This window comes from Rhinatrema bivittatum, chromosome 8 (assembly GCF_901001135.1).
Source record: "Rhinatrema bivittatum chromosome 8, aRhiBiv1.1, whole genome shotgun sequence".
Lineage (NCBI taxonomy): Eukaryota > Metazoa > Chordata > Amphibia > Gymnophiona > Rhinatrematidae > Rhinatrema > Rhinatrema bivittatum.
In genome coordinates, this window is record NC_042622.1 from 262,285,148 (window position 1) to 262,551,052 (window position 265,905).

General features: G+C 47.5%; 3 protein-coding genes across 3 annotated transcripts; 2 read left to right on the forward strand and 1 right to left on the reverse strand.

Moving 5' to 3' along the window:
- Positions 1-16,521: 16,521 nt before the first annotated feature.
- Positions 16,522-33,274, reverse strand: TRMT112 (tRNA methyltransferase subunit 11-2). Its single transcript, XM_029614801.1, has 4 exons — positions 33,033-33,274; positions 30,136-30,237; positions 23,493-23,585; positions 16,522-18,878 (listed from the first exon to the last, which is right to left on the reverse strand). Exons 1-4 carry the CDS (start codon positions 33,105-33,107, stop codon positions 18,777-18,779), a joined length of 372 nt encoding a protein of 123 aa, XP_029470661.1. The 5' UTR covers positions 33,108-33,274; the 3' UTR covers positions 16,522-18,776.
- A 32-nt stretch (positions 33,275-33,306) lies between these two features.
- Positions 33,307-54,384, forward strand: PRDX5 (peroxiredoxin 5). The gene is made up of 6 exons (XM_029614800.1): positions 33,307-33,560; positions 35,980-36,114; positions 36,428-36,559; positions 37,558-37,596; positions 53,002-53,066; positions 53,623-54,384. The coding sequence occupies exons 1-6, from the start codon at positions 33,447-33,449 to the stop codon at positions 53,726-53,728; spliced, it is 591 nt and encodes a 196-aa protein (XP_029470660.1). The 5' UTR covers positions 33,307-33,446; the 3' UTR covers positions 53,729-54,384.
- Positions 54,385-63,639: 9,255 nt separating this feature from the next.
- Positions 63,640-232,409, forward strand: CCDC88B (coiled-coil domain containing 88B). The gene is made up of 28 exons (XM_029614802.1): positions 63,640-64,117; positions 76,888-77,030; positions 77,732-77,840; positions 78,270-78,339; positions 95,789-95,847; positions 97,147-97,230; positions 97,645-97,785; positions 98,662-98,828; positions 98,970-99,051; positions 116,435-116,593; positions 133,216-133,362; positions 133,493-133,631; positions 134,487-134,683; positions 142,011-142,148; positions 142,354-143,394; positions 144,254-144,381; positions 144,485-144,626; positions 144,836-145,042; positions 158,466-158,627; positions 176,574-176,851; positions 199,030-199,173; positions 207,970-208,156; positions 208,249-208,394; positions 208,714-208,809; positions 211,982-212,160; positions 219,857-220,174; positions 220,469-220,531; positions 232,040-232,409. The coding sequence occupies exons 1-28, from the start codon at positions 64,058-64,060 to the stop codon at positions 232,090-232,092; spliced, it is 4,839 nt and encodes a 1,612-aa protein (XP_029470662.1). The 5' UTR covers positions 63,640-64,057; the 3' UTR covers positions 232,093-232,409.
- Positions 232,410-265,905: the final 33,496 nt, after the last annotated feature.

Here is a 265,905-nt window from a genome sequence, read left to right on the forward strand (position 1 = left end):
TAGGCTTTACTGTCTGTGCTTAGCTGAGGGCTGTTCTCATGTTATGCTATAAGGGGGGGTGGGCATTTAATCTGCCCAGGGTGGGCCAGGTGCGGAGGTTGAGCTTAATATTTTTTTTTATGAGAAATGCTTGGCCCTAGGCTTCCATGCAGCCAAACCAAGACCTTCCCACAGTCCTCTCTGGGAAAGAACATAAGAAAATGCCATACTGGGTCAGACCAAGGGTCCATCAAGCCCAGCATCCTGTTTCCAACAGAGGCCAATCCAGGCCACAAAAACCTGGCAAGTACCCAAAAACTATGTCTATCCCATGTTACTGTTGCTAGTAATAGCAGTGGCTATTCCCTAAGTAAATTTGATTAATGGACTTCTCCTCCAAGAACTTATCCAATCCTTTTTTAAACCCAGCTACACTAACTGCACTAACCACATCCTCTGGCAACAAATTCCAGAGTTTAATTGTGCTTTGAGTGAAAAAGAACTTTCTCCGATTAGTTTTAAATGTGCCCCATGCTAACTTCATGCAGTGCCCCCTAGTCCTAGTGAGAGGTCTAGAACGGGTAGATGCGAACCGGTTATTTACTCTATTATCTGAAAGAGTAAATAACCGGTTCGCATCTACCCGTTCTAGACCTCTCATGATTTTAGAACGGGTAGAGGCTCACATCCTACAGGTTGAGGGGTGATGAAGAAGCCATGGCACTAGTGGAAAGGGCCCCCCCCAGTCTTAACTCCTAGCTGCCATGTGCACAGCTGTTGGCTAGGATGACTTAAGACGCCCCTTTTTGAAAAAGATGGTAGCAGTGTGACTGGGACTGGCTTCTGCAGGGGGAGGCCTAGGCAGGCAAAGCATTGTGGGTCTCGGTGGCGCAGAAAAGAGTGAGGCAAACGCCTGTCCCTGCCTCCTGCGGAAGAAATCAAGACAGGCGAGAGGAACAACAGATCCTCTGAGCCTATGGCCACTGCATTTTTATCCTTTTTCGTGGAACCGAAGGGTTGGTCCTGCCACCTCCCCCCCATCTTCTTGTAATCCTAACTCTCCTTTTAAAGCTGTTCTTGCGTTTTCTTTAATGAGAGATTATGGACAATGCAATCAGAATCGTCCAGCGAGGCTATGAGCTGCTTTCATGATCCGCTTGCTCCTGGCAAATTTAAAAAGGGGTGGGAGAAGAGGCAATTTCAGATTGTGGAGTGGTAACAGATTAAAGGACAGGAAAATAGAAAGTAGGAGGAAATGGGTCAGTTTTGCCACTGGAAAGAAGGAAAAATAAATAGAAATAGTGCCAGAGAGCTCTGGACTGGGCCCACTGTTCTAATGTAGTCATTACTGATCTTCAAAACCGAGCAATGCGTGCGGCAATCACAGTTGCAGAAAAAAAGCACAAAATCAGGCAAGAAGGCTAAAAACAAGCTGATTCTGGGGGAATTTCAGGACTTTGCTAGACAGGGGGGCCCTGGGCAGTTGAAATTTATCATGGACAAATGCACATAAGGAACAGTAATCCCAACTGGAGGTATATAAGGGGCTCCACGTTGAGCGTCACCACTCAGGAAAAGGACCTGGGCATCAGCTTGAATGGTTCGTTGAAATCCTCAGCTCAGTGTGTGGCAGCAGCGATCAAAAAGGCTAATCAAAGGTTCAGAATGATTTTGAAAGGAATAGTCTGTTCTGGTTTGTGTTTTGTTTTTTTTTTAGCATGGTGCCTTTGACTGGCTGGTGTGAGCACACCTTGAGTACTGGGTGCAGTTCTGGTTGCTTCGTCTTAAGAGATAGTAGAATTAAAAAAAAAAAAAGAACAAAAAGTGATAAAGGGGATGGCATAGCTTCCCTCTGCGGAAAGGCTTTTAACAGGTTAGGGTGCTTCAGCTTGAAGAACAGATGAATGCAGCAGTGTGAAAAATCTTCAGAGGGATGATAGTCTGGTGTAGCAAACGGAGGAGGCAGGTGCCACCTTATAGACTTAACTTATAGAATTAACTGAAGCATGAGCTGTCAAGGCCGGCGTCTACTTCAGCAGATGCATGCGTGAAACAAGCTCCTAGAAAAAGGTTGAGTCTTTCAAATAATAACACGAACAGGGAGAGTGGCCCATGAAACTAACCCCTAGCAGATTTAAACCAAATTTAAGGACTTTTTTTTCAGTCACTGCACCATTAAGCTAAAGCATTTCATGCTGCAGGATATAATTAAGGTTCTTGGTGTAACTAGGTTTAAAAGAAAAAGAAAAAAAAAAAAAGACTTCCACCCCATGATCTCTTACATCTGGTCCTGCATGCTGCTGCCAACTACAGCTGAGGCAGCAGCTCCTCCGTTTATCAAAGAGCAGCAGCTCCATGCAGCAGTCATTTATGACATCTGGAAACTTTACCTCCCCAGCATGCACACACTTGATACTGGGGTAATTAATCTCCCATTATTGTGTTCGAAGTTTTTTTTTTTAAAGCTCCTCCAGTTCCTGTTAGCATGTTTCACCCTCTTAATCAGGTATCTGGTAGCACTCTCACAACTCTTCCCCATCACACACACAATTTCTATCCATAGTGCTTCCAGGGTATGGTTTCCAGCAGAAACTTTATTCTATTAGACCGGCATACTTAACGTGTTATGCCACCCCACTATCCATTCACTCTGCCTGCCATTTTGATACCGGTGCAGTCTGATTTGGGTCTCCTTTTGGCACCAGCTCAGAGATGCCTGTATCTTTCGTTTAGTGCCATACCCTAACTCTCCCATCTTATCTTAGACCTCTTCTCTTTGCATATAGATACTTGTATTCTTTTTGCATAGTAACATAGTATTAACGGTAGAAAAAGACCAAATGGTCCATCGAGTCTGCTCAGCAAGCTTTCTAGGGTAGTAACTGCGGCACCGTACAGGTTACTCCCATGTTTAAAGGTAGTAACTGCCACGCTAAGCCTTATGTATTAACAAAGTAACATTTTTACTGGGTGAGGAGCCTTCTTGAAAATCCAGACAATGCTGTTTTCCTAGCATGTAGCCAGATGGACTCAAGACCAATGGGTTATGTGTTCCCCTGCTAGCATCTGGAGACAGAGTCAGGTTTCAAAGCTGACGTCACCCTAGCTATACCCCTGCAGTGACCTCAGCCATTCAGCATCTCTCAGTCCCCTAGCAGATGTAGATTGTGCCTTCCCTATCGGGAACTCGGTACTCTTTAGAAGAGGAAATGTTACCTTTTAATTGGAGAAAGATTGAGTCCCGCTCTCCTGCGGTGATAGCTAAAGGTCCCTCCCCCAGTTGAGAATTCCTGAGGTGATTTCCGAGATCCCTCAGAGGTGTGCCTTGGTCCGGTAGCCTGCTCCCGGCGTGGACTTTGCTGCTGAAAGGCAGTGGATGCAGGAAACCGACCGTGGCGGCGATGGCCTAATCACTCTTCCCCCAGCAGCCAGAGACCGTCTCTGTACTCAGCCGGTAAGCGCTGAGCCCAGGTAAGTAAATGAGAACTCCTCTGATTCAGAGATGTGGAAGGGCTCAGGTAAGTCTTTCTTCAGATCTCTTGCTCTGTGCACCGTACCGACGACGTTCCCGATGCCATTGAGGCAAAGGAAGGGGTTTCCGAGCGGGTACACCGGCCCACTGATGGGCTAGGCCCCGCTTCAGGCTCGGTGAGGCACTTGAGGCAGGTTGCGGCAGCGCCATCTTGTGTACAGTTTTGTGTGGCGCCATTTTCCCTGATAGACCGTCGGTACGTGTGGTGTGGGCTTTCCCTACTGTGCGCATAGGTACACACTCACCTGTGTGCATAACTGTGCACATACCTACGCGTATAAGTACACACATCCATTCGCACCCAACTGAACGAATACTTGTGCGCATCAGGGCGGATTTGTGCATTCTCGAGTTCAAGCACTAGCTGGCTGAACACAAGCCGCACAGAACTATGGCTCGGGCAGCAAAGAAGCACAAGCAACCCTCGTTGTGCTGCCTGCCATATTAGGGCTGCATAGTCTGACCTTGCATCCTTCCTGTGTCAGCACTGTGAGGAGGTCGAGGGAGGGCTGGACTCTCAGAATTTCTCCAAGCCCAGCCCCTCCCAGTTGGAGGACTGGTCAGCCATGACCTGATCTGGTAGTACGCTGGATTTGAACAATCCCGGGACTGCGTCGTCCTTGGGAGAGAGAGCAGTTGAGCAGCGCCTACCTCTGTTCCTCCTGGCCTGGGCATAGACCCGGCAACCTTTTTCTTGGGTGGAATTCTTTCAGGGCCTTCAAGCCTTTGTTCAGGCGCAGTCAGCTGCTGCCCCTGCCCGGACTGAGCACTAGCTGGGAAGGCCTCGTCCTCCAAGCCCTATTAGCAGGCCTCGGGACATGCCTCACCTCACCAAGGTTATCCCTGACAGGGACCCAGACACCATGGACAACAAAGGGGATGCAGATTCATTGTAGGATGAAGAAATCCCTCCAGGCTTGGAACCATACTGGACCATTTCCACAGAGATGAATTGCTGGCCCTAGTTTCCCTAACCCTGGAGACTCTGGGAGTTCCAGGCACCGACCCTATGTCTGAGCCAAAGCAGAACATAAGAACTTGCCATGCTGGGACAGACCAAGGGTCCATCAAGCCCATCATCCCGTTTCCAACAGAGGCCAAAACCAGGCCACAAGAACCTGGCAATTACCCAAACACTAAGAAGATCCCATGCTACTGATGCAATTAATAGCAGTGGCTATTCCCTAAGTAAACTTGATTAATAGCCGTTAATGGACTTCTCCTCCAAGAACGTATCCAAACCTTTTTTGAAACCAGCTACACTAACTGCACTAACCACATCCTCTGGCATCATCCTTAGATCTCACTGGTTCATCCCTTCAAGTGATGTTGGGTAGCTAAATCTTATAAATGAGTAATCGATTTGGTTTTGCCTTTTCTAAGTCTCTGCATAACACTAAACCATGACAAAAGAAGATGTCCAAACAACCTATTTAAAAAGCCCATCCACACTAACAGCTTAGTTGTACAACTCCTGCCACTCCTTCTGTGTTTATCCCATGCTTTCCTGAATTCAGATATTGTCCTTGTCTCCACCATCCTGGTGTCTCCTAGGAAAGCCTCTTGCTGTTTCCCAATGCTGGAAGCCATCCAGGAGTTAAATTGACCTGGAATGGGAGCCGGAAGCCAGCTTTAAAGGAAGCAGGGCATTGGAGGCCCTGTATCCTCTGGACCCAGAGGCCAAAGAATGCCTGTGTTTCCCAAAAGTGAACGCCCTGGTCTGCACTGTTTCAAAGCGAACAACTATCCCAGTAGAGGGAAGACAAGCTTTGAAGGATGTGGATGGAGTCCATCCTTAAGTAAGCCTTTGACGAGCAGCAATGTCGTTGCAGATCGCTTTCCGTTGTGCCCTAGTGGCTCGCTAGTGTCTGATTCTCGAGAGAACCAATGTGGCCCACCGCAGCATTCCTAGCGCATGCAAGCTCTGACCCAGTGCATATCTCTGCCAGAAGGGTAGCTTCAGTGGTGGCGGCCAGAAAGCAACTATGGGTGCGAAATTGGTCAGCGGATGTGACTTCTAAGGCAAACCGCACAAAGATGCCCTTTAAGGGATCCCTACTGTTCGGCAGCGAATTGGTAAAGTTGGCCAGTAAATGGGGTGAATTTCCAGTGCCGTGGCTACCAGAAGATAAGAAAAAGAAGTTGCAGCGCCTCTTGCCTATGAGGGGTTGGACCAGAGGCTCCCACTATTTTCGGCCCTATAGAAACTTGCCATTTCAAACATCTCAACCTTCGGGAAGGTCTCAGTTATGTCGGAGCTGTCAACCAAAACGAGGAACTGTTTCGGGCTCAGGTTCAACCCGAACTCCCCAATGAGGTTTGGCCGACCTATCAATGGGATGAAGAGATAGAAGAGGGATAGTCAGACCATATCAGTTGCGGGTCGAGATCATGTCTGGCAATGGCTACTGGACATCATACGATAAGGATATGCTCTGGAAATTCCTCAGGACATGTTCATGATGTCTCCTTGCCACTCACAGGACCAGAAACTGGCAGTGGAATCCTCGTTGATAAGGCTCTTAAGTTTGAGGGCTACAAGTCCGGTACGTACAGCTCAGGAAAACATGGGGCGATATTCCATCTATTTTATCTTGCCCAAGAAGGATGGTTCCTTTCGCCCCATTATGGACCTCAAGAGCGTCAGTCGTCATCTGTGGATTATTCACTTCCGCAAGAAAACTCTTGCCTCAGTTATGGCCGTACAACCTGGACCTCTCAGAAGCCTACCTTCATATTTCAATCTGCCAGGACCACCAGCGTTTCCTACACGTTGTGGTACTAGGGCCATCATTACCAGTTCTGGGCGTTGCCCTTCGGCCTGGCAACCGCCCCTAGAACATTCTCCAATTTTATGGTGGTGGTGACCGTGGCTCTGAGAAAAGAAGGGATCTTGCTGCACCCTTACCTAAACCACTGGCTTATTTGGGCAAAGTCGTTGGAAGAGAACCTCCAGGTGACCAGCAGGGTCACAGCGCCTGCTTCAGGAAATTACCTGGGTTGTGAACATGGACAAGAGCAGCCTCAAGCCCTCCCAGTCCTTAGAGTACCTGGGAGTCTGGTTCAACACTAAGCAGGACAGAGTCTTTCTCCCCCCCTCCCTCGTGGATAAGGAAGCTGATGGGCCAAGTGCGCCGATTGACGAACACAATGCGGTTCAGGGTTCTTGGCCTGATGGCGTCAACCCTAGACGCAGTGCCATGCATGAGGGCACCTATGCAGCCACTCAAACGCTCCCTGCTGACACGTTGGAAACCCACTGTTGCAAGACTACTCGATTCGCCTCCACCTACGGATGGAAGTATGTTCTCGGCTCCACTGGTGGCTACAGAAGGTTCACCTAAGCAAGGGTGTAAGCCTATTTCCACTGAATGGGCTAGTCCTCACGAAGGATGCGAGCCTCTGAGGCGGAGGGGGGAGCTCACTGTCAGGAATTGACAACCATGGGGCAATGGACCATAAGCCACCTGGAAGCCTGAGCTGTCAGATTAGCGTGCTTCCAATTCAGCCACAGAGTTCAGGCGGTCCACATGCTGTTGGACAACGCAACAGCAGTAGCCTACATCAACCGCCAGGGAGGACCCAAAAGCCACCAAGTGTTTCTGGAAATAGACCCCCCTTATGGAATGGCCAGAGTTAAATCTACAAGGGATCTCTGCCTCCCACATCACAGGAAAAGACAATGTCAGAGTAGACTTTCTCAGTAGGAAGAGTCTGGAGCCAGGAGAATGGGTGTTGTCAACCAGAGCCTTCTACCTCCTGCTAGATCCCTGGGGCTGCCTATTGATCGACCTACTGGCCACATTCCACAACGCGAAAGTTCTCCAATTCTTCAGTCGCAGAAGAGATCAGCACTCTCAAAGAAGTGAGGCCCTGGCCCAGACCTGGCCAGAGGAGGACTTACTGTGTGCCTTCCCTCCATGGCCTCTGCTGGGGAGGATTCGACTTTCTGGTGAGCCCCGGATTAGCCCAGAGACCCGTGATATACAGACATGGGGAGGCTTCTGGTGAAGAACCCCCTATACCTCCCTCTGCACAGGGACCTTCTCCAACAAGGTCAGATCCTTCACGAGGACCCAATTCTGTTTTGTCTTATGGTCTGACCCTTGCGAGGGCTCACCTGACGAAGCGTTGATATTCAGTGGCAGTAATTGCCACCTTGCTCCGCGCGCAGAAGTTTGATATTCTTGGCATATTTACGGATCTGGAGAATATTTGAGGCCTGGTGTGAGGAATGTGGGGCTCACTACTCACTCAATCCCCATAACTCAGATCCCCATGACTCAGGAATTCTTACAGGATAGCCTGAGCAAAGGACTGTCCCTCAACTCCATGAAGGTTCAGGTGGCAGCTCTCTCCTGTTTGAGGCGAGGTGAATGGAGCCCTCCTGTCAACACATCCGGCTTGGCCCATTTCCTAAAAGGAGTTAAACACTTCTGACCACCCTTAAAGTGGCTGGTCCCCCTATGGAGCCTCAGTCTTGTATTGGACTTCTTAGCAGGGCCTTCCTTTTGGCCACGGTTCGCTCTGTCTGTCTTTTAATGCTAAGATCATAACGCCTGGTGGCGTTATGCTCGGCTCGTCGCATCTCTGAACTATAGGCGCTATCGTGGCGGGAGCCATTCCTCCGGTTGATTCCAGCAACGATGCGCTTCGGACTGTCCCCTCCTTCTTGCCAAAGGTAGTTCGGAGTTTCACCTGAACCAGTCCATTTCTTTACTGTCCATAGATAGACGCAAAGACTCTGAAGACTACCACCTCCTGGCAGTACAGAACTGGCGCACAAGATGGATCGCTTGTTTATTCTTCACAGTAGAAGAAAACAAGGCGAAGCAGGTTCGCGAGCTACCATAGCTCACTGGATCAAGGAAGTGATCTCGGGAGCTTATATAGAGGCAGGGAAGCCTTTAGCCCTTCAGGTTAAAGCTTATTTCATTAGGGCCCAGGCAGTATCCTAGGAGGAAGATAAGCTACTGTCTTCCGTCAACATCTGCCAAGCAGCGACGTGGTCTTCCTTGCACACCTTCTCCAGGTTCTATCACCTGGACATCTAAGCCAGAGAAGATGCAGCCTTTGCGAGGGTGGTGCTAACCAGGCCACAGGAAGTCTGCCTCCCCCTTTAGGGAGTAGCTTTTGTACATCTCATTAGTCCTGGGTCCCTCTGGCTCCATGCTAGGAAATAGAGAAATTACTTACCTGATGATTTCGTTTTCCTTAGCACAGACAGATGGACCCAGCATGCCGCCCATGGCTGCCTATGATCAGTGCCAAGGAATTGTACATGAATCTTGATCCCAAAGAGGTTATGGGTACACCATCACCCGATCCCTAGATCTGGGCATCTGTAATATCGCTGGGATTCAGTGCTTATGTTTCAGTACAATTACAAGTACCAGTTCTAATCAAGTTCTTGCCCAAGTTATTAAATTGTATTCGTTTTTCAATAGTATGTCCACAATGACTTTTGAATAGATTTCTTAATGGCTGAGGTCACCGCAGGGGTATATCTAGGGTGATGTTAGCTTTGAAATCTGACTCAGTCTCCATCTGTTAACAGGGGAGCACATAACCCATTGATCCTGAGTCCTTCTGTCTTTACTAAAGAAAATGAAATTATCAGGCAAGTAATTTCTTCATTGATGTGCTTTGCTTTTGAACTTGGCCATAGAAGCAGTCCTTTTCTTTTGAAGATGCCTTCCTCTGAACCATATATTCCTGAGCAACTTAACTTTCCCCCAGCATCTAGTTTATAGACTGCTCTTTCTCCTTTTTAGTTGTTAGTGCTGTCTGGTTCCATTTTGGGTAAGGGAGATCTCATCTTGTCAGAATAGGCTCCTGCTTCCTCCACCATTGCCACAGGGATCGGTGTTGGGACCGGTTCTGTCCAACATCTTCGTGAGCAACATTGCGGAAGGGATAGAAGGTAAAGTGTGTCTATTTGCAGATGATACTAAGATCTGCAACAATGTGGACACGCTGGAAGGAGTATAGAGACTGAGATGGGATTTAAAGAAGCTGGAAGAGTGGTTGAAGATATGACAGCTGCGATTCCATGCCAAGAAATGCAGTCATGCATCTGGGTGTGGTAAGCCGAAAGAACTATATAGGTTTGGGAGGGAAGGGCTGATGTGCACGGAGCAGGAGACCGACCTTGGGCTGATAGTATCTAACGACCTGAAGTCGACAAAGCATTGTGACAAGGCGATAGCCAAAGTCAGAAGAATGCTGGGCTGCATAGAGAGAAATATCTAGTAAGAAAAGGGAAGTGTTAATCCCCTTGTACAGGTCCTTCGTGAGGCCTCACGGGGTGTACTGTGTTCGGTGCTAGAGACTGTATCTCAAAGGAGACAGAGACAGGATGGAGGCGGTCCAGAGAAAGGCAACCAAAATGGTGGGTGGTCTCTATCAAATGACTTATGAGGAGAGGTTGAAGAACCTGAATATGTATAGCCGAGAGGAGGAGGAACAGGGGTGATACAATACAGACCTTCAGGGACTTGAAAGGTTTTAATGATCCATGGGAGTCATCAAACCTTTTCCATTGGAAACAATTTAGTAGAACTAGGGGTCACGATTTGAAACTCCAGGGAGGAAGACTTATAACCAATGTCAGGAAATATTTCTTCAAGGAGAGTGTGGTGGATGCCTGGAATGCCCGTCCGGAGGAAGTGGTGAAGACCAAAACTGTGAAGGATTTCAAAGGGGCATGGGATAAACACTAAGGGGTAGATTTTAAAAGGTTGCGTGCGCGCACATGTACACCCAATTTTATAACTTGCTGCTGACCTCGCCCCAGGATTTACGTGTGTCCCAGGGCTTTATGCGCGCCACTGGACCTTTTGAAAATAGGCCCGACTCATGTAACCTTTTGAAAATCCGGCCCTAAGGCTAGAGGTTGGGAATAAATTAAAAAGCTTAAGCAGAGCGGCAGTTACTACCCTTAAGAGAAACATGGGGTAAGCTGCATGGAGCAGCAGTTACTACATTGGAAAGCTTGCTGGGCAGACTAGATGGACCATTTTGGTCTTTTTCTGCCGTCATTACTATGTTTCATCCTACCTCGAACTTTAAATTTGGCCTCTAGAAAGGGCTTTTGCCCCTTTCTATGTAATTGGTACTTTCATGTATCCCATCAGGCTCTTACCCAATCCTTTCTAAAATGCTATCGTGGTGTCTCATGAGATCTACTACTTTCAGCCAGGCAAGTTACCAAGGATGCTTTCTGGATGGCACCCACTTAGCTTTCTAAATTCCTAACAATCAAATCCCCAATAACTGCAGTCCTGTGGCTACCTTTCTAGGCACCAGCTGGAACTGTATCTTTGCTACAAAAGAATTATATCTCCTTTTTGGAGACATTGCTCTTTCAAAGCAGCATAGGGGTTACCACAGTACAGATGATGTCTCTCTAGTAGAACTCTCTATATATATATATCTCTCTGCCTTAACAACTCCAGGTCTGCCAATCTACTTCTCCAAGAGCCAAGAAATCCTTGCACCCATTACACACATACAACTTGTCCTCAAAAGGCAGATGACCTTACATGTGAAACTTAGTGCACAAGACTAGATGGCCCCCATCCTGCACTATGGTCTGCATTTTTTAAAGTTATTAAAGAGGTGGGAAATAGGAAAATTGGTTCTTAAGTGCTACTTTTCATTTCTGTAGTACCACAGATCACTCTAGACAAGTGGCTTTTGCATCCCTAGCAGCAGCTGGAGGCAGAGAACTAAAATCGTTTCAGGCACTGCTACTTAAACCAGAGTGGCACCTGCAATCCCTCACTTTTGATCTGTACCCAAGCCATGTAGAGTCAACCATAATCTCAAATAAGAATCCTCGCTCCTAGGGTGAACATATAAAGATAGGTTGGAGGCCCCTGAACTGGAGCCCTCACATCAAAGGCTACACAGAACCCAACTAGCTACAGCTCTAATTTCTGCTGCAAAAAGACCTAAACATAATAATACAGTCTTTTGGAATCAAGTGGATGGGTCTCTGAGCTGATCTGTGGTACTACAGGAATGAAAATTAGCAGGCAAGAACCAGTTTTCCTTTCCTGTTCATACCCCAGATCAGTCCAGACAAGTGGGATGTACCCAAGCTCCCCTATATGGGGTGGGATCCCGAAAAACCCGCTCTCAGAACACACCAAATGTAGCCGCCTCTGGTACTCATATATCCAGATGCTAATGCTTGGGGAAAGTGTGTAACGATGACCAAGTGGCCGTTCTACAACTCTCCTACGGCAACACCAATTGACACTCTGCCCACTTGCGCTCTAACTGAATGTGCTGGCAACCCCCTCTGGCTAGATCGACCTTTACAGACAGAGGCCGAAAAAAATAGTCTTAACCAATGAGCAATAGTTGCTTTAGAAGCCTTGGTACCCTTTGTGCCACCAAACAAGACAAAAAGATAATCCAACTGCCAAAAGGCATTTGTAACCGTGGATGAACAGAGTCCGCCACACGTGCAGACAGTGAAGCTCCTTCGGCAACTGTCCTTCCCTCACCAAACGCAGGAAGTTCTACCATCTGGTTAAGATGGAAAGACAAACAACCTTTGGTAGGAATGAGGACACAGTCCCAATCCCAATGGAAGAGAAGTGCTCTCAAGAGCGGCCACATGAGCAAAAGCCCAAAGAACCAAATCCAGAGTGGAAGCCATAGACCCCAGAACCTGAAGATAATCCCCTGCCCATGCACAACAGTCTGGTCATTTGAGACTGCAACTTCAGAATCCTCCCTGCGGTAATAAAAACCTTGTCCAACCGGGTTTCGAATATCATCCCCAAATACTCCAAAGACTGACTTGGAACGACATGACTCTTTGCCAAGTTCATAATCTAGCCCAAAGAATGTAACACCTCCAGAACCCTCTGGACCGATTGGCCACTTCCACCTTTGCCTGAATAAGCCAGTCATCCAGATAAGGGTGAACCAGAACACATTCCTTTCATAATACGGCAGCTACCACTACCATAACCTTTGTGAAGATTCGTGGAGCTGTTGCCAGTCCAAAAGGGAGGGTCCGAAACTGAAAATGCTGACCTAGCACTAAGAATCGAAGAAACCTTTAACGTTCTGTATAGATAGGACTCTAGATTTAACAAAGAGGCCAGAAATTCTCTGATGCACAGATGCTATCACCATCTGCAATGTTTCCATATTAAAATGTGGAATCCACAATGCCATATTGACATTCTGCAGGTCTAGAAAGGCCGAACCGTTCCTTTTTTCTTGGGAACAACGAAGTAAATTGAATAACTTCCCTTGACCTTGCTCTGCTATTGGTACCAGCACAATTGATCCTAATCTATATAGCCAAAGCAGAGTCTGTTGAACCGCTTCTCACCTGCCTGGGGACAAACAGTGAGACTCCGTGAAGGCTTCCTTGACAGAGTGAGAAAATTCTAAAGCGCAGCTGTCTCTTATTACTTCCAGAACAACTAGTCCAGGGTAATCTTGGTCCATTCTCCATAAAATTGAGTCAGCTGTCCTCCGACCGACTCTTCGAGAGAATGGACCAGCCTGGCTTCATTGTGATGTCTCACCTCCTGTAGACACCTGACCAGCTCCATCTCTGGCCAATCTTTGGGACCCTCAAAAGGATTGCTGCCTCCCAGAACCTACTTTTTGCAAGGAAGAACTACCTTTGTTGAGACGAAAACGCCTCACATCTCAACCACGAACAAGGTGAAAAAGAATTCCTACTGCTCTTCTTATCCTCAGGCAGTCTATTTCCTTTCGACTTTCCCAACTGCTTCAGATCCTCACCAAAAACCAGTTTCCCTTTAAAAGGAAGACTACAGAATTGAGACTTGGACTGCATATTCGCCCACCAGCTGCATAACCACAGAAGGCGCCGAGCTGATACCGTAGATACCATAAGTCATGGCCGAGGTCCTTATCAAGTTATATAAGGCGTCTGACACCCATGCAATCCCAGCTTCTAAGTGGGCTGCCATTTAAGAATCCTCAGCACTCCCCACTCTTTCCTGCGTCTTCTGCGCCCATCTTAAACAGGCCCTCTACATCGGGCTATCACAGATAGCCGCAGGCAGGCTTAAGGCCAAAATCTCAAACACCCTTTTCAGTTGGATTTCCAGCTTTCAATCCTGGACATCCTTAAGCACAACTGAGCCCATGACTAGGATGGTGGTTTTCTTGGTGACTGCCGACAGTGAGACATCTACCTTGGGCAACATCAGCAGCTATAAGATATCCTTGGTTAAGGGGTTTAATCTTGCCACCTTTAGCCCCACTTCTGGAGTATTCCACTCTCGGTCTACCAATTTCTTAACTTTTTTAGGTAAAAGGAATGCCGTAGGAAGACCGTCCAGAACCTTATCCGAATCCTCGTGAAACACCTTCACTCCCAGCTTCTTCAGGACATGAGGATTAAAGCAGCTTCAACTCTTCTGTATGCAAAAGATGGACCAGCTGCAGGTCATCCCTCTCCGCAGCAGGGATCTTCTCAGACAAATCTCCCGATTTCTCCCCGGCTCATGGTCAGTCGACTCATCCACCTGGTTAGTAACAGGCTCTGGGTCTGCCAGATCCTCGGGCGGAGAATCCAGCCGTTTATCTGAATTATGTGATTCCAATTGCCCCATCCAGGAGACTGAGCCCCAATCAGCAAAGGGTCCAAATGCCCGCCTGGGCACCTTTTTGCTTTCTTAGGATTGGGCTGCCCTCCATGGTGCAGAGGCAGTTTACGCCCGCTACACTTTTGGGCTAAAAAGGCTTTGTGCATAAGTAAAAAACTCAGTGATGAATTTCTCTCCTGCACTGTCCTGAACCTCAGGCAACTTCAGAGCCTTCTCCCCCTGCTCTTCGGTCCTGGCCTGCATCGCTGGAGACAGAGGGGGAGAGAAGTCCTGGGTCTCTTGAATAAGCCCCTGCATCGTGCTCTGCACTGCCTTCCTAATCCTAGCTGCACAATCTCCTCCAGAGACATTTCTTACAGGCCCCTGAGCTCGGGTAGCTCTCCTGGCCACAGGCTGCCCCCAAGGGTCCCTCCCCCCCCCCCCCAACAAGCTGGGAATGAGCGCTGCGGCAGGCCCTGCAGATTTTCACATGCTCAGACGGCGCCATTATAAGGGGGAGGGGGGAGTCACGTGGCGCGGTCTGCCTCCTGCTGTGGCAAACTCCAAAGCGCGGCAGGTAGAGTTCTCACAGGAAACCTCACCAATATGCACCCCCGCACAGTAAAGCTTCGTTCCCCGGCACAGCAGCCTGCTTCTCTAAACCCGGCCACGTCCCCAATCAAACACACTTGCTCCCCCCCCTTTTTTTTTTTAAAAGCAGACAACCCAACCAACAAGAAAATGAAAATACATCCCTGTTGGAGGCTGAAGAGTGGGTCCTCGCTGAAGGAGCATTCAGAGAGAGGAGGGAGCCAGGACCCCTGGCTTTCCTAACCCTGGATGATGAGAGCCAAAACAGGACACGCATCACCAACCTGAGGGATGGCCCCCGAAGGAACCTAGCACCTGAGGCAGCTTTTCTATTCTTCTCACCTACTCTCATTTTTTTTTTTAACTAGACATGCAGGTTTGCACCTTTACCACCTGCTGGAGACAGCGAAATACTGAGGGATTGCAAGTGGCACTCTCTGTTAAGTAGCCGTGCCTACAAAGTTTTTTAGTTCTCTGCCTCCATCTGCTGGTAGGGATGCAAAACCCACTAGTCTGGGCTGATCTGGTGTATGAACAGGAAATTTAAACTAGTTTAACTACCTTAAAATGCGTGGGCTTGAGATGGTAGGCTAGGAATTTATGAAGAGATTGGATACTAGCAAATAGCCTTAAGGCTCCCCATGAATTGCCTCCTCACCGTAGCAGCTCAGCCAGCAAAAGACTCTCCATTTCTTGTGCACGAACCAATTAAGAGACCAGTCTGGACACTGTTTCTAGATGTGCATTTCAGAATAAAAAGCTGCAGGTGATGCGTATAAATGCAATAGGAACAGGGATATAAGCAGTGGCTGCTGCAAGCTGTCCAATACTCTACCCATGGGAGGAGACCCTGCATTTCGAGGAGTTCCTGGTTCCTTCTCCAGCAGCGGGACAGCAGGTGCTGCACCGCTAATCATGCTAGAGGCTGTTTTTATGTACAAATGTTTAAAATGGGCCTTATTTTGCTATGTTTTGTTGGGGTAGGACAGCCATTTGCTGTGTGTGTGTGTGTGTGTGGGGAGGGCAAGTGATGGTATTTGACATTTTCAACTGGGGTAGCTCACGTCTATTATTAGTGGGGGATTCTTTCAAGCAATAAAACCTGGAGGCTGGGTGTGCAGTGGGAGGAAAGTTTCTCAACAGCAACTGTAGATGTAGCGGGAGGGCTTCACTATGAGACCTGCGAGCTCACCCTAGGTAAAGAGGCTGTAGGGTAGTGTATTGGGCTGTCTGCTCCCATGTTCATCTGGTGCTATGTGATATCTTCAGTCAGCCCCTCCTCTGAGATTTGTTTGCATGAAACTATCATGCTGACATCGGAGGGAAAGAGGCTACCAACTCCATGGCTTGTGAAGGACTTACCTTTCCTTTGCTGTGGAGCATGTGACTTTTAGACCTCAGGTCCTATTTCACCCCTCCTTCCAGCTCTGCACTACCTCTTAACAAGAAACCTCCTTGGGTCTGACATTAAATGCTGCCTTTTCCTACCGCAGGATGACAAGGAATGGGGTGAGGGGGTTTTTAACATTTTATCCAGGATTTCTGTAGCTACAGCGTCCAAACATGTGCGGGTGGCTCATCAGAGCCGAAGCAACGTGGAGCCACCAGGCACGGGCCTACTAGAATTTTGGCACCAGAGGCGAGAAAAACATGAAATGGTTAAGCCTTCAGCTATCGACCCTTTCCCAAAACATTTGGCAAAGCAGGCATAATGAGAGGTGGGCTCTGAAAGGTGCACCCAATTAAGCTGAGGAGCCTTTAGCCTGCCTGCTTATTGTGTGCCCCACAACTGCCCACTACGTACAAAGCAATAACTTACCACAGGCATTTTCCAAACCAAAAGATTTATTTTCCTTTTTGTTTTTCCACTATAAAAATAAGAGCTTATGGAACAGGTCCTATTTTTCCCCCCAAAACAGATTAAAACAAAAATATTAATCGAGCATGTCGGGCAGCAGATGACAGCACCCGGTGACACTCCCCCCCCCCCCCCCCCCAAGCTACTTGCTGTGGGAAGGATGCCTGAATATTTTAATGTTCATTTGTGGCAAAACATCCTTTATTTTGATTTCCAAATTTCTGTAGAACATTCCCCACAAAAACTCCCCCCCCCCCCCATTTTCTAGTAAACTTTATAACTGATTAAAAAACAACAGAAGAGTTTTGTATTAATGTATCTATGTGTAAATATAATATATATTGTGTATATGTAAAATATATATATATAAATATATACATACACACACATATACATACACCCATAAAAATTAAAGTGGATGGAAATTTATACAGGCTTGCCTATTCTTTTGCTGTGGCTGCTCTTTATTCTAGGATATCAGCTCCAGCTGGAGTTGTTTTGCACACATGACAGGAAGGAACCTCGCTTGGAAGCCAAACTTACTGCTAATTCTTTTTTTTAAATACTTGCATTGTACCAGAGAGAGCCTGCCGGAGCTCATATGGTATAATATTGTCCAGGCAACTCAGGACGATGCACTTGAAGCTCTTTGTAATCGAGTCAGTGGTGCCCAATACTATTTCCGTATCTTTCTGCCATATTTTCTTGGTCTCGTGTGCACGTTATCCTGGTTGGTTTGTCTTCTCATATCAGAGACAAGAAGACGGGGGGGGGGGGGGGTGTGGAGGGAAGCCTACCATCTCTGAGGCCGATGCACTATCGTGCTCTTAGGCTAGCGCACAGCTTCACCTGAGAGCGGATGCATGCCCTGGACACGCTAGGCTAACACCCGATGCAAAAAAGGGAGATTAGCACATCCAAAACGTGCGTCCGAACTTGTACCTAGCTAATAGTGCTCATCACGTGTAAGCGGCGTGGAGGTGAGGCTATAAGCTATTACTTCCAATGCAAAAATGTCCACACGGCAAATTTAACATCGGCACCGGAGCTGGCATTAAGTCTTGCTGCGCATCAAAGGCTCACTAAAAAAAAAACAAGAAAAAAATCCTGCTTGCTGTGGTTCCTCCTACTTTTAGTATTGTCTCCGTACTAAGTAGAAGGAGCCACAGAAAGCAGCAACATGGGAAAAAAAAAAAGTCGTGACAATAACCTGCTTAGGAAAACGGACACTCAATTCATCAGCGTCCGTTTCCCTAACCCTTGGCTGCGTGGTCAGGGAAAGCAGGTACTTGTAAATTAAGCGTTCGTTTTCCTAACCTGTGGCTCCCGGGCGTCCGATGCCAGGGACGCACCATTGATCCCTAGCGTGGCACCTCAGTACCATACTGCATCAGGCCTGTTAAGATTGGCACCCAGGTTGGACGCGTGTTTTTACGCTGGGCTTACTGCATCAGCCCCTTTATCTGTTATTTTTTTTAATTGTGTATGCTTCATGTGATCCGCAGTGAACATTACGGATATTCCAGAATATAAGATTTAATAAATAAAAATCTATCCCCAAACAGTAAAGGATGTACATCTTATAGCAAGGGTGGCCAATTCCGGTCCAAGAGCTATACACTGAATATTTATGAGATAGATTTGCATACAATGGAGGAAGGGCATATCCTGAAAAGCTGGCCCGTTTGTGGTGCTCAAGGACTGGACTGGAGGTGACCACCCCTGTCTTATAGCATAAGACAGCACAGCTAAACAGTAACTGCTCCTTAAGAGAGGCAATTATTTTATTTGCTTAAATGTGTTAATGACACGGCATGCCGGAGCGACAGATCTTTGAAAGAAGTGCGTTACTGTTGCTGGGGAGCGGGAAGAGGAAGTGTTAACACTAGTACCCTATGTAAATGGATTGCTCAGATTCCATCTAGCTTCTGAATGTGCTATAAAGCACTTTGAGGGCTGCTCGCCAATAAGATTACAGGAGTAACCAGACACTGCAAAGACTCCTGGTACAGGAAGCTCTTCCCACGGCAAGTAGCTTTGGGGGTTAGACTATAAAATTAAGCACGGGCTAACATAAAACGGTAAGGCAAGGTGCCTGTTTTCAAGATGGGCCCGAGAGGAGCACCACAGCATGGACACAGCCAAACACAAAAACACACACACACACACAATCTGGACGCTCTGTCACTTTGCTGAAGCAGGGCCCCCCGGCCTGCCTGCTCCCTTACGTCTCCTCCTCACTCAGCAGCATGTTGGGGATCCCTCGGCTGATCGGGAATTCTCTGCCAGACTCTGGGCACTTCAAGGCCCCCTCAATCACCTCCACCTGCAGTAGGAGAGAGAGGTAAGAAAAGTATAACGCATGAGGAGGCCGTTTGCACTGTGTGCTGGCAAACCTATGGAAACATACACAGCCGAGGGCCAGAATTATGGCTGGTTTATCGTCTTCTGCCCACAGTGGACAACTGGGAAAATATCTACCAGCTAACAGGTCCCAGCGGTGGCTAAAAGAGCTGCTTTCACTCTTCCGAGGGCTTCTTCATGTTTAGAATGCATAAATATTCCCAGTTAGCAGTGGGGTGTGATCAGGGCCTTCAAGGGATTCAGTGAATCCCAAACCCTTACTGATTTTCTTTATTTCATTTCTTTTTCTTTGTGGGGGTTTTTTTTTTTCTTTAAGTCGGGCAGGGGTAAAACCAAACCCCTGCTCAAGCCGATGCTGCATTCAACAGCCACTTCCTTACTCTCATACGTGACTCCTGCTGCTGGCTACAAGTGAAAGTTATCTCCTGCTGCCCATGGGGCTGATCTCGCAGCTTATCGCGAGATCGGCTCCACAGCAACAGGAGTGCACGTTGCATCAACGCAACTGCTATTCTCCATGCCACAAAAAACCTGTGATCTGGCAGGCTGCCGCTGTAGAGCCCATCCTGTGGAGAGATGAAGAAGACAGGAGACCCCGCTACCCAGCGGCTACCAGCAGAGCCCATGCTGTTGGCAGCTGAAGACAAATCCAGGCAGGACACTACAGGGGGTTGAATAATAGGACCTGCGACCCGTAGCATGGCGAAGAGAGGGGGGAGGCCCTGAACCTGTGCGAGTATGTGTGTGTGTGCGGCAGAGCGTGCCACTGAACGTGAGAGCGTGCCAGTGCTAGTGTGAGCGCGCCAGTGCTAGTGTGCGCGTGCCACTGAACGTGAGAGAGTGCCAATGCTAGTGTGAGCGCCACTGAACGTGAGAGCGTGCCAGTGCTCGTGTGAGCGCGCCAGTGCTAGTGTGCGCGTGCCACTGAACGTGAGAGAGTGCCAGTGCTAGTGTGCGCGCGCAAAGAAGCACTGAACGTGAGAGAGTGCCAGTGCTAGTGTGCACACAGGAGAGCCAGTGCCAGAGACTGTGCGTGTAGAGAGAGCCACTGAATGTGAGTGACAGTATCTGTGTATGTATGTAGAGAGCCACTGAATGTGTGTGCATGCGCACAGAGAGTTACTGAATGTGAGAGTACCTGAGTATGTGTGTGAATTAGAGAGACCGCTAAAAGAGTGCCTGTGCTTGTGTGTGTGCGTAGAGAGCCATTGTGTGCATGCTCACAGAGAGCCATTGAATGTGAGTGCCTGTGCTTTTTTTTTTTTTTTTTTTAATTTGGATTTATATTCCTCTTTTCGCACTTTTTTCAGCGCTTCAAAATGGATTACATTCAGGTACTATAGGTATTTCCCTATCCCCAGAGGGCTTACAATCTAAGTTTGTACCTGAGGCAATGGAGGGTAAAGGCACAAGGAGCGACATCAGGACTCGAACCCTGGTCTCCTGGCTTGTAGTCCACTGCTCTAACCACTAGGCTACTCCTCACTTGTATATGTATATGCACACAGAGAGCCACTGTGTGAGTGTGTGTGTAGACATCCACTGAATATGAGAGCTTGCCTGTGTGCGGGTTTGTGTATGTGCGTGCGGAGAAAGCCACTAAATGTGAGGAAGAAAGAACCACTGAGTGCGAGAGAGTTCCTTTTCTGTGCGAGAGTGTGCCTATGTTTGTAAAATCCAGTGTGTAAAAGTACCATTTTGTGTGAGTCTGTGTGTGAGAGAGACAGACACTGAATGTGTGACAAAGTGTGTGTGTGTGCGCGCTGAGAGCCACTCAATGAGAGGATTTGTGTGTGTGTGAAGGAGAGAGAGACATCAACTGTGCCTAAGTATGTTTGTGTCTGTCTGACGAGAGCCACTGAATTGTAAGACAGTATCTGAGTATGTGTGTATGTGCGTGTGAGGGAGAGAGAACCACAGAGTGCGAGAGAGTGCCTGGAAGGGGGGGGGGGGGGGGGAGGGGATGAGAGAACCATTGAGTATGAGTACCTGGGTGGGTGTGTGGGAAGGAGAGAGAGCCAGAGTGTGTTTAGGTGTGTGAGGGCGAGAGAGCCACTAAGTGTGAGAGAATGCCTGTGTGCATAAGAGCCAGAGTGTGAATGTCTGTGTGTGTTTGAGGTAGAGAGATCCACTAAGTATGAGACTGTCTGTGTGTGTGCATATAAGAAGGGGAGAGAGCCACTGAGTGTGAGAGACAGACAGCCTTTGAGTGTGAGAGTGTCTGTGTGAGGGGGAAGAGAGTGCCTTTATGTGTAAAGAAGAGCGAGCTACTGAGTATGTGTGTGTGAATTAACAGGGGGTGGATGAAGGAGAGAAAGAGGATAAAATCTGTACATTCTTCCCCTTCCCCCAACTAATACAGGACAATTTCAGGTGACTGAAAGGCAAAGGTTCCCGGGTATGGAGAGCAGAGGATTTTTTTTTATCCCTATTAGTTTTAATTGTTGGGTGTTATTTGACATGTCTGCTGTTTTCAACATTGGACCCCATTGTCTCAAGACTACGCGATTTGCCTCCACCTACCGATGGAAGTATGTTCTCGACTCCACATAGCGGGAAAAGAAAACGTCACATCAGATTTTCTCAGCAGGGAGAGTCTGGATACAGGAGAATGGGCGATGTTGGTCAAGACCTTTCAGCTTCTGGTAGATCGCTGGGGTCTCCCGTCCATGGACCTGCTGGCTGCATCTCACAATGCAAAAAAGTCTCCCGATTCTTCAGTCGCAGAAAAGATCAGTGTTCCCAAGGGATCGATGCCCTTGTTCAGACCTGGCCAGCGAAAGACTTACTGTACGTCTTCCCTACATGGCCTCTGCTGGGCAAAGTCATTTGCAACATTGAGCACCACAGGGGGATTAGTCCAGGCGCCCGTGATATGCAGACACGCGGAGGCTTTTGGTGGAGACCCCCCCCTATGCTTCCCGCCGCACAGGGACCTGCTCCAACAAGGTCCAATCCTTCACGAGGACCCAACTCGATTTGGTCTTACGGGGTCTGGCCCTTAAGAGGGCTCGCCTAAGGAAGCAAGGTATTCGGCGGCAGTAATTTCCACCTTGCTCCGCGTGCAGAAGTCAGACGTCCTTCGCGTACGTGCGGACCTGGAGAATATTTGAGGCCTGGTGCACGGAACGCGGAGTGGCCCCCTCGGATGACTAAAATCCCTAGGATTTTGGAATTCTTACAAAGACGGCCTGAATAAAGGGTTGTCCCTTAACTCCTTGAAGGTCCAAGGTAGCGGCTCTCTCCTGTTTCAAAGGCGAGGTGAAGGAAGCCCGACTGTCGGCGCATCCGGACTTGGCCCGTTTCCTAAAAGGGGTTAAACATCTTTGACCACCCTTGCGGCAGCCGGTTCCCCTGTGGAATCTTAATCAAGTATTGTATTTTTAGCAGGGCCCTCCTTTTGGCCTCTGCACAGTCTATGCCTGCGCCTGTTAATGCTGAAGACTGTGTTTTCGGTGGAGATATGCTCGGCTCGCTGCATCTCGTAACTACAGGCATTGTCGTGTTGGGAACCATTGCTCCAGATGACTCCAGGAGTGTTACAGCTTCGCACCGCTCCTTCCTTCTTGCCCAAGGTAGTCTCTGAGTTTCACTTGAATCAATCCATTTCCTTACTGTCCCTAAATAAACACAAGGACACGGAAGACCACCGCCTCCTCCGCCATTTGAACGTCGGTAGGCTTTTAGTGTGGTATTGTTTATTCTTCACGGTGGAAGGAAACAAGGCGAAGCAGCTTATTGAGCTACCATAGCTCGCTGGATAAAGGTGGTGACAATGGGAGCTTATGTTGAGGCAGGGAAGCCATTACCCTTTCAGGTTAAAGCTCATTCCGCTAGGGCCCAGGCTGTATCCTGGGCAGAAGCTTAGCTACTGTCTCCTGTCAACATGGTCTTCTTTGCACACCTCCTCCAGGTTCTATCGCCTGGACGTTCGGGCCAGAGAGGATGCAGACTTTGCAAGGGCAGTGCTAACTGGACCACTGGCAGCCTCCCGCCCCATTCGGGAGTAGCTTTTGTAGATCCCATTGGTCCTGAGTTCATCTGGCTACACGCTAGGAAATGGAGAAATCACTTACCTGATAATTTTGTTTTCCTTAGTGTAGACAGATGGATTCAGCATCCCGCCCACGGCTGCCCATGAACAGTGCCAAGGAATCTCCATGAGGTGAAGGGTAAGCAGTCACCCAAGCCCTAGGTCAGGGCATCTATAATCTTGCTGAGATTCAGCGCTTATGTTTGGCTGTAATTAAATTCTAATCAAGTTTTACAATAGTATGTCCACAATGGCTTTTGAAGAAAAAATAGTGGAGGGCTGAGGTGACGTCAGGTTTGAAACCTGACTCAGTCTCCATCTGCTAGCAGGGGAGCACATAACCTATTGGTCCTGAGTCCATCTGTCTACACTAAGGAAAACAAAATTATCAGGAAAGGAAAATTGGTTCTGACCTGCTAATTTTCGTTCCTGTAGTACCTGTACAGAATAAATCCCAGGCTCCCCCCAGCTGAAATCCGTGAAGCACTCTGGAATGCTGCCAAGTTATGAGTGATATCAAGGGAAAGCCATGCACTCCCTTACCTCCAGCATTACGTGATGAACTTTGCGTAGGAAGTCCTCATTGTTCTCATAGTCACCAATCAGCTCTTGGGGGAGATCTGACAAATGTCCCAACTAAAAAGGAAAAGGAGAAGCCGCACGCTCAGCTTATGAAATGTCTCTTATATACTAGGACAGCAACATGTATGCTCTTCTTCTACCTCTAAATCAGGGTGACCATGTGGCACCTGATCACAGGGAGGTGAATCACGGAGAAATTACTAGTTACCTGATAATTTCCTTTGCTCTAAGGAAGGCAGGCCAATCCCCACAAGTGGGTTATACACCTCTATCTGCAGATGGAGATGGAATAAAAGTTGATGTCACGGATACATAGCTCTGCCACATCAGCCCCCAGTACTCTCTGGAAAAGTCAAACTGTGAACAAACTGATTATACCTGAACATGATTATTAACAATCAAGCACTCATGCTTCCAACTCATAGAGCACACCGAGTGTAGATCAAGGAAAGGAAAATTAGTTTCTTACCTGATAATTTTCATTCCTGTAGTACCACGGATCAGTCCAGACTCCTGGGTTTTGTCCCCCCTCCAGACGACGGAGACAGAGAAGTTTTCAAAACAAAACTCTGCCTTTATATAGGAAGGTGCCACCTACAGTCCGGCAGTATTACTCAATGTCAAAGCAGAATGTCTCTCAAAAACCACCGTAACTATGTACAATAGCCCTCCAACAAGAAAATAAATAACTGGCTCACTTAACCCACATAGGAACCGAACCTGTAGAACCACTGTAGGACTGTCAATCAACTTTCAGCAGATCCGAAGCAAATCAATTAATAACTGAGTGGACCTCCCTTACTTCCATGCCTCCAACAGGCAGGACTCTGGACTGATCCGTGGTACTACAGGAACGAAAATTATCAGGTAAGAAACTAATTTTCCTTTCCCTGTACGTACCAGGATCAGTCCAGACTCCTGGGATGTACCAGAGCTTTCTGGGATGGGATCCGGAGAGGCCCGCTCGCAGCACTCCTTCTCCAAATCCTCCTGAACCCAGTGCTTGGTAATCCAGTCTGTAATGCCTCGCGAATGTATGCAAGGATTTCCAAGCAGCCGCCCTACAAATCTTCTGTGGAGATACGTTTTACGTGATTGCAGGAGGGTAGTCACTACGGCGGGAGAATAACCTTTGCGACTTAGTCGTTGCCTTTCAAAAGCCATGTTGCTAGACAGAAGCGATCAACTTCTTCCAAACAAACAGGCCCTTGATGCAGCAGGTCTGGGAGAACTGGAAACAGCAGCAGCCCCGCCACTGTTAGATTGAGAAGGTCCACAAACCATGGATGTCTCAGCCATTCCGGGGCTACTAAGATTACCTCCGCTGGATGGATCTCTATTCGCCTGAGCACTTTGCCGATCAGTGGCCAGGGCGGGAAGACGTACAGAACGTAGGTCGGCCAGGGCATCTACCTCTTCTGCTCCTGTCTCTCTGCGACGACCATAAGAGCGCGGGGCCCTGGCATTCTGAAACGTTGCCATGAGATCCATGCTGGGCCTGCCCCACGCGTCGCATAGGAGTTGAAAGGCTGCGTCCGCCAATTCCCATTCCCTAGGATCTAGACGGTGCTGGCTGAGAAAGTCTGCCTGCACATTGTCCACACCGGCTATGTGAGACGCTGCTATGCTGACTAAACGCAGTTCCGCCCAGCTGATCAAGTGACGAGCTTCCACCGCCACTGGCTGACTCCTGGTTCCTCCTTGGTGATTTATATACGCCACCGTGGTCGCATTGTCTGACAGAATTCTGACCGACCTCCCTTGGAGGAAAGGACGGAAGGCTTGTAACTCTAACCACACCGCTTGTCTTGATCGACCACTGTAATTCGTCGGGAGACCATAATGTCTGTACCGATTTCCCCCAGCATACTGCCCCCCCCAACCGGAGAGGCTGGCATCCATGGTGACTACTGTCCACTCAGGCACTTCCAGGGTGACTCCTCGGGATAAATTGTCTGCCAGCAGCCACCAATCGAGGCTGGACGGGTAGATGTGAATCGGTTATTTACTCTTTCAGATAATAGAAAGACTAGGGGGCTGTTTCCTAGAGGAATTGGAGTGTCTACTGATAGACGAATGAGGTATGCGTACCACGGTTGTCTGGACCGTGCTGAAGCAATTAAGATGAGGTTCGCCCTGTCCCCGATGCATTTCTGCACTGTGTGCGAAATTAGTGGTATTGGAGGATAGACGTAAAGGAGGCCTTGTGACCAGTCCATGAGGAACGCGTCTTGTGCGAGTCTTAGGTGACTAGGATATATGGAGCAGAAAGTCGTCACCTTGCGATTCTGTTTTGTGGCGAATAGGTTGACATGTGGCCAGCCCCAGGTTTGGAAGATCTTTAGTGCTCCTTGTGCTGAAGTTCCCATTCGTGGGGATGGAAGATTCTCCTGAGTTTGTCCATTCCCGGTAGGTATGTTGCCTGAAAGGTAATGGAATTGTTGGCCGCCCATTCCAAGATATACACTGCCTCCTTGCAGAACGTCCTGGAACCAGACCCTCCTTCCTTGTTTATTTAGAACATTGCTACTTGGTTGTCTGTGTGGATCATTACCATTTTCCCTTGTAGCTGTAGTTGGAAAGTTTGAAGAGCATTTCGAATCACTTGTAGTTCCAAAAAATATATTTGTTGTGTACTTTCCCAAGCCGACCAGAGGCCTTGAGTTTGAAGGCGTGTTAGGTGAGCTCCTCATCCCTTCAGTGAGGCATCTGAGGTGAGAAGATGATATGATGAATTGGAGGTCATAGTGGAGCTCCCATGGTGAGGGTTGTGGATTGTAGTCACCAATCCAAATCTGTCTTCATGCTGTTTGTACTGGAAACCGGAGTCGAAAGGTGATCTGAAAATTGTTTCCATTGGGACTTTAAGCCCCACTGAAGACGTCTCATATGAAGTCTGGTGTGGGGAACTACATAGACACCACCATATGCCCCAGAATTGTCAATATCTGACGGGCTGGATTCTTGGTCGAGTGTCTTAGAGTTTGAGCTAGAGTTTCCAGAGCTATAGCCTTGGTTGTGGAAGGAAAGCTTTGTCCTTTAAAGTATCCATAACTGCCCCTATGAACCACAAAACTTCTGTGGGATGCAGATTCAATTTTTCGTAGTCCCAATGAATCCAAACATTGAATGGTTGTAGATTGTTCTGTAGAATGGAGGGGCTGAGTGCGACTAGAAGCCAGTCATCCAGGTAGGGAAAATTTGAATACCCTGGTGACATTAGTGAGCCACCACTACCGCTAGGCATTTTGTGAAAACCCTGGGGGCTGACGACAGGCCAAATGGAAGAACCTTGTATTGGAAATGACAATTCAGTACTTTGAAGCGAAGGTACCTCCATGAGGCTTTGTGCATCGGTATGTGGGAGTACGCGTCTTTTACGTCGATGGAACACATCCAGTCTTTGGGTTGGAGAAAAGGAAGTATGGATTTGAGAGAAGTCATCTTGAATTTCTCTAATACCAGATGCTTGAGTGCTCTGAGATCTAGGATAGGGTGGAACCTTCCTGATTTCTTTGGAATGAGGAAATAAGGGGAATAGAATCCTGTGTTGTTGCAGGAGATTGTTGATCTTGAGAAGTAAATGTGGGGAGTGAACGTTTTGTTCCCGTTTTCCTATTAAATGTGGTGTAACAGGGAGGGTTTTGAAGTTTAACGCGTAACCATTTTCTATGATTTTTAAAACCCAGTTGTCGGTGGAGATGTTGGACCATGCAGACAAGAATTGAGTTAATCTGCCCCCGACAGAGGTAGCGGTGGTATAGGATTTTCTAAAAACTCTGGGAAGACTTAGGCTGTGTCTGTTCCTGAGGCATCCTGGTTTGCCTGGGAATCCTCTGACATTGCAGAGAGGTTCGGGTTTGAGAAGTCTGAGGGCGTGCTGTTGAATAGTATGAAGGCCGAGAAGGCGGATATGGTCTGAAAGGGCGGCGTTGGTGTTGAGGTCTTCTGTACCCGGAATAGTAACCTCGGTAATAACAGAACGGTGTGGGCGTATGAGTGACTGTACCGCTAATTTTTGTTCTTTTAATTGAGCCACTGTATCTTTAAGGTGATCTCCAAACAAATTACCTGGCAAGCACAGAAGATTTGCCAATTTTTCTTGTACATCGTCTTTTATAGCACTGGCTCTAAGCCATGCCATTCTTCTGGCGGCTGTAGTATTTGCTGTAGATTTTGCTGAGGTTTCAAATCCCTCATACACAGTGCGTATTAGGTGCCGCAACCCTTCTTCCATGTGAGGGAATCCATCCATCAGCTGTTGGCCGGCTCCATAACGCGTTGGTGTGTCGAGGTGATATGGCCATGCTTCGAGCCCGGTGATGGACGCACTGGCGCCGGTCGATTCAATTGACTTTTTATACGCGGAACATGCGTTGCCTGCTCCAGGTACCTGCATCTTCGGCACAGTTGACACCAAATGGCTTACCGACGCCGATTGCGGCCGAGTCAACTCCTTCAATGCAAGAGGAAGCCCTAGGGAAGATTTTGCCGATCCCTCAGAGGGGGCATAAGATCCTGCCGCGGCTCTTCTTAATCCTTCGATTTTTGCAGCTCTCTGCCTTTGTGCCGGGGGGGGGGGGGGGGGGGGGGGGCATCCATCCACAGGCATCACAAGTGGCTTGTTCATACTGGGCCCCAGACAAATGTAGCAAATTTCATATCTGTCAGTAACTGACATGATTTTGCCACAGTTACAGAACTTAAAGCCTGGACGAGGCATTTTTTAAGAAACTTTGATGAATTTTAAACAGTAGTAGTTTGTTTATTTATTTTATTTAACATTTTTTATATACCGAGGTTCTGGTAACAATGTTACTAATCACTTCGGTTTACATATAACATTAGGATGACTTAACATATGAGTCTTACGTAGAACAGGAAAATGAACTTGGAGAAAATTGAATTAAATAAGACATTATAAGACAACAAATAAATAACAACAATCTTATAGATAGCCGATTAGAATGAATCAGTCGAGTATCTAGTATTTGAAACTTGACAAGATGGATTTGCTCTTAATTCTAGTATAACATAGGGACTCGAGACCTTCGTTCCGGCAGCCTCGCTTCCTCCCCCCCTCGCAAATACTACTACATAACAACTGTATGGTGATAAACAAAAGGCCGCAGTTTATTGAACCTAACCCGAGCCAACATCTTAACACAAATGCAAATAACATCCCCACCTCCGCCGCATCCCAATCTTCACTTACACTGCGGCCCGGTGGTAAGCTACCATTTTACCCCCCTTTCCCCCTACTTACCCCGCCGCGTCACCAGTGAGGGTAAGCTTGCGGCCTGAGCATCGGCCCCCCCCCCCCCTTGCTCTTTAGGCCTTCCCGTGTAGCGGCCCCAAGCTACACGGGCATTCCCCCCCCCCCCCCCTCCGAACATTCCATTACAATGTCACAATATACAATACAACATATGGCTCGGGTTTCCCGCCGCCACTGCGACATGTAAAACATCACACAAGCAATACACATTGTATCCAAGGGAGGGAGGGCGGGTAGAAAACCCTCTGCTTGCTACGCTGCCTGGGTCTCAACTGACTGGCTCCCTGCGCTTTCCCCCTACTGCCCTACCTATCCACCAATGGCAGCGCAGCATTCGAATTTGCTGCCTCCCATTGGTGTCCTTCTGACTCTACTCCTCCCCCCCCCCCCCCGCTCGCCCCGTCCGATGCTCGCGCCCATGTTATGGGCGGCGACCCCGGACCAGCCCGGATCGCCTCCACTTATTGAATAAAGTGGTATGAAATGAAATTGTCCAGGAGGGAGGGTATTGTGAAGATCAGCTCAGGCGTAGGCTTGAGTGAAAAGCCAAGTTTTAAGTCTTTTTTTGAATGTGATGGGGCATTGTTCAAGCCTAAGATCGGATGGTAGAGAGTTCCAGAGGATAGGACCTGCTGTGGATAGGGCTCTTTTGTTTGACGAAATTTTGAGTGGAGGGGTTTTTAGAGAGCCTTTTTGCGCTGATCTCAATGGACGGGAGGATGAATGTAGCTGGAATGGGATCCTGAGGTCGAGGTGTGTGGCTTTGTACATAGATTTATGGATGGATGAGAGGGTTTTGTAGAGTTAAGCCTAACTACTAAAGGATTTTAACCTTAGAAAAACTGTTTTCCTGAAACTAAATTTTCCTCACAGAAAAAAACGGCTCGAGGAGAACAAGAGCTCTGCGTGCTGACGGGCTCGCGGAAAAAGACGGACTGAGGAGACTCTGCAGAGGGGAGGGGGAGGTGCCAAGCAGGCACACACTGCAGTAAGACTTAGAACTTTACTTTGAGAGCTCCGCCACCTACAGGACGGGAGGACGTCCCAGACAGCATGGCTAATTCAGCCTGCTTATCTACGTGAAAACCCATTTGTGGGGACTGGCCTGCCTGAGTGCAGAGGAATCCAGAATTTTCCAAATACAGTTCCAAAGTGTGTTGATGCACTCTTGGCTTTGGGAGGGCAGCCAGAAATTGCTCTAGCAGCTGCAAGCAACTGTTCCTAGGACAGCCCTAAGCTACTAAAAAAAAAAAAGAGGAATTAGGATAACCCCACCCCAAACCATGGTCCAATCTGACATCTGCCCCTTCCCCATGGCATACTCACACTGTCAGCTGCTTGTACCAGTGCACTCCACTCTAATTTGGGAATCATGCGAGCCACAAAGGCTTGGTTGAAATCTACGCTGTTCACTTTCACTTCATTGGCCTGAGGAAGAGAAGAAGAAGCACGAGTGCTGTCACTAAACTACTCCCCTATGTTTATAGTGTGAGCAAAGAAGGGAGAGGATATGGCGCCATTGTTGTAGCATAGTAACAAGGTTTGGTGAAATTTAAACTTACCTGTTAAATTTCCTTTTGTCTTGCCAGAATAGTCTAGACAAGTGGATTAAGTCCCCTTGCCAACAGATAGAGAGAAAAAAAAGCTCAAAGCTGACTTAATTCCCCCCTATAAAGGTTTGGTGCTGCCTTCAGCTGCTTTTTTTTTTTTTAATTATTATTATATCAACGCTAAGACAATTGTTTTGGTTTCAAAATCACCACCACAACCAAACCCTGATACAGCTAAAAAAAACACCCCTTCACTACATTATTTATTTATTTGTACCTTTTTCTATACCAACGTTCATGACCAATCATATCACATCGGTTTACATCAAACACATGAGAGATACATCGAACAGTGGGGTGAAAACTTGGTCGGTAACAAGGTATTAACAATTTTGCAGTGCCATTTAGAGCATAACAATTAAGAACAAAAACCTAGAGTAACCGGGAAATAGCGAGGCAAGGCTATAAGACAATGTAACTTATAACTTAAGTACCCAGGCTAGTGGGAAAATGAGAGGGGGCAAGAGGAGACCTGGAGTTGAGAAGGGGGAGGGAGGGAATTAACTACATGGTTATTAACCCAGGAATAAAAGGCAAGCTGTATTCAGAATGGGCTACAAAGTATTCACGGTTAGATTTCTGAACCTATCAGACTGAGACCCTTTGATTGCCATTATCTTTTGGAAATTCCTGTACCCTCGTTGAGCAGGGTCACTGGCCATCTTAGACCTGCAAACTCTCAGGCCGATGCAATATAGTGCGCTCAACCTTTTTGCTTTCCACCACTTTTGGCAGGGTGCTGACCTTCCACGGATTGTGGCTCAGCATGTCATCCAGTGCATCTACTTGGCTTGTGAGCAGGCAGGAGCCAGGAGTTAAGAGCACAAGTTCTCCACTGTGAGAAGTCTTTCTGATTGGAAGTGTGTTTAGTTTTGAGTGGATCTGGCATATCTCTCTCTTGAACTTCATCGGGTAGCATCTCTTTGAATTTTGTTGTTGAAGTCAATCTCCTTAGTGCCTTTGGTAATTTTTAAAGGATTCACCCTTTTAAAGGAAAGGGTGTAACTGCGTCCAGTATGCTGCTTTTTTCAAAGGTAGTACTTCACTTTTGTTAGATGATGTACACTGGGACAGGGATGACCTCTTTAAATCCATGTAGATCACCTCTGATATGTCCCTCAGCTCCCTTTTTTTTCCCCCCACAGAAAAACCAGAAACCAGCAGAGGGAGAAAGAGGGCTGATCCCTTGACCAAGTCCAAATCCAGTATAGAACCATAGGAAACCTAGAGCCAGTATGGGTAAGAGGCAGTGCTGCAAGCTTTTTTCTTTTTAGAGAAATTAGCTTAACGACAGTAGCCCTAAGAGCCTGCTCTACCAGGGAAATCAGCCCAAAGACTGCTACCCAAGGAGTCACTGGGGAAATGATGCTTGACCCAACTAAGTCAGTTCCCAAGGGAGAATCAGTCCAACAGCATGTTGTCCGGAGCATCCCCAGGACTTGGCCTATGCTCCACCAGGGACCTGGGCCTAAAGCCTTCCAGAAGCAGCCTACCCTAGCTGCAGCACAAGTCCATATGTCTGCACCATCTGCTAGGGACAGAGAAATACAGAAGAGCTGAAGGCAGCACCAGATCTTTAAAGGGGGAGCAAAGTCAACTTTGAGGTTTTACTTTCCTCTGTTTCCATCTGCTACTGGCAGGGGGATATTACAAGTATGCATGGTATTAGGACTATAACCCCCATTGGGAGTTCTATAATCATTATATAGCCCTGCAAGATAAGATGGTGTGCACTAGCAGCACTATAAAACCCTGCAAGGGAATGGAATATACATAAGAACATGCCATGCTGAATCAGATCGAAGGACAATCCAGCCCAACATCTTGTCTCTGATAGTGGTCAATCTGGGTTATAATTACCCAGCAGCTCCCAAAGAGAAGATCCATTCATTTTTGTTCACTCCCACAGATATGCAGTGGCTTTCCTAAATCTACATGGTTAATAATAGTTTATGGATTTTTCCATCTCTCAGTTTTATAGCCTCATATGGGAGATATTGAGGGTATAAAGCTTTAGCCCCAGACAGGAGAACAGTGTGTTTAATACATTTTTGTATATATCAAAGTAGTTCACATAAAAATTTAAATACAAAAGACATAGATAGGGACATAAGCAAATAACACAAATATCATAAAACAGAAAAATAACAGTACCATCTACAGTAAACACCCTCCCTCCTAATAATCCATCAAAATATAAAACCTGTCTCCCAGCATTCTCAATTTCATATAAAGATTTCAAACCCTACAAAAACAGAGTAAAAGGCATGTCTCAGGAACTTATGACCACAATGATTATTAAAAATTATGTATAATATAAGGGTTATAATCTTACATGGTATGTACATAATAGTGTTATAGCCCCGCAGCGGCAGGGACTATATGATACCCTCATTACAAAGATTCTGCATGAGGGCGAAATGATAATATCAATGTTAACGCCTCGTAGGGAGAAGAGAGACGTGGTGATTTAATATTAGCGCTATAGCCCCGCAAGGAAGTTGGTGGTGGTGGTGGTGAGGGTTTGTTTAATATCACTACTGCCCCAAAGAGGGGAGGAGAGGGCTATGCAGCATCAAACACTAAAACCCCCGTTCCTTACCCCAGTGTTACCTTTATAAGAAGGGGGTAACCCCGCACCACGCCCTTCACATGAGAACTCAACAGGTTGTGCGTTAACAGCTTCATATCGCTCCCGCCGAACAGGCATGAACACACGATCGACCCGATAAGCTCCTCCCTCCGCGGGTTCCTTCCGTTTCCGCTTTCCGAAGCCAAGAGCGAAGCGGCGCTGCTGCTGCTGCAGCAGCAGCACGTGAGGACACCCTGTCCGCACGACCAGCGCGTGCGAGAAGACGTGGCCGGGGGTTCCTCGACGCAGGCGCAGTAACAGAAATCAGAACAGATTACAGCGTGAAGAACACAAAAGGGCAGCTTCCCTGTGCGCAGGCGCAGCGCAGGGAGTTATCTTCCCGTGCGCAAGCGCAGTATAAGAGCCTGGAGAACAAGTTCCAGTGCGCAGGCGTAATGTGGGAGGCGTTTCGCTTGCATAGCGGCGGTGCCACTATTGCTATGGCTACGGCCCTGGGAAGACTCCTGGGGACTGCGCGGCTGTCGGTTAGAGCTATGTCTAAGTTGCAGGTAGGTGGTTTTTTGCCCGCGATCTATTAATTTCGTTATATGAAGGAGCTGTCGATGTAATTATCGTAAAGTGGGCGCCTGTTTTAGGTCCTTGCTTGTTTCCACTGCTCACAATTCCATGCATTCACCGCGGCAAAATCTGGTCTGCTTTTCTCCTTGGATCAACCTTACTCCCCTCCTTCTTCTCCTCCCTGTTTATCCTCATCCTCCTCTCTGAGCATCACACTGTGCCCTCTTGCATAACATTGTAATGTCGGCAGAAAAATACCTGTAGGGGGGGGGGGCGTTTCTGGGTCCTACCCCCCTTCACACTGCTTCCTTTTTCCAGCGATTCCTCCAGTTAGTATGAGACACATCCTGAGCTGAGTAAAATCTTTATTTATTCAGGGACAGCCGTAATGACGCTAATACAGGGACAATAAATCCAGCTCAAGGAGAGAAGGAAAATGTTTGTTTAAACTCTGGAGAAACCTCATACGGTGCCACTAGGGGCTACAAGCTTTTATATATATATATATATATATATATATATATATATATATATATATATATATATATCTCTATTTATTTATTTAGCATTTTGTTTATATACCGAGGTACAGCTGACATAGCCTTCACTCCGGTTTACATTATAACAAACCAGTTACATTTAACATTTATCTAGAACATTTAACATTTATCTAGAAGGCGCTAGGGCTTTTTAATCATTGCTAACCCAGAGTGAATGATTCTTTCTTAGAAGCTATCATGTGCTTAGGTAAAAATCCACTTAGGACGGTAGTAAGTTTTTGTGTTGCCAATCTGTAGTTCACAATCAGGTCGTACCGGGCTTCATGCATAGAATATCTTATGCTGTTCGACTTTGCAAAAACTTACTACCGTCCTAAGTGGATTTTTACCTAAGCCCATGATAGCTTTCCAGGAGAGAAGAACACACATCCTCTGCTGCAAGATGTCTCCTTGACTTGGAGGTGAGCTTAGTTTTGAAGAGATCTGGCATCCCTTCTTGTCAAGTCTTGTAAAATAGCAACTTTTTGGAGTCTTGTTTAAGTCATTCTCCTTGATGCCTTTGGTAATTTTAAAGAAAAGGGTATTTCTCTGCCCAATATGCCCCTTTTTTTGGAGGGCAGTACCTAAACATTAAATAAATCCCATGCGGCTATGGCACAGTGGTCCCTTGTGGTTACTTCCTTGATTAATAAGTTTGACTTCTCCTCCAGGATCTTGTCCAAACCTTTTTTAAACCCAGCTGCACTAACTTCTTTAATCGTATCCTCAATCAATAAATTCCATAGCTTAATTGTGCATTGAGTGAAAAAGAATTTTCTCCAATTTGTTTTGAATGTTACTTACTAACTTGTATTTTTTGGCAAATAGCCGATTGACATTTTCCTGTTCTATTCCACTCAGCCGTCTCTTCTCCAAGCTGAACAGCCCTGCCCTCTGTAAACTTTCCTCATAGGGGAGCCGTTCCATCCCCCTTTATCATTTTTGTTGCCCTTCTTTGTACCTTTTTTCTAATGCAACTATACATCTTTTTTTGAGATGTGGCAAGCAGAACTGCATACAGTACTCCAGATGCATTATGACATTGTTTTATTCTTCATTCCTTTCCTTTCCTAATAATTCCTAACATTCTATTTGGTTTGTTTTTTGTTTTTTTTTTACCACACTGAGGATTTTAAAATATTCTCCACTATAACATCCAGATCCTTTATCTAGGAGGTAACTCCTAATATGAAACCTAACATCGTGCAGCCACAGTGTTGGTTACGTTTCCCCCATCTGCATCATTTTACACTTGTCTACATTAAATTTCATCTGCCATTTGAATGCCCATTCTTCCAGTCTCATAAGGTCCTCCTGCAATTTTTCATAATCCACTTGTGATTTAATAACTTGTCTGCAAATGTGATCACCTCACTCATTGTTCCCCTTTCCAGATCATTTATAAATACATTTGAAAGTACAGATCCCTGAGGAACTCCACTGTTTACCCTTCTCCATTGAGAAAACTGACCATCTAGTTCTGCTGGTTCCTATCTTTTAACCAGTTTGCAGTCCACAATAGAACATTGCCGTGACTTAATTTTCTCAGGAGTCTTTCATGGGAGACTTTGTCAAACACTTTCATATTTAAATTCTCTCAAGCTCAAGGTGCTTCTGCAGTGTCTCAGTAGGAGGCTTGAGGAACACATTTTCCTGACTCCTTTTCCTACCTTTATTTGAATTATTCTGTATGTTAATTTGGCAACACATGTGAAATTGTCATGCCAATAGTTATTTGAAACTGAATCGGTTAACTGCCCCGGGGGACACGATTTATTTTTCTCTTTTTTTTTTTTAATATTACTTCAGTATTTCAGTTTTGTGTTTTGTTTTTTTTTTATTTTTAACCTTTTTCCCCTCATCCCTGTAGGCTGGAGATTCACTCCCTAGAGTGGAAGTTTATGAAGGGAGTCCCAGCTGTAAAGTTAATGTGGCAGATGTGTTCAAGGGCCAGAAGGGAATCCTTTTTGGGGTGCCTGGAGCTTTTACCCCTGGATGCTCAAAGGTAAGAGGTCGAAAAGACAGAACTTTGCCGATGCTGTATAACAACAAGCAAATTTCAGTGGCTTTGCAGATAAGCTTTTGATTTAGGGATTTGTTGTGTGTTATATTGGGTTTTGTTACTTGACTTTTTTCCGAACAGATTTGAGCCTTTTGTATTTATGCTTGCTGGCACATTTGGCAGCAACACTGTCTAGTTTTGGAAGGGGAGAGTAGTACTGATGGCAGCCTATGGGGACACTGCCCTGTATATGCCCGATCTCTTCTGATCTCAGTAGTACTGATCGCGATGGTGGATGTTTGTCCTCTCTCCCCAGACCCATCTGCCAGGCTATGTGGAGAAGGCGGAGGAGCTGAAGGCCAAAGGCGTCGGGGTCATCGCCTGCATCGCTGTCAATGATGTCTTTGTAATGAACGAGTGGGGTAACGCACACGGTGCTGAGGGAAAAGTAAGAGATGGAACTCTGAACACAGGGGACAGGGATGGGCAGAAACCAGGAAATAAGGCCTTAGGGGAAGGGTTGGTTGGAGTTGAAGCATGAGGAAGGGCTAGGGGGAGGGAAGTAGTCCAGGGAGTAGGGTTGTATAGGGTGGGGGAAAAAGGCTGACGGGGAGGGATAAGAGGCAGAGAAGAGCTGTGGTTGGACAGGGCAGGGATTATTATGGAATGAGGAAAGGTGAGAGGATGAACAGAGGCATCTTAAGCCTCTCCGCAAACCTGGTGGGACAGAGGGGAACAGGGAGACTAGAACTGTATTTTCCAGCTTCTTGCTGAACCAGTTACACAAGTACAGGGGGCGGGGATGGGTGTGTGGTAACTAGCGGCATGAGATTATGTAATTGTAAACTGGCAGTGAGTCCATGCCCTTGCAGTGCTCTGTGGGCCCTAATCTCTCATCCTCCAGCTAACAAGAGGATAGGTTTGATTTTTACACAGTAACTTCAATCTAAGTCTTCCAATTCCTGCTCCCACAGATAAAAAAAAAAGCATGCAGTCAGCACTAGGGTGCAAAGGAATGAGCCCTGCATCTCAGCTTTTAAATGGCAGAAGCAATCAGTGAATCTGAAATTAAAGGGGATAAAGCTTTGGACAGTGTCACACATAGGTAGTGATGGGGTTTGGGTCATGTGCATTAAACATTAACTCTGCTGGAGCAGAGCAAGGACACTTCCTGGCAGCACTTAGGTCTTAATGGGAGTGTTTGACGGCTGGAATACCTTTTTTTTTTTTTTTTTTTTATTGGCCTAGCATTAGTCTCAGCAACAAATGATTCTGTTCATCAGGAAGGGACCTTGCGTGTGGCATCAGAAGCTCATGCACTATATAATCTCTTGCACTGCATCTCTGGAGAAACCTGAACTTGTGCTAACACAAGGTGTCAGAGCCAGCAAAATCTCTGGTGCAGCTTTCCGAGATCTCACTGGTTTTTTTTTCTCTTCTTTTCAGGTAAGAATGCTGGCTGATCCCACAGCTGCCTTTGCAGAGGTATGTGTGGTTTTTTTGTTTGTTTTTTTTTTTTACTCCTGCTTCCTCTTGCTTTTCTGGGGGCAGAGTGAGGGGGTGGATGGGCTCTAACGCAGGGGACACCTGTTCAGTTCCGAGCTAGGACTCTGGATATATGGGGTGGGCTCATGCACCAGCTCCATGGCATGGGCTCCAACTTGGGACACATGATACTCTTGGCTGAGACAGGCAGGACTGGAGCCTCAGTTGTGCCTTTGGTGCATGCAGTGAATAACGTGTGTGTTTGTTTTGTTTTTTTTTGTTTGTTTGTTTTTAAATGACTGGTTTTTTTTTATTATGACATCAAAGGAGAGCAGTACAACAAAGTGTACATAAGAACATAAGATTTACCATGCTGGGTCAGGCCAAAGGTCTATCAAGCCCAGTATCCTGTTTCCAACAACCCAAGAAACAATTCTACAGGCCACGCAGATATTACCCTCCTGCATCCCATGCACGACTGGCTAGGGCACCTCAGAGGGGACATGCGCTCCAAACTAGAACATCTAGACCACAGCCAGCTCCACAAGCTGGCCCCACGTCTGGATTTTGACTCTTTCCCCAGAGAGCAGCAGCCGTATTCCAGTGGGGGGCTGTCTGTGCCACTTTGCAACAAATTGGCATCCAATCACCATGGACCAGTGGGTACTGTCCATCGTAACCCATGGTTATCATCTAAATTTTTCAAAAATACCCCTGGACTTCCCACCCAATCCATCCTGGAGTTGGGACGACCACCCAAGAAAACTCAAGTCAGAGCTCTCAACCCTTCTGTCGGTCAGAGCTGTGGAACCGGTTTCACCGAATCAGCAGGGAAAAAAGGGTTCTACTCCAGATATTTCCTTATTCCAAAAAATACCATCAGCCTCTGGGCTATTCTGGACCTCCGTGCCTTGAATCATTTCTTCGCAAGGAACGGTTCAGGATGGTATCCCTGGGCACCATGCTTCCTCTACTTCAACAAGGGGATTGGCTCTGCTCTCTGGACCTTCAAGACCTTAAGCCCATATTGCGATCTCCCCTCCTCATCGCAAATATCAGCGACTTGTGGTGGGCCGCAGTCACTATCAATACATGGTACTACCATTCGGCCTAGCCTCTGCACCTCGAGTCTTTACGAAGTGCCTGGCAGTCGTGACTGCACAGTTACACAGCAGAAGCGAATACGTTTTTCCATACCTGGATGACTGGCTCATAAAAAGCCAGGCTAAACAAGGAGTCCTCGACTCTCTCGGTCTCACCATAAGGCTTCTAAACTCAATTGACACCGTCTCATCTTCTCTCCTTTATAGGAGCAGACCTAGACACGATGCTGTCCAACCTTGCCAGCTTTATCTGCCATCGAAGAAGAGCCTCAGCTGGCCAGCTACTCAGGTTGCTCGGCCACATGGCATCAACAGTCCATGTCACCCCGTATGGCACGCCTTGCCATGAGAGTGACCCAATGGACTCTGAAATCCCAGTGGCGACAAGCTACTCAGCCGCTATCGTCCATGGTACACATAACCAGCCAGCTTCGTCTGTCCCTTGCCTGGTGGACACACAAAGCCAACTTACAAATGGGTCTTCCTTTCCAGCAACCGGCTCCTCAGGTGACCTTAACTACGGACGCATCCAACCTAGGTTGGGGAGCCCACTTCCAAGGCCTTCAAACTCAAGGGACTTGGACAAAAGCCGAAGCGACCCATCAAATCAATGTTCTGGAGCTTCGAGCGATGCGGTACACGCTTTATGCAATGTGGTACCTGAACAAACGGGGGCACGGGCTCTTATCTGCTTTGCCAGGAGGTGGCACAAATTTGGGCCTGGGCCCTGTCATATTCCATTCTTCTGCAAGCCAATTTATCTAGCGGGCACACAGAATGCACTGGCGGAGCGCCTCAGCCGACGTTTCCAGCCCCATGAATGGTCTCTGGATCCCTTGTTTGCGAGCAGAATCTTCCACTGGTGGGGTCATCTGACCATCGACCTCTTTGCGTCCAGTCAGAACCACAAAGTGGAAAGCTTCTGCTCCTTGCACAGGGACCGGCATGCACCAGCCAGGGATGCCTTCGCCCATCCCTGGAACAAGGCCTGCTTTATGCATATCCTCCGTTTCGGCTAATAAGCAAGACTCTTGTGAAGCTACAACAGGACCGGCGCTTAATCATTCTCATAGCCCCGTACTGGCCGCGCCAAATTTGGTTTCCTATACTTCGCGACCTTTCTGTCCAGAACCCCATTTGCCCAACCTCATAACACAGAATCATGGCAAGTTACGCCACCCGAACCTGCAGGCCTTCTCTGACGGCCTGGATATTGAAAGGCTGATACGTCACTTGAAAGGTTGAGTGGTTGTAGTATCTCAGGTCCTAGTAGCTTCACGGAAGCCTTCCACGTGGAAATCCTACCGCTCTAAATGGAAGAGATTTACCTTGTGGTGCACACAAAAGGGCTTGGATCCTTTTTTTCTTGCCCCACATCGAGTCTGTTAGATTATCTCTGGCACCTCTCGGAATCTGGTCTCCAGACGTCATCTATCCGAGTGCACCTTAGTGCCATCTCTTCTTATCGTCAAGGAATAGGGGATGCCTCGAAATTGACTCAGCCCCTGGTGAGTCACTTCATGATGGGCTTAGTATATAGCTTAAGCCTCCTCTACGGTCACCGGTCGTGGCATGGGACCTCAATGTGGTACTAGCATGGCTCATGCACACTCCCTTTGAGCCCTTGCACTCCTGCGAACTCAGATACCTTACATGGAAAGTACTTTACTTTTCCTAGTAACCATCACATCTCTCTGCACTCACCCTAAATTCCTTCCTAAGGTGGTAACTGGTTTCCATTTAAATCAGTCCATAATCTTGCCCACTTTCTTTCCAAGACCTCACGCTCACCCAGGTGAGCGAGCTCTCTCCACACCTTGGACTGTAAGTGTGCTCTTGTGTTTTACTTAGACTGCACTACAGCCCACAGGAAATCCACCCAACTCTTCTTATCTTTTGAGAAGAACAAACTTGGGAATGCGGTGGGCAAGCAAACACTGTCAAACTGGTTGGCAGACTGCATCGCATTCTGTTACCAGCAAGCAGGCCTTCCACTGCAGGGACGCGTGAAGGCACACTCAGTCAGACCCATGGCAACGTCAGTAGCGCACTACCGTTCAGTACCGATTGCGGACATCTGCAGGGCTGCGACATGGAGCTCTCTCCACACCTTCGCAGCTCACTACTGCCTGGACAAGGCTGGGCGACAGGATTCCGTCTTTGGCCAGTCTGTCCTAAGAAATTTGTTCCCAGTATAGGAACCGAACTCGTCCTACCTCAACCCGCTGTGAATTTCAGACTGCCTCTTCCTTGCCAACAGCACCCCAGTTGTTGTGCCTGTTGCACATGTTCGGTGCTGCTTGGCCTCGTACGTATGACTCAGCCTGTAGCTTGCTATTCACCCATACGTGAGGGCTACCATCCTGCTTGTCCTGGGAGAAAGCAGAGTTGTTTACCTGTAACAGGTGATCTCCTAGGACAGCAGGTTGTTAGTCATCATGAAACCCGCCCGCCACCCCGCAGAGTTGGGTTCACTTAAGTTTAATTTTATTTTTCGCTTGTACTTTTGCTACAAACGAGACTGAAGGGGGACCCCTGCTGGCTGCAGGGTTAGTGCCATGCTGGGCATGCCCAGTGTGCCAGTCAAAGTTCTAGAAACTTTGACAAAATGTTCCGTGACAGGGCTCCATCTGATGATGTCACCCATACGTGAGGACTAACATCCTGCTGTCCTGGGAGAACACCTGTTACAGGTAAGCAACTCTGCTTTCTTCCTTGGAAAGTTCGCTCTCAGTTTCAGCTGTTCTGAGCATGCTGAGAGCTTTACCTCTGTGCGGGGTAATTCCCAACATGAATTAGCAGTGAGCTATTCTGCTGGGGTTGAGACTTACAGCCTAGTGCCTTTTTCTTAACCCTGCAGCCCAGAGGTCTGCTTCCTTGTATTCCTTATTCCTTCTGACTTCCAGTTGGAATGTTGCGAGGAGGGGAAGAAAAGCTAAGGCACTCATGGTATCTCTTAATATATATTTGCAGGGAACGATACACCACTTTTTTCCCTGATTTTTTTTTTTTTTGCCAAGTTCTGGTCAGTACTGCCTTTAGCTTTTCATTCTTCACTGGGTTATTCAAAGTGCCTTCCTGCTCACCTGAACTATCCTGTAGACAGGTATGGATAGACCTGCCCTTGACAGACTGCAGTATGGGTGAGCTTGAAGCCTAGCTTTACTCCTTGCTTGGGGGTTTGGGCTAGTGATCCCATTTCAGGGATTGCCTTTCATCCCCCTGAAACTCTTGACACTGCTTGGGTTTTTCTGCCATCGGCTCAGTGTGCTGCGCCAGTCAAAAAAGCAAACAGGATGTTGGGAATTATTAGAAAGGGAATGGAGAATAAAACGGAAAATGTCATAATGCCTCTGTATCGCTCCATGGTGAGACTGCACCTTGAATACTGTGTACAATTCTGGTCGCTGCATCTCAAAAAAGATATAATTGTGATGGAGAAGGTACAGAGAAGGGCAACCAAAATGATAAGGGGAATGGAACAGCTCCCCTATGAGGAAAGACTAAAGAGGTTAGGACTTTTCAGCTTGGAGAAGAGACGGCTGAGGGGGGATATGATAGAGGTGTTTAAAATCATGAGAGGTCTATAACGGGTAGATGTGAATCGGTTATTTACTCTTTCGGATAATAGACTAGGGGGCACTCCATGAAGTTAGCATGGGGCACATATAAAACTAATCTGAGAAAGTTCTTCTTCACTCAACGCACAATTAAGCTCTGGAATTTGTTGCCAGAGGATGTGGTTAGTGCAGTTAGTATAGCTGTGTTTAAAAAAGGATTGGATAAGTTCTTGGAGGAGAAGTCCATTACCTGCTGTTAATTAAGTTGGCTTAGAAAATAGCCACTGCTATTACTAGCAACAGTAGCACGAGATAGACTTAGTTTTTGGGTACTTGCCAGTACTCTTTAGAAGAGGAAATTTTACTTTTAAAAATTTTACCTTTAAATTGGAGAAAGATTAAGCCCCGCACTCTTGCGGTGATACCTGGGTGTGTGCATTTCGGAGCACATAAATACACGCCTACGCTTGCGCACAGCCGGCTTAAAGGCGCTTGTGCGTGAGTGCGTGCATTGGAGCGGATCTGTGCAAGCTCGAATCCAAGCGCTAGCCAGCTGAACACACAAGACAACTATGGCTCTGGCAGCAAAGAAGCACAAGTGACAGTCTTTGTGCTGCCTGCCATATTAGGGCTGCACGGTCTGACCTGGAATCCTTCCTGTGTCAGCACTGTGAGGAAGCTCAAGGAGGGCTGGACCCTCAGACCTTTTCCAAGCCCGGCCCCTCCTCATTGGAGGTCGGGTCAGCACGACCTTATCTGTACTGGCGTCGTTCCCGCTCCCTCGGAGAGTAAGGGGAATTGGGCCTACGAGTGGGTTGAGCAGCCCTCGGTAGGCTAGGCCCCGCGTTAGGCACACGGCATGGTCTGCCTCATCGGCGCCATCTCGCGCGCGTTTCTGTATGTGTCATGTGGCCCCATGTAGAACGCCGGTACACACAGTACATCAGCTATGCGTGTGTCGTCAGCATGTGCTTATGCACACTGTTCTGAGAGCGCGTACGCTCAGCGCGTGGTCGGCTCATTCTTGCATGGACAATTGAAAGCGCTGGGCGCATTTTGTCAGCACTTACCTGCATGCGCGACTCTGAAAAGCACTGTGCGCATTACATTAGTGCGTTCTTAAGCGCTCAATGTCATAAACACATACAGGAAAAGTGGCGTGCACAACCCAAGCGCCCAGGGCCCATCTAGGTGCTCTAAATTTGTGCGCAGGTAATTTTTTTTTTAAGTGCAAGCAGATTGCAGCGCACAACTATCCCGTCCAATAGTGCTAGCAACCAAGAACCCTAAGCACCTTGCTCCTTGTGCTACTTGTCGTACTTCTCAGCCTGACCTAACTTTCAGCCTGTGTCAGCACTATGAGGAAGTCCAAGGAGATTTGGCTTCCTCGGTCTTTGATAAGCCCGGCTCCTCCCATTCTTAGCTGGAAGCAGCCAAGACCGGGCCATCCGTGGGAGAGGGAAATTCAGCGGCACCTACCCCAGTACTCCTGGGCTAGGCTGGGACCCTGCCATCTTCTCTAAGATGGAATGATTATTTTTCAAGCAAATAATACAAAAGGAATCTGCCAATCCAAAATTTGAACAGCTTTCACCAAACCAATATTATTTTTTAGATTTTTTTTTAAATTTTTATATCGTATATGTGTGTTTAAACCGCATCAGCAAACCTGACAACGTGCTTTGTAATAGTCAAAGCCATCCGGTCATTTCAATCATTTGTGGTTAGAAGAATCACAAAAGTGCTTCAATATTTTTGACAAAATGATATTTTTAAACAGTCTGTGCCCGTGAATGAATCTCTTGTAGTTGACTCTACAGCGGCCAGTGTTTCGCAACAACAAGTTGCTTCAACAGGAGTCACTACATAGGGAATGGTAACATTGTGCCCAGATGTGTTGCAACAATGTATGTATGTTATTCTGTAAACAGAAAGCAACGGAGGTATCAAGACATAGTTCCATAAGAGATTGTTGTGGTGTAGCCAACCTCTTCTTCAGGACACCATGTCTCTGAATGTTTCCAACTTCAGGACAGAGACCACATCATTAAGAACATAAGAACTTGCCATGCTGGGTCAGACCAAGGGTCCATCAAGCCCAGCATCCTGTTTCCAACAGAGGCCAAAACCAGGCCACAAGAACCTGGCAATTACCCAAACACTAAGAAGATCCCATGCTATTGATGCAATTAATAGCAGTGGCTATTCCCTAAGTAAACTTGATTATTAGCCATTAATGGACTTCTCATCCAAGAACTTATCCAAACCTTTTTTGAACCCAGCTACACTAACTGCACTAACCACATCCTCTGGCAACAAATTCCAGAGCTTTATTGTGCGTTGAGTGAAAAAGAATTTTCTCCGATTAGTCTTAAATGTGCTACTTGCTAACTTCATGGAATGCCCCCTAGTCCTTCTATTATTCGAAAGTGAAAATAACCTTGTCACATCTATTCGTTCAAGACATCTCATGATCTTAAAGACCTCTATCATATCCCCCCTCAGCCGTCTCTTCTCCAAGCTGAACAGCCCATTCTAGTATGATCACTTAAATAGCCCACTCTTTTGGCGACATGATGACTTCACACAGCATCTGTGCGTCATCAACGTCAAGAAATGAAGAAAAATAAACTACAATTATTATGGAATACTGGTACATAAGGACAGTCATAAAAAGACATTTAAAGTGCAGCATTTAAACCTTCAGGGTGAACTGTACATAAACGATGTATCCAGTCTGTTCGGCCTTTAATAATTGTGCGTTAAAGACACCTCCACGCCAAGCTGTTTGTATCTGTTCAAGTACACAAGCCTTAAGCTCGTCAAAGGTATGAGAACATTCAAGGCAGTGTGTGACCAATGGAGCCGTCACCCAACATGTGGCTATACATGAACGGTGTTCAATGAGCTGGGTTTTGAAAGAGTGTGTTGTTTTTGCCTGCATACCACATATTACAAGGGCATTGAATAATATAGATAACTCTTGTATAGCCAGACTATTGCAAAGCACGTTGTCAGGCTTGCTGATGTGGTTTAAACACACACATACAATATAAAAATTTTAAAAAATCTAGAAAATAATATTGGTTTGGTGAAAGTGGTTCAAATTTTGGATTGTCAGATTCTTTTTGTATTATTTGCATTTGGCTTGCAGGATCGATTTTGGCTCTTTGTTTTGGTTTACATGACTTTTTTCAAGACCATGAAAACCATCTAACAGGTGCAACCTGCTACCTCACTGGCCCCTGCCTGGACGGAACCTCATCCAGTAAAAAAAAAAAAAAAATCCCTCTCCCACTGCTATGGACAGACCTCGTGGTGTGCCTCACCTCACCAAGGGTATCCCTGGCAAGGACCCGGACGACATGGAGGAGTTGCCAGATTCCTTGGTCCAGTCTGATCTCCCTACGGAAAGCCTCTTGTTAATTTCCAGTACTGGGGCTAACAATCTCTCTTCAATCAGTGGTGGGTCGAGGTCACGGCGGACAAATAGGTACTGAGACAATGATCGACAGCTTACCAGGGGAAGGAAACTCTGCTCCAAACGTACTGCCCTGGTTTCCTAGCGATTTATGGACCATTTCGCCTGCTGCCCTGTCCAACGGCCCTGTGCTGCCCTCGATTGGCAAACCGCACCCCAGCCGGAAAGGCTGGCGTCTCATCATGACCAGCCACTGGGGCTCCTCCAGGTCCATCCTGCGCTGCACATGGGCCGGAATCAACTGGATCTGGCAGGTTGCAAGAGCAGCAATCTGATTTGGAACTCTTCCGACTTCGGGTCCCAACAAGAAAGTAACGCCCTCTGCAAGGGTCTCATATGAGCAAAGGCCCAAGGGACTAATTCTAGAGTAGACTCCATAGAACCAAGCACCCGCAAGTAATCCCAAACCCAGGGTAGTGGTAGAGACAACAGCCATCGAATCTGCGCCGTTAACTTGTCAGTTCGCTCCTGCGTGAGAAAGACCTTGCCGACTGATTTGTCGAACCGAGCACCTGGGATGGGACTAATTGGCTCTTGGCAAAATTGATGACCCAGCCAAGGGATTGGAGTCGGGCCACTACTGATTGAACCGCTGCCCTGCAAAGCTCCTCTGACTTTGCACGGATGAGCCAATCGTCCAGATAGGGATGAACCAAAATCCCCTCCTGCCTGAGGGCCGCAGCGACTACCACCATTACTTTGAAGATGCGGGGAGCTGTCGCCAATCCGAATGGGAGTGCCTGAAACCGATAATGCTCGCCCAGAATCATGAACCGGAGAAAACGTCAATACTGTTCGCAGATCCTTATGTGAAGATACGCTTCAGTCAGGTCTAAAGAAGCCAAATATTCACCGGAGTGGATGGCTGCATTGACTGAGCGGAGAGTTTCCATGCGAAAACGGGGTACCCGAAGCGCTTTGTTCGCCCTCTTCAGATCCAAGATCGGGCGGAAGGAGCCTTCCTTCTTGGGAACCACGAAATATATGGAGTATCTGCCGGTCCTGCATTCCTCCAGTGGGACCGGGACAATGGCTCCCAGTGCTTTCGCAATGATAGGGAGGATCAACTTGGTGGGGGTGTGGCACTTTATGTCCGGGATGGTATAGAGTCCAACAGGATAAAGATCATACAAGAGAGTAAATGGTCAGTAGAATCTACATGGGTAGAAATCCCATGTGTGTTGGGTAAGAGTATAGTGATAGGAGTATACTACCATCCACCTGGACAAAATGGTCAGACAGATGATGAAATGCTAAGAGAAATCAGGGAAGCTAACCAATTTGGCAGTGCAATAATAATGGGAGATTTCAATTACCCCAATATTGACTGGGTAAAGTAACATCAGGACTTGCTAGAGACACAAAGTTCCTGGATGTAATAAATGACTGCTTCATGGAGCAATTGGTTCAGGAACCATCAAGAGAGGGAGATATTTTAGATTTAATTCTTAGTGGAATGCAGGATGTGGTGAGAGAGGTAACAGTGGTGGGGCCACTTGGCAACAGTGATCATAACATGATCAAATTTAAACTAATAACTGGAAGGGGGACAAGAAGTAAATCTGCAGCTCTAACACTAAACTTTCAAAAGGGAAACTTTTATAAAATGAGGAAAATAGAAAAAAACTGAAAGGTGCAGCTGCAAAGGTTAAGTGTTCAATAGGCATGGACATTGTTTAAAAATACAATCCTAGAGGCGCAGTCCATATGTATTCCACGCATTAAGAAAGGTGGAAGGAAGGCAAAACTATTACCAGCATGGTTAAAAGGTGAGATAAAAGAGGCTATTTTTGCCAAAAAAAATCCTTCAAAAATTGGAAGAAAGATCCATCTGAAGAAAATAGGATAAAACATAAGCATTGTCAAGTTTAAAACATTGATAAGACAGGCGAAGAGAGAATTTGAAATTAAGTTGGCCATAGAGGCAAAAACTTTCGAGTAATAGAAGGACTAGGAGGCATTCCATGAAGTTAGCAAGTAGCACATTTAAAACTAATCGGAGAAAATTATTTTTCACTCAACGCACAATAAAGCTCTGGAATTTGTTGCCAGAGGATGTGGTTAGTGTAGCTGGGTTCAAAAAAAGGTTTGGATAAGTTCTTGGAGGAGAAGTCCATTAGCTGCTATTAATCAAGTTTACTTAGGGAATAGCCACTGCTATTAATTGCATCAGTAGCATGGGATCTTCTTAGTGTTTGGGTAATTGCCAGGTTCTTATGGCCTGGATTGGCCTCTGTTGGAAACAGGATGCTGGGCTTGATGGACCCTTGGTCTGACCCAGCATGGCAACTTATGTTCTTAACTAAAGTTACTATTGCCTGATGGTTGAAGGAAGCCATAACTTTGACATATATATGTCTTGGGAGCGCAGTACGGGAAGGTTTAAAAGAGCATTGAATTTGATCTCAGGCGGCGTCTTGGGCGGAGAGTTGGTTTGTTTCGCTGCACGAAATTTGCAGAGCAGCTACTTGGAAATCTTTATACACTTTTGCTAAGCATTACCGTTTGGACGTCCGTGCTCCGGATGGCGAATGTTTTGGCAGTAGTGTTCTTCGAGTTGGACTCTCCAAATCTCACCCCATTTAGGACAGCTTGGGTACATTCCAGCGGTCTGGACTGATCCTGGTACGTACAGGGAAAGGAAAATTGGGTTCTTACCTGCTAATTGTCGTTCCTGTAGTACCAAGGATCAGTCCAGACGTCCGCCCATGGAATCTGGAGAGTCCGTTCACTATCGTTTTTTATTCTTCAGAATATTCTCAAGTGGACAGCATTTACGTTGCATATGGAAGTACTCCCTCCATGTAAATAAGTTCCAGAAGTTATGCAGTTTCTTTCATTAGGTGGTTTGATTATAGCCATTGGTTCTTATGTTGAAGTTATGATTTGTTTCATTCTGCTATGATATGAATTTTACTGAAGGATCGCAGGTGGCACACTAGGGTAAGAGGGGGGTACCTTTCAGATTTTTCTCTGACTCCATCTGCTGGAAGGGAGACACAACCCAGCGTTCTGGACTGATCCTTGGTACTACAGGAATGAAAATAAGCAGGTAAGAATCCAGTTTTCCTTTGATCAGGCTCCTTAGTTTGAGGGCTATAACTCTGGTGCCTACGTCCCCAGGAAAATATGGGGTGTTATTTCATCGTACCCAAGAAGGAGGGTTCGTTTCGCCCCATCCTGGACCTCAAGAACATTAATTGTCATCTGCGAACATTCCACTTCCGCTTGGAAACTCTCCGCTCTATCATAATGACCATACAACCGGAAGAGGTCTTAACCTCCCTGAATTTCTTGGAGGCCTACTTTCATATTACTGGCAACCACCCCCTGAACATTCTCCATAGTTATGTTGGCCGTGGCAGCAGCACTGAGGAAAGAAGGGATCCTGGTGTATCCTTACTTAGATGTCTGGTTGATCTGGGTGAAGTCGTTGGAAGAGACTAGTTGACCAGCAAGGTTAGGTCCCTGCTTCAGGAACTTGATTGGGTCATGAACATAGACAAGAGCAGCCTCAAGCCTTCCCAGTCCTTAGAGTACCTGGGAGTCCAGTTTAACACCAAGTAGAACGTCTTCCTCCCTCCCTCAAGGATAAGGAAACTGATATGCCAAGTGAGTCTGACAGACACAATGTGCCCAGGGTGTGGCACTATCTCCAGGTCCTCTGCCTGATTGCATCAACCCTGGAGGTAGTACCGTGGGCTAAGGCACACATGCGGCCACTCCAACGCTCCCTGCTGTCACATTGGAACCCACTGTCTCAAGACTACTCTATTCGCCTCCATCTACTGATGGAAATATGTTCTCTGCTCCAGTGGTGGCTACAGGAAGTACATCTAAGCAAGGGTGTAAGCCTGTCCCCACCAAACTGGCTAGTCCTCACGATGGACGTGAGCCTCCAAGGGTGGGAAGCCCACTGTTAGGCCAAGGAAGAGGCTCGCTGGAACATAAACCACCTGAAAGCCCGATATGTCAGGTTAGCGTGTCTGTATTCAACCACAGGCTCCAGGGATGCGTGAATTCGGACTACATCAACCGTCAGGGAAGAACCAAAAGCCACAAAATGTCTCTGGAGATAGACCCCGTTATGGAATGGGCAGAGTTAAATCTGCAAGGGATCTTGGCCTCCCACATCACGGGAAAAGACAACGTCAGAGCAGACTTTCTCAGCAGGGAGAGTCTGGATCCAGGGAAATGGGCGTTGTCAACCAGAGCTTTCCAGCTCCCATCCATCGACCTACTGACCATATCTCACAATGCGAAGGTCTCCTGATTCATCAGTTGCAGAAGAGATCAGCACTCCCAAGGGATCTATGCCCTTGTCCAGACCTGGCCAGAGAAGAATGTGGTGTACGCCTTCCCTCCGTGGCCCCTGATGGACAAGGTCATTTGCAAGATCGAACGCCACAGAGGATTAGTCCTTCTGGTGACCCTGGATTGGCCCAGACACCCATGGTATGCAAACATGCGGAGGTTTCTGGTGGAGAGCCCCCTATGCACATGGACCTTCTCCAACAAGGTCTGATCCTTCACGAGGACCCAACTCTGTTTTGTCATCCAGTCTGGCCCTTGAGAGGGCGCGCCTGACAAAGCATGGATATTCAGCGGCTGTAATCGCCACCTTGCTCCGTGCGTGGAAGTTCTCGATGTCCCTGGCATATGTGCGGATGTGGAGAATATTTGAGGCCTGGGGCAAGGAACGCGGGGTGCCCCCTCAGATGACCAAGCTCCCCATGATTCTGGAATTTTTACAGGACTGCCTGAACAAAGGACTGTCTCTCAACTCGTTGAAGGTCTAGGTGGCGGCTCTCTCCTATTTCAGAGGCAAGGTGAATGGAGCCCATCTGTTGACACATCTTGACTTGGCCCCTTTCCTAAAAGGAGTTAAACAACTCTGACCACCCTTAAAGTGGCCAGTCCCCCTATGGTACCTCAATTTAGTATTGGACTTCTTATCAGGGCCTTCCTTTTGGCCACTGCATGCTCTGTCTCTATGCCTGTTAACGCTGAAGACTGTATTTTAGGTGTTGATATGCTCGGCTTATCGCTTCTCTGAACTACAGGCACTGCATGTCGGGAGCCATTCCTCCGGTTGACTCCAGGAACATTGCAGCTTAGCACTGTCCCTTCCTTCTTGCTAGAGATAATCTCAGAGTTTCATCTAAACCAGTCCATTTCCTTATCGTCCCTAGACAGGCGTAAGAACTCGAAGACTACTGCCTCCTACGCCACTTAAAAGTCAGTAGGCTGTTAGTACAGTTTCTAGAATGAACATACACAACCAGTGCACAAGACGGACCATTTGTTTGTTGTTCAAGGTGGAAGGAATCAAAGCGAAGTAGCTTCGCTGGATCAAGGAAGTGATCACAGGAGCTTAATTAGAAGTAGGGAAGCCTTTAGCCCTTCAGGTCAAAGCTCATTCCACTAGGGCCCAGGCCGCATCCTGGGCGGAAGCTAAGCTACTGTCTTCCGTTGACATCTGCCGAGCAGCGACGTGGTCTTTCTTGCAAACCTTCTCTAGGTTGTATCGCCTGGACGTCCAAGCCTGAGAAGATGCACCCTTTGCGAGGGCAGTGCTAACCAGATCTCTGGCAGCCTCCCGCTCTGTTCGGGAGTAGCTTTTGTACATCCCATTTGGTCCTGAATCCATCTGGCTACATGCTAGGAAATGGAGAAATGACTTACCTGATAATTTTGTTTTCTTTAGTATAGACAGATGGACTCAGCATCCCGTCCATGGCTGCCCATGAACAGTGCCAAGTAATTACACAATAATCTCAATTCCAAAGAGGTTATGGGTAAGCCATCACCCTATCCCTAGATCTGGGCATCTATAATATTGCTGGGATTCAGCACTTACATTTGGTTGAGTACAGTTATGGTCACCGTTTTTAATCAAATTATTAAATTGTATTCAAGTTTTTCAATAGTATGTCCACAGTGGCTTTTGAAGAGAATAATAAATGGCTGAGGTCACTGCAGGGGTATATCTAGGGTGACGACAGCTTTGAAACCTGATTCTGACTCCATCTGCTAGCAGGGGAGCATAACCCATTGGTCCTGAGTCCATCTGTTTTTTTTCCCAACCATCTTTCTCATAATCTCCCTTTTTGATAGTTAAATTTTATCGCAGTAGATTTCCTTCGTGTCCTCCCTCCAGTTATCAAATCAAATCTGATCATGTTACAATCACTATTATTGTCATAACACCATTACTTCTTGCCCCAAATCATGTGTTCTGTCTACTAAGTATTAGGTCTATAATAGCCCCCCCCCCTTGTCGGTTCTTTATCAGCTGCTCCATGAAGCAGTCTTTATTTCATCAAGAAATTTTACTTCCTTACCAAGTCCTGATGTGACATTTACCCAGTCAATACGGGGATAATTGAAATCACTCATTATTACTTTTGTTGCTGATTTTGTTTAGCTCCCTAATTCTGTTAGCATTTCATTTCTGTCTGTTCATTTTGGCCAGGTGGATAGTAGAGCACGCCCACTATTTTTCCCCTTTTCACATGGAATTTTTTTCCATAAAGATTAAGAACATAAGAAATTGCCATGCTGGGTCAGACCAAGGGTCCATCAAGCCCAGCATCCTGTTTCCAACAGAGGCCAAAACCAGGCCACCAGAATCTGACAATTACCCAAACACTAAGAAGATCCCATGCTAAGTAAAATTGATTAATAGCCATTAATGGACTTCTCCTCCAAGAATTTATCCAAATCTTTTTTGAACCCAGCTACACCAACTGCACTGGCAACAGATTCCAGAGCTTTATTGTGCGTTGAGTGAAAGAATTTTCTCCGATTAGTCTTAAATGTGCTACTTGCTAACTTCATGGAATGCCCCCTAGTCCTTCTATTATTCGAAAGTGTAAATAACCGATTCACATCTACCCGTTCAAGACCTTTCATGATCTTAAAGACCTCTATCATATCCCCCCTCAGCCGTTTCTTCTCCAAGCTGAACAGCCCTAACCTCTTCAGCCTTTCCTCATAGGGGAGCTGTTCCATCCCCTTTATCATTTTTGGTTGCCCTTCTCTGTATCTTCTCCAGCACAATTATATCTATATCCTGTAGAACTCTTATTCTGTTTCACTCTGTCCTCTTCAACATACAGTGCCACCCCTCCACATAGTAGAACAGCATATGTATAAAGTGACTTGTGTCTTCTGATCTCTATCTTCCAGGGTTCTCTGTGGAGTTGCTCTTTGAGTTTTAAAGAGTTTCACTTTTGATGTTATCTCTTTTTTTCCTTAGGTGACTGGATTGCTCCTGGACAGCCCACAGCTGCTGAATCTTTTTGGTACCAAGCGATGTAAAAGGTAAGGAGCTGGCAAATGTGACCATATGAGCGTGGTGAAGCAGGAGTTAGAAAATCTATGTTCGACCAGTAGGCATCTCCTGCAGTTAAGACCTTTCGCCGTGTGTGTTTATGGAATAGATCCTTCTTTTTTCCTAAGTTGGGGAACATTCTCCCATTAATCGTAAGGAAAAGAGAGATTTTTCTTAGATTCCGAAAATTGTTAAATCTTGGTTAATAGGGAAATATGTTTGAAACTGGCTTTAGTTTAATTATTTGAAGGATGCTCTTTGGAAATTTGTCATGTAACTTAAGATTTGTTTGGATATTGTTTATATATGTTGTACATCGCTTAGATTTTTAACAGTTAGGCGATTAATAAATAATTTTTAAGTAAATTCTAGGGAGAATACCTTGGTGGATCTGGTCAAGTTGTCTGGGCCGATGTCTCTGGAGGGACCGAGCCGTCCCTGAGGAAGGGAGGAGATATGCTTGGGTGGGGTTGGAAGAGTACAGGCAAATAAAGTTCTTAAATGTTATCCGATTTTTTTTATTTTTTTTTACCTACTGTGTGACAGATTTGCAATGATCATTGAAAATGGAAAGGTGAAAGCTATCAATGTGGAGGAAGATGGTACGGGCCTGACCTGCAGCCTGGCCAACAACCTCTTATCCCAGCTGTAAAAGGGCAGCAAGATGCCTCTCTCCTCACCAGCAGCAGGAAACCGGCAGGATCCTACGACCCCTCTCCTCTCCGTCCACCCGAGTACATCGTCCCGCACAAATCTAGGCAGCAAGGGCCAGTGCTGTGCATGCACTGCCTCCTGCGCACCAACCCTCACCATGACTCTTCCTCTACACCTGCTACTGCTCCTTGCTAAGGACTCCTACGTTCACCTTTTTTAGATTCAAAAGCAAATCCGTAACCAGAACCCGCCCTGGATCCTGAGATGGAAGCCTGATCAACACATGAGCTGGGGCAACAGAAAGAGAAAGGAACCACCTTTCTGACGAAAGCTAACGTCTGAATGTAATCATGTTAAAGCTTCCCCTCCCCTCTCGCTTCCTGACGCTGTGTAGCTTTTGCTGCTGCTCCTGTACCCCCTCACACCACCCTGTCTGTCTTGCTCTGGGGAGTGCGGTGCTGCTATTCCAGGGTGTCCTGCTGTTGCTTGCTGAACTTCTCTCTGCACCTGACCAATTCTTAGTACGGCTTAGCTGGAGGTGGTAATTTTCGGGACAGTCCGCTGCAGATCTGGCACGTGCACGCTAGCCGCTGTTATAATTAAAGGTCTGCCAGAAGACTTTTGTTCATTGGAAATAAACTAGAATAAATGGCAGTGCAGCGTGGTCTTTTCTTTCTGTGTCATTGTGCCACTGTTGTTCAATTCTCACCTTCAAGTGGTTGTAGTGAGGCAAGCATGCAGTGGTGGGGACATGGTATCCTCTTCAGGAGGATTGGATGGAGGCAGAAGCATTTACACTCAACTGTACCCTTGTACCAGAGCTGAAGGAATCCCTGGGGTTTGGATTACCATTTACCCTGACTGCAGGGGCTCGTGCATCAGAGCTGCTGAAGCCTACAAAACAGCAGGAATCATATTCATTCTGGCTTCAAGCACACAAGGGCGGGGATGAGAATCCATCATGTGCAGAGACTAAAGGCTGTGTCTAGCTCTTTAAGGAAAGCAGATATAGACCATAAGCCTAATATTTATCCTTCCCTATTGTAGTAGTGTAGATTGCTGCCTTTACCTTCACTTAATTGTAAATAAAGTACCCTGTATGCACCCGGATCAGTCCAGACTGCTGGCTTTCTACTCCCTTCCAGTAGATGGAGACAGAGGAAAAAAAAACTTGAAGAGCAGCCCCTCTTAACCTGGTGCACCACCTGCATCTCTTCAGTATTTCTTTGTCTCCAGCAGATGGAGGTGGTGCAAAACCTGTGGTCTTGAACCAATCTCAAGATTAAAAAAAAAAAGAGAGAAGATTAGAAGAAAAAGAAGATCAAGCACAACAATGAAGTGGAATTTCCTCCCAGGGGGTCGGCAGGTTCTGTTGGGACCATCCCCCCTAGTAGCAGGTCTGGTAGAGCAGGGGTTGGATACCCCACAAGGCTCCCCATTCTAGTCAGGCGCCAGGGATGATCATTGGTGGTCCGGTCCCTCCCCCTCCACCAGCCCAGACCCGGAGCAGCCTGTGTGCCAGTAACCTTTTTCCTTTATTATGCTCCGCACTTCAAAAAAAAAAAAAAAAAAGGATAAGAGGCTATATACAGGCTCTGTCACTGTTTGCTATGCGGCAGTGTTCGTTATTTGTGGTCCAAGGCTGTGTGAGCGGCCGCGACCGCCCGTCGGGTCCCCAAAGCCCCTCTTGATTTGTATTCGCAACGGCACCTTCCCCAATCGCTGCCTTCATGCCCATGCGCTCTGTGAGCTGCTCGACTTGTGGGGAGGCCGTGGCACGGGCTACCTAACAAGGGTCTGCGCATTAGTTGCCTCCTCTGAGGGGAAGGATGTTCTGGAACCACGTCTGGGTCAGCAGTGAAAGCCTATGGTGCAGGCGAATGGCCCGCTGAGCTGGAAGCACAGGCCTGCTCGTTCCCACTGAGTGCGGGAACGGTGACCATTTTGAAAAATTTTCTTGGCAGCTCAAGCTGCGGTGGCTGGGGGAGGGGATCTCCCGCCCAATTTATTTCCTGCTCTATCGAGTCCTGAGGGCCCTCAGGACTCACTGCCTGACCTTCCTGATGTCGATCCTGATCCTCTGGCGGGGGTGTGGGAGACCCAGGACTTTGTGCTGTTAATCCAAAAAAAAAAAAAAAGTTTTTTTTTTCTTGTGGGTCACCGCTCGGGCAGGCAGAGGGTTCTCCCAGGAGGGTCCCTCAACGGCTGGAGCTGCTGGGATCTCTCCGGGTCCAAAAGATTCAGAGCCCATCACTGAAGGGAGACTTGAGCCCTACTCGTGGCACCTCGGACCTCTGTGGACATCCTGACCCTCCCTCGCTTCCTCCTCTTTCCAGCCCGGATGAGGAGCCGGGGAAGGCTTCGCTTCTGGAGGGGCACAGCTTGAGAGTTGTTCGCCTGTTTTCAGAAAGAGGAGTTGGACTCTCTCATTCCGCATGTCTTGGCAGAGCTAAGAATTCCGCTTCATCCGGATGTCTCTGCATGGGATTCGGCAAACCCGGTCCTTGCTGGTTTGCGAGGTCCAGCCAAGACTTCCTGTCCCATCATATGGTTCAGCGATTAATGGTCTGGGAGTGAGATATTCTGGAGTTGGACCTGAGAGTGAGCTGGGCTATGGTCAAACTGTATCCTTTGCCTGAGGAGACCGTGGAGTGGTTTTTTTTTTTTGTAAGTTCCAAACATGGGTGCTTCTGTGTCGGCTGTCACAAAAGAACCACTATTCCAGTAACATTTGCAGTAGCTCATAAAGACCTCCAGGGCAAGAAGCTCGAAATACCTCTCAACAGGATATTCAAAGTCTCGGCCCTTGCCATTTGGGCTGCCGGCTGTCGCAGTTTCATGCGTCGTGCAAGCCTATGATGGGTGCAGCAGTTGCTGACTACTGCCTCAGGATTCAGTGCAGGCAGAGCACTTGGAAGCGACGGTTGCATATGGGGTGGATGACTTATGTGGCCTCCTTCGTACCTCCCCCCAGGTTGATGGTCTCCACATTCTTGGCATGGAAGCTCTTATGGTTACGCATCTGGTTGTCTGATTTCTCCTCTAAGGCCCAGCTTAACGCTCTCCCTGTTAAGGGCAAATTCTTTTTTGGTGAGGACTTGGGCAGCGGATTCTCTCTCTGGGCGACTATAAAGCCCATAAGCCCCCGGAGGACGAACCTCAGCCATCTACAGGTTTCTCCTAACCTGCTTTTGTTTTTAGGCCAGAGACACTTCCAACGGAGCAGGGCTCCTGCTCCAGGCCAGTGACAAGCCTCGGGGAGGTTCCAATCCTGGTCTCTCTCCTTTCGCGGCCATAGAGCGACTCAAGAAAGCGTCGACTAGGGGTCTCGGGGGCCCAAGTTCCCCCAATTAGATGCGGCTGGCCCATTCCTCTTTCTGGCTGTCCCGATTTTTGTGAGGAAGGGGCCAAGATATCTTCCGACCAGTGGGTCCTATGCATCATAGAATACGGCTATGAGTTAGAATTTGCTCGACATCTCCAAGACCTGTTTATCATCTCACCATGCGGATCCACTTGGCAAAGACAGATTGTTCGGCAGACCCTCCACAGGCTGCACTATTCCATCTATTTCGTGGTGCCGCAGAAGGAAAGATCTTTCCGCTTGATCCTGGACCTGAAAAAAGGTGAACAAGGCCCTCAAAGTGCTGCACTTTTAGATGGACACCCTACCTTCGATCATTGCGGCGGTCCACAGCGGGAAGTTCTGGGCTTCCCAGAATCTGACAGAAGCTTGTCTACACATCGGTATCCAAGGTTTGGCTTCAGCTCCTCCCTCTTTCACCAGGGTGACGGTGGTGGTGGCCGCAGCTCTTCGGCGGGAGGGAAGACTAGTTCCCCGTACCTGGATGACTGGCTCATTTGAGCAAGGCGAAAGAAGTCTGCGAGCTGGTGGTCAGCAAGGCCTTACACCTTTTGCAGTCCCTCAGATGAGTTGCCCATAAGGCCAAGCATCCTCTCTTCCTTCTCAGGTCTTGGACTTCCTGGGAGCGTGGTTTGACACCCGAGTGAGTAAAGTCTTCCTACAGGAGGAGCTGATTACCATGTTAACGCAACACGATGCAGCTCCTTGGCTCCATAACGTCCACTCTGGAATTGGTTCCATGGGCGCTTGCTCAGGAAAATGTGGGAGGGAGGATTTGGAAGCCAAATTTAGGCTCTTAGGTAGAAAGCTTAAATCCAGAACCTCCAGGGTAGCATTCTCTGAAATGCTCCCTGTTCCACGCGCAGGTCACCAGAGGCAGGCAGAGCTCCGGAGTCTCAATGCGTGGATGAGACGATGGTGCAAGGAAGAGGGATTCAGTTTTGTTAGGAACTGGGGAACCTTTTGGGGAAGGGGGAGTCTCTTCCGAAGGGATGGGCTCCACCTTAACCAGGGTGGAACCAGACTGCTGGCGCTAACCTTTAAAAAGGAGATAGAGCAGCTTTTAAACTAGAACAAAGGGGAAAGCCGACAGTCACTCAGCAGTGCATGGTTCGGAGAGAGGTATCTTCAAAGGATACTAATGATGCATTAGAATTAGGGCATCCCGACAGTGAGGTTCCAATAATTAGAAAAGTAGTCCAAGTGCCTGTAACTAAAAACTCACCTGAGCTAAAAAAATTCTAACTTATCCCTATCAATTAATAAGCAGAATGAAAATACAAACAAAAAACAAACTTTGAAATGTTTGTATGCTAATGTCAGAAGTCTAAGAAGTAAGATGGGAGAATTAGAATGTATAGCAGTGAATGATGACATAGACTTAATTGGCATCTCAGAGACATGGTGGAAGGAGGACAACCAATGGGACAGTGCTATACCGGGCTACAAATTATATCGCAATGACAGAGAGGAGAACCCGGGAGGCGGTGTGGCGCTTTATGTCCGGGATGGCATAGAGTCCAACAGGATAAACATCCTGCACGAGACTATAGTGATAGGAGTATACTACCGTCCACCTGGTCAAGATGGTGAGACTGACAGTGAAATGCTAAGAGAAATTAGGGAAGCTAACCAAATTGGTAGTGCAGTAATAATGGGAGACTTCAATTACCCCAATATTGACTGGGTAAATGTATCATTGGGTCACGCTAGAGAGATAACGTTCCTGGATGGAATAAATGATAGCTTTATGGAGCAATTGGTTCAGGAACAGATGAGAGAGGGAGCAATTTTAGATCTAATTCTCAGTGGAGAATAGGATTTGGTGAGAGAGGTAACGGTGGTGGGGCCGCTTGGCAATAGTGATCATAATATGATCAAATTTGATTTAATGACTGGAAGGGGGACAGTAAGCAAATCCATGGCTCTCGTTCTAAACATTCAAAAGGGAAACTTTGATAAAATGAGAAAAATAGTTAGAAAAAAACTGAAAGGAGCAGCTACAAAAGTAAAAAGTGTGCAAGAGTGTGGTCATTGTTAAAAAAAAAATACCATCCTAGAAGCACAATCCGGATGTATTCCACACATTAAGAAAGGTGGAAAGAAGGCAAAATGATTACCGGCATGGTTAAAAGGGGAGGTGAAAGAAGCTATTTTAGCCAAAAGATCTTCATTCAAAAATTGGAAGAAGGATCCAACAGAAGAAAATAGGATAATGCATAAATGTTGGCAAGTTAAATGTAAGACATTGATAAGAGACTAAGAGAGAATTTGAAAAGAAGTTGGCCGTAGAGGCAAAAACTCACAGTAAAAACTTTTTAAAAAATATAGCCGAAGCAGAAAGCCTGTGAGGGAGTCAGTTGGACCGTTAGATGATCGAGGGGTTAAAGGGGCACTTAGAGAAGATAAGGCCATCGTGGAAAGATTAAATGATTTCTTTTCTTCGGTGTTTACTGAAGAGGATGTTGGGGAGGTACCCATACTGGAGAAGGTTTTCATGGTTAATGATTCAGATGGACTGAATCAAATCACGGTGAACCTAGAAGATGTGGTAGGCCTGATTGACAAACTGAAGAGTAGTAAATCACCTGGACCGGATGGTATACACCCCAGAATTCTGAAGGAACTAAAAAATGAAATTTCAGACCTATTAGTAAAAATTTGTAACCTATCATTAAAATCATCCATTGTACCTGAAGACTGGAGGATAGCAAATGTAACCCCAATATTTAAAAAGGGCTCTAGGGGCGATCCGGGAAACTACAGACCGGTTAGCCTGACTTCGGTGCCAGGAAAAATAGTGGAAAGTGTTCTAAACATCAAAATCACAGAACATATAGAAAGACATGGTTTAATGGAACAAAGTCAGCATGGCTTTACCCAGGGCAAGTCTTGCCTCACAAATCTGCTTCACTTTTTTGAAGGTGTTAATAAACATGTGGATAAAGGTGAACCGGTAGATATAGTATACTTGGATTTTCAGAAGGCGTTTGACAAAGTTCCTCATGAGAGGCTTCTAGGAAAAGTAAAAAGTCATGGGATAGGTGGCGATGTCCTTTCGTGGATTGCAAACTGGCTAAAAGACAGGAAACAGAGAGTAGGCTTAAATGGACAATTTTCTCAGTGGAAGGGAGTGGGCAGTGGAGTGCCTCAGGGATCTGTATTGGGACCCTTACTTTTCAATATATTTATAAATGATCTGGAAAGAAATACGACGAGTGAGATAATCAAATTTGCAGATGATACAAAATTGTTCAGAGTAGTTAAATCACAAGCAGATTGTGATAAATTGCAGGAAGACCTTGTGAGACTGGAAAATTGGGCATCAAAATGGCAGATGAAATTTAATGTGGATAAGTGCAAGGTGATGCATATAGGGAAAAATAACCCATGCTATAGTTACACAATGTTAGGTTCCATATTAGGTGCTACAACCCAAGAAAGAGATCAAGGCATCATAGTGGATAACACATTGAAATTGTCGGTTCAGTGTGCTGCGGCAGTCAAAAAAGCAAAGAGAATGTTGGGAATTATTAGAAAGGGAATGGTGAATAAAACGGAAAATGTCATAATGCCTCTGTATCGCTCCATGGTGAGACCGCACCGTGAACAGTGTGTGCAGTTCTGGTCACTGCATCTCAAAAAAGATATAGTTGCACTGGAGAAAGTGCAAAGGACAACCAAAATGATAAAGGGGATGGAACAGCTCCCCTATGCAGAAAGGCTAAAGAGGTTAGGGCTGTTCAGCCTGGAGAAGAGATGGCTGAGGGGGGATATGATAGAGGTCTACAAACTCCTGAAAGGACTTGAATGGGTAAATGTGAATCTTATTTATTCTTTCAGATAATACAAGGTCTAGGGGGCATGCCATGAAATTAGTAAGTTACACATTTAAAACAAATTAGAGAAAATTCTTTTTCGCTCAAAACAGAAGCTCTGGAATTCATTGCCAGAGTATGTGGTTAAGGAAGTTAATATAGCTGGGTTTAAAAAAGGTTTGGATAAGTTCCTCCAGGAACTTATCCAAGTCCATAAACTGCTATTAATCAACAGGGAATACCTACTGCTTATTGACGGCATTAGTAGCATGGGATCTATTTAATGTTTGGGTACTTGTGAGGTCCTTGTGACTTGGACACTGTTGGAGACAGGATACTGGACTTGATGGGCCCTTGCTCTGACCCAGTATGGCATATCTTAATGCTAGCATGGAATTTAAAGCACAGATCAGCAGGAACTGGAGTCTTACCCATGTGCAGCCTGTGTAATGTTAGACCATCAGTGATTTAAAAAAAAAAAAAAAATGCAAACTCCAGGCACTTAGGAAAGGAAAGATCCAACCAAGCCACCAAGTTCCCCATAATGTTCCCAAGCATTGCAACTTCATCTGCAAGATAAGAATCTTACAGTACCCCACAATGTGCTGTCTGCTGAAAGGGCTGGGAAGTTGGGTGGGGTGCTTGGAAGTGACTAAATAGCATATAGTAGGTTGCTGTAGGAAAGTAAACTCTCTAAGGAAGCTGAGAAAGTTGATGGAAGAGAAGAAACAGTCTTCCTGCCAAGCCCTTTTTCAACTCTTGGGGTGGCTGTTGCTGCTTTCTGTTCTTTAAGAACATAAGAAATTGCCAGGCTGGGTCAGACCAAGGGTCCATCAAGCCCAGCATCCTGTTTCCAACAGAGGCCAATCCAGGCCACAAGAACCTGGCAATTATCCAAACACTAAGAAGATCCCATGCCACTGATGCAATTAATAGCAGTGGCTATTCCCTAAGTAAAATTGATTAATAGCAGTTAATGGACTTCTCCTCCAAGAACTTATCCAGTCCTTTTTTGAACCCAGCTACACTAACTGCACTAACTACATCCGCTGGCAACAAATTCCAGAGCTTTACTGTGCGTTGAGTGAAAGAATTTTCTCCGATTAGTCTTAAATGTGCTACTTGCTAACTTCATGGAATGCCCCCTAGTCCTTCTATTATTCGAACGTGTAGATAACCGATTCACATCTACCCGTTCAAGACCTCTCATGATCTTAAACACCTCTATCATATCCCCCCTCAGCCGTCTCTTCTCCAAGCTGAAAAGTCCTAACCCTCTTCAGTCTTTCCTCATAGGGGAGCTGTTCCATCCCCTTTATCATTTTGGTAGCCCTTCTCTGTACCTTCTCCATCGCAACTATATCTTTTTTGAGATGCGGTGACCAGAATTGTACACAGTATTCAAGGTGCGGTCTCACCATGGAGTGATATAGAGGCATTATGACATTTTCCGTTTTATTCACCATTCCCTTCCTAATAATTCCCAACATTCTGTTTGCTTTTTTGACTGCTGCAGCACACTGTACCGACGATTTCAAAGTATTATCCACTCTGATGCCTAGATCTTTTTCCTGGGTGGTAGCTCCTAATATGGAAGCTAACATTGTGTAACTACAGCAATGGTTATTTTTCCCTATGTACAACACCTTGCACTTGTCCCTGAGATGCTGAAACAGCAACTTTCTAAGAGATTCCCTGCGTGCCCACTAGGTGGCAGTATAACTGTACCTTTCCAAAGTGGACGCTTTGCTGACCCCATAATAGTTTCCTTCAGCTTAAACTGACTTTGCTGTCATTGCCCAAGCTGTATTGCCATCTGCCAGTGGCCTGCCTTCCCTGTGCACCCTCCATCCATCTCCCCCCATACCTGGCTCGAGCTGGCTGACTTTCCTTATGTTGCAGCTCTTTACCTTCCCTCCACATATTTGTCTGCAGGCACCCCACTTTCCCCATTCTCCTCTTTGTTCTTCCTCCCCATTCCCCCAAATACCTCTCTGTAGCCTGGGCTGTGGCAGAGTTCTTGGGTGTGGTAGAAAGCGATGGTTGCAAGTTGGCTGCCTGCCGAAGCCTGCAGTGGGCCCCTTGTCCCCCCACACAGGGCCAGGCCTGGCCGGGGTCGGGGGCCTTTCTTGGTGAAGGGGATGCTGCTGTGAAAAGGGGAAAAAGCACAGCGGAGGAAGGGGGGTGCGAGGACATAATGCAACTATCCCCATACCTCTCACCTTCCCTTGTGTCCTCTCCGAGGTGGCCTTTTCACACTTGTTCGGGCTTTTCTAACTTTCATCGAGTATTGTCTGACAAATTTTCACCAAAACGGTTTAGTTGTTAATTAATATTGTGTTATATTTCCTGAGGCTACCTGGTTGAGCCTGGCTGTGTAGGCCTTGGTTAAACACACCCCCAAAATCAATAAGTATTAAGCATAGCCTGTAGATACCGGAGATGGTGACAGTGGCCAGCTCCTTCAAGCCCACATCTCCAGTGTCCCCCTCGCCTCTCAGGCGCTCTCACGCCGGACTGACTTCCCTGGTGCAGCAGACACAGAATTTAGGCAGTAAAATCTTCTCTGCATGCGGCAGTGTCATATGCTGCGCCGGGGCTGATTTGCAGAACTTGCCTCCCGGTAGCGGAAGAGGAGAGAAGGGTGTAGGTGGAAGGGAGGGGGGGGCAGGAAGGAGAGTTGTTACAGTGGCTCACATCCTCCTCAGGACGGAAAAGGCTCAGTGCATTTTTTTTATTTTTTTTTTTACTGGAGCTGCCGCTGTTCCTCGCTGCTCGCCTCTTGAGATGTGGGCATCCCATGGAGAGATGGCGCAGAGACCCCCTTGTGGGGCCCTGAACGGATTCAGCTGCGTGCTGCTATTGGCTCCTGTGACCTCTCTATCTGGCTAACTCGGGGGGACCTTCACTCTCTGGCCCACTGTTTTTTTTTTTTCTCTCCTGTGAGCCCCTCTCCCTGGCTTGCTGTTTGCTCCTGTGGACCCCCCCTTCCTATCCACACACACTTTCTGACCTACTGTTTGTGACTGAACTCTCCTGCCCCTTCCAGACCTGCTGTTTTGCTCCTGTGAACCTCCCTCCTCTGGCCTGCTTTATGCACCTGTGACCCCTGCACCTGGCCTGCTCTGTTCTCCAGAGAGAGATCATGGACAAGGACTTTGCTGAGATACTGCATCAGTTCATGGGGAGCCCCCTGGTCACTTGGGTGAGGCACAATTCTACTTATTTTAATGTTGGGGGTGTGGGAGCTCTTGTCTGTAACTGCAATTGTGGGCCGGGATTGTAGAGGATAAATAGAGAAAGGGACCCCCCCCCCCTGGTTTCCCGGCATAAACAGGAGAGTCTGGTGGTCTTTAACATTTCCCGATAAGTGGCCCAGGGGATTTGGGACCAGCATGGCTCAGCTACAGTCCTACCCGGGCTCTGCCTCCCCTGGCGTCCCTTCTGCCCGAGTTGTTTGAGGAAGCAGTGAGATGCTAAAGGTCTTAGACTCCTTCCTACTCGTGGAACTCTCTAGGGAGTGTCCCTCCTGCCCCCGAAGGGACTTTCTCAGGGGCTGCAAGGTTTTACTGATGTTCCATCTGGATCATGCACTGACAGCACTTCCAAGGGATGTTTCCCATCTGCTGCTGGCAGTCACAGGACTATGGAAACGTTTCCAGGGCTGGGGGTGGCGGATGAAAATTATTGTGAGAGGGAACACTTCTGCTAGTGAGGGACTGTTATAGGCCTGCATGCACTGGTATCTGATCAATAGTGTGTGTACGCATGCAGGCATGTATATCTGTGTGGACATGGAAACATCTGACAGTATATATTTTGTGTGTGCTCTCATACAGGAATACTCTGAGCACACACAGACTCTGGACTGTGTGCTTCTGACATCCAGAACTGTGTCTTTGTCTATGAAAGTACGTGTTCTGCCCTGTGTTTTTGTTGATTGTAGCACATTGTGATGGCTTTTATTTATTTTTATTAATAGTTGGATATCAAATTTAATAAACCCAAGATTGTGGACATGTTTGTGACTGTAAATATTCTGCAGTGTGTATGTGACTCTTCCCTTCTCCAGGATGGGAATACATTAACAACAGACCACATTCTGATATCACTCATAAGAACATAAGAACATGCCATACTGAGTCAGACCAAGGGTCCATCAAGCCCAGTATCCTATTTCCAACAGAGGAAAGACTAAAGAGGTTAGGACTTTTCAGCTTGAAGAAGAGACGGCTAAGGGGGGATATGATAGAGGTGTTTAAAATCATGAGAGGTCTAGAACGGGTAGATGTGAATCGGTTATTTACTCTTTCGGATAGTAGAAAGACTAGGGGGCACTCCATGAAGTTAGCATGGGGCACATTTAAAACTAATCAGAGAAAGTTCTTTTTTACTCAACGCACAATTAAACTCTGGAATTTGTTGCCAGAGGATGTGGTTAGTGCAGTTAGTGTAGCTGGGTTTAAAAAAGGATTGGATAAGTTCTTGGAGGAGAAGTCCATTACCTGCTATTAATTAAGTTGACTTAGATAATAACCACCGCTATTACTAGCAACGGTAACATGGGATAGACTTAGTGTTTGGGTACTTGCCAGGTTCTTATGGCCTGGATTGGCCACTGTTGGAAACAGGATGCTGGGCTTGATGGACCCTTGGTCTGACCCAGTATGGCATGTTCTTATGTGGCCAATCCAAGTCACAAGTACCTAGCAAGTACCCAAACATTAGATAGATCACAAACTACTATTGCTTATTAATTATCGTCATAGCAGTTTATGGATTTTTCTTCTAGGAACTTATCCAAACCTTTTTTAAACCCAGTTACACTAACTGCTGTAACCACATCCTCTGGCAATGAATTCCAGAGCTTAACTATGCGCTGAGTGAAAAAGAATTTTCTTTGATTTGTTTTAAATGAGCTACTTGCTAACTTCATGGAGTGCCCACTGGTCCTTCTATTATCTGACGGGCCGATACAGTAAAATCACGGGAGAGCAGGCGAGCACCCTCTCTCCTGTGCACGCGATACAGCGCCTCTTTTCGGACAGGAACGGTGGCTGTCAGCGGGTTTGACAGCCGATGCTCAATTTTGCCGGCGTCGGTTCTTGAGCCCCCTGACAGCCACGGGTTCGGAAACCGGACGCCAGCAAAATTGAGTGTCCGGTTTTCAACCCACGAGCCGCGGGCCTATTTCAAAATTATTTTTCTTTTTTTTAACTTTCAGGACCTCCGACTTAATATCGCCATGCTATTAAGTCGGAGGGTGCACAGAACAGCAGTTTTTATTGCTTTTCTGTGCACTTCCCCAGCGCCAGCAGAAATTTAAACGCCTACCTTTGGGTAGGCGCTAATTTCTTAATGCTAAATGTGTGGCTTGGCTGCACATTTTACTTACTGTATCACGCGGGAATACCTAATAGGGCCATCAACATGCATTTGCATGTTGCGGGCGCTATTAGGTTCGAGGGGGGGGGGGTTGGATGCACATTGGCTTGTGAGAGCGTAAATAACTGATTTACATTAACTTGCTCAAGTCCTCTTCATAATTTTGTAGACTTCTGTCATATCCCCCCGTAGTCTCTTTTCCAAACTGAACAGCCCTAACCTCTTTAACCTTTCCTCATAGGGCAGCTGCTCCATGCCCCTTATCATTTTGGTCGTTCTTCTCTGCACTTTCTCCAGTGCAGCTATATCTTTTTTTTTTTTTTGAGATGTGGTGACCAGAACTGCACACAGTACTCAAGATGCATTCTCACCATGGAGCAATACAGAGGCATTATAATATCTTCCGTTTTATTTGCCAATCCTTTCTTAATAATTCCTAACATTCTGTTTGCTTTTTTGACTGCTGCAGCACACTGAGCCGACGATTTCAATTTCCCTGTATGTACCCGGCTCAGTCCAGACTTCCTGGGTTTATTCATCCCTGCCAGCAGATGGAGACAGAGAAAGTAAAACTGACACTGCTTCAAGAACCCTGATGCCACCTGCAGTTCCTCAGTTTTTCTCTGTCTCCAGTAGACGGTGGTTGATGCATAAACCTGCAGTTCTTTTTTTTTTCCTCAGTGTCTTTTCTTTTTTTCTAGTTTTGAGCCTTACGCCCAGGGGTCGGGGTCCTAGAAAGGAATTCCTACCCTGCTTGGTTGAGTTGGACGGGCTGGGGGTTGGTGACCCTTTTGTTCGCCAGGTCCAGGGTACCGTGGGATGTACATCTGACGCTCCAGATCTCTCCCTTCCACGAGGGCACTTAAGTGACTTTTTTTCCTTGGGCTCCTTTTCCTCACTTTCTCTCTCCTTTTTGTAACTTGCTGAATTGAGCTGAACAGCTCTCTTTAGTTTTAGGAGTAGGAACTTTTAGTGACGCGGCTTCTTTAAAAAAAAAAAAAAATGACAGGAACCAAGGGAGATGAAGCACAGCAGTGAGGTTGACTCTCCCCCCTGCCGTGCGGTTGTTTCTCCTCCCGGGATGTTTTATTTTTTTTTCTTTCTGTCAGCGGTTTTTCTTTCCTACACCAATGGTTAGAGGAACATGCTGTGTGTGTGGAGCGGCTCCCGTGTGCTTGAATCGCCGCGCTCTCTGTGCGGCTTGTGTTTTGGGGGGGAGGGGCCCTCAGAATTCTTTCCACCCGCAAAACGGGAAAAAATAGCATCTGAATCGGCTCCTGCTGCAGAGCTCTGCCCGCGTACAGCTCCCTGCTGATTTAACTGAGGGAACAGCGGCCATTTTGGACCTCCCCCCAGTGAACAGGCCTGTGATATCGGGGCCAGATGTGGAAGATCCTCCGGCGCTTTCCCCGGTCCATCCAGATCCTGTTGGGGGACAGGGGGACTCGGAGGGGCCTCTAGGGGCGAGTCCTCCACCCGTAAAGCAGGACACACGCTAGACCTCATCTTCTTAAACTCTCACATATCATACATTAACACCCCAGACTGCACCCCAGTCCCTTGGTCCGACCATTCTCGTATATCAGCTACTCTCACGACTCGAGTAAACCCTATTCAGCCACAACCTCACTTCACCATCCATTTCAGAAGACAATGTACATCTGACATTCTCAGTGAACATCTTTCCAAAGAACTCCCAAATCTAGACATCTCTAACCCCAACTCAGCCCTTCTATCCTGGCGCAATATCACGGAGTCGATAGCCAATAAACTTTGCCCCAGAGAGACGAAAACCATCAATTGGACTCAAAAAAGGAAGCAACCTTGGTACTCACCAGAACTTAAACGGATGAAGCAAGACCTCTGACACAAGGAAGGCACTTGGCGGAAGACCCCCAACACCACAACATTGTCCGATTACAAACGCACCATGCATCTTTATAAGATTTCTCTTCTACAAGCAAAAAAAGACTATTATGCTAGCAGAATCCATGATATTCAGTATGACGCCAGGGCTTTGTTTTCATATGTATCTCAACTCACTACACCCTCTGCCCCTACCATTCCTGACGATCAGGCTCAATCCAAAGCTAACAATCTTGCACTCTTCTTTCAGGATAAAATTGCAAACACCCTAGCACTTCTCCCTACTAACTCAACACCACCAGCTCTAAACTTCACCACCACATGTTCCCCCAGAGCCACCCTAGACTCCTTCGAGCCCACCACCCCACTGGAGATAGAATCAACACTCAAGAAGTTGAAACCATCCAGCCACCCGATGGACCATATCCCAACGAAACTTCTGCTCCTCATCCCAGGCACTATCTCCAGATCACTAGCCGACATCATTAACTGCTCCCTAGCCCAAGGAATATACCCGGATGATCTTAAATCAGCATCTATTAAACCCCTCTTGAAGAAACCCAACCTGGACACAAAAGAGCTCTCCAACTTCCGACCCATATCCAACCTCCCGTTGCTAGCAAAACTCACAGAGAAGGTGGTGAACACACAGTTTTCGGACTTCCTGGAGGAACACAAAATCCTATACCCCTCCCAGTACGGCTTCCATAAGTCATCTAGTACCGAAACCCTCCTCATCTCTCTAATAGACCACATCCTCATGGGCCTAGATAAAGGGATTTCATTCCTGCTTGTCCTCTTAGACATCTCTGTGGCGTTTGACACCGTGAACCATAACATCCTTCTAAATCGTCTTTCAGACATTGGATTATCCGGATACGCCCTCCAATGGTTCAACTCCTTCCTCAATAATAGAAGCTTCAAGATCACAATCAATAATAAAGAATCTCCTAATTTCAAATCCACTTTAGGCGTACCCCAAGGCTCTTCTCTATCCCCTACCCTCTTCAGTATCTACTTACTGCCCCTCTGCCAGCTACTCACAAACCTTAACCTAATTCACTACCTATACGCAGATGACGTTCAGATATTGATCCCTATAAAAGAATCCCTTCCAAAAACGCTCTTCTACTGGGAGGACTGCCTTAAGTCCATCAACCGCCTACTCACCAGCCTTAACTTGGTACTCAATGCAACCAAAACAGAACATAAGAACATAAGAAAATGCCATACTGGGTCAGACCAAGGGTCCATCAAGCCCAGCATCCTGTTTCCAACAGTGGCCAATCCAGGCCATAAGAACCTGGCAAGTACCCAAAAACTAAGTCTATTCCATGTAACCATTGCTAATGGCAGTGGCTATTCTCTAAGTGAACTTAATAGCAGTTAATGGACTTCTCCTCCAAGAACTTATCCAATCCTTTTTTAAACACAGCTATACTAACTGCACAAACCACATTCTCTGGCAACAAATTCCAGAGTTTAATTGTGCGTTGAGTAAAAAAGAACTTTCTCTGATTAGTTTTAAATGTGCCCCATGCTAACTTCATGGAGTGTCCCCTAGTCTTTCTACTATCCGAAAGAGTAGATAACCGATTCACATCTACCCGTTCTAGACCTCTCATGATTTTAAACACCTCTATCATATCCCCCCTCAGTCGTCTCTTCTCCAAGCTGAAAAGTCCTAACCTCTTTATCTCTTTATCCTAACCTCCTTATCTCTCCCGACCACTCAACCAGCCCGGATCAGACTGCGTCAGTCCCTCAGACCACTCAAGTTAGAGATTTAGGAGTCATCCTCGATAACCATTTGAACCTAAAGAAATCAATCAACAATGTTACGAAGGACTGTTTCTACAAGCTTCAAGTTCTGAAAAGACTAAAACCCCTTCTTCATCTTCAGCACTTCAGAACTGTCCTCCAGTCAACACTGTTCTCCAAAACGGACTATTGTACCACTCTCCTCTTAGGACTCCCGATCTCTGCCACCAAACCTCTACAGATGCTCCAGAACTCAGCAGCCAGGATCTTAACCAACACCAACCGGAGAACTCATATCACTCCTATACTTAGAAACCTACACTGGCTACCTATCAAATACAGAATCTTGCACAAAGCACTCACCATAATCCACAAATCCATCCACAACCAACTACCTCTAGACCTTCAGTTCCCATTCAAACTATACACATCTGCAAGACCCATCAGAGAGGCACACAAAGGAACCCTTCAAGTCCCCCCAACTAAATCCACTCGTCTAACCACCAAAGAACGGGCATTCTCCTCAGCGGGCCCCACCATCTGGAACAACCTGCCGACTGATCTAAGACTGGAACCCTGCCTGCTAACCTTCCGAAAAAAACTCAAGGCTTGGCTTTTCCTCCAAGCCTACCCTTAAGTTCTAAGATTTCAACAGCACTCTCGTTCAGTCTCAACCATTCGGCTAAAGTGCCCGGTCCAACCACAGCATAGACATACTTTCTCAGCCTCTAGTTTTTTCTGTCCTTTTATTTCCAGGCTACTCTAGCCCCCAAGTTCTTTCTCCCTGTTATTTGTAACTGCGCCTCGGCCTTCCTGTTATATGGTTATCTTTTTTAGTTAATCCCTAAGTTCCATGTAAACCGGTCTGATATGAAGCTTGTCATGAAGTTCGGTATAGAAAAATGTTAAATAAAATAAATAAATACACATGGAGGCCTTCAGCTGTCACCGCTACTCTACGCCCCTTCTCACCCAAATTTATTTTACTTTAGCACCAGGCCTATTTGGCGCAGCAATGTGTGCGCCAGGTCCCATGGGAAGGTAAGGGCCCTCCCGTCATATGTCCAGTGTTGAGCTCTGGGCCAGTCGCTTTGGGGGCATTGCGTGACCTTTCGGCCCAAGGGTAACTCATGCCACTTGTACCCCTCTGCAGGGGGCTGTTTCAGACCCGGGCGAAGCACTCTCGGGAGGCCAAGCAGCGGATCAAGTGGATATGGATATGGGACCGGGAACTGGTGGGGATTCGGTTTCAGCAGCCGAAGGGGACGACACCAAGATCCTCCGCCTGTTCCACAAGGACGAACTTGCCCCTCTTATTCCCCAAGTTCTAGAGGAACTGGGGCTTCAGCCGTCACTTGAGGACTCTCTCAAAGATAGGCGGATCTGATCCTAGAAGGCACACGGAGTCCCCCTTCAGGTTTTTCGTATCATGCATCCGTACAGAAGATGATGGACCAGGAATGGGGGGCTCTGGATGCCAGGCTGTGAATGGACAGGGCAAAGGCAAAGCTTTATACCCTGCCAGAGCAGTCCTTGGAGCCCTTTGCGCTTCTCAAGGTGGACGTGGCGGTCTCAGCTGTAACGAAAAAGACCATTCTGGTTGCGGGAGCGGCAGCACTGAAAGATGTTCAGGACTGCAAGCTGAAGGTCCATCTCAAACGGATTTTTGAGGTTTCTGCTTTGAGCCTCAGGGTTACCATTTGTTCCAGTTTCGTGCGGAGAGCTTGCTTGCACTGGGTGCAGCGTCTCCTGGAGGGACAACTGTCCGTATGTGTCCAAGGGTCTCCGGTTGAGAGATTGGAAGCTCCTATAGCATATATAGCGGGTGCCTTATATGATTTGGTGTGGACATCTTCCCATATCATGGGGACCGCAGTAGCCGCACGGCATCTTTTGTGGCTTCATAACTCGTTGGCGGACGTTTCATCTAAGTCCCAGCTGGCTTCCCTGCCTTTCAAAGGCCGCTTCTTATTTGGAGAGGAGCTGGAACAACTTGTGAAGCAGTTAGGTTATAGTAAAGTGCATAAATTACCAGAGGACCGTCTGAGAAGCAGGTTCAATTTTCCTTCCTGCGTATGTTTTCGGGACAGTAGGCGGTCTCGTCAATCAAGGGGGGGCTTTAGCATCGCAACAACCCTTTTCGTCTCACGGTCAGGATTGGGGGCAGTCCTTTCACAGAGGATGTCGGCCCGTCAGAGCCCCCAGCAGCAGGGGATCCTTGGGGCCCAAATCTGCACAATTAGGCGAGGCCGGTCCACTCAGTCTTCCTTTTACAGGGGCTCGTTTGACTCGCTTTTACGAGGAGTGGACGAAGATCACCCAGGAACAGTGGGTTCTCAGTGTGATAAGCAACAGTTACGCATTAGAATTTGCTCGTCCCATGCGTGACCTGTTTCTGGTCTCTCCCTGCGACGGGCGGTGGGGGAGACTTTAGACAGGTAGCAGGGCTTGGGGGCCATGGTCCCTGTGCCTCACGATGAAATTCGGACGGGTTGCTATTCCAATTGCTTCGTAGTCCCGAAGAAAGAGGGAACCTTTCGCCCCATTCTAGACTTGAAGAAAGTGAATGCTGCATTGAAGATGCCCTGGTTTCGCATGGAAACCTTGCGATCGGTGATAGCAGCTGTACGTGCTCAGGAGTTCCTGACACCTCTGGACCTGACGGAAGCGTACCTATATATTCCAATTTAGAAAGATCATCGATACCTGAGGTTCATAGTGTTGTAACTGTCGCTGCCCGACGGCTTAACTCCGCCTTCCTTTCTTTTTCTGTGACTCTTCCTACTCCTTGTGGAGTGGACGTCTGGCTGCCGCGGCGTCTGCCTGCCGTCCTCTCCGGCATTCCCAGACCAGTTTGGGCGCTGCCTCCCGCCATGCTCCTCAGATACCTTAGGATGCGCGCGCTTTACAGCCCTCATTCTTATTTCCTCTATGGCATGAACCTCAGGGGTGTCCCCCTGTGATGATGTCATGCTGCCCGGATATTTAAGCCTATCGTTTATTGCTAGCCGTTGAGTTAGCAAGGGATTCCTACAGATGGAATTCGCTCTCTGTACCCAGCTACTCTGCCTTCAACGAGGTACCTGCTACTCGGGGGCCTTTCTGCTTCTTTCAGGTCACTATCAGGAACCGGTACTCGCTCCTCGAGGGCCCATGTTCCCTGACTGGCTGTCTGTGTCCATCTCCTCTTCTACTTGGAAGAATTCGCTACAGACACCATCTGTGAGTACTACTACCATCTACTCCTCAGAGCTGTTTCCCTGGAACCAGGTACTCGCTCCTTGAGGGCCTGCCTCCGTTCCAGCGCCAGTGCCATCTCCTACTTGGAACTGCTGCGTGAGTACTTGCCAACGAGTCTCTGCTCCCAGGGATCTGATACTCACTCCTCGAGGGCCAGCTCTCCCTATCTCGGGGCTTCTCCATACTGGGGACTCTGTGAATGTCTTATTGTACTCATTCTCTCAGTTCTTTTCACTACAGCACTGCTACCGGAGGAACCGCTGTTCCAACACCCTGAGGGATATTAGCCCAGCCGAGCTCCATCTTCTACTCACTACCGCCACCTCTGGTGGCTTCACAAACTGTCTAAATAAAGATATAATCTGTGTTTGTGTGTCCAGAGCTGAGCCTGACCTGTGGCCCCTCACGGGACTTCCCCCTGTGGGCATGGTCAGCTGCCACAGTGTCCAAGGGTCCACCCAAACCCTACAAAACATAACACATGGTCTTAGGGCAACATTTTCAGTTTCAGGTGCTTCCGTTTGATCTGGCCATGGCGCCCCCCCCCCCCCCCTGTACCTTCACCAAAGTCATGGTGGTTGTGGCGTCAACTTTGCGGCGTCAGGGCATCTTGATCCATCCTTATCTCGACAATTGGCTCATCTGGGCCAAGTCAGAGACAGTTTTTCAGACAGTGATTCGGACTTTGCAATCCCTAGGCTGGGTGGTGAATTTAACCAAGAGCCACTCGATCCCGTCCCGGGAACTGGAATATTTAGGGGCACGTTTCGACACGAGTCAGGACAAGGTCTTCCTAACTGAGGAGAGAGTGCGCAAGTTACAAGATCAGATTCGGCGCTTGTCAGGTTGTGGATTCTCAGAGCTTGGGACTTCTTGCAGGTCCTGGGTTCGATGATATTCACCCTGGACCTGATGCCCTGGGCCTTTGCTCATATGTGACCACTTCAGAGAGCTCTTCTGGCACAGTGGAATCCTTTACCAGAGGAATTTCATCAACCTCTATCCCTCACTCCTCAGGCCAGGGACAGTCTGTCTTGGTGGCTTCAGATGCCCAACCTGGGAGTTGCGTTGGAGGTCCCGGATTGGGTCATCCTTACAACCGATGCCAGTCTTTCTGGCTGGGGAGCAGTATGCCAGAGAAAAGTGGCCCAGGGCACCTGGTCTGAGGAAGAAGCTTCTTGGTCTATCAATCGCTTGGAGACCAGAGTGGTACTCTTAAAGTTGCTTGCCTTTCGGCCTTTGGTTTAGGGTTGCTCGGTATGAGTTCTGACGGCCATAGCTTACATCAGTCGGCAGGGCGGCACCAAGAGTTATTCAGTGGCACAGGAGGTGCAAGAGTTAATCCTTTGGGTGGAACCACATCTAGTTTAGATAGCAGCATCTCACATCACAGGGATCAAGAACGTCCAGGCCGATTTTCTCAGTCGCAGTCTTCTCCATCTGGGAGAATGGGAATTGTCGGACATGGTGATGCGGCTGATTTGCGAGAAATGGGGTCCTGCTAATGTTGATCTGATGGTGACCCAGTACAATGCTAAGGCTCCTTGTTTCTTCAGCAGGCAGAGAGATTACGGAGCCGAAAGCGTAGATGCTCTCATGCTGCCCTGGCCTCGGGGAGTCGTCCTATATGTTTTCCCTCCGTGGCTTCTAGCAGGCAAGGTCTTGCGTTGGATAGTGAAGTATCTGGGGTATGTGGTACTGGTGGCCCCAGAGTGGCCTTGCCGTCTGTGGTTCGCAGATCTAGTCATCCTAACGATCGAGGGACCTTTGCAACTCAGTCATCTTCCTCGTCTTCTGCCGCAGGGCCCCATATTTTCCGATCAGGCAGATTGCTTTTGTCTAGTGGCTTGGCTTTTGAGAGGAGACGTTTGAGGTCCAGGGGATACCAAGAGACAGTGATCACAACCCTTCTTCAGGTGAGACGTGTGTGGAAAGTATTTGAATCATGGTGTGTGGCTAGGGGTGTTCAGCCCTTGCATTCTTCATTGTCTCACATTTTGTCCTTTCTTCAGGAAGGTTTAGTCCAGGTCCTCGCATTCAACTCTCTTAGAGTTCAGGTGGCAGCTTTGGCCTGCCTGAGAGGGAAGGTGGATGGATACCAATTGTCTGTTCATCCAGACATGTCCAGATTTACTCAGGGAATCAATAATTTGCATCCTCCCATGTGGAGAGTTTGCCCTCCTTGGAATCTTAATCTCGTACTTCGAGGTTTGTGTGGGGCTCCGTTCGAACCTATCCGCAGAGCGACTCTTAAGGGTTTGACTCTGAAGGTCATTTTCTTGGTTGCCATTTGCTCTGCGAGGAGAATTTCGGAGTTGCAGGCCTTGTCGTGCCGAGATCCATTCCTTCGCATATCTGACACAGGAGTATCTTTGCAGACGGTGCCTTCTTTTCTTCCAAAGGTGGTTTCTACTTTCCATGTCAATCAGACAGTGGAATTGCCAGCCTTTTCAGACTTGGTTGATTCTGAAACTGATGCATGAGATCTTAGCACAGCAACGCCCTACGAATGTCCAGCAGCCTATCTTAAATTCACAAATGATTTTAGAAGGTCTGATCATTTTTTCATCTTGTGGAGTGGTCCAAAGAAGGGTTCTCAGGCCTCGAAAATTACCATTGCAAGTTGGCTTAAGGAGGCTATTGGCTTGGCTTACATCATTAGGTGTAAGCCGGTTCTGGAAGGTTTGAGAGCCCATTCTACTCGGTCTCAAGCAACCTCTTGGGCGAAAGCCCAGTTGGTCTCTCCGCAGGAAATCTGTAGAGTGGCGACTTGGAAGTCGCTACATACCTTTGCTAAGCACTATCGGCTGAATGTGCGGGATACAAAGTCTCGATCTTTTGGCGAGAGTGTCTTGCGAGCGGGACTCTCCAGGTTCCACCCACTTTATTTATTTATTTATTTATTTATTACTTTTATATACCGAAGTTTGTATGTACATCACATCGGTTTACATATAACGGATAGAGAGGAGGAAAAAAAGTGAAGAAATTACATTGAACAAAAATACTGGGTGAACAAAATGGCAAATATGTAAAAGGTTGTAATCAATGAGATTAAAAGGATAGTGGAGGAAGGATAGGCAATGAAGGGAGAGAACAGTAGTAACAAAGTAACTAACATTAGGGAGCTTTGGTACATCCCAGGAGTCTGGACTGATCTGGGTATGTACAGGGAAAGGAAAATTGGTTCTTACTTGCTAATTTCCATTCCTGTAGTACTGTGGATCAGTCCAGAGCCCGCCCATTCTAGAAAGGGGGAGAGTTGTCCACTCAGCTGTGGTATATTTTCAATTGCAGAAGTCATGCCAAGTTTACTTATTTACTGGTTCTTGTTAGATGTTTTTTGGGTTATGTGCACGGTTTATTACATTTAGCTTGGGGACAGTTCAATACTGAGGAACTGCAGGTGGCATCAGAGTACTTGAAGCAGTGTCAGTTTTACTTTCTCTGTCTCCATCTGCTGGCAGGGATGAATTATCCCAGGAGTCTGGGCTGATCCGTGGTACTACAGGAACGGAAATTAGCGGGTAAGAACCAATTTTCCTGTACTATTCACTATGACGCCTCGATCTTTTTCCTGGGTGGTAACTCCTAAGATAGAACCTAACATTCTGTAACTACAGCATGGATTATTTTTCCCCTCTCTCCCTCCATCCATACCTTCTTTTCCTTTCCCTCTCTTTCTCCTCCTCTTCCTTTTTATCCCTTTGCTTTCCCCTCTAGGTGAAGACATTTGAGAGTTTTGTGGAGGGAAGCTGTGACATCACCACTCCATATATGGAAATACATCCTGGGTTGGCAGATACCCAGCAGGGCTTCCTGCGGCTGGTGGACGGAGTCTTTCTGAATGAGGTCATGAGGTTAATGTGAGTTCTGGGCTGGGACACAGCTCTGGAGTGAAAAAGACAGAGAAGGCCAGAGCCTAGTTCTTACATTTTGGTGGGGGTAGGGTGAGAGGCTGCTGCCGCAGTGTGAAGTGGGAAGATAGAAACTTGGGATGGGGGGGGCAGATTCTGGACACAAGATAGGAAACCTTAGCAGGGTAAAAATGATCAAATCTTTATTTAAAATATTTATAACTCGCATATCCACAGCTTATGGCAGCGTACAAATAAAATCTTAAAAACATGTATAGAAAGAATCATATTTTTGTCTGTTCTGTCATACTCTATGGTGTCTAAAGCTCATTAACTTTAGTTAAAAATCTATTCTGATAACTCCCCCAGTCAAAGAAGATCGCTTGCATGTCTATTACACACCTTGCCTGGATTCCTCTTCCCCTTCACGAGCCCAGCACCCCCCCATGCCTTCCCGATTCTCCTTTAATATTCTGGAGCTTTCCATGTAGCAGATTGATGCTGTTGCAGTCATGAGGAGGGCTGGATGCCCACAGTCTGCCCCCATACAGGGTAGAGGGCTGCCACTTCTTTTCTCTGGCCCAGGCTATTAGCAGGGCCCAGGGACCGATTTTTCTTTCTCCCCCACCCTACCCTTCCCCCCCCATCCTGCCTGCGCTATCAGGACTTTTCTTACTTTTCTCTGTTGGGTTCTGTTTTGGTGATGGCAGAGACCCGAACCCAAAGAATCAGCTTCTGTACTACAGTGAACAGAGTGATGATAGCCCAAGGATGCAGAACCTGTCTGTCCTCCGGCAGCACCTTAGGACTTACTATCAGGTAACCCAATAACGGCTCCAAAAGTCTGAAGTGCATCTGCATGTGTGTGTGTGTGTGTGTGTGTGCATAGTCTCCGCTTCCAGATCCCTCTCTGCATGCATGTGAGTGTGCGTTTTGTGGTTGGCGTTCCTGTGAGAGAGGAGATGGGGAAGTGGTCAGAAGCCGCAGCAGCTCTCTAGACCGGCCTATCTGTCAGCACCAGGATTCCTTTTCACGATTTCACCACTTCCCATCCAGGGCTTAAGGGGGGAGGCCCATGGAGGCCCCTCTGCTCAGACTGTGGCAGTGAAGGTGTCCACTCGAGGGATGGGGCGGGGCGAGGAATAGAAGTTCTTTCAGCCTGGGGACTGGACCGTTGCAGTGAGGATACAGTCACCACCCCCCCCCCCTGTGAATTTGCTCTGCCCCCTTGTCTTGTCTCTCTCCCAGGAGAACCTTCAGCAGCTGGTTCTGATGCCATTTCCAGACATTAACCTGCTGGCCCGAGATCCCTTCACAGGTAAGAAATCAGGAGGGCGGGTATGCGGGGAAGGCAGGACAATGTTGGTGTATATGTGAGGCTGCATTTATACAGTATGCTGTAACACTGTTCAGTGTATCATGGGGTGGTGGCAGTGTTAGTGTATATCTGTCTAGAGTATGGACCGGAGTGGAAGGGGCAGTATTTTATTTTTATTTTTTTATAACTTTGAGTCACATGTGATCTTACAGAAAGACCAAGAACCAATACAACCTGTATGCATCACAGACAGAACCGTTACATGATAAGCCAAGGTAGTCACGTATGCTCAACTTAATCTCTTTCAATGTTCACTCCCCCATGCATACCCACAACCGTACCGCCATGCTCCCATCACTCACGCCGTGTTACCACGTTCAACTTGATAGTGAATCCTAGTGTAGACCGACAGTCTTACCTTAGGCCGTAGCTGTCAACCAGATGACTGGAACTGGGTGAAGAATACACAGGTACTCCCAAAACACCGTCCAGAGAAAGACAGCCGGTAATCCCAGAGAAGTTAAATCCAGTCCGGGTCGTGGGGAGGCAGCGAGAGAGGGAAATCCAGAACAGTGCAGAGTCAGCAGGCACAAAAGAACACCAAAACCAACAGGGCACCAGCACAAGCAAGCCTGAGGCCGAGGCAGTGCTGGCTGGGCTCAGGGCGTTAAATCTCAACAGTTCCCGCGCAAACGTGGGGTCCTCTGGGAGGGAGGATGAAGCGGCAAGGTGGATGGAGCCTGAACGCGAGTCACATCGCGTCGTGCCATTGCCGGGAGAGGCCGCCGAGCAGCCCTCTGCCTCGTCGATTCCATAACGGTAACACACCAATGCCCAGAATCAGATGTACGCTTCCGTCCAACTCCATAAACAGTTACAGAGTCAGCCACAGATGATAACTTTTCAATTTTACTGCGGTTTAATTTTTTACCCGTTAGCTTTTCATATGATGTTGCCCTTGCTTGCCAGTTTCGGCTACTTTTCCGTTTGTTTCTGTAGTCCCATCCCCTGTACCTGTTTGATGTAATTTCCACCTTCAATTCCAGTGTAAACCGGTATGATGTAAGTACGAATACCGGTATAAAAAAAGTGTTAAATAAAATAAATAAATAAAATGATGTCTGACGTTTTCCACATTTCATACAGAGCAGTATGTACCATTGATCGTATCCAAGCATTGAACCAAGGAGTATGGCCCCTTTTCCTAGTGTGTAGCCAGATGGACTCGGGACCAATGGGTTATGTGCTCCCCTGCCAGCAGATGGAGACGGAGTCAGATTTCAAAGCTGACGTCACCCTAGCTATACCCTTGCAGTGGCCACAGCCATTCAGTATCTCTCTGTCTCCTAGCAGATGTGGACTTTGTCTCCTTATTGGGAACACAATACTCCTTAGAATAGGAAAATTTACCTCTAAATTAGAGAAATATTGAGCCCTGCCCTCCTGTGATGATACCTAAAGGTCCCTCCCCCAGTTGAGAATTCCTGAGGCGATTTCCGAGATCCTTCAGAGGCGAGCCTTGGTCCGGTAGCCGGTTCCCAGCGTGGACTTTGCTGCTGAAGTAGCGGAAAGGCAGCAGGTGCAGGAAGACGAGCGCCTATGCCCTCTCCCCCTGCAGCCATCTCTGGACTCAGCCAGTAAGCACTGAGCTCAGGTAAGCAAGGAAGAACTCCTCCGATCCAGAGACAAGGAAGGGCTTCGGTAAGTCTTTCCTCTGGTCTCCTTGCTCGGCGAGCCATACCGACGACGTTCCCGATCCCGCCGGAGCAAGGGAAGAGGGTTTTCGAGCGGCCCCCAGATGGGCTAGGCCTTGCTTCAAGTTCAGTGGACACTCCACATGGTAGGCTCCATCTTGCATGCAGTTTTGTGCAGCGCCATCTTCCCCACCATTCGTCTGTATGCGCAGTACAGGCTGGCCCTATTATGCGCTTACTACGCACATAGGTGCGTGCTTAGTGGCCATTGCGTGCTGAGGTACGTGCGTCCCGGGGTACTTAACACGCCTGTGTGCCTGATGCGCCCGGAGATGTATGCCCAGTCCTTTTCGCCTAACACGTCCCCGGAGGTGCGCATACTCCTGCGTGCTCCTGAGTGCATAACTGAGCGCATAACCGAGTGCTCCACAGGTCGCTCAACTGAGTGCATAGCTGAGCATAGGCACCCGTGCACATCCTGACGCCTTACTTACATGGGTCAGGACTGAACTGTGCGCGCTTGACCTCAGGTGCTATCTGACTGAACGCTCAAACGACAGGAACCATGGCTCCGGCAGCTAAGAAGCACAAGCACCACTTACTTTGTGCCGCCTGCCATATTAGGGCCGCACAGCCTGACTTGAATCAGTCCTGTGTTAGCACTGTGAGGAGGCCCAGGTGGGACTGGACTCTCAGAGCTTCTCCAGGTCCAGCCCCTCCCTGTCTGAGGATGGGTTGGCCACGACCTCTGGTAGTGCCCCAGACCTAAGCAATCCTGGGCTTGCGTCATCCCCAGAAGAAGGCAGTTCTGCAATCCCTACCCCAGTTATTCCTGGGCTAGGCATGGACCCGGCGACCTTTTCTTGGCTGGAATTCTTTCAGGTCCTTCAAGCCCCTTCCTGGACAGAGCCCCAGCTGGGAGGACCTTGTCCCCCCCAGCCCTACCAGCATACCTTGGGACATGCCTTGTCTCACCAAGGGCATCCCTGACAAGGATCCAGACACCATGGATGACGATGGGGATGCAGACTCATTAGAGGACGGGGAAATCCCGCCAGGCCTGGGACCCTACTGGACCATGTTAAGGTTCTTCCACAGAGATGAATTGCCGGCCCTAGTCTCCCAGACCCTGAAGACTCTGGGAGTATTCAGGTGGGACTCTATGTCGGAACCGAAAAGGAACCCTATCTTGGTGTCTCTATGAAATCCAGTGCTAGAAGCTGGGAAACAGTAGGAGTGTTTACTAATGAGGATGTTGGGGGGATACCAGTTCCGGAGATGGTTTTCAAGGGTGATGAGTAAGACGAACTGAACAAAATCACTGTGAACCTGGAAGATGTAGTAGGCCAGATTAACAAACTAAAGAGTAGCAAATCACCTGGACCGGATGGTATGTATCCTAGGGTACTGAAGGAACTAAAAAATGAAATTTCTGATCTATTAGTTCAAATTTGTAACCTATCATTAAAATCATCCATTGTACCTGAAGACTAGAGGGTGGCCAATGCTATTTAAAAAGGGCTCCAGGGGAGATCCAGGAAACTAAAGACCAGTGAGCCTGACTTCAGTGCCGGGGAAAAATAGTGGAAACTATTCTAAAGATCAAAATCGTAGAGCATATAGAAAGACATGGTTTAATGGAACAAAGTCAATATGGATTTACCCAAAGGAAGTCTTGCCTAACAATCTGCTTCATTTTTTTGAAGGGGTTAATAAACGTGGATAAAGGTGAACCAGTAGATGTAGTGTATTTGGATTTTCAGAAGGTGTTTGACAAAGTCCCTCATGAGAGGCTTCTATGAAAACTAAAAAGTCATGGGATAGGAGGCGATGTCCTTTCATGGATTACAAACTGGTTAAAAGACAGGAAACAGAGAGTAGGATTAAATGGTCAATTTTCTCAGTGGAAAAGGGTAAACAGTGGAGTGCCTCAGGGATCTGTACTTGGACAGGTGCTTTTCAATCTATTTATAAATGATCTGGAAAGAAATACGACGAGTGAGGCTATCAGATTTGCGGATGATACAAAATTATTCAGAGTAGTTAAATCACAAGCGGATTGTGATACATTACAGAAGGACCTTGCAAGACTGGAAGATTGGGCAACCAAATGGCAGATGAAATTTAATGTGGACAAGTGCAAGGTGTTGTATATAGGGAAAAATAACCCTTGCTGTAGTTACATGATGTTAGGTTCCATATTAGGAGCTTCCACCCAGGAAAACGATCTAGGCATCATAGTGGATAATACTTTAAAATCGTCGGCTCAGTGTGCTGCAGCAGTCAAAGAAGTAAACATAATGTTAGGAATTATTAGGAAGGGAATGGTTAATAAACAGGAAAATGTCATAATACCTCTGTATTGTTCCATGGTGAGACCGCACCTTGAATACTGTGTACAATTTTGGTCGCCGCATCTCAAAAAAGTTGCGATGGAGAAGGTACAGAGAAGGGCAACCAAAATGATAAAGGGGATTGGATTGAACAGCTCCTCTATGAGGAAAGGCTGAAGAGGTTAGGGCTGTTCAGCTTCGAGAAGAGACTGCTGGGGGGGGGGGATATGATAGAGGTCTTTAAGATCATGAGAGATCTTGAACGAGTAGATGTGAATCTGTTATTTACACTTTTGGATAATAGAAGGACTAGGGGGCATTCCATGAAGTTAGCAAGTAGCACATTTAAGACTAATTGGCGAAAATTCTTTTCCACTCAACACACAATTAAGCTCTGGAATTTGTTGCCAGAGGATGTGGCTAGTGCAGTTAGTGTAGCTGGGTTCAAAAAAAGTTTGGATAAGTTTTTGGAGAAGAAGTCCATTAACGGCTATTAATCAAGTTGACTTAGGGAATAGCCACTGCTTTTAATCGCATCGGTAGCATGGGATCTTCTTGGTGTTTGGGTACTTTCCAGGTTCTTGTGGCCTGGTTTGGCCTCTGTTGGAAACAAGATACTGCGCTTGATAGACCCTTGGTCTGACTCAGCATAGCAATTTCTTATGTTCTTATGATTGACCCCTTTAAGGGATCCCTTCTATTCGGAAGCGAGTTGGAAAAGTTTAAGAACATAAGAACATAAGAAAATGCCATACTGGGTCAGACCAAGGGTCCATCAAGCCCAGCATCCTGTTTCCATCAGTGGCCAATCCAGGCCATAAGAATCTGGCAAGTACCCAAAAACTAAGTCTATTCCATGTTACCATTGCTAATGGCAGTGGCTATTCTCTAAGTGAACTTAATAGCAGGTAATGGACTTCTCCTCCAAGAACTTATCCAATCCTTTTTTAAACATAGCTATACTAACTGCACTAACCACATCCTCTGGCAACAAATTCCAGAATTTAATTGTTCGTTGAGTAAAAAAGAACTTTCTCCAATTAGTTTTAAATGTGCCCCATGCTAACTTTATGGAGTGCCCCCAAATCACATCTACCCGTTCTAGACCTCTCATGATTTTAAACATCTCTATCATATCCCCCCTTAGCCATCTCTTCTCCAATCTGAAAAGTCCTAACCTCTTTAGTCTTTCCTCATAGGGGAGCTGTTCCATTCCCCTTATCAGTTTGCCAGTAAGTGGGGAGAATCTCCGGTGCCTCAGTTACCGGAAGATAGGAAGAAGAGGTCACAGGGCCTCTCATCCAGAAAGGGTCGGGCTAGGGGCTCCCAGCGCTTCCAGCCCTACAGAAACCCGCTGTTCCAGACATCTTGATCTTCAAGAAGTTCTCAGCCCTTTCGGAACTGATAATCAAAAAGAGGAAATGGTTCTGGCTCCGGTTCGGCTTGAACTGTACAATGACCTCCTTATGGAATGGGGGGAGCTAAATCTGCAAGGGATTTTGGCCTCCCACATAGCGGGACAAGACAACGTCAGGGTAGACTTTCTCAGCAGGGAGAGTCTGGATCCAGGAGAACGGACGTTGTCAGCCAGAGCTGTCCAGCTCCTAGTAGATCGCTGGTGCCTTCCATCCATTGACCTGTTGGCCACAGCTCACAATACGAAGATCCCCGATTCTTCAGTCACAGAAGAGATCAACACTCCCAAGGAATCAATGTCCTGGTTCAGACCTGAAAAAATCAATATGCCACTGCTGCAGCGATTATATCTATAATCAATAAATCATGAGTTGCTACTCAATCGCTGGAATGATGTGTATTTTGTATTCTTAACTGAGATATTTGAAATAAATTTTAAAGTTAATAAAGGTTTATGTGACACCTACTTTTGTACGATATATGTGTAAATTAATTTATTTGTGTTTGTTTGTTAAAAATATAAAGGAATCGGAGGAAAGTTTCATATAAACTCGTTGGTGTCTCCGCACCACGGTTGTGTGGTGTTATAATCATTAATTGTCCCCCTCCTCCTGTGAAAATATTGTGAAAAGTTTTTTTTGCTGTAATTACTTCACCTATGTAACCTCTTCCGTGTGATGAGCATTAAATTATTTATGTACCATAACGGTGCTTAATGAAAAACTTTAAGCTCACTATTATGAACTATAAACTTTAAGGGAGTAAAGTTCAGACTTCCCTTTGAGATGTTGGTAAATGCTGTCCAGTTTCCGACGAAGGTCCCGACACAGCCGATCCGTGTTTCAGACTGGTTGTCTTTCCTCAGGGATGTAAAACGTTGTAATGCGACCAACTTTTAAGGAATCTGGATGAACTCCATTGGTAAAGTCCTCTGGTGATCTTATGTGGATGACTCTTGACGGAGTTGCTCAGGCTCCGTCACCGGAAGAGTAATTTGTGTGTTGTGCATGACCCTTTTTATATTGCAGCGGAAGAGCAAGATTTAACCAATGACCGTGTGAGAAACTACTGACGTAATACCACCGACCTGATGGAAAACTTGTGTATGGAGCACTTGCTCCATACACAAGAGTCTTGTGTATGGAGCACTTACTCCGTCAAGAGTCATCCACATAAGATCACCAGAGGACTTTACCAATGGAGTTCATCCAGATTCCTTAAAAGTTGGTCGCATTACAACGTTTTACATCCCTGAGGAAAGACAACCAGTCTGAAACACGGATCGGCTGTGTCGGGACCTTCGTCGGAAACTGGACAGCATTTACCAACATCTCAAAGGGAAGTCTGAACTTTACTCCCTTAAAGTTTATAGTTCATAATAGTGAGCTTAAAGTTTTTCATTAAGCACCGTTATGGTACATAAATCATTTAATGCTCATCACACGGAAGAGGTTACATAGGTGAAGTAATTACAGCAAAAAAAACTTTTCACAAAAAATTTTCACAGGAGGAGGGGGACAGTTAATGATTATAACACCACACAACCGTGGTGCGGAGACACCAACGAGTTTTTATGAAACTTTCCTCCGATTCCTTTATATTTTTAACAAACAAACACAAATAAATTAATTTACACATATATCGTACAAAAGTAGGTGTCACATAAACCTTTATTAACTTTAAAATTTATTTCAAATATCTCAGTTAAGAATACAAAATACACATCATTCCAGCGATTGAGTAGCAACTCATGATTTACTGGTTCAGACCTGGCCAGAGGAGGGCCTACTGTACTCCTTCCCTATGTGGCCAATGCTGGGCAAGGTCATCCGCAAGATTGAATGACATAGAGGCCTAGTCCTCCTGGTGGCCCCGGACTGGCCCAGACACCTTTGGTATGCGGACTTACAGAGGCTTCTGGTGCAGAGTCCCCTTGACCTCCTCCAACAAGGTCCTATCCTCCATGAGGACCCGACTCGATTTTGTCTTATGGTCTGGCCCTTGAGAGGGCTCACCTGAAGTAGCGTGGATACTCGGTGGGCGTAATTGCCACCTTGCTCTGCGCGTGAAGTTCTTGATATGCCTGGTTTACATGAGGATTTGGAGAGTTTTTAAGGCCTGGTGCGACGAATGCGGGGTGCCCTCTCAGACAATCAAGATCCCCATGATCCTGGAATTCTTACAGGACGGTGTAAACAAACGGCTGTCCGTCAACTCCTTGAAGCTTCAGATTGCGACTCTTTCCTGTTTCAGAGGTGAGGTGAACGGAGCCCACTTAGCTATGCATACGGACTTGACCTGTTTCCTGAAAGGAGTTAAACACCTCCGACCGCCCTTAAGGTGGTCGGTCCTCCTATGGAACCTCAACCTTGTATTGGACTTCCTGGCAGTGACTTTGTTCTGGCTGCCTCGAGCTCTGTCCCTATGCCTACTAACACCGAAGACCGTATTTTTGGTGGAGATATGCTCTGCTCATCACATCTCTGAACTGCAGGCTCTGTCATGTCGGGAGCCGTTCCTCTGGCTGACTCCAGGAACGTTGCAGCTTCACACCATCCCTTTCTTTTTACCAAAGGTAGTCTCGGAGGTCCACCTGAACTGGTCCATTTCCTTACCATCCCTAGATAGATGCAAGGACTAGGAAGACTATCGCCTCCTACGCCACTTAAACGTCGGCAGGCTGTTGGTACGGTACCTAGAATGTACAGAATGCAAGACAAGACCACCTATTTGTTCTTCATGGCGGAAAGAAACAAGGCAAAGCAGCTTCGCAAGCTACCATAGCCCACTGGATCAAGGGACTGATCACAGGAGCCTATGTAAAGGCAGGGAAACCTCTACCCCTTCAGATGAAAGCTCACTCCACTAGCACCCAGGTGGTATCCTGGGCGGAAGCTAAGCTACTATCTCCTGCTGACATTTTGCCGAGCAGTGACATGGTCTTCCTGGCACACCTTCTCCAGGTTCTACTGCTTGGTCATCTAAGCCCGAGAGGACGCAGCTTTTGCTGGAGCAGTGCTAACTGGACCATGCGCAGCCATCCGCCCTGTCCAGGAGTAGCTTTTGTACATCCCATTGGTCCTGAGTCCATCTGGCTACACGCCAGGAAATGGAGAAATTACTTCCCTGATAATTTCGTTTTCCTTAGTGTAAACAGATGGACTCAGCATTCTGCCCACGGGTACCCACGAATAGTGCCAAGGGAATGCATATGAACCTCGTCCCCAAGGAACTACAGGTAAGCCATCTCCCTGTCCCTGGATCAAGGTTTTCTGTGAATTGGTCAGGATTCAGCGCTTATGTCTGAGTGCGGCTATGGTCTCCAGCCTTCAAGTTTTTAATCAAGTTTTAATCAAATCTTAATCGAGTTTCTCAATGCTTAGTCCACAATAGCTTTTGAAGAGAATAATAAATGGCTGAGGTCACTGCAGGGGTATATCTAGGGTGATGTCAGATTTGAAATCTGACTCCGTCTCCATCTGCTGGCAGGGGAGCACATAACCCATTGGTCCTGAGTTCATCTGTCTACACTATGGAAAACGAAATTATCAGGCAAGTCATTTCTCCTTTCCATGCTAGTAGAGTAACCTTTTTTGCCAACATAACAGATATAAATCAAAAACTCAACCCTCCACTTTGTAGTTTCACTCCATTATTCAAAGGGGCGTTAACTTTCAAGCTGACGTGCATGCGCAATGTGCACGTTTGCCAGCACACGCACATGGACGCGCCGATTTGATAACATGCGCGAGTTTATGCACGCATGTTATAAAATCAGCTACAGGCGTGCACAATTTTATATCGAAGCGTGCGAATCCCGTCTCGAGCACGTAAGGGGGGGGGGGGATTTTAGTAGGTACACACAGTGACACAATAGGCCTATTTCCCAATTCCCTCCCAGTTCGCCCCAGTAAAGGAGTGGATTTCCTAAACCCCTTACCTAACTTGCCTCCCTTTTACCATATTAGCCCTGACCCCTAAAACCCTGCTGACTACCATTTTGTTTTGTTTTTAACTACTTACACTCTGTCCATAGCAGAAGCAAGTTACGCAGTTGTGGGATCCCGGAGCACGCTAGTGCGCATAACTGACTTCATGGGTACAGTCCCATCCCAACCCTTTTTCACCAAGCTTTTTTTATCCATGTACTGCGAGATACACAATATCTTAAAATCCGTGCGGCCCAGTCATGCATGTATTTCCCGGATTTGCTAAACGTAGGGCTTCTAAAATTCACCCTTAAATGTAAATACAGAAGTTTCCCTGTCTAGTTAACATTACAGTCCAAGATTTTTTCAATAGAGCTACACACTTTTTCCCAGAATTCTTTCAACTGGCTACAACCAGGGAACATATGACACAGTGGGCCACTCAATCCCACATTTTAGGCAACTATTAGTGTCCCCGAGTTTCATTTTTGCTTCCCGCATCCTAGTGATATAGCTCTGATGAATCGGTTTAAACTGTATTTCCCTTAAATTTACAGCTCATAGATGTTTATATATTGGTGAGAATGCTTGTGTTGCATCCTCATCCTCCAGTCACATACCAAGATCATTACTCCATTTGGCAACTAGTATAGCCAAGTGCAGCATCGTTATAAATAGGAAAATTGGTTCTTACCTGCTCATTTTCATTCCTGTAGTACCACGGATCAGTTCAGACTCCTGAGTTTTGTATCCCTGCCAGCAGATGGAGACAGAGAAAGTTTTACTGGCACTGCTACATAATCACTTGTGCCACTTGCAGTTCCTCAGTATTGACCTGTACCCAAGCACTAAAAACTCATTTAAAACTTGTAAAAACACTGAATTACCTACCAATAAATCTGAGCTGAGTGGCTGTTGGGCTGGTGGACCCTTGGACCGAGGGGGAGTTGACGCCACCCATGGGGAAGAGCCCCACTAGTCCCCACCGTCAGTAGGCAAGGCTGATGATAATCAAAGACCCTGCTGGAGCTTCACCACTACCAGCCAGTGTTCCCCTCAGGTTAAGCTCTCGGGTGCCAGGGCCAGCTGGACTTACGTGGGGCCTCTGCAAAGATGGAAGTCCAGAAGAGAGGCATGCAGCGTAGCTCGTAGTCTGTATCCAGGTGAGGGTCGTGGCAGATGGCATAGCTCGTGGTCAAGACCGGTGCGAAGTCAAAGCCAAAGATAAGCAGGAGCAACAAAGAGGGAAGGAACTCAGGAACAACACGCAGCTCGCAGGAAGCGAGGAGACCTATTGCCAAGGCATCGGATGAAGGCAGGGACTATCCTTATATAGTCCTTGGAAGATGATGTCATCACTGGGACCCATGGGGCTTTTCCCGTCGTGGGCCCTTTAAATCCAGCATGGAGATGTACATCTAGGGGGTCGGAGGCCAAAGCTAAGCATCAGCATACCAGCCGCAAGAAAACAGGGATGGCATCGACTGGCGGCTTAGAGTTATGTGAAGGATCGTGACAGGGTGGCTTTATGTTGACAGTAGCTCCCTCCTGCTGCCAGGGACCCTGGGACTACTGCTGCCCCAGTGGCGCAGCAAAGGATGAGTGAAGCTGGTCGTGGGGCTCCGCAGCCGGCAAGCATAACAGTGGTTGACTCTCCACCTCCAAACATAGAGCAGGTTCTGGACTGATCCGTGGTACTACAGGAACGAAAATTAGCAGGTAAGAACCAATTTTCCTTTTCCTGTACGTACCCGGATCAGTCCAGAATCCTGGGATGTACCAAAGCTCCTTACTTAGGGTGGGACCTGGAGAGTCCCCGCTCACAAAACACTTTTGCCAAAAGACCGGGACTCGGAAGCCCCCACATCCAAGTGATAGTGCCCTTGCAAAAGTATGCAGCGATTTTCCAAGTCACCGCTCTGCAAACTTCCTGCGGTGAAACCATTTGAGCCTCTATTCACAAGGCCACCTGAGAACACGTAGAATGAGCTCTCGAGCCCTCAGAAACCAGACAAACCTTTCCTGGATCCAATGGCTCCCTTAAGCCACCTTGCAATAGTAGTCTTGGAAGCCTGGGAACCTTTCTTGGAACCACTCCACAAAACACAGAGATGATCTGACCTCCTGAACTCATTTGTCATATTGAGATACCTCAACAAAACTCTGCGGACATCCAACAACTTAAGCTTCCTTGTATGAGGCGTGGAAGAGTCCATCTCCGGAAAAGTCAGAAGTTCCACTGACTGATTCACATGAAATGCCGATACCACCTTCGGCAAGAACGAGGGCACTGTCCGCAAGGACATCTCTGAGTCCGAAATCTGCAGAAACGGATCACGGCAAGACAAAGCCTGCAACTCAGAGATTCTCCTAGCTGAACAAATGGCCACCAGTAAAACGACTATAAGGGTCAAATCTTTAAGTGTCGCTCTCCAAAGAGGTTCAAAGGGTGTCTCACAGAAACCTCTGAGCATGAGATTAAGATTCCAGGATGGACAAATTCTCCTAACCGGCGGACACAAAATCTTGGCTCCCCCCAAAGAAACTGAACTACATCAGGATGAGAGGACAGAGAGCAACCTACTTTACCTCTTAGGCAACCAAGAGCCTAGACCCTCAGAAAGTTGAAAGCCAAACCCTTGCCCAAACCCTCCTGAAGAAAAGTCAAGATCTGAGAGACTGAAGATCGTAATGCTCGCATGCCATTAGTGATACACCAGGAATCAAAAACCTTCCAGACTCTTACATAGGAGAGGGAAGTAGATGGCCGTCTAGCCTTAAAGAGCATAGCAATGACCAGTTCAGGGTACCCCTTACGTTTCACTCGCTGCCTCTGAAAAGCCAAGCTGCTAGACAAAAGTGAACAACCTGTTCTGAAAATATTGGTCCCTGCCGAAGAATACCTGGCAGATGGGCGAGCCGTAATGGACCGTCCCAGCTAAGTTGACCAGATCCACAAACCATGGCTGACGTGGCCACTCTGGGGCTACCAACACCACGTCACCCTGATGTGTCTCTATCCAACACACCACCTTGCCTCCCAGAGGTCAAGGAGGAAACAAGTAAAGCAGAACTTCCCAAGGCCAAGGCAGCACCAGAGCATCGACTCCCTTGGCCCTGTGCTCTCTCCTCCGACTGAAAAACTGAGCCACCTTTTGCATTGAGACGAGTTGCCATCAGATCCACATGGGGACAGCCCCACCTCTTGTGAATGAACTGCTTCGATGACTTATTTATTTATAACTTTTTTTTTATACCGAATGACTTAGACAGCTCCCACTCCCCCGGATCTAATCACCTGCAACTTAGAAAATCCACTTGGACATTTTCTACTCCCGCGAAATGGGATGCTACTATCCGTTCCAGATAACACTCCATCCAGAGAATCAATTCCTGGGCCTCCTGATCCACTGCCTGATTCTTGGTTCCTCCCTGCTGATTGATGTAGGCCACCGTCATTGCGTTGTCTGATAAGACTCTCACCAACTGACCTTTGACTAACGGAAGAAAAGCCTGTAACGCTAAACAGACCGCTCTAGTCTCTAACTGATTGATAAACCAGGAAGCCTCCTTTGTGGACCGGCAGCCTTGAGTGAACCATTGCTGACACACCGCACCCCAACCAGACAGACTGGCATCTGTAGTAAGAATCACCCAGGCCGGGACCTCCAATTTTACACCCCAAGTAAGACTGGAAGTCAGTAGCCACCAAGACAGACTGTCCCTGGCAACACCCTCGAGGGGCAAATGAAGGTGAAACTCCTCTTAAAGCAGGTTCCAACGAGACAACTGAGCCCACTGCAGGGGCCTCATATGAGCGAATGCCCATGGCACCAATTCCAGAGTTGAAGCCATTGAGCCCAGAACCTGCAAATAATCCTAGATGTGGGGCATCGACAACCACAACCGACTAACTTGACACTGCAGCTTCAGAACCCACTCCTCCGAGAAAAACACCTTACCCCCGAGAGTGTCGAACTGGGCTCCTAGATATTCCAGGGACTGTGAGGGAACCAAGTGACTCATTGCCAAGTTTACCACCCAGCTGAGCGACTCAAGAGTGTGGATCACTTTTTTAACCGACTGACGACAAATGTCCTCTAACTTTGCCCTGATAAGCCAGTCATCGAGATAAGAGTGCACCAGAATCCCTTCCTGACACAAAGCCGCTGCTACCACCACCATCACCTTGGTGAACATGCGTGGCACCGTGGCTAACCCGAAGGGAAGAACCTGAAACTGAAAATGCTGACTTAGAAGCATGAGTTGCAGAAACCTCTGATAATTTGGGTGAATGAACATATGCAGATACACCTCCATCAAGTCCAAAAACGCCAGGAATTTGCCCTTGCTGACTGCTGTTATAATCGACCTTGGGGTTTCCATCCGGAAACGTGGCATTTTGAACGCTGCATTTACCCTTTTTAAATCTAGGATCATATGAAAAGTCCCCTCCTTTTTTGGAACCACAAAGTAAATGGAATACCTTCCTGAGCCTCTTTCTTCCATCAATTACCACTCCTAGCTTCCGCAACCAGTCCAGAGTTTCCTGAACCACCAGTTGCTTGTCTATAGGCTGCAAGGGGAAACCAGAAACAAATCCTGGACAGGCCAAGTAAATTCTAATGCATAGCCATCTCTTACTACACTGAGGGCCCACTCCTCGTAAAACCACGCCAAGCAACCTCCTATAAAAGGAACGATGGAGTGGACCGACCTCACCTCATTGGAAAGACCTAGTCCCGGTTGCGCTACCATTACGGTGTCTCGGAAGGGTCTCCAATCTCCCTGAAAGGACCGACCCCAAGACTGACCACGGAGCGAAAATTGCCTCTGCAGACTTGCCACTCCTCTTGCCGGGCGAGACCTTCTAGTATCCTGAAAATGGGAACGAGCCTGAAAAAAATCTCTTGTGCTTGGTTTATCCTCAGGCAGCTTATGTACTTTATTCTTACCTAAACATCAGATCCTCCAGGTCTTCCCCAAACAAGAAGCGACCCTTGAAAGGCAAAGGCCTCAGCTGAGAATTGGATGACACATCCACCAACCAATTACGCAACCATAATAACCTCCAGGTTGACACGACCAACACCATAACCCTAGAGGAGGTCCTCACCAGGTCATACAGAGCATCAGCCACATAAGCCAAGGCTGCTTCTATATTCTCCGCCTTAAACACTTCCTCTCTTGGCTTTGCCTTTACATCCTGAAGGTGCTGCACCCAACGCAGACTTACCCACTACATAAAACTGAAACAAATGGCCGCCCGTAAACTCAAAGCCGACACTTCAAAACTTCTCTTGAGCTGTACCTCCAGCTTCCAATCCTGAACATCCTTCAGCTCCATGGACCCCGCAACCGGAAAGGTTGTCTTCTTGGTAACGACCAAAACCGCTGCATCAACCTTAGGGTCCAACATCTGCTCAGACAAAGGATAAAGCTATGCCATAGCCCTCCTAACCCTTAAACCGGCGTTGGAGTTTCCCACTCTCGATCCACCAGCTTCTTCACAGATTTATAAGGGAGGGTCTTCGCCGGGCCCCGCAGCCCGTCCAAGACCGGATCAGCTCCTTCTAGATCAGAGTCATAAGAACATAAGAACATAAGAAATTGCCATGCTGGGTCAGACCAAGGGTCCATCAAGCCCAGCATCCTGTTTCCAACAGAGGCCAAACCAGGCCACAAGAACCTGGCAATTACCCAAACACCTAGAAGATCCCATGCTACTGATGCAATTAATAGCAGTGACTATTCCCTAAGTAAACTTGATTAATAGCAGTTAATGGACTTCTCTTCCAAGAACTTATCCAAACCTTTTTTGAACCCAGCTACACTAACTGCACTAACCACATCCTCTGGCAACAAATTCCAGAGATTTATTGTGCGTTGAGTGAAAAAGAATTTTCTCCGATTAGTCTTAAATGTGCTACTTGCTAACTTCATGGAATGCCCCCTAGTCCTTCTATTATTCGAAAGTGTAAATAACCGAGTCACATCTACTCGTTCAAGACCTCTCATGATCTTAAAGACCTCTATGATATCCCCCCTCAGCCGTCTCTTCTCCAAGCTGAACAGCCCTAACCTCTTCAGCCTTTCCTCATAGGGGAGCTGTTCCATCCCCTTTATCATTTTGGTTGCCCTTCTCTGTACCTTCTCCATTGCAACTATATCTTTTTTGAGATACGGCGACCAGAATTGTACACAGTATTCAAGGTGTGGTCTCACCATGGAGCGATATAGAGGCATTATGACATTTTCCGTTTTATTAACCTCCGTTTTATTAACCTCCTGTGAACCTTGACCCTGAGCTCCTCCAAAACCTGAGGAATCAATGGCCCAAGCTCCTCCTTATGAAAAAAGGCGGACCACCCTTAGGGTCATCCCCCCTCAGAAACCAGGATTTCCTCCGAATCACCCCCCCCGGAACCGCATCTGGATCAACTGACAGACCGTGCACTGGGGGGCACCTCCAGAATCATCAAAACTATCAGCCAGGACCCCCCCAAGACGGAACCAGACCCAACAAGTGCTGGACCACTGCAGGCTGCTTCGTCCGGGACAAACCACGTTTGGGAAAAAATCGCGACCATTGGAAGGCTGGGCCCGGGCCCCCATACTGGAAGCCACCACCTCCTGCTGAGCCAAATAGGCCTCATGCAGGAGCAACACAAAATCTGAAGAAAAAGGTCTTGATTTGCCAGCCGTGGCCTAAGAAGGACCAGAGATAGACAAAAGAGGATTACCCTCCTCCTCTGCCCCCCTCCTGCTCTTCCCCGGATCCTGAACAGACCAGGAGAGCCTTGGAGGGAAATTCCCCTCCCCTTCCGCTGGTGCAGCCCGAGCCGTGTGAGCTTTCAAAATGGCCGCCATTCCCACGTCAAGAGGAAACGGGTTCTCCAGCTGGCCCGCAGCCTGCGGCGCTGGAGGAACAGGAACGGGTAACATTCTCCTTCTCTTCACGGCCCCTGCCCCTCACTGCTGGTGGAACAAGAAGCACACAACCTGACGCGATTGAGATGCAAGCACGCCGAGCCACATTGAGCAGCAAACTGAGCTGCACACCTTCTGGGAATGACAGCAGCGATCTTACCGAAGCCCCAGATGCTGAAAAACACAGCGTTAAATTCCCCAGCCGCCCAAGTAAAGAGGCAGGAAGTTGGCTAAAGACAAGACTGGCTCTCACTAGCTTTCTGTTTTGTTTTTTTTCCTAAACTTTATTCGGTGGCTGGAAAACAAAGCTGTCCAACAAAAATAAAAAAAAGAGAGCCAAAAATGAAACCAGCTATGCTGAACCAGAAGCTGCCAGAGCATTTTCGTGAAGGGGAGGAATCTGGACCACCAGATTTATACCCCACCGAAGCAAGGATCGAGCGTACCCCCAGCTCATCCACTTCAACCAACAGGAATGGTCCCTCCAGGACCCACCACTCTCTGGGAGGAAGGCTTGTAATCTAGATAAAAATATGTGGTCTTTTGACTGCAGGAGACAGAGAAATACTGAGGAACTGCAGGTGGCACAAGTGATTATGTAGCAGTGCCAGTAAAACTTTCTCTGTCTCCATCTGCTGGCAGGGATGCAAAACCCAGGAGTCTGGAGTGATTTGGGTATGTACAGGGAACTACAGATAGAAGAAACCCATATTGGGGCAGTATTATTGTATATGTAAGGCTATGTCCACAGTATGCTGTGATGCTGTCCCAGGTATGGTGAGGGTGGGGGCAGTGTCAGTGTATATGGGGGACTCTGGTCACAATATGCTGTGACACTGTACAGTGTATGAGAGGAAGGGGCAGGGGCACAAAGTATCGGCGTATATTTAGGGCTGTTGATATGTTAACATGCATAGTGTACATGAAGAAGGGAGGCAATGGCGATGTATTTGTAGGGTTGTGACACTGCAAATGTGAATAAAGTAATGTTCTCATTGTTTTACAATGCACCGTTCCCTCCCCTCCCTTTTGCTATGTAGTTAGGAGGTAACTGGCTTCACACACTCTCTCTTTCTACATCTCTTGTGTAGGAGAGAGTGTGTATCCATGTGTACTGTATCCCCTGTTTTCTCTCCCTCGTCTACAGAGCAAGGAATTGAGGAAATGAGAAGGTTTCTGCTGCTGCTGCTGGGGTGTGCAGTACAAGTAAGTCTGACATCTCCCAAACACATCCTGACTGTACTGTACTGTTATATACTCCCATTCCCCTGTAGGGGACACATCCTGACATGATTGTACCGTGACCTGCTCCGAATCATCTATACAGGGACACACTTTGACACCTCTGCATCCTGACACATCTTTACATGACTGTGAGAACACTCCACTTCAGCTGTACTGATTTTCAAACTATTAAACAATACCTCAGTACACTTGATTTATTTTCTTTTGAGCATATATAATCCAACTTGCATATTAAAAGCTTTCTTGAGGTCTCTTCTTCCCGATAAGCACATTTTGGCAAGACCCTAGACCAGGCATTTTTGGTTGCAGGTCCCATACTATGGAATTCCCTCCCTGAACACCTGTATACTGCATGTAGCTCTGATGTCTTTAAGAAAGGCTTGACAACAGCTTTTCAAGCAGACTTTTGAATGCAGCGATTAAGTGGGCTATAGTCTAATGATCTCAGCTGTGATATTCTCAGAATTTATTTGTCAGAATTGAAGTATGTGGCATCTTGTTTTGATGTCTTTTCACTGTTTACAGTTTTATATTTTTATACCTCAGCTCCCAAGTTCATTTCACCTTGTTTATTGTAACTTTGCTTCTTGTTAAATGGTTTGTTAAAGTTATAACCCCCTTGTTCCTTGTAAACCGATGTGATATGATACGATACTGATCATGAATGTCGGTATAGAAAAGAGTTAAATAAATAAATATTATTGTGCTTTATTTATTTATATATGTTTTTATTGTACCCCACCATGAACACTGGAGTGGCGGAATATAAATAATTTAAAAATATATAAATACTGGAACACACTTCAGTTCTGTTTTAAAATGTCTGTACCCTGACACACTTCATCGTGCTTGTACTCCTTACCTCCTGACAGATCCTGACATACCTGTACCATGATGACATGCCTGTACCCCTACACATCCTGATGCATACAGACTAGAGATGTGAATCGGAACCAGAATCGGTTCGGATTTCAGTTCCGATTCACATCTCTAACACAGACTGACACGTTTCTACCTGACACCTCTCATCTTCCTGGCACACCCTTGACATTCCTGTGCTCCCATGTACTCTTAAGATGCCTTAGAACTCCTCTACTTCAGCATACCTATACCCTGACCCCTTTTCATCTGACATCTCTCTCTCTCTTTTTCCCTGTCTATTCTTTCTCCTTCCCCTCTCTCTGCCATCTCTCCTCGTCCCTCCCCTCTGCCATCTCCCCTCCTCTCTCTCCTTCCTCACGTTCTGCTTCCTCTTTACAGTGTGAGCGGAGGGAGGAACTTATAGACCGTATCCAGGCACTGACCTTCGAGACTCAGGCAGTCATAGCCAGCTGCATCCAGGAGGTAATGTTGCACCTCTGACCGCTCACCTTCCAACTGTGTTCCTGCTGCCAAACTTGCTACACAGGGTCCTCAGCTGATTGGCCCCCAGATTCTATGCGTGGCACCTGATGCCTTCTTGCTAGAAGCTCTTGACATCACGTCTTGCTATGATGTCACCACCAATATCATAGGTGGATCATGGGCCATTTCTTGTGATGTTGTCTCTGACGTTCTCCTCCATCTTATTTCAGCAAATAAGGAAACGCTGGGAACCCTCTACTGCAGCATCAGTTCTTTCGTTCCTCCATTGTGGTACCGGTCTACTCACGAGTGGCATTTATCCCACCATGGCACCAATCTTTTCCTCCCTCCTGTGTGGCGTCTGTTCTCTTTTTTTTCTCCTGATAGGCAAGTTTCCCTTTTACTTTGTTCCAGGTGACCCAGAACCAGAGTAACATTCTGCTTCTGCAGTGGTCGGATTTGGGGGAAATGGAGCGACCGGACCTGGAACTCATTTTCCAGAACATGGTTCATCATTTGAAGCGATTGGTGAAAGAGCAGGAGGAGAGTGCAGAGGTAAGGGGAACAGAGATGGTGAGAGAGAGAAAGAGGGATAAATGTGCACACACACACACAGGTCAGTGCTGTGAGCTCCTGTCTTCCCTCCTGTGATCAATGACAGACGGAGAAGTGTCTCTTACAGCCAGACTGACTAAAGAATTTTTTCCCATTTTATGTCAATGGGAAAATTGTTTAGTATATCTGGCCCTTAATATCTGTTGTCACTTTGACAACAGATATACAAATTGTCATGCAATAAAGTTTCTTGAATCTAAATACACAGAGATCAGTGTTGCAAGCTCCTCACTGCCCTTGTATAGGGGACAGTTGTCAGACTGTCCACATTGGGACCAAGTTTTGTGGGGCTTTGCACTGGTTTTCAAACTGAAAACATGTGCGTATTTTTGCTTTTGGAACTTGTCACGCGTACAGAGTTCTGCAGGCACTTCTTTTCATGAAAGATAACACGATCCTTGTGTGTTATTTTCCTCCCACCACCCTGACCTAACAGGCCCCTGAGGACAACCTCCTGTAACTGTGGCTGGCAGTCCATGGGTTGTGGGGTATTGTGTGTGCTCTTGGGCATGTTGACGGCAGGCAGTTTGTAGACATAGTAATGTAATAATGTGTCTTTGTATGTTGTCCTCCTGATATCTGGCGACATGCACAAACCACTCGTGCCAGTACGGCCCCCGAATCTGAACCTACCAGTGGGGAGGTGATGGGAGAAGACACACAGAGCAGGGCTGCAAACTCCTCTCTCCTCTCCTCTAATACTTAACAGAGGGGGAGAGGTGGCAGTGGTAGGTGACGAGAGGAGGGGCAGACACATGTAAAGAGGTCAGTGCAGTAAAGCCTCCCTGTAATCATGGATCCCTTGTGCTTTTACAGAGAGTGTCAGAGTTGGAAACAGAGCTCTTCTATGCCCAGCAGTTGCCCCCCTCCCTCCTCACCAGCAAGGAGCCCCTCTGTCTGCCTGCAAATTGCGAATCCTGGCAGCACCTCACCGTGCAGCTCGCCGACACCAGAGCCAGACTGCGCCGGACTCGGCAGGAACTGTGAGTCTTAGCTTTTCTCCCCTCGGTGCCAAAGGCATGGCCCTGCCCTGCAGGCGTGATGGCGTATCGCTTTCTGCTGTTTGTGTCATTTGGTCGCCACCTCGGACGGTTGTAATAAAACCTTTCTCTGTTTTGAATTAGGGAAGAGAAAGGGGAGCAGCTCCTGGACTATCAGCAGGAGATCCTGGACTTTGAGGCAGAGTTGAAAAAGCTGCGGCAGGAGGTATCTGTCCTGAGGTCCAGCTCTCTTGCTTCTAATTGCCTAGCTGGCCGCAGCTAATATCTTTCACTGCTGGGCGTTTGGTGCTGGAAGGAAAATTAGAGCCATGCATCCATGGGTCTTGTGCACCTGCCGGGGAGAGGTCTCCCGCTCAGGGGATGAGATCTCATTGGCATCCTGGCGTGGTGACAGGATATTTACAGCAGCAGCTAGTGTCTACACTGCTCAGAATATCAATTGGCCTGTTTCCTAGCTATTTCACATCTTCTCAGGATTATTCCTAGGGCTCCTGTCTTGATTGTCTGAATATATTTGGGATTACACTTGATTTTTTGGAATAATTACTATGACCCAGTACCTGCTGTTTATAAAAAAAAATCTCCTTTTCTAATTTCCCTCGTCAGTTGGCCATGCTGTATTCATGCTTTACATGCATCAGTGTGATGGCTACATGGGACTCTGATGAAGATCTGCTTTGCATTTATCAGTATGACGCTTGCATGGTGCTCTCATGGAGATCCACTCTTCAGTGTCCATGCTGTATTCATGCTTTACATGCATCAGTGTGAGGGCTACATGGGACTCTGATGAAGATCTGCTTTGCATTTATCAGTATGACGCTTGCATGGTGCTCTCATGGAGATCCACTCTTCAGTGTCCATGCTGTATTCATGCTTTACATGCATCAGTGTGATGGCTACATGGGACTCTGATGAAGATCTGCTTTGCATTTATCAGTATGACGCTTGCATGGTGCTCTCATGAAGATCCACTCTTCAGTGTCCATGCTGTATTTGTCCTTTGCATGTATCAGGGTGAAGTTTGCATGGATCTTTGATGAAGATGTCCATGCTTTACATGTAGATGGGTGAGACCACCTTGTAGCTCTGATGAAGATCTGGGGGATAATGTTCAACCACTGGCTGGATTGCAAAGTTATCCGAATAAACATTTCCCCTTACGTACCTGGATCAGTCCAGACCGTGGGTTATGTCCCCAATCCAGCAGATGGAGTCAGCCCAAAACTCTGAGGGGGCGTCACCATAAGTACTACTACCCCCTCTGCGGGAGTTCAGTATCTTCTGACTCCAGCAGATGCGAGTAGGGTACTTGGGTTTCTCCCAACTTGGTCTAGGTTTTTGACTTTTACCTCTGCTTCTTTCCCTTGGGCTTCTGCCTATTTCTTTTGAATCAAGTTTTCTTGTTTAAAAAAAAAAAAAAAAAAAAGTTAATTAAAAGGGTTCAATTTTGGGGAGGCGTGGCTTACCCTTTGTCCTGTGTGTCCTTTCCTTTGCTGTGCTACGGACCAGACGGGGTAAGTGGTAGTGTTGGTATCGTCTTTTGTGTTCTTTTCTTTCAGCTCCCCAAACTGCTCCTGCCTCGCGGATGCTGGTGGTGCCGGCCTCTCCGCGCGGGCTAGCCTGAAAGCGGCCATTTTGCAGCTCCTCGTGGGCTGCTGGTGCAGGCAGGCAGGCTTTTCTCGGCGGGCCGTGCGGCCGGGAGGACCCCCCCCGCGGCACTTGTCTTCTTCTCCGCCGGCGGGCAGTGCAGGCCATCGGGCCCCCCCGCGGCGGCGGCGCGCTTGCTCGCGGGACCCCGAGGCTCGATTTTTTGATTTTTTTTTTTTTACTTTATTTTTCGCGGGTTTTCTCCGCGACACTGATGCCGCGACCGACGCGCTGCGCGGCCTGCGGCGAACCGGGGTCCCGCATCTCCCGGGAGGGCATCTGTGCACGGTGCCTTCCCGGGGGGGAAGGCACCTCACAGCCCGCAGCTGATTTTTCGTTTCTTGTGCCTTTGCCTGGACGCCGTCGGCCGGCCCCTCCCCCATTCCTGGCGGGAACGGCGGCCATTTTGAGCACTCAGCGTCCGGAGGGATTTCAGGAGACGCCGGATGACAGGGATTCGGCAGTGGCTTCGCCCCCGACCTTGCTACCGGAGCAAGGCCCGCAGGGGCAAGACAGCACGGAGCCACCGCCCGCCGGAGCCCCCCCGGCCAGACCAGGGTTTTCCCCGGAGTTTATACTCCTTATGCACACGGCTTACCTGCAGGGACTGGATGAACCGGTGGGGACCCCCCCTGCCAAGCTGTGCCGGACCTCGCCCGCGGCTCCGGCCCCCCCCGTCTCGGCGGGAGTGGGGGCCCCCCGTCCTCCCTCCCGCGTCCGGACGGTTCCAGGACCGGTGGGAGCGGTGCCAGACCCAGAGGCCCTTGATCCTGATTTCCCAGACTTGGGCCAAGGGGACCCCACGCCGGAAGGGGACGATCCGCGTACGCTGCGGCTCTTCCAGAGGGAAGAACTGGAGGAGCTCATCCCACGAATTATTCAGGAACTGGATCTGGACCCGCCGCCAGACCCGCCCGCTCCAGTAGCGCCTGCGGTTGTCACATCCTCGAAGAAGGGGGATCCGGTCCTGGCTGCCCTGCGGCCGAGGGCCCGGGCATTTCCCATTCACGAATCGTTCCTGCAGCTTCTCACGAGGGAATGGGATACCCCTGAGGCTTCTCTAAAGGTAGGCCGCGCCATGGAAAGGCTGTATCCACTACCACAGGATTTCCTGGATCTCATCAAGGTACCGAGAGTTGACTCCGCAGTTTCAGCGGTCACAAAGAGGACGACAATACCGGTGACGGGAGGGGCGGCCTTGCGGGATACGCAAGATCGCAAATTGGAGATTTTCCTGAAGAGAGTCTTCAAGGTCTCCGCACTGGGTATGAGGGCAGCGATGTGCAGTTCCCTCGCCCAGCGGGCGAGCCTCCTGTGGGTACAGCAACTCCTCACCTCCCAGGATCTGCCAGCTGCGGAGGCCGCCCAGGCGGATAGGTTAGAAGCTGCGGTGGCATACGGGGCGGATGCCTCGTATGACCTGTTCCGAGTCCTGGCTAGGTCCATGGTTTCGGTGGTGGCGGCCAGACGCCTGCTTTGGCTTCGCAACTGGGCGGCGGATACGTCCTCCAAGTCAAGTCTGGGCTCCCTGCCTTTCAGGGGTAAGTTCCTCTTTGGAGAAGATCTGGACCAGCTCATCAAGTCCCTGGGGGAAAACGCGGTTCACCGCCTCCCGGAGGATAGATATCGTCCTTCTCGGGCGTTTGCTTCTTCCCGGACTAGGGCCAGGGCGCAGCGGCGTTACAGGAACTACAGGCCGGGGGGTTCCCGGCCTGCCGCGACCAGGTCTCAGCCCTGGTCGCGTTCCTTTCGCGAGCGGTGCAATCAACGCTGGACAGGCTTCAGGAGATAGGCGCTATTGCGCCTGTGCCCTTCGGAGAGGTGGGCTTGGGCCACTATTCCATCTACTTCGTAGTGCCAAAGAAGGACGGATCGTCTCGGCCCATCCTGGACCTCAAGGAAGTCAACAAGTCCCTCCGAGTGGTCCGCTTTCGCATGGAAACGCTGCGGTCGGTGATTGCGGCGGTACATCCGGGGGAGTTCCTCGCCTCCCTGGACCTCACGGAGGCTTACTTACATATCCCCATCCGTTCGGACCATCATCGTCTTCTCCGGTTCAAGATTCTGGACCAGCACTTCCAGTTCGTCGCTCTCCCGTTTGGGCTGGCGACGGCACCGCGCACCTTCACCAAGATCATGGTAGTCGTGGCTGCGGCCCTTCGGAAGGAGGGTATTCTGGTCCATCCCTATCTCGACGATTGGCTCATACGGGCGAAGTCCTTCACCCACGGCCAAGCAGCGGTGTCCCGGGTGCTACAGTTCCTGCATTCCCTGGGATGGGTAGTGAATTTTTCCAAAAGCTCCCTCGTGCCCTCTCAGCGCTTGGATTTCTTGGGGGCGACCTTCGATACCCGGCTGGGCAAGGTCTTCCTGCGACAGGACAAGGCGCACTCTTTGCGGGATCACATACTGCGATTCTCTGCGTTGCCAGATCCCACTTCCTGGGACTACCTGCAACTTCTGGGGGTGATGGGATCCACAATCGACATGGTCCCTTGGGCATTTGCTCACCTCCGGCCCTTACAGTGGGCGCTCCTCTCCCGTTGGAAGCCACTCTCGCAGGACTACCAGGTGGTCCTCCCGCTCCCTCAGAAGGCCAGGGACAGTCTGGGCTGGTGGCTGGAGCCATCCAACCTAGCTCGAGGGGTGTCCCTCGACGTACCGGATTGGGTGGTGGTCACTACCGATGCCAGTCTGGTGGGCTGGGGCGCGGTCTGCGATCGCAGCGCCACGCAAGGAACGTGGTCCGCGGTGGAGGCGACATGGTCCATCAATCGTCTGGAGACCAGAGCGGTCAGGCTCGCTCTGCGCCATTTTCTCCCGCTTCTTCGGAACCGGGAGGTCAGGATACTTTCGGACAACGCTACCACCGTGGCCTACATCAATCGCCAAGGGGGCACGCGCAGTCCGCAGGTCGCTCTAGAAGCGGCGCTGCTCATGCAATGGGCGGAGCGCCATCTCGTTCGGCTAGCGGCGTCTCACATAGCCGGAGTGGACAATGTTCAGGCGGACTTCCTCAGTCGTCAACTGCTGGACCCCGGAGAGTGGTCTCTGTCCGAAGAGGCGATGCAGCTCCTCGTCCATCGGTGGGGGGCTCCCCACCTAGATCTGATGGCATCTGCGCTCAACGCCAAGGCCCCCCGCTTCTTCAGTCGGCGAAGAGAACGCGGTGCGGAAGGGGTGGACGCGCTGGCGCTCCCATGGCCGACCCATCTTCTGCTCTACGCGTTTCCCCCGTGGCCTCTCGTAGGCAGGATGATCCGCAGAATAGATGGACATCAGGGGACGGTGATTTTCGTCGCCCCGGAATGGCCCTGACAACCTTGGTTTGCGGACCTGCTACAGCTGGTAGTCGACGGACCGGTCCGGCTGGGACACCTCCCCCTCCTCTTGCATCAGGGTCCAGTATTTTTCGAGCAGGCAGAACTCTTCTGTCTTGCGGCCTGGCTTTTGAGAGGCGCCGCCTCCGGCGCCGAGGGTATCCGGAGGCGGTAGTGTCCACGTTGCTGCGGGCGCGTAAGACGTCCACGTCGGTGGCCTACGTCCAAGTCTGGAAGGTGTTCGAGCTGTGGTGTACCAGGCAGGACACGAGTCCTACTACGGCTTCGATTTCTCAGATTCTCCAGTTCTTACAAGCCGGGGTGGACAAGGGGCTAGCCTATAACTCTTTGAGGGTTCAGGTGTCCGCCCTTGGGTCGCTGTTGCGGGCGGAGGGGTCCCTCCTACAACATCCGGACATTGCTCGTTTCCTCAAGGGTGTCAAGCATCTGCGGCCTCCGCTACGGGATCCTTGTCCATCCTGGAGTCTCAACCTGGTGCTTCGTGCCCTGTCGGGGCCTCCGTTCGAGCCACTGCGCAGTTCAACACTTAAGGACCTTACCCTCAAGACGGTATTTTTGGTGGCCATCTGTTCCGCTCATCGCATTTCGGAGCTGCAGGCTCTGTCATGCAGGGAACCCTACCTTCGGTTTTCCGATTCTGGAGTTTCGATCCGCACCGTACCTTCCTTCCTCCCGAAGGTGGTCTCTGCGTTCCATATGAACCAGACGGTGGAGTTGCCGTCCTTCTCCTCCTCCGAGCCGAGGTCTCTCCGACTCTTGGACGTTCAACGCACGCTGCGCATCTATCTGGAGGTTACAAACGAGTTTCGGACGTCTGACCATCTGTTTGTCCTTTGGTCCGGACCTAAGAAGGGTTCCCAGGCTTCCAAGACTGGAAGCCTGGGAACCCTGGGAACCCTTCCAAGACTTGGAAGCCTGGTTCCCAGGCTTCCAAGACTTCCAAGACCTTCTTGTTTTCTATCCTTCATTCTGCCTATTGGTTATCCCCGCGCCCAGTTACTATCCCTGTTGAAATGTACTTTCCAACCTTGCAGTTATTATGTGAACCGGTATGATGTCCCCACAAATACCGGTATATAAAAGTTTCTAAATAAATAAATAAAATTGCTAGGTGGTTGAAAGCGGGGATTGCCGCTTCCTACGTTGGGGCGGGGCGGACTCCCCCGCCCGGCATTGTAGCGCATTCCACACGCTCTCAGGCGGCTTCCTGGGCAGAGGTTCGTTCGGTCTCTTCTCAAGAGATCTGCAGAGCGGCTACCTGGAAGTCGTTACACACATTCGCGAGGCACTATCGTTTGCATCTCGCCTCTCCCGTCTCGGGACATTTTGGTGAGCAGGTTCTCCGAGCAGGCCTCGCAGGACCCCACCCGATTTAGGGACGCTTGGGTACATCCCACGGTCTGGACTGATCCAGGTACGTACAGGGAAAAGAAAATTATTACTTACCTGCTAATTTTCGTTCCTGTAGTACCATGGATCAGTCCAGACGCCCACCACATCTGGGTGCTAAGCCTGCTCTGATTTCCGCGACGGGACTGTACTGGTATCTGTCCTTCACCATTGTCACTGTTCACTGTGTTCACAGCTTTACCATTTTCAATGTTCCCTGTGTTCACAGCTCCTCACAAGTTGACTTACTGTTTGTGCAGCCTCCTACACGTTGCTAGGACGCTCTAGTTTTTCGTTGCTATGGTTGACGGCTATTGTTGGCCGGTTTGTATAAACTTGATTCAATACGGGGGTTCTGTTTGTCTACTCGGGCTTTGATATACTCGATACTGAACTCCTGCAGAGGGGGTAGTAGTACTTATGGTGACGCCCCCCTCGAGGTTTTTGCTGACTCCATCTGCTGGAATGGGGACATAACCCACGGTCTGGACTGATCCATGGTACTACAGGAACGAAAATTAGCAGGTAAGTAATAATTTTCTTATTTGGCTAACTTTGGAGGGATATTCAGTGGTGCAACTGCACTATTGAACATGGCTGGCTATCTTAAATATAGCCAGATAACTTCTCTGGTTAACTTTAGGACTACTCTTTGGCATGACCAAAGTTAGCCAGATAAGCCATCCAGCTAATTCTGATTATTGGAGTTAGCCGGATAATTTATCCGAGTAACTTATCTCAGCCACAGTACACCTCCTACGTTAACAGGCTAAATTTTAGCTGGATGTGTGCAAAATCTTCAAAAGTTGGCATTTAGCCAAATAATTTGTGAGTATCCGGCTAAATGCCTCTGAATATTGATCTCCTAATCTTCAGATACCCATGCCATATTTATGCTTTATGTATATCATGAGGACCTACTCTTCAGCTGTCTGTGCTGTACACATGCTTTATGTGTAGCAGTGTGATGCCCACATAAGGAGGGGAGTGGAGTAGATGTAACTCCATTTACAGTAGAGAATGTATGGGAAGAGCTGGGGAAACTGAAAGTGGACAAAGCCATGGGGCCTGATGGGATTCATCCAAGGATACTGAGGGAGCTCAGAGATGTTCTGGCAGGTCCGCTGTGTGACCTGTTCAATAGATCCCTAGAAACGGGAGTGGTGCTGAGTGATTGGAGAAGGGCGGTGGTGGTCCCGCTTCACAAGAGTGGGAACAGAGAAGAGACTGGTAACTACAGACCAGTTAGCCTCACTTCGGTGGTGGGAAAAGTAATGGAGTCACTGTTGAAAGAGAGAATAGTGAACTATCTACAGTCAGGAGACTTGCTGGACCAGAGGCAGCATGGATTCACCAGGGGAAGATCCTGTCAGACAAATCTGATTGACTTTTTTGACTGGATAACCAAGGAATTGGATCAAGGAAGAGCACTCGATGTCATCTACTTGGATTTCAGCAAAGCTTTTGATACGGTCCCGCACAGGAGACTGGTGAATAAAATGAGAAGCTTAGGAGTGAGTGCCGAGGTGATGGCCTGGATTGCAAACTGGTTGACGGACAGAAGACAATGTGTGATGGTAAATGGAACTCTCTCTGAAGAGAGAGCGGTTTTAAGCGGTGTACTGCAAGGATCGGTGTTAGGACCAATATCTTTGAGCGACATTGCGGACGGGATAGAAGGTAAGGTTTGTCTTTTTGCAGATGACACTAAGATCTGCAACAGAGTGGACACACCGGAAGGAGTGGAGAGAATGAGACAGGATTTAAGGAAGCTGGAAGAGTGGTCGAAGATATGGCAGCTGAGATTCAATGCCAAGAAGAGTAGAGTCATGCATAGGGGGAGTGGAAATGTGAATGAACTGTATTCGATGGGGGGAGAAAGGCTGATGTGCACGGAGCAGGAGAGAGACCTTGGGGTGATGGTGTCTAATGATCTGAAGTCAGCGAAACAATGTGACAAAGCGATAGCTAAAGCCAGAAGAATGCTGGGCTGCATAGAGAGAGGAATATCGAGTAAGAAAAGGGAAGTGATTATCCCCTTGTACAGGTCCTTGGTGAGGCCTCACCTGGAGTACTGTGTTCAGTTCTGGAGACCGTATCTCCAAAGAGACAGAGACAAGATGGAGGCGGTCCAGAGAAGGGCGACCAAAATGGTGGAGGGTCTTCATCAAATGACTTATGAGGAGAGATTGAAGAATCTAAATATGTACACCCTGGAGGAAAGGAGGAGCAGAGGTGATATGATACAGACTTTCAGATACTTGAAAGGTTTTAATGATCCAAAGACAACGACAAACCTTTTCAGTCAGAAAAAAATCAACAGAACCAGAGGTCACGATTTGAAGCTCCAGGGAGGCAGACTCAGAACCAATGTCAGGAAGTATTTCTTCACGGAGAGGGTGGTGGATGCCTGGAATGCCCTTCCAGAGGAAGTGGTGAAGACCAGAATTGTGAAGGACTTCAAAGGGGCGTGGGATAAACACTGTGGATCCATAAAGTCTAGAGGACGTGAATGAAGAGTGGGTGGCTCGCGGGAATGACAGCTACTATCTGGAGAAAATACCCTTATTCAATAAACATACACACGGTTAATGCGACTCCAACATTGCTCTAAGCTTCAACGGCAAGAGGAAATGTGGAAAAAAAGATTTGCATTCACAAAAAAGCGGGGAGTAGCTTGCTTGTTACAGCGGTTACTACCCCAAACCAAATAAGCCTGATGCTTCACTTTCAATGCATATCCAGCATAGCTCTCTGCTTCAACAGCAGAGGAGAAAGACCGATACTTCATGCATATCCAGCATAGCTCTCTGCTTCAACAGCAGGGGAGAAAGACCGATACTTCACGCATATCCAGCATAGCTCTCTGCTTCAATGGCAGGGAAGAAAGACCAATACTTCACGCATATCCAGCATAGCTCTCTGCTTCAACGGCAGGGGGAATGAAGAAAAGTGGATCTATATACAGACAACAACCAACAAGGACTGAATTACATAGTCTGGGTAAACAAATAAGCATGGGTGTAGCTTGCTTATTACGGCGGTTACTACCCCTAATAATTAAGCTAGATATTTCACTTAGATGCAGTTCCAACACTGCTCTCTACATTAATGGTGAGGGTGGAAGGGAAATAGAACCAAAAGGTTACTAAGAGCCAAGAGAAACAGATAAGTATGAGAAGAAAAAAAGTCGAAGCTTGCTGGGCAGACTGGATGGGCCGTTTGGTCTTCTTCTGCCATCATTTCTATGTTTCTAAGGTTCTTATGCACAGCAGCATCTCTGATTTATTAGTTTTGGGAATAAAAATGGAATGTGGACTGAAGAAAGACTTGTAATGCATTTTTTCAGCTTGTAACTAGAGAATTTAAGGGGGCAATTTCTAAACCCTTTGCATAAGTGCAGTCTACTCACATATTTTCCTTTGATAATTACCATGGATCTAAAGTACCCACAGACTTTTGCACCTGCTTCTTCTGTGGGTAAAATTTCTATTGAAAATTATTATTATTAACCACTCATTGTTATTACTACAACTATGTAATGTATTAATATATGAATTATATAGTGAAAATTGATAAATAAAGATTAAAAAAAAAAAAGAAAATAAGGCACATAGGTTTGAAAATTCAATCTATGCACATTAGTTTTCAATTCTGCCCAAAACCCCTCCCTAAGGAGCATCTGCCTTCTTTCTAGCTAAAAGTGCATGCTCTATGGAACCTGACATCTGCTTTTAGTTGAACTGGGTGAGGGAAGTTTTCAGACAGCCAGTTTACCCGGGTAAATCGTTTATGTCCAAAGGAGTTGTGTACATAAACCCCAGTTTTATGTACATAAAAGATCTTTTGAAAATTGCCCCGGGGGCGGGGTTGTACAAGTGAAAAAAAACAGAACCTTACTTTGGCGAACCCGAAAAACACTTTTCAGTGCTCATGGCTCAAAGAAAACTTTCCGGCTTCAAGTATTGTAGTTGTGGCCACATTATGTCTGTCAACGATGGCCACAACTACTGTTATCTTTTTCTTGGCGCAGATCACAACCAGGCCGATTTCAGGGATTGCGGAGAATGTCTCCGAGTGCACAGAGGCAGCGTGCTGACAAGATAGCATGGCTTCAAGCAGAGGCACTGGCTTCTAACAGCTCTTCAGCCTCCCCATCTTCTTCTTCGGGAGAGGCAGGCAAGTGTACTTGGTCAACGAGGTCCTCTCCATGGCAGCCACATCATCCCCATTCCCAGAAGCACTGGCCATCCTCCACAGGAGTACTTCCAGTGCCCTCCCTGTATGGACCTAATGGGGGAAAACCCCTGTTATAGAGGTTGGGATGCATCACCCTTGTCACAGGTGCCGAAGAAGGCACACCAAGTACCAAAGATGATGCACCACGCATCGAAAATTGCACCCCAGTCAGCTGAGTTGGTGACCCAGGTCTCAACATCCAAGACTGCCCACCATGTGCTGAAGATGGCGCCCCATGCATCGAAGGCAACGCACCAAATATTGAAGGGAGTGACGCACCTAAAGGATGAGGTTGCGTGCCCTAGGTGACTCCTGGAGAAAGATGGAGAACGCAATCGCCCATGCCGGACCACCTCTTCCCAGAGGATCCCCATCGCCAAGTGAAATACTGGCTGCAGCAATCCCTCCTTCAAGATTACCAAAGAGGGTATATCCTCCTCAAATGCCATCGGCAGCCCTTGGCCCTTCTCTAGCTGCCAGCCTGTGGCAACAAGTTCTTAGGCTACCTGTACCTCAGCCTATCCTATCTGTCTTGCCACTGGTGCCCTCACTTCTGCTGGATTAGCATCATGCCATAAGAAAACAGATTCCAACTCCACCTTCTCCTATTCTGCAATCTTAGCAAGCAGTGGATCAGATCACAGACATTGTGAGGAACTTTTTCTCCGCATTGTTTCCGTAGACTCCACCACCATTGTTTCCATTAATGTACCCAATTTGACCAATAGAATCAGAACCGGAGCAACAAGAAGCTCTTCATTGCCTTCCACAGGATCATCCAGGAATAACGGAGAACTCCTACTCCCATTTCCACTCTCTGGGGAGCCTTCACCAGCACTCTCCCCAAGATCAGAAAGTCCCATAACACCTTCTCCAGGAGAGTCCCAAGAAAGCTCGCCAGGTATACCATCAGACTTACCAGAGGAGCTACCAAACCACTCTTCTCCATCAGAGGGTTAATCTATTGGATTCAGACAACAACAAACGAGGGCCTTGACTTTTATGGTCTGGGAAACTGATGAGCTTGCAGGTAATCTGCGCAGCAGATAGTACTATAAGCTTGTTAGGCAGACTGGATGGACCATTTGGTCCTTTTCTGCCATCATTTCTGTGTCTATATTTTTCTATTCCCATTTCATTGAGAAAATGGATACCGCTCTAAAGGTGGACTTCCGAAAAGAACTGGATCCTCAAGTGTAGTAATTGGCCTTCTAAAAAATTTGGACATCCCAAGTGAGCTCTTTGCGCTCCCATCTCATGAAGTTTTGGGAAACCCCTTCCTCGGAAACCACACTGCCTGCAAACTGGACTTCAAGTTTTTTGCCTTCAGAGAACACCGGTCTATGAAACTGTACAACTTCCCTACAATTCCATAGTGGTCAAATTGGCTATGAAGAGAGTGTAACAAATTTAGGCTCCATTCTAACTCACCCCCTGGTAAGGATCATAAGCTATTGGATGACTTCAACAAGAAAGTCTTCCAAGGTGCCATGCTGTTGACACAGATCCAACACCAGTTTTATATGGTGCAGTATTTATATGACTGTCTACAATCACTAAAAACTTTCATCAGATCTGAAGAAGGCCAACCAATCTCTCCCACCTCCTTTATGATATGGAGGAGGGTCTCAGGAGATCTATTGAGGGCAGTCTATGAAATATTCAACACAGTGGCAAGGACATCGGCGACCTCGATTGCAGCATGGCACATGGCATGGCTGCAGGCCAGTGGCATATGGAAAGATATACATGAAAAATTGGCAGATTTGCCTTGCCTAGGTGATAACCTCTTCAGAGAGAAGTTAAAGGAAATGGTCACCCAAGTCAAGGACCAGAACATTGTGATGCAATCCCTCTCCACAGGAAGCGACGAGGCATCCACATTGTGCTGCTTCTACCCACAGTACAAGAGGCCTTTCTATCAGAGGAAGCCCTATTGGCCTTACCCGGGATACTGTCAACCCTCATATCAACAGCCACATCCTCAACCACCATCTTCACAATCAAGGGGATGACAGCAAGATAGGTGCCAACAAATGTCTAAAGTGCAGCAGAATTTTTAAAGAGAACACCGCCTCAGCAACCGACATCAGTAGGAGCAGAATCCAATCTATTTCAGACTCATGGTCAAAAATAACAATGGATCAGTGGGTGTTAACAATAGTCCAAAAGGATTATCACCTACATTTTAGAGCCATCCCCAGACACCCCACCTACCCCACTTTCACTTGATCAATCCCAACTAGATCTCCTATGCCTGGAAGTGCAACCCCTCCTGAAGCAGCATAACCTACAAGAGCTGGCCCATACCCAGTTTAGTCAGGGCTATTACTCCAAATACTTCTTCATCCTCAAAAAATCAGGGATGTCTCCTTTCCATCCTGGACCTTAGGGATCTCAAGAGACAGCTGGGCAGGGAAAAATTCAAGATTACTTCTCTGGGCATCATCCTATCTTTCATCCAACCACGGGACTGGATGTACTTCCTGGACCTCAAGGATGCTTAAGCTCATTTACCTATGAACCCATCTTCTTGGTGAGGGACAAACATTAACAGTACAAGGTACTCCCTTTTGGCCTGTCATCAGTCTCAAGAATATTCACAAAGTGTCTAGCTGTGGTGGTGGCTCACCTGCCCTGGTCCGGAGTGTGAATATTTCCTTACCTGGACAACTGGTTAATAACAGCCCCCTCCAAGGAAGATCTTTTTTCTCACATGGAGTTGACCATCACTTATCTGGAGGATCTCTGCTTTGTCATAAATTACAAGAAGTAGAACTTATGTTCGACTCAATTGATACAGTTCATGGGAGCTCAGATAAACTCACTTCAATCCAGGGTCTTCCTACCAGATGAATGAATTGTCAAACTTTGAAACCTAGCCAGACGAATACAGCTTCTGTCAGCTGAGCCAGCTCAGCTCATTCTCACAGTCTGGCAGCAGTGATACATGTGGTTCCATTAACTCGTCTACACATGAGATGCTTGCAGTTCCTACAGCCTTATCTCAAAACATCATAAACTGACTTCATGAAGAAAGATGTAGCATGGTGGCTTCGCCCAGGGTACTGAAATTCAGAGCCCCTCTACGGCTGCAACACTTCCAGTTCATACTCACTATGGCTGCCTCCACTCAGGACTGGGGTGCACATCTCCTACAATTCAAGATGCAAAGTCAATGGTCACCACGGGAGTCACATTGCCAAATTAAACTTTCTAGAATTAAGATCAGCGTGTCATGGCCTCAAAACGTTCAGCACATACTCAGAGGCCAACATATAATGATCCACATGGACAATAAGAAGCAATATATTACCTCAACAAGCAAGGGGGAATGAGATCTTGGATCCTCTGGCAGGAAACTTTGCTAATCTGGCACTGGGCAAAAGTCAATGTCACCTCCCTGCAGGCAGTCTACCTCCCAGGGATCATAAACACAGAAGCAGATAGACTCGGCAGAGTATTCCAACCACTCGAATGGGTTCTATCTCAAGCAGAAGCCAACTGTCTGTTCCATCACTGGGGGCACCCTTGGAAAGATCTGTTTGCAACTGAACAGAACAAGAAAGTGGGTCAATTCTGCTCCCTCTATCCAAGCTGTTACAGAGAAGCGCCAAATGCATTCCTGATCTCAGGGACTTCTATACGCTTTCCCACCAATACACTAATTACAAAAACAGTACAAAAGTGTATGCAAGATCGGGCCAAGATGATACTGATAGCCCCAGATTGGCCAAGAAAACCTTGGTATGAATATCTTGTACAACTATCAGCAGCCCCCCCACCCCACAAAGTCTGGGAACCAATCCACCGCGTCTCGCCCAAGAAGAAGGATTGCTACTTCTGCCCTTGCAACCTTCCCTCAATCTCATGACGTGGATATTGAACGCATGACTATAGCGCACTTCCATTTATCTTCAGAGGTCGAAGGCATCTTAGTCTTGACAAGAAAACCATCCATGCAACATAATTATGCCTTCAAATGGAACTGCCATACCAGATGGTATACTGAGCGAGCCTTAGATCCATTGACATGTGAACGATGTCTATTACTTGACTATCTCCATCACCTTTCCAGCAATGGCCTCACAACCTCCTCCATACGCATGCACTTAAGTACCATAGCAGCTTACCACACCTTGGCATATAGAAGCCCCATATCACCACCTCTGCTGATATCACTAGGCCTTCTACACTTGTGACCTCCTGTGCAAAAGCCTCCAGTGAAGGTCCAATAAAGCAAATTGGAAGGCGGTCCCACGTAGCCAAGGCAAAAAAAACAACAAAGGGACTACCTTACACCGTGGAAGATTTTATTAGAGGTGCCCGACTTGAACTGAGTTTCGCCAACAAGGCTGCATCAGGGGCTTTATGCTGTAAACATACTCTCACCACAGTTGCAGTATTATTTGTTCTTTGACAGATCGCTGCGTTGTAAGTTTTATTGCAACAATCAATACACAGATTGATATATTGACTCTTACTGTGGTGAGAGTATGTTTACAGCATAAAGCCCCTGATGCAGCCTTGTTGGCGAAACTCAGTTCGAGTCGGGCACCTCTAATAAAATCTTCCACGGTGTAAGGTAGTCCCTTTGTTGTTTTTTTGCCAAAAGCCTCCAGTGCCTTGGGATGTAAATATAGTTTTGCAAAGGTTAATGCAAGCTCCATTTGAACCCTTGGAAACAGCTGAACTAAAATTTCTGACTTGGAAAGTCATTTTCTTGGTGCTATCACTTCAGCAAGGAGGGTAGGTGAACTGCAAGCTCTTGTGCACTTTCCACTATATTTGCAATGTTTCCATAACAAAGTAGTTCTGTGAACTCATACGAAGTTTTCGCCGAAGGTTATCTCCACCTTCTACTTAAATCAGTCCATTACGCTTCCCACCATTTTTTTCAAATCACATCAAGGTGAACAGAACGGGCAGTTACATTCTATGGATTGCAAAAGGACCTTAGCCTATTATAAACAAAGAACGCAGAATCATAGACAGTCTTCTTGGCTTTTCGTGTCCTACAACCCTAATAGATTGGGAATAACGGTCACGAAGAGAACTCTCTCTAATTCGATTACTTCCTGCATACAGCATTGTTATCCTGCACAGTCCCTTTCTCTGACGAATCCCAGAAAGGCGCATCAAGTGTGTGCAGTGGAGACTTCCCTTGCATACTTGGAAAATGTACCCATTGAGGACTTCTGCAGGGCAGCCACCTGGTTGTCTGTCCACACCTTCATGTCACACTACTGCTTAGATGAAATGGAAAGATCAGATAGTGCAGTAGGACAAGCAGTGTTGCACCATCCATCATCCAAATAAATGCTGTCCACAGAGGAGTCCGAGTTGCAAAAAAAACAAACAAATCACCATAAGTGAAGGATACTCTGGTTAGAAAAGGTCAACTTTTTCATAGCCCTCAGCTTGGGACTCCCCATTCAGCATGGCTACTTCAGCCTGTTTGTCAACAGGAAAAAGCAAGTTTGCTTACCATAAACGGTGTTTTCCGTAGATAGCAGAATATCTACGGAAAACAGCATTTATGGTAAGCAAACTTGCTTTTTCACAAGCATAATGCACAAAGTTACACCTGCTCCTGAGCAAATAATGCCCCTTTGTGCACATATATCGGTGCTAGGTCTGCACACACCTGTGAATTTTTAAAGCAGATTTATGCACATAAATCCACTATGAACTGTTAGGTTTGGCAGTTTGTGGAACGTCCCTGCACTCACCCCAATGCTGCTGGACATGCTGGGCCCCACTTCTTGGCTACCACCGCCAACCATTGTCCGTGTGGCAGGATGCCTCCAGAACCAGCATCTCTAGCATGTCCCTCTAGGTACGCACGCGCTTGACCAGTGCCTTTAAAGGGCCTGCGACAGGGAAAGGTCTTGGTGCCCCTTGATGATGATGTCAGCACATCCAGCCCTGTATAAGGGCTCATCTGACGCCTCTGCCTTGCCCACAATGGGTCTCCTGCCTAGCAGTACGTGTTGCCAGCGTTCTTGTTCTTGTGTTCCTTGTCCTCCAGCCTTTCCTCATCCTGCTTTGTCTTCCAGTACAGCCTTGTCCAGTCTGGTCTTCCTTTCTTGTCCTGTCCGGTCTCTTCAGTGTGTTTTCATCCACCCTTGGCCTGACTCAGCGGATCTTGACCTCTTGCTTGAACCTGACCACGATTACCTGCTGTCTGATCCCTTGCTTGGACCTTACTATTCTTTCTAGCTGCCTGCACTGACCTTGTCTTGTCTCTGACTCCGTGAACCTGCTATTTGCCCTGATCCTAGTGTGTCTCTGGACTCTAGTTATCACCACCGCTGTAGGGACCCAACTAAGTCCTGCCAGCCGCCAGAATCCAAGGGCTCAATCTGCGAAGGAGGCGACTGGTAAAGATGAAGCTCCAGACTATCCCACTACAGGGCATGTTCGCCAGCTGCCAGGATAGGCCTCGGGGGTTTGCCCTTGAGGCTGCATCAACTACACCGCAGTACTAAGGGCTCACACACCCAATACCTTTTGTATGAACATTCTGGCTAAAGTTTACAGGCTATAGCCAACGCGTGCTCTTTGAAAATGATCCTTCCCCATGTATTTTTCTGATGCTGCTGTTTCAGAAATATTTCAGGTTTCTTTGATGATGAGAAACAAGATTTGAGGGTAATTTTCAGAAGGTTTTCCAAGGGAAAACATCTTGAGGTTTCCACCTCAGCTGCTCTTCCCCCAAATGTAGAGAAACGTGGTGGCACCAGGGTGTGGCATTAGGGCGTGGGCTTTACCCTGAATACTTTGAATCCTTGGGGCAGGGACCCGCCACTGGATTTTGAAAGGGCAATGCCTCAGAGAGTTTCCCTTCGAATATTGATTTGTAGGCTACCTGTGGGGAATGAAAATGCCTTCATTAACAGTTTCTTTCTTGTTTTCCACAGTGTCTAAAATTTTTCACTATCTCTGTCTGTCTTCCTGATTCTGCAGAACCGGGACCTGTCCCACGAAGCTCGCCTGGCCCACATCTATCGTGATGACCTGGATGTTCTGCGGGAGAAGGTGAATCGCGTGGACAAGCTCCATAATGAGCTGAGGTCGTATAAAGAGCGTCTCCACAGCCTGGAGCTGTACCGAGGAAAGCTGGAGGTGAGATTCGGAGAGCAGGGCTCAGCACTAGACTCTCTCACCCCCTCAAGGGAAACTGCAAGTGAGGGGGGGGGGGGGAACAGGGATCTGCACTACATCTTTGCAAATTGAAACTGGAGGCGACAAGTGTGAACAGAGAGCGGAGCTCAGCACTCCAGCCTGTACCTTCTTAATTCATAGAAAATCCGGAGATGAGGGAGGGGAGAGAATGGAGAAAAGAGCTCAGCACAAGGCATGGCCAAGTGGTTAGAGCAGTGAGTTGAGAAACCAAGAAGCCAGGCTTCAAATCCTGCGTCTGCCACCATCACATTTTGTGAACTTGGGCAAGTTACTCTATCTCCATTGCCTCAGGTACTCACTTAGGGGTCATTTTACTAAGCTATTGTAAAACAGTGGTAGAAGTGCCTTTTTACTGTGGAGAACATTATGTGTAATTTATTAAATGGTGGTACTCAATTTATTAAACTGTGGGGTTTTTTTCCTCACGTTGCTGTGGCTGGGAATACTCATAGGCCTTTTGTTGTAACAGCTCCTCTTCCTCTTTGCCAGAGGAGCCCTTGGTCAGCTGGTGTCATTTTTCAAAATGGCGCCGCTGGGGCAAAAGCAACTGAGGATCACTTCCTCCACCACTAGACCACCAGAGATTTCACAGTAAGTTGAGCAGGAGCTCCCCGAGCAGGCCTCCCTCGTCATAGCAGGCCTTGGGGCCCCTCCATCTCATCAGGGTTGAGCTAGCAGCAAAAACACCATTCTCAGGCAACTGCAAGCCCCTTGTGGGCACTGTAGGACTTAGGGCAAGCTAAGGAAAAACAAGCCTCACTCCTTGGAGGTAGCAGTGCTGTTGGCTCCAACGAAGCAGCACCAAACCTCTGTGCCAGTTGCATTATCAACACGTGGAATCTCGGCACCATTGATTCACCACTCATTGGTATATCCAGCCCACGTGTCGTTGATGCATTGAGCCCCAGAGCTGTTGACACATTGAGCCTTGAGACTGGTGGTGTTTCTTCCCTCAGCATAGTCATCACATTTGATGCTTCGGGTCTTGGAGTGCGGATTGGTGTCATCGACACACAAAGTCTTGATGCCACTGATGCAGCTGTTTCTGAAATCACCAATCCCCTCAATGTATTCAGGGAGGACCTCAAGTGCGGGAGGAGATATGCTCCGTTTACCTCCTCCTCGCTCAAGGGCTATTTCTCCATCAAAGCTTCTGGAATGAGGTCTTCATCTAGAGACACCAGATCCCATTTGTTTGGTGGTGCACTTGATCCCCCAACATATTACAGAGGGCCCTCCAAAGGAGATCATTCTAATTTCATAAGAGGATGTTCCACCCCCAGTGCCTGGCCAGACAGCACAACAGCTCTTAGACCAAGTGGCAGAGTTGATGAAGACTGCTTTGCTTCCTTTGCAGCTAAGGACAAGACGGGCACTCTTCAGCCTCTCCTCTCCTCTCAGATTTGCTTGCTCAGAAGGGGACCCTGATCTCAGGGACACCCCATTAGAACCCATACGGGGGGCGGGAGTTGAGTCCTTGCCACTATTTCACACCCCATCTCAATCACCTACATCCTCATTGGGATCCTGGATTCTTCCCTTGGGTCAGAGGGAGGATCAGCAGGAAATCCTTCTGACTCCCTACCTGAGGCTTTGGGACACTCGTCACTACCCGAGGGCCTCTCCTAGTCCAGATTTCTGGATAAGCTGGGTAAGGCAGTTGGAGTTAACATTCATAAGGACAAAGACTCTGGCAGAGATGCTCCCAAGGCATTGGGAATACGATTGTGCCATTGAACTGCTTCCTGGAACTCTGGCCCCCCCATGTGGCCGGACATCCTTCGTCAGGTGCAGAAACTAAGGCCGTGTCCAAATATATTCAAGAAAATCTGGCTCGAGGTTTCATTCAACTGCAAACTCCCCTGCCAGCACAGGATTCTTCATGCAGCACTGCTCCCCACTTAGACAGCAGGGGGAAAGAGGAATTGGATTCGGATGACTACCAAGGACCCCGACTTCCATGGGCTGAGATCCTGATACGCCAACAAAAGGGAAAAAGCAGAGGGCTGCTTCAATGGCCAACTCCTAAAGGGAATGAAGAAAGCGTGCCTGGTGGTGCAGCAGGTACTACCTTAGCAGAAGGCATGGAGATTACCATTCGTTTTTTTTTTATATATATATCTTTTATTGGGATAACGAAACATTTAGATGACATACTGATAAATTAGAAAGAGGCTAGTTTTTTACAGCAAAACATTGAAATACCCATACATAGTTGCAGCCAGAACTTAGCATTTCATAACAAACTTGGGCATCCCAGTACAAAGTAAGCCAGAGTAAAGAAGATGTGTCAAACGATTTATTATGAACCTTGTGAACACATAAGAGGACAGTATATCGCCTCTTAGCTTAACTGCTGTGAGAGTAAAACCGTTTAAGTAATGGTACAGGGCGTGCTTATCTCTTGAATAATCGATTACCCCATTATTACTTTTAACAACCTGATCTTCACCCCCTCTCTCCCTCCCCCTCCCCTAACTAGCTCATCTTCTACTGCTTGCACTGTAACATAGTTTCCTTAAACAGTTCCTAGTCATCTTGTTAGTATTGTAGTTTGTCAAATCGTCCAATTCTATTGTCTTTCCGTCTAATGAGAAGCGAGTAAGGATGGTCACCCGTGTCAATACTGTATGGATCCTGTATTGGGCAAACTGCCTGAATCAGGGACATTAAGGCGCCTCTGGAGCGTCTCCGAGTTCTTGGAAAGGAAAGGATCCCATAGTTCCCTTATCTGCTTCCTTTTGCCTTCTGTTCCCTGCTGAGCTGTAATATTATCAAAACTAGCCAGGTTTTTTTTTTTTGTTTTTTTTTTTAATAAACAATTTTATTGAGTTTTCATTAGATAACAACAATTAAAGCCAAAAAGAACTTCCCAATACAGACAGGTTTTGCCTTAACAATAAAACCCCCGACCCCTCCCTGACCCCCTCCGCCCTCCCCCCTCCCCAATGTCTCTTTGCCATCCGGAAACCAGGTCTTTATTCAGGTCGTTGATGTTGAGTGTGGGAATCACCGAAGTTCAGTCACCAATTTACAATTAAGCTACGCACTCGGTGTGGAAGTCTTTGTAAGTATAGCTCCCATATTTCCAAGAAGTGTTTCCTCTGCCGTAGATCTAGGCGTGTTATAGAGGATTCCATCTGCATCATATGATGTAAATTATTGCGCCACGCCCAATAAGATGGCCTCGCAGGCTCCCTCCAATATAGAAGGATCGTCTTCTTGGCTACTAGGCACGCTTTTTGTATAAACAGACGGGCTCCCAGAGCTTTCACCTTCAAATGCGAAATGCAGCCAAAAAGTAGCCAATAATAGGAGAAAGGAATATGGAACCCCAGCACTGACTCCAAGTACTGCACCACCTTCTGCCAAAATTGTTGGACCTGCGGGCAAGCCCAAAATGCATGGGATAACGAGCCCCGCGCTGAGCCACAACGCAGACATTGAGACGAAGGCGCTATTTTACAATAAAACGCCTCTTGGGCAGCCACATAGCTGCGGCGGAGAAATTTATACTGCATTTCGCGGTAGTACATGTTAGTGGAGAGCTGCGGGATTCGTCTAAAACACATTTCAAGAATAGCAGCATTTAATACAAATACCCCATCCCTATTCCATCTTTCCACCAATATGGCCCTGTTATCTTTTAGCTGTAATTGCTTAAGCAATCGATAATGCTGAGACAATGATGACGGCTTTTCCTGCTCTAATAGCAAGTGGGTTTTAATCTTTTCAAGGGAGGTCACCTGTTCCCCTCCCAATGACAGAGACGCAATATAATGTTTAAGCTGCAAATATGGGAATACCTCCTTAGTGGAAACTCCATATGTGTCCTGCAATTCTTTCAAAGAAAAGAATGTGCCCTCCGGCTTTACCACGTGTCCCACATAGGTTATTCCCAGCTTGCCCCACCTTTGAAATGGAGCCGTATGTAATCCCGGAAGAAATTCTGGATTCCCTTGAACAGGTAACAGCAAGGGGTTCACCTTGTCCACCTTTAGCAAGCGCATAAATTTAACCCAGGTTTGACGAAGAGGCTTAACCAGCACACTAGAAACTAAGTAAGTATTTAAGCTGGCAGGAGAGGCCTGTAACACAGCTAGTAGCCCATACGGGTGAGCCCAGGCCTGATCCACCCGCAGCGGTGAATATGTGGATGTGCCCATGATCCAGTCTTTAACTAAGCGGAGATTCCCGGCCAAATTATATGATGCCAGATCTGGAACTCCCAGTCCTCCCTTCCCCCAGGGGCTGCGCATCCACTCCAGCGGGATGCGCGCTTTCCCCCCCTTCCAGTAAAACCGCCTCTGTAACTTGTCCAACTGGGCCAGGTCTGCCCGACGCAAGATAATAGGCAGATTTTGGAACAGATAAAGCCATTTAGGCAAAATCACCATCTTAAACAACTGCACTCTGCCTCCTAATGAAAGGGGTAGGTCCATCCAGGCTTTCAGTCGTTCACTGGTGTGTTGCATCAATGGAGGCACATTTAAATTATACAACTTTGTGAGATCCCTGGGAATATGTATTCCGAGGTATTTAAAAGAGTCCAATGCCCATTGCAGAGGAAAGTCTCCCATCCACTGTTGTTGCAACGAAACCTCGCCGGCCAAAGCCTTAGATTTACTCATATTCAGCCGCAACCCGGAAAATGCCCCAAAAGTCCGAATAAGTTGTAAGAGCCTCCGCAAGGACTCACGCGGTTCCGTTAAAAAAACCAGCATATCATCAGCAAACGCTGCATACTTAAAAAGGGACAAGTTAAAACGCACCCCTCTTATCTCCTTTGTGAGCTGTATTGCTAACAATAACGGCTCTAATTGCAATATGAATAATAACGGGGACAGCGGACATCCCTGTCGTGTGCCTCGAGAGACTGAAAATACTTCCGATTGTGACCCATTCGCCAAAATGATCGCCTCCGGACTGGTATATAATAACTGTATCGCCTGGACAAAGAAACCTTCAAATCCCATCAACTCCAGTACATGAAATAAATAAGGCCACTCCACCCTATCAAAGGCTTTCTCTGCGTCAAAGCTTATTGCCAAAAAGGGTGTGCCCGAGCATTGACACATGGACATAGCTGCTAGGATTTTTCGAATATTAGCAAGCGCATAACGTCGCCGCACAAAACCTACTTGATCTTCCCCAATCAAAAAAGGAATCACGGTTGCCAACCTATCCGCCATTACCTTGGCAAATATCTTTTGATCGAAATTTAACAAGGAGATCGGCCGATAAGATTCAGGATCCAACGGGTCTTTCCCCGGTTTGGGAATAAGCGTGATATGCGCGCGATTTTCATTTTTTGGAAAAGAACTCGTTGCCAACATGGCTTCATAAGCACGTGTCAGCGGTCCAGTTACCTGTTCTATTAAACATTTATAAAATTCCGCCCCATAGCCATCTGGCCCTGGTGCCTTGAGCTTTTTCGCGAACTGAATGGCCCCTCGTACTTCGTCCTCCGAAACAGGCCTGTTTAAAAAGATTTTTTGTTCCACTGTTAACCGCGGGAACTGAAATTGAGAGCAAAATTTTTCACACGCCTCTCCACTCCATCTCTCGGCTGCATACAAGTCCCTAAAAAAATCCCGAAAACGTTGCAGTATGTCTTTACGCTCTGTGAGCAAGAGCCCCGCCCGTGATCGTATAGCAGGTATATGTCGCGAGCCCCGTGCCGACTTTACTAGATTAGTCATTAACCGCCCAGCTTTATTGCTGTGCTGATACAGCTTATGTTGATAGAACAGAATACTTTTACGCGCTTTTTGATGTAATAAGGTATTTAGTTCTCCCTGAGTTGTGTGATAGTACGCTCTGTTTTCTGCAGTATTATAGCGAAGTAAACGAATGCGTGCCCGCTTAAGCTGTGCGGTCAAAGACAGGAGTTGATGTGCCATGACTTTTTTCCTGTGCGACATATAGGAGATGATATTCCCTCTTAATACTGCCTTAGCCGTATACCAGTAGAGAGCCGGGGAAGTAGTCTTTTCCTCATTAAATTCCGCATAATCTGCCCAACTATTTAGTAAAAGCTCTCGGAACTTCTCATCGGCCTCCAAAAAAAAGGGAAACTTCCAGTGAGTAGAATTTGGCGCAAAAGGATTTAATTCGACCTCTAACTTCACCAGGGCATGGTCCGAAATCACAATATCAGCTATTTCAATACCCCGAATCTTCGCACAGCCATGCACACTTGTCAGAAAATAGTCAATCCTGGTTAGAGTCCCGTGCGCTCTCGATATGTGGGTGAAGTCTTTTTCGCCCGGGTGAAAGACTCTCCATGTATCCATCAATTGTAAAGAGGATTCTAAAAATGATGGGCCTCTGCCTGGATCCAGGCGTTGTTTTAGTGGCGGGGACCTATCCAAGATGGGGTCCCGGATTGCATTAAAATCTCCGCCTACTATCAGAAAATCCCCCAAATAGGGGATCATGTGCTTATGCAACTCTTTGTAAAAGCTGGGCGTATAATTATTGTGCGCATACACATTACAAAAAATTACTTTTGTATTCGCAATTTCCACTACCAAAATGAGGTACCGTCCCAACGGATCTTTAATTTCATTACATAAAGTATATGCTAGCGAGCGCTGAATAAGAATTGCCACCCCCGCCGATTTCGTGGAAGCGGATGCATAATAAATGTCTCCCCCCCATAGACGCCCCAATTTAGCATGCTCCAGATCAGTCAGGTGTGTCTCTTGCAGGAAAGCCACTTGAGCCCTCCTTCTTTTCAACAATGATAAAATCTTCCTCCTCTTAACCGGTGAATTAATACCACAGACATTCCAGGTTATCACAGTAGTGACTGAATTAGAGATTTACTAAAAGTTTAAACACAGTGAAAAACCAACATTTTAATAGACCACAGTGGAGACCCTCCCAGCCAAAATCTCCAACTGTTTGCCAAAGGATTCCCAAATCCCTCATCCCCCTGGCCTCTTTTAACAAAACCAAACTACCAAAGATGGCAAAGAGAACAGTCCCCTTAAAGCCCCTTCTCCTCCCCTCTCCCACCCCTAGCCAGTTTTAATCATCTTGTTTAACCTCTGTTGATACACCGGGGCTTCTGCTGAAAGCCAGACTGTTAAGATAGTTTGTTTGGCTTGAACAGCAGCTATGTCAAGAAATCTCCGTTGTGCTTTTGAGAGTCTCATCTGTGCATTTTGGATCTTCCCAAACAGCCATAAGTGAGGGTCGTCTGGTACAGTATGTTCATAACAACTTGAGCATAGAGCTTGAATTTCTCTCCAAAAATCATGCACTATGGGACACGAGATTACTATTCTTAACCATTTAGCCTTGATGTTTTTAATGCAACTTCAACATTACGCCTTCCTTCGACGGCAGGAGGAAAAGGGGAATTGGATTCAGACAGCAACCAAGAGGGCTTCGACTTCTGTGTTCTGGGTGCTGATATGCAGATATAAGGGAAAAAGCACAGGACTGTTTCTACGGCCAAGTCCATAAGCAAAACAGTCTGAATTTTCAAGAAAGCTCATCACCCAGTAAAAAAAAATGTTGCTAGCTGCAATTTTTATGGGTTATCATAAGGCTAGGGAATAACTGCACGGAGCAGCACGTACTACTTTAGGAAACTTGCTGAGAAGACTGGATGGACCATTTGATCCTTTTTTGCTGTCATTTCTATGTTTCTATGGCTGGATCCCTTAGGCCCTGTATGTATTTATTTATTTACTGGATTTATATCCCACACAATCCAATGTACTCGGGTTACTGTATTGATTACCAGGGCCTCAATAAGGTCACAGTTAAAGATCATTATCCCCTGCCGTTAATCTCTGAACAAGTGGACTTGCAGGGAGCTTACATCCTTGTTCAGATCTGACAGTGATAAGTGTCAGATCTGAATACCAGAGATGGGCATTACGAGTAGGGATGTGAATCATTTTTATAACGAATTGAAATATTGTACGATATTTCTTAATTTGTTATATATCGGTTAAAATAAGAAACGAACACTTTTTTCCCCGAATTTTCGTGAAAATCGTTTTTCAGGTTAGTGCGTGCTAATTCCCGTTAGCGCGCACTAACAAAAAACAGTTTATTTTTGTTACTTTTTGCTATTTTTTGTTAGTGCGCGCTAACTCCCGTTAGCGCACACTAAGCCAAAACCCGATTTTTCACGAAAAAAAAAAAATCGATCCGCGGGAAAACGAGATTTTCCCGCGGCCAGACAAACCCGAAAGCGGGAACGATCGGGCATCCAATTCACTAATTACGAGTATACAGTCATGCCCTTTGGACTTTGCAATGCTCCTGCTGTATTCCAAACCTTTGTCAATGATGTTTTTCAAGACCTCCACTCTCAATACATAGTGGTCTACCTTGATGATGTCTTGATTTTCTTCCCAGTCCTGGCCACTCGTAGGCTGCATGTAATAAAGGTTCTCTCTTATCTTCGCCAGTACCAGCTTTACGCCAAGTTTGAGAAATGTGTGTTTATGCAAGACCACTTCTTGGGGTATGTAATCTCGGCTCAAGGGCTTGAGATGGACCTGGATAAGGTAGCTGCAGTACTTAATTGGCCAGTATCTTTGGGCCTCGAGATGCTTCAGTGTTTTCTGGGCTTTGCTAACTATTATCTATGTTTCATTCAAAACTTCCCCAAGGTAATGGCTCCACATACTGCCTTTACACATAAAGGAAAGCCAAAGAATTCTTGGAACCCTCAAGCTCAGCAGGCGTTTGAATAACTGAAGCAATTCTTTGTATCCGCTCAAATCCTCCTTCACCCTGATCCAGCCAAGCCTTTCATCTTAGAAGTACATGCCTCCAGAGTTGGTGCAGGTACAGTCTTGTCGCAAACACCTGATCCAGAGTCTCAGCTGCACCCATGTGATTACTTTTCCCAAACGTTCTCTCCTGCGAAATGCAGCTATGATATGGGAAACGGAGAACTCCTCACATTTAAGTGGAAAAGTGGAGACACCTGTTTGAAGGAGCCACCTTTCTGATTACAATCCTTACAGATCACAAAGATTTACTTTATACTGAAGCTGCAAAACGTCTGAACCCCAGAAAGCTTGGTGGGCCAAGGTCTTTGCTCGTTTTCAGTTCATTATCTCCTGTCTCAAAGAATGTTAAGGCTGATATATTGTTCTGACAGTTTTCCTCTGAGGAGACCCCAGAACCTTGCAATAAAGACCCCATCATACAAGCCTCCAGAATCGTTACAAATAGTCAAGAGTGATCTGATGGAGAAAATTAACCTGGAATCTTCCATCGAGGAATCTTCTGGAGGAGTTCCTATTGGATGTACTTTTGTTGTAGATGCTTGCTGCCCAGATGTTTTTAAATGGGGAGGCATGATTCCAAACTATCCAGATATCTAGAGATTAAGAAAGCTTTTTAATTGATTTCCAGGGTTTTTTGTTGGCCTTCCCTGAGCAAGGGTTGGAGGACTTATGTCTTGGCCTATCCAGTATGTGCTAGAACCAAGGTTCCTTGTGCTAAACCCAAAGGTGAATTGCACCTGCTCCCAATTCCTTCTTTACCATGGTCTCTCCTCTCCACAGATTAGCCATGGATCTTCTGATTTCTACTAATTGTATTGCCATCTTGGTGATAGTGGACTATTTTTCAAGAATGGCGCAGTTCATCTCCATGTCTAAGCTGCCTTTGACCCTTCCACTGGCCATCATTTTATTAGGGAAGTGGTCCATTGTATAAAATCTCTACCACTAAAATATCAGATCGAGGACTTCAATTCATTGTCAGATTGTGAAGGGCCTTTTGTAAAGATTTGGGTATCAGTTTTCATTTTTCATCAAAATACCATTCCCAGACAAATAGCCTTACAGAGAGGACATAAGAACAAGCCTATACTGGGTCAGACCAAGGGTCCATCTGTTACTGTGAGAACGTGGAACCAGATCGAAGTGCGCTTACCTCGTGCGGGCGTGTTCTCCGGACCGGAATGTAGACAGTAGAGCCCAAGACAGTCCCAAGTCAGGGCAGGCAGCACAGCAGGGTAAACCGTGAGGCAGTCCAGGATCAGGGCAGGCAGCACAGCAGGGTAATCCGTAAGGCAGTCCAAGATCAGGGCAGGCAGCACAGCAGGGTAAACCGAAAGGCAGTCCAAGATCAGGGCAGGCAGCACAGCAGGGTAATCCGCAAGGCAGTCCAAGATCAGGTAGGCAGAAGACTCCAGGAAAAACTCAAGCAGCAATACAACAGCAGAAACTGAAGTGGCCGAAGCAGTGAGCGTGGGAGAAGGCTCTGAATAAGAAGCCAATCTCCCGCACAAACTGACCCCGGTCGGCGTCTGACGTCAGAGGGGCGTGTCCAGACCCCCGATCGCACGGGGATTGGCTGCTGGCGTCACTAGAGGAAGAACTCATTTGGCACGTCCTCGCGTCGCCGACGGGGAGGAAAGCCTGAGGCCCTTCGGGATGACAACGCCCCGGTTAGCGCGGGACCGGGCAGTCGATATCGGGGATGGAACCCCGACGCCATTGGCCAAGGTAACAGTACCCCCCCTGCAAGACCCGCCCCTCCTCTCTTTAGGTCTAGGCTTACGAGGAAATTGGTGATGAAACCTCTTAAGTAACCGAGGAGCTTGCACATTAAAAGAGGGTTCCCATGTGTTTTCCTCTGGACCAAAGATTTTCCAAGAGATTAGATATTGAAGTTGCCCCTTAACTCTTCTGGAATCCAAGATCTCTTCCACTTCAAATTGATCATCGTCTTGTATGATGTGTGTATTAGCCTTCCGTCTTCTGTTGGGCCAAGTCAAAATGGCAGGTTTAAGTAACGATATATGGAAGGCATTGTGAATCCGCAAGGAGGATGGTAAATGCAGTCTATAGGTGACTGCATTGATCTGCTTCTGGATAGCGAAGGGACCAACGAAGCGAGGAGCAAATTTAGCTGAGGGTAAACGTAAGCGGAGATTGCGCGTACTCAACCAGACAAGATCTCCCTGTCGGAGTTGAGGAGCAGGACACCGACTCTTATCTGCCTAAGCTTTCATTTTGAGCGTGTTCTTCACTAGTAAGGCCCGTGTTTCTGTCCACAATCGGGTCATAGAAGCCATGGTTGAATTAACCGCATGACAATTCAAGGTGCTGGTAAGAGGCAGGGGAAGATGTGGATGTTTCCCAAAAACTACGAAAAAAGGGGACTTCCCAGTAGCATGACTCACATGATTATTGTGACAAAACTCTGCCCAGACCAGAAGGGAAGCCCAATCATCTTGTTGCTGATTGACATAAGCTCACAAAAAGGTCTTTAAAGATTTATTTGTCCTTTCGGTGAGTCCATTAGACTGAGGGTGATAAGCAGAAGAGAATTTGAGTTTAATTTGGAGACGTTTGCAGAACTCCGTCCAGAATTGGGCTGTAAACTGTACCCCTCTATTGGACACAATACTGATGGGTAGACCGTGCAGACGAAAAATGTGATGCAGGAAGAGATGGGCTAATTCGGATGCAGAAGGTAATCCAGGTAAAGGAATGAAATGCGCCATCCTGGAAAAACGATCCACAACCACCCAAATGACCGTATTACCCTCTGAAGGCGGCAGATCCGTGACAAAATTGGTTGCAATATGAGTCCAAGGGGAATTAGGAATAGGCAGGGGTTGTAAGAGTCCCAGGGGCTGCCGTCGAGGGGTCTTTTGCGCTGCACATACTGGACAGGAATCCACATACTTCTTAACATCTGTCTCCCACCGTGGCCACCAGTAGTGTCTGGAAACTAACTCCTTGGTACGAGAAACTCCGGCGTGGCCTGCTACCTGTGCATCGTGGGACCAACGGAGAACCTTTAATCATAAGCGTTTCGGAACAACTGTTTTCTCAATAGGAACTGTGAATGTAGCTGCCAGCTGAATGTGAGCCGGATCTATTATGTATCGAGGAGGATCCGGGGTGTCATCCAGATCAAAACTTCTAGAGAGAGCGTCTGCTCGTACATTCTTCTGCGCAGGTCGGAAATGCAGCATAAAATTGAACCGGCTAAAAAAAAAAGTGCCCACCGAGCTTGCCGGGGATTCAACCGCTGGGCCTTGGCCAGGTATTCCAGATTTTTATGATCCGTGTAGATAGTAATCGTATGACGGGTGCCTTCTAAGAGATGACGCCATTCCTCCAAGGCCAGCTTAACTGCTAAGAGTTCCCGATCACCAATCATGTAATTTTTCTCCGCCGGGGAAAATTTCAGGGAAAAGAAAGCACAAGTCACCAAGTGGTCCTCGTCATTTTTCTGAAGAAGAACTGCTCCCACACCCACAGCGGAAGCGTCTACCTCGAGAATAAAAGGTTTAGTGGAATCGGGACGTCGGAGACATAAGTCCTTGGTGAACTCCTTCTTTAGTTGTGAAAAGGCTTTGAGAGCCTCCTCCGGCCATTTCTGTATAGGAGCACCTTTCTTGGTAAGAACTGTAAGGGGGGCTACTAGGGAGGAAAAATTTGGAATAAATTGCCTATAATAATTCGCAAACCCCAGAAACCTTTGTAAGGCTTTCAAGCCCACTGGTTGAGGCCACTGCAGAATGGCTTTGAGCTTGGCTGGATCCATGGACAATCCTCTGTTGGAAATAATATACCCGAGAAATGATAATTTGTTTTGGTGAAAAACACATTTTTCCAATTTGGCGAACAATTTGTACTCACGGAGACGTTGTAGAACTTGTCGGACGTGACGCTGATGCTGTTGCGAGTATCTGAAAAAATCAAAATGTCGTCTAGGCATACAATGACATGAGAGTAAAGGATATCGCGAAAAATGTCATTGATCATATCTTGAAAGACTGCGGGAGCATTGCAAAGGCCAAACGGCATGACCCGATATTCATAGTGTCCGTTATGCGTATTAAACGCCGTTTTCCATTCATCCCCCTTTCGAATTCTTATCAGATTGTAAGACCCTCTTAAATCTAATTTTGAAAAAATTTGAGCTCCTTTGATCCGATCAAATAATTCTGAAATGAGGGGGATGGGATACCTATTCTTCTTGGTGATGCTGTTAAGTCCCCGGTAGTCGATACAGGGTCTCAAGGACCCGTCCTTCTTTTTGACGAAAAAGAAGCCCGCCCCTGCGGGAGATGTTGAGGGTCGGATAAAACCCCGTGCTAAGTTCTCTTTGATGTACTGTTGTAAAGCTGAGGATTCAGGCTCAGATAAAGTATAAATCCTTCCTCTGGGCGGAACCTTCCCTGGAAGAAGATCTATGGCGCAATCATACGGTCGATGAGGTGGTAATGACTCTGCTTGTTGTTTACTGAAGATGTCCTCAAAGTCCCGATAGGGAGCCGGAATGCTAGAGGAGAGTTGTGTGGTCTGGATTACCGTCTTTGGAACCAATTGTAAACAATTCTGAAAACAGGATGGACTCCAGGCAGTGAGTTATAAAGAGGCCCAGTCTAAATGAGGTTGATGAATCCTTAGCCAGGGTAAGCCCAAAATTACTTGATTAACCAAGGATGGTAGAACATAAAGCTGAATGCGTTCTTGGTGAAGAATTCCAGTCTGAAAAAGTATGGGCTTGGTGATGTAGCATATTCGCATTCCCACAGAATGCCCGGAAACTGACGTAACTGATAGAGTGGTTAAAGGTTCTACCGGAATCTGAAATGTTTTGACCAATTCTTCCTGAATGAAGTTGCCTGCCGCCCCTGAATCTATGAAAGCATGAAATGGGACCGCTCCCTCCTTCAGCCAGATGGTTACAGGAAGTAATAATTGAGGAGAGGAAATGCCGGGACCCAGGGAGGCCTCTCCCACCTGTCCTAGGTCCGGAAGTTTCCCGACTTGTTGGGACATTTATTAATGAAATGACCAGGACCAGCACAATACAGACAGAGATTCTTTACTCGCCTTCGATGTCGTTCCTCCGGAGTTAAGCGAAACCTGTCAATTTGCATAGGTTCTTCGGCGCTCCCTGATGCTTCTGCTGCCTGTGGGACAGACAGAGGTTGCTGAAAATTGGGAGCCAGACGAAAAATCCTTCGAGAGGTGGCTCGCTCTCGTGTCCTTTCCTGAAAACGAAGATCCAGACGGATGGCGAGCCGAATTAATCCCTCTAAGGTCTCCGGCGGATCTCTGCCAGCGAGTTCATCCTTTATATTTTCTGCAAGACCTTGTCGAAAGATAGCCAGTAAGCTATCCTCTCCCCAGGCGAGTTCTGCTGCTAAGGTCCGAAATTGGATAGCGTACTCCCCCACAGATCGTGAGCCTTGTTTAATCTGAAGCAAATCGTTTGCGGCGGAGATAGAACGTCCTGGTTCGTCAAAAATGAGCCGAAATTCTTTTAAGAACCGATCCAAGTTAGTGAGAATAGGATCGTCTCTTTCCCACAAGGGAGAGGCCCATGCTAATGCTGGTCCCTCCAACAAAGAAAGAATAAAGGTAGTCTTTGTTTTATCATCAGGGAAAGAAGCTGGTTGTAGAGAAAAATGCATTCGGCATTGATTAATAAATCGTCTACACAATGTAGCAGTTCCGTTGAATCGAGGCGGAGGAGGTACCCTGACGGGGTTGGGAGTTATCGTAGTACTGTTTTGGGGTACTACAGGAGTATGGGCTAACGCATCCATACGAGCTACCAGACGATCCAAAACCCCCGTTACTTGATCGAGGACCCCCTGTTGTTGTTGAATTCGGGTAGCCAATCCGGGAATGGCCTGTAGCGCAGATAAATTGACTGGATCCATGGCTTCGGCCAACTGTTACTGTGAGAACGTGGAACCAGATCGAAGTGCACTTACCTCGTGCGGGCGTGTTCTCCGGACCGGAATGTAGACAGTAGAGCCCAAGACAGTCCCAAGTCAGGGCAGGCAGCACAGCAGGGTAAACCGTGAGGCAGTCCAGGATCAGGGCAGGCAGCCCAGCAGGGTAATCCGTAAGGCAGTCCAAGATCAGGGCAGGCAGCACAGCAGGGTAATCCGTAAGGCAGTCCAAGATCAGGGCAGGCAGAAGACTCCAGGAAAAACTCAAGCAGCAATACAACAGCAGAAACTGAAGTGGCCGAAGCAGTGAGCATGGGAGAAGGCTCTGAATAAGAAGCCAATCTCCCGCACAAACTGACCCCGGTCGGCGTCTGATGTCAGAGGGGCGTGTCCAGATCCCCGATCGCGCGGGGATTGGCTGCCGGCGTCGGGGGGGGGGGGGGGACCCCCGACGTCACTAGAGGAAGAACTCCTCATTTGGCACGTCCTCGCGTCGCAGACGGGGATTAAAGCCTGAGGCCCTTCGGGACGGCAACGCCCCAGTTAGTGCGGGACTGGGCAGTCGATATCGGGGATGGAACCCCGACGCCATTGGCCAAGGTAACACCATCAAGCCCAGCATCCTGTTTCCAACAGTGGCTAATCCAGGCCATAAGTACCTGGCAAGTACCCAAAAACTAAGTCTATTCCATGTTACTGTTGCTAGTAATAGCAGTGGCTATTTTCTAAGTCAACTTAATTAATAGCAGGTAATGGACTTCTCCTCCAAGAACTTATCCAATCCTTTTTTAAACCCAGCTACACTAACTGCACTAACCACATCCTCTGGCAACAAATTCTAGAGTTTAATACCAACCAAGATTTTGAGCGGTTCCTTAGATGTTTTCTCTCTGCTCACCAGAATGATTGGGCCAGATTGCTCCCTTATACTGAGTTTGCTCACAACAATCATGTTAGCGCAGCGGCAGATTCACGATGAAGACCGGCCCGGGGATTCGCCGCCCAGGCCAGCCCAGGAGATACAACATGGTCCTCTATGCGAGTAGCCCTCTCATAATTCTACTTTTTTACTACTTTTTTTGCTTTAGTTCTCTGTTCAGAGCATAATGCAGGGATGGATCTCTCGTCCACTTCTTTAGCCATCAAAAAGTAGACTTGCTGTGGCACCAACAAATGTAAGGATAAGCTAAATCAGCTATTAAGTAAACCGCTCAGCTCAAAGCATAACTGGAAGTCTCAATCTCCCCATTAGGAGAGGGCATACTTATATGGCATCTATAGTATCATCTTCTATCTCTATGCCTCTCATCTATCCATTAGGACAAAGAGTACTTGTAGACCATCTGTAGTAACATCTCCTTTCCCTCTGCTCTCTTCTCTGCATGAACAGAGAAAATATTTGCAGACTGTCTGCAGTAACACGTCATCTCCCTTTGCTCTCTTCTCCTTATGAGGAGAGGGCGGACTTGCACACCATTTGTAGTAACGCCTCCTCTCTATCTGCGCTCTTCTCCCCAGAAGGAGAGGGAGTACTGTAAGGCCATCTATAGTAACAACTCCTCTCTCTCTCTCTCTCTCTGCTCAGGAGAGAGAATACTTGCAGACCATCTGTGGTAATATCTCATCTCTCTCTGTTCTCCTCCCAGGAGGAGGAGGAGTACTCACAGGCTGTCAGTAGTATCAACTCTTTTTCTTTGCTCTTTTCTTCCTAGAAAGAGAGGGAATACTTGCAGGCTGTCTGTATTAACACCTCCTTTTTCTCTCAGTTCTGCTGTCACCAGGAGGAGGGGTGCATGCATATCATCTATAGTAACATCATCTCTTTTTTTATCTCTCTCTCTTTCTCTTTCTCTCTTCTACATAGGAGGAGAAGGAATACTCACAGGCCTTGCTGGAGACCAAGCTTGTGCTGGAGGAGCAACTGGAGGCTGCCCGCTCCCGATGTGACAAACTCCATGAGATGGAGAAAGAGAACATCTTCCTTAGATCTCGTCTGTGTGACCTGGAGCTGGTGAGAGATCCCTGCTCTTAACCCATTTGCTTTCAGGATGCAGTGCTTGAGGGATGCTTTGTTAGTAGCATTGGGGCAGGAGAAGTCATGAATGAGATTGTTAATGGTGTGCCTTTTGGGGGCTCTCCAGGAGCGGGATTCAGATAGGCTGAAGGTGGAAGAGCTTCTCCGTGAGAACCTTACGCTGGAGGTGGAACTAAAGCAAAGCCTAGGCGAGTCCATTCACCATGACTGGGAGGAGGAGCTGGAGCCAGAAATTCCTGTAGGTGGTGAGTATGGGATAAAACAATTGAGAAAATATATTCACCGTGAATAGGAGGGGGAGCTAGAGAGAGAACATACACACAGGTGGTCATTCTGGAGTAAGAGAACTGTGGAGTCCATTCACCAGGATTGGGAGGGAGAGTTGGATCCATGGATACGCACAGGGATTAAGTGTGAGAGAAAAATGCTGAGAGAGCATGACTGGAAGGGGGGGAGAGGAGCCAGAGAGACCTTCAGGTGGCAAATGTAGGATAAGAGCTCTGGGAGCATCCATTCACCACTAAGAAGGGATCTGGAATTACAGACACTCATATGTGGTGAATGTCAGATAAGAGAGCTGGTAGAGTTCCTGGAAGAAGGAACTGGAGCCAGAAAATTCCACAGGCAATGAATATTAGATTTTAAAAAAAGCTGGTAGTGTCCATTCACTGTCTATCATTGTTGGGGGAACTGGAGCACTGCAGGGCAGTAGGTGTGGGATAAGAGACCGGGGAGAGTCCATTCACCTGGACTGGATGAGAGAGCTGGAACTGCAGCCACAGATACTTGTAGGTGGTTAATGTGGGAAATGGTGGGCGAATCCATTCAGCAGCTGTGGATAGGAGAGGCTGAAATGTGTGATGTCTTTGTAAGAATAAAATACTCAGGAACAAACATTAATAGGTTTCCCTCATACTTCCCTTCTACCTGTCCTTGTCCCTTATCGCTTTCCCCTTCCCCCCTTCCCCCCATCTCCCTACTTCCACTACCCTGTCCCTGCTTCTTTCACTATCTTATAAACATTTTGACCCTTTTCCTACCTCAACCACCCTTCCCCTCGCTCCTCTCTGTTCTTGCCTCCTTGCTCCTTCATTTTGTAGACCCTGAGGAGCTAAAGCCCTTGAGCTCTGAGGTCCATGAAGTCCTCTCTGGCCACTTGCTGAACCTGGAGCGGGAGAACCAGGAGCTGAGGCTCAGGGCCCAGATACTGCAGGAGAAGCTAGAGAGCCGAGACGGAGAGACCACCAGTGTTGCAGTCCAGGCCCTAGAGCAAGAGAACCGCTCCCTCAGGAAATCGGTATTTGACACCCGTCCATTTCCACCTGCTGCCAGTATCTAGCTGTGTTTGGGGGTCGCTTGCGCATTTGTATGCTTGTGTGTGTGTGGTGGGTAATAGCGGAGGAAACAGAAAAAAAATGGATCTCAAAACAAAGACCAAAGATCCCTAAGTGGATTGGGTCATTCCTATAAAGTAAACAGCTTACGAATGGGTCCATTTTTAAAGGGTTTAACCGGGGGGGGTCACGTGATGCAGTTCAGGGGAAAGACATAATTCACCCCTTGCAGCGTTCGGCCTTGGCAATCCAGCCTCATCCAGGTGACTAATAGCAGCTTTTTGGAACCATAAACCAGCAGCCTGCCCTACCCTAACACCCGTGCACCGGGCGGCGGCAGTGATGACCTCCTGTCTCACGAAAAAAGAGAGAAAGTAAAGGAAAGACCCCGAATCCTGGAAGCGCCATCCATCATGGCGCCGGATCCTCCCGCCGCCACCTTTTACCGCGACGCTTTCTGAGATTAAGGCGATATCGGCGACACTGGGGCCCGGAGCTTAAAACCATCTCGACCAAACTTTCCGAACTCACCGCGGCTTTTGCAGGCTATGAAGCCCGATTTCTGGGAGCTAGAGCAGTGTGTGTCGGACCTTCAAGATGGCTGCCACGCTTCTGAGTCCGACCTCGCTGCTCTTAAAGCCACGCTTGAAAAACACACAGAGAGGTTGGAGGACCTCGAAAACCGTTCCAGGAGGTCCAACCTGCGTTTTCTAGGGCTCGCCGAGTCCTTGGAAGAGAGAGGTCTGTCTGCCTTCTTGGAAGGATGGCGCAGCAAAGAACTGGGTATTTCCAGCACACATGGCCCACTGCATGTCGAACGAGCCCATTGCCTAGGGCCCAAAAGAGGGACTGATACCAGACCCCGAGTAGTCTTCGCAAAAATCCTCAACTTTGCCCACAAAAGCAAAATCCTGCAGGCAACTCGAGCCGGTAAATCCCTGCAATATGAGAACCATAAAATCCTGGTTTTCCAGGATTTCTCGGCCAATCTGGCAGCAAAGCGTCGTCTTTTGGCCCCTCTCTGCTCTAAATTGATCGCAGACGGCCTCCGGGCCACCCTGGTCTACCCTGCAAGGCTTCGAGTCACCACGTTGGAAGGGGTCCCGTGGTTCACGGAGGCAGAGGACGTGCACAGGTTTTTGCGCTCTCAATCCCTCCCAGGCTCGAGGAGTCCGGTGGTGGGGGACTCAGATAAGGGCTAGGTGGCTCCGCGAGTTTGGCATATTCCACTCTCATGAGCCGATTGGCAGCACGGTCTTATGGATGGTTTGAGAGGTTTGGACTTCCTCACTACACTTTTTTTGCCATTCTCCACTGGTGCCTGTGGAACTGTTGGGGTCGATGCATGTTTTCCTGTGCATATTGGTGGAGAGGAGGGGTTAATGTTATGGCTACTTATAATGCTATGTTCTAGTTCTGATTCATATGCAATGTCTATTGTCATATTCTAACAGGCATGAGTTACATAGTGCTCCTATCTTTCTGTGGATATTTCAACTGTTGTGGATGGGGCTGGATTGGGGGGATGGGGGTTGTTTGCACGGTAGTGGCTTCGTTTTGTTGTCTTGGAAGCTGGGAGGGATGTGGGCTTTGGGGTGTAGGGAAGGGAGGAGTGGGCGGGGGAAAGGGCGCTTGGGTTTGCTCAGTAGTTTTTCTTTATACCATACTGTGTGTTGCTTGGTGTGGAATAGCTTTGAGTATGTATAACTCTGGGACCCTGTGTTTTTCTGGTACGTGGGGGCCTCTGCTGGGAGGGTTCCTACGTTGCTGAATATAATCTCATGGTTATGTCACAATTTTGTAGTTTACAGTGCTCCTAGCCATGGTACCCGAATAATATCCTGGAATGCGGGTGGCATAAACTCTCCTATTAAGCGGTCCAAAATCCTTAACCACGTAAGAAAGAAACAGGTTGATAGAGCATTTCTTCAGGAGACCCACCTTACTGACGTGGAGCATGGGAAACTTTGTAGAAGTTTGGTGGGAGATGTCTATTCTGCCTCGGCCTCTACCAAATCTGCAGGGGTGGCAGTTTTATTCAATAAGCAATTGAATAAAACTGCCACCCCTGCAGATTTGGTGCAGAGATTTGTGCGAGAGAACCTTTAACGTTAAAAACCTTTAACGTTAAAAAAAATAAATCAAGGATTCCCAAGGGCGATATATTATTTTGGTAACACAGGTATATGACCTTACTATTGTCCTATGCAATGTCTATGCTCTTAATAATTACAGTCCTGGCTATTATAGAGAGCTTCAATGTTTACTCCTCCCCTATCTCGACGACTTTGTTATTATGGGGGGGGGGGGGGATTTCAATGCCATTAGGGACCTACAGCTGGACAAATCCCAGACCTCTCCCCGAGACGCGAGTGCCAATAAGGGCACAGCTGGAGCACTCCCTTCACTTAGTGGGTGCGTGGCGCATTCTGCATCCTGTGGAGAGGGATTTCACAAATCTCTCTCAAGCGCACGCCACCTTGTCCTGCTTAGACTATTTTTTAGTTAGTAGTCATCTTTTCTCCAAGATTAATGATGCATGTCTAGGAGATATTATCACATCTGACCATGCTCCCATCTGGGTGGACATTCAACTCTCTTCATGTCAATCCCCCAAGCGTATTTGGCGATTCCCATACTATCTGGCGGATGATCCCCAATTTCAAGATTGCCTTTTGGCCAATTGGACGGATTATGTCCGCTTAAATAGCGAACACTCGGCAAATCCGGTTCTATTTTGGTATACTGCTAAAGCGGTCTTGCGGGTTATATCATTTCCTACGTGGCGCACAGGCGTAAAACCCTGGATAAGCGACTATTGGCCTTAAGTAATCAGCTGAAATCCGCCAAAACCCCGGAGGGCGAATAGAAGCGAGAGGCCCCCGAGGAGCTGGTACCCAGAGCGTCCTTAGGAGCGAGATACCCCGGAGGGTAGCGAGGAATCCAAGCGAGCAGCTTAGAAGTAGCAAAACCGAAGTCCTTGCTAACTCGTTGAATTGGAGAGGAGGTTTAAATACCCGGAGGTACTGACGTCATGCGGTGGGGCCACCTCCGAGGTACCTGCCGTGACGTATTCATAAACGTAGGCAGCTTGCGCGCACGTGCCCTAGGAGACCTTCAGGAAGAAGCATGGTGGACGGAGATGCCCATGCTGGCTCAGAGATGCCGAGGATTTCGGCAAACAGCAGCGGAGGCAGCCATCCTTCCAAGGCAGGAGGAAAAGGGTAGAAGAGAGGTGAGGCAGAGCGGTCGCAACCGTCTGCGACCGATGGATGCAACATGCTTTTGTTACATTTTTCTGTGATTCATAAAAAGCTTATAAGAAAACAGCCAGAGTCTAGTCTGAGGCTGTTCTCTGGCCAGCCCCTGACCGTTCCCAGTGCACATATAGTGTCAGGAGTTAGCTTTCTGTGTTAAGCCTTGTACAGGCAGAGAATCATGCCAAAAAGAGAGAAGGAAAATAAGGGATTTTTTTTTTTCTCTTTCTGTAGCCTGGCTGCAGCTGTTGCTGGAGATTATTTTACAACAGACTAAGAAGGATAGCTCCGCCTGGAGGCAGGGACTTATATAGTGAGTCAGAGGCAGAGGGTTTTTTTAAATGTGTTTTGGTTTCTCCTTGAAGGAAAGCTTTATGTATTTACTTCTGAACAGGGCAGAGCCCTTCAAGAAAGCTTTCGTGTGTCCAGAGATACATGCCAATACAGAAAGAAACACTCTCCCGACGCATGCCCAGCCACCTCTCTGGGCGCACGATTCAGTATTTAAACGAGGGTTGCGCTAATAAGGAGGCACTAGGGACAATAGCTCATCCCTAGAGCCTCCTTATTAGCGGTAGAGGTGGCTGTCAGCGGGTCCGGACAACCGACTCAATTTTACCGGCATCTGTTTCCAAACCCGCTGACAGCCTGGCCGAGGAAAATGGACGCCGGTAAAATTGAGCGTCCGTTTTGCTAACAGCTGACCAGCGGGAAGATTTTTTTTTGGAACTTTTTTTCATTTTAATTTTTTAGATTTTTGGTTCCTCCGACTTAATATTGCTAAGATATTAAGTCGGAGGGTGCACAGAAAAGCAGTATTTTCTTCTTTACTGTACACTTTTCTGGGTTGCTCAGAAATGAACGCCTGCCCTTGGCTGCACATTTTACTTTTAATATCCCGGGGACTAACTAATAGCCTTATCAACATGCATTTGCATGTGATGAGTGCAAATAGTTTTTTTGGGGGGTTGGCTGTGTGTTTTCGATGCGCTACCACGTTGAAAACGCACAGCCAATTGCATGCTAAATGGTGCCCTCGGCTGAGCGCACCGTACTGTATTGGCCTGATAGTTAACTAACATAGGGCGATTAATGCAGGCCCTCGTGGAAGGGCAGCCAAGCTCCAGAAATGGGTTCTGTCCCTACATGAACCATATGGTCAGCAGCTGGGGAGTGCTGAACCAGCAGCAGGGGGCAGTGACATAGCTGGCCATATGGCCTAAGAGCTTCCTAAATAGTCATGCAACTTGCCCATTTGTAACTTTCAGTTTTGTTGATTACCGTTCTTTGCATGGGTAGAAATGCCTTCCTCTGCCCCATGTCAAGCAAAGTGTCAAACTCTTGGTGTTAGCACGGCTGGAAGTTTGGCTTTTTGAAATTTACTATGAAGCTTAGCTCCTCTATTGTTTTTATGAGCAGATTTCACTCCTGGGGGAATTCTGCGCTCAAAAACTTAAAATTCTGCAAACTTTATATTGATCAAAATAACACAATTTACATGACAGTCTAAGTAATTATATTTTAAATTAATACAGAAAAAAGTTATTACTTACAGATGCAGAATTTTATTTTGAGCAAATTTTCCCTAGAAATTCACTGTAAGAGTGTCCCTTCCACTCGCTCTCCCTACTCCCCTGGCCACTTTGCACTCCCAGGCCCCAACTCCTCCACCTACAAGTATCTCTCCCCTCCACCTCTAGGCTCAACTCCTTCCACTCTATTGCCAGTCCCAGAGTTTGACCCCGTTCTCAGTACTGCCCCTCACACAGGCTCCCTCTGTCCCTCCCTCTCTCACACACAGGCTCCCTCACTCTCTCGCACACACACACATATCCCCTCATATAGGCTCCCTCACTCTCTCGCACACACACACATCCCCTTATACAGGGCCCTCTCTCTTGCATACACACCCACACAAGCTCCTTTTCTCTCTCACACATACATCCTCACACAGGCTACCTATGTCTCTCTCACGCACCCGTTCACACAGGCTCTGTCTCACACATACACAATCCCTTCACACATGCTAGCACCCTCACATACCCGAGATCCCTTTTTCATACACACGAGCTCCCAATCTCTCACACACATACACACTCCTTCACAATCCCATCATATAGGCTCCCTCTCTCTGGCACCCACACTCAAGCATTTCCCCCCCTCCCTCTCACCTCTCATGCTCTTTTTCTCACTCTCCTGCTCACCCCCCGCTCTCTCACCCTCCCCTGTCCTCCCTCACATCTCTCTCCCTGCTCTCACCCCCTCTCCTCTCACACACACACATTCAATTTCACCGGGGCCTTCATCTTCACCGTGAGCAGAGCACACTCCGTTTCCGGCACACGGGGGCCTCATTTTCACCGCGAACGGTGCACCAGGGCCTTCATCTTTGCCGCGAGCGGAGCACACTCCGTTCGCGGCATACGGTGGCCTTAATTTTTGCTGCAAGCAAGGGCCTTCATTTTCGCCATGAACGGTGCACTGGGGCCTTCAGCTTTGCGCCCTCCGTTTGCGGCATGCCAGGGTCTCCTCTGCCATTTTCTGTGCAGGGGGGGAATTCTGCGCAAATTCTGCACTCTGCAGTGGCGCAGAATTCCCTCAGGACTAAGGTTTGTGTTTGTGACTGATTATTTTGATGATCTGCTTGCTACAAGCCAGTGTCCAAGTACGGAAAAATTAAGAGCTTGCATCATCTTCGGTTTGCTGTTACCACTGCCAGGACTTTTGTAAAGGCTTTCATGCCAACCAGAATGTCAGAACCTTGTACTGATAGTGATTGCTGAGGAAGGTGAATCTGAAGTATTTCTTGTGGTTTTTCCTGATAGCGGTGGTAGAATGGTCTGTATAGAATGCGTTCTGAATGTTTTCTTTTCGAATTATTAGTTGAGGTTTCTTAGATCCAGTATTGTTCAGAAATCTCCAGAATATTTTGGTATTAGAAAGCATTTGGAATAGAAACCTCCTTCCTTGCTGTGATTTGGGAACTGGTTCTATTGCATTGGAGGGGAGTAGGGATGAAATCTCTTTGTTTGAATTTGGCTACCTGATGCTTTACCGGAATGTAGTGGGCTGGACGATATTCTGGAGGCATTTTTTTGAAGTTTATGAAGTAACCTTCTTTGTATAATTTCATGAACCCCTTTTGTCTGATGTTATCTGTGTACACTGATGAACGCATTTCTGAAGTCTGCCTTCAACCGGTAAGGACGAGAATGGGTTTGCCGTACAAAACATGTCAAAAGCTGGGCAGAGGTCTTTGTTGAGGCTGTTGACCTTGCCTTTGCCAACACCTCTAGATCTTTGTAGTCATCGTCGTTGAGTTGGTCACTGAACTGTCTGCAGCGGTTGCATAATTTGTTGTCGTCTGTAGAATGGATAGGGGGAGAATCTCCACTGATAATGGAGTAGTAATAAGATCTTCAGTAACTATAGTGCCCTTGCCTACCTCACTGGTATTGTTCCAAATTTTCTGAATTTGATAGTGACTGAATATCAGTATTTTGTTTCTTTATAGCTTGTACCACTTCCTCTACCTTGTCTCTGAATAAATTTTCGCCTGTGCAAGGGGCATCTGCTAATCTGTCATGGACATTCTCACATATGCTAGAGCAGTGGTTCTCAACAGGTGTGTCAGGTCACACTAGTGTGTCGCGAGGTCACGGAAGATGTGTCGCAGACCCAGCAGAAGGCTGCTCTTTCCTCATCAGTCTGGGCAGGAGTTGACTGATTTCTCCTTTGTTGGGTTTTAGAGGAAGCTGCTCTTCCTTCTCCTCTTCCTTATGTGTATATATGATATGTGTACATAACTTTTATGTGCATATCGGACAGGCAATTTTATAATAGGCCATTTCTGTAAGTAAAGCATTTTTCCTGTGGAAATGCCTTTTGAAAATTATCCTGTACATGGGTATCCTTTTTACTTGAGTGTGTGTCAGTATGTTGGGAGTATGTTTATACATCTGAGGTGAATGTGTGCAGTAAGAGACACAATGGATGACAGTTCTTTTGACTTGGATTCCCCCTTTTGCTGTAGGTAGAAAGGCTGCAAACAGACCTAAACCTGGAGAGAGAGAGCAGCCAAAGAGCCGAGGAGCTGGGCTCCAGCCTAATGACAGAGAAAGAGAGATTACAGCGAACCTTAAAGATGCTGCAGGAGCAGGCCAGCCATGAGGTGAGTCCCTCTCCTCCTTAGCACTCTGGAGCCAAGGCTGGGTCACCAAGAGCACTCGCATGTGTGGCTGAAGAGAGAACAAAATTGTCTCTGGTTCCAGAGGTGGACTGACCATAGTCTCTAGGAGCTGATGCAGAACTGGGGAGACACTTAGTCTGGGACAATAAGGAATGACATTAGCCCATTTCTTTCTTCTCTCTCTCAGGCCAAAGAGTTGAAGCAAGAAAATGCCAATCTTAACCGCACTCTAGAATCCCTGCGCCAGCGATCGCAGGTGGGTATGGATGCCCGGATAAAGGACCTGGAGCAAGAGAACAAGATCCTTCATGACACTGTCCTGGAGAGCAGTTCCAAGGCCAGCCAGCTGGAGCACGAGAAGCGGCAACTTCAGCAGGAAGTGGAGGAGCTGAGGGACCGGGCAGCTGCAGGAAAGGAGGCAGAAAAAGATCTCCGGCACCTGGAGTGCCAACATCAGCAACTCCAGAGGAAGGTCCTGGAGCAGGAGATGGCTGGGGAGAAAGTGAGAATCTTGGAAGAGACGGTCTCGGAGCTAGAAGGGAGGAACAACAGCCTTAAGAGATCCTTAGAAGGACTGAAGGGGGTGACCCAGCAGCTGGAGTTGCTGGAGGAGGAGAATCTCTTGCTGAGGAAGACGGTGGAGCAGCAGAAGCTGGAGAGCACCTTGATGAGACAGCTGGAGTATGAGAACCAAGAACTGGAGAAAGAAAGGAAGAGCCTCAAGAGGACTGTGGAGGCGCTCCGGGCTTCAGCGAGGAAGGAAGAAGATCTAGAGATGAAGCTGCAGAGTCTGCAGGCTGAGAACCAGAGGATGCAGAAACTACTGGAGAATGGGCGCAGGAAGGTGGACGAGATGGAAGCGGAGCAACAGGAATCTGAGAAGGAGGCCCAGAACCTGAAGAAGCAGCTAGAGGAGAAGAGGCTGTCTATCCGACAGCTGGAGCAGGACAAGGAGACTCTAGAAGTGACCCTGGGGCAGACAGAGCGGGACAAGAAACAGCTGGAGAAGGAACATAGACGACTGCGGCAGCAGGTGGAGGTGGCAGAGACCCAGCTGGACCAGCAGAGCCTGAGAATGGTCAGCTTGGAGCAGCAAGGCCGACTGCTCAGTCTGGAGGTGGCCAGACTGAAGGAAGGGTGCAGCCAGGTCAAGGAAATGCAGCAGGAGAGGACAGAGCTGCAACAGCAGGCTGCTGTTGATAGGAAGGCTTTGATCACCTTACAGGAGGTAAATACTTACACCCTCTGGGATAGATTTTCAGAGGGTTACGCGCGTACGTTACACGCATAACCCCCGAAAACCTACCCCAAACCCCCCCCCCTGTGCGCACTGAGTCTATCTTGCATAGGCTTCCGGCGTGCGCAAAGCCCCGGGACGCGCGTGTCGGGGGGGCGTGTCGTGACCAGCGCATCATCGGGGGGGCGTGATGCGGCCGGCGCATCATCCAGGGGTGGGGCTGGGGGCGTGGTTCCGGCCCGGGGCGTTCCGGGGGCATGGCCGCGGCCTCCGGACCAGCCCCCGGACCGGAACATGGCGTGCCGGCAGCTGGCCCGGCGCGCGCGCTCAAGTTACGCCTACTTCGAGCAGGCATAACTTTCGCGACAGAGGTGGGGGGGGTGTAGATAGGGCTGGGGGGGTGGGTTAGGTAGGGAAAGGGAGGGGAAGGTGGGGGGAGGCTGAAGGAAAGTTCCCTCCGAGGCCGCTCTGATTTTGGAGCGGTCTCGGAAGGAACAGAGGCAGGCTGCGCGGCTCGGCGCACGCAGGCAGCCGATTTTGGGCAGCCTTGCGCGCGCCTACCCCAGATTTTAATGGATACGCGTGGCTACGCATGTATCTATTGAAATCCCGCGTAATTTTTTAAAATCTACCCCTAAATATTGTAGGGAAAAGTGCTGAGATTGGGGGAGCTCACAGCTCCTGCAGCCCCAGCCTGTCCCAGAAAGAGACGCTGTTGGGAATGGTGCAGGAGCACTGGCTTTGGCTCCCAGCTTTACCTGCCTCTAACTCTCTAGAGTTTAATTTTCTTTTCTGCTGGGGAGGGGGGAATATTGGTTAAGCTGTTTTGTTTTCTCGGTTCTCTCTGCAGGAGTTACTGACCGAGAAGGTGCGAGTGCAGGAGCAGGAGATGAGCCTCACACAGCTGCGAGAGAAACTGGAACAGAAAGAGCAGAGGCCAATACTAGAGCTTCAGGATCAAGATAGACTCAGCGATAGGTGAGGGACCATCACCTTCCAAAACCTACACATGCACTTGGAATCGGAGATGCACATGCTGGTTTGGGTTGCACTGAAAGCTCCTCTTCTGGTTTCTAATTAGCTCTTTCCGGTCCCTGGAGCAACGACTGGAGTCTTCCTTTAAGATCATGCTGGAGATGAAGGAGGACCAGATACGAGGTCTGAGAGAGCAGCTGGAGGAGCTGCTGAATATGAACCAGAAGCAGACCCAAGAGATGCAAAGGGTGAGTGGCCTGTGGTTCAGTCTTGGGTGTCCTGGGAGAGGTGTCCTGGGAGAGTGGCCAGTGACCCTCTCCCAGAAGATGCAGAGGAGAGAATGGCCTGAAATTCTCCTTCCCAAGTCTGTACGTCTACAACTTCTCCCAACAGTTCAGGCTCTTATACCCTCCCTGGTAGCAGAGGAACTGGATGCCCTGTTTGATCTATTTTCCAGGTTAAGCAAAGTCAGGAGAACCAGAAGCTGAAAACCGAGGCTCTGCCGAGATTCCAGCCTGAGGAGGAGATGGGCCATGTCCATAACAATAAGCCAGAAGCTGGGAAGGAAGAGGAGCTTGGCATGAGGAGAGATGAGGAAGAGACTGGTGTGAGAATAGATGAGAGGGAAACCCTTGGTGCCCGGCTCATCACGGTGGAGCGCAGTGTAAGTCTGAAAAGCACTTTGTTTTTTTGGTGATGGGTAGTTCAGATGCAGGTCTTGTACTGCCTCTTGTGAATTTTCTTTCTTACTGGATTGCTGCTCATAGAGCTGAGAACTGGAAAATTCATAACATTGGGATCTTAGGCAGGGCTGCTCTCTGGAGGTGACAGATATGAGAACATCGCCTCTATACAGTCCCATGGGAGAGAGATTGGAAGAGTTATTGTTAATTATTAGTCTTCATTATGCTGTGTTTGTCTCATATTAAGTGTCTCTCCCCATCTCCCTCTCTTGTGCTTTTCGTCTTTCCCTTTCTCCCAGGACAAGCAAGATGGTAGTCCTCACATATGGGTGACATCATCAGATGGAGCCCTGTCACAGAACACTTTTGTCAAAGTTTCTAGAACTTTGACTGGCACACTGAGCATGCCCAGCACGCCATTAACCCTGCAGCCAGCCGGGGTCCCCCTTTAGTCTCTTTTTTTCCGCGCAGCAGTTGCCTCGCGGTTTAGGAGCTCTGTGAGAAATTTCTCACAACTTTCCTCACGGAACTATTTGAAGTTTATCTTCTCAAAAAATCCCTCTGCGGAGTCCCCCATCGCGCTCCGTTTCTTCCAACGCTCGGTAAGTGTTTTTTCCGGTACTTATGGTCGGTTCCCGGCGACTTACCGCTTCGGTGCCCAACGGTCACCGAAAGTGCGCTGGCCAAATTTTAACATGCAGACTGGGTTTAGAAAATATCCCGAGTGTCCGAGGACCATGTCCATAACAGATCCGCATGAAGTATGTGTTTTGTGTTTAGGCCCCTCACACGACGTTCGTCAATGCCCTAATTGTGCACAAATGAACCCCAAAGGCCGTCGCGCTCGCCTGGACAAAATGGAGCAGTTGTTTGCTTCAAAACAAACTGTTCCATCGATGCCAGTTCAAGCACCTCCGACCATGAAGGGTCCATAAACCTCGGAGACGATTCGCCAGGAGCACCATGGACAGGGTGACCGTCCGTCACCGACTCCATCGAGGACATCTGGTCATCGTCCTCGATGCCAAGGAAAGACCATGCCAAGCACCGAGGGAAACATTGACACTGGCACCTACGGGTGTCCCTGACCATGCCGGCACCAATACCGCAGCGGCATCGACTTCAATCGAGCCGCCTGCAAAGGGGACCTGGGGAGAGGAGCCCCCATACTCCTCTGGGCCCAGGACCCCTAGGCGTTCCCCACTGATGCCAGTGCTGGCCTATCTCCTACCCCGATAGCCGTGCCATCCATGCAGTCTTCCTGGGAGGAATTGGACCGCATGGTCCAAGAGGCAGTGCTTAAAGCCTTACGAGGCTTCCAATCGCTGCCTGCTCCCTCGATGGTGGCACCGTTCCTCGAGCGCCTCGATACGCTCATCAGTGCCTTATCGACTCCTTTGCCTCCAGACACACTGGCATCGAGTCATCCATCTGTGGGAAATATGCGCTTGCCAGCAAGCCATTTCATCAGGGTTTAAACACTATCTTCCCTTCTCCCTGACCTTTGCGCTGAATAAAAGCATCACTTGTGCTTAAGCCTCTCTGCCTGGGAAAGGATACCTGACTATCATGTATTTCTCTGGCTTGTGCTTGGCCCTGAATTCCTGGGGGAGGGGCTGGGTGTTCCCTAGTCAGAGTCAGGACAAAGTCAGGAGGTATAGAATTCAGCAGCCAATGAAATGATCCGTTCACACCCCCTGAGCCAAGCCAATAGTGTAGAGACTCGTCTGTTGCTATGGGGAAAGTAGCCAATCATGTAATGACACATCATCTGCCTTTGTATGAATGTACAATAAAAGAGGGCGCTGAGGTGTGCTCAAGCCCTTTTCCTGCCTGCGATGAAAGCTGCCTGAAGTGTCTTCTTTGCCTCCATATTCTACATCCATCGAGGCCTCCGCAGGTCCCGATTCCAGTACCGGGTTCCTCGGAGAAGGAAGGATCGATTCACGGCCACATCCCTCCACGGGAACCATCGATGCTGGAGCCCATGCCAGGGCCATCGGAGCTACTGGTACCCAAGCGCACCTCATCTGCCCTATTGCCCTTGATGCCGGCGCTGATTCCATCGATGCCTTCCCGTCTTCTCGGCTTTGGCATGATTCATGGAGCTCCACCAGGAGGAGGCGAAAGTCCCTATAATCCATGGGGTGATGCATCCTCAGATGATTTACCACGGACATCCGAGGACCTACTCTCAGAGCCTTCACCACCGGAGGAAAGGCAAAGATCTCCTCCAGAAGACTTCTCCTTTGCCAGTTTTGTCAAACAGATGTCTGATACTATACCTTTTACGCTGGTCACAGAGGAAGATGCTCGCCATAAATTGTTGGAGGTCTTACAATTTGTAGATGCTCGAAAAGAAATAATGGCAATACCGGTACATGAAGTTCTTTTGGACCTCATGCACTGCCTGTGGAACATCCAGGTACGGTACCCCCAGTCAATAAAAAGACAGATGCTGCTTACCTGGTTCAACAAACCCCAGGTTTTCAAAAGTCAGCTGCCCCACCACTCTGTAGTTGTGGAATCAGCTCAGAAAAATGCTAAACGATCATGTCCACTTTCTTCTATCCCTCCTGGTAAGGATCAGAAAGCATTGGATGCGTTGGGACGAAGGATTTTCCAAGGGTCCTTGTTGATATAGTGAATTGCAGCATATCAACTATACATGACCCAATATAATAGAAATCTCTGGAAACAAGTCCAAGAGATTGTGGAGACACTACCACAGCAACAAGAAGCCTTGTCCTCCATCCTACAAAAAAGAATGAAAGCAGGTAAACCTGAAGTCAGAGCTGCCTACGATTCTTTTGAAACAGCATCCAGAGTCTCGGCAGCAGGCATCAGTGCTAGACGCTGGGCCTGGCTTAAGGCCTCAACTTATGCCCGGAAGTGCAGGACAAACTGGCAGATCTACCCTGACCCGGAGACAACCTGTTCGGGGATAAGATCCAGGTCGCAGTGGCTCAGTTAAAGAACCATCATGAGACCCTGCACCAGTTGTCAACTGTCTCCCCAGATGTTCCCTCCATAGACCGCAGGGCCATGCGTAGAGAACCCAAGAAACAATTCTACAAACCACGCAGATATTATTCTCCTGCATCCCGTGCACGATCGGCTCGGGCACCTCAGAGGGGACATGCATGCCAAACTAGAACATCTAGACCACAGCCAGCTCCACAAGCTGGCCCCGCGTCTGGATTTTGACTCTTTCCCAGAGAGCAGCAGCCATATTCCAGTGGGGGGGGGGGCACCTGTGCCACTTTGCAACAAATTGGTATCCAATCACCACGGACCAGTGGGTACTGTCCATCGTAACCCATGGTTATCGTCTAAATTTTTCAAAAATACTCCTGGACTTCCCACCCAATCCATCCTGGAGTTGGGACGACCACACAGGAAAACTCAAGTCAGAGCTCTCAGCCCTTCTGTCGGTCAGAGCTGAGGAACCAGTTCCACCAGATCAGCAGGGAAAAGGGTTCTACTCCAGATATTTCCTTATTCCAAAAAAAACCGGCGGAACTCCGGCCTATTCTGGACCTCCATGCCTTGAATAGATTTCTTTGCAAGGAATTGTTTAGGATGGTATCCCTGGGCATCATGCTTCCTCTACTTTAGCAAGGGGATTGGCTCTGCTCTCTTGACCTTCAAGACCATAAGCCCATATTGCGATCTCCCCTCCTCATCACAAATATCTGTGATTTGTGGTGGGCTGCAGTCACTATCAATACAAGGTACTACTATTCGGCCTAGCCTCGGTGCCTCGAGTCTTTACGAAGTGCCTGGCAGTTGTGATTGCGCAGTTACACAGCAGAGGTATATACGTTTTTCCATACCTTTAAAATTCACACTTACCCTCGGAGGGTCCACCGCCGACCGCGAGGCTACCTTCGCCATCCCACCGCCGGCAGAGCCCGCCTCCAGCCAGTCCCTCCTGGGACCAGCCAATCAGCGCGGCTGCACCCAACAGCCAATAGAGCAAGGCCCCGGAGGCCTTTGAATTCAATCTCCTCCGGCGCTGCGCACCAAAGGAGTGCTACAAAAGGGCCTGCCCCATTGTGCGCCCCTTCGTGCAGCCCCGCCGGGCAGCCCCTACACTTGAAATTGGAATGTACTCCTATTCAAGCCCGGCGACATCCCTAATCAACATCAAAGAGCTCTAGCCTCCGGCCCTCTGCCAGCAGGGAGTTGCCTTCTCTTGCCACAGGCTCCTTAGAAACTTTTCTCCTCTCCCCTCACTGACGATCCTCCGGTGTAAGAAGAATCTGCCCGGGCCTACGCACTCGGCGCTAAATCCCGTCGGGGTAAGGCCTTCACCTCTACTCTTACCCCCAACGGACACCTGCCAACTACGAGGCGCTATCGACCCTCCTCCACCGCCTGCCGCCTTGCCTCCACAGCCGGTCTCCACCGCCTGCCACCTTGCCTCCACCGCCGGCCTTCCCTCCACTCCAACAACCAATCGCTCTAATCACAGGCTCTCATTCAAACAACCTTCTGCATTCATCGAAACTTCATCCTGCATTATTTCCTTCCACTCTAACATCCTGTATTCCTCACACAATTAGGCCCAAATGCCTAATGATCTCCCTTTACTGATTCACCATCACAGTTCTCTCCTCTTTGGAAATAAATCTCCCATGCTTAACCGCCCACACACCTACAAATCCCTCATCCCCATCATGATTTCCCCCACTACCCAATTTTTAGGATGCGCTTTATTCGCCATCATATTATTCAACGCCCAATCTCTCACTAAGAAAACGCTGATCCTCAACGACCTTCTTCTTGACACAAATCCAGACTTCTGCGCCATAATTGAAAGATGGCTCAAAACCAAGGACACCGCTCTTATAAACCAGCTACCAACACAGACCTACGATTTGTTCTCCATCCCGAGACGGAAAAAAAGGGGCGGGAGTATTCTCCTAGCAGTCAAAAAGTCTCTGAGATTCGCACAATATCCAATTAACTCATCTACTAAACTAGAAACAGGCCTCTTCAAATCAGAACATCTTCAAATCCTCCTGGTCTATGCCCACCCGGGCCTTCTAGATTCTGATGCCTCTCCCATTCTTGAAATAATAGCATCACACCTAAATCTGGACTCCCCAGCCATAATCCTGGGAGATTTTAACTTACACGTAGACAACTTCCCTCAATCAACTAATTTCGAAGCTTTCCTAACAGCCATGTCAGCCATGGGATTCAAGCAGCTAATCAACAAACCTACTCACAAAGCGGGTCATAAGCTGGATCTCATCTTTATAAACTCAGGTATTTCACATACAGTGCAACCAGTGTGCAAACAAGTCCCTTGGTCAGACCACACCTTAATCTCCACCACCTTCTCACTGACACAACTGAGCAACAAACACTGCCCCCTACCATCATTTCTCTACAGGAAAACTTGCTCCTCTGAACACCTCATCAAACACCTAGCCCCAGAACTCTCTCTCATTGACGTCTCCACCCCCAACTCGGCCCTTCACTCCTGGTCCAAATTAACTGAATCAGTAGCAAACATTCTTTGTCCATTGACAACAAAAAAATTCAAACACAATGCGACCAAAAGACAACCTTGGTTCAACGATGAACTTCGAAAACTCAAACATCTCCTTCATCAGAAAGAAAGAAAATGGCATAAAGCCCCATCACCGACCACCCTCTCTGATTACAAATGCACCTTCCACTTATACAAGAGTTTCACTTTGAAAACAAAAAGAGACTTTTATGCTCACAAGATCCATAACCTCATCTTTGACTCCAAAGCTCTGTTCGCCTACGTTTCCAATCTAACAAAAACCAATACTCCAGACATTCCATTCGACCAAGCTCAACCAAAAGCAGATGAGTTGGCCCTTTTCTTCAGCAAAAAAATCACCAACCTTCTTACACAGCTTACTCCTAATACGTACTCACCTTCCAGCACATATCTCCACCCCAACAAAGACATTTCTTTCAAATACTTCGAACCCATTACTATTTCAGAGATACAATCTGTTCTGAAGAAAATGAAACCATCCTCACACCCTTTTGACCAAATACCATCCAAACTGCTTCTGCTAATCCCAGATACAATCTCTAAAGCACTGGCTGACATTATAAATTGTTCCTTATCCCAGGGAATCTACCCAGACGACCTTAAAATGGCCTCCATCAAACCGCTCCTAAAAAAACCGAACCTAAACCCCAATGATCCCAACAGTTTCCATCCAATCTCCAACCTCCCATTCATAGCTAAAGTTATGGAAAAACTAGTTAACACACAATTATCGAATTACATTGAAGATCACCAAATTCTGTTTCCTAATCAATATGGATTTCGTAAAGCATTAAGTACCGAAACACTACTTCTTTTCCTCACAGACTACCTCCTCACTGGCCTTGATAAAGGTCGTGCCTACTTATTAATCCTTCTGGACCTCTCGGCTGCATTTGATACAGTCAACCACTCCATCCTCCTAAATCAGTTGGCGAACATCGGCGTTACAGGCACAGCACTGGCTTGGTTCAAAACATTTATTATTATTATTATTATTTAATATCTTTTATATACCAACGAACGTTGGGAACATCTCGTCGGTTTACAGAGAACAGAACTTAGCAACAGGCTTTACAATTATCACATGATTATAAGAGGAACAGTAATTATAATAACAATAACATATAAATAAGAGGGTGGATTATACAAGTAATAATTAACTAGGTGGGATACAGGGTAGGGGTTACCTAATAAAGGGGGGGGCAGGGAGGTTCTGATAATTTGGGAAGGACATCAACATTTGTAGGAGGTAAATATTTGTATTTACAATTATTGTCAAGGGATATATACACGTTTGTGAGTAAAATGTTCTTATTTACAATCTGCTGTCCTGATAAATTGGCTTTGCGGGATGCATGGGGGGTGGCTTCATGTTAAGTAAAGTGGGAAGGGGGTGGTTGGGAGGTGGGATGGAAGGGGGGGGAGAGAGGGGGGGAGGTTAGAGAATGGTAAGGGGGGTGCTGGTAAATGTGTGAATGTTAAGTGTATGAGTGTCTGAAGAACCAGGTCTTCAGGTTTTGCCTGAATATTTTTGGGCAGGTTTCCTGGCGGAGGGAAGTGGGAAGTTTGTTCCAGAGCAACGGACCTGCTAGGGAGAGGGCTCTTTCGTTTGTGGTGCGGAGTTTAGTAAGCTTCGGTGAGGGGGTGTGTAGTGTGGCTAGATATTGTTTTCTGGTGGGTCTGTTACTGTTGTGAAAGGAGAAATGTTCTTTGAACCAGTGCATGTTCTTGTTGTGAAGGGATTTGTGTATTAGGGTGAGGGCTTTGAAGGTAATTCTAGATGCTACAGGTAACCAATGTAGATGTTTGAGTACAGGGGTTATGTGATCATTTTTGTGGGTGTTGGTAAGAATCCTGGCAGCTGCGTTTTGTAGGAGTTGTAAGGGCTGGATGGTGTTTTTAGGCAAACCTAGTAATAAGGAGTTGCAATAATCTATTTTCGATAATATGAGGGCTTGTAATATGGTGCGGAAGTCGCTGAGATGTAAGAGTGGTTTGAGTCTTTTTAGGGTGTGCAGTTTATAGAAGCAGTCTTTGAGGGTGTTGTTGATAAATTTCTTGTAGTTAAGATGACAGTCAATGAGTACGCCGAGGCTTCGTACATGGGTGGGGAAGGTGAGGTCAGTGGCAGGGCCATTGTTGTGTGTGAGTGTGGGGGTCATAAGTAGGGTGGGAGATATGTTGGGGGGTGATATTAGGATAAGTTCTGTCTTAGTAGCGTTGAGGGCGAGAAAGTTGTTGGATAATAGGCTGCTAATTTCAGAGAGGGCAGATTTCCAGGTTTCAATGGCTTTGTGTATTGAGTCTTTAATCGGAATAAGTATCTGCACATCATCGGCATATATGAAGTGCGGGAGGTCAAGTTTGGCAAGGAGATGGCAGAGGGGGAGGAGATATATATTGAAAAGAGTGGAAGATAGAGATGAACCTTGTGGTACTCCTTGAGCGAGGTTGTGGGGCTTGGAGGTGGAATTTCCCATTTGTACGCTTGGAGGTGGAATTTCCCATTTGTACGCTGAATTGTCTTTCAGCTAGATATGAGTGGAACCATTGTAGAGCCAGGCCTGAGATACCAATGCTGCTAAGGCGTTCTAATAGGATTTGATGCTTAATGGTGTCGAATGCAGCGGAAATGTCTAGGAGAATGAGGATGTGTGAGAGACCTTTGTCAAGACCTTTCAATATTTGGTCGGAGAGTGAAATGAGTAGGGTCTCTGTGCTATGGTGTTTGCGAAAGCCAAATTGTGAGGGGGCAAGGATGTTGTTTTCATCCAGGTAGTCTGATAGCTGTTTGTTTATAGCTTTCTCAAGGACTTTTGTGATAAGTGGAAGGTTGGAAATAGGTCGGAAATTGGTGAGATCAGAGGGGTCAAGGGAGGGCTTCTTGAGTATGGGTTTCACAATAGCATGCTTAAGGTTTATGGGGATACTGCCAAGTTCGATGGACTTGTTTATGATGTTGGTAGATGGGTTTGGCGATGATGCCGGGGATGGTGAGGAGATGTTTTGTGGGGATGGTATCTGTGGGGTGTGTAGAGGGTCTGATTTTTTTAAGGATAGATTCGATTTCTAGGGATGAGGTGGTGTCAAATGATGAGAGATTAGTATTAGATTGTTGTTGTGTGGTGTCTTTGGATGTTTGGTTGGGGGGGAAGCGTGACATGATATTGCTGATTTTATTGTGGAAGAATAAGGCTAGTTCTTCACATTTTGTCTGGTTGTCTATGTCTGGTATGTATGGAGTGCAGGGTTTAGTTAAATTATTTACTAGTTGGAATAGGGCTCTAGGATTGAATTGAAGGTGGTGTATGCGCTGCGAGTGGAAGTCTCTTTTGGTTTTGTCGATAGCAATTTGGTAGGCGTGCATGTGGGATTTGAATTTATTTAGTTGGGTGGCGGTAGGGTCTTTGAGCCATGCTCTTTCGAGCTTTTTTAAATTGGATTTCATGTTTTTTAGTTCTGGTGTATACCAGGGTTGTTTGTGTTTTTGAGACATGTCAATTGTGCGTTCTTGTATGGGGCAGATCTTGTTGGCAATCGTGTTGGTAATATGGTTCCAGGATGTGAGTGCAGTGTCGACGTCTGTTAAGTCAAGTGAGTTGATATCAGTAGTCATGGCTGATATCAATTCTTCTTGTTTACAGTTACGTCTAAAAAAGGAAAGGAGGATACAAGGTCAAAATACACAATAAAGAATCTCACCGTTATCCATCCTCTCTAGGGGTTCCTCAGGGCACCTCCCTCTCACCCACGCTCTTTAATGTTTACCTTCTCCCACTCTGCCAACTGCTAACTAAACTGAACCTGAAACATTTCTTATACGCAGACGATGTACAGATCGTGATCCCTGTAAAAGAATCCATTAAAACCTTAGAATTTTGGGAAAACTGCCTGCTAGAGATCAAACACCTCCTCACCAGTCTAAATTTAATTCTCAATGCTTCAAAAAGTGAATTCCTTCTTATATCCCCGGAAAACAACAACATCACCACAAACCCACCAGCCAACCTTCAAATTTCTCATGTAAGAGACTTAGAAGCTATCATTGATAACCGTCTTAACCTAAAAGCATTCATCAACCAAACAACTAAGGATTGCTTTCACAAATTACATGTCCTCAAAAGAATTAAACCACTCTTCCACTTTCAGGACTTCAGAACAGTTTTACAAGCAATAATCTTCTCTAAAATAGATTATTGTAACTCTATCTTATTAGGTTTCCCTGCACCTCATACCAAACCTCTACAGATGGTGCAGAATATAGCAGCTAGAATTCTGACTAACTCTAGGAGAATTGACTACATCTCCCCAATCCTCAAAGACCTACATTGGCTGCCAATTCACTACAGAATCATTTACAAGTCCATGTCTACTATTTACAAAGTCATCCATCACCACGCTCCGCTCAACTTACAAATTCCTTTCAAAAAACATACCTCCTCCAGACCCATCAGAGAGTCTTATAGAGAATCACTTCATGTTCCACACGCCAAAACCTTTCAACACAAATCCCTCAAAGACAGAGCCTTCTCAACAGCAGGACCACCATTATAGAACTCCATCCCATCTGACCTGTGACAGGAACCCTGCCTACCAATGTTTAGGAAAAGGCTCAAAACATGGCTTTTCCAAAAAGCCTTTCCAGACCCCAACTGATCCTTACCTCACCGGCTATTTACTAGCAGACTTCACCAACACACTGTTAACAACTTCCATCACTACATTAATTCTACAACATTGTAAATAATTGCTCTCTCGGTTAATCTCTTTCTGCTTCTTTCTTTTCTGCTCCCAGTTGTGCACTTCCCTGTTTTATTGTAACTGCAATATTTCTAACCACGCATCTGTTAAAGTTTATTTTAATTTGTATTGTATTGTATATTGTATGTTCTCTGTGTTTTTCACCCCTTGTTAAATGTAAACTGGCATGATGTGATGCCTGTCATGAATGCCGGTATAATAAAAACACTAAATAAATAAATAAATACCTGGATGACTGGCTCATAAAAAGCCAGACAAAACAAGGAGCCCTAGACTCTTGGTCTCACCATAAGACTTCTAAGCTCATTGGGATTTCTAATAAATTACCCCAAATCCCAATTAACACCATCTCATCTTCTCTCCTTTATAGGAGCAGACCTAGACACGACACTGTCTAGAGCATTCTAACCCAACAACCATGAAATTACGCTGTCCAATCTTGTGAGCTTTATCCGCCGTCGAAAAAGAGCCTCAGCTGGCCAGCTACTAAGATTGCTCGGCCACATGGCATCAACAGTCCATGTCACCCCTATGGTACATCTTGCCATGAGAGTGACCCAATGGACTCTGAAATCCCAGTGGCGACAAGCTACTCAGCTGCTGTCATCCATGGTACACAAAACCAGCCAGCTTCATCTGTCCCTTCCCTGGTGGACACACAAAGCCAACTTACAAATGGGTCTTCCTTTACAACAACCGGCTCCTTGGGTGATCTTAACTACGGATGCATCCAACCTAGGTTGGGGAGCCCATGGCCAAGGCCTTCAAACTCGAGGGACTGGACAAAAGCCGAAGTGACCCATCAAATCAACTTTCTGGAGCTTCAAGCAATGCGGTACGCCCTTTATGCATTTCAGGATTAACTCACCAACAAAATTGTCCTGATTCAAACAGACAACCAAGTTGCAATGTGGTACCTCAACAAACAGGGGGGCACAGGCTCTTATCTGCTTTGCCAGGAGGCGGTACAGATTTGGGCCTGGGCCTTGTCACATTCCATTCTTCTGCGAGCCACTTATCTAGCAAGCACACAGAATGTACTGGTGGAGCGCCTCAGCCAAAGTTTCCAACCCCACAAATGGTCTCTGGATCCCTCGGTTGCGAGCAGAATCTTCCACCGGTGGGGTCAACCGACCATTGACCTCTTTGCATCCAGTCAGAACCACAAAGTGGAAAACTTCTGCTCCCTGCACAGGGATGCATGGCATGCACCAGCCAGGAATGCCTTTGCCCGTCCCTGGAACCAAAGGCCTGCTTTATGCGTATCCTCCAATTCTGCTAATAAGCAAGACTCTCATGAAGCTACAACAGGATCGAAGCTTAATGATTCTCATAGCCCTGTACTGGCCATGCCAAATTTGGTTTCCCATACTTCGTGACCTCTCTGTCCAGGACCCCATTCGCCTGGGCATGTCGCCCAACCTCATAACACAGAATCACGGCAAGTTACACCACCCCGAACCTCCAGGCCTTCTTGCTGATGGTCTGGATGTTGAAAGGCTGATACTACAACCACTCAACCTTTCAAGTGACGAATCTCAAGTCCTTGTGGCTTCACGGATGGCTTCCACGTGGAAATCCTACTGCTCTAAATGGAAGAGATTTACCTTGTGGTGCACACAAAAGAGCTTGGATCCCTTTTCTAGCCCCACGTCGAGTCTGTTAGATTATCTCTGGCACCTCTTGGAATCTGGTCTCCAGACATCATCTATCAGAATGCACCTTAGTGCCATCTCTGCTTACTGTCAAGGAATAGGGGATGCACTGAAAACAGCTCAACCCCGGTGAGTCACTTCAAGAGAGGCTTATTACAGCTTAAGCCTCCTCTACGGCCACCGTGGTACTTGCACGGCTCATGGACACTCCCTTTGAGCCCTTGCACTCCTGAGAACTCAGATACCTTACATGGAAAGTTCTTTTCCTAGTAGCCATCACATCTGCTCGAAGAGTGAGTGCGTTACAGGCCCTTGTGACCTACTCACGCTACACAAGGTTCCTCCTTGACCGGGTGGTTCTCTGCACTCACCCTAAATTCCTTCCTAAGGTGGTAACTGATTTCCATTTAAATCAGTCCATAATCTTGCCCACTTTCTTTCCAAGACCTCACGCTCACCCAGGTGAGCGAGCTCTCTCCACACCTTGGACTGTAAGCGTGTTCTTGCGTTTTACTTAGACCGCACTACAGCCAACAGGAAGTCCACCCACCTCTTTGTATCTTTTGATAAGAACATACTTGGGAATGCTGGTAGCAGACTGCATTGCATTCTGTTACCAGCAAGCAGGCCTTCCACTGCAGGGACGAGTGAAGGCACACTCAGTCAGACCCATGGCAACGTCAGTAGCGCACTACCGTTCAGTACCGATTGCTAACATCTGCAAGGCTGCAACATGGAGCTCTCTCCACACCTTTGCAGCTCACTACTGCCTGGACAAGGCTGGGCGACAGGATTCCGTCTTTGGCCAGTCTGTCCTAAGAAATTTGTTTCCAGTGTAGGAAATGAACTCATTCTACCTCAACCCGCTGTGAATTTCAGGCTGCCTTATCCTTGCCAACAGCACCCCAGTTGTTGTGCCTGTTGCACATGTTCGGTGCTGCTTGGCCTCGTACGTATGACTCAGCCTGTAGCTTGTTATTCACCCATATGTGAGGACTACCATCCTGCTTGTCCTGGGAGAAAGCAGAGTTCCTTACCTGTAACAGGTGTTCTCCCAGGATAACAGGATGTTAGTCCTCACGAAATCCGCCTTTCACCACGCGGAGTTGGGTTCGCTTACGTTTTATTATTTTATTTTTCTTTCATACTTTTGCTACAAATGAGACTGAAGGGGGACCCCTGCTGGCTGCAGGATTAGTGGCATGCTGGGCATGCTCAGTGTGCCAGTCAAAGTTCTAGAAACTTTCACAAAATGTTCCGTGACAGTGCTCCATCTGATGATGTCACCCATACGTGAGGACTAACAACCTGCTGTTACAGGTAAGCAACTCTGCTTTCTCTCTCTCTTACATCTTTTTTGCTTGCATTCTCTCCGTCTCTTTCCTGCTCACTTTCTTTGCGGGTCCTGTCTCCTCTTGCTCATCTTTTTCCTTTTGGCCTCAGAATGCAGCCCTGGCAGCAGAGAAGCAGGCTCTGACAACTCAGCTGCAGCAGCTGGAATCACACCTGGGAAACCTTCAGACTCAAATCCTGACCCTGCAGAAGCAAGGCCTATGCCTCCAGGAGCAGAGCGGTGGCCTAAAGGCAGTCAGCACCCGCCTCCAGGTAAGAAATGCACATTCCCTGTACGTACCTAGATCAGTCCAGGCTCCTGGGTTTTGCCTCCCTGCCAGCAGATGGCGACAGAGAAAGTTTTACTGACACTGTTACTTAACCACGTGTGCCACCTGCCGTTCCTCAGTATTTCTCTGTCTCCAGCAAATGGTAGTTGGTGCAAAACCTGCAGTTCTGAAGTCTGAAATTATTTTTGGTTTTTGAACCTTCCTCCTAGTGGATCCTTCCCTGTCTGGTTGAGGTGGATGAGCTGGGGTTTGGTGACCCTTTTTTGTGTTTGATCCTTGCGCCCATGGAGTGTTAATCTGGTGGTCCAGATCCCTCCCCTTCATGAGGCCACTGAGGCGGCTGCAGGCTTTTCTTTTGAGGCAGCGCTTTCTTCCAGCCTAGGGAGGAAGTTTAACAAAGATTAATAAAGTTTAAACAACAAGAAAAATAAAGAGAGAAAAAGTTAATTGTTAAACCAGAAGTACAGCGGTACTTTGCAGATGACTTCCTCCTTATTGATTTGGCGGCTAGGGTGATTATTTTTGGTCTAGGCTCGTTATGTTCGCGGCTCAATAGAGAAGGGCTGTGCTCCCGCAGTTCAGCAGATGATGAAGGTTGACCGGTCAGGTAAGTGCTAAGAGGCAATGGAAGGCCCCCGCTTCGGTTTCCATATCACATTGGGGCATTCATCAGGGTGAGGATCCCTTCCTGCTCACCGCGGGAACGACTGCCATATTGGATTCTGTTTTGGCTGTTCCCGCTTCATCAGGGGGGAGAGGGGGATGTTCCTCCATGAATGTCCCCAGCGGGTTCAGGCTCCAGAGGGGGATCAGGGGGGTTTGGCTGGGGAAGAGGTTCCCATCATGCCCATTCCTGGAGCCTCTCCATCTTTGGCCTCGGCCTCCAAACCTTTTTCTGCTAATTTTCTTTTGCTGCTGCATAAGGCCTATCAGGCAAAGCAGCAGGCAACGTCCTCCAGTTTGGAATCCTGGGCCTGGCCGTCTGACGGGCATTATATGGGATCCAAACCCGATCGGTCCACAGGAAAACATGTTTCCCCTGTCCAAAAGTTGCTGGGCCAAGAAAACAAAGAGGTAGGCATCTATTCCTTTTGTGTTCACCAAAAGTTGCTGGGTCCTTCTTCTGAGTTAGGATGTGTTGGGGATGAGTCTGAGGACTCAAATTATGCCCCAGTTGGGGCAGAGGAACCTCCTGGGCACGCATTGCTGGTTGATCCAGGTGTAGGAGGTATTGATCAGGTGGATGATCCAGAGGGAATTCCAGACTCCAAGGGCGATGACCCGAAGGTGGTCCATCTTTTTAGGAAGGAGGAATTAGGGCCTTTGATTCCTCAGGCTATTCAGGAGCTTGGGGTCAAGGTGCCTCAGGAGGATTCTGATTTGGAAGGTGTGGCTCCGGTCCTGGATGGATTATGGCGTCCAGCAAGAGCCTTCTCATACCACAAGTCTGTCCAAAAGCTGGTTGAGAGGGAGTGGGGGACTCCCGAAGCAGGCTTAAAGGTAGAGAGGGCCATGGCGAAGCTCTATCCCTTGCCTGAGCGGTTTCGGCAGTTACTAAAAAGAGACTATTCCTACTGTGGGATCCACAGTAAATGAATAGGGAAAAGAACCACAAAGACCCGAGTTTTACAGTTCAAAAACACAGACTTTGAGGAAATGGGTAAGTACCTGGAGGAAGAACTAAAAGGATGGGAGAACGAGAGAGATGTGGATCAGCAGTGGACCAATCTAAAAGGAGCAATCACCAAGGCAACTACTCTATATGTTAGAAATGTAAAGAAAAGCAAAAGGAAACTGAAACCTATCTGGTTCTCAAAGGAGGTGGCTGACAAAATTAAAGCTAAAAGAACAGCATTCAAGATATATAAAAGATCCCAAAGGGAGGAGCACAAAGAAGCATATTTGAATCAACTGAGGGAGACAAAGAAATTAATCAAGTTGGCAAAAAGTCAAGCGGAGGAGAGGATTGCCAAGGAGATAAAAAATGGTGACAAAACATTTTTCAGATACATCAGCGAAAAGAGAAAGGTCCAAAGTGGTATAGCAAAATTGAAAGGTGGTAATGATCAATGTGTGGAGAGTGACGAAGAAATGGCAGAAATATTAAACGAATACTTCAGCTCTGTGTTCACTAAAGAAGACCCTGGAGAAGGACCATCTCTACACATCAAGAAATTGGAGGGAAGTGGAATAGATGAAAATCCTTTCACAGTAGAAAATGTGTGGGAAGAGCTAAAGAACCTGAAAGTGGACAAAGCCATGGGGCCTGATGGTATTCATCCAAGGATATTGAGGGAGCTCAGAGATGTTCTGGCGGCTCCGCTGTGTGACCTGTTCAATAGATCCCTAGAAACGGGAGTGGTGCCGAGTGATTGGAGAAGAGTGGTGGTGGTCCCGCTTCACAAGAGTGGCAACAGAGAGGAGGCTGGAAACTACAGACCAGTTAGCCTCACTTCGGTGGTGGGAAAAGTAATGGAGTCACTGCTGAAAGAGAGAATAGTGAACAATCTACAGTCCGGAGAATCGATGGACCAGAGGCAACATGGATTCACCAGGGGAAGATCCTGTCAGACAAATCTAATTGACTTTTTTGACTGGGTAACCAAGGAATTGGATCAAGGAAGAGCACTCGATATCATATACTTGGATTTCAGCAAAGCTTTTGATACGGTTCCGCACAGGAGACTGGTGAATAAAACGAGAAGCTTGGGAGTGAGTGCCGATGTGGTGACCTGGATTGCAAATTGGTTGACGGACAGAAGACAATGTGTGATGGTAAATGGAACCTTCTCTGAGGAGAGAGCGGTTATAAGTGGTGTACCGCAAGGATCGGTGTTGGGACCGGTCCTGTTCAATATCTTTGTGAGCGACATTGCGGACGGGATTGAAGGTAAGGTTTGTCTCTTTGCGGATGACACTAAGATCTGCAACAGAGTGGACACGCCGGAAGGAGTGGAGAGAATGAGACGGGATCTAAGGAAACTGGAAGAGTGGTCGAAGACATGGCAGCTGAGATTCAATGCAAAGAAATGCAAAGTCATGCATATGGGGAGTGGAAATCCGAATGAAATGTATTCGATGTGGGGGGGAAGGCTGATGTGCACGGAGCAGGAGAGGGACCTTGGGGTGATAGTATCTAATGATATGAAGTCTGCGAAACAATGCGACAAGGCGATAGCAAAAGCCAGAAGAATGCTGGGCTGCATAGAGAGAGGAATATCGAGTAAGAAAAGGGAAGTGATTATTCCCCTGTACAGGTCCTTGGTGAGGCCTCACCTGGAGTACTGTGTTCAGTTCTGGAGACCATATCTTCAAAAAGACAAAGACAAGATGGAAGCGGTACAGAGAAGGGCGACCAGGAAGGTGGAGGATCTTCATCGGATGACGTACGAGGAGAGATTGAAGAATCTAAATATGTACACCCTGGAGGAGAGGAGGAGCAGAGGTGATATGATACAGACTTTCAGATACTTGAAAGGTTTTAATGATCCAAAGACAACGACAAACCTTTTCCGTAGGAAGAAAATCAGCAGAACCAGGGGTCACGATTTGAAGCTCCAGGGAGGAAGATTCAGAACCAATGTCAGGAAGTATTTCTTCACGGAGAGGGTGGTGGATGCCTGGAATGCCCTTCCGGAGGAAGTGGTGAAGACCAGAACTGTGAGGGACTTCAAAGGGGCATGGGATAAACACTGTGGATCCATAAAGTCAAGAGACCGCCAATGTAGAGTGGGTGGCTCACCAGAACGATGGCTACTGCCCGGAGACAATACCCTTATTAAATAAACATACAGATGCTTACTGTGACTCCAACATCGCTCTAAGCTTCTACGGCAAGAGGAAATGTGGAAAAAAGGATTTGCAATCACAAAGAGGGGAGTAGCTGGCTTGTTACGGCAGTTACTACCCCAAACCAAATAAGCCTAATACTTCACTTTCCAAGCATATACAGCATAGTTCTCTGCTTCAACGGCAGGGGAGAAGAAAAGAGGGTTCGCACTCACAAAGCGGGGAGTAGCTGGCTTATTACGGCGGTTACTACCCCAAACCAAATGTGCCTGATACTTCGCTTTCGATGCATATCCAGCATGGCTCTCTGCTTCATGGCATGGGAGAAAGGCTGATACATCAAGCATTTCCAGCACAGCTCTCTGCTTCAACAGCAGGGGAATAAGAAAAGCTGAGGCTTCACGCATATCCAGAATAGCTTCAACTGCAGGGGAGAAGAGAAAAAAAAAAAAGGATTCGCACTCACAAAGCAGGGAGTAGCTGGCTTGTTACGGCGGTTACTACCCTAAACCAAAAGGGCCTGATACTTCACTTTCAATGCATAACCAGCATGGCTCTCCGCTTCAACGGCAGGAGAGAGGAAAAACAACCAATAGGGGCTGTATGACATAGTCTGGGTAAAGGGAATAAACATGGGTGTAGCTTGCTTATTGCAGCGGTTACTACCCCTACTACCCCTAACTAATCAAGCTAGGTATTTCACTTGGATGCAGCTCCATCACTGCTCTCTACATTAATGGTGGGGGTGGAAGGGAAATAGAACCAAGAGTTAAGAGAAAAAGATAAGTATGAGAGAAAAAAATGTGTGAAGCTTGCTGGGCAGACTAGATGGGCCATTTGGTCTTCTTCTGCCGTCATTTCTATGTTTCTATGTTTCTATGTTTCTATGAAGGACGTGTTGGCCCTGAGCTTGCGGGCTGCTATGTACTAGTTTTATGCAGCAGGCTTATCTGCGCTGGGTTCAGCAGCTGCAGGAAAAACAGCCAAAGTCCAGCAAGGACGCGAGCAGGGCTGAGTGTGTAGAGGCGACGCTGGCTTACGGGGCGGATGCGCTGTATGACTTAGTAAGAACCTCGTCTCGGATTATGGTGTCTGCAGTTTCAGCCAGAAGGCTGTTGTGGTTGCGGAACTGGTCGACGGATGTGTCGTCCAAGTCTCAGTTGGAGTCTCTGCCTTTCAAAGGCCGACTCTTGTTTGGTGAGGACCTGGAGCAGTTGATGTAGAATCTGGGCGAGAATAAGGTACACAGGTTGCCAGAGGATAAGCCTAAGGGCAAGAGATTTTTTTTCAGGCTCAGTCCCATTTTCAGGATAATAGGAGGTCTCATCCGGCAAGGGGAGCACCAAATCTGCAGAAGCAATTTGCTCTCCAGAGCTAATCCTGAGAGCAGTCCTTTTGGGGGGGGGGTGTCAAAGACCCTTCCGGGGCGCCACCAGTGGTAGCACGGTTGGAGTTAAGTCCTCGCAATGAAGCGAGGCTGCTCCACTCCGTCATTCCTATTATAGGAAGTCGCTTGGTGCGGTTTTATAGGGAGTGGACCAAGATTACTCAGGATCAGTGGACCCTCAGTGCTGTAAGAGACAGCTACGCGTTAGAATTTGCTTAACCCATCCAAGTCTTATTCCTAATTTCCCCTTGCGGGTCCTTAGACAAGCAACTTGTGGTTTGAGAAACACTGGACCAGTTGCAAAAGCTGGGGGGAGGTGATTCCGGTTCCCTGCAAGGAGCAAGGCATGGGAAGGTATTCCATGTACTTCGTCATTCCAAAGAAGGAAGGCACTTTCCATCCAATTCTGGATTTAAAAAGAGTGAATGCAGCTCTGAAGCTTCCACATTTCCGAATGGAGACCCTGAAGTCGGTTATAGCGGCAGTTCGCAAAGACAAGTTTCTGGCTTCTCTAGATCTGACAGAAGCTTATCTGCACATTCCCATTTGTCCAGACTCTCAGCATTTTCAGTTTCAGACCCTTCCTTTTGATTTGGCCTTGGCGCCACGCACCTTCACCAAGGTTATGGTACTTGTGGCGGCGGCTTTGCGTCAGAAAGGAGTTCTGGTGCATCCTTATCTAGACGATTGGTTTGTCAGGGCAAAGTCGGAGGATCTTTGTCGCCAGTCGGTTCAGAAAGTGATCAGAATTCTCGAGTCGCTCAGCTGGGTAGTGAATTTGGCAAAGAGTTACCTGGTTCCGTCGCAGTCTCTGGAGTATCTGAGAGCTCGATCCGACACTCAAAGTGGCAGAGCGTTCCTCACGGAGGACCATGTTCAGAAGCTACAGAGGAAGATTCGGCGCTTGTTAGGGTTGCCAATGCCCAAGGTCTGGGATTATTTGCAGGTTCTGGGCTCAATGGCTTCAACCCTGGAATTAGTACCATGGGCACTCGCTCATATGAGATTCTTACAGAGGGATCTTTTGCCTCGGTCGAACCCGATCTCAGAGGAGTTTAATTTTCCCTTGCTGCTTGAGGGCGTCGCACGGGACAGCCTGTCTTGGTGGCTTCTAAGTTCCAATCTGGTTCTTGGTGTGGAGCCCGATGTTCCAGATTGGGTGGTGCCTATAACCGATGCCAGTCTTTCTGGTTGGGGAGCAGTTTGTCAGCAGCAGTTGACTTAGGGCTGCTGGACCATGAGAGAGGCTTCCTGGTCTATCAATCGGTTAGAGACCAGAGCGGTGCGCTTAGCCTTACCTGCTTTTCTGCTGTTGGTGAGAGGTCTCTCGGTAAAGGTTCTGTCAGACAATGCGATGATAAGAACATAAGAACATGCCATACTGGGTCAGACCAAGGGTCCATTAATCCCAGCATCCTGTTTCCAACAGTGGCCAATCCAGGCCATAAGAACCTGGCAAGTACCCAAAAACTAAGTCTATCCCTTGCTACTGATGCTAGTAATAGCAGTGGCTATTTTCTAAGTCAACTTAATTAATAGCAGGTAATGGACTTCCCCTCCAAGAACTTATCCAATCCTTTTTTAAACACAGCTATACTAACTGCACTAACCACATCCTCTGGCAACAAATTCCAGAGTTTAATTGTGCGTTGAGTAAAAAAGAACTTTCTCAGATTAGTTTTAAATGTGCCACATGCTAACTTCACGGAGTGCCCCCTAGTTCTTCTATTATCTGAAAGAGTAAATAACCGATTCACATTAACCCATTCTAGACCTCTCATGATTTAACACACCTCTATCATATCCCCCCTCAGCCGTCTCTTCTCCAAGCTGAAAAGTCCTAACCTCTTTAGTCTTTCCTCATAGGGGAGCAGTTCCATCCCCTTTATTATTTTGGTTGCCCTTCTCTGAACCTTCTCCATTGCAATTATATCTTTCTTGAGATGTGGTGACCAGAATTGTACACAGTATTCAAGGTGCGGTCTCACCATGGAATGATACAGAGGCATTATGACATTTTCCGTTTTATTCACCATTCCCTTTCTAATAATTCCCAACATTCTGTTTGCTTTTTTGACTGCCGCAGCACACTGAACCAACGATTTCAATGTGTTATCCACTATGACACCTAGATCTCTTTCTTGGGTTGTAGCACCTAATATGGAACCCAACATTGTGTAACTATAGCATGGGTTATTTTTCCCTATATGCATCACCTTGGTAGCCTATATCAATCAGCAGGGCAGAACCAAGAGTTGAGCAGTGGCCCAGTAGGCTCAGGAGTTAATTCTTTGGGCAGAGCAACACCTGGAGTGGATAGCAGCAATGCACATTGCAGGGGTCAAAAATGTCCAAGTGGATTAATTGAGTCACAGATTCAGGTGAGTGGGAGCTGTCCGAGATGGTGATACAGCTCATCTGCGAGAGGTGGGGCTCCTCCCTTATAGATTTAATGGCAACTTGCCAGAATGCCAAGGCATTTCGATTTTTCAGTCGGAGAAGGGAGCATGGGGCCGAAGGCGTCGATGCCCTAGTAGTACCTTGTCCTCGGGAAGTTCTGCTTTACGTCTTCCCTCCTTGGCCGCTCGTGGGCAAGGTGTTGCAATGGATAGAGAGACATCACGGCAAAATAGTGTTGGTGACTCCAGAGTGGCCATGTCGGCCATGTTTCGCAGATCTAGTCAACTTGGCCGTGGATGGTCCGATATACTTCGGACACCTAGCGGGCCTTCTTCATCGGCACCCATATTTTTAGGCCAAGCTGCTCACTTTTGTCTAGTAGTAACTATCATCAAAAACGATCCTGAAATAATATGAGTGGAAAAAGCTCAAAGAGACCTCATATTTAAATGCCAACAGGCTAAGCTAATGTAAGCTTTTCATAGCATTCAATCATTTTTTAATCATTGGTCTCAATGGGCTGAAAGTAAAGGGCACAAAAAGCTGCCCGTTTATGCACATTAAACCTATAAGTACTTGGAAACCGGATTGCTCACACGCTTAAATCCGAAAGTGTACTTATCTTGCTTGTTATCCGTCACTGAGCCATGAACAGATGTTGACGAGTGGTGAACTCCGACGTTGCCCTGACACCGAGTGTTTCGGAGTGGACCTCCTTCTTCAGGGGGCCGGGTACCACTGAGACCGGCTCTGTTGATATCCGGAATACCTTAGCATACTAAGGATAAAATAAATGCAAGAGATAATGTGCATAAAAGATACCACTCAATTTTTTAAGAATGGCACCGGAGGACGGGGGAACACTTACTGATGCAGGAATGATTGTTAGTGCAGCAGCATTGATAGCGTTTCATTTTCGCTCTATAAATGTAACACAATGCAGTCTATAAAAATTTTAGCTCCAAGAATAATTCTTATATGGCGAGTAAATACCTGTTCTTCACATGATACTGACTTTGACAATGTTGGGCTGCAGACAGCGCGCTCGGCCGTGAGACATCTATCGGCGGCGATAGTGCAAAAGAACGCTGACCTTTAAAGCGGCTGAAAAAGCGCCAATTCTATGTGTGTGTCCATAAATGGGTATATACGTCATGGGGGATACCATATACGGGAAATGACGTCGGCAGGTGCCATATTGGATTTCTCTCTATTGAAGGGCTGCCCAGAACTCGCCACAAAAGGACATCTACGTCACTGGCGATGCCATATTGAAAAGGAAACGGGAAACTCCAAATTGAAATCTCCGTGGTTATCAATAAAAGGTTCTCAAGAGGAGCATATATCCACGGTTAAATGAGAGTGTACCACTCAATTTTCTCATTTAACCCGTGTGGTTCCACCGATTTGAGCCGATGAATCCATTGATGTTCCTTATAATTCAAAATGGAAATCCTATCCCCGCCTCTCCATGATGGAATCACTTGTTCAATAATAAGCCACTGAAGTTGCTCAAAAGTGTGCTGATGTGTAGCACAATGTTGTACAACGGGTGCTTTAAGATCCAAATTTTTCATACGGCTCCGATGTTCCGTGAGACGGGTTCTGATTTTCCGTTTGGTTCTGCCTACGTATACCTTTTGGCATGGGCACACAAGTCCATAGATGACAAAGTCAGAATTGCAATGGACAGAGTATCTGCGTGTAATTCGCGTTTGAGTGTTGGGATCTTGCCATGTGATCCCTGTTATGGCTTGAGCGCAAAAACTGCAATGGCCACATTGTGTTTGACCCGGGGGTCCAGAAATACAATCACCCTCCTGGGTAGCACGGACCACCTGTTGTTTGATGTTGGTACCCCTACTATATGCAAACATGGGTGGTGAATTAAAGATCTGATGCGGACTGAGAACGTGCCAGTTCCGTTGAATGGATTGCCTGATTAGTTGAGTGAGATTGGTGTGTTCCAACACACACGTGAGATCCGGAGCTTGTTTTTTACTCCTATATTGTAAGAGAGATTCTTGGGGAGAGTATTTGGCCCTCTTAAAGGCTCTTTTGATGACATTACTAGGGTAACCTCTCTCATGGAATCTATTATTCAAGCTAACGCATTGTTGCAAAAAGTCTTGTGGATCCGAGCATATTCTGCGGATACGAAAGAACTGGCCTACAGGGAGGCCCTCCTTAAACCTGCGAGGATGATGACTCTCAAATTTCAAAAAATTATTTCTGTCCATGGGTTTTCTGAATAAGGATGTTCGAATGGTACCAGAGTTCTTGCTAATCATGATGTCCAAGAAGGATAATTGTTCTTTGTCAAACGTCATAGAAAATTTAAGATGAGGATTGACTGAGTTTAACCATATGTGGAATTCAAAAAGTTGAGTAACAGAACCATGCCAGATAAAAAATATGTCATCGATGTATCTGGACCACTTAGTGATAAATTTGAAAAAAGGGGAAGTATATATCGTTGTTTCTTCGAATTTGGCGACATATAGACATCAGAATAGAACCATGCATCTCAACCTTCAAAAAAAGACTAAAGACCTGGATATTCATACAAGCCTTCCCAGACGTCAATTGATCTAATACTTCCAAGCCACCCCTAATCTCCATCTACACTATGGTCGACCTTATCTCCTATCGTTTACTTGTGTAAATTAATAACCTGTCCTTTCTCTTCCTCTAAGCCAAGTTCTTATCACCTTGTTATATGTAACTGCCTTTTCAGCACCATTGTTATTGTTATGTTTACTTTGCACCCCTGTTTTATGTGAACCAGCATGATGTGACTGCTGTCTCGAATGCCGGTATATAAAAAATCTAAATAAATAAATAAATAATATAGATTGGCGATGTCAGGGGCTACTGGTGACCCCATCGCCACCCCATGTATCTGAAGAAAATATTCCCGTTGATAAGAAAAATAATTGTTAAAAAGGACTAATTCTGGGGGGGAGCGTGACGTCACGCTGTGAGATGGCCGCTTGATCTCCGAGCTCCCGCCGTGACCCTTCCAGATCCGCCGCAATCTGCGTCCCTATTGTTCATCCTGACCTCATATAGCACTGTGAGTTCGCCCTGCATTCATCATGACTAGTAAGAAAAAAATTTTGGATCTACAGCGCTTCTCTTACCAGAAAGAGAGCAGTAAAGATGCGGCCTGCTCGTCGGCAGGGGAGGATGAAGCCCAAGATGGCGGAGACTCGCGCGCTTTGTCACCAGAGCCGAGCCCGTCCGATCCCACACTGGATGACGGCGTACTGACTGAGCATCCGACCAGGGCCGAATTTCGAGAATGATTTGCCGGAATTAGATCAGATCTGAAAGCGTATCGTCAGGAAATATTTACCCGAGTCGAGGAAGTAAGGGAAGATCTCACGGCCCTAGGGCACCGGGTTGGTGACATAGACGTGTGGGTCGAGGGCCAGGCTGTGCAACTATCAGACCACAAAAATACGCTCGATACCATGCGTGCCGATAACGCCCAACTTACTGCAAAAATAGCCGACTTAGAAAATCGGGCGAGAAGGAGCAATCTCCGGTTCCGGGGTCTTGCAGAAACCTCGGGCCCCGAGGATTGTCACGCTCTGATACGTGAGTTTTGTCTTCATCTTCTCCGGGAGGCCTCGAAGGACGGCGATTTTGAACCCCCAGACATTCATTTTGATCGGGCACACAGAACTTTGAGAGCCCCGCAGAATAATCACCCGCGAGACATCATAGTATGCTTCACCTCTTACCAGATTAAAGAGAGGATAGCATTGGCAGCACGAGAGAGGAACGAATGGACATGGGAAAACCATAAGGTCGCCGTTTTCCCTGATCTCTCCTTGGCTACGCTTCAGAGTCGGCAATCTTTTCGAGATGTCACTACCTTCTTGCGCAGTAAGTCAGTGAGGTACCGGTGGTCCCATCCATTCGGTTTATCCTTTTCCCATGACGGTATAACTCACAGATGCTTGACCCCAGAAGAAGCTATACCGGGACTCTCGAGTTTGGGCTTTGTGCCGCCGCAGCCCCCTTCTAAGACTCAGAGCGCCGCCTCTGCAAGGCCTCAGCACCCAGCGTGGCAGAGAGTTGGGAAGCGGAATAGCCGGCTTCGACGTCAATCTGGGGGTATATCTCCCGCACAAGGACTGGGATGACTTCCTTTATTGCTCTACACTGCGGAGAGGGTGTACTCAACCAATGCTAGGGTTTACCTATCATAATGCCATATGTCTTTACTTGCCTTGAAGTGCTTATAATGTTGCTAGATTGCGACTCGCCTGTTTTTTTTTCTTTTTACTGTATGAAAGTTGTATGTTGTGGGTCTGGGGGGGGGGGGGGGAGCCTCCATCTCATGTGTCTGTGACCTCCTGTATTCTCCCCTGTTTGGAATGGGAGTTCGTCTGCCTGGAGGCTATGGCAGACAAGGTACTAGGGGAACTCAGGTTTGTCTGTGTTCTCATGGGGAGCATGCTATTGTGATTATTGTGTTTTTATGCTACTGTGCCTGTCGATGTTCCACTCCTCCATGTTGCATATTTTTTGCTAATGGCAGGATGTTTCCTTTTTCTTTTCCATCTCATGCTAAGTATGCTATGATTCTCTGGCCGACTTATGAACCCCTTACAATACTTATCCCACTTTTCCCTTTTTTGGTGGTTATCCGCTGTGGGCTCTCGGGTTCCAGTGTACCGTTTTGGCGCCTGGAGTTCGCCTTTACCAGGTAAATGGCTACGATAAAAGTATTATCGTTGAATGTTAAAGGATTCAACACTCCCCAGAAGAGATCCCTCTTTTTTAGAGAGACAAGGACATCTACTCCTGACATTGTTTTGGTGCAGGAAACACACTTAACCCGCAGATACGAAGCCTTATTGAAGTCCCCTAATTATCCATACCAATACTTCTCTGCGGCAAATAAACAGGCAAAGTATGTAGGGGTTGGCATCCTTTTTTCCTCCCAGATGGTATTTGAATGTAAGCAGGTGGTTGCGGACCCCCAGGGTCGTTACCTATTGCTAAATATTTCTATGTTTGGTCATGATTTTTCATTACTTAATGTCTATGCCCCTAACAGGGAGCAGGCTGCTTTCTTTAGACAATTGCATAGGGTTCTTCTTCAACACTCCTCGGGGCATCTCATTGTGGGGGGAGACTTTAATGTGCCTCTCTCTCCTTCCTTGGACACCTCTAAGGGTTTCACTCATACAGCTCAGACACATACCAGAGCTCTTAAAGCCCTTCTGTCTGATCATAATTTAATAGACTCCTGGAGATCCACCTTCCCACACTCCAGGTCCTACTCGTTTTATTCTAAACCGCATGATTCTTATACCCGCATTGACTACTTGTTGGTAGACAAAAATTTATTTCATATGATCCGTAATCCTGAGGTGGGAATTGTGACGTGGTCCGATCATGCCCCTGTCTCTCTGCGCCTCTGTATCCCTATTGGAGATTATGGTCGTAGGTATTGGCGACTCAATGACTCCCTTTTACAGGACCCACAGTTTTTACAGTCCTCCACGGAGGTGATTCGAGATTACTTCACTACCAATGTGGGATCCGTCTCCTCTCCAGTTATGGTTTGGGATTGCTTCAAATCCTATATTAGGGGTCATTTTATTTCCTATGCCTCGTATGCTAAGAAACTGAAGGAGGCGGCCTGTTTTCGCTTACGGGATCGCATTGCGGATCTCACGAATCGCCATTGCCTTTCTCGCTCCAAGAGTATTCTGTCCCAGCTCACCAAAAGCAGAGACGAGTTGCATAGGCTTGAATTGGATCACATTACGCACTCCCTGAATCTCACTAGACAAACCCACTTTGAGGGAGGAAACAAGGCTGGAAAAGTGTTGGCCCACCAGCTAAAAAAACAGTCTTTTCAAAATCATATCCTCAAAATCAAAAATGAAAAGGGAAAGATTGAAACAGCCAACTCGGCCATTACACAGCAATTCCTTAAGTTTTACCGTGATCTTTACTCAGCGGAAACTCATATCTCATCAGCGGATATACTCCGCTATCTCCAAATGCTTCCCCTGCCTCACCTCACACAGGAAATGCGTGACCGTTTAAATGCGGACATCACGACTCCGGAGATCTTGGAGGTTATAAAAACCCTTAAGGTGGGCAAGGCCCCGGGTCCCGATGGACTTACAGCCAAATTTTATAAATCTTTCAAACATGTCCTAGCTCCCCACCTACAGAGCCATTTTAATTACCTACGGGAGGGGGGATCCCTGCCCTCGGACTCTAATACCGCTGGTATTACTATTATAGCCAAGCCTGGGAGGGACCCGGCCTTATGTGCCTCGTACCGGCCGATTTCATTGATAAATTTGGACCTTAAAATCTTAGCCAAAATCATGGCTGACAGGCTAAATTGCTTTATAGCACGCATTATTCATCCTGACCAGGCTGGATTCATACCTGGCCGTATGGCTAGCGACAATGTGCGCAAAATCATTAACATTATCTGGGGTGTCTCACATCGCCGGATTGATCATCTCCTTCTGGCCATCGATGCAGAAAAGGCCTTTGACATGGTCCACTGGCCCTTTTTATTTCACGTACTACAGGAAATGGATTTTGGCCCTTTTTTTCACAATTGGATTCAAGCCCTGTATTCCAACCCCTTAGCCAGTATCAAAATCAATGGCAGATATACTGATCCTTTCCCGGTGCGAAGGGGGACGAGGCAGGGCTGTCCCTTGTCTCCTTTACTATTCGCCATATTCCTTGAACCTCTGGCCATTTCTATTAGAGCTAATGGAGGGGTACAAGGATTTTCTACTCCCACATGCGAATCCAAACTGTCTTTATTTGCTGACGACATTATTTTCACGGTGGGTAGCCCCCTCCTGACTCTCCCGGTTCTTGAACAGGAGTTGGCACAGTTTAGTGCTGTCTCCGGTTTTAAAATCAACTGGGACAAGTCAGAAATCTTGAATGTAACATGTCCTCCTGCAATGGTTGATATCTTGAAAGAAAGACATGCCTTTCGGTGGGCCACACACAAACTCAAATATCTTGGGGTATATCTTAGTAATAATATATCAGAACTGTTCCCACTTAATTATGTTCCCTTAATTAAGAAAATTGATGTAGATCTCGAACAATGGAATGCACTTCCCCTTACCTGGGTTGGACGTCTGGCCACCATCAAGATGAACGTCCTACCGAGGTTCCTGTATCTCTTTCAGACTTTACCTATTATGGTGGGCCGCTCCACTCTGCTCCAATGGCAAAGAAAACTGCTGCGTTTCCTTTGGAGACACCGACCACCACGAGTAGCACAAAAAATTCTCTATCAATCAAAATCTTCGGGAGGTCTGGGTCTCCCTAATTTGACTTGGTATTATGCGGCTGCACAGCTTCGACCTATCATCGACTGGCACGGCTCGGCCTCTGTTAAACCATGGGTCACTCTGGAACAAGCATGGACAACCCCAGCGCCCCTTGCTTCAATTCTCTGGCAACCTGCTCACACCTGGCGCACAAACCTTCAGTTAACTCCATGCACAAGACAGACCTATAATGTGTGGAAGCAGTGGAAGTCTAAGCTTGTGGGCCAATATGACTACCATTCTCTTACTTTTTTGTTCCACAACAATGCATTCCCCGCAGGCCTTCCTGCTAAGGCTTATGCCCTCTGGAAATCTCACGACATCTCTTGTGTTCAAAAGGTTTTACAAAGAGATACCCTTTTACCTTTTTCCACCCTACAAGAGACATACCAGCTTCCTTCAGTGGAATTCTTGCCTTACATGCAGTTACGTCACTTCCTACTTCATGTTCAAAAGAAGGGACTATTGGCCCCCACACGCTCCATGTTTGAAGGTTATTGTGACAATCCTAAAATTACAGGGGGTCTTATCTCCAAAATCTATCAACTCCTAGCAGCGCAACCGTTTAGCAAACACACTCACATGGCTGCCTGGGAATCTGATCTTCAGATTTCTGTCTCTGAAGAGGACTGGTCCGCCATATTCTCTACTGTTTCTCGTGGGAATATTTCAGCCAGGATTATTGAAGCCAATTACAAGATTTTATATCGGTGGCATTTGACACCCGTCAGGTTGCATCGCTACTACCCCAGAGTGGATCCTCACTGTTGGCGTAATTGCCACCACGTTGGGACATACCTGCATATGTGGTGGGACTGTAAATTTATTAAGCCTCTGTGGTCTTATGTCTCCCAGCTATTGTCCGATCTATTCAAACAGCCTTGCCTTTTGTCTCCGGCACAGGCGCTCCTCTTCTTCAAGGACCCTTCTCTTCCTACGGAGGCCCAAACATTAACACAACAAATCTGCACGGCTACTCGAATGGAGATTGCTTACCATTGGAAACGGCCTCAACCACCCACATCGGATGAACTACTACAACGTCTGGATAAGGCCTGCACTCTTTATCGCCTCACAGCGCTGAAATATCATCGACTTGCCACATTTAATAGAATCTGGGAACCCTATCTCTGCTGGAGACCATTAACTTTTACGTTTTAGTTTTTGGACGACATCCACAAGCCTACCCTTACTGATCTTTACCATATTAACTGAGTTACTTGGAGCATCGCTCAGAGATGTGTTGACAGTACATAGCATGCGGGGGGGGGGGGGGGGGTATATACGGTTTTCATTCATCTGATGTTGTATTGCGTTTTATTGCTTATCAGATAACTTGCTGTTGTGTCTGACCTTGTTTTTCTGTTTGCTATGTTTATCTCGGCAATAAAAGTGTTAATAAAAAAAAAAAAAGGACTAATTCTAGTAAAGACACTAAAAATTCTGTGGGGATGCACTGTGTTTGTGGATCTTTTGATTTTTTGTATTGATACATTTTTGTCTAGTGGCATGGCTTTTGAGAGGCGGCAATTAAGATGCGAAAGTTATCCCAAGGCGATTATTCCTACATTGTTGCAGGCTAGGTGAAAGTCTACTTCTCTTTCTTAAGGGAGGGTCTGGAAGGTTTTTGAGTCCTGGTGTTTCACTAACGGAGTCAGGCTCTCAAATATATTCAGTGTCTGATATTTTATCTTTTCTGCAACAAGATTTGGTCAAGGGTTTGGCTTTGAACTCTCTTATGGTCTAGGTGGCGGCTCTGGGTATCTTCAAGGCAAGGTAGAGGATTCCTCTTTATCAACTCATCCAGATGTGGTTCTGTTACTCCAGGGGGCAAAGAATTTGCATCCACCGGTACATAAAATTTGTCCTTCTTGGAATCTTACTCTCATCCTCAGGGGTTTGTATGAGGCTCCATTTGTACTTCTCAGGAGGGCAACTCTTAAAGATATGACACTTAAGGTTGGTTTTCTGGTGGAAATATGTATGGCTAGGAGAATATCCAAGTTTGCAGGCTTTGTCTTGCCGTGATCCATTCCTTCAGATTTCGGACTCGGGGATGTCGTTGCGGACTTGGAAGTCGCTACATACTTTTGCAAAGCACTGTCGTCTGGATGTGGGGGATATGGGGTCTTGGTCTTTTGGCAAAAGTGTTTTGCGAGCGGGGCTCTCCAGGTCCCACCCTGAGTTTGGAGCTTTGGTACATCCCAGGAGTCTGGACTGATCTGGGTACACTTAGGGAAAGGAAAATTGGTTCTTAACTGATAATTTTCATTCCTGTAGTACCACAGATCAGTCCAGAACCCACCCAATCTGTAGAGGGGGAAGGTTGTCCACTCATTCTATTTCTTTGGTTTGGAATGCAGACTTATTGAAGAAAAAAACGTTTTTGAAGGTTTTGTTGTTTGTTTTTATGCTCGAGTACAGGCCAATACTGAGGAACTGAAGGTGGCACACGTGGTTAAGTACCAGTGTCAGTAAAACGTTCTCCATTTGCTGGCAGGGAGGCAAAACCCAGGAGTCTGGACTGATCTGTGCAACTACAGGAATGAAAATTAACAGGTAAGAACCAATTTTCCTGTACCTTGCACCAGCACATGACACAGGTAAGAGATGAACAGTGCCGTGCACCTGCACATGACACAGGTAAGAGACATACAATGCCCTGCATGAGTACCCACACACAGCACCTTGCACCAGCACATGACACAGGTAAGAGACCTGCATGCCATGCTCCAGTATGTGATGTAGGTAAGAGATACACAGTGCCCTGCAACAGCAGGTGAGACAGGTAAGAGATGCACCGTACCCTACGCCAACACCCACCTCCAGGTATGATCCGCACAGTGCCAGACACCCATGTCGAGACGCACAGAAGCCCTACACTAGCACACAGCCAGAAGCAGCTGTGAAGCATGTTTCCAAGCTGCCTTCTTGCTGTGCACATCCTGTCTGCATTTCAGGTAGCGCTCAGAGGACCTTGCTGACATGTCCTCTCTGTGTGTTTTAGGCAGAGAACACGTCGCTGAGCTCACAGAACACCTCACTTGTAGTGCAGGTGGCTCAGCTAAAAGCCCAGCTGGGCACTCTGGAGGGAGAGGCAAGGGTGACGCTGCAGGAGCACGAGGAGATGCGAGGTCGCTATGACTCTCTGTTGAAGGACCATGAGCGACTGGTGCTTCTGCACGAGAGGCAGGAGGCTGACATGGAGGGGCTGATGGAGAAGCAGAGCAAACTCAAGGGGGCATTGCGGAGCTTGGAGCTGGAGCACAGGGAGCTGCAGGGCAGGTAATTTATTTCTCTAGTTATTTGATATATTTCTTAATCGCTTAACTCAAAAAGGCCTAAGCGATGCACAATATTACATCCATAGTTAAAATGATACATCAGATAAGTAAGACAAAATTAAAGCATAGAAAAACTTTAAATAAAATGAAATCATCTCATAACTCCATTATAAAGACTTAATCATCCACCACCTACTCCAGACCAGGACTGCTCCCAGTCCGGGTCTTTAAGTTACATATTTTGTAAAGATCCTTTGTAAATGTATTTTTATTAATTGTTATACTCTCTTCTTCTTCTTCTTCCCACTCTCCCAGTTGTATAATTCCTTGTTCATTGTAACTGCATTTCCTGCACCAGTTAGTTGTTCCAGTTCTATGTTTAATGCACAAACTGTTCAATGTAAACCGGTTTGATGCGACCCCAGGTCGTGAAAGCCGGTATAGAAAATAGCTAAATAAATAAATAAAATACATTCGAATATGAGAATATAGGATGTGGGACATTTCTAGATATGGAAGGATTCTGGATGTGGAAAAGACTTGAAGTAGGGTATGCAATTACATGTAGGCTGACTTAAATAAAAAGGTTTGTAACTGCATTCTGAACGTCTTTAGACATTCACATAAGCGTGACTCAATTGAGAAAGAGTTCCAGAGAACTGGTGCTGCCGTTGAAAAAGCGCATTCTTGAGTCACATGAAGACAATGCTATACTTAATGAAGAAATATCTAGATAGCCTTTTTGGGAGGAACGTAGGTGACTGGAAGGTTGAGAAATATTTAAGAGAGCATTGAGCCAAGGGCATGAGTTGTTAATAAGTTTAAAGGTTATCATGCCTGTTTTGTTTTTGATGCGTTCATTAATAGATAGCCAATGTAGATTGATCAGGATTGGGATGATTATGTTTGTAACATTTTACACCTGCGATCAAACGGGCAGCTGAATTAAGTAACATTTTCCTAGCGTGTAGCAGATGGACTCAAGACCAATAAGTAGTCGATGTATGGGAAGATGGATGCCTGTACTATGGTGCGGAAATCTGAGATATGAAGGAGTTTCTTGAGTCCAGAGAGGACCCTTAATTTGAAAAAAAATCTTTTTGACAACCATTTTGATATGAGATCAAAAGGTTAAAGTGCTGCTTAACATGACTCCTAAGCTTCTTATACAATCCTGAATTGAAAAGGATAAGTTCTCTAAACAAATGGATGTGGTTGGAAAAACTGAATAAGAACTATGTACAGAGAGAAATTCCATTTTAGTCATGCTTAATCAATTGTGAATGATTTTAGAGAAAAGAAGAGAGCCATTTAAGGACATTTCTAGCAATGCCCAATTTTTGTAAATGATAGTTCCTGTTCATACCCAGATCAGTCCAGACAAGTGGTTTTATGCATCCCTACCAGCAGATGGAGGCAGAGAACAAAACTTTTAGGCACTGCTACATAACAGAGAGTGCCACCTGCAGTCCCTCAGTATTTCTCTGTCTCCAGCAGATGGTAGAGGTGCAGACCTGCAGTCTGAAGAAAAAAAAAGAGAGAGAATTACCAAAAAGAGAGACAGTTCGCAGAGGTTTTGCTCCCTGAGATGTTGGGCTTCTTCGTAGACCATCCCTCAGGTGGAGCAGGGTGACCGGGGAGGGAGGGGTTTGGAAAACCTTGGCTGATGCCAGCAGCGGATTCACGATGTCGGACCGGCCCGGGTATTCGCCGGCCCAGGACACATCACGTGGTCTGCCGAGCACGGCTCTGTCACGGCCGCGCATGGCAGACCACGTGACTGGAGTGATCGGCCCACCGGGGGATGATGCCCCGTCCCCCGATAGGCCAATCCGCCCCTGGCTGATGCTCGTCCTTGGCTGGCTGGAGGTCCTGATAGCCAGGGGACTGGATCCCTCAAGACTCCTGAGGTCTCCTCCTGAAGTTTCACCATGTTGTCAGGGAAGACCCTGTTTTGTGCCTTTTTAAGCTGGTATAAAAAAAAAAAAAAAAGTTGAACTTTGTTCTTTCTGCAGTGGTTGAGGGAGCAGTCAGGGCACGGTGGTGAATGCGCCGAGGACAGCGGGAGCTGTCTGCGCTTTCAGGAGGGGGAAGTGTCAGGGGATTTTCCTTCTTCCTTCTCCTCAGGGCCTGGGAGTTTACAGGAAAGGCTCGTGTGCGCCAGTTCAATCCCTGGGGACTCTGTTTCGTTTCCCGCAAGGGTGATTTGAGGGGTCTTATTTGCTGCTCGGCCCGTCAGTGTCCAGGGGCTGCCTAATTCACGCAGCAGTGTTTCACATTTTTTCTCGCGTGTGGCCCGCCATTTCAGCCACGTGTGCGGCCTGCGGGTGATTTTTGAGCGCACTGCGTACAGCAAAATGGTGCCAAAACCGCGTGTAGCAGCCTGTAAGTCTTGTGGTGTTTGATCCACACTGCTCGACAGTAGATCCCTGAGCTCTGCCTGCGCGGCAGGAAACAAAGGGACTTCATCGGGGGCACCTGTGGATGGAGGGTCCGGGGATCTGCTGCGACACCTGGGTCTGGGTTGCGCAGATTCAGAGGCTGATCCCAGGAATCTGGGTGACTCGGATGATATGCAGGAGGGCCCTCCGGACTTGCATGGCATAGATACAGTTGTGGATGCGGATGCAGACCTGGATGCAAATAAGGATGATCCAGATCAGGATGAGTTTCCGGTGTCCAAAGGAGATGACCCTAGAGTGGTTTGCTTGTTTAAGAAGGAGGAATTGCATCCCCTTATTCCTCAAGTGCTGCAAGAGTTGGGGTTAAGGTGACTCACGAGGAGTTGGATAATGAGGGCGTGAATCCAGGTCTGGATGGGCTGCAGGGACCCTCCTAGTGCCTTTCCCTTGCCCAGGAAGATTTGCAAGTTGGTGAACTGGGAGTAGGACTTTCCGGAAGCGGGTCTAAAGGTTGGCAGGGCCATGGGTAAACTTTACCCTCTGATGGAGGAGACCTTGGAGCTCCTGGGGAGCTGAAGGTGGATGCGACTGTTTCAGCGGTCACCAAAAAGATGACCATCCTGTTAGCAGAGGCAGCTGCTCTAAAAGATGTTCAGGAATACAAGTTGAAGATTCAACTGAAGCAGATGTTTGAGGTTTCCACGTTGGGTCTCTGAGCCGCGATTTGTGCCAACATGCTGCAGAGGTCTTGTTTATGCTGGGTGCAGAAGGCTCAGGACCAACATCTTCAGGAGATGTTGCTCCTCAACAGTTGGCATGCTTGGAGGCTGGAGTGGCTTATGTCGCGGATGCGCTGTATGACTTAGTGCGCACTTCGGCCAGGAGCATGGTCTCAGCAGTGGCGGCTTGCGGGCTTTTATGGCTGCGGAATTGGTCGGCTGATATGTGGCCCAAGGCACAGTTGTGTAATCTTCCGTTCAAAGGAAAGCTCCATTTTGGGGAGGATTTGGATCAGCTGATGAAAACTTTGGGAGAGTCAAAGGAAACAGATTGCCAGAGGATAAGAAGACCACCAGGAAGGTTTTCGCGTCGCAGTCCCATTTTCGGGAGTTGCATAGGTTCTGGGCAGGCAAATCTTCCTCTGGTGCAGAGGAAAGCAGCCTGGTGGACAGCAGCAGTCTTTTCGAGACTCCCACAAATCTTCCAGGGATAGTGCCAGTCAAGGGGCCGATGGTGGAAAATCACAATGAAGCTAGCATCGCCCACTCCTCCATAGAAGCGATAGGGGGTAGATTGTCCAGCTTTTATGAGGAGTGGACAAGATTACCTCAGACCATTGGGTTCTGGAGGTGGTGCGAGAAGGTTATGTTTTAGAATTTTTGCACCTGGTCAGGGAAGCATTTCTGGAATCCCATGTTGCCTCTCGAAACAAGTGAAAAGGCAGTGTGAGGAACTCTGCAGAGGCTGCTGCAGTTAAATGCAATAATCCCAGTCCCGCGGGAAGAGCAGGGGTGGGGAAGATATTCCATTTATTTTGTGGTGCCCAAGAAGGAAGGAACTTTTCAGCCTATCCTCGACTTGCAGAAGGTGAACAGGTTCCTGAGGGTTCCTCATTTTCAAATGGAAACGTTGAATATGGTGATTGCAGCAGTCTGCAGAGGAGAGTTCTTGGCGTCATTGGATCTGACAGAAGCATACGTCCATATTCCCATTTGAAAGGACCATCAAAGATTTCTTCAATTCATGGTGTTGGGTCAGCACTTCCAGTTTCAAGCTCTTCTCTTCAGCTTGGCCATGGTGCCACGAACCTTCATGAAGGTGATGGTAGTGGCAGCCACCCTTCGACAGGAAGGGATTGGCTCATTCATGCAAAAATGGAAGAGAAGTGCATGCAGTCGTTTCAGCAAGTGATGGTCACCTTGCGGTCTTTGGATTAGGTGATAAATGTGGCAGAGTCACCTCATACTGACCCAGTCGTTAGAGTATCTGAGTATCTGGGGGCATTGTTTGACACCCAGAAGGGTAGGGTGTTTCTCAATCCAGATAGGTTGACAAAGTTACAGGTGCAGGTGACGCGTCTGTTGTGGTTGTCGGTGCCAATGCCTGGGACTATTTGCAAGTTCTGGGGTCCATGGCTTCCACATTAGATTTGGTTCCATGAGCCTTTGCATACATGAGACCATTGCAGAGCGTGTCTTTGTCCAGATGGAATCCTGTGTCGGAGGAGTATTGTAGGCCCTTGCCCCTTCCACAAGAATCCAGGTCCAGTCTCTCGTAGTGGCTTTTGCAACACAATCTGGAAAAGGGAAGGGATCTGGAGAACTTTGATTGGGTGATGGTGACCACAGATGCCAGCCTCAAGGGTTGGGGAGCTGTGTGCCTGGAGAGGACTGCCCAAGGCCTTTGATCGTTGCAGGAAAGCGCCTGGTCTAGGTGGTCCGATGGACGCTAGAAGCCTTCCTTCCCTGGGTTAGAGGCAGGATGGTTCGGGTTTTCTCAGACAATGCGATGACAGCAGCATACATCAACCAGCAAGGAGGGACGAAGAGTCAAGCGGTGGCTCTGGAAGCTCGGCAGCTGAACTGTTACGATGGATTGTCTTAGTGACGGTATACAGAGCACCATCTCAAGGGAATAGCAGCCTCCCATGTTGCAGAGGCGGACAGTGTGCAGGCGGATTTCCTCACCAGGCAACAGTTGGATCTGGGGAATTGGGAATTGTCCCCAGAAGCTTGGGATTGCATCTGTGCCAGGTGGGGCATCCCCCAGTTGGATCTCATGGTGACAGCGAGGTTCTTCAATCGCAGAAGAGAGGTTGGCGCGGTGGGGCTGATTGCTCTGGTGTGGCCGTGGCCGACAGGAATACTTCTGTATATGTTTCCCCCATAGCCACAGGTCGGGCAAGTTCTGCGGCGCATAGAGTTGCACCCGGGGCCGGTGGCTCTGGCGACACCAGAGTGGCCGTGACACCCGTGGTTCGTGGACCTCATACATCTTGAGGTAGAGGGCCCCCCCTGGTTGGCCCATCTGCCATGCTTGCTACATCAAGTGCCCATATTTTCAGATCGGGAGGATCACTTCTGTCTCGTGGCGTGGCTTTTGAGAAGTGGCAACTGCGGCTTAAAGGCTATTCTCCTAGGACAAGCAGGATAGTAGTCCTCACATTTGGGTGACATCATCCAATGGAGCCTGGCATGGAAAACTTTTTTCAAAGTTTCTAGAAGCTTTGACCAGCAGACTGAGCATGCCCAGCCTGCTAGTATCCATGCTTCCATGCAAGGTCCCTCTTCGGTCTCTTCTTTTCCAAGGTGCAGTTGCCTCATGGTTGGTGGAGCTCATCAATTTCCCTGTTTTCTAGATATTTTCAAGTGTTTTTCCCGAATATCCTCATGTGGTCCCTCTTTGCTGTTGGTGCCTCCTCGGTACGGTAGGTCATTTCTGCCCCTTTTCCAACTTTGCGGTCAATTCTCAACTCCCCACCTTGCAGTGACTGCCGGTCATCGACTGCACGCCGGGTGTTTTTTATGACGTCAACTGGTTTTCATCGGTGCCCGTGGACCATGTCCATCACGGATCTGCACAAGGTTTGCATCCTCTGCCTGGGGGCCTTGCAAGACATCCGCGGGTGCCGTCTGTGCGACCAGATGACACCCAAAGGGTGTCTAGCGTGCCTCGAAAAGATGGAGAAACCTTTTGGGGCCCCGAAGTCTACTCTGTCTACACCTGCATCAGTTCCATTGACACTGAGAGATTGTGGGGAACCGTCTGACTCGCTTCCCCTAGCGGTCCCTCTCCCCAGTACTTCAAAGGTTCGGAGGGATGGGGATAGATCCTTGATGATCTCCCCGCTCTCCAGGACATCGGGATCATCAGCTTCCTCGGTGCCGGGGAAAGATTGGGCTAAGCAACGAAGAAGATCCCGCAAACATCGACACCAGTCACCATCAATGCACGGTTCTGGTTCCAGAGCAGCATCGGAGGCTGCAGAGCCACCATCGAAGCAGCATCGGCCTTCGTCCCCCATCCTCAGATGCTCCCGATAGCCCTAGGCATTCTCCACCGACAGTGGTGTAGGGCACCGCGCCACCTCAGAGGCCCGAGGAAGAGCCGGTGACGCCTCATCCCCCTCCATCAGTCCTGGCCACTCTGGACTTTCAGGAGGAGCTGGACCGCAAGGTGCAGTCCGCGGTGCTCAAAGCACTGCAAAGCGTTGAGCTGCCGGTGCCCGAACCTCTGCCATCGATGCTAGCACCACTGCTGGAGCATCTGGACATCCTTCTGGGCACCCTTCCGACGCAGCTGGTGCTGAGAGGCCTTCGATTCCCCATCGGCCACCGATGCCCTCCACTGGAGCGATCCTGATTCTTCAGTCCTCCAAGGAGGAAGATATGGCCGGTACAGTGTTTCTTCACCCATGGTTCCCCGAGCCTGTGCCGGATCCCTTCGGCCTACCGCGGCCTCTGGTCCACTCGATGCCAGGAGAACCATCGATGCCAACGGTGCCTTAGAGGCCTTTGGAGCCCAGGGGTGATACCCCTCATGGACCTCGCCCATGATACGCTCGTCCCAGTGAGGAGCAGGGGCCTTAAAATTCCTGAAGTGACAACTCCATGGACTCATCCTCAGACTACTCGGATGACCCCCTCTCAGAGCCTTCCCCACCGGAGGAACGGTGCCGGTCGCCACCAAGGACTTGTCCTTCAGGGGGTTTGTCAGGGCAATGGCTGAGGCCATTCCCTTTCAGGTGCTTACGGAGGAGGACACGTGTCATAAGATGCTAAAGTGCTCCAGTTCATAGACGCTCCAAAGTAAATCATGGCAATTTCTAGCCACGATATTTTTAAAGACCTCTGCTGCATGTGGGAACACCCCATTTCTATCTCCCCTGTTAACAGGAAGGCCGACGCCACCTACTTGGTGCAGCAGGCCATGGGATTTGATAGGAGGCAATGCCCCCACCAGTCAGTGGTCATAGAGTCCACTTTTAAAAAAAGCTCGGTGCTCCCGTACCCATGCCTCTGCTCCTCCGGGACGTGAGCACAGGGAGCTGGATGCCCTGGGGAGGAAAGTCTTTCAAGGTGCCATGCTGGTGGCCTGCATCGCCTCCTATCAACTTTACATGAGCCAGTACAACTGCAATCTCTGGAAACGAGTCCAGGATTTCGTGGAGGGCCTTCCCCAGCAACAGCAGGAGGCCCTTTCCGCCATTGCCCTGTTGGGTCTTGAAGCGGGAAAACATGAGGTGTGTTCCACCTATGTTGTTTTTGAGACAGCAGCCCGCTTAGCCGCCATGAGCATCGGTGCCAGAAGGATGGCATGGCTCTGGGCCTCTAATCTCAGGCCGGAGGTCCAGGACAGGCTAGCCGACTTCCCCTGCACAGGTGAAAACCTCTTCAAGAATAAGATTTGGGATGCGGTGACACAATTGAAGGACCATCATGATACCCTTCAACAGCTGTCCGCTAGTGCCTCAGAAAGCCGTTCCTCGACCAGAAATTCCTCCAGGCAGGGTTCCCGGAAGCATTTTTATCTGCAGAGGAAATATTATCCTCCGGCTGCCCTGGCCATTTCCAGGGGCCGTCCTCGCCAACAGCAAGCACCTAGACCCCAACCAGCCCCCCAGCAATCCCCGGCCATGGGCTTTTGACTGGCGGCGAGGAAGCACAAGTCAGCTGGCTGTACCCTGACATCAGATCCCCTAGTCGGGAGCAGGCTCATGAGCTTCGTCTGTCACTGGGAAGAGATAACATCAGACTACTGGTTCCTCTCTATTGTTTGACAAGGGTACCATCTCCATTTCAGCAGGCTCCCAGAGACCTCTCCCCCATGTCCATCGTGGGGTTTACCCACCCATTTGGTCTTCTTCGGACAGAATTCTCCGCCCTCCTGTCAGCGGGCTCAGTGGAACCGGTCCCTCGCCATCAACAGGGCTGAGGGCTCTATTCGAGGTATTTCCTCATTCCGAAGAGGAATGGCTCCTTGCGCCCCATTCTCAACCTCAGTGTGTTGAACAAGTTTCTCATAAGCAAAAAGTTCAAGATGATCTCTTTGGGCATGCTGATCACGCTCCTCAGAAGAGGAGACTGGCTTTGCTCCCTTGATCTCAAGGAGGCTTACGCACACATTGCGATTGTCCCCAGCCACTGGAAGTACCTCCACTTCATGGTGGGGAAAGCACATTATCAGTACAAAGTGCTGCCCTTTGGGCTGGCATCGGCCTCCTGCGTTTTCACCAAATGCTTAGTGGTGGTGGCTGCCTACCTCAGGTGCTGCTCGGTCCATGTGTTTTCATACCTGGACAACTGGCTGGTCAAGAGCGAATCTCACTCCGGAGCCTTGCAGACTCTGCAGACTGTGGGGCTTGTTATAAACTTCCCCAAGTTGCATCTCTGTCCCCTCAGTTGGACTTCATAGGTGCCAGGCTGGACACAGCACAAGCGAAAGCTTTTTTGCCCAGAGACCGGGCTTTCGCCTTTGCCTCACTGGCTACCCTTATCCGCAACAGTCGGAGGGTACCAGCCTGCCTTTTGCTCCGCCTATTGGGCCACATGGCGGAGTCCATCCATGTGACTCCTCTGGCTTGCCTCTGTATTAGGAGTGCCCAATGGACCTTATGGTCTCACTGGCAGTAGGCATCTAAGGGTCTCGAGGTTCCGGTCGCAATTACGGACCCTCTAAGAACATCCCTGTCCTGGTGGGAAGATCCCTCCAATCTGGAAAAAGGATTTCCCTTCCAGCCCGTTCTGCCCCAGGTGACCCTCACTACTGATGCTTCCCCCCCCAGGGCTGGGGAGCCCATGTGAACAGTTTCCATGCGCAGGGCCTCTGGACTGACACCGAAGCCCACTGTCCGATAAACTTTCTGGAGCTTCGCGCAATCTGATATGCTATGTGGGCATTCAGGGACCAATTGTCATCCAAGGAAGTTCTGATCAGGACGGACAACCAGGTCGCGATGTAATACATCAACAGGGCAACACAGGCTCGTTCCTCCTCTGCTACAAAGCGGTGCAAATGTACACCTGGGCCCTGCCTCAAGGGATGTCTCTATGAGTGATCTACCTGCCAGGTCACCTTAACATGTTGGCGGACTGCCCAAGTTGGTCCTTCCAGCCACACAAGTGGTCCCTCAACCTGGAAGTAGAGGCTGAGCTTTTCCAACAGTGGGGTACACCAGATGTGGATCTCTTCGCCTCCCCACACAACCACAAGGTGGGCAGGTTCTGCTCCATGGTAGCGGGGAACAGCCAGCTGGCCTGAGATGCCTTCTCCCTTCACTGGGGAAAAGGCCTGCTGTAAGCCTACGCCCCTCTGCCTCTCCTCTCAAGGACTGTTGAAGCTTCAACAGGACAAAGGGACCATGATACTTGTGGCACCTTCTTGGCCTCGGCAGGTCTGCTTCCCATTGCTACAAGACCTGTCGGTGCGGGCACCCATCCGGCTGGAGATGGCACCCGATCTCATTTCACAGAATCAGAGCACACTGCGCCATCCGAATCTCTGGGCGCTGGCCCTCATGGCTTGGATGTTGAGCGCGTAGTCCTCCAGCCTTTGCAGCTCTTGGACTGCGTCTCCCAGGTCCTTAGAGAGTCTCGAAAACCTTCCACCAGAAAGTCCTTCAGCTTGAAGTGGAAATTGTTTTCCATCTGATGCAAGGGACAGGGTTTAGACTTCTTGGACTACCTGTGGCATCTGTCCGAATCTGGGCTTCAGACCAGCTCTGTCAGGTTGCACCTCAGAGCTGTCAGCGCATACCATCGAAGTGTCGCTGGAACACCCATTTCAGTCCAGCCTTTAGTGAGCTATTTCATATGGGGTCTGCTCCAGGTGAAGCCCCCTCTGCAGCCTCCAGTTGCATCATGGGACCTCAACTTGGTCCTGGCACAGCTCATGCGCTCTCCTTTTGAACCGCTGCAGTCCTGCGACCTGAAGTTCCTCACCTGGAAAGTCATATTCCTGCTGGCAATCACTTCGGCTCATAGGGTCAGCGAGCTTCAGGGGCTGGTCACGATCATGTAGTCTTGCATAAGCATCCTAAGTTTCTGCCCAAGGTCATGACTGATTTCCACCTCAATCAGTCCATCGTTATGCCTACCTTCTTTCGAGGCCTCGTTCCCACCCAGGGGAATGGGCATATTATACCTTGGACTGTAAAAGAGCCTTGGCTTTCTACCTTGATCACACTGCAGGCCACAGACTGTCCACCCAGCTCTTTGTGTCCTTTGATCCCAAGAGGCTGGAAGGGGTGGTGGGTAAGCATTGCCTTCTGCTACACGCAGGCAAGCCTTCAGCTAGCTGGCAGAGTAAAGGCTCACTCTGTGCGGGCTTAGGCAACATCAGTGGCTCATTTGTGTGTAAGTCCCCATTGTCGCAATTTGCCGGGCCGCAACCTGGAGTTCTCTTCACACGTTTGTGGCTCATTACTGCCTAGACAGGGATGGCTGTCAGGACAGTGCCTATGATCAGTCCATCCTGCGCAACCTGTTCCAGACCTGAACCCAATTCTTCGTGCTTCTTGTGGGACCCAGACTGCCCCCTGTTTACCTACAGTGCCGCAGTTGTGTTGTGCCCATTGGCACCTTGTTCGGCTGCTATTGGTCTCTCCAGTTGAATGGGGCTGTCTGGAGCTTAGCATTCACCTACATATGAGGACTATGATCCTGCTTGTCCTAGGAGAAAGCGCAGTTGCTTACCTGTAACAGGTGTTCTCCTAGGACAGCAGGATGTTGGTCCTCAGGAATCCTACCCGCCTCCCCACGGAGTTGGGTTCTCTTCCAGTTTGCTGTTTTATTTTTTCGCTCATATTTTTTATATATATTATGAGACTGAAGGGGGACCTCGCGTGAACATGTAGAACAGGCTGGGCATGCTCAGTCTGCTGGTCAAAACTTCTAGAAACTTTGACAAAATGTTTCCGTGCCAGGCTCCATCGGATGATGTCACCCATATGTGAGGACTAACATCCTGCTGTCCTAGGAGAACACCTGTTACAGGTAAGTAACTGTGCTTTCTGAACCAGTTATTTCTACCCTCCATGAGGTCCACTATGTCTCTTGCATATGTCAGGTACTGGAGGAGGTTGGATCCTTTAGCTGTGGACGTTCCTCATATTTTAGCCGTTTTGCAGGAAGGATTGTCTAAGGGTTTGTCTATAACTCCCTTCGCGATCAAATTTCTGCCTTGGGTTCCTTTAGAGGCAAATTGTGGGGGAGGTCTGTGGCCTCTCACCCTGATGTGGTTCGAATCCTGAAGGGGGTCAAGCATTTGCAGCCTCTGGTTCAGAAATTGTGCCCAGATTGGAATCTCAATTTAGTTCTGCGTGTAGTCTCTGGTGCACCTTTTGAGCCTTTGAGAAGGGCGACGCTGAAGGACCTCACGTTGAAGGCAGTGTTTCTGGTGGTCATATGTTCTGCTCTGCAGATTTCGGAATTGCAGGCTCTATCGTGTAGGGATCCTTTCTTGCATATTTCTAATGACGGGATCACTTTGCGAATGGTCCCCTCTTTTTTGCTGAAGGTGGTGTCCTCTTTTCATGTTAATCAGACGGTAAATCTACCGGCTTTTCCAGAGTGGTCTAAATATTGTCCACAGGAGATGGAACTGCATCTTTTGGATGTGCATCTGATTCTGTTGTGGTATCTGGAGGTCACTAATTCTTTTTGGCGGTCTGATCACCTTTTTGTGCTATTCAGGGGGCGCGAAGAAAGGCTTCAAAGCCCATGATTTTGCGATGGCTAAAGGTGGTCATTTGCTCTGCATATATTTGAAAGGGTCGCAAGATTCCATTGGGGCTAAAAGCTCATTCTACAAGGGCGCAGGCAGCTTCGTAGGCAGTGTCAGTTGCTATCTATCCGGGAGATTTGTAGAGTGGTGGTGTGGTCCTCGCTTCATGCTTTCACCAGGCGTTAGTTTGGATGTGCAGGCGCAGGAGGATGCATCCTTTGAGAGAGTTCTACGCACAGGTCTTTCAGGTTCCCGTCCAGTTTAGGGGTGCTTGGGTACATCCCACTTGTCTGGATTGATCTGGGTATGAACAGGAAAGGAAAACTGGATCTTACCTGCTAATTTTCGTTCCTGTAATACCACAGATCAGTCCAGAGACTCTCCCCGTCGCTGCTGAAAGACTGTGTTTTCCTGATAGTCGATGTAAAATTTTCAGAGTTCTGATTAGTTGTACATATGTTTTTGGATATCTAGAGGTGACAGAGGCTCCAGCGCAGGGGATTCCAGCCCTGCTTTACCTGTTCGCCCTGAAGGGGGTTTTGAGATTAATCTTTGTCTTGGGTACAGGTCAATATTGATGGACTGCAGGTGGCACTCTCGGATAAGTAGCAGTGCCTCAAACGTTTTGTTCTCTGTCTCCATCTTCTGGTAGGGATGCATAAACCCACTTGTCTGGACTGATCTTTTGTATTACAGGAACAAAAGTTAGCAGGTAAGAACCAAATTTCTTTTCCCTGTACGTACCCAGATCAGTCCAGACTCCTGGGTTTTGCATCCCTGCCAGCAGATGGAGACAGAGAAAGTTTTACTGACACTGCTACATAACCCTGCGTGCCACCTGCAGTTCCTCAGTATTTCTCTGTCTCCAGCAGATTGTAGATGGTGCAAAACCTGCAGAGAAAAATATTGATATTGAGAAAGAGCCTTGCTCCCAGGGAGTTGTTAAGTCATGGTGGAACCATCCCCCTTGACTGAGGCAGACGAGCTGGGAGTTGGTGACCCTTTAGTAGGCTTAGTCCTTACTTCCATGGGGTGTAAATCTGATGGTCCAGATCCCTCCCCTTCATGGGGCTGCTGAGGCAGCTTGAGGCACCTGGAAGCAGTTGGGCAGATTTCCCTCTTGCAGCTCTGTGTTCCAGCTTACCCAGGGAAGTATATTACACTATTGATTTTTGGGTAAAGTTAGTGTAGCTGGTTTCAAAAAAGGTTTGGATAAGTTCTTGGAGGAGAAGTCCATTAATGGCTATTAATCAATTTTACCTAGGGAATAGCCACTGCTATTAATTGCATCAGTAGCATGGGATCTTCTTAGTGTTTGGGTAATTGCCAGGTTCTTGTGGCCTGGTTTGGCCTCTGTTGGAAACAGGATGCTGGGCTTGTTGGACCCTTGGTCTGACCCAGCATGGCAGTTTCTTATGTTCTTAAATGATACGACTTTCCTGCCTTTCTGATGGGGCAGCTGGGGTATTTTGTTTCACAGCAGCAGAGCGTGCAAGGGGGCGAGCTTCCCCCACGTGGAGCATGGTGTGTAGTTCAGTATGCCACGCTTGTGGCTCAGCTCGGTCGTGGCATACGGTAATTACGTCGGGTTATGCTCAGGCTGTTTGTCAAGCAGTGAGGGGTCTTTGGATGGGCCCACTGTGGCGGCAAAGCAGAAACAGGCTCCTGCTCCTCAATCGCGTTGGGTATGTGCTGGGTCGGGGCTTCTCTTTGTGTTGGCGTGGGAACGGTGTCCATTTTGAATACTCGAGCGGCCTCTGTTGCACTGGTGGGGGGAGCAGGTAGATTCCCCTCCAAGGCGATCCCCAGGCATGTTCGGGCTCTTGGGGGGGGGGGGGGGAGTAGGAGGGCTCGGAACAGGTGGATTTTCCTATTCTCCTGGTTCCTGAGTCCTCTCAGCCTTTATGTGGCTCCTCAAGGCCTTTTTCCATGGATTTTGTTCTTTTGTTGCATAACGCCTATTTAGCTAAGCAGTTTGCTGGAGATTTGTATTTGGGTGCCCAGGTCCGGCCTTTGAAGGGTCTGACTCCAGGTCTCAAGCCAGAGCAGGCAAAGAGAAAATGACCTTCTCCTGTCCAGTGTCTGGGCCTTTCTGCAGCTTCAGGAGACGCAGTTGATGAGTCGGAGGACTCTGATGCTGCCCCAAATGTGACGGGGATGCCACCGGCGGTTGATCAGGTGGTTGATCCTGATGCGGGCGGCACGAATTAGGCAGTGGTTCCAAAGGAGATTCCAGTTACCGAATGAGATGACCCCAGGGTGGTCTTTTTCGTAGGGAGGAACTGTGGACCTTGATTCCTCAGGTCCTTCAGGAGCTCAGACTCAAGGTTTTTCAGGAGGACTTGGATTTGGAAGGCACTGATCCAGTCCTGGATGGGCTGAGGGGTCCAGCAAAAGCCTTCCAGTACCACAAGTCCATGAAAAAGTTGGTGGATCGAGAGTGGGGAACTCTCAGTGCTGACTTGAGAGTTGGGAGGGCTATGGCAAAGCTTTATCCTCTGCCTGAGCAGATGTTGGAGCTCCTATCGCTTCCTAAGGTCGATGCTTCGGTGTCGGCAGTCACTAAGAAGATTACTATTCCGGTTGCGGGGTCTGCTGTTTTGAAGGATGTTCATGATCGGAAATTGGAGGTTCATCCCAAAAGGATTTTTGAGGTGTCAGCCCTGAGCTTATGAGCTGCCATTTGTACTAGTTTTATGCAGCAGGCTTGTCTACGCTGAGTACAGCAGCTACATGACACTCAGCCACAGGCAGGGGAGGAGGCTCAGAAAGCTGAATGCTTAGACGTGCAGTGGCATATGGAGGAGATGCTTTTTATGACATGGTCAGAACATCTGCTAGGATCATGATGTCTGCGGTATCAGCCAGGAGGTTGTTATGGTTGCGTAAGAGATTGGCGGATGTGTCGTCCAAGTCTCAGTTGGGGGTCTCTGCCTTTTAAAGGAAAACTCTTGTTTGGCGAGAACCTAGAACAGCTAAAGAAGCATCTGGGAGAAACCAAGGTGCACAGGTTGCCAGAGGATAAGTCTAAGGACAAGAGATTCTTTCAGGTTCGGTCCCGTTTTCAGGATACTAGGAGGTCTCACCCGGCAAGAGGAGCTTCAGGTCCACAGAAGCAATTCTCATTCAGAGGCCAGTCCCGGGGTCAATCCTTTCGAGGAAGCCGAAGACCTTTCCAGGACACCACAGGGGGAAGCGCAGCCGGGGCTAAGTCCTCGCAATGAGGCGAGGTTGGTCCAATCAATTGTTCCAGTCATAGGAGGTTGCTTGGCGCGATTTTATGGGGAGCGGACCAAAATTACCAAGACCAGTGAGTTCTCAGTGTAGTAAAAGATTTATTTATTTATTTATTTAAAGAATTTTTATATACCGGGGCACGTAGCCAAACATCACCTCGGTTCACAGTGTAACATAACATAGCAAATAGCTTTACAATGAATATAAATAACGGTTCACAATATAAAATGATATAGTAGCAGGCTTTACAAAAGATTATTATCTGCTTGTAAACTATATACAAGAGACTGAAAATTAACTATATACAAGGGAGGATGCAGTCAAATTTGACTGATAACATGGGCAACAGTAAAGGTTTGGGGAGGATGGGGGTGGCGGAGAGGTAGGGTGAGCTGAAGGGAATATGGAATGGTAACATGGGAAACAGTAAAGGTTAGGGAGGAGGGGGGTGGCGGAGAGGTAATGTGAGCAGAAGGGAATATGGAAGTCGGAGGAGGAGGGAGATGAGAAGGAGATGAGAAGGAGAGGGAGATGAGAAGGAGAAGGAGGAGGGAGATGAGAAGGAGGGAGATGAGAAGATGACTATGCTTTAGAATTTGCTCGACCAGTTTAAGATTTATTCCTAATTTCCCCCTGCGGTACCCGCAACAAGCAGCTAGCAGTTCGGGAAACGTTGGACCAGTTGCAGAGACTAGGTTCTGTAATTCCAGTTCCCCGCAGAACAAGGCACAGGAAGGTATTCCATTTCCTTTGTTGTGCCAAAGAAGGAAGGTGCCTTTTATCCAATTCTTAAAAAGAGTGAATGACGCTCTGAAGGTTCGTTTCTGAATAGAGACCCTGAAATCTGCCCTAGCGGCGGTGTGCAAGGAAGAATTTCTGGCTTCTTTGGATTTGACAAGCGTTTCTGCACAAAGCCATCTGCCCAGAGCATCAACAGTTTCTGTGGCTCATGGTTCTAGGTCAGTATTTTCAGTTTCAGGCACTCCAGTTCGGTCTGGCAACGGTGCCATGCACTTTCACCAAGGTTATGGTGGTGGTGGCGGCAGATTTTACCTCGGGACTGGCTCATCAGGGAGAAGTTGGAGGCCTCTGTCATCAATCGATTCAGAAAGTGCTCTGGCGGCTTGAGTCTCTCGGCTCAGTGGTGAACCTAGCAAAGAGCCACAGTCCCTGGAGTATCTGGGGGCTTGATTCGATACACGGAGTAGCAGAGTGTTTCTCACAGAGGAGAGAGTGCAGAAGCTGCAGGGGCAAGTTTGTCAGTTGTTGGGACTGGCAGTGCCCACGGTCTGGGATTATTTGCAAGTCCTGGACTCTATGGCTTTGACCTTGGAGTTGGTGCCGTGGGCATTTGCGCATATGCAGCCTTTGCAGAGGGCTCTTCACTCCCATTGGAATCCGCTGTCGGTGGAGTTTTGTCTTCTCCTGCCGCTTGAAGGAGTCAGCAGGGACAGTCTTGGTGGCTCAGTCATCCCAACCTGGACCATGGTATGGAGCTGGAAGTTCTGGATTGGGTGATTCTTATTTCCGATGCCAATCTGTCTGGTTGGGAGGCAGTTTCTCAGCAACAGTCAATGCAGGGCTGGTGGTCCAAAAAAGAGGCTTCTTGGTCTGTCAATCGGTTAGAGACCAGAACAGTGCATTTCGCTTTGCTTGCCTTTCTGCCGTTGGTGAGAGGTCAATCGGTGAGGGTCCTGTCGGACAATGCGACGACAGTGGCTTATATCAACCAGCAGGCAGGATCCAAGAGTCAGGCAGTAGCCCAGGAGGCTCAGGAGTTGATTCTTTGGACGGAGCAACATTTGGAAAGGATAGTGGCGTCACACATCGCAGGAGTTGACAACATCCAAGCAGATTTTCTGAGTCTGAGTATTAGACCCAGGAGAAGGGGAACTGTTGGAGACAGTGATGCAGCTCATCTGTGAGAAGTGGGGTTATCCTCAGGTGGATCTAATGGAAATGCATCAAAAAGCCAAGGTGTTTCAGTTTTTCAGTTGGTGGAGAGAGCACAGAGGTAAAGATGTCGATGCTCTGATCGTCCCTTGGCCTCGGGAGGTTCTACTTTACATTTTTCATCCTTGGCATCTGGTAGGCAAGGTGTTGCGATGAATGGAGAAACATCTGGGTGACATAATTTTAGTGGCACCGGAGTGGTCCCGTCTGCCTTGGTTCGCGGATCTAGTCAACTTGGCCGTGGACGGACTGCTACATTTCGGCCATCTAGTGGATGATCTTCGTCAGGGTCCCATATTTGTCTAGCAGCCTGGCTTTTGAGAGGCAACACTTGAGACGCAGTTATTAATATTCTGTATGTGCGGGTCTGGAAAGCTTTTGAGACCTGGGGTATCACTAACAGGGTATAAGCTCTCAAAGCTACGGTGTCTCATATTTTGTCCTTTCTGCAGGAGGAGTTTGGCCTTTAACTCTCTCAGGATCCAGGTGGCTGCTCTAGGTTGTCTTTGAAGTAAGGTAGAAGGGTTTCTCCGGGGGGCAAAGAATTTATGCCTTCCAGTAAGGAGAGTTTGTCCGTCCTGGAGCCTTAATCTTGTCCTCTGGGGTTGTGTGAGGCTCCCTTCAAACTGCTCAGGAGAGCAACTCTTAAGGATTTGACCCTTAAGGTTGTTTTCCTTGTGGCCATATGTTCAGCTAGAATTTCAGAGCTACAGTCTATGTCTTGCCGGGATCCTTTACTGCAGATTTCGGACTTGGAGGAGTCATTGTGTATGGTACCTTCTTTTTGCCTAAAGTGTGAATCAATGGAGCTTCCATCCTTTCTTGAGGCGGACTCCTCCGTACCTCATGCAAGGAAGCTTAGGCCCTTGGACGTGCGGAGAGCCTTATTGAGGTATCTGAAGGTGATTAATGACTTTAGAAGGTCGGATCACCTGTTTGTTTTGTGAAACAGTTTGAAAAGAGGTTGTCAAGCTTCTCCAGTCACTATTACACGTTGGCTTAAGGAGGCCATTGGTTTGACTTATATAGCCAAGGGTCGACCGGTTCCTGAGGGTTTTGAGAGCCTATTCAATGCGTTCTCGGGCAGCCTTGTGGGCAGAGGCTCAGCAGGTTTCTCCTCAAGAGATTTGTAGGGCAGTGACGTGGAAGTTGCTGCACACTTTCGCAAGGCACTATCGTTTGAATGTTGAGAATCCAGTGTTCAAGTCTTTTGGTGAGTGTTTTCAAGCGGGATTCTCCAGGTCCCACCCTAGTTAGAGAACTAAGGTACATCCCAGGAGTCTGGACTGATCTGGGTATATACAGGGAAAGGAAAATTGGTTCTTACCTGTTAATTTTCATTCCTGTAGTACCACAGATCAGTCCAAAACCCGTCCAATCTGTGAAGGAGGAGAGTCATCCGCTCATTCTCTTTCTTTTCTTGGAATACAGATTTGTTGGGTTCATACTATTGAATTTTGTAAGTTAGGCTTCTAAAGAGGTCACCATCCTCCAGTTCTTGGGGGAAAAGTTTGGAAATCATTATCAATCAAGTAATCTTAAGTTTTGGTATTCAGTTTTTATGCTTGGGTACAGGTCAATACTGAAGGAACTGCAGGTGTCAGTAAAACTTTCTCTGTCTCCATCTGCTGGCAGGGATGCAAAACCCAGGAATCTGGACTGATCTGTGGTACTACAGGAATGAAAATTAGCAGGTAAGAACCAATTTTCCTATGAGGATGTTATGATCGACAGTGTCGAATGTAGTAGAAATTTCAAGAGAAACAAATAAAAATTGATGACATTGTCAATTCCTTGCCTGAATGTGTCAGTAAGAGATAATAGTGAAAGTTCAGTATTCATAGCACGCCAAAATCAAACTGGTGAGGATCTAATAACTCATGTTTTTCCCCTCCCGCTCACCAATCCCAATCCTGCCACTGTACATAGTTAATTTAATTTAATTTATTTAACTCTTGATATCTTATGTAAGAAGTTATTCTAATAAGCCTGTTATATTGTAATAATATCTTATAAAACAGTTTTATGTACTTGGTTAGCTAGTTACTCAATTAAGCTGTTAAACTGTATCATGTCATTATAAGGCCAACCTTAGACATCCTGTTATATGTAAACCGATGTGATATGTCAAATCGAATGTCGGTATAGAAAAATAAATTAAATAAATAAATAAATAAATGGTCAGTTGTGTTAAGATGGCATTTTCAAGAACTTTGGCTAGAAATGGCAGTGAAGAAATGGTTCTGTAGTTGTTTGGATTAATATTGTCAAGGTTGATTTTTTTTTTTTTTAAAGGGGTCGGATTGTGGCATAGTTTTTCAATGTTTAAGTTAAAATGAATGAGAAATGAGTCTACAGAGGGTAAATCAGTGGCAGAGGAGTTTATAGTGGAAAGATTTGTCAATTTTTTGGCTAGTGAGAAAGCTTTTGTATTGTAGACAATCTCGCGTATCTGTTTAAAGTAATAATCTTTTTTAACTTCGTCAATTTGTGATTGATAAGCAGCTAACAAAACTCTGAAAGAAGATGCTAACTCTGAGATGTGAAGCTTATGCCATTTGCGTACATATTTTCTTAAAGACTGACTGATGGATCTGAGGGCCGGTGTCAGCCACGGTTGTGGCTTAAGAGGAGCCAGTGTCTAGTACAGAGTTTAAACTGGAGTTCCAATTAGAAACAGCGGTTGAGATGCTAGGCATATTAATATTGGATAAAAATAGGAGAAATGTGAGATGTAAATAGCTCTGTATCAACATGACCGCGATGAAATGATGTGGTCTGTAGGATATTAGACTGGAGATAAAGAATATACTTTGATTTGAAAACGTATTAATGAATGGTCAGACCAAGGGACCTCGCTAATAGACAAGGATTTGGAACCAGCATCTAAGAGGGACTCATTAACAAAACCTAGATCCAGAGTGTGGCCAAACTTGTGGGTATTTATTTTATTTATTTATTTATAACTTTTTTTATACCAAAGTTCAGGTAACAGAATTACTTATCACTCCGGTTTACATTATAACAAGTAGAAAACAATGACAACATATGTCTTACAATGAACAAGGGAGTGAACAACTTGGATAATATAACATAACATAACTAGGAACAGTAGCAGTATGCACTATTAGAGCGAAACTAGCGCATGGGGAGGGAGGTTTGCTAATGGTGGGGGAGGGGGAAGGAAGGTTGTTCGTGGAGGGGGGGAGGAGGGAGAAATTTCTTATTGATGAGTAAAAACAGGAGCATAGGTTCTGGACGTCAACAGTATGAAAACAGTCTATGGGAGCTGTGGAAGACTAAGTAAGTTAAGGGAATGCTTGACCGAATAGCCATGTCTTGAGTCTTTTTTTGAACGTGTTGGGGCAATGTATCAGCCTTAGCTGATACATTGGGTAGCAGTATGGATTAATGGATGACAACCTAGAGGAAGAGAGAACATTGTGTAGATGGTGGAGTGGAATCAACATGTAAAGTGAAGTCACCCAAAAGAATAATTTTGTTTAAGTTAAATTTAGATAATAGTAATTGTTCAAAAAAAGGAGAGAGGTTAGCCTGTAGAAGCTTAGGAAGAAAAATAAACAGATGGAGAAACAGTTTGTGGATACTGTGTGCATTTCAAAAGGCGAATCTCCATTAAGGTTCTCAGTCGTAAGCTTCTAACAATCTTTGTAGATGATGAGTAGGCCGCCTCCACGCCCTTACGGGCGGATTTTAAAAGCCCTGCTTGTGTAAATCCGACCGGATTTACGCGAGCAGGGCCTTGCACGCCGGCGCGCGCAGAGCCCCGGGACGCGCGTAGGTCCCGGGGTTTTTTGAAGGGGGCGTGTCAGGGGCGGGACCGGATGATGCGGCGTTTCGGGGGCGGGATGCGGCGGGACTGGGGGCGGGACCGGGGGCGTGGCGCCGGCCCGGGGGCGTGGTCCAGGCCTCTGGACCAGCCCCCGGGTCGGAAGACGGCACGCCAGCAGTCCGCTGGCACGCGTAGATTTACGTCTGCTTCTCGCAGGCGTAAATCTAGGGACAAAGGTAAGGGGGGGTTTAGATAGGGCTGGGGGGGTGGGTTAGGGAGGAGAAGGTGAGGGGAGGGTGAAAGAAAGTTCCCTCCAAGGCTGCTCCGATTTCGGAGCGACCTCAGAGGGAACGGAGGCAGGCTGCGCGGCTCGGCGCGCGCAGGCTGCCCAAAATCGGCAGCCTTGCGCGCGCCAATCCAGGATTTTAGAGGATACGCGCGGCTATGCGCGTATCTTATAAAATCCAGCGTACTTTTGTTTGCGCCTGCTGCGCAAACAAAAGTACGTGATCGCGCTTTTTAAAAAAAATCTACCCCTTATTTTTCATGGTTGAGAGACACATAGGAGTAACCAGCAGGACAGATTTGGTTTAGAATTAGAACATCAGAATCCAAAAGCCAAGATTCAATGAAGCAAAAAGTCAGGTTGGTTTTCAAGAATTAAATCATAAATTAATTGGAGTAATAGCCTCCAGCATGGCTCATGCTGCAGGGCAGGTAATCCCGGGTGCAGCTCTGACTGCAGGGAGGTTCTGTGAACCTGGAGCTGGAGCACAAGGAACTGCAGGGCAGGTCATGAACCCCTGCACAGTTCTGACTGAAGAGGGTGCTGCAGGGCAGGCAACCCCTGGCGCAGCTCTGACTGGAGAGGATGCTGGAGAGGGGAAGATTTACAGCATGTGATAGCACTGTGATGCCTATACGGAGCAGGCAGAGACATGCAGTGTGATGATCATTACTCCCACACATCGCCAGGGTCTTGGGATGCTTCTGTGTCTGGTGCCCTCATCTCCCCTTGTTCTGCTGCAGTGTTTTGACTGTTGTCATCTGTGTGCTTTTGGCATCCTGCAGGCACAGCCAGCTGTTGATGCAGAAGGCACATCTGGAGGAGCTGGAAGTTGCCCTGAAAGTGGAGCAGGAGCGGCTGGAGAGAGATGGTCGGAGGCAGAGAGCCCTGGAGGAAGACTGCCTAAGGCTGCAGGAGGAGCAGGACAGGTAACCTCAGAGCACTATCATCAGTCCTTCACCCTTCTGCACATCTTCTCACCTTCCATGCCCTTCTTCCCTCCCACTACGAGAGCATTGGGGATTTGCTTTTGTTTGGAACAGCAAAGAAACTTTCAGTGACATTCACAGTTTTGTTTCACTTTGGTAAATGAAACAGAATAAAAAGAATCAAAGTGTTGTTTCCTTTTTCACTGAGCCCTCACCAGCCCTAGCCTGCCCGGCACTCCCCCTCCTGCTGTCCCCCTCCCCCCACTCAAAAACCGCCCACCACCACAAAAAATGAAAAACGTTCAAGGCCTATCTCGAATTGTGGGCAAGCTGTTCTCCTTGAACGTCCCACTGTTACTAAGGAAGATTAAAGCTGATTTAAGCTCATCTTGCTGTGGTAGGAGAGCAGCTGCTGAGGAGACTTTTCTCCCCCCTCTGCCGTTTATGTTTGACACGTTAGCTATAATCTTGCTGAGTTTCTTTAAGAGACTTGCACAGGGACGCGCTTGGCTGGTCTGGAACCGAACAAAACCCCCCAAAATTCTCACCAGACCCTTAGGCGTAGCCCAAACAGAGGGAGAGGCCTTGGGTTCCCAGCTTTTAAACGGTGTTAGTGGTCAGTCTTGTCGAAGAGCTTCATACGGAAAGGCAAAGGGCGAACATTGAATACGAATGGAACATGCTTGGACTAAAGAGAGACAATAAAATGGCGCTGACCCTGCAGGGCAACAGGGACTGGGGTCTGCTCTTGTCCTCGTTGGACTTTGTTGACCCCAGGAAGGAGTTGTATAATCCGGAGGAGTAGAGGGTTGCAGGAAAGGCCCTCACCTGACCTTGAACTTTTTAGTTTTTGTGGCAGTTTTTCTGTTTGGGGGGGGGGGGGAGGGAGGAAGGGCCTGGATCCAATTGTTTTTTATTTGTCATTCATTGGTAGCTTATTTAGTTTAAAATAAATGAAACAAAACACAGTAAACCGCAAACAAAAAAAACGTAACCCCCCTCCAAAAAAAACAAACAAACAATCGAAAACTAAAATAAAAACAAAACAAAAGAAATTGCAAGGTAGCTTATCTAGAGGCTGTAACTTTTGACTTGGCGGGTATTGGGGGGGCGTGGCTATCATCGTGACATGTCGCCAGAGATTGCTAGCTCCATGCGCTTTGGAAATGTGGCTAGTGGTAAGGGACAGCCTTTGCATTAGATTGTGTCTGATGGTTTGTCTGTTTCCAAATTTGTTGTAATCTGCCTTGAGGCCATTCTTGGTAGAAAGCGTAATATCAAATGTTTAGAAATACAAAAATAATTCTGGAGCTCCTGTTTCCCTTTGTGCCATTTAATGAGAAGTGTTTGCTGAGGTTCAGCTGTTCTGTAGCCTTTCAAACCTCAGCGGAAGATTCCCTGTACGTACCCGGATCAGTCCAGACAGTGGGTTGAGCCTCCTGTCCAGCAGATGGAGACAGAGAAACTGAAAGGGTATCCTATATCAGGACAGTGCTCACCCTGCGTCCCTTTAGTATTTCTCTGTCTCCAGCAGACGCAGGCAGTTGACCCTGCGGTTCCCTCTCTTCCTAAATTTCTTCTCTCAGGGAGATTTTTCTCTTCATAATTTTTCAGGATCAAGCAAGTATTACCTATCTAATTTGTTAATCAAAAAAATAAATAAATAAAAAGAAAGCTGATTAACTTTTCTTGGTATAAGTCAAAAGCTGTTCCTTAAGGGAGACAGTTCTGTCTCCTCGCTCTTGCAGGGTCCTAGGGGGGCTTGCCCCTTGATTGTTCAGCCTAGGATTCCTTCCCCGGTGACCTTCTGCCTGGCTTGGGGCGAAACTGGTGGTCCAGTCACTCCCTCTCTTTGGCTGCTTTGACCCTTGAGAAGTCTTGTTGCAGGGAAGAAAAAAAAAAATACCTCTGCTATTTAAAAAAAAAAAACAAAGCATTACAGCGGACAAAGAGCCTGATTTTGCCGTTGCAGCACAGCTTACCCGCATTTGCTTGGCTCTGTACAGGGAGGCAGCGTAGCAGGATTCTTTCTCCTGCTCCCGCTTGCGATTGCAGCCAGGCTCAGCAGTTTGTTAATTTTGCCTCGGCATTTTTCCTTTCGTCATGCCGCGTCCAGCAGGTTGCCTGGCCTGGGGGGAGCCCGCCTCGCGGCTCTCCCGCGAGGGGCCGTGTTCCACATGTTTGCCCGGCGGAGAGGGTCCCTCTGCGGTGGCGGCGAGGTCGGCAGCCCGCAGTCGGGCTCCCAAGCGTGTCTCTAGGCCGGCTTCCCCACTAAAAACCGCGGGAACGGCGGCCATCTTGAGCTCTGCTCTCCCAGTGGAATTGGGGCTTCAGGGGGGAGGGGAACCGGATTTTACAGATTCGCCGCCCGATTTAAGTCCTATGGACTCCCCGGATGGGGTCCCTGACCATCCTGCCTTAGTTCCCCCTCCCCCAATACCTAAGAAATCAAAACCTTGATTTTCTTCTGAATTTGTGCTTCTCATGCACAAATCCTATTTAGCCAGCTTGCAGGAAGAGGATAATCCCTCTCCGGACCCCCCCACCCCAGCCAAATTCCCTCGGATATCCCCCCCAGCCCCCTAAGGTTACAGATCCACAGAGCTCAGTCAGGGTCCGGACTGTACCGGGTGTTCCAACTCCCCCTGATCCTCCCCAGCCTTCTTCTATCCCTGATCCTGATCCGGATACAGATTTACTTCTCCCAAATCCACCTATTGAGGGGGACGACCCGTGGGTCCTCTGGTTGTTCCAAAGAGAAGAGCTAGATCCGCTCATCCCTTTTGTGCTAGATGAGCTGGAGATTGAGGTCCCACCTGAAGAATCCACTTCTGCCTCTACTCCCGGGAATGTGGACCCTGTCCTGGCAGGACTTAAGGCTCCTCCATTCCATCCTATGCTCATGCAGCTTCTCCAGGAATAGGAATCCCCTGAATCAGGTCTTCGAGTGGGTAGGGCAATGGATCTGTCCCCTCCCTGACCAATGCCTTGAGATGCTAAAGGTTGCCAAGGTGGATGCTTTGGTCTCCGCAGTCACCAAGTGAACCACTATCCTGGTGGTGGGAGCTATGGCATTGAAAGATACTCAGGATCGCAAACTGGAACTGCGTCCCTTTAGTATTTCTCTGTCTCCAGCAGACGCAGGCAGTTGACCCTGCGGTTCCCTCTCTTCCTAAATTTCTTCTCTCAGGGAGATTTTTCTCTTCATAATTTTTCAGGATCAAGCAAGTATTACCTATCTAATTTGTTAATCAAAAAAATAAATAAATAAAAAGAAAGCTGATTAACTTTTCTTGGTATAAGTCAAAAGCTGTTCCTTAAGGGAGACAGTTCTGTCTCCTCGCTCTTGCAGGGTCCTAGGGGGGCTTGCCCCTTGATTGTTCAGCCTAGGATTCCTTCCCCGGTGACCTTCTGCCTGGCTTGGGGCGAAACTGGTGGTCCAGTCACTCCCTCTCTTTGGCTGCTTTGACCCTTGAGAAGTCTTGTTGCAGGGAAGAAAAAAAAAATACCTCTGCTATTTAAAAAAAAAAAACAAAGCATTACAGCGGACAAAGAGCCTGATTTTGCCGTTGCAGCACAGCTTACCCGCATTTGCTTGGCTCTGTACAGGGAGGCAGCGTAGCAGGATTCTTTCTCCTGCTCCCGCTTGCGATTGCAGCCAGGCTCAGCAGTTTGTTAATTTTGCCTCGGCATTTTTCCTTTCGTCATGCCGCGTCCAGCAGGTTGCCTGGCCTGGGGGGAGCCCGCCTCGCGGCTCTCCCGCGAGGGGCCGTGTTCCACATGTTTGCCCGGCGGAGAGGGTCCCTCTGCGGTGGCGGCGAGGTCGGCAGCCCGCAGTCGGGCTCCCAAGCGTGTCTCTAGGCCGGCTTCCCCACTAAAAACCGCGGGAACGGCGGCCATCTTGAGCTCTGCTCTCCCAGTGGAATTGGGGCTTCAGGGGGGAGGGGAACCGGATTTTACAGATTCGCCGCCCGATTTAAGTCCTATGGACTCCCCGGATGGGGTCCCTGACCATCCTGCCTTAGTTCCCCCTCCCCCAATACCTAAGAAATCAAAACCTTGATTTTCTTCTGAATTTGTGCTTCTCATGCACAAATCCTATTTAGCCAGCTTGCAGGAAGAGGATAATCCCTCTCCGGACCCCCCACCCCAGCCAAATTCCCTCGGATATCCCCCCCAGCCCCCTAAGGTTACAGATCCACAGAGCTCAGTCAGGGTCCGGACTGTACCGGGTGTTCCAACTCCCCCTGATCCTCCCCAGCCTTCTTCTATCCCTGATCCTGATCCGGATACAGATTTACTTCTCCCAAATCCACCTATTGAGGGGGACGACCCGTGGGTCCTCTGGTTGTTCCAAAGAGAAGAGCTAGATCCGCTCATCCCTTTTGTGCTAGATGAGCTGGAGATTGAGGTCCCACCTGAAGAATCCACTTCTGCCTCTACTCCCGGGAATGTGGACCCTGTCCTGGCAGGACTTAAGGCTCCTCCATTCCATCCTATGCTCATGCAGCTTCTCCAGGAATAGGAATCCCCTGAATCAGGTCTTCGAGTGGGTAGGGCAATGGATCTGTCCCCTCCCTGACCAATGCCTTGAGATGCTAAAGGTTGCCAAGGTGGATGCTTTGGTCTCCGCAGTCACCAAGTGAACCACTATCCTGGTGGTGGGAGCTATGGCATTGAAAGATACTCAGGATCGCAAACTGGAACTGCATCTCAAACGGATTTTTGAGGTCCTGGCTTTAGGCATTCGGGCAACAGTCTATAGCAGTCTCATGCAGCGGGCAAGTCTTAGATGGGTTCAACAATCACTCAGCACCCAGGACCTCCCGTCTGCAGAGGCGGAACAGGCAGAATGGCTGGAAGCTGCGGTGGCATACAGGGCCGATGCCCTCTACGACTTACACCGGGTGCAGGCCAGAGCTATGATTTCAGCAGTGTTGGCCAGACGACTTCTCTGGCTGCGGAATTGGTCGGCAGATCCTTCCTCTAAGTCGCAGTTGGGCAAGCTTCCCTTCAAGGGTAAGTTGCTTTTTGGTGAGGACCTTGAACAGCTTATTAAATCTCTGGAAGACAAAAAGATTCATAAGCTGCCTGAGGACCATCCTAAGCAGTCTAAGTCCTTTTTTCCCTTGTGCTCTCGTTTCAGAGGGCAGCGCCGATATAACACCAGAACGCGGGGGTCTTTCCAGAGAGGTACCTCCACCAGATCACAGTCGTGGTCTCATTCCTTTTGTGGCCGACGGCCCTTCCGGGATGGTAACCTGCCAGGCTCAGCCGCAAAGCCTTCTTCACAATGAAATACTGCCGGCCCATTCCTCCGTTCCCAGCTTAGGTGGACGTCTGTCCCTGTTTCTCAAGGAATGGGTCAAGATTACGACGGATCAGTGGGTCCTCGATGTGATCGAAAAAGGCTACGTGTTAGAATTTGCTTGGGACCTCCCGGACCGCTACCTAGTCTCTCCCTGCGGAAGTCGGAAGCGCCCAGCGGTATGTCAGACTCTTGTCCGTCTGCAAGAGCTCGGAGCCATAGTCCCGGTTCCTCTACGGGAACAGGGGTCTGGCCAGTATTCCATCTACTTCATCGTGCCCAAAAAGGACAGCTCTTTTCGCCCCATTCTGGATCTCAAGAGGGTCAATCGAGCCCTCAAGGTTCCCCATTTCCGAATGGAGACCCTGAGGGCGGTTATTGCGGCAGTTCATTCGGGCAAATTTCTGGCCTCTCTCGACCTGAAGAAGGCCTTCCTTCACATCCCAATCCTCCAGGAGCATCAGAAGATTCTCCGTTTCAGCATCCTGGGGCAGCACTTCAAGTTTTGGGTGCTCCCATTCAGTCTCGCCACCGCGCTGCGCACTTTTACCAAGGTCATGGTGATGGTGGCGGCTGCTCTACGCCGGGACGGAGTCCTAGTCCATCCTTACCTGGATGACTGGCTCATTCGGGCAAAGTCAGAGTCACTCTGCAAGACAGCAGTCGACAGAGTCTTGATGTTGCTCACCTCCCTCGGGTGGATAGTCAACTTCTCCAAGAGCAACCTTCACCCTCTCAGGTTCTGGAGTTCCTGGGAGCATGCTTCGACACCCGAGTGGGCAAGGTGTTGCTGCCCGAGTCTTGGGTGCTCAAACTCATGGATCAAGTGCAAAATCTGCTATCCCTCTCTGTGCCCATGGCCTGGGACTACCTTCAAGTTCTGGGCTTTAGGGCTTCAACTATCGATTTGGTTCCCTGGGCTTTTGCGCATATGCGTCAGTTACTGAAAGCTTTACTGCCCTGCTGGAAGCCGGTTTCGGAGGAGTTTGACACCCCTACCGCTCTCCGACTCTACCATTGCCAGCATGCAGTGGTGGCTCTCGCTAGCTCACCTCCTAAAGGGCATGCCCCTGCAGACTCCCCAGTGGATTATTGTTACGATGGATGCCAGCCTCTCCGGATGGGGAGCGGTATGTCAGTATCAGTCTACCTAGGGCCTGTGGTCCTCAGTTCAATCCCAGTGGCACATCAATCGTCTGGAGGCACGAGTGGTTCATCTGGCACTCAAATCCTTCCTACCTCTGGTCCGCCGCAAGGCAGTACGAGTCCTCTCCGATAACGCCACCACGGGAGCTTACATCAATCGCCAGGGCGGCACCAGAAGTATCTGGTAGCCTTGGAAGCCAGCAAGCTTCTCTCCTGGGCAGAGTGCCATCTGGATCGACTGGTGGCCTCCCACATTGCGGGGAAGGAGAATGTTCAAACCGACTTCCTCAGTCGTCAACATCTAGACCCTGGAAAGGGAGTTGTCCGAAGAGGCGATGGATCTGGTCATGCACGAGTGGGGAGCTCCCCACTTGGATCTGATGGCCACTCTGGGAAATGCAAAAGCTCCCAGGTTCTTAGGGAGCATTGCTCGGAGGGCGTGGATGTCTTGGTCCTCCCCTGGCCTCGCAACATTCTTCTTTACGTGTTCCCACCCTGGCCTCTAGTGGGAAAAGTACTCAGACTGATAGAACTTCACAAAGGGCCAGTCATTCTCGTAGCTCCGGAGTGACCACGGAGGCCATGGTTCGCGGACCTTGTCAACCTTGCAACGGAGGGCCCTCTTCGCCTCGGTCACCTACCACACCTGCTGCACCAAGGTCCCATATTTTTCGATCGGGCGGATTGCTTTTTTTCTAGCGGCCTGGCTTTTGAGCGGCGGAGACTGAGGAAGAAAGGTTACAAGGAGGAAGTTATATCTACGTTGTTACGGGCACATAAAACTTCTACCTCTCTCGCTTATATCCAGGTCTGGAGAGTGTTTGAGAATATGTGTGCCGAGTCCAGTATACTGGCACGCAAGGCCCCGGTGTCTCAGGTTCTCTCTTTTCTTCAGAATGGCCTCTCGAAGGGTTTGTCCTTCAGTTCCTTGCGGGTGCAGGTCTCGGCTCTCAGTTCCCTCCTAGGGAGGGTCGATGGTTATGCAGTGGCGGCCCATCTGGATATCATTCGGTTCCTCAAGGGTGCCAAGCATTTGGACCTGCCCGTCAGGGCTACTTGTCTGTCGTGGAGCCTTAATTTGGTGCTTCGAGTTCTCTGTGAGGTGCCCTTCGAGCCTCTTCGGCGGACTACTCTTAAAGATCTGACTCTCAAAATGGTATTCCTTGTCTCTATTTGCTCAGCCAGGAGAGGGTCCGAGCTCCAAGCTTTGTCCTGTAGGGAGCCCTTACTTCATTTTTCTGATTCGGGTGTTTCCCTCAAAACAGTCCCGTCCTGCTTACGGAAGGTTGTGTCTTCCTTCCACGTAAATCAGTCTGTAGAGCTTCCGGCTTTTTCTTTGGAGGATATTGCCAGCACGCCGGGTGGAGAACTCCGGAGACTGGATGTAAGGAGAGTTCTACTGCAATTTTTACAGATCACAAATGAGTTCCATCTCTCTGATCATCTCTTTGTCTTGTGGAGCGGACTCAATAAGGGGAATAAGGCTTCTAAAGCTACTATTGCTCGATGGCTAAAGGAGGCGATTGCGTCGGTGTATATCTGTCGGGGCCGGCTGGTTCCGGAGGGCTTAAAGGCCCATTCTTTGTGTTCACAGGTTACCTCTTGGGTGGAGAGTCAGTTTCACCACAGGAGATATGCAGGGCAGCTACCTGGAAGTCTCTGCATACCTTTGCTTGACATTATCGTCTCGATGTCCAAGCGCCAGTGTTTGGCTCCTTCGGCAGGCAGGTTCTTCGAGTGGGACTATCTCGGTCCCACCCTACTTAGGGAAGCTTTGGTACATCCCATCTGTCTTGGACTGATCCGGGGTAGGTACAGGGAAAGGAAAATTGGTTCTTACCTGCTAATTTTCATTCCTGTAGTACCACAGATCAGTCCAGACTTCTGCCCTTGCTGCATTTATCTCTGATTCGTCCGCTCGAAGTTTTCTTCATTCACAGCATTTTGGATGTAGTTGCTTCCTCTCAGAATTTTAAGGCACCGGAAGTATCTACCCGATAGATATATATGTAAGAGCGGTTCTTTACAATGTTTTGAATTGTTCATATTTCCAGTTAATTGTTGCTTGCTTGATCTCATGCCAGTTATCTTTATATTTCTGTGCTTTGATAATGTTTATACTGAAGGGCGCAGGGTGAGCACCGTCCTGATATAGGATACCCTTTCAGTTTTTCTCTGTCTCCATTTGCTGGATAGGAGGCTCAACCCACTGTCTGGTCTGATCAGTGGCACTACAGGAACGAAAATTAGCAGGTAAGAACCAATTTTCCTATATGCATTGTATTGCTGTGTGAAATGGCACTTTATACAAATCTCCCTGTCTTCTTCCCCTGACTCCATAGATTGAAGAAAGCTCTGGGTGACTCTGGCCAGGAGCAGGAGGAACTACTAGCCCAGGTGAAGGCTCTAAAGAGCCAGTTGAATAGTCTGCAGCTGGAGAAGACCCGGCTAGAGGCAGAGTGCAGTGGCACCAAGGAACAGAACCAGCAGCTCGATATCAGCATGACCAAACTAAGCAATCAGTGTGAGGTGAGCAGAACTGCAGCACACGCTCATGAGCGCTCAGAGCGATCTGTATCTGCTGGAAGAAAGCTGACTTCCCTCGTCCTCCTTCCTCCCAGCTCCTGGCCCAGTTAAAGGGGAACCTGGAAGAAGAGAACCGACATCTGCTGCACCAGATCCAGATACTGACTCAGGAGAACCGGGCTCTGATGGAGAAGACCATGGAAAGCAAGGACCAGTTCCATGAGGAGCAGAGGCAGTACATGTGAGAGCTATCACCCCCGACCCCTGTATTGTTGCCTCCATGTCCTGCAATGACCCCCAACTTTGGCGTAACATATAACAGTGACCTCTGACTTTGACTTTGCCAAATATTTTGGGGATTGCGTACAAGCAGTAAGCCTCCTCCTGCCACAGGGAGGTATCTGGGCATGGGTGTTATTTCTGTGTTTCTGGTGTAGTAGGGAACAGGGGTTGCAATTTTCAGCATTGTGGGGGTCTGGTAACTCCCAAGAACCTACTGGTACTAACTGTGAGGGCTTTCCGTGGGCGAAGCTCATAACCTAAATCTCTTTCCTTTTCAGGGATAAGTTGAATGAGCTCAGGCGGGAGAAGCAGAAGCTGGTGGAGAAGATCATGGATCAGTACCGAGTGCTGGAGCCTACTATTCCCAAGTCCAAGTGAGTCTGATCATGTCCTGTACCATCACCACCACGCTTGCTTCTCTCCTTCCCCCAAACCCTTCCCTGCACTACCACTCGGGTTCCATCCTCTCTTCTAAAGCCTTCCCTCCCCCTCCCCCCAAACTCCTCCTCTCTGTTTTTATCTCCCACAAAACTACCACTATTTATCATTTTTGGCACCGCTAGACATGTGCAGTCCCTACTCTGTGGAGAAACCCCTCTCTGTACCACTGCTCTGCTCTGGTAGGCAGAGGTAGTTGTAGTAAATGTTACCATTACTACTACTACTACTACTTACTACTACTTAGCATTTCTAAAGCACCACTAGACGGTTGGAGCACTGTATAAATGCACATAAGAGGCCGTCCCTGCTACAGAAAGCTTATACACTATTCATCACAATCAGGACAGATAAGATAATTAGCAAGTTTCATTTATTATGGAATATGGTTCAAACCAATAAGGATATGTTAGGAGAAGCGGGGTAATTATTGAAATGCAGCCTGAAAAATGTGAGGTTTTAGGCTGGATTTGAATATTGCTGGAGAGGGAGCATGACGTGCTGAATCAAGAAGCCCGTTCCATGCATGCGATGAAGCAAGGTGGAAAGCATGTCGCTGGGAGGTGGCAGTGGAGGAGAGGGATATGGGTAAGATTGTCTTGCCTGATGACCAGACTTCACAAACGGGCCAATGCAGTAAAGTGCGCTCAGGCGAGCGCACCGTTAGCCCCCATTTGGATGTGCGTTTTCGACGCGCTATTTTTTACCCCTTATACAGTAAGGGGTAATAGCGCATGAAAAATGCACATTCAACCCCCCCGAAACTAATAGCGCCCGCAACATGCAAATGCATATTAATGAGCCTATTAATTAGTCCCGCGCGATACAGAAAGTAAAACGTGCAGCCAAGCCGCATATTTAACGCCGAAATTAACGCCTGCCAAAGGCAGGCGTTAATTTCGGCTGGCACCGGGAAAGTGTACAGAAAAGCAGAAAAAACTGCTTTTCTGTACACCCTCCGACTTAATATCATAGCGATTTTAAGTCGCAAGCCACAAAGATAAAAAAAAAAATAAAAAAAAAAATAAAAAATCTGCCCGCAGGTTGGAAGACGGACGCTCAATTTTGCCGGCGTCCATTTTCCGAACCCGTGGCTGTCAGTGGGTTCGACAACAGACGCCGGTAAAATTAAGCGTCGGCTGTCCAACCCGCTGACAGCTGCTGCTTCTGTCAAAAAGGAGGCGCTAGGGACGCACTAATGTCCCTTGTGCCTCCTTTTTACCGCGGGCCCTAATTTGCATACCTGGGCTTCCTGAATTGCGCGCCCAGGAGAGTGGCCTGGGCGCGCGTCGGGAGAGCGGGCGCTCGCCGGCTCTCCCACAAAGTTTTCTGTATCGGCCCGAAAGAGAAGTGTAGGGAAATGAGGAGCTGCAGAGGAAGGCTCTTGTAGGTGAATAAGAGGAGCTTGAACTGTAGTTGGAAACAGATAGAAAGCCAATGTAGTGGCTTGAGAAAAGAGGTTACATGGGGTTTAGCAACATTGCTGGATGATAAATCATGCAGCTGACTTTTGAATAGATTGTAATGGAGAGAGATGGTTAAGTGGGAGCCCTGTGAGGAGCAGTCTGCAGTTGTCTAAGCAGGAGGTGATGAGAGTGCAGATAAGGGTTTAGTAGTAAATTCAAAAAGGAAAGGCGGGAATTTGGAATCTCACAACTATGGCCAGATCTTGCTTTTCCAGCCCACCGTCCTTTTCCTTCCATCAGTTAGATCTGGCCTGCAGAAGAAGTTGGGTTGATTTGTTTGGGTTTTTTTTATGTGTGACTGACAGAGTTGACTAGACCCTGCCAACGGAAGATGTGTGTGACGGGTGACGGAAAAGCTGGCAGGGTTTTACAGGAGCTGTGGGCAGTAAATGAGCTGGCCAGAGCCACTGGTCTAGGCTCATGAGTGGTAGAAGAGCCGGTGGGACCATGGCACTAGAGTCTCTGATGAAGAGGCCATGCCCTGCCAGTGGGAGATCAAGAAGATGCAAGGTGGATGGGGGTGAGTGAACGAGGGGGAGGGGAGTGAATGAGAAAGGAGGAGAGGGGACAGGCGAGGGAGGGGATAAAGGAGTAAAAGGAAGGAAGGGGAATGAATAAGAGTAGAGGGGAGGCAGTAATGAGTAAAAGGGAGCTGCGCATCTTGTGTAGCGTTATAGAACTGTTTAGTAGAAGGGAGGGGAGAGGTGTGTGAGAGTGAGGAAAGTTTAGGGTGGGGAGATGGGGCATGAGAGAGAGGGATATTACCTCACACACCCCCCTAATTGCCTACCTAGGTACCTCTCTCAGGGGACAAATGCAGGGAGAGGACTTCTGAGTAGAAGTATTACTACTGACGGTCTTGGGCACCCTGACCTCTGCTTCATGCCGTTCCCTCTTTGCCCGCATTTCAGATCAATGAAAAGGACCAGGCATGATTTCTCCTCACCTCCCACTCAGCAAGGTCTGGCCCTCTCCGTGATTTGACATGCCTTATGTGGCCCCCTTCCCTTGCAAAGTTTGGGGACCCTGTTATAAAGAAAGAATCAGCACCTTTTAGCAGTGTCGTGGATGTGTGGAGAGAAGGTAGTCAAAGATAACCCCAAAGTTATGGGCTGAGGAGCCTGGGAGGATAAGAATACCACCGCTCTGCTACCATCCTGCTTTCACACCCCCCCCAAATTTCCCCAAACCCCTCTAGATGTCAACATTATACTTCTACCCGCTCCCCAAATTCCTCCATGTTCCACTGCCCTGCCTCTGTTTATCAAGATTGTACCTCCACTCCCCTGCAGATCCCTCCTTGTACCACTGTCTTGCCTTCATTCTCCTCCCAGATCTCCCCATGTACCACTGCCCTGCTGATCTCCTCCCCCCAAACTCCTCTGTTTATCAAAAGGTGCCTCCACTCTCCCACTAGATTCCTCCATGTGCCATCATCCTGCCTTCATTCTCCTCCCACAACTCTGCTGCTAGCCTGCCTCCACCCCCCTCCGTCCTAAGACCCTGTCTCCTTCCCCCACCACTCTTCATGGTTGTTACTTCCCCCCAACTCCTCCTGTGCTGGCAATAGGCCAAGTCACATGACCCCTTTTTGACAGTGTGAGGTCCCAGCATGTGACCCCCTCCCGTTTCTTTAATGCAGGAAGAGTAATTGGATTACGGATAAAATGAAGAAACTGATTAAACCTCGCAGAGAGGGCGCAAGGGATCGGCTGCGCGCTCCGGCTCCTGGTGCGGGAAGCACGGAAAACCTGATTGTCTTATTGCACCAGGACGGGTTGCAGGAGCCTCCAGGGGAGGGGAGAGAGGCGGACAGGAGTGGTGAGTACCTGCTGCTCCTCCAGATGTTGGTGAGGACGGAAGGAGGCGAACAGGAGTAGGTACCCAGTGCTCCCCCGCAAAAGAATAGAACCAAGGGGTACCCATTGCTGTCCCAAAAACCTAGTGCTGGAGGGACAGGAGCAGTGAGCACCTTCTACTCCCTCCAAACATCAGGAGGAAGGAGGAACAGAAGCGCTCCCCCTACAAACATCAGGGGGGTGGGTAGGACAGGAGCGCTGAGTACCTGACTCCCCCAAAGGGAGATGTGCATCTGCTTCTCCTCCAAATGCTGGTGGGATGTTGGAGGTGGGGAGACCAGAGCGCTGCTTCTCTCATATGAGGAATGAAATGAGCCATTGGTGGAAGTGATTGCATCCCCTCCAGTCTTTTATATATACCAGCTCTCAGCGCTCTGGAAAAGAAATAGCTCAGTGTGCAATCACTCCTTTCCCTGTACGTATCTGGATCAGTCCAGACTCCCGGGTTTATTCATCCCTGCCAGCAGATGGAGACAGAGAACGTTTCACTGACCCTGCTTCATCATCCCTGGTGCCAGCTGCAGTTCCTCAATATTTCTCTGTCTCCAGCAGATGGTGGCTGCTGCATAAACCTGCAGTTCTGAGATCTGGTGAATTTTTTTGGGTGTGAGCCTTTCCTCCCAGGGTCGTTTGGGTCCTGGTGGATCCTTCCCTGTTGGGTTGAGGTGGACGAGCTGGAGTCGGTGACCTTTTTTGTACGCTCGCTCCTTTAGTCCTTGGGGTGTAAATCTGATGGTCCAGATCCCTCCCATTCACGAGGCTGCTCAGGCAGCTGTAGGTTCAGGGTGGCTGGCATCTTTTATTTTCTTTCATCAGCTTGCCTTTCTTTCTTTCTTTAAATTTCTGGTTTTAAATTTGTTTTAAGGGGAAAAAAAAAAAAAAGTAAGTCTGTCTCGTGGACGACTCTCTCCCTCCTGTCCCTGTTTGTAGTGGGTGTGCAGGCACCGATTTTTGCTCCTGTTCCCGTGTTTGTTCGGGGCTCGGCAGGCAAGGGGGAGGGTTTCCGCCATTTCAGCATGGTTCACGGCTCTATTTGCCACACATGTGGTGCAGGATCAGCGGGCTCAGCCGCTTTAGTTTATGTGCAGCCTGCGTTTCGGGGGGGAAGAGGGTCCATCGGAGACTCCGGCGACCGCGAGAAGCAGGAATCGTTGTTCGGGCTCTCCCCCCTATGGTTTCTGTGAAGCGCCGGTGTGCGGACCACGACAGGCCTCTGATTTCCTCTGATGTGGGAACGGCAGCCATTTTGGCTTCCCCAGCAGTGCGGTCTATTCAAACGATGGAGGAGATTTGCCTCCTCATCTTTCTCCGGCCCACCCGACTATGGTAGAGGGTCGGGGGGGGGGGGGGGCAGATGAGGCAGTGAGCTTAGATCTGCCAGGGCCTGCATCCACGGAGACTGCGCCCTCACAGTTCTCTCAGGCTCCTCGGGCCTTTTCTGCTGATTTTGTTCTCCTGCTTCATATTTAGCTCAGCAGGCAGTTTGGGTATTCAGTCTCACCTCTAGGGAGTCCGAGAAGCACTCCAGGGCCTGAGCAATCCTGATGTTGGAACCCTCTGCTGGGACAGAGTTCGTGGTGTCATGGATTTGCTGAGGCAGACTTGGATGACTCGGTTGGGTCTCAGGAGGACCCCGGGACATGGGAGGCCTTGTCGCAAGATCAGGTTATTGATCCAGCTGACGTCAGCGTATCTCAAGGAGATGATCTAGATAATCTTCCAGTTTCAGAGGCTGATGACCCTAAAGTGCTCTGCTTGTTCCTGAAGGAGGAGTTAGGCCCTTTGATTCCTCAGGTTTTGGAGGAACTAGGGCTGAAACTCGCAGAGGAAGACTAAGGATATGGAAGGTGCGGATCTGGTACTGGATAGGCTTCAGGCTCCCCCGCGAGCTTTTCACTATCATAAGTCTGTGAAAAAGATGGTGGATCGAGAATGGGGAGCGCCCGATTCTGGCTTGAGAGTGGGAAGGGCGATGGCTAAGCTCTATCCCTTGCTGGAACAGATATTGGAGCTCTTTTCCCTTCCAAGGGTGGATGCTGCGGTTTCAGCGGTCACGAAGAAGATGACTATCCCTGTTGCAGGTTCTGCAGTCTTGAAGGATGTTCAAGACTGGAAGTTGGAAATTCAGCTCAAAAGGATTTTTGAGGTATCAGCCCTAAGTCTGCGGGCATCTGTCTGCTCCAGCTTCATGCAAAGGGCTTGCCTGCGCTGGGTTCAGGATGGGCAGACAAATTTGGGGTGTTGAAGCAGATAAAGCCGAGCACTTGGAGGTTTTGGTTGCTTACGTGGTGGATGCCTTGTATAACTTGGTCAGAACTTCCTCCCGTATTGTGGGTTCTGCAGTTTCAGCCAGGCGGTTATTGTGGTTTCTCAACTGGTCAGCAGATGTTTTGTCCATGTCTCGTTTAGGCTCTCTGCCTTTTAAGGGGCGCTTCTTGTTTGGTGAGGATCTGGAGCACTTGATGAAGGACCTGGGTGAGAATAAGGTGCATAAGTGGCCAGAGGATAAGCCTAAGGGAAAGCGGCCTTCTCAATCTCGGTTGCATTTTCGGGATATTAGGAGGTTGGGTCAGGCAAGATGAGCCCCAGCCTCGCAAAAGCAGTTCTCTTCTCGAGGTCAGTCCTGGGGGCAGTCCTTTTGAGGCGGTTGACAGCCATTCAGAGCTTCCTCCAGTAGTGGGGCCTCTGAAGCCAAATCTTCACAATGAGGCGAGGCCGGTCCACTCTGCCGTTCCTTTTATAGGGGGTCATCTAGCACAATTTTACGGGGACCAAGATCACTCAGGATCAGAGGGTCCTCAGCGTAATAAGAGACGGTTATACATTAGAATTTGCTCGGCCCGTTCACGACTTGTTTCTAGTTTCTCCTTGCAGGTCGTTGGAAAAGCATTGGGGGTCCGGGGGACGTTAGACAAGTTACGGGCCTTAGGAACGGTGGTTCCTGTTCCGCAGAGCGAACGAGGCAAAGGTTTGTATTCCACCTTCTTCGTAGTTCCAAAGAAAAGGCTCTCTTCACCCCATTCTGGATTTAAAACAGGTAAATGTGGCACTAAAGGTCCCGAGGTTTTGGATGGAAACTCTGTGGTTGGTAATTGCAGCGGTGTGCAAGGACGAGTTCCTGGCTTCTTTGGATCTGACGGCCTACCTACATATTCCCATTCGTCCAGATCACCAGCGGTTCCTGAGGTTTATGGTACTGGGTCAGCATTTCCAGTTTCAGGCTCTCCCCTTTGGGCTGGCCACGGTGCCCCGCACATTCACCAAGGTAATGGTGGTGGCAGCAGCGCGTTGTGGCGCGAGGGGGGTCCTGGTGCACCCTTATCTAGACGATTGGCTCATTAGAGCAAAGTCAGAAGTCGCTCGTCGTGCAGCGGTGCAGAAGGTAATCCCCACCCTAGAATCTCTAGGGCGGGTGGTGAATTTGGAGAAGAGCCAGCTGATCAAGTCTCAGACCCTAGACTACTTGGAGACTCGGTTCGACACATCTGAAGGGCAAGGTGTTCTTCTCGGAGGAGAGAGTCTGCAAGTTACAGGCACAAGTCCGGCATCTGTTGGCTTTGCAGGTTCCCAGAGCTTGGGATTTTTTGCAGGTTTTCAGCTTGATGGCCTCAACGCTGGAGTTGGTGCCATGGGTTTTTGCGCATATGAGACCGCTACAGAGAGCTCTGTTGGCCCAGTGGAATCCGTTGTCTGAGGAGTTTCATATGCCCGACTCGCTTGATTGTCATGCGTGGGACAGTCTGGCTTTGGTGGCTGCAGTCAACCAATCTGGTCCGTGGGGTCAATCTGGATGTCCCGCATTGGGTGATTTTTACTACCGATGCCGGTCTTTTTTTTTTTATTATTTTATTTAAATTGTATTGGATTTTAACAAAATACATTGATAGTATCCATAAAGCAAACATATTGGAATCTAAAGCATAATTAACACATTACCTATATTAAGCAAATATAAAAAAAAAAATTCCAATAGACAAGTCCCCAAATTTATGGGAGGCCAAAAAAGAAAACATAGTCGGGGGAAAAAAACAACTGTAACAAATACAGCATAAGGAGAGAATAGAGAAAAAAAAACAAAACATATGTACCTCACACATTTCACGTTGCTACTACATATCAGGTCTCCTTATCCACCAAAAATGTCTCTAGATGAACAGGGTCTTGAAATATAAACTTATTCTTTTGATACATAACCAGACACTTGCAGGGAATTTAAAAAAAAAAAAAGACTGCCCCCAGGGATAAAACTCTTGGTTTTAACAGGAGAAATTGTCTCCTCCTCAACTGAATATTTCTAGAAATATCAGGAAACACTTGGGGTTTTTTTTACCACAAAAGGAAACATCTTTATTTTTAAAATATTTCTGAAACACCAAATTTTTATCCTGCTCACTACAAAGGGATAAAATATTTCTGAAACACCAAATTTTTATCCTGCTCACTACAAAGGGATACCAAGAATGTAGCCCTAGTGGGAATATCATCGATCGAAGCCTCCAAAAAGGAGGTCAAATTAGGACTATCCCCCTGCAAAATGTCCATCTCCTCTTCCCATCCTACTGAACTTGTCCTAAACTGAGGAATATAATATATTTTAGATATAGCCATTTCTTTCACTAATGAAATAGATAATACTTCACCAATATATTTTTTTAAACAATTCAGTAGCAGACAGTAATCTTGAGACAGGGAAATTTAGAAAACGAAGATTCCGTATTCGGATCTCATTTTCCAAATTTTCCAATTGTTTTTGTAACATTAAACTATCTTTTATGAAGGAAGTACTGGATGACTGTAAAGACACAATTTGAGATGTTGTAGACCTAGAGGTAACTTCTAAATTATTTAAACGTGTTCCATAATCTTCCAAAGTATTCTTGATTTCACTAGAAAATTTACCAAACCGAGATGTTGAAAAAGATAGTGATTTCTCCATATTTATAAGCACAGTCCAAACATCAGCTAAGGTCACTATCTGGGGTTCAAGAAGCTCGGAGCCAAAACTTCCAGTCTGAGAAGTAACACCTAGCAAATGAGAACCAGGCTCCATTAAAGCTCCCTGTTGCCCAGTAGTTCCTTCCATATTAAATTATGAAGTAACAGTTATCAATTCAGGATTTTTTACTAATATTTGAGTATTAGCCTCAAGAGGACCCATAACTATGTGGCTTGGACTCTCTAGGGACGCTGAGGAAAATGAAATTTCAGGAATAGAGTTTCTCGTAGCCTGACTCATCCTCTGAACCACATGCGAATCCATCGAACCTCTCACAGCTGAAAAACCAGGAGAAGAAGTCAAGAATTTGGTTTTTCTCTTCCTGCCCATAAACCTTCAGGAATAAGAACTAATCCAAAAAGAAGAGAAGGAGAAAAAAACAGTCTTTCTGGTTGGGGAGCAGTATGCTAGCGACAATCGGCCTAGGGCGTTTGGTCAGCAGAAGATCTTGATCTATTAATCGCTTAGAGACCAGAGCAGTGAGGTTAGCATTGCTTGTTTTTCTACCTTTAATTCAAGTCCGCTCGGTGGGGGTCTTGTTGGACAATGCAATGACCGTGGCATATATCAATAGGCAGGGAGTCATGCAGTGGCCCAGAAGGCTCAGGAGTTCATTCTTTGGGCGGACCAGTACTTAATTCAGATAGCGTCGTCTCATATTGCAGGGGTCGAAAACGTCCAATCGGATTTTCTAAGTTGCACCATGCTAGATCCAGGGGATTGGGAGTTGTCCAAGGATATCCCCATGTGGGCTAATGGCGACGCATCTCAATGCACAGGCATCTCATTTTTTTCAGTCAAAGACAGGAGTATGGGGCCGAAGGGGTCGACGCTCTGGTAATACCCTGGCCTTCGGGAGTTCTTCTTTATATATTTCCCCCTTGGCCTCTGATAAGCAAAGTGTTGCATCTGATAGAGAAACGCCCCAGAGTGGCCTCGTCAGCCGTGGTTCACAGATTGGGTCAACATGGCAGTGGACGGACCATTACGCTTCAGTCATCTTCTTCAGCAGGGCCCCATATTTTCAGACCAGGCAGATCGCTTTTGTCTAGCGGCCTGACTTTTGAGAGGTAGCATTTGAGATGAAGAGGGTACCTATAGACGGTCATAACTACTCTTCTGCAAGCTAGACGGACATCAACTTTGTTGTCATATATCCAAGTCTGGAAGTTCTTTGAGGCATGGTGTAATAACTAACAGGGTATGGGCCTTACAGTCTTCGGTGTCTCAGGTTTTATCTTTCCTTCAAGAAGGTTTGATCAAAGGCCTAGCTTTCAACTCCCTCAGTGGCTTCAGCTTGTCTGTGTGGTAGAGTTGAGGGTCAAACGTTGTCCTATCTTCCCAATGTGGTTTGATTCCTTCAGGGGATTAAGAATTTGCGCCCTCCAGTTAGGAGAGTTTGTCCATCCTGGAATCTTAAGCTTGTTCTCCGAGGTTTGTGTAGGCCACCTTTCGAACCTTTCTGCAGAGCGACTCTTAAGGATTTGACCTTGAAGGTCATTTTCCTGGTAGCCATTTGTTCTGCGACGAGAATCTGAGTTGCAGGTTTTATCTTGCCGCGATCCATTCCTTCAGATCTTGGACTCAGAAGTGACCTTGAAGATGGTTCTCTTGTTTCTTCCCAAGGTGGTATCGGCTATTCATGTTAATCAAATGGTGGAGCTTCCGGCTTTCCGGAATTGGATGCATCTGCGCCTCATGTGTGGGAGCTTAGGCTGTTGGACTTCCGTAGGAATTTGCTAAGATATCTCAAGGTAACGAATGATTTTAGGAGATCTGATCATCTGTTCATTTTATAGAGTGGTGCAAAGAAAGGTACCCAGGCTAACATTTGTTTTGCCTATTTGTGCTAGCCTGTAAACCGTTATGATGGTAAATAACTTAATGATGGTATAGAAAAGATTTTAAATAGATAATTAAATAAATACCATTGCGAGGTGGCTTAAGAAGGCTATTTAATCAGCATACATTCTGAAAGGCCTTCAGGTGCCTTGTTTGAGGGCTCACTCTACACATTCTCAGGCGGCCTCATGGGCAGAGGCCCAGTTGGTTTCACCACAGGAAATTGGTAGGGCAGTGACTTGGAAGTCGCTACATACTTTTGCAAGGCACTACCATCTAGAAGTAGGGGATCTGGAGTCTCTGTCTTTTGGCGAGAGTATCTTGCGAGCGGGACTCTCCAGGTCCCACCCTAAGTAGGGAGCTTTGGTACATCCCAGGAGTGTGTACTGATCGGATACATACAGGGAAAGGAAAATTGGTTCTTACCTGCTAAATTTTGTTCCTGTAGACCCATGGATCAGTCCAGAACCCACGCAATCTATGGAGGTGGATAGTTGTCCACTCAGCCGTAATCTTTTTGGTACAAATTTTTAAGATTCTGGAATACAAACTCGGAAGACTTTTTTCAAGGTTTTACAAATGTTGCAAGTGTTTCGTGCTTGGGTACAGATCAGTACTGAGGAACTGCAGGTGGCATCGGGATTATGAAGCAGTGTCAGTGAAACTTTCTCTGTCTCCATCTGCTGGCAAGGATGAATAAACCCAAGAGATCTGTTCTGATCTGTGGTACTACAGGAACGAAAATTATCAGGTAAGAACCAATTTTCCTTTCCATCCTCTGTGCATTTAAGGTTTTTTCTCCCATCACATCCTCTCCCAGGATTCCAGGCTCCAGGTTTCAGTGCCCCCAGCTCGCCAACCTTTTTACGCCGTGCCAGCAGCTCTGTCAGCATCCTGGACTCCCACCGTGTCCACATGCGGCTTCACCGACGCAAACTGAGCTCTCGCCTGACATCGTCCGAGTCCTTCAGCCCCGGGGACAGCCAGACCTCACCGCGGGAGCGCTTCCGACAACGCCGCATTGGCTGGTATGAGAGACCAAGGGATGGCAGCGAGGACGAGACGCATGGTAGAGAGAAGCCCGCCCTGCAGCTTCACAGACCTGCCAGCGAGGGGAACGGAGACCTGCGGGAGAAGGGTAAGACCAAAAACAGCCACCCGCAAATTGATCCCCAGCTTCTTCCTGTGAGGCTTGGTACCACATTAAAGGCAGGGTGCATGTGGGCCTCAGTACTGTTACAGTAGGGGGTGGTGTAGGGCAGAAGTGAGGAGTACTGGAAAAGCTATGCATGGGGATCTCACTACTGGAACAGCGGGGAGTGAGGTGTAGTGACAGACCTGAGTACAGGTCTCAGTACAAAATAGCAGGAGTGCTGCAGGGCAGGACTGAGATGCTATGGAAGTATTTCAGGACTGTTTTCTTTCCTTTCAGTGTTGCCTGAGGAGTGCTATGGAAAAGAGATTATAGATACTGCAAGTACCAGCAGCAGTGAAGGTAAAAATTTTTTTTTAAAAAGACGCAAATAAAGGGGGGTGGGTGTGTGTGTACGTTTGAGCATGTACGTCTGTATATTTGGAGTCGTATGTATCTGTGCTGAATGGAAGGTCATGCTTACTCAGTTTGTGCAAGGCCTGGTCCCTATAAAGACAGGTTCTTGTTTACAGATATGCAGCCTTACGAGTTTCTCTTGCTGTATGGACACTGAGAAAATTATGTCTCCTATATACATGTGTTTGTACACATCAGGGGCAATATTTAGCTACTGAGCAGCTTGACTAGTTAGCCAGATAAACGTTTCCGGCTAACTAGCCAACTAGGGTATGTTTGTAAATTAATTAATTAATTAATTATATGCTGTGCATGCCCATGATTGCGATAGTTTTACAACAATCTGAGAAGACTGACATGCATAATTAAAAAAGGAAAACCCAACTATACACATAAAAACAAACCATATTCGTTTCCTCTGCACTCAGGCAAGCCAGTCCACACTAGTGGGTTATGCACTTCTACCAGCAGATGGAGGCAGAGTAAAGCTGACTCGCTGATGTCACTGACTCGCTGATGTCACTGACTCCTGATGTCACTGTCTCCTGCTCAAACCGCTGATACTGCTGCTTCTGCTTCCACTTGTGCATCAGGGAGGGGAGGCCTGCGAGATCGGCGCCCAGACCCGTCGGGGTAAGGCCTCAATTTTTTTCCCTTCCCCCCGGCGAGCCTGAGCTCCGATCCCACAGGCAGCGGCAAAAAGACCCGCCCACCAGCCCAAGCAACCAATCAGCGAGGGAGAGGGACATTTAAACTAACCTGAGCTCCGGCGCTGCTCATCTCCTGCTCAAACCGCTGATACTGCTGCTTCTGCTTCCACTTGTGCATCAGGGAGGGGAGGCCTGCGCGATCGGCGCCCAGACCCGTCGGGGTAAGGCCTCAATTTTTTTCCCTTCCCCCCGGCGAGCCTGAGCTCCGATCCCACAGGCAGCGGCAAAAAGACCCGCCCACCAGCCCAAGCAACCAATCAGCGAGGGAGAGGGACATTTAAACTAACCTGAGCTCAGGCGCCGCGCGTCTGCGCCGCGCGTCTAAGGGGCACGACAAAGGGGCCTGCCCCTTTGTGAGCCCCTTAGTGCAGCCCCTGAGCAGCCCCCCCCCTTTCAACTCCACACGCCCGCGGCTCAAATAACCCTTTTCAACTTTCTTATTGAAAAGCAAGGCCTGAAAACGACATTTGCCCAGGACCCTTAATCAAGTCTCATCTTTGCACTCACAACAATTCCAGAGTAACACAAATATGATGACCCAACATATTCCCATCAGATATCACCGTCACCCCTTCAACATTCTTCCAGCTCAATCCTCTCCAGCAAGAATTCCCAGATCTCTCATCCCTATCCTGATCACTCCCCTGACTCAGCTCCTAGGTCTAACTCTTCTCTCAGTGACCCTATTCAATTCTCAATCCCTGACAAAAAAGACTCATATCCTCAACGACTATCTCTTAGACTGTAATCCTGACATCTGCGCCATCACAGAAACCTGGCTAAAAAACTCGGACATAGCGTTAATCAATCAATTGCCTACCCACAAATACGACTTTTTCTCTATCCACAGACACAAAAAACGAGGGGGCGGCCTGTTACTAGCCACCAAGAAAGAACTCAGACTAACATCTCATACAATCAAGACAGAATCCAAACTAGAACTAGGTTTATTCAAATCTAATCATCTGCAAGTCTTACTAGTTTATGCCCCCCCAGGAGTATTGGAAGCAGACGCCTCCCCCCTTATTGAATCCATCGTTAAACATATCAACACTGACTCTCCTACCATAATCCTGGGAGACTTTAACATACACTTTGAAGCCACTCACCATGCACCCAACTGTGAAGCCCTCCTCACCGCCCTCAATGCTATGGGATTCACCCAGATCGTCAACGGACCCACACATAAAGCAGGACACACCTTGGACCTTATCTTTATCAACTCTAACTTCTCCATCACCAAGGATCCGGTTTGTACCCCCATCCCCTGGTCAGACCACTATCTGATAACAACCACCTTCACCTCAAATAAACAGACACCTACCACCCAACACCTCTCCTCCATTCACTTCAGGAATTCATGTGCTTCCGACACACTCAACGAACAGCTCACTAACGATCTCAAAAATATAGATCTATCCAATCCCAACACAGCGGTGCTCTCCTGGCACAATATCACAGAAGCTGTAGCAAATAAACACTGCCCATCTATCTCGAAAAGAATTAATCCTTTAAAAAAAGGAAATCAACCTTGGTACTCCAATGAACTCAAACAGATAAAACAAGAACTACGTCACAAGGAAAACAAATGGCGTAAAGCCCCTTCCTCCTCCACGCTTTCTTCTTACAAAGGAACCTTACATCATTACAGGTCTTTAATTTTAAAATCAAAAAAAGTTTTTTACGCCTATAAAATCCATGATCTCCAATATGACGCGAAGGCTCTCTTCTCATATGTGTCTCAAATCACAAAGTCACTACCACCACCGATCCCAGACGAACAAGCTCAATCCAAGGCAAACGAGCTAGCCATTTTCTTTCAGCAGAAGATATCAAACACGCTCTCACTCCTCCCACCCAATAACAACACCCTCGCTTCATTTACCAATACCCATATGCTTAAGGGAGCCAAATTAGACAACTTCGAATTAACTTCATCTAAAGAGATTGAATCCATTCTCAAGAAGCAGAAACCATCCAGCCACCCCTCAGACAACCTACCAACCAAGTTACTCCTACTCATACCAAACACAATTTCTGGACCTCTGGCCAACATCATAAACTGCTGCTTAACCCAAGGTTTGTACCCAAACATCCTAAAAAACGCCTCTCTCAAACCCCTCCTTAAGAAACACAACTTAGACCCTAGTGAACTAGCTAATTTTTGCCCTATATCGAATCTTCCATTCTTAGCCAAAATCACAGAAAAGGTGGTTAACACCCAGCTCTCAGAGTATTTAGAAGATTACAATATACTATATCCTTCACAGTATGGTTTCCGCAAATCACGCAGTACAGAAACCCTGCTCATCTCCCTAACTGACCATATTATTATGGGACTTGACAAAGGACACTCTTTTCTGCTAATCCTCTTAGACATATCAGCGGCGTTCGATACTGTCAACCACGCCATTCTCCTGAATCGTCTATTAGACATAGGCATCTCAGGACAAGTCTACAACTGGTTCAAGTCTTTCCTTAGTGATAGAAGCTTCAAGGTCAGAATAAATAATAAAGAATCACCACCAACAAATTCATCACTAGGAGTACCTCAAGGATCCTCCCTGTCCCCCACACTTTTCAATATCTACCTCCTCCCCTTGTGCCAATTGTTAACAAGTCTCAACCTTATTCACTACATTTACGCAGATGATGTGCAGATCCTGATCCCCATAACGGAATCCATTACCAAATCACTCTCGATCTGGAACAACTGTCTACAATCTATCACTAGTCTCCTCAACAGTTTAAATTTGGTCCTCAATGCTAACAAGACTGAACTCCTTCTCATTTCCGCCAACCAAGACAACATCCAATCACAGACCCATCATAACCATGCCCTCACTCATACTCAGGTTAGAGACCTGGGGGTAATACTCGATAACCGTCTTAACCTAAAGAGTATGATTAACACTATCACCAAAGACTGCTTCTTCAGACTACAGGTATTAAAAAGACTCAAACCTCTCTTATATTTCCACGACTTTAGGACAGTTCTTCAATCCTTGATATTTGCCAAAATAGACTACTGCAGCGCTCTCCTCACAGGTCTACCCAGCTCAACCATTAAGCCACTTCAGATGATACAAAATGCTGCTGCCAGAATCCTAACAAGCACCAAGCGGAGTGATCATATTACACCCATCCTCCGAAATCTACACTGGTTACCAATCAACCACAGAGTCCTTCACAAATCTTTATCATTAATACATAAATCCATCTACGATCTCCTTTATCTCGACCTTGAAATTCCATTAAAACTCCATACTTCTAATAGGCCAATGAGAGAAATATCCAAAGGAACACTACAAGCCCCTCCAACCAAAGCCACGCGACTCATTGCATCCAGGGACCGAGCATTTTCAACAGCAGCCCCAGCTATCTGGAACAACCTCCCTGCTGAACTCAGGTTGGAACCTTGCCTGCTAACTTTTAAAAAAAAACTCAAAACGTGGTTGTTCCGCCTAGCCTTCCCAGAACCCTGGGATACACATTAGACTTTATCTACTCACGAACAATTATACGAACAATTATACCTCCCCTCATCTGATTCCTGGACAGCATGGATACCAACTCTAACATGTGGACTAATTCTATTCTGAACTATCTCTAGTCCGGAATTTGTTATTTCTCTTTTCTTTACTTAACTTTATCTCTTTTCTTCCAGCTACCTAAGCTTCCAAGTTCACGGTCCTCGTTTAATGTAACTTTGTCTCTTCCTTTACCTAATTATTTTTATCCCTGTTCGATGTAAACCGTCCTGATATGGTATTTAACCATGAAGGTCGGTATAGAAAAATGTTAAATAAATAAATAAAAATAAATATAGCCCTGCCCCGACATCAGCCTGGCAGTATTCTCCATCTCCAGCAGCTCCCTAGAGGGGATTGCTCACGTTATCTTTTTTTTTTTTTTTTGAATAAGGAGAAGAAGAGAAGAATAGAGCTCATGCGGCGACACCTGACTGGTCCCTCCCTCAGTTGAGCTGTTTTATGTCTCGATGCCTGGCCATGGCTAGGCTTAGACTTAAGAAGGACGAGGGAGTGCTCAGCAGTGAAGGCTTGTGCCTTCTCCCCCCGCAGCCCGAGATCCGATCGTGCTCTCAGCCAGAAAATGTTGCGTCCGTCGGTCGCAGATGGCTGTGACCGCTCTGCCTCATCTCTTTTTTGCCTTTCTCCTCCTCCATGGGTAAGATGGCTGCCTCCGGTGCCGAGTGCCGAAACCCTCGGCGTCTCCAACTCAGCATGGGCGCCCCAGTCCACCATGCTCCTTCCTGTGGCCTCCTAGGATGCGTGCGCGCACGCTGCCTGCGCTTATCTACACATCATGACGGAAACCTCGGGTGCGTCCCCACCGCATGGCGTCAATACTTCCGGGTATTTAAGCCTCCGCTCCGCTTCCAACAAACGAGTTAGCAAGGACTTCGGTTTAGCTACTCTGACCGCTTCTAAGCTGCACGCTTAGACTCCTCGCTACCCTCCGAGGTATCTCGCTCCTGAAGAAGCTCTGGGCACCCGCTCCTCAGAGGTCTTTTGCTTCCAACTACCCTTCGGGTCTCTACTAACTAAACAACCGCTCCTCAGGGGTCTCTCTTCTCTTTCAGGATTCTGTGCTCCCAGGTACTCTTTCCTCAAGAGCCTACCCAGCTCAGAGTATCCAGCACTACGGACCTCGGGTCCCACCTTCATCATCTACCAGGAGGATTCCTGCACTACTCTTCAGTGAGTACCTTTATATTCCAGCTCTCCACTTCCACCCACCAGGATCGGCTTATCCTGCTCTGCGGAACACTACCAACCTTGTACATCCGGGTGATACTTCTACATCTGAGACTGTCTGAGCGTATTGGCACATTGCTGGACTTCAGTGCCATTCCTTCCTGCACAATTACCATCTATCTACAGCAGTACAATAAAGCTTTCCATCTCCAGTGTCTGCTCTTTGAGTCTAGCCTATCACTGTGGTTCCCCACAGGGCCCCTCCCCGTGGGAGGATTCATCACCACTGCGACTAAGAGCCCACACTATGCCACAAACCCAACAGAGAAGGGCTGAGCTCAGGTAAAAAGGAGAAAGGAGAAAAGTGTTAGGCCCCCCCCCCTTTTTTTTTTCCTTATCAGGTCGTTTCTCTCCCTCGGAGTTTCCTACTTTGCCTTTCTCTAACACCTCTAGGGAGTTAGTGGAGAGTGGAGGCAGCACGGATCAGCGGGTAGAGCAGCTTTCACTAGGCCCCACATTGCAAACTCTGTCAGTTGACCTCGTGGTAAGCTATGGCGGGCGTTTTTTTCCCCATCTGCTCGGCCGTGTGCATACATATAGTATGACAGTGGCTTAATGTAGGCATGCACGTGTTGGTGTGCGTGCAGGGAACCACGTGGAAAGAGAGTGACTTTTTTGGTGAAGGATAATGGTGCCAAGGACAAAAAAGTCTAAGCGGCTTGCTATCTCTGCGGCTTGCCATATAGGCTCAAGGCAGTTTGCCTCCCAAAGAGTTTTCCGCCGTTGGGGCATCCCCTCCACCGACGGAGGACTTGGTGGGAGGAGGCGCAGGAGGTGATACGATGGACAGATTCCCTCTTCCTTGTTCTCAATGGGAAGGACATCTCTGGAGGAGGAATTGGAGAGTGCCATGTTCTGCCCTATGGGCCTTGGTATGGATTCATCCTCCTTTTTCTCATGGGTGGAGTTTTTCCAGGGGTTACAGGCCTTTCTGAAAGGGCACCCAGCAGAGGCAACGCAGCCCAGTAAGAAGCGGGCTCATCATAGTGCATCCCACTTAGCATCCAAGTTGGGCAAGTGCCATAGAGAGGCTGCCTCTGAGGAAGTAGAGGAGGATGAGGATCATGGCCCATCGGATGATTCTGGTGGAGATTTAGATTTCACACCTCTGAAAGAGGGGGAAGTTTCACCTGACTTAGAACCACATAGGACTCTACTCCACTTCTTTCACAAAGATGAGTTGCTAGGTCTGTTGACTCAGACCTTAAAAACACTTGGAGTAAATGGAGGTGACGCAATGGACTCACAAAAGAAAGATCCCATCTTAATTGCCTAGTGCAAGGCATCCTCTTTCTTTCCCCTCCTGGAACCAGTTCAAGAGTTAATTGACCTTGAGTGGAACACCTGAGAAGTGAGCTTTAAAGGGGGGCATTCTTTGGGGAGGCCTTTATCCCTTGGATCTGAAGGCAAAGGGAGCAGTTGTGATTCCTGAAGGTTGATGCCTTGGTGTGCCCTATTACCACCATCCTGGTCAAAGGGTGAGCAGCTCTGAAGGTTGCCCAGGATAGGAGGATTGAGGCCCATTCTCAAGCAGGCATTTGAAACTATGGCAAATGAATTTGCAAATAGCTTCTTGCTGCTGCTTGTTGACTCGAGCAAGTTTGCATCTCTCTCGGGAGACTCAAGGCATGGGCGCTAATAGCAGGACAGTCTTGAAACCAGGAGCCGCATTTCTAGCTGATGAGGGCTGTGACTTGGTGCGTACGGCTGCTAGAGGTGTAGCTTTCATAATAGCGGCAAGGCGCCTGTTGTGTCTACGGAATTGGTCAGCAGATACTATTTCTAAGTTGAAATTGACAAGGTTACCCTTTAGGGGTTCTCTGTTATTTGGGGGCGAGTTGGAGAAGATGGTGAATAAATGAGATAAATCCAAAATTCCGCGATTGCTGGAGGACAAGAAAGTGGCATCACGTTATTTTGGGGCAAAAGCCCACTCCAAGGATTCCCATCTGTTTTGTCCTTACAGAAGGGCAGTGGCTCAAAAGTCACATCTCTTCGGAAGATCTCAGTCCTTTCAGCCTAAGAAGCCACATAAGGACGCAGGTTCCAGGCCTGGAGCATCTCAGTCTTCACAATGAAGATGCGGGGCCCACCTACCAGATCCGGAAATAGGAGGTTGTCTATCTCATTTTTATAAAAAATGAGCCCAGATTTCAACAAACCATGGAGGTGATAAGAAATGGTTATGCTCTAGAATTTCTCTGAATTCCTCTGAATGCCTTTATGGTCTCTGTCTGCAACTTGCTAGTGAAGAGAGTGGCAGTGGAGGCTATGTTGAGAAGACTGCTAGATCTGAAAGCTGTAATTCCTGTTCCCAGATCCCAAGAAAATACAGGGTTCTGGTCGATCTATTTTCTCATTCCCAAGAAGGAAGAGGGTTCCTTCCAAATGACCCTGGATCTGAAGGGAGTCAATTGGCATTTGCATGTGACTTACTTCAGGATGGAAACTTAATGCTCCATAATTATGGCAGTACAGAGAGGGGAATTTCCCACATCTCTCGATCTGACAGAAGCCTATTTACATATCCTCATTTGACAGGAGCATCGACATTTCCTTTGTTTCACAGTTCTAGGGCACCATTATCAGTTTCAAGCCCTACCATTCAGTCTGGCTATGGTGCCCACGATCTTATCCAAGGTCATGGTGGTGGTAGCGACATCTCTGTGCAAGGAGGGCATTCTAGACTATTGGTATCTGGGCAACTGGTTGATTCGAGCCAAGAGTGCAAAAGAGAGTCAATTGGCATCTAGCAAAGTGTTCTGCTTGCTTCAGGAGCTAGGCTGGGTGGTGAACTTAGCCAAGAGTAGTCTCAGCCGACAGAGACCCTGGAGTACCTCAGCGTGTGATTTGATACAGAGTGGGACAGAGTATTCCTCCCAGAGAAACACATTCAGACGTTGGTGACCCAAGTCCAGTCCTTGAAGAGGGCTAATTGTCCAATTGTGTTGTCTTATCTGAAGGTCCTAGGGTCTGTGGCAGCAACGTTTTAACGTAGTACCCTGGGCAAAGACACATATACAGCCTCTTCAGCATGTGTTGCTCTCCTGATGGAATCCGCAGTCACAGGAGTACACAGTGAGACTCCAATTGCCAATGGAATTGAGCAAGCAGTTGTAGTGGTGGTTACAAGAGGACCACCTCAGGAAAGGAGTGCCCTTGGGAGACGCCACACTGGTTGATGCTCATGATGGATGCGAGTCTTCTGGTTTGGGGGGGCTCACTGTCAAGAGTTGATGGAGCAAGAATGGTGGAATGCTGAGGAACAGTAGACCATCAATCATTTGGAAGCGCGTGCAGTTCACTTGGCATGCCTACAGTTCGCTGAATGGTTGGCAAGTTGAGCAGTGAGAATAATGTTGGACAATGCCACAACAGTTACCTACATAAATCATTGGGGCAGAACCTGAAGTCATCAGGTGTCTGTGGAGATAGATGCTCTAATGGTGTGGGCAGAGCAACATCTTCAGGAGATATCTACCTCTCGCATTGCCGGGAAGGACGATGTGCGGGCCGACTTTCTCAGCAGACAGGTCTTGGACCCAGGAGAATGAGAGCTGGTGAACGATGCCTTTCAGCTCATAGTGCTCGTTGGGGTCGGCCATACCTAGACTTAATGGCGAGCTCGAACAATGCAAACGTCCTACGTATCTACAGTCACAGAAAGGATCCAAGAGTGCTGGGTGTTATATGTATTCCTGTCCTGGCCAATGATTGGCAGGGTAATTTGGAAGATCGTGAGGCATACAGAGACCATGCTTCTAGTGGCTCCAGAATGTTGCATGCTTCTAGTGGCTTCTAGTTGCATGCTTCTAGTGGCTCCAGAATGTTGCATGTCTTGGATGTCAAGCAGCAACCGATGCAGTACTTGAAGGTTACTTGCTCCTTAAAGTCTGATAGATTGTTCTCCATGGTGGAGGTAAACAAGGAGAACCAGCAGGCCACAGTAGTCCATTGGGTTAAAGTGGTCATCATGGCTGCCTATGTGGATGCAGATGTTCCATTGCCTAGACAGGTGCATTCAACTAGAGCTCAGGCGGTCTCATGGCCAAATATTTGGTTATTGTCTCCTCTCGAAATTTGCTGGGCAGCAATATGGTATTCCTTACATACTTTCTCCAAGCATTACCACGTGGATGTTAAAGCTCAAAAGGGCACAGCCTTCATGTGTGTGTAGTGTTGACAGGAACGCAGGTAGCCTCCCACTAATTTCAGGAGTAGTTTTGGTGCATCCCACTGGTGTGGTTTGGCCTGAGTGCCGATGAAGGTGAAATTACTTCTTACCTGATAAGTTCCTTTCCTCTAAGGAAGGCAGGGCCAGTCTATAACCCACCCTGCTCTGCCTAAAAGGTCTTAGTTTCAGTTCATCCTTTATTCAGGGATGATGCAGTGTGTTCCCGGTTATGAATCATTTGTAGGACTGGTAATTGAAAAACCAGCTCCTAAGATCAGTTAATGTTAAATGTTTTCTGAGCTCAGTGCTTCCCGGTTGGCTGGAAGTAATGAATTGTTGACTGTTAATAGTCTTGTTTCAGGTATAATCAGTTTGTCCACAGTTTGACTTTTCTAGAGGTACTGGCAGGCTGATGTCGGGGCAGGCCTATATGTCAGTGACATCAGGGAGTCAGTTTTACTCTGTCTCCATCTGCTGGGAGGAGTGCATAACCCACCTGTGTGGATTGGCCTGCCTTCCTTAAAGGAAAGGAAACTACGAGGTAAGAAGTAATTTCATCTTTGGTTACAATTTTCTGCTTGCCTCCATTTGACATAACATTAAATTCTAGCTTGCTGCCTTGAATAGTTCGTTGTTTCTTACTCCTGCTGAAACAACCAAGTTTTAAGAGATTGATTGAATGTCTTTACGCCTATCAATCGGGCCGATACAGTAAAGTCCGCGGGAGAGCGGGCAAATGCCCGCTCTCCCAGCGCGCGCACAGGCCACTCTCCTGTGCGTGCGATTCACTATTCAAATGAGGCCCGGCAGTAAAAACAGGCAAAAGGAGGCGCTAGGGACACTAGCGCGTCCCTAGCGCCTCCTTTTGGACCGGAGCGGCGGCTGTCAGCGGGTTTGACAACCGACGCTCAATTTTGCTGGCGTCTGTTCTCGAGCCCGCTGACAGCCACGGGCTCGGAAACCAGACGCCGGCAAAATTTAGCATCTGGTTTTTGACCCGACAGCCGCGGGCCGACTTCGAATTTTTTTTTTTTTTTTTACTTTTGGAAACTTTCGGGACCTCCGACTTAATATCGCCATGATATTAAGTCGTAGGGTGCACAGAAAAGCAGTTTTTACTGCTTTTCTGTGCACTTTCCCGGTGCCCGAAGAAATTAGCGCCTACTTTTGGGTAGGCGCTAATTTCTGAAAGCAAAATGTGCGGCTTGGCTGCACATTTTACTTACTGAATCGCGCGGGAATACCCAACAGGGCCATCAACATGCATTTGCATGTTGCCGGCGCTATTAGGTTCAGGGGGACGCGTGTTTTCGGCCCCTTACTGAATAAGGGATAACGCTAGTGCATCGAAAACGCGCGTCCAATGGCGGGTACTGTATCGGCCCAAATGTTCTTAGTTGCTGTGGCATAGGATTCCATAAAATTGGGCCTTCTACTGAAAGTACGCATTCTCTGGTTTCCTCCAAATATCCCTGATGTTTATCCAGCAGCACCACCAGAGTTAGTCAGATAAATTAACCAATTAACTCTGCTCCTCCCCGAAATCCTCCCATCTGCCCCTGGAACACCCCTTACTTATCCAGCTAAATTCTAGCCAGATAACTAGTTATACAGCTAGAATTTAGCCGGAAAAGTCTCTAAAAATGCCTGTTTTGCCATTTAGATGGATAACTTTTAAGGTATCCATCTAAACGGCTTTTGAATATCAACTTCTTCAAGAGCACAGCTGACCGCATGTTGTTGGCACCTTTCCCCTCTGTGTCTGGAGGTAACAGGTTCTCTTTGCTTCTAGGGCTCTCACTGATGGAGGAGAAGACCTCAGTATCCAAGACAGTGAGTGGGTGACCCCTGACTTCTAAATATTGAACACATGGCATCTCAGGGACCAGTGGGGGAGGTGGATATCAGAAAAGGGCTCTGACCTTTCAACACAAGACTTGGTGTGTGATGGGGACATCAGAGAGGGCCTCTGACCCTTCAGCATTTACTGCTGCCTCCCAGTCTCCCAGGTTATTTGGCTCTAAGTTAAAAAACAAAATGAGTATCTTTTCTTCCTACTGTGTTATTTAATTAATGTATTTTAATATATATTTGAATGTACATTTTTAGCAATAAACATGGTCAGGTGTGGATGGTGAGGACATCTCACTGCAGCTGCAGAACTGGGATTATTTGTATCATTGGGGAGGCAAGATTGCTGAAGTAGGAGAAGGAAGTGAGAGGATCATTTCCAGGGGATGGGGTGGGGAAAAGGGTCACTTCTAGAAGAGAGGAGAGGATATAGAGATTTAAATATCTGAAAGGTGATACTAAATGACAGCAGATAAAGACCAGATTCATCTAGTTTGCCCAGCAGGGGTTGTTACGAGTTCAGACCGTGCACACTGGTATCCTGTCCAGGGGCTTTGACCTGGGGGGCTAATCTCATATAAACACAATTACTGAGATTATACCTGGGGGCTTGAACCCAGGGGCTTATCCCCATCACAAAGAGCCACACACAAACTTTGATTCAATACATGACAGTTCCAGGTAAAGTAAATTTATTTGATCAATAGGAAGATAGAACAAATAAAATCAGATCAGATAGAAGAAGTAATGGTAGATAACAATTGCTACATAGATATAAAAAGCTTACACTTCCAAAGGATCAGCCATACCATCACGTCCAGGGCTCTCTCTCTCTCCCCTCATACACTACAAACGCTTGTGAAAAGCAACAGTGTTCCCTCCCTCTGAGTTCTTGTCAACTTTCAGAAACAGCTGTGCGGCCTTCATTCTCTCTCTCAGGCTTTAGTATAAGTTAGTTGCTTGTTTTCTCATCATAGGCTTAGTGGAATAACTAAATAAACAGACTCTTGCCTGTTCGTAAACATTTCACACTGCAAGACAATAAACAGGAGATCACTCAGAGGTTGGCCTGTGGCCTTCAAACTAGTCTGTGTCTGGGTGAAAACTCTGAATCCAGACGGCCTATCTACCCTCTATATACATCCTCAGCAAAAAGTAACAAAAAATGACTCCAACAGGGGTGTAACTTCCTCTCTGTGCAGATTACCCCATGCAGAAAAGTTAGCCCAGGTTATCTTTCTACTTTATTTGTATTCTCTTGACACTTGGATCCTCTGTGTTTATTCCACACCCTTTTGAATTCTATCACCTTTTGTTTTCACCACTTCCTCCAGGAAAGCATTCAATGTATCCACCAACCTTTCCATGAAAAACTATTTACCGATATGTCTGAGTTTACTAGCAACAGTAGCATGGGTTAGACTTAGTTTTTGGGTACTTGCCAGGTTCTTATGGCCTGGATTGGCCACTGTTGGAAACAGGATGCTGGGCTTGATGGACCCTTGGTCTGACCCAGCATGGCATGTTCTTATGTTCTCCTGGAGCTTCATATCAAGACCCCTAGTTTTTCATCTTCCTTTTCACTGGAAAATGTTTGATTCTTATGCATTATTAATTTTAAAGTCTGTATCATATCTTCCTGTCTCTCCTCTTCTCTAGGGTATACAGATTTAAGTAATCAAATCTAATGTGTCATATGCACAAGAAGCCAAGCTTTTTCAATAGAGAGAAAGTTGTAGCCCTGGGTAGGGATCATGATGTGAAGCTCTGTAGACTCAGAAACAACGTTAGGACATATTTTTTTCAGAGAGAGGATGATGGATGCCTGGAATGCCCTTCCTCAGGAGGTTGTGGAGATAAAAAATGGTAACTGCATTCAAAACAGTAATACAAATGATCCCTGGAAACAAGAGGATGGTAATGAAGCACCTGGGTAACCTGTACCCATAACAGCAGTGGTATAATTCCTTTATGCTTCAAAACATGCACAGAACCCTAAACAGTGGCATGATTTCATCAGGCATACAAGGAAAAACGGGGCTAACTTTGTATGGCTGAACGAAGTCTGGGATGACCTGCATGGAGGGCCCATGTTTAAAACCCAGTTCCTGAACATTCCCAGATCAGTCCAGACCAGTGGGTTGGGCATCCCTACCAGCAGATGGAGTCAGAAAAGCAAAACTTTGGGCACTGCTACATATCTGATAGTCAGTGCCACCTGCAGTCCCTCAATATTTCTCTGACTCCAGCAGATGGTAGAGGTGCACTCCTGCAGTCTGTTAGTTTAAAAAAAAAAAAAAGAGAGAGAGAAAATAGTGACAGGGAAAGTTTTTCCTGCTAGTTAGTTAGTAGTGAGTTGTACAGCTCCCTGAGGTGTTAGGCACCTTCATGGGCCATTCCTCAGCGGAAGCTGGGCGACCGGGGGGGTTGGACGCCCCTGCCTGAGTCTCGTCCACAACGGTCCGGTGGCTTTGATAACCAGGGGCTCCTGGTTCCCTCAACCACTGAAGCTGCTCCTTCTTCTCCCTGATCCTGCAGACTCCAGGCGTAACTGTATAAAGTTACAAAAAAAAACCCAAAAGTAAACAGAGTCTCAAGGCGGAGGTAGGCGGAGTCTGTGCCGGGGACGGGCCTGGTCAGCTTAGTGGCAGGCCAGTGGGAGAGTGTGGAGCTAGAGATTCCGGGGGACTCATCAATGACCCGGGGCTCCGGGCAGGTTGGTGGAGAACAAAGTGATCCGCCTTGGAGCTTCTATTTTTAGCCCTGGGTGACGTGTGGAGGCTTCCTGGCTCGACTGTCTCTTTTTTGCCGATGACCGCGTGGCTGTGCGGGAAGGGCAATGGTGCCACGATCCAAAATGGTGGCCTGCCACTTGTGTGCCGTGACGGGGCAGGCCCTCGATGCTAATTCCCTCTGTTCTGACTGCAGCTCTGGACAGGAGGGATCTTCTGCGGGCGGAAGGGCAGGTCGACCGGGCCGGTGTCCTCTTCCGTGTGTGTGGGGGGGGGGTTGGCCCACGTTGGAGGCCGCGGGAAGAGGAATCCCCCCCCCCCCCATTTTATCCCCTGTAGAGCAGGATTGCTCCTTTGGGGATGACCGTGGGCTGCACGACCTCTCTGCTGAGGGAGATGAGTTTGTTCTTCTGCTTCAGCAGGCTTTCCTGGCCAGGAAGCAGGTGATGTTGAAGAGAGCAGCACGGTCGGGGAATCTTTCAGAGATTCATCCCAAGCGGGCGTCCAGGGGGCCCTCCTATCTCCTGCAATGTTCAGGAGACCAGCAGGGACCAGGAGTCAAGGATAGCTTGCCGGCCCCACAAGTGGGAACCCCAGATTTAGCGATGGGTCAGAATCCTGGGCTTGATCATGATCTGGGTAATGGGACCTAGGACGACCCGGATCCGGACGAGCTCCCATCTTCGGAAGGTGATGATCCCAGCGCAATGCACTTGTTTAAGCGTGAGGAGCTCCGGCCACTTATCCCCCAGGTTTTGGAGGTCCTGGGAGTCAAGGTCTCTCAGGATGAGTCTGAAAGCGAAGGGGTTAACCCAGTCCTGGATGGGATTTGGGCGCCGACAACATCCTTCCCTTTGCCAAAAAAGATCCGCAAGCTGGTGAACCGGGAGTTGGACTCTCCAGATGCGGGCCTGAAGGTGGGCAGAGCAATGGCGAAGATTTACCTCCTATCGCAGGACATTTTGGATCTTCTTAAGGTCCCGAAGGTAGACGCGGCTGTGTCTGCCGTGACAAAGAAGACAACCATTCCCAAGGCCGAGGTTGCCACGTTGAAGGACATGCAAGGACCGCAAGCTGGAGATCCAGCTGAAACAGGTCTTTGAGGTCTCCACTCTGAGTCTTCGGGCGGCGGTTTGTGCCAGCCTCAAGCAGAGGGCATGTCTGTGTTGGGTTCAGGAAGCCTCGGCTGCTTCAAGTGCAAGTGCTAGCGGAAGTGGGCCCTTGCAGGCCGCGCATCTAGAAGTGGGCATTACATATGTGGCGGACGCCTTGTATGATTTGGTGCCTACCTCTCCGCGTAGCATGGTGTCCGCGGTAGCAGCTCCTAGGCTCCTCTGGTTGCGAAATTGGTTAGTGGATTTGTCTTCCAAGTTCCAGCTTTGTAACCTCCCTTTAAAGGCAAGCTTCCTTTTGGGGAGGATGTGGACCAAGTTGCTGGGGGAGTCCAAGGGCAACAGGTTACTGGAGGATAGGAAGCCTTCAAGGAAGGGTTTTCCCCCTCAAGCTCATTTTTGGGATTCGCACAGATTCCAGGCTGGTAGACTTTCGGCTCCTTCTGTGCCCAAGTAAGCCCCGGGGTGCCAGCAGTGCTTTTGTGGTGGCTGACGCCCAGGCAGAGACACCGCTGGCCATGGCTCAGGGAATGGGAAGCCCTCCCAATGAGGCCAGGGGTACCCATTCCGACATAGAAGCTGTTGGAGGCAGATTGTCGAGCTTTAAACGGAGTGGACAAGGATTACCTCAGACCAGTGGGTTCTGGAGGTGATCAGGGAGGTTACGCTCTCGAGTTTTCTCACCCCTTTCAGGAGGCCTTTGTGGAGTCCCGCGTTGTCTCGCACAGCAAACGTGAGGCGGTGCAAGGGTCTCTACGGAGGCTTCTCAATCTCAGGGCCATAGTTCCCGTTTCCCTTGCAGAGTAAGGTCAGGGAAGGTACTCTGTGTACTTTGTGGTTCCCAAGAAGGAAGACACCTTTTGCCCTATCCTAGATTTGCAGAAGGTAAACCAGAGTCTTCAAATCCCCTGTTTTCGCATGGAAACTTTGCGGACAGTGGTGGCCGCTGTGCGCAAAGGGGAATATCTCGCATCCCTGGATCTCACCGAGGCGTATCTGCACATCCCGATCCGGCAGGATCATCAGAGGTTTCTACAGTTCAAGGTACTGGGCCAACATTTCCAGTTCTGGGCGCTACCGCTCGGCCTGGCGACGGCGCCACGCACCTTCACCAAGGTCATGGTGGTCGTGGCAGCGGCCCTTTGCAAGGGGGGGATTCTCGTTCACCCATACCTGGATGATTGGTTGATTAGAGCAAAGTCGAGGGAGGACTGTGAGAGCTAATCCAGAGGGTGATGTTCACCTTAACGCTCGCTCGGCTGGATCATAAATGTACAGAAGAGTCACTTGGAGCCCACTCAGTCTCTGTTATACTTGGGAGCGCGCTTCGATACCTGTCTAGGCAAGATCTACCTGGCAGCGGACCGTGTGACGAAATTACAATCACAGGTCAGGACTCTTCTTCAGAGAGAGGTTCCCACGGTTTGGCATCACTTGCAAGTCCTGGGGTCCATGGCCTCCACTTTGGATTTGATTCTGTGGGCGTTTGTTCACATGCGACCGTTACAGTGTTGTCAAGGTGGAGTCCTGTGTCGGAGTAGTTCCATTTACTGTTGCCTCTTCTTCCAGAGTCCAGAACCAGTCTGTTGTGGTGGCTCTTACGCAGCAATCTTAAAAAGGGTGTGGATTTGGACCCACCGGACTGGGTGGTGGTCTCTATGGATGCCAGTCTCTCAGGCTGGGGAGCGGTTTGTTTAGACAAGTCCGCTCAAGGTCTATGTTTGCCAAGGGAAAGGTCCTAGTCCATCAACCGCCTCGAGACAAGAGTGGTCTGGGTGTTCTCAGACAACGGGATGATGGTGGCTTACATCAACAGGCAAGAGGAGGCAAGGCAGGACAAGGAGTCATGCAGTGGCGCTGGAAGTGAGGCGCTTATTCGCCTGGGCGGAGCGCATGTTGCAGGGGTGGAGAATGTGCAAGCGGATTTCTTCAGCAGGCAACAGCTCAACCAGGAGAATGGGAGCTGTCTCCCGAAACATGGTATCACACTTGCGCCAGGTGGGGAGTGCCTCAGTTGGATCTGATGGCGACACGAGCCAATGCGAAAACAGATCGCTTCTTCAGTCGACGAAGAGAGGTGGGCTCTGTGGGCATAAACATGTTAGTGTGTCCTTAGCCTATGGAAATTCTTCTGTATGCATTCCCCCCTTGGCCTCTCATCAGTCGCCTTCTCCGACGCATAGAACTGCATCCAGGAAGCGTAGTTCTAGTAGCACCAGAATGGCCTCGACATCCATGGTTTGCAGATCTGATTCAGATCACCCTGGAGGGTCCCCTTCGGCTAGCTTACCTTCCACGCCTTCTCGCCAGGGGCCCATATTTTCAAATCGGGAGGATCAATTCTCTCTCGTGGCTTGGCTTTTGAGAGGTGGTGATTGCGATTGAGGAGGTATTCAGAACAAGTTATTTCCACTCTTCAATGGCCTGAAACCTCTGTTCCTAGGTATCACTATGCAATAAACAAAACTACAAAACTTCATCCAGAAATCTTTATCTGGGAAACACTCAAACATCCAGAAATCTTTATCTGGGTAACACAATCGGACAAGAACGAGTATTAGTGTTGGATCTGAGCCTGTCCAGCAGAATCAGATGCAAAACCTAGATAAAGGAAAAAAAAATTCATAGATAGCCACAGCTATCAGGTCCCTGTTCAGGTGCCAAAAATGTTAAAGCTTCCTCTATGCTTATGGCCAGGGACACAAGAACACTTGGACTCAGTAAAAGTATAATGTATTTTTTATTAATCAATATAAGTGTTCTCGGGAGATGCTGGGTACCCTTCGTCTTACAATCTGACCAGCATCTCATCCTATACAGAAAGTGATCCTTGTTTTATAGATAACATTCAAATACAGGGTAGAAGGTTCTAGAGACTTGCATGACTGCCCAAAGGATCATTTACATAAGTTGTGATGTCAACTGCATGATTAAATCATCGCCAACTATCCTGATTGGCTTCCCAGGATGTGTAGTCCATTTCCCATGACTTTCTTTGTTCTGGTAAACTCTTACTGGTCAAGTCAATCAACAGGTCTGTAACTGTGTGGATTACAAACTCCTGAGAATAGTGCCTGAAGTTCCCCTGTGGTGACTCTATGAATAGACATCACCTGTCTGGTGCCAGCTTGCCTCCTCAGATATCCAGGGACATTCTGTAAGTCACTCAGAGTCCATTCAGCCCAGGCAGGCCAAAGACACGCAGAGGGTTCTGGGAATTTCCTTCTCCATTTTGGTCTTCTGTGTTCAAGCATACTTCTCAGTTGGGAAGCTTTTTGAAGGGCGGTGCCTTCAATGCTCCTTAGACACTCTATCGACAGATGTTCCCCAGGTTTTGGATTTCCTACAACAGGGTTTAGCTAAGGGTTTGGCATTCAGTTCCCTTCGGGTCCAGGTGGCATTTTTGGGTGCCTTATAGGGCAGGTTTCATGGTCGCTCACCCGGATATTACCTGGTTTCTTAAGGGAGTCAAGCATTTAGGTCCACCCATCCATCCTTTGTCCGGACTGGAGTTTGAATTTGCTGCTTTGTGGAGCCCCGTTTGAGTCTTTACGCAGAGCGCCGTTGAAGGATTTGACGTTGAAGACTATTTTTCTGGTGGCCATTTGTTCTGCTCGAACGGTTTTGGAGTTGCAGGCCTTGTCTTGCCAGGATCTTTTCCTTCGGATTTACGACGATAGTTTCCTTGCGCACGGTTCCTTCCTTTGTCCCCAAGGTGGTATCTGCCTTTCATGTCAATCAGGTGGTGGAACTGCCAGGGTTTCTGCAGTGGTCCCAGGATTCCTTTCAGGAGAGGGACCTTCATCTTTTGGATGTCCATCAGGGCGCTTTTGCGCTATTTGGAGGTTACAAATGATTTCCGTCGCTCGGATCATCTGTTTGTCTTATTCGGAGGTCCTAAGAAGGGTGACAAAGTTTCTAAGGCTATAATCTCTAGGTGGATCAGGGAGGCAATCTGCTCCACCTACATCGCCCAAGGGCGTCAGGTGCCCTTGGATTTGAGGGCTCATTCCACTAGGGCGCAGGCTACCTCCTGAACTGAGTGTCAGCTTCTTTTGCCACAGGAAATCTGTAGGGCGGCGGTTTGGTCCTCCCTTCACAGTTTCACCAAACATTATCTTTTGGATATTAGGGCACAAGATGAGTCGTCCTTCGACGAGAGTGTACTGCATGCGGGTCTTTTGGGTTCCTGCCCAGTATAGGGTGGCTTGGGTACATCCCACTGGTCTGGACTGATCTGGGTATGTTCAGGAAAGGAAAATTGGTTCTTACCTGCTAATTTTCGTTCCTGTAATACCACATATCAGTCCAGAGGCCTGTCCCTTTTTTAGACTTCAAAAGACTGCCTTGAGATTTAATAATTTGCTGAAGAAAATTTCCTATTGCAGATGCTCTTAAAGGAGCAGGTTCCAAGGTGGTTGAATTGTTTTGTTCTGTTATGGGCGAGTGCGTTGACTGTTGTGTTTTGGGTTCCAACCCCCTTCGCCAGTTAGTAAGGTTAGTTGTTTGGGCTTGGGTACAGGACAATACTGAGGGACTCCAGGTGGCACTCTCAGATATGTAGCAGTGCCCAAAGTTTTGTTCTCTGACTCCATCTGCTGGTAGGGTCTGGACTGATCTGTGGTATTACAGGAACGTAAATTAGCAAGTAAGAACCAATTTTCCTGTCTGGTGCAAGGGTATTAGGTGCCCTAGGCGGACCTTCAATCTTGCACCCTCCCTCTTACAAATCTGCCTATCTGACCCAGCAATCCTCTCACTTACCCAACTCAGCATCCACTTCTCATTCACCTTCTGCCAAGTCCTGTATTTCGCTCCCTTTGATCCTGTCCACATTGTTCAACATCCCTTTTCTTATACCCTCCTGGCCAGCATCTCTCCTCTCTTCTTCTCCCTCCTAGCTTCCTCTGTTTTCCCCTTCACTCCATGCTAAGCACAGCAGTATCACCCAATCTTTTTGCTCCTTTTTTGCATTGCCTAGCATTCTCTCTTTCCAGCCACTACCTGACCAAAAATCCTCTCACCTGCCCAGCACTCCTTCTCTCCACAACTCCCTCACCCACCCAGCTTTCTCTCTGACTCCACCCTCAACATCTGCTCAGCATCCATTCCCTTTTCTTATGGTGCCACATCTTAAAAGTGATAAGCAGCATCTAGAGGTTTTTGCCATTCCCCACACCATCTCCGAAAATGAGTGGTGTTCACAGCCCACTGCTGTAACCAAGTGAAGCCAGGGTTCAGATCCCACTACCTCTCCTTGTGATTTTGGGTACAAACATAAGATTGTTCAACCTCTGGGGATAGGGAAATACCTACAGTACCTGCAAGTAATCTCCTTTGAAAGTGCCTGAAAAACAAAATATAAATCAAGTACAATTTTGGCACCCTAGGTGACCGCCTAGTTCATCTATGGAATTACAGGCCCTGTTAAAACCCAAACTTCAATGAGATGGGGGAGGCTGGGTCTTTCATTTACCACAGCATTGTTAACCTTGGAGGTTGTGGGGATTACTACAAAATTTGGTAATGAGAAGGAAAGAAGGCCTGGGTATTGACTTGGGTATTCATTTTGTGGGAAGCAAGGTTGAAGATGTCAGGGCCTGAGCTATCATTTTAGCAGAAGTGGTATGGGCCATCAGTTTGGCAGATCTTGGATGTGCGTGAGCAGATATTGAGAACAGTGGTGGGAAAAGAGTTGGGATGACAGGTAAAAGACTTAGGGGCCAATGCAATAAAGTACGTCAGCCTAGTGCACAGGTTGGACTCACATTTTGCATGCGCTAGACTAACCCCCAATGCAATAAGGAGATTAGCGCATCCAAAACGCACCCCAAAACAACGCATAGCTGATAGCGCTTATCACATGTAAATTCCATGTAGATAAGGCTATTAGCTATTCTCCCAGGACAGCAGGATGTTAGTCCTCACAGATGGGTGACATCATCAGATGGAGCTCTGTCACGGAACACTTTTGTCAATGTTTCTAGAACTTTGACTGGCACACTGAGCATGCCCAGCATGCCACTAACCCTATGGCCACCAGGGGTCCCCCTTCAGTCTCTTTTTTTCCGTGCAGCAGTTGCTTCACGGTTTTTAGGAGCTCTGTGAGAATTTTCTCTCATACTTTTCCTCACAGAATTTTTTTTTTTAATTTAAGTTTTTATTGGCAATAAAAGTAAAGGCCATAACAAAAAATAATCATAACAGTATCGAACAACATCAATTATCAATAACCATACATCGTATACACATATTGCCTATTTATTTCCCCCCCCCCCCCAGCTCCCCCCCTTCCCTCCCCCTTCCCTCTGGTGCATCAAATTGCAATCGTATCTGGTCCAGAAGGTCCATATTGTCCAATGATTGTCCAGTGGTGTTCTTGAGTCAAGTCATGGCTCATGAAGCTGTCCTCCACCTCAGTATCCGGCTCAGAGGTGTCTGGTGTCAGTGTAACAGGAGGCATCCTCCTATCGGGCAGTAGTCTGGATTACCTTGTCTGATGATCTTCAGCAATCCCTGTACCACCATAAGAATGGTTCCCAAATTTTCACATGGTGGGCCACTTTATCAGTCTGTACCGCCCTCAGGTAGTACCAGTAATGCACCTTCCATAGTCGTTTGATGACAGACTGTGCGGTAGGTGGAAGGTCCTTGCGCCAGTGTGCTGCCAATTCCTGCTGCGCCACACATACCACTTGATGAAGTAAAGTTCTCGCAGAGGAAGACCATGCCACCAAATATGCCAAAAACAAATAGACCTGCTGTTGAAAAGGTATTGTAAAATTCAACATGGATGGTAGCTGCTATCCACTTCCAATAGGGCACTATCTTAGGACAGTCCCACCAAATATGTAGGAGGGAACCTTCTTGATGGCACTTCCTCCAGCATGTAGACTCCTGGGTTGGATATATCTTATGTAATTTTAAGGGTGTAAGATACCAGCGAGTGAGCAGCTTGTAATTTGTTTCCACAATGATAGCGGAAATAGAACTCTTGGTAAGGTCATTCCTATAAAACCGTATGCTAAAAATCTAGGTATCCTTATTGACACAAAATTATCCATGGCCAATAATATCTCAGCCATAGTTAAAAAGTCCTTTTTTAAATTGCAAATGTTAAAAAAATTAAAACCTCTGCTATTCCCATCTGATTTTCGCTCAGTTACTCAAGCATTGATATTGACAAATTTAGACTATTGTAATTCCTTATATTTAGGCCTACCCATATCATCCGTTCATCCTCTTCAACTTATACAAAAGACCACAGCCCGGATATTATTTAATTTAACGCGAAGAGACCCTATTACACCAGTATTACATCTCCACTAGTTACTCATATCCTACCGTATTTCATATAAGATACTAATCATAATCCACAATCTCCTATTTAATACTGATTCAGTTTGGCTCTGTTCATTATTACGAATATATAAGCCAACAAGACAACTTTGATCAATGGACAAATGTATCCTGGAAGTACCATCCATAAAAACAGCAAGTTTAGCATTAACACGCAAATGAGCATTCTCTGTTGCAGGACCCATCCTCTGGAACTCTATTCCTGAAGAACTTCAATTGACAGCCAATAAGAAAGAGTTCAAAAAATCCCTAAAAACATATCTCTTTACCCTGGCTTACAAAATCAGTTGAATTTTAAAGTAACACTACTGCTTTCTCAACCATCCCTCATTAGTCAATGTTGGAAACATAGAATATGTTATGTTTTTATTTATATTGTTATTTTAATTATGTATGTTAATTGTGTACCGTCTAGACGGTCAGAATTCTGACCAATTCACGGTATACAAACATTTTTAAATAAATAAATAATAAAATAAACATTGTGTCCACTGTGTTTCGGTCCATTGAAGGCCCAAGTCTTGTACCCTGGCAGACTGATATCGGGTCGTGACAATGTCTGGCTGTCCCAACCATGCATGTAGTTTGGAGATGGTCCCTCTAGAGCTTGCAGAGGCAAAGCATAAGTTCTCAAAATCAGTCCTGGCCCATAAAATATTTGCCTTGATAGCAGGATCCTGAAGACAATGGTACAGTTGTAGATAGTGGTAATATTCCGTATCGGGTAATCCATATTGCTGTTTAAAGTCCACAAAGGGGATTATTGTCGAGTCTCTGATCATTTGCCCATAACACCATATCCCCCATTTACGCCAAGCAAAAGACAAGCCTCCCATGTGAGCAAGGGAATATCCATCCTTATAGATACCTATAGGTAATAATGGGGAAGCTAGCCTTGGCCCAGTTAGGATGGACTGACATTTATTCCATATCTTTAAAGTAACCAGGGTAAAAGGATTAACATCCCCCCCCTCCCTATCTTTCTTGGGCAGTTCCCAAACTCTTTGGTATAAAGAAACGTCTCTGTCTGCTAGTTGCTCCATATGTACCCATTGTTTTTGGGACCTGCCTGCAGACCATGCCGGTATCACTCGGAGTTGGGCTGCTTGATAGTACTTTAAGAAATTGGGAACTCTAGCCCACCCTTTGCACGATAAAGGACTTGACGTGCAATGCACGGGGTCACCTACGCCAAATAAAGTGAAAAACCTTGATCTATAGTGCCTTCAGAAATTTGGCCGGAATTTCTATTGGAAGCATCTGAAATAAATATAGCCACCTCGGCAGCACATTCATTTTTATGACAGCCACTCTCCCTATCCAAGAAAGCGAATAGGGGCCCCAGATCTCTAGGTCCTTAGCCGTTTGTGCCATTAGGGGAGTATAATTTAAGACAAACAACTGTTTCCAGTCTGCCCCCAGGTGCATTCCCAAATACTTTATACTGTGAAAGGTCCATTTAAAAGGGAAATGGTCCTTAATGCTGGAGACCTGGGCTTTTGTTAACGAGACATTCAAAATCTCAGTCTTTGTCATATTTACTTTAAATCCCGATATTGAACCAAATTTGTCCAATTCCCATACTAAGATGGGTAACATGAGCTGGGGATATGCAATACGTCATGGGGCCGATTTTGGAATCTTTACATCCCACATACCAAAGCTTACTACCCAACCACATATCTATCTGGGAGTAGGATCCATGCACTCTAGAATAGAAAGAGAAATCCCTGTCCTTGGGGTGCTGTAAGCGCCATATGTCATGGAGGCCCCAATGAGCCATAAGAATTTTCAAACATTCTTGATGCCCTTTGGGGCCCCCTCCTGTCTGAGTACTTATGATCCATCTGAGGATTCAATATGACATTAAAATCACCTCCCATTAATAGCGGCCCTTGAATGAAATCACTTAGTGTCTGGTCCAACTGGGTAAAATAATCACCCTGGTTTTGATTGGGCGCATAAACATTAAAGAGGGTGGCGAGGACATTATCAGTTTTGATCACCAGAGCTATATAGCGACCCCTCTTATCTCTTCTACTATCTATGACCTCCACTCTCAAGTCCTTGGCAAACATAATACCCACCCCACGGCTTTTTTCTCCTCACAGTTAGAGGCTAAGTAGATTTGCGGGTAATCCCTATCCTTTAGTTGCCTCTCATCCTTTCGAAGGAGATGGCTTTCTTGGATGAAGTAGACCGAGGCCCTCTGTGCCCGTGCGTCATTAAATAGCACTTGTCGTTTCCTGGGGTGATTAATTCCCTTACCATTGAGGGATACAATATGTAAATCAGCCATATGGGATATGAAATAAGCAGCTGACAGCTAAGCCCCTCCAATAAGCCATGTTCACGTCCACCTGTACATATATGGATACCACCTTCCTATGCACCATGTTCCCTAACCACTGTGTCCCCGTACCCTCCCCCTTCCCCCCTGCCCCTACTTTCACCACTGAGGCACCCACCCTCACCTTTACTCCTCCAGAGGAATGACATCATCCCATGCAACCCATTCATTTTAAAACGTGCAAAAAATATTGCTAATCTTTTAAACATACAATCCCCCTCATTTTACATGCGATATTCCCACATGCATAACCCCAACAATCCGGTAGCAAGCATTCTTCGGTCTCACTGTAGAGGCCCTCACCAACGTGGACCCCTCTTTTCTTACTACAAAACAAATAAGAAGGTGACGAATAGATACTAGATAAAGTTGTGCATTCACAGTTATTTTTTACTCTATTTTATCATCTATTATTAGCTAAATAAGTTGTTCTTGATACCATATGTAACTGTTCTAATGTTTTATGGAATTCAGCTATTATTATATTGTTATATGTACACGCAACTGCGTATTTTTGTTCTATGTGCACCGACGTGATATCTTTGATGAGCGGCGGTATATAAAAACCAATAAATAAATAAATAAATAAATAAATAAGAAGGCTCCCCGGGTCTTGTGCGGAGCCCAACAATTTCCAAGTTGAGACACAGTCACCCAGTGGTTTTCTCAGCCAGATCGCCATTGCCCTCTTGCCTTCTCAGATGTTTCCCGCCTTTGCCAATTCTCTGCCATCTAGGAGCCGCCACGTTTCCGGTGGTTGGCCCACCTGGAGACTGCGTCTTTACCTTGATACCGTGTTGCCGCAGGAATTTTTCAGCTACCTCCTGATTTCTTGCCGTACATGTATTCCCGCTGATGTTAAATAGTAATCCAAACGGATACAGCCATCTGTACCTCAGAGTGTCCGTAATACACTTCATTGCTTTACGTTTTTGTAGAGTGATTGCCGAGAGATCATTAAAGATTTGGATTGCGGAGCCGTGCCACATTATATTTCCCAGAGTCCGCGCCTTCGTCATAACCCTCTCCTTAAGTGGGAAGCTATGGAGACAGGCTGTGATATCCCGAGGTTTGTTGTTAGACGGTTTCCCCAGTGCTCTGTGTGCCCGGTCTATGGCTATGCTCTGCTCATATGGCTGTTGAGCTTCAATGTTGAGGATGGCCTTGCAGATATCCTGGACCAACACAGCATAGTCAGTTGTCCCCTCTTCCTCTGGGATTCCGCGGGTTCTTATGTTGCATCTGTGCCTATTTTCCAAGTCTTCTAATTTATTAGCCAGCTCCTCGGTCACTTGCTTTAGTTCTGTAATTTCTTTAACTTGCTGCGTGAGTGCTGATACATGTTCATCCGTGGTCTGCTCCACCGCGTGTACCCGCTCACCAAGCTCTTCCACCTCTACTCACAAGGCTCCCATTGTTTCATAGATTTCTGTCTTAAATGCCTGGATTATTTCTTGTTTAATGTCTTGGAGCCATGTTTTAAGCTCCTGCCACGTGGGGCTGTGTTCTCTACCTGTCTCTCGCAATGCCTCTGCCGGCTGCACATGTCCCGATGCCATTGTACCTTCATCCTCGGAGGCCAGCGTTTTCGACGCCGTGGAGTTCCCACTGTAGGAGACCTCGGCCAAGTCTATAGTCCGCCGCCGGGTTGCCATCCGTTTCGCCGGCAGGTATGCTGAATTTGAAAGCGGTTGGAGGGGGCTTTGCTTATTATTTTTCGCTTTCAGTCTCCAGCCACATGGAGCTGAAGGATCAAGCGGCCATTCACCAGGGGTGACGTCACTTCCTCTTCCTCACGGAAATATTTGAAGTTTTTTCTTCATTTTTCCCCATCCCGGGGTCCCCCATTGACCGACCTCCTCCAACGCTTCGGTAAGTCTTTACCGTGTTTTGCGGTTGGTTCCCGGCAGTGCACTTCTCGGTGCCTAACGGCCACCAACCACGTGCCACCAATTTTTTCAGCATGGCAACCGGTTTTCGGAAGTGCCCCGAGTGTCCGAGGACTATGTCCATAACAGACCCGCATGATGTCTGCGTATTATGCCTCGGGCCTTCCCATGACATCCGTTGATGTCCAAGTTGTGCACAAATGACCCCCAAAAGCCGCCGCGCCTGACTGGCGAAGATGGAGCATTTGTTTGCCTCCAAGTGCTCGTCTCCATCGACCTCGGGTAAAGACGCGCCGAGTCGGGGGGCCCATCTACCGTGGACCCCTCTCCATCGACACCCCACCAAAAGGACTGAGGAGCAGATGACCGTCTGTCACCGACATCATCCGAATTCCAGGACTTCTGCATCATTGTCCTCGGCACCGGAGAAGGACCGGGCCGAGCACTTCAAGAAACATCGCCACTGGCACTGACGTACATCCCTGTCCGATGCCGGCACCGACACTGGAACGGCATCGACCTCAGTCGAGCCACTCCCGAAGAGGGCCCGGGGAGAGGAGCCCCCATTCTCCTCTGGAACCGGGACCCCGAGGCGTTCCTCACTGATATTGGTGCCGGACACCTGAGGCTCCACGGACCCCCATGGACGCTCTGGTAATGCCTAGCCTGCCTCCTACCCCAGGTGCCGTGTTAGCCACACCAACCTTTCGGGAAGAATTGGACCACATGATCCAAGAGGCAGTGCTGAATGCCCTTCGGGGCTTCCAGTCGCCACCGGCACCGGCTCTCATACTGCTGCCAGAACCAGCACCCTCAATGTTGGCTCCGCTCCTCGAGCGTTTGGACACCCTTATCGGTGTCCTACCATCGATGCCTGTTCCATCGGGTTCGATGGCACCAAGTCAACCACTGATTCCTCTTCCTCTTCCGGTCTCAATACCAATTCCGGGTTCTTCGGAGGAAGAAGATGCCCATGGCTCATCTCCTGTACAGGAACCACCGATGCCAGAGCCAGTTCCAGGACCATCAGGCCTCCCAGTGTCCCGTCGCCCATCGATGGCCCCGATGCCCTCGGCGCCAGTACCGCCTATCTCTGTGCCACCTCGCCGTCCATCTGTGCCCCCTTCCCACCCTCTGGGATTTGGGTTTCTTCCTCCATCTGAAGGCCCGGTGGGTGAAGGGGAGTCTCTCTATGACCCATGGGATGATGCTTCCTCTGAACACTCCTCACAAGCTTCTGAGGAGCTTTTTTCAGAGCCTTCACCCCTGGAGGAAAGGCAAGGCTCCCCTCCGGAAGACCTCTTCTTTGCCAGCTTTGTCAAGAAGATGTCAGAGATTATTCCATTTAAACTACAAATGGAGGCGGACTCCAAGCATAAAATGTTGGAGGTTCTACAATTTGTAGATGCTCCAAAAGAGATAATGGCGATTCTGTCCACAAAGTTCTTTTAGACCTCTTGCACTACCTCTGGGAGCACCCAGGAACTGTGCCGCCAGTCAACAAAAAGACTGATGCCACGTACCTGGTACAAATCCCAGGATTTCAAAAGAGACAATTATCCCACCAATCTGTGGTGGTAGAGTCAGCTCAAAAGAAAGCCAAAAGATCCCGCCCTCACTCTTCTGCCCACCTGGGAAAGAGCAAAAGGCATTAGATGCCTTGGGCCACAGAGTTTTCCAAGGGTCAATGCTAACAGCTCGTATAGCAGCCTACCAGCTTTACATGACCCAGTATAGTAGAAATCTCTGGAAGCAAGTCCAGGATTTCTCAGAAACCCTGCCTGAAGAATTTCAAGAAGGTTTGACCTCCATCCTGCTAAAAGGACTGGAGGCTAGGAAGCATGAGGTCAGAAAAGCCTACGATGTTTTTGAAACTGCATCGAGAGTCTCAGCAGCCGGAATTAGTGCCAGGTGGTGGGCTTGGCTTAAAGCCTCTGATATCCGACCGGAGGTACAGGACAAATTGGCTACCTTCCCTGCACAGGGGACAATTTATTTGGTGACAAGATTCAGGAGGCAGTAGCGCAGCTCAAGGATCATCACGAAACCCTGCGCCAACTGTCCACTGTCACTTCAGATACCCCTGCTACAGCCAGAAGAGACATGAGAAGGGATACAGGAAAACTAACCTATAGGCCACGCAGGTACTACCCTCCTCCATCCCGTGCTCGGACAGTCCGGCCCTCTCATAGAGGCCAACCTCGTCAGCACAGAACACCTAGAACACAGCCAGCCCTCCAGACTGGTCCTGCAGCGGGGTTTTGACACTCACCTAGAGAGCAGAAGTCACCCTCCCTTGCAGCCCCCAACCAATTTACTGATAAGAGGCCGCCTGTGCCACTTTGCCACCAAATGGCACTCAGTCACCAGTGACCGATGGGTGCTGTCTATAGTAACCCACGGTTACTATCCCAGTTTCCTTACTGTGCCCTCATACTCTCTACCTGTCCTGATGTGGAGCCTGAGCGATCACATAGTGCTCCTCGAGGCAGAACTCTCTATCCTACTGCAGTCCAGAGCCGTAGAACCAGTTCCCTTGACACAGCGAGGAAGGGGGTTCTACTCTCGATACTTTCTAATCCCGAAAAAAAACGGCGGCATATGTCCTATCATGGATCTCCGCGCCCTAAACAAATACCTTTGCAAGGAGTGGTTCAGGATGGTTTCCTTGGGCACCATGCTTCCAATTCTACAGCAAGGAGATTGGCTGTGCTCTCTAGATCCTCAGGATGCTTACCCCCATATAGCAATATTCCCTCCTCATCGCAAATACGTGCGATTCATAGTGGGATACAAACATTTTCAGTAAAGAGTACTACCGTTCGGCCTTGCCTGAGCACCCCAAGTGTTCACGAAGTGTCTGGCAGTCGTGGCAGCACAATTGAGATGCGAGAGTGTCCACATCTACCCATTTCTGGACGATTGGCTCCTCAGAAGTCCATCCAGGGAAGGAGCACTTCACTCCCTCCATCTTACTATACAGCTGCTCCAGTCGTTGGGGTTTCTGATAAATTATCCCAAATCCCATCTGACTCCATCATGCCAGCTCTCTTTCATTGGAGCAGACCTAAACATAACCATGGCCAGAGCGGCCCTCCCTGAGGACCGCGCGAAGACACTGTCCAACATGGCCAAGACATTCCAGCGTCGTCAGACAGCATCGGCTTGTCTGCTCCTAACCTTGCTGGGACACATGGCATCCACAGCCCACGTCACTCCAATGGCTCATCTTGCCATGAGGATGATGCAATGGACCCTAAAATCCCAGTGGTCCCAAGCCACTTAACACCTTTCACAGGTCGCCCAGGTAACCAGCCAGCTTCGTCAATCCCTGGCTTAGTGGACGCGGGAGTCCAATTTATGCAAAGGACTACCCTTCCAACCACCAGAACCGCAAATGACGTTGACCACAGATGCCTCCAACCTAGGTTGGGGAGCCCACATCAGCAGACTGCAAACACAAGGATTCTGGACCAGAGCAGAAGCAGACCACTAGATCAATTTTCTGGAGCTCCGGCCAATATGGAATGCCCTGTTCGCATTCCAGGATTGCCTATCCAACAAGGTAATCCTGATTCAAACAGACAACCAGGTAGCGATGTGGTATCTCAACAATCAAGGGGGCACAGGCTCTTCCCTGCTCTGCCAGGAAGCAGCACAGATCTGGGCCTGGGCTCTATCGCATTCCATGCTACTGAGAACCACCTACCTGGAGGGCACAAAGAATGAGATGGCAGACAGTCTCAGCCAGACCTTTCATCCCCACGAATGGTCCCTAGATCCCATTGTAGCGAACAGAATTTTCCATCAGTGGGGTCAGCCAGACATCGACCTCTTTGCGTCCTTTCACAATCGCAAAGTGAACCGATTCTGCTCTCTGCATCGCAGCTGCAAGATACCAACGATGGATGCCTTCGCCCACTCATGGAGTATAAGTCTGCTTTATTTATTTTATTTATTTAAAACTTTTTATATTCCGTCTTAGCAAACAAAATTTGAACAAAACGTTTACAACATTGGTCATAAAAATAGTAAACTTGCATAAAATAAAAATAAAATAGAGAAATATTAAGGTAGTACTAAAAGTTTGAATAAAATTATATAGTAACATATCAATATCAATAACTAATATCTAAGTAAATAAAAATAGTAAAATTAAATTGTTTACATGAAATTTAATAAGGAGAAAAAGTAGAAATAAAATTGCAATGACAAAAAGAAAGTAGAAATAGAAAGTACCTGGTCTCTATACGCGTACCCTCCTATTCCACTCATCAGCAAGACTCTCATGAAGTTACGTCAGGACCGGGGCACAATGATCCTCATAGTCCCGTATTGGTCGTGGCAAGTTTGGTTTCCCATTCTTCGTGACCTCTCTGTCCAGCAGCCTCTTCGCCTGGGCACGGTGCCAACTCTCATAACACAGAACCAGGGTGCGTTACGTCATTCGAATGTCCAGTCTCTGTCTCTGACAGCCTGGATGTTGAAAGGTTGATTTTACAATCCCTTGACCTTTCCACTGATGTCTCCCAGGTCCTCATAGCTTCACAAAAGCCTTCTACTCGGAAATCTAACCAATCAAAGTGGAAGAGGTTCTCCTTGTGGTGCACGCCAAAAGATCTAGATCCCTTCTCCTGCCCCACAACAAGGCTCATGGACTACCTCTGGCACCTCTCAGAGTCTGGCCTACAGACTTCCTCCATCCGGGTACATCTAAGTGCCATAGCCGCTTACCATAAAGGTATAGGGGATGCCCCAATTTTGGCGCAACCCCTTGTAGGGTGCTTTATGAGAGGCTTACTACAGCTGAAGCCTCCACTACGTCCCCCAATTACAGCCTGGGACCTCAATGTTGTGCTAGCACGGCTCATGCGGTCTGCGTTCGAGCCCCTACATTCCTACAAGCTACAACATCTCACTTGGAAAGTTATTTTTCTAATGGCAATAACATCAACTCGCAGAGTCAGTGAGCTCCAGGCACTGGTAACGTACCCACCGTATACAAGATTTCTCCATGACCGGGTAGTGCTCCGCACTCACCCTAAATTCATGCCAAAGCTAGTGACTGATTTCCACTTGAATCAATCCATAATACTACCCACCTTTTTTCTGAGGCCTCGCGCACACCCAGGTGAGCGGGCTCTGCACTCCTTGGACTGTAAACGTGCGCTTGCATTTTATTTAGACCACACTGCAGCCCATAGGCGGTCCACCCAACTCTTTGCTCCTTTGACAAGAATAGACTCGGAGTTGCGATGGGCAAGCAGACCTTGTCCAGCTGGTTGGCTGACTGTATTTCATTCTGCTACCAGCAAGCAGGCCTTCCGCTCGAGGGACGTGTAAAAGCACATTCAGACAGGGCCATGGCAACGTCAGTAGCACGCTTCCGTTCAGTATCCATTGCCGACATCTGCAGAGCTGCAACTTGGACCTCTCTCCATACCTTCGCAGTTCATTAATGTCTGGGTAAAACTGGCAGGCAGGACAGCGTCTTTGGCCAGTCTGTACTGCATAATTTGTTCAAGAAAACAAAGAGGTAGGCGATCTATGATAGCCGTAAGGATAAACACAAACAATAGATGCCTGATCTTTTTCCAAATGTTTATTAAGCAGAGACGTGTTCAAAAATCGCCCGACTCAGGCCGAGTTTCGCGGTTCAAAAACCGCTGCCTCAGGGGCTACAAACAAACCAAACATAAATTAACAATAATATCTAAAAACAACACTCAAATTAGCAACATCTTTAAGATCTTATAAATATTAAAAAGTCATTATCACAAAATAAAAACTTTTTTAATCCTTAATTAAGATCTCAGATATTGATAAAAAATATTGATTATTTAAAATTAAATTAATAAATTCTTAAAATGATCTGTCCATGTGAGAAATACTACATCGGCAAGACAATAAGGGAATTTAATAAACGTATACTTGAACATAAAAGTAGTATCAAGAGAAGTGTTAGGTCAAAACCACTAGTTGACCACTCCTTGGAATTTGGTCACACATTTGAACACTATAGATTCTGTGTTGTTCAGCAGCCAATTTTGAACTGGAGAGGAGGAAACTTGGATAAAATGTTATTACAGATAGAGCAGAAATACATTTATGAATTTAATACATTGACACCACATGGTTTAAACATGGAAACAGATCTATCTGTATTCCTTTGATCTGTAATAGTGTACTGAAAAAATTTTAATTTTATTTCTGCAGCATCCAGCATCATCATAAACTATGACTAAATGGCATTGAAACTGGTAAAATATGCTATATGATTTATGGTTTTAGACATTTTTTACTGTATTCATTTAACTGATTATTTTATTATTTTTTATTTAATATAATTTTTAGGTGTTATTAAGTATTGAATTTTAACCATTTCCTCATTATAAACATTTTTATCGTTTGTTTGTTTTTTTTTTGTTTTTTTTAGTTGGTTTTAACATGCCACTGTCCCAATTACTAGTTTAATCTCTGGATCGGGTGTAGTGCATTCAGATGATGTTTTACATAGAACACACCCACTTAATTGATTGACATTTGAGGGAACGCCCACTAAATTGAATTTAGATCGCTTTGTTTAAATAACATAAAGATTTATGTTTAATATAAATTTTCCACCTTGCAGACGGGTTTTGAGCCATTTTATTAACTTGAATAAAATAAAATTAGGGATTTAAAATGGTGGACAATCAAGGCTGAGCTCAGTAGCAGCAGAGACCGGGAGTGAAGTGCTGTTTGCAGAAGGTAAAACCTCTTTTAAAATACCTCTCAGTGTTCTTCAAATTAGATTTTTTAGCGAGTTGAGTGTATGAGAAGCATCTTTTCATGACATTAACTTTGTAACATGGAAAAAGCAAGTTGTCTTTGGTTATTTTAGTGTATTTTAGTGTTTGTTTTTTTTTAGTGACTCAAGCTAAAGAAGTTAAGGATTTCAATTGGCAAGTGTTCACTATGACAGCAGAGAGTAGAACTGATATGTTTGTTTTTAACACCCTCATTGGCATGTTTTTTCTAATATACACATTTTTTAATTTTTTAGTAGTTTTAATATTTTTAGTAGTTTAAAAAATCAAAAATGAGTACAGTTTATACAGTTTGATTTATGGTAAAGTAATATGTCCAAAAAGAAGGTTTTTATTATATATTTTTTATGTAGCATTGTTTTTATTTGTTTCTCTGCCATTTTACCATCAGGAAATGATTCAGAATGACTAATATGTACTATGATGAGATTTCAGTTTTTAAGTTTGTCACACATTTTCTCTGGTTATCTTAAACATTGCTGAAAGTAATTGACTGTACATCGGATGAGAAATACACTACTCAGATTTTTTCATGACTGTGGAGTGTTGAAGGTAAATTTATCTTTAAACCTGCTGAGAAGTATATATATTGTTAAATATTTAATTCTTAAGCAGGAATTGATAAAGTATTCTTGTGGGTATGTTTGATATACTGTTGGATTTTTGTCATCATTTTAAGAATTTATTAATTTAATTTTAAATAATCAATATTTTTTATCAATATCTGAGATCTTAATTAAGGATTAAAAAAGTTTTTATTTTGTGATAATGACTTTTTAATATTTATAAGATCTTAAAGATGTTGCTAATTTGAGTGTTGTTTTTAGATATTATTGTTAATTTATGTTTGGTTTGTTTGTAGCCCCTGAGGCAGCGGTTTTTGAACCGCGAAACTCGGCCTGAGTCGGGCGATTTTTGAACACGTCTCTGCTTAATAAACATTTGGAAAAAGATCAGGCATCTATTGTTTGTGTTTATCCTTACTGCATAATTTGTTTCCAGTTTAAAAACCCAACCCTACCTACGGCTCACTGAATTTTCAGGCTACCCTTCATCACCAACAGTACCCCTGTTGTTGTGCCTGTTGCACATTTTTGGGTGCTGGTTGGTTTCCTATGTTCTCATGCAGCCTGTAGCTCGCTATTCACCCATCTGTGAGGACTACCATCCTGCTTGTCCTGGGAGAAAGCGGAGTTGCTTCCCTGTAACAGGTGTTGTCCCAGGATAGCAGGATGTTAGTCCTCACGAAACCCACCTACCACCCTGCGGTGTTCGGTTCGCCTATGGTTTGTTATTTTATTTTTCGCTCATACACAAACGAGACTGAAGGGGGACCCCATGTGACCACAGGGTTAGTGGCGTGCTGGGCATGCTCAGTGTGCCAGTCAAAGTTCTAGAAACTTTGACAAAAGTGTTCTGTGATTGGGCTCCATCTGATGATGTCACCCATATCGGTGAGGACTAACATCCTGCTGTCCTGGGAGAACACCTGTTACAGGTAAGCAACTCTGCTTTGCCCCTTGATGCAGTAAATCCCCAGGCACCAACACACATTTTTTAGCACAGCAAATTCAACTCCGGCCCTGGAGCTGGCGTTAAGTCATACCGCGCGTCAAGGACTCTGGAGAAAATAAAAAAATAGATCTGCTTCATTGATTAAGAATTAAAAAATAATGTAATGGACTGATTTAAAACAAAAAACTTTCTGGACGCACAATATACATGCTCCGGGCTGATTTAGCCCCTTGCTATTGTGCATGTATATTGTGGGTGGAAATCAACTGAGGCGGGATAAAATGGATGCCACTATTGAGCGTCCACTGCAGTTGTGGGGGCACAGCCACATCTCCTGGGCGCCCGATGCATTTGAGCGCGAGGGATGCACACCCTATCGTGTCCTTTTTAATGCAGCAGCTCATTTTAATATAGAACTGGGCGCGGTAGGAATATTAAATCTGCCCACTTATGCGAAGTCAGGGAGCGAGCGCTATCAATCGCAGGCCCCAAATACTGGAATGAAATGCCCACTAACCTGAGACTACAGCAAGACAAGAAGAAATTTAGGAAAGATCTGAAAACATGGTTATTCCAGCGAGCATTTGATGCGGAATAAATGGCAGGGTTCCCACCAAAGCAAGTAGAATCTCTTGAAAGGCAGCACCTTTATTTTATTTTTTATTCTACTTTTAATTTTTCTTTTAACTATCTTAACTATATCTGTAAGTTAATTTTATACTCCTAGGTTTTATAATTCATATTTAGTTGTATTTTAGAAGTTTAATTAATTTATTGTCTTTTAGTGAATTTTATATTTATGAGAAATTGTAATTTTTCCTTTCTCTCTATGTTATTGTAATGTAGAAATTGTGAACCGTAGAGATGGACTTTGTCTAATGAACGGTATATAAAAACTGTTTAAATAAATAAATAAATAAATAAATAACAGGCATCCACTACGAGCACCCATTTTACTGCACATCTTATTGGCTGGGGGTGTTGGTGCTGGATAGAATCTCTACTGGGCAGACTGGATGGACCATTTGGTCTTTATCTGCCATTGTTTTCTATGTTAAATAAATAAAAATATGATAGATAAATAAATAAATAAATGTTACTTTGGCTCTTTCGTTCTAGAGCCTCCCTTCCACTGACAAGGGCCTGCTTCCTGTGCATTTATTCTAGTTTAGAGGAATGTAAATGTCTCTATCATATCTCCCCTTTCCTCCAGGGTATACAGAGGCATTATAATTTTCTCAGTTTTGTTCTCTATTCCTGTCCCATTTATTGCTAACATTCTATTTCTTTTTATTGACTGCCATGACCCGCTGAGCTGAGAATTCAACATATAGTCCACAAGGACTCCTAATGTGGAATCCAGAATTGTCTACATACAATCGGGATTATTTTTCCTGTGTGTGCCGCTGCATTTGCCCATGATAAATTTAATCTGCAATTGGGAAGCCCCGTCTCCCAGCCTCACAAGGTTCTTGTTTATTTTTAAGTATTTATATCCTGCAGATCTGAAAAGCGTGTTCTCAGCAGGGTAAAACAGATCAAATAATACAGTAAAATCAAAGCACATAAATAAAATTAATTACCAAAATGACAATAATCAGGTGTCAGTATAGCACAGAGAAATGTTTAAGCGATGAGGTGTCATCCTGGACTCAGAACCATCACTGAAGCCTCATTTGAGAGCTCACATAAAATCATCATTGTTTAAGCTGCATATTTTATGCAACTTAAAATCCTAGCTTGAGGTTGACGATGTTCACTCTATACTGCAGGTGCTTGTGCTTCCTGGAATCGATTACTGCAGTTCTATGTTTATTGGCTTCCCTACCACCACACAAGAAATTTTAACGGGCACTAATTCTCATGACTATATAACTCTGATACTTCAAGCTTTGCCTCGATTGCCTATCAAATGGTGTATAAAGTATAAAATCGCCATGTTAATTCACAAGCTGAATAACAATAATATAGCTCCCGGGTTGCATCCATTTCTACAAAGTACATACCCACATGCACTCTGCAAATCAGGATCTACTAGAAGGTCCAATTTTTGGAACTGTTCATGTGACAGAGACCTGCGATCAAGCATTTTCGATTGCAGGTCCTCTGTTGTGGAATACCTTTCCTGATTATTTGTGGAACATGACAAATCCCATGTTATTTAAAAAATATTTTCAACGCTTTTTTTAAAAAGACTTTTGAGATGATTCTGTATAACACAGGCACCAGGATAAAGTAGGAATTCATTTGACACCTGTATTCTTTTTATGCAGTTTTTTTTTTTACCAGTAGTTTGTTAATATTTAGTTTTCAGTTTTTCTTGTCTGTTTTATTTAATATTTTGTTGCTTGCTTTTATTCTATTTATGGATATGTATGTTTTTATGTAATTTATTTTGTGTTTTATTAGATCATTTGATCTTGTTTCTGTTAGTTTGTTTTACATGTTTTTATTATGTATGCTTTTATGTAATCCGCATTGAACCGTGGAATGTTTTTATGTAATTTTATGTTGATGCATTTTAATGGTTTTGTATCCTGTTATGCTGTTATATTTTTTAATTGTTGTACACTGCTCTGACCAGACTTGTTCTGATGTAGCAGTTTAAAAGAATTGATAAATGAATATGCAGAATATACATTTTTTTAAATAAACAATCAAGGCAGAGAAAGCCTGTTCAAACTGAAAAGCTTTCACCTTCTTTTGGAAAGAGATAACATTCTAGCAGGTGAATTTCAGCAGGAAGTATGTTCCATAATACAGATGCAGCTACTACAAATGCCCTGGTGGGCATTTCCATTAAACAGAAGTCTTGATAGTGTGTGCTTATATCAGCATTTCTCCATGCAGTCTTGAAACTCATGTTGGGGCATATACGGATGTAATGATGTGGAAATATTATCTGAGGATCTTAAATTTGATTTGAAAATGAATTGGGAGCCAGTGAAGATTGAAAAGTTTGAGTGATATATGTTCACAGTATGGAATGCCAGAGATTGTAGGCTGCTGTATTTTGTACTAGTTAAAGGAAATTCTGTAGATATTGAGGTAGTTCTAGAGTGAGTTACAATAATCTAATTATGATAGTACACAGGCTTGTATGACAGACTGAAATTTAGCAGGATGTAGCATAGGTCATGACCCCTCCTAAGCCCCCTACCAAATACCCCTCTCCTTACTCTCTCCTCCGAGTACTCTATGTACTTTATCAATACTTGTACATTATCTATATTTGTATTAACTATAATTATCTTGTACGCTAATTATAATTGTATTTAACTATGTTTTCTGTTAACCTATTTGTACAGCATAACCTTCGTCTCCCGTACACCCTAATCCCAACCCCCCCTCCCTCCTCTCCCCCTCCCTAGTTTATCTTATCAGGTTCATTGTAAAGCCCTGTTGGCTAATTATTGTTCCATGGAAACCGATGTGATGTTTTCTTAACGAATGTCGGTATACAAAAACTTTCAAATAAATAAATAAAATAACCTTGTAAAAGGCAATCTTCACAGATGCTTTAATTGAGCCTTCAAAGAGAGATTAGAGTCAAGATGGATGTCCAAATATTTTACCTCAGAGGGCACAAGAATCATTATATCGCATATCTGAAATGAAGATAACGTAGCAGGCATTGTGCAGCAGCAGATCCATAATGCTTCAGTTTTGCTTATATTGGGGCCGATGCAATATAGTGTGCACAGCTTGATGCGCAGTTGTACGTGCATTTGGATGCCCTAGAATAACTTCCGATGCTATAATGGGATTAGCAAGTCCAAAACGTGCATTCAAACAAGCGGGTAGCTAATAGTGCTCATCACGTGTAAATGCAATATAGATGAGGCTAATAGCTCAAAATGCAAAAAATTGCTGTGTGCCTAACGTTTTAACACAGAAAATGTAATGCCAGCCCCTGGAGCTGGCATTAAGTCTTGCCACACATCAAGGGCTCAAATAAAAATTCAAAAATACTGCTTTTCTGTGTATGATTTTTTTTACCCGCCGGTGAGAGATTGTATGTGTGCACTCGGTGCAAAGAACTCCTGGCTCTCAGGGAACGAGACCGATCTCTGGAGGCTAGAGTGGCAGACTTGGAGGAGCTGAGGCAGACAGAGAGGTACATTGATGAGACCTTCAGGGATATAATAGCCAAGTCCCAAATCCAATCTGTCAGCCCCAGTGCTGGCTTGGATCAGAAAGGTCTCCCAGTAGGAGAACATCATCCTGGTGTAGCAGGAAGGGATCCTGTAGCAAGGACCTGCTCTCCAGGTGATGTATTGTCCTCTTGCACTGAGGACAAGTCTCCCAGGGCTACTGCCCAGGAGGGAAGGGTTAGGTCGGCCGTCATAGTTGGTGATTCAATTATTAGGAATGTAGATAGCAGGGTGGCTGGTGGGCGTGAGGATCGCCTGGTAACTTGCCTGCCTGGTGCGAAGGTGGCGGACCTCAAGCGTCACCTAGATAGGATTATAGACAGTGCTGGGGAGGAGCCGGCTGTCGTGGTACATGTGGGCACCAACGACATAGGAAAATGTGGGAGAGAGGTTCTGGAAGCCAAATTTAGGCTCTTAGGTAGAAAGATTAAATCCAGAACCTCCAGGGTGGCATTCTCTGAAATGCTCCATGTTCCACGCGCAGGTCCCCAGAGGCAGGCAGAGCTCCAGAGTCTCAATGTGTGGATGAGACGATGGTGCAAGGAAGAGGGATTCAGTTTTGTAAGGAACTGGGGAATCTTTTGGGGAAGGGGGAGACTTTTCTGAAAGGATGGGTTCCACCTTAACCAGAGAGGAACCAAGCTGCTGGCACTAACTTTTAAAAAGGAGATAGAGCAGCTTTTAAACTAGAACAAGGGGGAAAGCCGACAGTCACTCAGCAGTGCATGGTTCAGAGAAATGTATCCTTGAAGGATATTAATGAAACAGGAGAGTTAGGGCATCTCAACAGAGAGGTTCCAATAAAAGCAAACGTAATCCAAGTGCCTATATGTAAAAAATCACCTGAGCTAAAGATTTCCAAATTATCTCTAAGAACTGAAAAGAAGGTTGTTAATATAAGCAAAAAAAACACACTTTGAAATGTCTGTATGCCAATGCCAGAAGTCTAAGTAGTAAGATGGGAGAGTTAGAGTCTCTAGCAGCAAATGATGAGATTGACATAATTGGCATCACAGAGACTTGGTGGAAGGAGGATAACCAAGGGGACAGTGCTATATCAGGGAACAAATTATATCGCAATGATAGGGAGGATCAACTTGGTGGGGGTGTGGCACTTTATGTTTAGGAGGGTATAGAGTCTAGAGATGTGAATCGTGTGATCGATCGTCTTAACAATCGATTTCGGCTGGGAGGGGGAGGGAATCGGATCGTCGCAGTTTGGGTTTTTTAAATATCGTGTAAATCGTGTAAATCGAAAACCGGCACACTAAAACATCCCTAAAACCCACCCCGACCCTTTAAAATAAATCCCCCACCCTCCCGAACCCCCCAAAATGCCTTAAATTACCTGGGGTCCAGAGGAAGGGTCCCGGTGTGATCTTTTACTCTCGGACCTCCGGGTGCATTGTAGAAATGGCGCCGGCGCTACCTTTGCCCTGTCATATGACAGGTCAGAGGTAGCGCTGGCGCCATTTTGTTTTTTGTCCCCCGACGTCGGGAGCGTAGGAGATTGCTCCCGGACCCCTGCTGGACCCCCAGGGACTTTTGGCCAGCTTGGGGGGGCCTCCTGACCCCCACAAGACTTGCCAAAAGTCCAGCGGGGGTCCGGGAACGACTTCCTGCACGCGAATCGTTTTTCCATACGGAAAATGGTGGAAAATGGCGCCGGCGCCGTACGGCCGATTCAACTGCAGGAGGTCGTTCCGGACCCCCGCTGGACTTTTGGCAAGTCTTGTGGGGGTCAGGAGGCCCCCCCAAGCTGGTCAAAAGTCCCTGGGGGTCCGGAACGACCTCCTGCAGTCGAATCGTTTTTCCGTACGGAAAAACGATTCGCAGTAGGAGATCGCTCCCGGACCCCCGCTGGACTTTTGGCAAGTCTTGTGGGGGTCAGGAGGCCCCCCCCAAGCTGGCCAAAAGTTCCTGAGGGTCCAGCAGGGGTCCGGGAGCGATCTCCTACGCTCCTGACGTCGGGGGACAAAAAAACAAAATGGCGCCGGCACTACGTTTGACCTGTCATATGACAGGTCAAAGGTAGCGCCGGCGCCATTTCTACAATGCACGGAGGTCCGAGAGTAAAAGATCACACCGGGACCCTTCCTCTGGACCCCAGGTAATTTAAGGCATTTTGGGGGGGTTTGGGAGGGTGGGGGATTTATTTTAAAGGGTCGGGGTGGGTTTTAGGGTTGTTTTAGTGTGCCCGAGAGTGGAAGATCACACCGGGACCCCCCCACTGGACCCCAGGTAATTTAAGGCATTTTGGGGGGGTTCGGAAGGGTGGGGGATTTATTTTAAAGGGTCGGGGTGGGTTTTAGGGTTGTTTTAGTGTGCCCGAGAGTGGAAGATCACACCGGGACCCCCCCACTGGACCCCAGGTAATTTAAGGCATTTTGGGGGGGTTTGGGAGGGTGGGGGATTTATTTTAAAGGGTCAGGGTGGGTTTTAGGGTTGTTTTAGTGTGCCGGTTTTCCCGCCCTCCCCCTTCCCCTCCCCCCCCCCCCCACTGGACCCCAGGTAATTTAAGGCATTTTGGGGGGTTCGGGAGGGTGGGGGATTTATTTTAAAGGGTCGGGGTGGGTTTTAGGGATGTTTTAGTGTGCCGGTTTTCGATTTACACGATATTTAAAAAACCCAAACTGCGACGATCCGATTCCCTCCCCCTCCCAGCCGAAATCGATCGTTAAGACGATCGAACACACGATTCACATCTCTACTATTGGGTTTATCAGTGATGCTGATGCAGCTTTATACCGCTCATATGTTGATGAGCGGTATTAAAGCTGCTTTTCTGTGAAGTTATTCTGATGAAAGTGCAATCAGAGTGACTATGTTTGGAAAACAAAGAACAGAGTTGTGGATTTGTTTATGATGTTATCAAGTTGAGTTTTGTGTTAATGTTGGGGACAACATTAATTCTTAGTGGGGAGGAATGTAAGCCGAAGCTTAAGGTATTGTTCTTGCTCTGACTAGCAAACAGGGACATGTGAATCACTTAGCAGTACCTTGGTGGTCACACAGAGAGTAGCCATGCATGATTTCACTCCAGGGGGGAGAGGGGGGTGACATGACTGGAAGCCAGTGGTATTATCCCTTGGACTGTAGTGACACCAAGTGTACCTGACTACAATTGCTTAGGTTAATTGGATATTTTGGCAGAAGGAAATTTTAAGTTGAACGAACTTATGGCAATCCTTGGAATCAGAACTTGGGGATGTAATCCCGGCCCAGAGCCAATGAGGAGCCAAAGGGATCGATTGCCAATGAACTTTTTTTAATTAGATGTAAAAGAAAGGTTTTCTTTTATGTGCCATCGGATAGGTAGAGCGAGGAAAGGACAGAAGGACATAGCAATGAGGTGAAGTTCCTCCCCCCAGCTACATGGCTGCTACCACAATGGAGAGGTTGCAGACACAGGGGAGCATTCCACCGAGCCATACTCTGTAACATAGTAATTATATAGCAGTACCAAGAAAGCAGTAATGTTGAGATTACTTACCTGATGATCTCCTTTTCCTTATTGTATGCAGATGGACTCAAAACAAATGGGTATAGTGTGCTCGTGCTAGCAGTTGGAGACGGATCTGACGTCAGCACGGGTACATATACCCCCACAGGAAGTGAAGCACTTCAGTAATCTTCCTTGCCAAAGCTGTAGCTGACCGATCAATTAAATGAACAGGATTACCCTGACCGATTGATAGTAGCTGGAGACCGCCAGTGATCACAACGGGGAGGCGTCGACACCCGGCAGGGTGGATGGCCTATTATAAGAAAACATGGCTTACCGTGAGTTCGGTGAATCCCCATGTATGCCGGCAGCCGGGCGGGATGCTGAGTCCATCTGCATACACTAAGGAAAAGGAGATTATCAGGTAAGTAATCTCAACATTTCCTGGCGTGTAGCCAGATGGACTCAAAACAAGTGGGATGTACAAAAGCTACTCCCGGACTGGGCGGGAGGCTGCCCGAGGACCGTGTAGGATCGCCCTCGCAAATGCTGTGTCCTCCCTGGCCTGAAAGTCCAGACGGTAGAATCTGGAGAAGGTATGGAGGGAGGACCACGTCGCCGCTTTACATATCTCTGCAGGCGACAGCAGCTTAGCTTCTGCCCAAGAGGCCGCCTGCGCTCTGGTAGAGTGAGCTTTGACCTGTAGAGGTGGTGGTTTTCCCGCCTCGATGTAGGCTGCCTTGATAACTTCTTTAATCCAGTGGGCGATGGTTGCCCATGAGGCCGCTTCCCCTTGCTTCTTCCCGCTGTGCAGGACGAACAGGTGGTCCGTCTTTCGTACTGCTTCTGACATTTCCAGGTATCTGGACAGCAGTCTGCCGATGTCAAGATGGCGTAGCATTCGACCTTCCTCCGACTTCTTCAAACCTTCCGTGGTAGGCAAGGATATGGTTTGGTTTTTTCTAGGAATTTAGTCGTTCGAATTTGGAAACACGCTCAGCGAGCGTGAGGTAGCTCCAAACTGCTTTGGAGACGGGAATTACCGATTTGCGGCACTTCCTGTGGGGGTATTTGTACCCGTGCTGACGTCAGATCCGTCTCCAACTGCTAGCACGAGCACACTATACCCATTTGTTTTGAGTCCATCTGCTACACGCTAGGAAATTTATTTTTTTTTATTTTGTAGTGAGGGAAAAGTGTGAGTTCCAAGAATTTTCGCACCTTTTGTATCATTTATAGCTAGAAGAACAGTATTTAGAATAGTCTCTGTATACATTCAGTAAGAGGCTGACTTAGTTGCGGGGAAATTCAGAAGATCTGTCATAATTTTATATAGAGTAGAGAGGGAATTTTTTTTTTTTCTTTAGAACTAGGACTTCTAATCTCCCGAAGCAAGTGAACACTGCAGCTGAACTGAGCTCAGGATTTCAAGAATCTACAACAGCTTCATCAAGCACAAAGTGGAGCAGCTTGCCTAAATGAAAAGGAAAGCAGAACTCACATGAGACTTAACTGAGAATGTATATCATTACTGTGGCCTGAATTTAGGTGGGAGTTTGAAGTATTTTGTAAGTTAATTGAACAGATACAGAGAAGGGCTAGTGATTTTTTTTTTAATATCTTGCAACCTGAGTTTCCCCACTGTTCCATGTTAATAAAAATCTTCTATTTTTTATTATAATGCCATTTGTTAGTGTTTGCTATAGGATGTAAGAATCCTAATGCGCTGTGTAACTGTGCATGCACTGATTTTAATTGCAATACTTGCTGTAGCTACATAAGGTGGGTTTTATGCTATCACTTGCTGCTCTATTCTCTGCTCCAGCCTTTCCTCCCCAGCCCTGGGAGACCCTTTAGTTGTGTGGGTGGATTACATGTGTCTGTCCCTAAACACACAGCTGAGAGGTAGAGCTATTTTTGTGACCCCCTCCCGCATAGGGGAGAGAGGTTTACTCTAGGGAAGGGAGAGTCGCTCCTGAGATTATTGTGTGGGAAAGTGCTGCCGTGGGCTGGGAGAGAGCGTGGCACCTGGGAGCTTGTGTAGGTGGGGGAGGGGGGTGAGTCATTCCCCCCCCCCCCCCAGGAATGCCATGAGTCGCTCTTCCACGTGGAAGACTGGAGAGCAAGTTAAGCAAACGTGGGAGCTGGCATAAAAATCAGACACCGGGTGGGAAGCTGACTGAGCAACAGCAGTGGGAATGTTTTGTGGATTTTTTTTTTTTTTTTTAATTTACAAAATAAGCTTTATTGATATATGGCAAATATACATTTTAAAATGGTGTTCACATGCTCTGCAGGTCCAATTCATAACTGGTTGAACTGGTAGATGACAAACACTTCCCTACTGAAACAGTTGAACTGAAGAATTAAGCAACTGATCGTATTCAATGTCACAGTCATCAGATACACTGTGGTTAGAAAATGAATGCCAGTTATGTGACA

Excerpts from the sequence above, each read along its gene's own strand:
- PRDX5 (XM_029614800.1), top strand. The coding sequence starts at position 33,447 with ATGTGGGAGGCGTTTCGCTTGCATAGCGGCGGTGCCACTATTGCTATG. Across the intron at positions 36,560-37,557 it reads CACACGGTGCTGAGGGAAAA|GTAAGAATGCTGGCTGATCC; the intron begins GTAAGAGATGGA and ends TCTTCTTTTCAG. Across the intron at positions 53,067-53,622 it reads GGTACCAAGCGATGTAAAAG|ATTTGCAATGATCATTGAAA; the intron begins GTAAGGAGCTGG and ends ACTGTGTGACAG.
- TRMT112 (XM_029614801.1), bottom strand. The coding sequence starts at position 33,107 with ATGAAGCTGTTAACGCACAACCTGTTGAGTTCTCATGTGAAGGGCGTG. Across the intron at positions 23,586-30,135 it reads TGGTACAAGCAGCTGACAGT|TTGGGACATTTGTCAGATCT; the intron begins GTGAGTATGCCA and ends TTTCCTTTTTAG. Across the intron at positions 18,879-23,492 it reads TTCATCACGTAATGCTGGAG|GTGGAGGTGATTGAGGGGGC; the intron begins GTAAGGGAGTGC and ends CTCCTACTGCAG.
- CCDC88B (XM_029614802.1), top strand. The coding sequence starts at position 64,058 with ATGGACAAGGACTTTGCTGAGATACTGCATCAGTTCATGGGGAGCCCC. Across the intron at positions 143,395-144,253 it reads CTTTGATCACCTTACAGGAG|GAGTTACTGACCGAGAAGGT; the intron begins GTAAATACTTAC and ends TTCTCTCTGCAG. Across the intron at positions 145,043-158,465 it reads TCATCACGGTGGAGCGCAGT|AATGCAGCCCTGGCAGCAGA; the intron begins GTAAGTCTGAAA and ends TTTTGGCCTCAG.